The 288358-nt window shown below is 40.6% G+C and overlaps 21 protein-coding genes, 2 long non-coding RNA genes and 6 pseudogenes across 42 annotated transcripts in view; 8 read left to right on the top strand and 21 right to left on the bottom strand.

Moving 5' to 3' along the window:
* LOC308401376 (uncharacterized protein) overlaps nt 1–8578 on the top strand; it is a 15437-nt gene extending 6859 nt beyond the window's left edge. Inside the window, exons 2-4 of one of the 5 annotated variants that reach the window (XR_013972553.1) lie at nt 3468–3552; nt 7910–8046; nt 8194–8578. Coding sequence is in view for 2 of the 5 variants with exons in the window: in XM_080889574.1 (XP_080745700.1) it covers nt 3468–3552; nt 4383–4460 (163 nt within the window). In the remaining 3 variants the exon portion in view is untranslated. Of the gene's footprint in view, nt 1–454; nt 542–3467; nt 3553–4382; nt 4565–4827; nt 6024–6109; nt 6225–7909 lie in introns of those variants that run through there. The other 4 variants (XR_013972555.1, XR_013972554.1, XM_080889575.1 and 1 more) reach the window with 4 other exon arrangements.
* On the bottom strand, nt 480–1594 carry LOC308401775 (histone H4). The gene has a single exon (XM_080890178.1). It carries the CDS (start codon nt 1025–1027, stop codon nt 716–718), a length of 312 nt encoding a protein of 103 aa, XP_080746304.1. The 5' UTR covers nt 1028–1594; the 3' UTR covers nt 480–715.
* Nucleotides 8579–8797: 219 nt separating the features above from the next.
* LOC308401769 (histone H2B 1/2) lies at nt 8798–9405 on the bottom strand. Its single transcript, XM_080890163.1, has one exon. It carries the CDS (start codon nt 9357–9359, stop codon nt 8985–8987), a length of 375 nt encoding a protein of 124 aa, XP_080746289.1. The 5' UTR covers nt 9360–9405; the 3' UTR covers nt 8798–8984.
* A 7050-nt stretch (nt 9406–16455) lies between these two features.
* On the bottom strand, nt 16456–20267 carry LOC308401488 (uncharacterized protein). The gene is made up of 4 exons (XM_080889706.1): nt 20093–20267; nt 18318–18373; nt 17860–18210; nt 16456–17740 (listed from the first exon to the last, which is right to left on the bottom strand). The coding sequence occupies exons 2-4, from the start codon at nt 18364–18366 to the stop codon at nt 17481–17483; spliced, it is 660 nt and encodes a 219-aa protein (XP_080745832.1). The 5' UTR covers nt 18367–18373; nt 20093–20267; the 3' UTR covers nt 16456–17480.
* Nucleotides 20268–22842: 2575 nt separating this feature from the next.
* Nucleotides 22843–34672, top strand: LOC308401324 (polymeric immunoglobulin receptor-like). Of its 2 annotated transcripts, XM_080889481.1 has the most exons (7): nt 23289–23308; nt 23445–23548; nt 30698–30812; nt 30942–31277; nt 31753–32070; nt 33001–33266; nt 33652–34672. In XM_080889481.1, exons 3-7 carry the CDS (start codon nt 30773–30775, stop codon nt 33733–33735), a joined length of 1044 nt encoding a protein of 347 aa, XP_080745607.1. In that variant the 5' UTR covers nt 23289–23308; nt 23445–23548; nt 30698–30772; the 3' UTR covers nt 33736–34672. The 2 variants fall into 2 exon arrangements, with proteins under 2 accessions (XP_080745606.1, XP_080745607.1); XM_080889480.1 differs by having other exon boundaries at nt 22843–23548.
* A 9947-nt stretch (nt 34673–44619) lies between these two features.
* On the bottom strand, nt 44620–46843 carry LOC308400872 (tripartite motif-containing protein 16-like). The gene has a single exon (XM_080888899.1). The coding sequence runs from the start codon at nt 46773–46775 to the stop codon at nt 45078–45080; it is 1698 nt and encodes a 565-aa protein (XP_080745025.1). The 5' UTR covers nt 46776–46843; the 3' UTR covers nt 44620–45077.
* Nucleotides 46844–67419: 20576 nt separating this feature from the next.
* LOC308401837 lies at nt 67420–68906 on the bottom strand. Its single transcript, XR_013972619.1, has 5 exons — nt 68687–68906; nt 68478–68589; nt 68074–68162; nt 67787–67959; nt 67420–67623 (listed from the first exon to the last, which is right to left on the bottom strand). It is a non-coding gene; the product is annotated as an uncharacterized lncRNA (long non-coding RNA).
* A 4462-nt stretch (nt 68907–73368) lies between these two features.
* On the top strand, nt 73369–274699 carry LOC308401547 (uncharacterized protein). Of its 5 annotated transcripts, none has more exons than XM_080889821.1 (5): nt 73369–73532; nt 184514–184569; nt 273004–273363; nt 273793–273931; nt 274053–274699. In XM_080889821.1, exons 2-5 carry the CDS (start codon nt 184521–184523, stop codon nt 274114–274116), a joined length of 612 nt encoding a protein of 203 aa, XP_080745947.1. In that variant the 5' UTR covers nt 73369–73532; nt 184514–184520; the 3' UTR covers nt 274117–274699. The 5 variants fall into 5 exon arrangements, with proteins under 5 accessions (XP_080745947.1, XP_080745944.1, XP_080745948.1 ...); XM_080889818.1 differs by lacking the exons at nt 73369–73532; nt 184514–184569 and adding exons at nt 270957–271080; nt 272841–272896; XM_080889819.1 differs by lacking the exons at nt 73369–73532; nt 184514–184569 and adding exons at nt 270999–271080; nt 272845–272896.
* LOC308401477 (H-2 class II histocompatibility antigen, I-E beta chain-like) lies at nt 98170–100851 on the bottom strand (the record flags this gene model as incomplete). Its single annotated transcript, XM_080889696.1, has 5 exons — nt 98170–98297; nt 98392–98459; nt 98539–98752; nt 100315–100587; nt 100797–100851. 5 exons carry the CDS (start codon nt 100849–100851, stop codon nt 98170–98172), a joined length of 738 nt encoding a protein of 245 aa, XP_080745822.1.
* Nucleotides 106717–120198, bottom strand: LOC308401460 (HLA class II histocompatibility antigen, DP alpha 1 chain-like; the record flags this gene model as incomplete). The annotated part of the gene is made up of 7 exons (XM_080889673.1): nt 120055–120198; nt 119124–119308; nt 109476–109512; nt 108453–108522; nt 108121–108369; nt 107115–107399; nt 106717–106856 (listed from the first exon to the last, which is right to left on the bottom strand). The coding sequence occupies exons 4-7, from the start codon at nt 108508–108510 to the stop codon at nt 106717–106719; spliced, it is 732 nt and encodes a 243-aa protein (XP_080745799.1). The 5' UTR covers nt 108511–108522; nt 109476–109512; nt 119124–119308; nt 120055–120198.
* LOC308401336 (CDAN1-interacting nuclease 1-like) lies at nt 143627–149792 on the top strand. Of its 5 annotated transcripts, none has more exons than XM_080889502.1 (2): nt 143627–143748; nt 148115–149792. In XM_080889502.1, the coding sequence occupies exon 2, from the start codon at nt 148315–148317 to the stop codon at nt 149350–149352; it is 1038 nt and encodes a 345-aa protein (XP_080745628.1). In that variant the 5' UTR covers nt 143627–143748; nt 148115–148314; the 3' UTR covers nt 149353–149792. The 5 variants fall into 5 exon arrangements, with proteins under 5 accessions (XP_080745628.1, XP_080745629.1, XP_080745630.1 ...); XM_080889503.1 differs by lacking the exon at nt 143627–143748 and adding an exon at nt 147170–147302; XM_080889504.1 differs by lacking the exon at nt 143627–143748 and adding an exon at nt 147371–147804.
* On the bottom strand, nt 146048–146437 carry LOC308408369 (uncharacterized protein; the record flags this gene model as incomplete). The annotated part of the gene is made up of 1 exon (XM_080900566.1): nt 146048–146437. One exon carries the CDS (start codon nt 146435–146437, stop codon nt 146048–146050), a length of 390 nt encoding a protein of 129 aa, XP_080756692.1.
* On the top strand, nt 146740–147361 carry LOC308401631 (gem-associated protein 8-like; annotated as a pseudogene). The gene has a single exon. The product of its transcript is annotated as a gem-associated protein 8-like (transcript).
* On the bottom strand, nt 149967–153970 carry LOC308401451 (post-GPI attachment to proteins factor 2-like). Its single transcript, XM_080889659.1, has one exon. It carries the CDS (start codon nt 153818–153820, stop codon nt 153125–153127), a length of 696 nt encoding a protein of 231 aa, XP_080745785.1. The 5' UTR covers nt 153821–153970; the 3' UTR covers nt 149967–153124.
* LOC308401245 (protein DVR-1-like) lies at nt 154155–155559 on the bottom strand. Its single transcript, XM_080889380.1, has one exon. The coding sequence runs from the start codon at nt 155481–155483 to the stop codon at nt 154305–154307; it is 1179 nt and encodes a 392-aa protein (XP_080745506.1). The 5' UTR covers nt 155484–155559; the 3' UTR covers nt 154155–154304.
* On the bottom strand, nt 166052–166573 carry LOC308401732 (histone H3.2-like). Its single transcript, XM_080890108.1, has one exon. It carries the CDS (start codon nt 166559–166561, stop codon nt 166151–166153), a length of 411 nt encoding a protein of 136 aa, XP_080746234.1. The 5' UTR covers nt 166562–166573; the 3' UTR covers nt 166052–166150.
* On the top strand, nt 166864–168754 carry LOC308401274 (keratinocyte differentiation factor 1-like). The gene has a single exon (XM_080889429.1). It carries the CDS (start codon nt 167079–167081, stop codon nt 168198–168200), a length of 1122 nt encoding a protein of 373 aa, XP_080745555.1. The 5' UTR covers nt 166864–167078; the 3' UTR covers nt 168201–168754.
* Nucleotides 191559–191923, bottom strand: LOC308401797 (putative protein BRICK1). Its single transcript, XM_080890226.1, is given in 2 exon segments — nt 191559–191881; nt 191883–191923. Coding segments are annotated over 2 exon segments (225 nt in total). The 5' UTR covers nt 191909–191923; the 3' UTR covers nt 191559–191682.
* Nucleotides 192276–193666, bottom strand: LOC308401205 (pre-mRNA-splicing factor CWC25 homolog). The gene is given in 2 exon segments (XM_080889335.1): nt 192276–193324; nt 193326–193666. Coding segments are annotated over 2 exon segments (1203 nt in total). The 5' UTR covers nt 193515–193666; the 3' UTR covers nt 192276–192310.
* On the bottom strand, nt 194327–195740 carry LOC308401678 (histone H2A-like; annotated as a pseudogene). The gene has a single exon. The product of its transcript is annotated as a histone H2A-like (transcript).
* LOC308401595 (phosphopantothenoylcysteine decarboxylase-like) lies at nt 197505–198112 on the bottom strand (annotated as a pseudogene). Its single transcript has one exon. The product of its transcript is annotated as a phosphopantothenoylcysteine decarboxylase-like (transcript).
* Nucleotides 198149–199652, bottom strand: LOC308401406 (post-GPI attachment to proteins factor 2-like). Its single transcript, XM_080889609.1, has one exon. The coding sequence runs from the start codon at nt 199585–199587 to the stop codon at nt 198817–198819; it is 771 nt and encodes a 256-aa protein (XP_080745735.1). The 5' UTR covers nt 199588–199652; the 3' UTR covers nt 198149–198816.
* Nucleotides 203375–204494, top strand: LOC308401781 (annotated as a pseudogene). The gene has a single exon. The product of its transcript is annotated as an uncharacterized misc_RNA (transcript).
* On the bottom strand, nt 204639–206514 carry LOC308401798 (histone H2A-like; the record flags this gene model as incomplete). The annotated part of the gene is made up of 1 exon (XM_080890227.1): nt 204639–206514. A coding segment is annotated over one exon (357 nt), but the record flags the coding sequence as incomplete, so codon positions are not given.
* LOC308401497 (phosphopantothenoylcysteine decarboxylase-like) lies at nt 206454–207185 on the bottom strand (annotated as a pseudogene). Its single transcript has one exon. The product of its transcript is annotated as a phosphopantothenoylcysteine decarboxylase-like (transcript).
* Nucleotides 207460–208613, top strand: LOC308401713 (histone H3.2). The gene has a single exon (XM_080890063.1). It carries the CDS (start codon nt 207498–207500, stop codon nt 207906–207908), a length of 411 nt encoding a protein of 136 aa, XP_080746189.1. The 5' UTR covers nt 207460–207497; the 3' UTR covers nt 207909–208613.
* On the bottom strand, nt 208794–219568 carry LOC308400192 (histone H4-like; annotated as a pseudogene). Its single transcript has 2 exons — nt 219435–219568; nt 208794–210389 (listed from the first exon to the last, which is right to left on the bottom strand). The product of its transcript is annotated as a histone H4-like (transcript).
* Nucleotides 254851–258749, bottom strand: LOC308401654 (programmed cell death 1 ligand 1-like). The gene is made up of 4 exons (XM_080889973.1): nt 258586–258749; nt 258026–258102; nt 256636–256995; nt 254851–255376 (listed from the first exon to the last, which is right to left on the bottom strand). Exons 2-4 carry the CDS (start codon nt 258087–258089, stop codon nt 255246–255248), a joined length of 555 nt encoding a protein of 184 aa, XP_080746099.1. The 5' UTR covers nt 258090–258102; nt 258586–258749; the 3' UTR covers nt 254851–255245.
* On the bottom strand, nt 260270–263948 carry LOC308401857. Its single transcript, XR_013972625.1, has 5 exons — nt 263798–263948; nt 263320–263383; nt 262791–262943; nt 262340–262429; nt 260270–261763 (listed from the first exon to the last, which is right to left on the bottom strand). It is a non-coding gene; the product is annotated as an uncharacterized lncRNA (long non-coding RNA).
* Nucleotides 274700–288358: the final 13659 nt, after the last annotated feature.

The raw sequence follows: 288358 nt of genomic DNA, 5'->3' as shown, positions 1-288358 counted from the left end.
ATTTACAAATAAACTGATGAATAAGTGAAATTTATTATTTTTCTTTTGTTTGGTCTATGACTGTTCAGTGAGTATTAATAAACAGTGGTATTGAATAGGCCTGTAACCTGTGAAGTTCAGTTTGTGGTCATGACAGTTATTGTAACGTTGTGAAGAAAAGCACGCATTACAGCTGAATCTTATAGCAAAACGGAGAGTCAATATAATATTGTAGCGTCCCTCGACAGACGATCAGCGTTCCGGTTACCGGTGTTTATTCAGAATAGTAACACGGGCTAATGTGGGCCGTAGCCAACGCCAACACAACGGGGAAAGTGCCCTCTACAGCAACAGCACAACCCCCAACACTCTTCTGTCTTCCGCCACACACAAACCACTCAAATCCCCGCCCCCGAACACTGTCAGCCAACCACACACCTGCTCTCCTCCAGACTTTGTCATTGGTAGCTGATGTGATTGACAGGCTAACCGGCCTCTCGACTACTGCACATTCAAGGACACTCGGTAAATCACCATGCTGCGGATGTGGTCCAACTATGCCGTAAGTAATTGGCAATTCTGAACACAATACACTGATAACACAACAGTCAACGGACTTGTAACCCAGTCAGTTACAATATGTAGGCAATGTCAGTCGGTCATAAGGGAACAAAACTCTCAAAGTGAAAGTGGGTGGCTCTTAAAAGAGCCGTTTGATGGATTAGGGCGAATGAGTTTAACCGCCAAAGCCGTACAGAGTGCGGCCCTGCCTCTTCAGAGCGTACACCACATCCATGGCGGTCACAGTCTTCCTCTTGGCGTGCTCAGTGTAGGTGACGGCATCACGGATGACGTTCTCCAGGAACACCTTGAGCACACCACGAGTCTCCTCGTAGATGAGGCCGGAGATACGCTTCACTCCGCCACGGCGAGCCAGACGACGGATAGCGGGTTTGGTGATACCCTGGATGTTATCACGGAGAACTTTACGGTGACGCTTGGCGCCTCCCTTGCCGAGTCCTTTGCCACCCTTGCCCCGTCCACTCATGGTTACAGTTTCTTCTTTGAACAAACAAAGTCGAATGAAGTTCAATCCCACGGAGCCGTCTTATTATGTGTGCTCAGCGGACGTAAAAGGAAACAGACGGTGCGAGGCTCGCTGGACGACTCGAAGCTCAGTGGCTCCGCCCACTCCTCTCTTCTCTAAATGTGGAAATGTTGTCTTTTGTTAATGACAAATCAAATCTAACCGAATGGAGGCTCACAACAAATCGCACCCACAATGTCATGTCAGTGTTTTTCGAAATCTACAAGTGTATTTACTTGTGTACAGTAAACTGCGATGGAGACAACCAGTGCCACTCCACCCCCAATGAAGCCTCTTAAACCTCTTCCTGATGTGTGCCTGAAATATCATCTTCAACTCTCAAAATCCTGACATAACCTTCATACAAGCAAGATTGTTTGCAGTTTAAACAGACATGTTGCATTTCAAGTGCATAAAATCTGGCTACTAAAACATAAGTATCAAAGGCAACTGTAAATGATCTGTGATGAAACGACCCACATCGCAAACAAGAAGTTTTGCCAGATTGTCTACATTGACGTGCTTCCAGGTAAAAAAAAAAAAAAAAAAAAAGCTCCTTTGAAGGAGTGGATCAGAATTACAGAAAATACACCACACACAAAGTGTGTTTGCATGTAGCTCACAGCTGTGGTTTGCTGTCGGTCTAAATGAATCTTAGACCTAAATGAGAGTTTGTAGTGATTTACAATTATAAGTCTGAACCTCTTCAATCTACTCAGCTGTCTTTTTTTAAGTTTTAGTGCAAGTACTTTAAGGAACAAACAATGAGACAATGTTTATGTTCTTACTACACAGATTTCTGTTTTTACATTAAGTTTATAAAAAAGAAAAGTCTGGGTAATAACTTTACAATTCAAGTCAGTCAGATTTTTATTCATGTACTAAAACAACTAAATGTGTTGCACATACTGATAGACTAACAGGGCTGTCCCACTTCAGTTCTAGTGTGAACATGAGTTTGACACCTATGGATTAAAGATTTAGTTTCATTACTTTAACCAAGTGTACTCTCAGAGGTGAGTGGCTCTTACAAGAGCCGTTAGTTGGTTGAGGAAAGTGGCTGGATTTTATTCAGCTTTCTCATTCTTCTTGGCCTGGATGTTGGGCAGCACAACACATTCAAAATTACAATCCATAGTTTTATATGTAAATTATATAATGTCAAATTACCATTAAACAAATGACTGACTAAGAAATTTAGACTTTAGTTTACTTCAGCCATATTCCATATAAATCAGGTATCAAAGGGGCAGGGGCTTGAGCACCTTTCCTGATGGGTGCCCAAAGTGCCCTTTTGTTGAGGCAACTTTTAAAAAAAGAATTATTTATTTATTTATTTTTTATGTGTGTGTGCAGAGTCCTGTCTGTGCCCCTCAACAATAATATATTTTAATAATATATTAATAACAATAATATTTAACTATTAATCACAGTTTTGCTAAATAAAAGGCTTTGGCTTGCAATTTTTGCAGGTGAATTTTTTTCAGGTGAATTTTTGCAGATGAATTTTTGCAGGTGAATATTTTTGCAGGGAAATTTGGAGGATAAAAATTCAGTGTCATAAATTCAATGTCTAAAAATACTTGAATTCTGATGATACTATATTTCTTCCATAGAGAAACACAAGTTAACTCAGAGACACAGACTGATGCGACAAAACCAGTAAGTAGGTGTAAAGCGTACACTGTAGTGTGTAGCACCCAGGAGTATTAGCTTATTACGTACACGTTGGTAAGCTGTCTTGTTGCAACTGACGAACTGAAACAAACGAGCGTGCTGTGTGTGCAACAGCGCGACAAACATTACCTGTCCTTTTATTAACTGCACAGGTAGTGCTGGTCATAGCTGCTGGCTACCTGTGTAAGGCTGTCATGGGTCTGTAGCTCTGTCACCGTTTTAGGGAACATATTTAGTTTTAAAGCAAGTTTCCGGGCTTTTCCTGCCTTTCTGGAGGGATTATATTTCACTAAAAAATGATCTAATATGCATGTCCACATAATTATGCATTATTATAATATTTTAAAAAAAAAACACACGCTGTATTTTAAAGAACATACATTAAGAAGCAGATTATATTAGATTTATATTTTAAATAAGACAAAATTTGGATTTTACAGCAGTAAAATTATTGTATCTCTACAGTTTAAACATGTAATAAGCTTTGCCCCTGCACAGAGTGGATAGTGAAACAAATGGAATCATCATAATGACATTATTTCATATTTATATTTATATTAAGAAGAGAAGCAAAGAGTGATTCACAGGCAGAGCCTAATTTATTTCTCACAGTTTTTTGTTGCTTTATGGTTCCAAGCGCTGTCACCAATCTTTGCATTTTGTTACTATCTCATGACACTTGTTTAATCAGCTACCATCTCTATGGACTTTTTAATGTCTACAGTCTCAGATCAACACAGCCCTGCCCTCCAGTACTATCAGCAGCAGGAGCAGCAGGAACCCCTCAACAGCAACATTTTACCCATCAGGTAAAACATCGGCTTGTGCCGTGATATTTAAACCGAGCAGCATCACTGACTTTCAGCTTGTTGTGTTTGTGGATATATGACTGACTTTAATTATCCATAAAATCATCACAATCTCTGTAAGATTAAAGTCAACTATTGAACGGCGTATATTTTGAAGTAAAGGCTTTAAAACCAAGTTAGTACAAACATCGCTAATGTCACATAACTTACCCGACATGTGGCCAACAGTAATGTTTTAATGTTCTTCATTATAAAAACATTTGCGCATAAATAAGTGACATAATATTCAGTACTTATGAAGGCTACACCAACCCATCCTTAAAATTCAGGGAAATTAAGGACGCATTTGAGGGCCGCATTTCGAGCAGTCTTTGAATTGGGACAGCCTTCGTCGTGTCGCTGTGACGTAATCGGCCTTAAAATGCGGCCTTTAATCAAATCAAATCAAATCACTTTTATTGTCACATCACATGTGCAGGTACATTGGTACAGCACATGTGAGTGAAATTCTTGTGTGCGAGCTTCACAAGCAACAGAGTTGTGCAAAATACAATAATGTAAACAAGCAAAATACAAGAATGGCTACATCTGAAACTAATAAATATATGTACAATATATAATAGTATATGCATTTCTGGATGTGTATACTAAATGTTTTTCTACGTGTGTGTATACACATTTTTACAAATTAAATAGAGTAAACAATAAAATAAAATATATAAAAATATACAGAGTTGAGACATGTGCAGAACAGTGGCATTACTGTACAGTGTGTAGTGCATAATGTTAAAGTTCCAGTAGTGAAGCTGAGGTGTCTATGACGTGTTCAGCAGTCTGATGGCCTGGTGGAAGAAGCTGTCTCTCAGTCTGCTGGTACGGGACCGGATGCTGCAGAACCTCCTTCCTGATGGAAACAGTCTGAACAGTTTATGGCTGGGGTGACTGGAGTCCTTGATGATCCTCCCCGCTTTCCTCAGGCACCGCTTCCTGTAGATGTCTTGGAGGGAGGGAAGCTCACCTCCAATTATCCGTTCAGAGCACCGCACTACTCGCTGGAGAGCTTTGTGGTTGTAAGCGGTGCTGTTGCCATACCAGGTGGTGATGCATCCAGTGAGGATGCTCTCAATGGCACAGTGATAGAAGGTCCTGAGGATGCGGGGGCTCATGCCGAATCTTTTCAGTCTCCTGAGAAAGAAGAGGCGCTGCTGCGCCTTCTTCACTGTTTTGTTTATGTGTACTGACCACGTAAGATCCTCAGCCAGATGTACTCCAAGGAACTGGAAGCTGCTCACTCTCTCCACAGCAGCGCCGTTGATGGTGATGGGGGTGTGTACTTCTCTGCACCTCCGGAAGTCCACTATCAACTCCTTTGTCTTTGCGACGTTGAGGGTGAGATGGTTGTCTTGACACCAGTGGGTCAGGGCGCTGACCTCCTCCCTGTAAGCCGTCTCATCGCCGTTGGTGATAAGACCCACCACTGTAGTGTCGTCCGCAAACTTCACAAGGCAGAATTGACAAATAAAGTTGACTTTGACTTTGACTTTTTGACTTTGATGTTGGAATTGTTAGCGGCTGTGCAGTCGTAGGTGTAGAGTGAGTACAGGAGAGGGCTCAGTACACACCCCTGTGGAGCACCAGTGTTCAGTGTGATGGGGGATGAGGTGATGCTGCAGGTAAGGCTGCAGACCCCAAATCTGGTCATTGGTACTTCCTGGCTTGTGTAGTTACTAGGTAACAAAAGCCCAACACTGCCCCTAGCGTCCTGGAGCACTTCCGTTGTGTTTTGGAATTTGCAAGTGTTTTGGAGTTTGTATGTGCTTTGTCTCTAGGGGCCACCGTAATTTTGGCATCTAGTCGCCAACTTTCTGCCCTATAATAGTTCAACAAATGAGCCTTTTGTATTATAGTTAGTCTAGTTGTGTGTTTATAAAGTTAAAGTGCACATCATCAAGTCAGGTGGGTTTGTCATTTCCACCATGTGCAGTACAGTACACAGTGAAGTAAGACCATAGTGCTGCATATAACAGACACAGGATCACAAAAATTGCATATATGGAGAAACTACAACAAAACGAATAGATATACGTAGTGATGTGACGTTCTGTATCGAGGCTTCGAAGCTTCTGTCGAGTAATGGAGGGGGCGTTTCCGCGATGCGCATAACAAGGCTTGCTTCATTCATGGGAGGAGCTGAAAATGATGACGTCTGAAGCCTCGCTGCCCGGCTGTACCACGTGACTGTTTCAGGAAGTGGTTCGAACTTTGCCGTGAGCTATGACTGAGATATAAACTCCTCAGACTTCATTCAAAATGTGGATGTTTGATGGAGAGTTGCGGTTAGTGAGAGTTTGGAGACAGTTTGGAGGTTTATGAGAGTGATGAGAGAAAGTCAGGAGAGAATGGAGCCAGCTAAGAAGAGGAGGATGTCCTCCCCTGTGTGGGAACATTTTGATCTTATTCCTCCCAACAAGGTATGTAAATTTCTACAGAAGATGTATTTTCATAATACTGATGGTGCAATACAATTTATGTTAAGCTGTCTTTACTTTTGTACAAGGTGAAGTGTTTGCTATGTGCCAGGGAGCTGGGATATAACAACAACACATCATCCATGCTTAGGCACTACAGAGCTTTGCATGAGAATAGGAACACCAATTGTGGAGCAAGACCAGGTGAGCCATCAAATGCAATGATAATATAGCATGCAGTAGTGATGGCCCGCTTGAAGCTGAAGCTCCGGTGCATGTGTCAAAAAAATCAACACACTGCTTCAGAAGCACTGTGTCGAAGCTTGATTCGTTTGGCCAAAGTCAAGTGATCAGTGACGTCCGAAGCTTCATTTAGAGTGTGACTGCTTCGGTGTCTGATTCAATGGTTTATAAGCAGGTGAATCATTCGCGGGATTTGTGGAGTGTTTTGATGGTGACAGATAGCGAACCACTGATCATTCTACTGAGAGATTTGGAGCCAGCGAGGAATAGAGGAGGTTCTGTTGTGCGGGAGAATTTTGAGTAGATTTTTGTCAATCGGGTGGGTTTTCCAGCTTTGTGTTCTTGTTGTTTGCCGGAGGTTTCTTCCTGTTAAAAGGGAGTTTTTCCTTCCCACTGTCGCCAAAGTGCTTGCTCATAGGGGGTCATATGATTGTTGGGTTTTTCTCTGTATCTATGAAGCACCTTGAGGCGACTTTTGTTGTGATTTGGCGCTATATAAATAAAATTGAATTGAATTGAATTTAAATTTTGTTTTGTGCGTGTTTATTATATCTGAAAACGGGAAAAAGGTAAAATGTCAAACATCTGCTTCCATAATATAAATATCATTAAATAACTTTAGAAAAACTTCCACTTGATTCTTTACATGTAATGTTGTAAAAATATATATTTTATTGTTTAATTAATCTGAAAATGTTAGTCTGCCAAATGTGCAGCAATTTAATGTATTTATTCTCTTTAGCTGATAGTTTGTGGGGCCCAGGTAGACTGTATAACTGCATCTCTACCAGTTTCTGTGCACTCCAGCCTCCTCTGTGCCATGTGAAGGGATTTTCCTTAAGGCAGGAGAAATTATCTCCACGAAAAGGAACAGTTTCCGCCATCGCACACTAGAACAAATTCTCTTTTTAAATAAAAATGGAAAAGGGTTACCGTCAATGCATCATGTTTTTAATTTGCAAGTTCATAAGCATTTTCCTTTTCCATTTCACAATCAATTCTACCCCCAGGTCAAAAATATGTCTGGGAAAATTTCCCTAATATAATATTATTTATAAATATACCCCTCCGGCGATTAAATGCATACGTGCATGGAGGCAGGACCTCAGAGCAGAAGCATACTCCATAATGTGTTGTACATTATTATATGTATATATTATATGTAACGTGGTATTTTTCAATTATTGTATTTTACCAACATCAAGAAGTCACAAGCAAAGACAGACCACACCATGATGCATATTTAAACAAGGAGAGTTTACTGATCAAAACTATTTATTAAACAAATAAAACACATTTTTTTAACCACCAAAAAATACACGTTCAAAGCAACACAACGGCGGCCCAATATCAGACAGGATTCCACTCTGTAGAGTGTGCAATCATAATGAAGCGGTTGGTTTTATTTTGTGGATTCAAGCTGCTCTTCATATTTTTGGCCACCAAATGTCACCAGAGAGGACTGTGTTGAAAAGCTTCGAGTAATGAACCGTTTTTCAATACAAGCGTCAGTGCTTCAGAAAGCTTCATTTGGCCATCACTAGCATGCAGTAATGTTACTAAATGATATAACAATATTATACAAGTGCAATAAGTTACGTGTGTGATATTTATATTTGTGCTTTGTTTTTATTGTCTTTCCTCAGGAGAACAATCTCAAATAGATGAAGACCTGGTTAGCATGGTGATTGAGGACTCCCAGCCATTTATCATTGTGGAGGACAAAGGATTTAAAAGATTTGTTGAATCATTAAATCCTAGCTATGTTCTCCCCACTAAAAAGGTCATAACAGCAGTGAAAATTTAGTTTTTACAGAATAAAATGTGAACAGGCAGGACTGAACCTCAAAGCCTAAGTGTGTAGCTACACTACACACTGCTTCACAGCCACGTCGTACTTTTAAACAAAATGTTTTTTTCTTTCCTTTAGGCCCTGAAAGTCATGGTGGAGGCCAGGTACCAGAAGATGAAGGAGAAAGCTAAGGCCAGCATTGAGAAGGCAGCAGCTGTGAGTCTGACATCAGATATATGGACCTCCAACACAGAGGCCTATCTTTCAGTCACCTGCCATTTTGTTGATGAGTCCAGCACATTAAATACTGTTGTTTTAGGAGTGCAGTATTTTCCTAATGCACACACTGAAGAAAACACAAGTGAAAGGCTCACTCATGACAGAATGGGCAATTACTGACAAAGTCACATGCCTAGTAACAGATGGGGCTGCTAATATGAGGGCTTGTGCAAGGGAACTACGACTCAAACATGCCATATGCATAGCTCACACCCTGAACTTAGTGGTGAAGAAGGCCCTTGACCAGACCAGTGCTGGGGTGAAAAGCTTCACAGCTTCATAAAGCGTCATCTATTAGACCTATACGACCTAACCAATATAGACAGTGCAATAAAAAGACACAACTTCACATATCAGGAATAAAATAAAAAGTATGCTTGAACGGTCAGATACTAAGTTGCTGTAACTCTGCGTTTATCTCTCTACAATTTAAAAAAAAAAAAAAAAAAAAAAAAAATCGGGAATCCATTTCGGTCATCTCTGTCACTGCAGCGGATTGAGACAACGCAGTGACACACAGGCGAACATCTGCGATTCAAGTGCAGTAGTTGGCAACAAAGTAATTGTACGTTGAATAATAGGACGTATGCTCGTCAGTTTAAAGTGTGTGGCTCTGAAAAGAGCCGTTGTGTTTAGGTCTGATAGCCAGTTTATTTGGAGCTCGTGTACTTTGTCACAGCCTTGGTGCCCTCAGACACTGCATGCTTGGCCAGCTCACCGGGGAGGAGCAGGCGCACTGCGGTCTGGATCTCCCTGGAGGTGATGGTGGAGCGTTTGTTGTAATGGGCCAGGCGAGATGCCTCGGCTGCGATGCGCTCGAAGATGTCGTTGACAAACGAGTTCATGATGCTCATGGCCTTTGAGGAGATCCCGGTGTCGGGGTGGACCTGCTTCAGCACCTTGTACACGTAGATGGCGTAGCTCTCCTTCCTGGTCTTTCTCTTCTTCTTGCCGCCCTTGCCGGCGGTCTTGGTCACGGCTTTCTTGGAGCCCTTCTTGGGCGCCGACTTGGCAGGTTCAGGCATTTTCTCTCTTCAATACTCTACAGCAACGAATGAGCTCCGTGGCTGAGAGCAGCGCTTTTTATACAGGCTGTATGCTAATACCACTGCGCGGGCCCTCGGATCTCATTGGTGGAGCCGCACAGTGGGCCGGACGTTGTGTTGGAGGGAGTTTGTGAACTGTGCTGAAACAGGCGCGCATCTAACAAAGACAGTGGGCTGTGTGATTGTGTCCTCGTTTGCTGAGACAGTCATTTGTTCTAAATGAGCAGTAAATGTATTTCCAACTAAGCACATCGCTTTGGCTCTGCATAGTTTTAGTTAAGTTCAATGTCTCACTACTGCACACATGACACTGAACCATTCACTTTTTTATTATCTGGTGTTCATATGTTTTTTTAGCCGTTGATTTCCATTATTAAAATAGATATCGATGTAGTTCCTTTCTGTTTCCACAAGTTTACACTGCTTACACTGCTTTCCAGCAGGTCAACAGCGCAATCTGTTGACCTGCTGGAAACTCTTGCACAAAATGACTTTGTCTTTTAAAAGATGTAGGGAACCTCTGGCCTTTATTAATGATATCAGTTAAAAATACATTCATAAATGTGAAATCTATTCGCAGTTATTTTAATAACAACTGCATTATAAAAGTGTTGTAAATTCTTTAAGAGAAGAAAGGAAATCAAAGGCAGCACATGCCTTTGATTGTTGGAATATCCCAAGGGGCTATTGGGACGAGTACAACCAGTATGAATCATAAACGCCTCAGGCATGTCGATGAGCAGGTTGTTTAAGATGACAATCACACTAAGGAAGAGCTTTAAAAAGCTGAGCATAGCCAGTTGGTACGTGACAGTACACTGTTACTTCATGGCTGCAGAATGTCAGTGAAAAACAGCCAGCAGCACTAAATAGTTTATTTTTGACTCCACTTAGTGGATTCCTGCATTAATACTCTTGAACTGTAAACTGTAAAACATATCAGTGTCTTAAACACACATTAATAGTCTAATTATTCTTAAATATAATGATACTATTGTTTGTCTGGATACAACTTTGCTTTGATATTTCTGCAGTCTTTCATTTTGTCTTTAGATATTTTAATGAGTGAATGAAGTCAGACTGTAGATTGTCCTTCTTCTAGCTGTACTGACTGACCTTTGACCTCATGTGTTGATGACTCTTCACCTCTGTCTCCTCTCACAAGGAGAAGATGATCTGCAGGATCCTGCTGCTCATCATCCTCACCTCATGTGTCTCTGGTTAGTTTACAGCTTCACTTTATGAACTCCAAAGCTCAACAACAGATTTGTTCCAGTTTAAGAGTGAATGAGTGAGCAGTTTTACAGGCCTTACCCTATGATATAAGCAGAGGAGAGTGGATGGATGGATGGACAGCTGCTTGTGTCAGCAACAGTGTTGGTCAAGTTACTTGAAAAAAGTAATTAGTTACTGATTACTGATTACTTCTCAAAAAAAGTAATCCCGTTACTTTACTGATTACTTGTTTTCAAAAGTAATTAATTACTTAGTTACTTAGTTACTTTTAAAAAACATGATACACTACCTGAATGCTTGATAAAGCAATAGACCTTTTGGGCCAATGCTATTTTTTCTGCATAATCCATCATATAAAAGTGAATCAAATGGAAAAGTGTCTTTTTAAAAAATTGTTTATTACTTTTAATCTTAACTTTATAAACAGTGCATCAAACAAAAATTAAATTAAATTCAACAGTCTTTGACTTTAATAAATTTGTTTAACATTTGAACATATTTCTGCACATTACACCATATTTTAAGAAAATAAAGGCTTAAACTGTATTTCTGCATACTCCAGCATATAACATAAATTATTTTTGTGTATACACACATCTTTTCATATAAATAAAGCAAAAAATAAATAAATAAAATAAATAAAATTAACAAAAACATCTTTTAACAGTTGGTAAAGTGCAGAGAGGCATAATATTGAGATTACAAAAACAGAAAATGCTATTGCATGCTACATTCAGGCTGTTAATCCAGTCTCAGTTTGTGGCAACCCTGAAAAAGACCTATGTTTTATTGTTTTCTTTTGGACTGAAACAGTGGTTATATCGCATCAGCAGAAGCTTCTCAAACCTTCTATCAGACATTCTGTTCCTTTTTGGGGAAAGCACCAATCCACCTAAACTGAACAGCCGTTCCACTGGTGCACTGGATGGAGTTGGACTGTTGTATTTCATGTACATCTTTTTGAGATTTGGGAACTGATTCAGAATCTCAAGCTCATAGCCTGACCTTAAAAAGTCAGTTATTTCTTTTTCTGCTGAGAAGCTTTCTGTGGGCTGATTCTGAAATTCAAAAAAGTCCATTTCGGCTGGGCTGGCTGGGATTTGGGACACATTAGTGTTCTCAGTTGCAGGAGCAGCTTTACGACACTCTGTTATCAGGAGCTCCTTCACATACTCTCTCCTACGCTCATCTCTCAGCCAACGAAGTTTAAACTTGGGACAAGTGGCCGCTGCGAGAAGTCCTTCTTGGCTGTCCAGAACAGCATCAAAACGAGTCTTGATGGCCTGTAACATACAATATGATGCAACTAAGAATAAAATTATTTTACTGTATAATTACCTATTGTCAATATTTTGTGGGCTTTACAGCTCTAAACCATCTATATTTTCTATTATCAATACTGTATGAGATTTAATTTTGGCTGAGGCTTTTGTTGATATTATGATTAATATTCATGATTAATGATGATCAATGTCCCTGATATTTAACAAGGGGTGAATACTTGGTCTTTTATTCTATCATTTTAATAATTGTACCCACTGCTTAAAACAAAGTATAACATCCACCCACTGTGAATGGTATAATAAATTTAACAAATCCACCCAAAGCAATTAATAATAATCTTACCTTTACAATGACATCTGGAAGGCTGGCTGTCATTCTAGAGAGGTCATCTTTCAGGGCAAGGGTCTTTGACATCAGGCTTGTGAGTGTTGGCAGTAAAGCCCCGTAGGTGCACTCATCCCCTTGTAAGATGTCCAGAGCCACTGTCAGGGGCTTCATCACAGTACAGTACTCTTTCAAGAACTGGTACTCCCTTTCATTAAGGCACTTGATTCCCAGTTTTACACACAGGGGATTAAGTTCATTCAAGGGAATTGTGATGATTCTAGAAATGGCCTCATACAGGGAATTCCACCTTGTGGATGTCGGTACCATTAGTTTCCTCCGACTGACTTCCTCCACCTGTTCAGAGGCTAATGTTGATCGACTTGCTTTAGTCCAAAGAGCAGAACATTTTGCAATGCTACTCCTATATACAGCCTTGGTGTCTGCACAGGAATTTAGATGTTTGTCAACATCGCTTGTTGAAATCAAGTTAATTGTGTGCGATGCACATCTGTAGTGTGGAGGGAGGCTGAACTGTGCATCACCAGATGCAGCTGAAAGAGCTTCTATGACATCAGTAAAGGTCGGTTCCTCGTCATCACCTTCTTCATTTTCAGATTCAGACTCCAAATGACAGGGCTGACATACTCTGAATGCTTTGGCAAAATTGGATGCATTATCCGTTACAGTGGCAATAACTTTGCCTTGTAGTCCATATGATGAATGGATTTCTTCAATCTCTGCTCCAATTACATCATAGGTATGGCTGCCTCTAATTCTCTTGCATGCTAGAGCGGCCTTGTTGTGTTGTAATGTGGAATTAATCCAGTGAACTGTTACACCCATAAAACTTTTATTATTTACCGTCCAGATGTCAGCAGTGGTGGAAACAAACTCTGCCTCTTCGAGTGTAGCCTTCAAGTTAGAGTTCATTTTGTCATATTCTCTCTCAAGGTATCCTACAAATGACTTTCTCTGGGGCAGCTTGACACCACTTTTAGTTGGTATTTTTTCTACGATGCGTCGGAATGATTCAGAGTCAACAGTGGAAATCGGCAACATGTCCTCGACGATATAGGCAGCGACAAGCTTCTTCAGTTCAGCGGCACTAAGTCCTGTCGCTCTTACGTCTAGTTTAACCTGTTTAGCAGGAGTGGGTCCATCTGAGGTTTGCCCGGTGGAAGTAGATGTGGTAGCCACAGCGGTCACGTCAGTGAGGGGATCCTGGGGGTTTTCTGTCAATTTAACATTCTTGTGGCAGCGTGCTAGGTGCTTGCTCAGGTTGGAAGTGGAATTTTTCGACATAGAAAGAAGTTTTCTTCCGATGCAGAGTGTACAACGTACGCTTATGTTTTTGTCGCTTTTTAAAGAGTCAAATTCAAAATAATGTCGGTATTTCCAAGTATTAAATGCTGCACGATCGTACTCTATCCCTCGCTCCATGTTTTCTATTGTTGACACACGAGCTACCATAGCCGTCGCACTCGCTTGCGTCATTGTCATGAGACATTCTCGCAAAAAGTTCACGGTTTTAGTAACGCAGTAACGCAGCGTTCCTACGGGAAAGTAAAGGTAATCTAATTACCGTTTTTGCAATAGTAATCCCTTACATTACTCGTTACTTGAAAAAAGTAATCCGATTACAGTAACGCGTTACAAGTAACGCGTTACTGCCCATCTCTGGTCAGCAATGGAGAAAACTGTGTAAGTTCTTGGAGTTCTTTTATCTGCTTGTGAATGAGGAAGAAACTCAAAGAAATTTGTTTACATCGTGAAAGTGCTTCTCTTAAATCAAAAGCACTTCTCGCTTTATTACCTGTTGAACAGGTAGTAAAAAACAATTTAGAAGGAATGCGGCATGAACCAACGAGAAACTGATATAACAACAATACAGCAGCTTTCTTATCTACCCAGACATATCAGGACACAATGGTAAAGGATGCATTTCCTTGATTCATTTCCTTCATGAAAGCAGACAGAAGCTGAGAGGAGACAAACTCAGCACAATCAAAGTGTTAGATTTTCAGTGCTAAGAGGGAAACAGTCATTTCAGCTTGTGTTCAGTGCTATTCAAAGAGCTGCTGTTAAACCACAGAGTTAAAGTCAGCTCTAACATTTTATACACAGTATGCAGTGTTAGTGTGGAAACATGTTCACTAAACACTTCCTGATGTGGGACAGGTAGATACAGGCTGATTCTTTCACTTAGTGCCACTGAGTGAACAGATCATAATGGACTGGAAGATGACTGCCGTGCAAATATTCTCACACATACATTACTCAGATGAGGTTGCAAAGTTTATGATATGCATCTGGCAGGTAACACAGTGTCGATAGTCAGCGACGGGTTATGCGGGCAATTGAAATAAACTATCTGTGCAGGAAACAATGTTCTACTTTTCTGGAGATCCCAGATGCCTTCCGTGTTTCGAAGATGGAGCATACACTTACATGCATTACTTACATCACTGGGGCGACCGTGGCTCAGGGGGTTGGGAAGCGTATCTGTAACTGGAAGGTCGCCGGTTCGATCCCCGGGCTCTCTGTCCTGGTCGTTGTGTCCTTGGGCAAGACACTTTACCCTACTGGTGTTGGCCAGAGGGGCCGATGACGCGATATGGCAGCCTCGCTTCTGTCAGTCTGCCCCAGGGCAGCTGTGGCTACAACCGTGGTTGCCTCCACCAGTGAGTGAATGAATAGTGGCATTGTAAAGCGCTTTGGGTGCCTTGAAAAGCACTATATAAATCCAATCCGTTATTAAAATAGATATCGATGTAGTTCCTTTCTGTTTCCACAAGTTTACACTGCTTACACTGCTTTCCAGCAGGTCAACAGCGCAATCTGTTGACCTGCTGGAAACTCTTGCACAAAATGACTTTGTCTTTTAAAAGATGTAGGGAACCTCTGGCCTTTATTAATGATATCAGTTAAAAATACATTCATAAATGTGAAATCTATTCTCAGTTATTTTAGTAACAACTGCATTATAAAAGTGTTGTAAATTCTTTAAGAGAAGAAAGGAAATCAAAGGCAGCACATGCCTTTGATTGTTGGAATATCCCAAGGGGCTATTGGGACGAGTACAACCAGTATGAATCATAAACGCCTCAGGCATGTCGATGAGCAGGTTGTTTAAGATGACAATCACACTAAGGAAGAGCTTTAAAAAGCTGAGCATAGCCAGTTGGTACGTGACAGTACACTGTTACTTCATGGCTGCAGAATGTCAGTGAAAAACAGCCAGCAGCACTAAATAGTTTATTTTTGACTCCACTTAGTGGATTCCTGCATTAATACTCTTGAACTGTAAACTGTAAAACATATCAGTGTCTTAAACACACATTAATAGTGTAATTATTCTTAAATATAATGATACTATTGTTTGTCTGGATACAACTTTGCTTTGATATTTCTGCAGTCTTTCATTTTGTCTTTAGATATTTTAATGAGTGAATGAAGTCAGACTGTAGATTGTCCTTCTTCTAGCTGTACTGACTGACCTTTGACCTCATGTGTTGATGACTCTTCACCTCTGTCTCCTCTCACAAGGAGAAGATGATCTGCAGGATCCTGCTGCTCATCATCCTCACCTCATGTGTCTCTGGTTAGTTTACAGCTTCACTTTATGAACTCCAAAGCTCAACAACAGATTTGTTCCAGTTTAAGAGTGAATGAGTGAGCAGTTTTACAGGCCTTACCCTACGATATAAGCAGAGGAGAGTGGATGGATGGATGGACAGCTGCTTGTGTCAGCAATGGAGAAAACTGTGTAAGTTCTTGGAGTTCTTTTATCTGCTTGTGAATGAGGAAGAAACTCAAAGAAATTTGTTTACATCGTGAAAGTGCTTCTCTTAAATCAAAAGCACTTCTCGCTTTATTACCTGTTGAACAGGTAGTAAAAAACAATTTAGAAGGAATGCGGCATGAACCAACGAGAAACTGATATAACAACAATACAGCAGCTTTCTTATCTACCCAGACATATCAGGACACAATGGTGAAGGATGCATTCATGGATGTATGAAGAGGTTTTTAAACACTTATCTGTAAATGGATAATTTCAGTCAGACTGAACCCAACACTATTTTGCAGAACTCTTGGCTCTGGCTTTCAGCTGTCTTAAATTATGAGGCAATAAATCACACAGAAAGCTGAATTTTTCTCACGTGAGTCAACAATGTTGAATAACCTAAGTATAAAACAAGAAATAGAATCAGCTCCAAAACTCAACTCGAAGTATGTGAGACTGATTTTATTGTTTTGATCAAAGGGCGATTTACAGTTTTGTGTTTTAAACGTGTCTATTAAAATGTTGCATTTCTGTCATTGAATATGTGTATAAACCTTTTATAAACAATCTATTCACTGACTGTTGCCTAAAAGCTGGAGTTGAACAGTAACTTTTTAACTAACAGGTGACTCACACTGAAAACAGCAGTACATGACCCTGTAACCATGTGGTCCTAACTGTTGTGACACTAATGAAATCTACAATGAGTATCATTGTAATGACACATCTTCATTCCTAACTAGTTAAAATGTAAATTGATAATATAACAGCGAAAATTCAGATCCAGTTACAAATGAAGTATTAGGGACTAACGGATAAACCCTTTGAAAGTTCTCCACTATGACTGTGTGGCAGGATGAGGTGCTCAGGAATAATGAGGAAAAGAGCAAGGGACTAATGATGATGTTCCAAGCACACACCATGGTTCATAAATAATCACAGCACACATAAATACCCACCACCAGGGCCCCCTAATCACCTCCTCTTTAGGCCTTCCTCTGAATAAGACTAACAATTTTTATTCTGAATACTTTATTAAATTAAAAAAAAAAAACTTTTAAGTTCTGCAGATGGATCAAACAAGAAAACAAGTCAAAAAGCAACGAGGACACAACGAGGCAAAGCAACAGCCCACAGATTAAACGTAGGCCAGAGAAACAGCAGTGGCCATGCTACAAAGTCATCAGGCTCAGACCACCGATCAAACTGCATTGCCCAATTCCTCTCCCTGAGTCGAGTCCATACTGTTAAGGTACAAAAGTTCAATACTGCAAACTGAACAACACCCTGCAGGATGTTGCCAGTGTCATCAGTTCTGCTATATGAATGCTATAAGAGGGAACCGGAAATGTATGAATTTAATCTGAAAGCTTTGGATGACTTATTGAATAATTTTAACAGTTTGGGAAATGTTTTCTTCCATTTTAACGTAAGCTTCTAAGAGTTCAGGGAGGTGAGGTCCTCAGTCAGATTAAGCTAATGGGTGGAGCTTCTGATGAAGAAGCAGGAAGAGACTCAGAAGAAGAAGAAGTCGAGGTGACCACACTACTCAGACTGTGACTGTTTACATGTTTACATTTTCTTTTCTCTGCTTTTAAACTCAGTGTGATGAGCAGAGCTGCAGCAGCTGCTGTCAGTATGAGTGCAGCATAGAGGCCGATCCTTCCTCGACTCTCTGTCTGTGGGTTCATTGTTGGAGTTTGATGTTTGGGCTCATCAGCAGCTGCTGGAAGGACAGAAAATATTATTTTATCCTGAAAGTTCAATCAATTCATCAAAGTTTATTATCCTAAAGTTCAACTAAAATATGACACTCATTTTTAAAGTTCTACTCAATCAACTTACCAGTGACGCTGAGTTTACAATCTTGAAAGCTGCTGCCACTATTTGTCTTCACTTCACATCTGTACAGACCCGAGTCATCAGTCCTGAGTCCGGACAGTTGAAGTCTGATTCGTCCTTCTCTGAGGGCGTCTTTGTCACTCTGGACTCGTCCTGAAAACTTTGCATCCTGAGACTCTGACACCTCAACACCTTCATGAACCTGATACAGGACTGAGAGTTCTGGACGACTGCAGCGGATCTTCAGTGAAGTGATGAAGCTGTCAGGTTTGGTGGTGAACGTCCACTCCAGTGTGATGTTGTGGTTCTCCTCTGCCTGATAGGAGGTCTGTGTCACATTGACTACAAATGATCCTGTTGAGGAGACAGAGAGGGAAAGAGAGGAGCAGACACACTGAGAACTGGAACAAATCTGTTGTTGAGCTTTATTTGGAGTTCATAAAGTGAAGCTGTAAACTAACCAGAGACACATGAGGTGAGGATGATGAGCAGCAGGATCCTGCAGATCATCTTCTCCCTGTAAGAGGAGACAGAGGTGAAGAGTCATCAACACATGAGGTCAAAGGTCAGAAGCAGTGATGCAGTTACAGAGTTTGTCCACCAGGAGAAAAAAGTAGATTTTTATGTGTTCATGTTATAAATAAATGTGTGCGCTGAGTGAACAAATAAAAGCGGATTAAAACAAAATCATTTGACTTCTCTTGGTTTGATCTGATTTCTATATTTATAAGTCAGACTGGACAGATTCCAAAGTTGGACATTAACTTGGGTTAAGTTTCATGATTAGTTCTGGGCTCTAAGTTTTTTTTTTTATGCTGCTTCTCTGCTGAGTAAGCCGTTTATTGGGGATGCAGGGGTGGGCAACTCCAGGCTTTGGAGGCCGGCGTCCTGCAGGTTTTAGATCTCACTCTGGGTCAACACACCTAAATCACATGATTAGTTCGTTAGGCCTCTGGAGAAGTTCAGGACATGTGGAGGAGGTCATTTAGCCATTTAAATCAGATGGGTTGGATCAAGTACACATCTAAAACATGAGGCCTGGAGTTGTCCACCCCTGAGAGTGTAATTCATAAAATGTGCCTGTGTGAGTTCTTACATTACAGTGAAATCAGAAGTCACATCATCACGTGGTTAGCTTTGTAAAAAATGATGATCGATGGGTTAAAGAGAGAGAGAAGAAAAGGAGGAGATAAAGTACAGCAGCTGGTGTCTGCTCGTCTTCCCACTCACATTCTGCACACTCTAACAAACACATGACTGAGCTGAGCTGAGAGAACAGCAGTTCAGTGAGGGGAGGGGGGTTATGATGAAAGGTGAAGAGTTGTTTAACATATGCTAGCATTTACACTTCGAAGCTAACCGCAGATTATATTAAATATAAATTCTAAAACTGAATACATTTCATAGTGTTAACCATTTTAAGCCCAACAAGTCCACCAGCTTATCTTTACATTCCTACATGCTGCAGGGCCATTCACATGTTTTCTGTAATTGAAAAGTTTAATTATGTGTCCATTAACAAAATAAGTTATAAACTATATTTATATAAAACATGTGTATACTTAGTGCATTAGTTGTATTTTAACTATAAATAATTCATATTAGAAAATATAAAGCCTGCATATTTGTAAAGAAAAGGCTTTGACTTTGCCACTCCATCGGATGTCTTTAGTTCCGCCCCTGCTGTAGTAGTGCCATAAATTAGGTAAACAGAAATACTGAGCTGGACTTCAGTGGCTGAGGATCATGAGAAGATTAAAAGGACACGATAAAACCATAATGCATACACTCCACGGGTGAATGCGCCGGTGATGGTCCTTATAACAACTTATCATAGAGCAAACACTCCAAAACAAGATGCCCATACGGCACTCTGTGGCAACTGGAGCAAATCCTCAAAGGACGAGCAAAAACGGAGGCAGCAGTTTTCCTCCACTGGCTGGGCCGATACACTTAAACATTCACCGCTGAATGGAAGTTCTGCATGGCAGCCATCTAGTCATAGAAATAACAAAATAGCTTTAGCTCCTAGTTTTGTAATTTGCCGTTGGTGGCAAAATGGCGCAAATGCTGCTTAGCCCAGAATTGAAAGAAAGCTATATCCACCTGAAGGAATACAACTGCCCTCTGCACAACAGCTGGAAATAAGGAATCGGGCAGTCTGCAAACAGTGCCGCAAACAAGCCACTAAAACACTTACTAAACAAATTAAGTGGATAAAGGATGGCAAGCACACCTGTGACTTTGTAGAGTCGGATCAAAACCGCCTGGTTCATCCCAAAAATGCACTGACGCCCGATTCCCACGATCAGAAATGCTGAAGGAGCAATCAATGAGGAAATGAACCCCGCGTGTCCTTATACAACAGACGCAGAAAGAGAGAGCGATAGAAAGAGGGAAAAGTGGAACAAGGAGATAAACCTGTCTGACAGAAAATCACGCACCTGGGGGATGCACAGTAGTGATGTTCGATTCGTGAACGAATCGTTCAATACTCGAGAATCACTTTACTGACTCGTGAATCATGATTCACAAGCCCAACTGACTCACTGACTCATCCCTGTTGCTGTTAGCAAACTAATTCCATTAGTAGAAATATATGTAGCTTATAATTAAAATTGTGGGGGGGGAACAACAGCCAGTTTCGTAACAAAAGCATTTCTGCTCTGAACTGGAAGAAAAAACCCTGAGTAGAAGCTCACATCAAGAAAATAGCTCCTCGGTTCAGAGTAGCATCGCGCTGCTAACATGCTAACAACACATTTGAGCTACTCACCCCCTCCCTCCTGTGCTGAATCAAAGAGCGAGCGAACGAATCACTCACTCACCCCCTCCCTCCTGGCTCACAGCTTCTTCTTCTTCTTGGTTGGCCACCAATGTTAAGGCGCATTACCGCCCCCTGGCTCACAGCGCAGTGGACATTTAGATGAGAAAATATATATTTGACACACTTAAGGAAAATACTAATAAAATACAAATAAACAAAATAAATGTTTATTAAGCAATTTTGATAGGAAGTTGCTTAATTTTAGAAATGTTTTTGCTCTTTTTTTCTCTATAAAATAGTTGTTTTTTTTTAAATCATTCATCTTAGCAGTGGGATTCACATGAAAAGGGAAACAAATTAAGTTTGAGTGAAAATGTAAAATTTTTGCACTCTCTGGTCAACTGACTCAGTGAATCAAATGACTCAAAAACCGATTCACTTTGGTGAGTGACTCATTAACACCCGATTCAGTAAAAATAATCAAATTTACCATCACTAATGCACAGTACAGTAGTGCAATTCATCCTGATCGGTGATTGGTCAAAGTCTAGAGTGAAAGAGGAGGCCTGTGATTGGTGAAAAATGTGCAATGAAGAAGCCCTCTTTCATTTATTCAGTCTGTTGTCTGTTTTTTCTTAATCAGGTGATGTTTCCAGCTCCTTTATCCCACCGGACGCCTGGAATGCTGTCTGTGGTCTTCAGCATGATCACAATGTGTTATTTACGTATGTTGACTGGTTGACAATGACAGGACAGTAAGCATTATCAGTGCACATACAATAAAAGCATCTAGTTTTTATGCCAACATTGATGATGATTTTCCTTATAGCTCTTTTGAACCAAAACAGTTTGGAAAGTCTCCTGAAATCAACAGCAATTGAGAACGAATTGCTTTGTCTCCAACATGAAAAAAAAATGTTGACAGGCGAGGGTGCAGTTGTTGCAATGATAAAGCAGAACATCGCAGTTATCTGCAGCACAGTCACTGAAGACAGCGCTGAAAATCTAACACTTTCGTTCAGTTGAGTTTTCTCCTCTCAACCTCTGTTCACAAGCACGCTTCAGTCTTTCGCTTAAAACTCGATTCGGTCATTTATTAACATTTTTTTTCTTTTCCAGACTAAAAAAAAAGTTGTAGATGAATTGACTCTTTACTAGGTGTGACTCAAAGCCGTTCATCTTTTGGTTTAACCTGGTGTGTTTCTGATCAGTCATTCATTTCTAACAAGCAGCTTCTTCCGCATCCATTCTCACTTACTGTCGCAGCTGCAGACAATCCGTTCTGAATATAAGATCGTGTCTGTGACGGAGCAGGAAAAAGTGAGTTTATAGCGCCACCATCTGGACAGACAGGCTCATTTCAGCTCTAACTGTAGCTGAGTGTTGATGTTCAAACTGCAGCATTTCTGTGAGATTCTTTGAATGTTACTTTGTACATTTGGTGAAACTGTTGGTGCTGTGATGCTCCTCTGAAACACTCATAAGTCAGCATATTACTGTGATACAGTATGTGTGTTTTCTTTAACCCTTCATTGTTTGTTTGTTTTTTCACACACAGTAGGTGACAGAATTGAACATGGAGGATCAAATGTAGACACTGGAGTGCAGTTCAGTAATTTAAGTCACAGAAAGAGGACGTAAAAATCTCTCAAAGAAAAAGTGCTACAAATCCACTCTTCTAAGCTGATGTCTTTTTTTGTCACACCAGATGCAGCTCTCTGCATCATCTATTCAACATTCTTATACATATGACCACAACATGTTTGTGCGATAAAGGAGAAATCATTTCAGCTTATACTACTTCTATTTAAGAAAATAATCTTCTCTCTCATTATTATTATTATCTAGACCAATCTAGACTCTCCAGTCACTTGAACACTGGACCCTTAAGTGCAATTAAATAAATGTGATATAAATAATATATTAATATCTAATGAGAGAAAGGGAGAGACACACACTGGTGAGCGAGCTCCTTTCACTCATATCAGCAGAGAGAGAGAGAGCGGCACACTGAGCTGTGAACTCCTTAAAAGTCTCAATAAAAAAAACTCAAGGAGGAAGTAAACCTCAAGGAGTTTTTAGCTCAGAGTTCCTCTGTTTTGTAGTTTTTCTACTTTCAAAGGAAAATGTCATTTGCAGCATCAGGTGACGTCAACATATCTGTAACCTGCTGCTCTAATACTGCACCGCCATAAAGAAAATAGTTATTGTTAGAGAGTTATCTCTGTGATGCTGGGATGATAGCTCCCTCAGGACTTAAACTCCAGTCAGAGAGTGGGGCACAGAGAGTGATGTCCGGATATACTTTAATGGAAGTTAACAGCAGCTCAACAGTACAGCAGTAGGCATACTTAACAAGTGTGGGCAGACGTGTGGTTCTGAATAACAAGAAACAAGGAGAAACAATTATCACATGTAAATATAACAATCATCACTTCCCAACATCACACCAATATAATGAACTGTAACACAGATAATGCTCAGAGGTGAATGCTCTGACATAAGAAAGTCCCACAATCCCATTTGAACAGGCAGGAAACAAGAATACCTGCATATCTCAGGCAACAGAAAAGCTAATGCCCCAAAATTAGGAAAAGTCGACAATTACATGGTCTTCAGTGCCCTCTAGTGGCTAAATAACCCAACTGCGGTGCACAGATCCAACCCGCAACAAAGGCTACGGTGGTAAGTCACATGTTTCTACCAATCTCGATAAATCTCCTGGCCTAAACCCCTGTAATTATCGTCAACAAGTACAACCCGTGCTATAAGTGGAAATGGACCCGTAGAACTGGAGGGATTTTGACTCACATTTGCGCAGGAACGCACACGGCTGGAGATCGCTATTCCCCTGCACTAAAACATGCCTAGTGCTCCCCGGCAGGACCGTCGTAAAAGAATGTGACGTCATCACCGCAGCAAACAGTAAGAACAAAGTGGAACTTATCGGCAGACATTACCAGTGCAGTTATAACTATGCGACTGAAATATAAGGAGACTTTCGGACAGTTATACTGTCAAAAGAAATGTTCATCCAGGTTGTGATGAGTTTTTTCTTTTCCCTTTTTTTATTGTCACTGATGCTTCAGGTGTGAATATCTCATAAACAACAGGCAGCAGGTTCACTATGACCCAAACTCCAGACTCAGTAAAACATCATGTCAGTGTTACAGGATACAAACTCCACAGCAGTGGAAAGTTAAAGAAAGTCCATTCATAGTTCAAAGGTCGCTCAGCAGAGGATGATTTAAATGTTATCATTGGTCAGAATTAAAACAAGAAGCTTGAACTTTTTATAAAGATTACATTTGATCAAATTGTTTTTTGTTTATATATAGATATATTTAAAATTAATAAAAAAAATAAAACCTTTTGCTGTGCCAGCTTCTAGCTTAGTTTGACAGTGTGTAGAACAAACCTGATGAAAAGTTAAAGTCAGCCAAACACATCCAAATTTTGAGGCTGGGAGTAAAAAAAACGAATCTGACTGAGCCCAAAATCAGCTGCAACCCTGTGTGGTTATTACAGTAAACACAGCGGTCTTTTCTCTTTATTTATTTATTTTTTCATAAAGTGATTTATTGTGAGCAACACAAATTTGAACAGGGGGCAAATTTTGTTTTGGCACACTGATCATTACAGTCACAGCTTGTTGTCTTTAACAGTCTCAGTGTTTTTCTTTTCTTGTTTGTGTGCGAATTTCCCCAAATCATGCGATGATCATGATTACTGACAGTCTGGTATAAAAAGTAGTTTTGTTTGGAGTTGTGCAGGACTTGTCTTTGTCATTGTATCACAGAAAAGTGTCATCAAGATGTATTCATAGCCAGAGGCCAGCAGGTGTCACTGTGGAGATGGTTTCAGATTGTTTTGACACTTCAATATAATTCCTGCACAAATGCTTCAGTGTTTCACGAAGCCTCACTTTGCCCATCACTAGTAAGCAGGCACCAAGTGCTGTTACTGCCTGCTGCACACAGCAGATCGACCAAACTGTCCGACCTGTAGATGTACATGGTTCATTCCAATGTGTCAGTTTAAAGATATCTCACTGAGTGTCAGAAAGACAAGTTTGCTTCTCTTCTCTACTGCAAGTGAAAAAAAAACTGCAGAATGTTTTCAGTGTCATCAGTTCAGCTATATTAAATCAATGTGGTGTTAAATTTTGTTATAAGAAGCAATGGGAAATGTTTTCATGTAATTTGAAAGCTTTGGATGTGTTATCAAGCTTCTGAATTTCTGGAAATAATCTAATTATCTTTTTTTACTCACAATTTATTCTAAGCTTATAATTATTTGTATTTTACTCTAAACTTGAAAACTCGAGTTTATTAATTTTAAATTATGTCAAGGTCTGGGGTATGTGACACACTGTTCATGTGTTTGCACTGGTTGTTTCCGGTTTGAGTAGTATTCAATGTTGTTGTTGTTTTGTGGCCCTGCCAAGAGGAGATACTCTTTTGAAATGAAGACAAACACAGCAGTTGGAAATCTCCAGTTCATGTGATGTGTATGATGAAGATGGTGATGATGATGATGATAGTGGTGGTGGCGATGATACAGCAACATAATTAATAATTTTAATAATACATTTTATTTAGAAGCACCTTTCAAGACACCTAAAGACACTTAACAATAGAATAAAATGCATAATAGGACAATGACAAAATAAAGAACAATAAAAATAAATAAAAAGCACAACATAAAATAAACAAACAGTGGGTTCACAGTGAATATGGAAATATGAACAGATGGGTTTTGAGTTAAGATTTAAACTGGGAGAGAAAAGCAATGTTTCTTATATCAGGGGGTAGAGAGTTCCATCAGCTATTTAGTTTTAGAAGGTACATTTGGAATTTGAATTTTAAATCCTCAAAAATGAAACTGAGGACATGAACTTGAGGTGAACAGTTTGTTTCATTTTAAAACAAATTATTTTGACGTCATCACCATCATCATCATTAATCAGTGATAGACTGCCCGATGATCCGTGATGTTTAAACAAACAGGTTCTGATCAGGTGCAGCTGTCAGGATATTCAGAGTCTGAATCATTGTCAGTTATTTCTCACATTTCCTTCCTTAAATCCAGAGTCAGTATCTGCAGCAGTGATTATGTCTACTAAAACACGAAATCAGGTACTCTGATGATTAATTAATTGATGTATTATTACCAGTGTTGGGGAGTAACGGAATACATGTACCGCCGTTACATATTTAGAATACAAAATATGAGTAACTGTATTCCGTTACAGTTACCGTTTAAAAAGGTGGTATTCAGAATACAGTTACTTTGTTGAAATAAATGGATTACACTGCGGTACTTTCCTGTTTCATTTTGTCGCGGGTCAGGACTGTTTGGGTTTTGTTTGACAGCTACGATCTGTTGTTCCAGGCGGCAGCGTTACGGTTACCATGGTTACAGGGCGACGCTCTCTCTCTCTGCGACTGTGTGTTTCCTGGGTGAAAGAGCGCCTTTTCGTTGTTGTTGTTGTTGTGCTAAGCTAACAGGCAGAATGCTACAAGCATAGCTCTAAAGAATGTAGCATCATGGGCAGTGTAGTCCGTGTTGCAGGGAGAATGGACTGCCATACACGTTATGGGTCTGTGAGCGCGAGGAGGGAGAAAAAGGGGAGTGGAAAGGTACGAGTTGTCATCGAGGAAAAACGGGAGCTGGAAGCATGTAAATGTAATAATAACCACTGCAGCCAAGAAGAGTGCCTGACGAGCCCAGTTGTAAGTAAGCTATTAAGACTCGACTGTACACCGTGTTCGTGTTTTCCTCCGAAAACAATAAGTTCCGTTGGAGCAGTCTTTCAACGCCTCTCTCTGTCTGTCGCAAGAAAAGTTGACCCACACAACAAAGTAAAGCTATTTTTCGGCTACAAGCCAACAGGGACCCCGCCGTATTAGTCAGAGGTCCCTTTACTACAGTTCGGAGTCGCGGACCTTCAGTAACAGTAATAAATCACACAGCAATAGTACATTCACATTGTTGTAAAAAGCACGATAATATATTAAGTAATCCAAAGTATTCAGAATACGTTACTGTCATTGAGTAACGTAACGGAATACGTTACAGAATACATTTTCGGGCATGTATTCTGTATTCTGTAATGGAATACATTTTAAAAGTAACCTTCCCAACACTGATTATTACTTTGTTGTGTTGAATCTGGATGTTGTTGTATTGGTTGGCACCTTTCTGCAACATAGTGTGGAGATCTGCGGTCGTAGCTCCCATCTTTAAGAAGGAAGACCAAAGGGTGTCCATATAGATAGTGTGAGGAGTTGAATGATGTTATGCTTATTGGAGCCCCTCCTGGGGCAAACACATCCATACATACACAGCAGGTCAGTGGTGCTCCTGGGAAAATGAGGTAGGTTGGACAGGAGTAGGATGGCAGCCAAATGTGCCGGAAGGCCTGCAAGGAATAGTAATTCAAAGGATTTATTCTGTTTTTCATAACCCTGTCACTATCTTCTTAGGTCCATGGAACATACTGCCCAAAGCAGAGAGCCCGGGAGGCGTATTCTATCTGGTAATCAGGGTGGACATGTCAGGAACAGATTTGTTTGGGGTAATTAGGGTACACTTAGTTTACCCCAAAGCCTGAGTCACACTTAAAAACTCAATGACAAATCTAACTGATAAACTAATAATCTCGGCACCAAACATGATAGGGCAAGCGGAGAATGCGAGTTCATTTATGCCAAAACAAGATAACTATACATGTTTCAGGTTTTCTACAGATAATGTAAAGTACCAGGTGGGAGAAATCGACCCTACTTGGTGTGCCGTCACACCCACGGGAAGAACCACGAATAATGTGAGTGACCCGAGCACATTAATTGGAACATGGGCAAGAAGTGGGTTGTATTATTATTGTGGGCAAAGCACCCTTTTGGTTCGTGTCCCAATGGGAAGCGTAGGGACATGTGCGATGGTGCGACTGGCGCTCCACTCATACTGATTGGAAATCAGGTAAAGACTATTCAGCAACACAACACACGTACCTTAGCAGCCAGACATAAGAGACACATTTTGGCAAAAAGAGGGACCCATGGTATACATGCATATGACCCCCGGCTAAACTCTCTGACTAGGATAGACTCCATAGGAGTGCCCAGGGGAGTTACAAACGAGTATAAGCTGGCAGACCCAGTAGCTTCAGGGTTGGAAAGTATATTCCTTTGGATAACGCCTAATAAGAATGATGACCGCATTAACTACGTTCATTACAACTGGCTGAGACTCTCTAGCCTTACCAGGGACGCCATGGAAGGGTTTGCAGAATAATCCGACTTCGCTGATGGGAGTGCAGAATCGAATGGCCCTTGACATGTTGTTGGCGGAGAAAAGGGGGCGTCTGTGCTATGTTCGGAGACATATTCTGCACCTTTATCCCCAACAATACTGCCCCAGATGGCTCAGTAACCCGAGCTCTGGAGGGCCGGAAAATTTGTCTAAAACGATGCATGAGCACTCAGGTATCGGAAACCCAGTGGAGTCCTGGGTGGTATCCGTGTTTGGACGGTGGAAAGGTTTGGCTATGTCAGCAACGGTTTCATTCGCTACACTTTTAGGGATACTGGTCACCTGTGGTTGTTGTGTCATTCCCTGTGTCAAAGGATTCTTGGTAAAACGATGGCTAGGGTTGCGGACTCTGGACGGGTGGATTCAATCTACCTGAGGAACTTAGATGCCATAGAGTGGGCTGAGGAGTGATACAACACGAGGTGTGGTGACATTCCTTTTTTGGAATGTCTAAAGAGGGAATGTGGAGATACAGAAATTATTTTATTGCTGCCATATAATCTGAATCATTATACCTGCATTAATAACATTCTTTACAGCATTATTTCATGTAATAATATTTCTGACAGTATTGATACTGCATTACAGTTATTTATTGAAGATGTCCATTTGAGGATCCTTCCATTATGTTAACTTTTATTACAAGTACGGTTAGAAGTATTTTATACACATTGCATGTCTGCGCTTAGTTTGAGTTGATGTTTGGTTCATTAAGGGTCTTAAGCTTCACTGGCGTGACTATCCAGGTGATACATGCTGAGGGAAACTAGAACATAGAAGGATAACTGCAATGCATGCTTACAGTACATATAATACATATAATCTAGGAATGTGTCCGGCCTGAGGCCTTAACTCATTTGTCTTACTCAGGTGTCTTACTATATTTTATTCTACTTGGTAACAGACAGGGCAGCACGGTGGCACGGTGGTTAGCACTGTTGCTGCACAGCAAGAAGGTCCTGAGTTCAATTCCACCATCAGGCCAGGGTCTTTCTGTGTGGAGTTTGCATGTTCTCCCCGTGTTTGTGTGGGTTCTCTCCGGGTACTCCGGCTTCCTCCCACCGTCCAAAGACATGCAGCTTGTGGGGATAGGTTAATTGATTAATCCAAATTGTCACTAGGTGTGAATGTGCGAGTGAATGCGAGTGTCTGTCCCTATGTGTTAGCCCTGCGACAGACTGGCGACCTGTCCAGGGTGTACCCCGCCTTTCGCCCTATGACAGCTGGGATAGGCTCCAGCGCCCCCCCGCGACCCTGAAAAGGATAAGCGGAAGCGAATGGATGGATGGATGGATGGATGGATGGTAACAGACGATCAGAGTCAATAATTAGCCTCAGAGACCCTGAGGGCTTGAAGTTTATTACCTTGTATGGAAGGTGTTATAGAAAAGAGAAGTTCTATGTCTGCTTATAGCTATTAAAGATGTACGATTAACTGTGACTAATGTCTGGAACCTATTTTAATCTGTCATTGACGCCATGGGGGGGCGTGTACCCCACTGCTTTATAAGTATCCACAACATGTATTTTGGTCAGAAGACATATGTTGATGTTTTCTCCGGGCTGTTAATAAACTCATCGTTTGATTGCACTTTTCTGGGGCCTCCGTGGTTTGTGACACTGCTTTACATTGATTGATTTCGCGACACATGTGCAATGGCATGACATGTAATTCATATGTATCCATTTTCTTTAAGTGTTGTTTTGATGTTACAAAGAGTAAACTTGTCACATACAGCAGTCTAATAGCTGAGTGGATATTTTGGGTAGTTTAGTTGTGCATAAAAGTGCAGTATCTTTGTGGTAGCATAAAATGTTCTTTAAATAAACTGACTTCCTCAAAATGATATGCTTATCTCACAGATCACTTGCAGAGAACTACTGTCCAATGACTCAGTAAAGCTGAAACCACACTTAATAAAGCTACTTGCTTTTAGTGTTTCAAAGATTTTGAATGTCACTCCTGTCGATACAAATGGCTGCTTGGACACTTTCAGCTGTGCTATGAGTTCAGCTTGTGTCCCATTATTTGGACAGAGACCTTCTGTTTCTTCACTCTCTCTGGATTTTTCAGAAATTAAAGGTTATGGGGGAAGTTGTACTTTGGGTCATTCTGACAGTCAGACAGAGAACAGCTGTGTCAAAGTCAATTGTGAAGCGCCTCCTTAACTCCATATTCAACAAGACGCATTATTCAAAATTCAGAAACTCCTTTAGTTACAAAGTAAACAAGTTCCTCAGATTGAACAAGGATTAGGAAGTTGTTTTATGGCCCCTGCATATTCCTAATCTAACTGTGATATTGCACTGATATTTGTAACCTTGGATTGATTAGGACTCAGTACGAATAACTTCAGTTACAAATAAACAAACAAAAACCCCCAAAATGAAACGAGGAGTTTTATAAGTTATAGTGAAACTCTGGAAAGCTCTCAAATAAAATTAATTTACCAGAAGCATGAAAGATTTTTTTATCTGCTTTTTGTTCCCCTTTCATCATAAAGCTGCATCAGCAGTATTTTAAGGTCACAAAGTCAAATTTAATCTGAAATTAGTTCATTCACAATCACAGCATCAAAGATGTTTCATGATGAACAAACTGCGTACAGGTAGATTAATGATGTTGATGTTTGTACACATGTACACTGTATCATCGCATCACTATCCTCATTAGCATGTTTTGTGTGTAACTGAACAAATATAAGGAAGTGAAAAAAAGGGAACAAGCGACTAAACAGTTGTCTTATAATCTGACAGACACAGACGGAGTGAAGTGTCAGGCGCCGTTCTTCTGAAGTTTAACAACTTTTCTGCATCAGGATCAAAACCAAAATGAAAATCCTCCATTTTCTCTTCTTTGTTTTCTTGTCAGGTGAGGACTGATTACCTCATTGTCTCTTTCGTGCTGCTCTTTATTCATTTTTATTTTTTATGGGAACTTTATAAAATGCACATATTCGCATTTGATATTCATCTTACTATTATTATTCTTATCTGACAGATCCAGCTGTGCTCGTCAAGGCAAGGCTCAACATCTATTCTGCAGCTGAAGGAGGAAATGCTACACTTAACTGCCACTTGACTTTACCTGGAAGCACAAAGTTCTTCTGTAAGGAAAAATGTGAGCGAGCAGAAAATATCCTCATTAAAACAAATGGAAGCACAGCTCAGAGTGGGAGATACAGCATTAATTATAAAGATGGATCTTCAGGAAAAGGAATTGTGTCTGTGGCCTTCACACACATGATCAAGTCTGACGCAGGAATGTACAGGTGTGGTTTGGGAAAATCTTCTGCTCCGGATTCATACTCAGACTTTGTGGTCAGAGTTTCAAATGGTGAGTTTATACTAAAGTATGTGTGTGTTTCTGTCCATGTGTTTTAGCCTAAGTACTTGCACCTACAAGCATCACATTATCAGATGTGTCTTGGTTTTAACAGCAAAACCCTCCCAAGTTAACATCTCTGATCAAGAATAATAGAAGTAAGAAGTTTGCTCTGTTTGCCAAAATTGAACAGTGGCTAAACATTTGATATTATGGGAAAATTTAAATATAGCAGATGAAAGGTCAGCCCTCTGTACTTCCAAATCGTCATTATGTGAATGTAACATTTTGAATGGCTTCTTTAAATATGCTAATATTATTGTAGAGTAGTCACTGATCCTGCCCAGGGTCAGGTGAGTGTTTTCTGAGATTTTCACTGATTTTATATAAAAATCAGAATATCATCAATCATGCTTACATGCTACAGGAAATGCGACACAACAGCTTACAGGAAGTACAGACTAATTCATGTTCTTCTGCTTCACAGATCTGGATAAAACCTCTGGTTTTACTCGCACAGAAACTGAGGGAGAAGCAGTCACATTGGGATGTGCCTATACTGTGTATGGGCAGAGAAAGTTCTTTTGTAAGAATGAGTGTAAGAATGAAGGGGAGATCCTCATTGACACAAGCAATGATAAATCTGTGAGTGGCAGATACAGCATTGAATACACAGCAGGATCTGCGTTTGGACTGCATGCGACCATCACACAGCTGACCAAGTCAGATACAGGAGGGTACAGGTGTGGTTATGGAAACCCTCTGTCTCCAGATTCATACTACAGTACCAGTCTTGTTGTCATTGGTAAGTAGGATGGTAAGAAATATGTGATTTAAAAAAAAAAATAGCATGCTTTGTCATTCAGTAGGATAAAATAACATAAAAACTGAGGACTCCTGTTACTCACTGCCACGGTCGGGGCTGTTGTCTCTTTTCAGTGTCTTTTTTTATTATCTTTTCTTTTGTTATTTTGAATAACACCTTAATTTATTTAAGTTCTAATGAGATGCCTGTATCCTGCAGTAAAACCTGAGCAGAAGATTTGTGACTCATAATTGTATGAATGTATGAACATTTGGCAAAAGTGCAAAACAATCTCTATGTTAAATCTTTTGTTGGAGGTAGTTGTTCTTATAAATTTTCTCTGTTTCTTCAAAAATGTCTGTTCACATACATATAAAAGCATAGCCACTAGCTGAGGCCAAATGTATTAAAGTGTTACAGTCAAGTTGTGTTGGTGATGACATTGTGTTCAAATGACAGACAAAACCTGTGTCTCAAATGTGGCTTGAGAAAATTATGAATCAAACTGAATTTCAAAAAATCAGACCGTTATCAGTTCTAGTGTAAAAGCATGATGGTGTTATATTCTGAACAGAATTTTATTTGTGATAGTCAAGCTACGGTTGATTGCTAATTTTACAGTTAATGTACAAGACACTGCAGAATGTAATATTTTTTTATGGAAAACAATATAATCATGTGCCAAACAACCATGTGTCACACCAACCTCACTTTTTCAGTCTGCACTAAAAGTTTCCAAATTAATGTTTTGAAGAGTCTGAGTATATCAGGTGATGTGGATTGACACTGAGATTGAGTGAGAGGCTGACCATGACTTTCTAATCTGCTTTAAAGATTTCATTATAATGTTAATGATGCATTTTGTATTTGGCAAATGTTTTTATTTTCAAGTATCACTACTCTTTTTTTAAATTTGTGTATTGTTCACAGGTTCAAATCCACATACTTCGACACCACAAGCAACAACTAAAACAACACAAACACCAACAACAACAACAGCACAGAGTCAGAGTTTCACTCCAAAGATTTCTACGTCTTCATCAGATTGTCCTCACTCCTCTTTGGGTCTGGTTGTGTGTGTCTCTCTGATTGGTGTTTTACTGATGGCTGTTTTCATCCTGCTCCTCTACATTTATAGAACAAGGAGGAACACTGCACTGAACATCAGAGAAAATGCAGGCAACAAAAACATGGAGGTGAGTTTCTGTCACTTGTTTACTTTCTGTTTATACAGGTTTCAGTGACCACTGTTTAATCACTGTAATGTTCTTAATGAAGTGTAGTGAAAAATGAATATTTTTTTTAATTAATAACAGACCAATTTACAGAAACATGTTCTCTTTTTGTTCTAGTACTTCTTATTGTTATTGTTATTAGGTTGGTTCTTCTGTATTTGCATGTCTTTTACTTCCCAGACAAGCATCAGTTCACCATATCTAAATATGTGAAATCACATTTAGTCCTGTCAGTATTTTGCTCTGAAGCAAAACTGCTGTACTTCTCATTTTTAATAGCATGAAACTGATAATGCATAATGTTTTTGAAACCTCAGCTTTTATGTCGTTGATGTTTTATTTTCAGTTTTCTGGCACATATGAGAACTGGGGTCCACCCTCCCAACATAAAGGCAGTAAGGACCAGGATCACGTCTACTCTGCTTTGTAAAAAGCACAAGTCTGAAAATGCTAATGTTCTGATGCTTTTTTTTTCCTCTTTGGGCAAGTTTAAGATCTTATATAATTTGTTTCACACACATATAAATATATATGAACTGAGCTTATTTTTTCCAGTTACTTTCTTTCTATGTATTCTTGACTTCTTTCTTTATCCATAAATCTGACTGAATGAAACATTCATGTACCACAGTTAAAAATGATGCAAAGTCTGTAAGTGTACTAAGATTTTTAATTACTGGAGATCAGGAAAAGTCCATTATGTTTTCCATTTTTATTGACCTATTTAGCATTTCACATATATTTAGCATGGTAGCAAAAAAGCTTCAATATGCAATCTTAGCTTTGTAACACTGAGAACATGCTTATTACGCTGCATTATAAACATTTGAAGAAGAGATCAGTAGAAATTTGTTTTATTGACAGAAACAGAAAACCAAAAGCTTTTTTCTAACATGCAATAAAATGGTTCACAAGCTGGCCAAAAAAAGGAAGTTGAGCCTGATTAAAGCTTAAGAAACTTTACCTCTCCTCATCCTCACCATCACCCTCAGAGGAGCTTTGTCCTGTTCTTTATTGTGGTGGTGAGGGAGGTTGTCAAACTAAAGAAGAAGGCTTTGGTTGGTCTGAAGCAGCAGACCGATACGGGAGGACCAAAGTGTTGTGGCTTCAGCAGTTGCGGAAAAAAAACTTGGTTGTTGGAGGAGGTTGTGGGTGAGACAATTCACAGTTTGCTTAAAATCCATAACAAAGAAAACCAGAATAAACAAATAAACACTTACTTGTTTAGATGTGCAGTGTATGGGAGCAGGTGCATGATGGTTTCAACAGGCTCAAGTACAGCAGTCACTCAGCATCAGCACATCTATTCTCTGTAAGAGGAACTCAGTTGCACATCAAGGCAGACTCACTCCAAAACCTCTGAATGCTTATCACAAACACTGTAATTACCGCTGAATTATAATATAATATAATATAATATTATATTATAGCTGAATGTGTGTACGCCAGAGGGCGCTGCTTCTTTTGATTAAATCGTCTGTTACAGTTTTTTCTGATTGCTTAAGCACATTTTCTGTAACTATTGGCTAATTTTGCAAAACTCTTCACACAAATAAGAAAACCTGTCACCCAATCATCAAAACATTGTAGTTCACTTGCAAAAGCAAACACAGCTAGATTAACTCTTCACACCTTCGTAAAAATGGTGTTTCCGTATCAAACAGTAGGGGAGACCGGGGATAGTTGTAACGTGGGTCAGTTGTAACACTTCCAATTTCTCCAATCAGGGCTAAGTTTCAAATGATGTGATTAATCCTGTGCATGCCCAACTCAGTTGTGCTATCACATGTGAAAAATCAGCACATTTTGTCAAACACAAACAATTTAACACGAAAAAAAGTAATTTGTATGCCAAAAAGTACGTTTTTCTACTTTATTTCAATTTCTAATAGCATTATCTGCTTTGCAGTTAAACTCATCAAACTTAAATTGTGTTATTTGTATGTCTATGGGGATATATTCTGTGTAAGTCTTTAGTGCTAATGTTTTAGCCGTTGGCTGTAATGTTAGCTAGTTCATGGCTATAGGAGTCTGGGTCAGTTGTAACAGCAACAGTCTGGGTTAGTATTAACAATAATGCAGATGTTACAACTTACCACACTATTACTTTAACTTATATTAAACAAGTTGGGGCAACGACATCAGCAGAGAGAGGTTCACTGGTCGCATTTGTATATGCGGTTAATGCCATTGGCAACACAATTCCTCCACTGTTTGTGTTCCCACACATACATTATGCAGACCTCTGTGTCAGAGATGGACCAGTAGGAAGTACTGGTAGTGGAAATAAATCAGGATGGGTGCAAGAAACAGATTTCCTCATCTTTCTGAAGCACTTTGCAAACCACACCAAGGTAAGCCAGGATAAAAAGTAATGGAATTGCGATGCTGGTGAACAACTACATTTTTTCAGCTTCATTGTTATGTTCAAAATTGGTGCAAGAGTTGTAAGTTATAATGCCCACTGAGCCAATGAGGCCAAACTCAAGGAAGACCAACCAAAATTAATGAAATATTCAGTTGCAGAAAATTCCATAATTTGTCTTTTTTGGGGGGTTGGAATATGTTCAAAAGCTAGATTTCTGCATTCTGTCACACACACACATAACTACATAAATGGCTCTAAGTGCATTCATGTGTTGAATAAACAAAGATTACATGTTAATGTTTTGTTAGTACCCTTATTTCATTGTGTTACATTTCACCCCAGGATATGTTACAACTAACCCAGACTATGGGGTTAATTGTAACATTTCACTCTTTGTGTTTGAGACCATACCATGCAATGGGTAATTGTGCTGCAGAGAAAATAGCTGCACTATTTAATAGCCGAGACATGTAAATACTTTGCATTACATTTTGAATCCACTACCTTAAAAGAGCTTCAATTTACAGACAGAAATGTCAAAAATGTTACAACTATCCCCGGTCTCCCCTACACACAAGCCATCATCTACTAAGCACACAATGCGCCAACTGCACACTGATGGTATGAATACAAAACACATCTGGCTTTTGCGTTCTCTGTGCACAAGGTAGGCTATGTCAGTTTGAGCTCATACTTCTGTCATAGATCCATAAGCATAGAGGGATCCAAACTTCAAGTACTGGTGTTTATTCAAACACATCAAAACAAACACAAGTGTTTATTTCCAAGTATAGGATTATTTGCAATCGCCATAATGACTATATGGGTTACTTGGTCTGCAGTGAACATGCTTCCTCTGCCCCCAGCATCTGGTCATCTAGCAATTCTGTAAAGTAACAATTTCAGTATTTTTACATCAATGGTATTGGTGTGTTTCTCATTGGCATATGGCAGTGCTACAAATCTTTGTGCGAAGTGACTGTACTCACCGATTCTCATTTCAAGATGTCCTTATGATGCTTGCTACAGTGTAGCGGCTCGAGTTAGGCTGGACCCGTTGGCCAGCTTCCCTCAGGGTCATTCCACGGTTGATTACATGGTCCACTATTGTAGCTCTGATGTCATCAGCAATTCTATTTCTTACTCTTCTTACCCTTCCTCTCCCCCCTCCTCGTCCTCCTCTCCCCCCTCCTCGTCTTCCTCTTGCTCCTCCTTGTCCTTGTCGTCCTCTTCATCCTACTTTTTCACCTCCACGTCCTCTTCCTCGGCCTCCTCTACTTCTCACTCTTTCTGCTCCCTCCATTGTACTCCGCACACACAGCTTACCTGTATTATAGTGCTTAGGCTGATTGCAAAGTGAACGAATTATCTAAAAAAGTTTTCACATGTGAAAGTGTGCCAGACAGTTGGCAAATTAGTGTTAATGATAGCCATACATGTGTATACTTTTGCTAGGAGTGTGTTGGAAATTTGGTAATTGAGTGTTGTGCAGTGAATTGTGCCTACAGTTTTGCAAAGTGTGTGTTACAAAATTGCAAACTGAGTGCAAAGCAGTTTTTGTGCTTTTAGTTTTGCAAACTCAGTGAGTGGTTTTGCTATAAGTCTGAATAGTTTTAGAGATTGTGCTACAGGAATCACAGTTAGGGTTTAAGCATTTTTTTCATTTTTTTTTTTTTTTCATTTTTTTCAACAGCAGTGAGACTATAAATTTGTTGAACCAGTCGGACAGCGTAGGCGTGTCAGTGCAAGTAAAATCACAGTACAGTAAGTGCCTTTAGGATAACAGAACCTTTATTAGTCCCGCACGTGGGAAATTGTTGTTGTTGTTGTTCTTTTGCCATCAGAATTATTGTCTAAAGGCAAAGAAAGATGCCCAACGGACTGACTTTACCAAATGGACCATCCCAGCCTTGCCGTATTGGATTCACCTTTTATTGTTTATTTTATTTTATTTTCAATTTGCTAAATACGGGACAGACTTGACTGGGGGAAAGAAAGAGGGAAAGAAAAACAGCAGGGAAGAGGAACAGTGACAAAGGGCAATAAACAAAAACCAACAAAACAAACAGACAAAAAATACATGTATCAATCACATGGATCACCTGTTGAGAAAGAAAGAAGAGAAAACAAGCAAAAAAAGACAGAAATATAGCAAAACATCATCGCGATGATCTATGTGAATATAACAGTAAATACTAACTATTAAATATTATTGTGCAGCACGTAAGATCGACAGCGCACAGTGTGCTTCGAGGTAGGAGCCAAAAAGGGTTTAGTTTGTGTGTGTGATCACCCATGTGTACACCTGTGAGCATGAGTGCGCTTGTGTTTAACAGGTTCCTTCATGTAATGATCTGCTAGAGGGTGTGGGGGGGCCACAGCCCCGTCCTCCAGGGCATGAAGCAGGTATGGAGGAGATCAAGACTCCAGACATCCAGAGGCCCCCAGAACACAAGAGACCAAGGAAGAACAACAGAGGGGCAGCCGCGCCACTGTCCCAGAAAGAGTTGAGGAAATTGCTTTTGTTACAGCAGAAAGTGGACAGTGCAAAGTTACATAGCAAAACATTAGAAAAACCCTGGAACAGGATAAGAATAAGATACTGTACACAGTAGAATAGAATAAAATTAAATACTATAAACAATAGAATAAAATAGAATACAAATACTATATACAATAGAGTAAAATACAACTTTGTCAGATATTATTCTTGATGTTGATAAATTATCAACATCAAGAGAAAAACCAGTAAGTGAGCTGCAGAATAAACCACACAGTGATGACAGCAGGTTTGTAAGGACTTCTCAGTCCTGGAGTCTCTACTGTCATGATGGTGTTGGTTACTATGGAGACCATGATTACATAGCAAGAGCCATCCCTCTTCTCCCCTCAGCGCTCTCTCACAAAGTAGCAGTGTATGTGGACTGTTCTGCAGGGATTGTGTCCTCCTACAGTGTCTCCTCTGACAAACTGATCCACCTGCACACCTTCAACACCACCTTCACTGAACCTGTATATGGCCTTCAGATATTGTCCAGTATAATTCAAGGCCTTGTTGATAACATAATGATAGAAATTGTCTGGTGTGAAGACGAGGAGAGTGCCAGGGTCAAAGGTCATAGAACTAGTGAACACATTTGAAGGGAGTAAGTGAACATCCATATTCAGCCCGTTACACAATTCCTCCATAACCAGGAACACATAATTGTTTGTTTACTCTTGGTTAGCATAGTTAACTAAGAGTAAATGTATTAACAGCTGTTTTTGTTCCCGGTTAAACTGTTTCCTGCTGAATGAAAATATTTTTAATGTTAGGTTTAATCCAGAGTCAGCTAATCTCAGCCAAACCGATTTTCTCAGGAACAAATAAAACACTGTTAACATTAGTGGTGTGCAGATCGACATTGAAATATCGATTCTTTCGATACCAGTAATTTATATTCTAGAATTGATTCTCATATTTAAATTTCAACATTTTAGTACTTTGGGGTAAATTTGTAGTTTTTAATTAATCAGAACACAGTGGAAAGAAACTGTATCATTCGGATCGTCTAAATTGGAAGGAACTACTTCCTCTTACGCCTTTCATAGTCATATGAGAAATACAGCTGTATACATGTGTCGCAGCCCCCTGGCGTGCGCACTCACAACAATGGCTGAGTGTAAACGGAGTCACGTGTGGACGTATTTTACCTCCACAAACAGCCAAGAAAGTGTTTGCGATACATGTGGCAAGACAGTGAGTTGTTGTGGCAACACCACTAACCTTGTGGTAGAAAATGATGAGCTTATGTTGAGGTGAACTGAAGAGGAGGAGAGGGACAGGTGCTGCTAGGGCGAGACAGACGTCTCTCACAGAGTCCTTTAGTGCTGCAGGCAGGCAAGGTGTTCAAGTAGCGCACAACTTCAGTTTTTTTATTTCTATATGATGAACTCTGCATTATTAAGTGATAAGAACAAGTAGTCTGATGTCTTGTAATCATTATGAAGCTATATTATTATATTATTATTACAATTACATAATACAATTACATATTGGATTTTGAAATACAATGAAACATTACGTGTTTGTACAGAGTGTCAGTTATGGATCAGTATCACCCTGAATTTTACTTGGTATCGTATCGGAAAGGAAATCAGTGTTTAAAACACTGTTTGAAATGTTAATGTTTGAAATAAACCAAACATTAACATTTCAAAGTTATCTAAGAGACGTATATATCATGTTTAACTTGAGTAATGAAAGACCGCGGGGGGTTTGAATCCGCTCTTCTCGCCGGGCTCTAGTGATCCTTGACCTCTTGGTCTGCTATCAAGCAGACGTCTTCGAAATCATCAGAGCACTTTTGGAAATATCCTGATAAATCGAGCAGATATTTAAAGTTTACAGAGATACATTCTTGCCTGAAAATAAAGTTCATTTTGTGACCCAGAAAGAGTAATATTTAATATTTAAAAGTGTTTAGCCGCGCTCCTCCACCATTGCCGCATTTGAGTTTTGGACAAAATGTATTCTGGGATATTTAGCTGCACCAAAAACACAAAAAAATCACCACCAATGCATCCTCCATAAAACAGGCGGAGCGAGAACACATCCGGGAATTTTGTTGCGTTCTCAGCTTGATGCGTGCTTTGAATTGGAACAGTACTTGGTCTCCGATTGATGACGTATTACGAGTACATGAGAACACAAGTACGCATATTGAGACGGGGCCAATATTTCCAGGTTTTTCACTCACTTGATGTATCAGGATTACTCCACGTTCAAAAGTGCCTGAGTTGATCTATTTTTTATTTACTTATTTATTTATTTGATGGATCCGCCTTCCCCTTGTGTCGACCATTCTCACCTGCTGGTAAGCCTCAGTCCTTAACTCCTCTTCCCTGTATGATTGAATTTGTTGGGGTTTTTTTTTTATTTGTTTTTTGTTGTTTTTTTTTAAATAAAAAACAACTTTAAATCTTGGAAGCACATCTGCCTCTTTTTAGCATAAAGAACCCGTGCACCTGACTGTGTTAAACATATAAATATGTATTAACCCTTTAAAGCCGGTCGGAGCGGACGCGCTCCATTTTGCGTAACTATTTTTAAATCCCGGTAGCTCTGCAACCACGTAAGCTAGCGCAATAATTTTTTTGCATATGAAACCAGAGGAGTTGTACTTACATCTTATACCATCAGCTTGTCCTAGGTCACAGTTTTCTTCCACATATAGCTTTGCAAAAACTGCATTAAAAAGCAGCAACAAAAATATAATATTCCAGAAACACGCTTTGCCGATCCGATCAGCTGTTCGTAACACTTCCTACGTCCATCAGTGTGAACTATCACATGACCGCATGACCTTACCGAAACCGGAAGTGACGTCATTTTGCGGAAATGTAGTTTTTAACCATCGTGGCCTCATGAGCCTATACTTGTGTTTTTAAAAGTTATGTTTGACTTTATGACTTTCTGTGTCGTTTCTGGGATGCTTAGGACTCATATTGCACTGCTGGAAATAGTTTATTTTGATGCATATGCTGTTATTTTGCACTATCATATATTTTTTCGTTTTTCCTGCAGTATATGAAAATTGGTGTATCTCAAAAATAAAACTATGAAGACACTTAAAATAAATTTCCTTTGGTGGGAAACTAGTTTTTGCAACTTTTTTGTATTTACAGTTTTGAGGGATAAGCCTCTTAAATTTCTCTAACTAGAAATATATGTTAAAAAATCAAAAAACGATTTTCAATTTGTTTGTAGTTTATTGCACTTTTTTGCAATTTATGTAATTACTATGCACTTAATGCATACATATTATTAAAATTTGTGCTATAATGGTTGTATTGATGTATAGCAACTTGAAATGCTCCCAAAAATGGCTCCACAGCATGTAAAAATATAATATAAGCTCTGGCGGACTTGGTTCTATGGTAGGTCTTAAAGGGTTAAAGTACTAAATAAAAAAAATGAATGTACTAAAATCTTCAACCTTTCCTTGTCATCAAACACCGTCCCGCCCTGCCTAAAAACCTCCACCATCATCCCCATCACCAAGACAGCTGTGGCCAGCCCAAATGACTACAGGCCTGTTGCACTTACGCCTGTGTTACGTTCCCCTGGGGGGGGGGTCTAGGCGGTGAGGGGGAAGTAACAAAAGTGACCGGGTCAGAAAAAGGAGTCAAGGAGGCAAAACAGTTAAATAAAACAGTTTTATTGAAGTAATTCAACTAAAAGAGACGGACAAGCCGTTATCACCATAAAACACCAACAAAACACAAACAAAACTCAGGCGTTGGTCAAATAAAGCAAAAAGTCAAAAGGAAAGTGCAGCTCACTAGCTGGAAACACCACAAGACACACAGCTCACTAGCTGGAAACACCACAAGACACACAGCTCACTAGCTGGAAACACCACAAGACACACAGCTCACTAGCTGGAAACACCACAAGACACACAGCTCACTAGCTGGAAACACCACAAGACACACAGCTCACTAGCTGGAAACACCACAAGACACTCAGCTCACTAGCTGGAAACCACTCTACTGGCACTCTGGCCCAGAGCTCACCCTGCTCTGGGCTTAAATACCCTTAATTGCTGATGGGAGTCAGCTGTACAGGAGGGAAAGGTGGCACCTCAGGCAGGAGGTAGTGGGACACGCCCACACAGGCACCCTCAGGAGAGAGAGAGGCCCTGCTAGGGCCGTAACACCTGTAGTGATGAAGTGCTTTGAGAGACTGCTCTGTCAGCACATCAGGGCCGGTCTGCCTCCCACTCTGGACCCCCACCAATTTGCCTACAGGACAAATCGTTCCACCGAGGACGCTATCACCATAGCGCTCCACACTGCGCTGAGTCACCTGGAGCACCGAGGAAGCTATGTGAGAATGCTCTTTCTGGACTTCAGCTCAGCATTCAATCATATCATCCCGGAGATCCTGGTCCAGAAACTGTCTCACCTGGGACTCTCCACCCCCATCTGCCTCTGGATCAAGGACTTCCTGACAAATAGACCACAGTCTGTCAGACTCGGCCCCCACCGGTCCAGCACCATCACACTCAGCACCGGGTCTCCACAAGGATGTGTTTTGAGTCCCCTCCTGTTTACGTTCTACACACCTGACTGCTCCCCTACCCATCTCTCAAACACCATCATAAAGTTCGCGGATGACACCACAGTGGTTGGACTCATCTCAAGGGGGGATGAGTCGGACTACAGAGATGAGGTTAACAGACTGACTGAGTGGTGTTCGGTTAACAACCTCCAACTGAACACCACGAAAACTAAAGAACTTATCTTGGACTTCAGGAAGGGCAGAGCAGACCCGGCCCCACTTTACATTCACGGGAACTGTGTGGAGAGGGTACACTCCATGAGGTTTCTGGGCGTTCAGATCTCTGATGACCTCTCCTGGACTGCAAATACCACGGCGGTGGTTAAAAAGGCCCAGCAGCGTCTCCACTTTCTGAGAGTGCTCAGGAGGAACAACCTGGAGGAGAGGCTGCTGGTGACATTTTACAGAGCCACCATAGAGAGCATCCTAACGTACGGCATAACAACATGGTATGCAGGGTGCTCAGCTGCAGACAGGAAAGTACTGCAGAGGGTCATCAACACAGCCCAGAAGATCACTGGCTGCTCTCTGCCCAGCCTGGAGGTCACTGCAAACTCTCGGTACCTCAGCAGAGCTGGCAATATCATCAAGGACCACTCTCACCCCAGCAACCAACTGTTTGAACTATTACCGTCAGGCCGACGGTACAGGTCACATAAAACCAGGACAAACAGATTCAGGGATAGCTTCTTTCCCAGAGCTACCACCGTAGTAAATAAGCACAAAAACAATTGAACCTATTCCATACCGTCACTGTCATTATATTATGCTTAAATCACTTTAAGCATATGTGCACTGCAGAAGACATAATGTGGATTGCACAACACTGGACATTATATTCTTCATTTCCAGTTAATACTTGTACAGCTGCTGTTATTGTGTATATATTTATTTATATTTCTTCATACATTCTTATATAGTTCTATATTGTGTATTTTGTTGTACAGTTATTTTATTTTCAACTTTAATTTATATATTTTATCTTATTCTTTCCCAGTTAAATTTACCCTTCATTCTAATTTGTGTTGTACAGTTATTTCCTTTTTAACCTTAATTTATATTTTATTCCTTCCTAGTAAAATTGACCCTTTTTAATTTTTCATATTTATTTCCTATCTTATTCATAGCCTTTTCCTTTTTTGTTTTCTTTAGGTCACGAGCAGTTGTCCAAGCATTTCACTGCATATCGTACTGTGTATGACTGTGTACGTGACAAATAAAATTTGAATTTGAATTTGCTATTCATACTGTCATTATATTAATGCTGCTATCCTGTATATATTGTACATACTATTGTTTGAGTACTTATGATTGTTTTTTTGTACTTTTTATATTTTACATTTATATTTATTATTGAAACTTGCACCAAGGGAGTGGCACTCCAATTTCGTTGTACTCTGTACAATGACAATAAAGGCTATTCTATTCTAAAGCCACTAAAGTGCCTTATAGTCCCTGTTAACACATGCCTGCTGACACATGATACACAGTAATGTGTGTTTGAATACAACCTGAAACCTGTTAATGTTCTGATTTAACAGCAGATTTCTCCACATGCAGGACAGAGAAATTCCTGCCTCTGTCATTGACACCGACTCTGACTATGAATGTGTTCATTTCATTATTGTGTGATTTGGTTTCTTCACGTGTCTCCTTCAGTGCAAATAAAGGACTGTTAGAGTGTGTGCTGTGTGTTTTTCTGAAGCATGACAATCCTTTCCAACAAGTATTTCCAGCTGTTTGTCTCCACTCTGCACTTTAGTCTTTCTTCCTGTCATGTCTGATCAAACTTTTCATATGAAATATAAAATTAAATGTCAAACATTAAGTATTTAATTTTTGTTACATTTTAAAAGTTCAAACCTCAAAGACATTAAGTTTACAGTCATGTATGATCAAGAAAATCAACAATCTTCACATTTCAGAAACTGGAACCAGCTTTAAATGTGACTAAAATAATGATAAAACAATCAATTCTCTAATCATTGACTAACTGATGAATCACTGCAGCTCCAATATATTGTTGCATTTGACAACCCACTACAGCAACTACAGAATAAAAGCACTAACCAGACTGATGACAGATTTCAAACATGCTGAATATGAAGAGTAGTATCATTTAAACTCACATGATTATCAGCCATAAGAACAAATTCAGATTTATATTGATGTAAGGTATATAAATGTAAGTACAGTTTGAATCACTGCAATATTATTTTCACACATCAATGGACCACTGAACTTCTCAGCTTCTAAAATGTAAAGCCTCATTTAGAAACTACACAAGTACATATAATGGTCAGGGATCAACATGAACCTGTCTTCTCTGTTTGACTTTAATCAACTCTGCAGTGTCTCCAAGTCCAAGACAAACTCCAGCATAGAGCGGCTGAGTGAATGTGGTCTGGACTCTGTGGAGGAGAGTCATGGTTTTAGAGACTCTGTAGAAAGACAGAATACCTGCTCTGTGATCCAGGTACACCCCTACTCTGCAGGACCGAGGCCCTGAGAGGACAGTTTGGACATCGTTGTGAAAAAATGTAAAACTTCCTAGATACCAACGTAATGCCCAAGATTTGTCATTGTTTCCAAATAAACATTCATTGCCCCACGCTGTTCTGCTGATATTCTTGTATGCGACTGCTACACGAACTGCTTCACCTCTCCACTCCACCTCCCAGTAACAACGTCCAGTCAGACTCTCTCTACTCAGGACCTGATGATTTTGAGTGAATCTGTCTGGATGCTCAGAATAAGACTTTTGTTGTTCCATTCTTGTTACTTTTCTGTTCGCCTCAGATAATAACAGATGTGTGTGTGCTGTGTTTGGATCCAGTGTGATTTCACGTGAATATTTTAAGAATCCAGCTCTGGTCTTTGGCTCTGCTGGTGACAGTAAAACATCCACTTCAGTGACTGTCAGTGAGATGTTTGCCCATTCCTCTCTCAGAATGTCCTGTAGTTTATCTCTGGTCTCTGACACAGCTGCTGTCACATCCTCAAAGTACCTCAGAGGACGAATATTGATGCTGGATGAGTGTGTAGACTCACTGAGTGCTGACAGTGAGGGGTAGTTGTGTAGAAACTGGTTGTGATCCTCTGTGTGTGAGAGCTGCTCCAGCTCGCCGTCTTTGCTCTTCAGCTCAGCGATCTCCTGCTCCAGCTTCTCCTGAAGCTCTTTGACTCGACTCACTTCAGTTTCCTGCTGGGATCTGACCTGCTGCTTCACATCAGAGCTTCTTTTCTGGAGGAGACGGATCAGCTCAGTGAACATCTTCTCACTGTCCTCCACTGCTTTATCAGCAGAGCCATTGATGGCCTCCACCTCCTGTTGAAGCAGCTTCACATCTTTCTCTCGCTCCTGGATTCTCTGCTGGATGTTTAGTCGTCTCACCTCGAGCTCCTTCTGCTTTTCAGTCCTTTCTGCTGCAGCTGGGACTGTTTCATGGCCTTTATGTTCATCCATTGAGCAGACAAAACAGATACTCTGCTGATCAGTACGACAGAAAATCTTCATCACCTCATCATGACGAGAGCAGATGTTCTCCTGGAGCTTCACAGAAGTTTTAACCAGCGTATGCTTTTTAAAAGTTTGAGATTCATAGTGAGGTTGGAGGTGTTTCTCACAGTAAGAGGCCAGACAGACTAAACAGGACTTGATGGCTTTCACTTTCTTCCCAGTGCAGACATCACAGGCCACATCTTCAGGTCCAGCATAGCAGTGATCAGCTGGAGCAGCTTGGAGTCCAGTCTTCCTCAGCTGCTCCACTAAAGCTGCTAACATGGTGTTTTTCTCCAGGACAGGCCTCGGTATGAAAGTCTTCCTGCACTGAGGGCAGCTGTGGATTCCCTTCCTGTCCTCTTCATCCCAGAAACTTTTAATACAGTTCCTGCAGTAGCTGTGTCCACAGGTTGTAGTCACCGGATTTATCAGTAGATCCAAACAGATGGAACAAGAGAAGGTTTCTCGGTCCAGCTGAACTCCTTTCTGCGCCATTTCTCCTCTCAGTGTCAGTGACTGTGTGAGTTTCTCTTCCTCATAACTGAAACTAGTCTGAGCTCTGATCTCAACAACATGTTTCTGCAGTGAATGGAGCCTTTCTTGTTTATCAGGCTGTGTCTCATTCCAGGAAGAGGAGCAGTTTGAGAGCGATGTTTGTTTGACCTAAAAAAAAATTATTTTCCACTCACAACAACTTTTAAGCTTGTTAACACTTTCTTCTATATAAATAAACTTCAGTTTAGAAATGTCAGAGTTCTCACCGAAGTTAACAAACAGTCCTTCAGTTTCAGTCAATGCAGGAGGATAATGATCCTAAACATACAGATAAGGCAGCCACTGACATGATGCTTATGTTGCATTTAAGTTTGTGTTCATTTCAATTGTTTCACTCCCTCAAACACCATCAGAGGTGAGAGGGTGCAGCAGGTGTAGTAGTTGATATATGAGGCAGTAAACAAATTAAAGGTTTTCAAACACATTCATCGCCACAAAAATGTGATAAATGTTTGACAGAAATAATGAAAAGAAACTCTGATCCTTCTTTAAAAGTTTTTTTCTGTTATTGCAGTCGAGGTGATCACAACTTCTACAATCATCTTGAGCAGGGACGTGGCTAAATACTAATATGTGAGAACCGGTCAATATTAACCCTTTAGTGACCAAGTGTTATACAGACTGCCTTATTTGGTCATTTTGGCTGTAAAAGGGTCAGAAATCATACTATAAGTGAATGTTTTTGCCCCTTTTCTCAAAATGAACTCCACTTTCAATATCTGTCATTTTACATTGTCGTATTGTTATTACAATGGAACAACAGTTTAAAGCGGAAATAAACGGACTCTGTTTTTTCAGATATTTAGTTAAGTAGAAACTGATATTCAGCAGGAACAAAATGTAACACGACATCAACGTTAAATATGAATTTTAATAAATACGTACAAAAACGTTTTTTAGCCTGGGACACTCAGGTTTTTAAATCTCCAGGCCTTTTTGGGGGGCATTGCCACTTCTCCACACCTGCGTCTCTGCTCCGTGCGTCATCAATTCTTAGTTGTGATTGGACCATTGTTACTCATGCTTTCTAATGATGCACCATAAAGTTTCGTAAAGCACAACTTCTCATCTTTCAGTAACCGTCTGAAATGTCTCTCTTGCCCAACTGGTCGAGGAGCTACAGTGGTGCAAATCACCCATGGTAACACCTAAGAGGAATTGACTTTTCTTTTTTCAGACAGCAGTAGCTTGTGAACAGTTTGTGCTACCATAATACACCAAATATCTCCGTAAAGTGCAGCTTTTCTTCTTTTCAAAACCTTTCATATTATATTAATAACATACACAATGACAAAGTTACAGTCATTTAAAAAGCACATGTAAAATGGGCCCACCAGTGGATAAACAGAGCGCACTGATATGAATGGCAGCATTTTAGAGGATTCATTGTAAACATGGCTGAACAGGATGGTGACACTACATTGATGTGACGGACTACAAATCTATTCTCCACTCATGACTCTGTGCTGAGTCTGCATAATAAAGGAGGGTTTGTATGAAGTAGAAACTTTCATATAAAACATCTCTGTTACCAGTTGCTTCGTGTACAGGTTGATTGAGAGGAGGGTGATTTTCCAGCATCTGTGCTGAATAAAATCCTTTAACAATCTTTCAACTTCTTCACTTGACTGATTCCCATAAATGTCCACATGGAGGCGATAAAGTCAAACACAATAAATAAACTGCACAGCAGTCCACTGATATTTGACGTCCTGGCAGCTCATGAACCGATTGTCTCATTTCCACCTTAAATCCATCTCAGCTGGAAGAAAGAACAAAGAGGCTGAAGGTGGAAACACAAATGAAGAAAAAACTAAAAGGTTTGTTTAAAAAGATGCAGAGCAAACAGGAAACATTCGAATTTATTCATAGCTGCACATTATTAAAAACACGAGTGAATGTTGGAGTTTAGTCTGGACTCAATCAGAAACACAAAAGTAGAAATAAACACAAACCAAAAATCTATCAGGTTACTGGAACCAGTCAGAGGTCTTTGGGTCATTTCATAAAGATCCCGATGGTGCAGAAACACACACAGCTGTAAACCTGCAGCCAGGTGAAGATTTCATTATAGAAAAAGTGCAATAAAACAACACCAGTGTTAACAACTCACTGATTTCATTTCAGGCTGATTCACATTTACAGGATAGCAATTATTATCAGACAGAAAATATCAGCAAGACACAGGATTAAAATCAGTGAATGCAGCAGAGTTTCAGATTAACAATAACAAGATTAATCTATAGTGTGTAAGAATTAAAGCTGTAAATGAATCCTGAAGGTCTGAACTCACAGCTGCAGTCTGACAGTTTTTATGAGATCAGACAATAAAGAAGCAGATCACTGTGGATCAAAGCAGAACACAAACACTGCAGCTTCATCAGAGGAGTCAAAAAGTGGCAGACAGCAGAAATATTACTGCAATATAAGTAATAATAAACCAATAGCTTTATAAATGGAAACACGGCAACAGAAACAAATCAGAAAAAAAAAAAAACTTCTACCACAACTTCACTTATAGTTTCAAGGTGCATGGAGAAGAAGAGGCTCTGAAGACTCTCTATTCTTTCTCTCTTTCTCTTAATTTGCTTCTGCACATCCACAAAACTGAGTGGATTTGGGATGGCTATATTTCATTTGCTATTGTGATTGTGTTTTTTTATGCCTCTACTCAAACACGTGTTCTATTTAAAGTGATATCGACCATCTGCAGCAGAGCTGCTGTCAGTAGAGGCCGATCCTTCCTCCACTCTGTGTTTGATGTCTCAGGTTTTCTCTCCCTGCTGCAGAGACACAAACACATCTTAAACAAGTTTTTAAATCACTAATAAGCACTAAAATTATTTTCACACACATTTCCAAGCAGATTTTTATTCATCTGAAAAGAAAGTCATGTAGAACTGAAGGAGTTTAAAATTTTACTTAATTACCTGATCCAGTTACCAGTGTCACTAAGATAAATCTGCCAAAGCCATCACATTGATTCACCTCACACAGGTACAGACACGAGCCATCAGTCCTGATTCTGGACAGGCTGAGCCTCAGTTCCTTCGTGAACACAATACAGGACTGGGAGTTCAAGTATTATATGAGTTCCTTCTACTGCAGTGTCAGGTTGTGGTTCTCTTGATAGTTTCAAAATTCTTCGTGCTACTTCCTGAAAAGGGGTGTGTCTTCCTGTGTTTGTCAGGGCGGCCGGTAACGTTTCTGCTCAGCTGGACCGTTACATTCTGCACCGTTAACTGGAGGTAAAGTTGTACACCGTAAACCTTCATGCTAATCGCCTGCACTCATATCGTTTTACTGTTTCTTAGTTTTTTCTCTATTTTTCTTTTCTCTCTTGCTGTGATTTTGTTCATAGTTACAGTGACATGTGACGTCAAATATTCTAAAACATGAGTTTGTTTCCCTTTTTGCCATAAAATTAGCATTCTCTGGGTTTGTTCAAAACTACCCTCTCAGCTTGTTCGTGGCAAAGGTGTCCACCAACAGATTGGATCTGTAATTTTTATTATCTTCATGTTTTTTGTCATTTTTTTCTGCATGAAGCTTTTAACTAACTTCAGTTCTTTTCATAAATATAAAATAGTTGTTACTTTTTACATTTTTAACCCTTTAAACACCAGTTTGTTTGTTCACTGCACCAGTTGGGAGACAAAACTCAAATCACACAATTTTATCTGCAGTGCTACTGGAATTTCTTGTATTAATAACAGTAGAGTCTGGGACATGTGATTGATTCACATCAACATTGATTATACAGCATTGTTATTTTTGCACAGGGAGAGCAAAAACAGAAAAACTCCCTCTCAGCTTGTTCGTGGCCAAAAATGGCCACCCCATCTGTCATGCTCCTGGGTCATTGACCCAGCGTTTTGTGTTTCCTTTTGGTTTCATCTTGTGTTTGGTGTTTATTCTGATTTTGTATTAGTTCTTTGGGTTTGGTTGTCGTGTTTGTCGTGCTTGTCGTGTTTATCGTCCCTACCTGTGTCTTCCCTCTGTGCTCTGTTCGTGTGCCCAAGTTTTTTGTTGTAAAACAGTCGGTGTGTTTCCTGTTTTACTTTTTAGGTCTGCTTCTCGTTATGTCCATTAGTTTCAGCTGTGTCCACCCCTGCGTGTCATCTCCTCGTTACCTGGTGTGTATTTATAGTGTGTGTTTGCCTCTGCTCGTCTGCATTTCTCGGTGTAACTCTGTGTACTTCAGTGTGTCCCATGTCCAGGTCTGTTCTTTAGTTTCCTCCAGTTTAGGTGTCGGTTATCTCCCCACCCTTCTTTCCTGTTTTTGTCACGTCTGTAAAGATATGGGGCGCCGTTTGTAAAGTGAAACATGCTGAAATTAACGGCAACATTTTTCCACATTTAGCTCAAAACCTTACAAAAACATACTTTTTCGAGTAATTTTTTACAACATTTAGTAAAATATTTGTAACTTTTCATCAAATGCTAAATATTAAATCTAAATGTTAAATATTAAATCTAAATATTATATTTAAATCTAAATGTTAAATGTTAAATCTAAATGTTAAATCTAAATGTTAAATATTAAATCTAAATATTATATTTAAATCTATATGTTAAATGTTAAATCTAAATGTTAAATGTTAAATCTAAATTTTAAATGTTAAATCTAAATGTTAAATGTTAAACCTAAATGTTTAGGCTAATATGCAAATTTATTGTACGGATCAACGGAAATACCAAAATAAAAGCTTCCCGAAAACCTCCGGTGCAAAATTGTGTCTGTTCTCCTCTTCACTTCTCCCCGCCATGTGCTGCTTCACTTCTTGCCTACGAGCATGTCCAGCGATTTTGCTGGACATGTGCTGCAGCGATTGTGAAGTGGAGACTGCAGCTGCTAAGAGTGCACTACTGCTAAACCTTTGGATGGCTGACAAAACGGATCTTCCGATGTTTTCAACTAAATCGCCGGACGTGCTTTCTCATGGTCGGGTTATGGCTGAATTCCAGTGGAATGATGGTCCCGCCATAATAGACGTTCCAGCCCTAAACCTAACCTTATCCCTAACTATAACCTTATTCCTTAACTAGCAGTTAAATGACGTAAAATAGTGTTTTCCAAATCGATTTTTAGAAAATGAAAGAACATGTGCAGATTGAGTCCAAACGGTTCTCATGTGCTCTCCTTTTTCCGATGCCGTAATTTAGGAACGTGTTGGGTACCCGAAAGCATAAAATGTTGACAATTTGTCATCTAGCGAAAATTATTATGCTTTGGGAGAACGTGTCTGACCACTACCGGCACACTTTTGCACCGGAGGATTTTGGAAAGCTTTTATTTTGGTATTTCCGCTGATCCGTGCAATAAATTTGCATGTTAGCCTAAACATTTAGATTTAACATTTAACATTTAGCATTTAGATTTAACATTTAGATTTAGATTTAACATTTAACATTTAGATTTAAATATAATATTTAGATTTAACATTTAGAATTAACATTTAGATTTAGATTTAAATATAATATTTAGATTTAACATTTAACATTTAGATTTAAATATAATATTTAGATTTAACATTTAACATTTAGATTGAATATTTAACATTTAGATTTAACATTTAAAATTCTGTTTTAAATATGAAAAGTTACAAATATTTTACTAAATGTTGTAAAAAATGACTTGTTTTGAGCTAAATGTGAAAAAATGTTGCTGTTAATTTCAGCATGTTTCACTTTACAAACGGCGCTCCATATAAAGAAGGGTGGGGGATTCAAGATGGCGCCGTAGAGTAGACATTGTGGCTGAGTGAGCTCCAGTGGTATTTTGTTAATATTTATCTCATATCTTTATATTTGAACAGCGTCAAGTACAGATTTTCTAAAGAGGAGTGTTCTGACATAAGTCTGGACAGTTACTGTCACGGTCCTGGGTCTTATGACCCAGTGTTTTGAGTTTCCGTTCATTTGTTACCATGCCTAGGTGATTCTAGTTCTTATTAATTCCCCCTCGTGTTTCCAACCCATGTTAAGTCTCCCCTGCTCTTCATGTGTTTCATGTCTGTGTCTTACGTTGTCAAGTTCTGGTTGTCATGTCTGCGTCTCATTATGTTTCCTGTTTTATTGTGAAGAGGTCTGGTGTTTCTGGGTTCATCGTGTTCAGTTTACTCTTCCACTGTGACGTCGTTATGTTCACGTGTCAGCTGTTTTCTCCATGTGTTGCCACTTTCCTCATTGTTCTCCTGTGTCTATTTAGTCCGGGTGCTTTCAGTCATTCGTTGTCAGGTCGTCTGCTCATCCATGTCTCATCTCCAGGTATCTCTGTCAGTTGACTATGGTTAAGGTTTTTCATGTTTTGTTATTAGTTCACCCAGTTTAGGTTATTGTTTAGTTTTCACCGATGCCCTATTATTTTGTACCCTCGTTGCTAGCCTCAATAAACGGCTTGTTTTGTTAATCCACACCACGTTTTGGTCTGCGTTTGAGTCCTCCTCTGCAACACATACGGTCTGCCCCAGTCAGACCGTGACAGTTACTTCCTAAAAATCTCGGATAACATGCCTAGAAGAAAAAATCATCGAGGAAAACTCCCGGTTATGCTGGAAGCGAAGAGGAGCTAGGCACTATACCGGAGACACCGAGCATGTCTGCTAGTCCCGGCTCTATGGAAGCAAGTTTTGCTCACGCTTTGGATAGAGTAACTGATAATCTTACTAAAGTAATTGACTCCAAGATTTCTACTGTCCTTGAAGCTATTAAAGAACAGACCTCACAATTGCAGGCGATCGCCGCCAGAATGAATGAGGCGGAGAAACAGATTGCTAATGCGGAGGACACGGCGACATTATCAGAGGCTAAGCTGGCGCAATTCGAGAAACAAATACATGAGATGCAAGAACATATAGATGAACTTGACAACCGAGATCCCAGGTGCAATGTACGTATAGTCGGCTTACCTGAAGGCACGGAGGGCCCAGATCCAGTTAAGTTCCTTGAAAGGTGGATCCCGGAGTACCTCCAGATGTACACAAAGGCGGGGAGGCTGAAACTTGACCGAGCATACCGATCCTCAGCACTGAAGCCCGGTGCTGATCAACGTCCCAGGCTGTTTATAGTGAAGTTTCACAACTATGCAGCTAAACAACGCGTGATGGAGGCGGCTCGTCGGCTCAGATCCCACCGATCTAACCAGGATAGCCCCGCATGTAAGAAAGACCAACACAGAGAGACTGAGGAGGAGCTTCTTCCCGCAGGCGATACGGTCTCTCAATCACACCACCACACAGTACTGACCCACACATATAGTTCTTACACACAGGGGACATTCTGGACTTTGTTTTCACTTCATCACTTAAATCACTTTAAGCATATTTGCACTGCACAAGACATAATGTGGATTGCACAACACTGGACATTATATTCTTCATTTCTAGTTAATACTTGTACAGCTGCTGTTATTGTGTATATATTTATATTTATATTTCTTCATACATTCTTATATAGTTCTATATTGTGTATGTTGTTGTACAGTTATTTTATTTTCAACTTTAATTTATATATTCTTTCTCAGTTAAATTTACCCTTCATTCTAATTTGTGTTGTACAGTTATTTCATTTTTAACCTTAATTTATATTTTATTCCTTCCTAGTTAAATCTACCCTTTTTAATTTTTCATATTTATTTCCTATCTTATTCATAGCCTTTTCCTTTTTTGTTTTCTTTAGGTCACGAGCAGTTGTCCAAGCATTTCACTACATATCGTACTGTGTATGACTGTGTACGTGACAAATAAAATTTGAATTTGAATTTGGAATCTAGGATTTTCTTCTTTAATGATTATTCTTCTGAGGTCACTCGAAGACGGAAAGCTTTTGATGATGTAAAGGCCCGACTGAGGAAGATGAATGTGGACTATGCATTACTACACCCAGCTATCTTGAGAGTAACGGTGAACGGGACTCAGAGGAGATTTAACACCCCGAAGGAGGTCGTTTCGCTGCTTCATTCACTAGAATAGAGGCTGGAAGACACTACTCGGTAACTTGTCTAGCAGTTGGTGACTTCATATGATTTGATTTCTCTTTTACATGCTACGTGACATTTGAATTGTGTGGGTTTTTTTTTTGGTTTTTTTTTTGTTTTTTGTTTTCTTCTCATGTATACTTGCAGGTTCGCATTACATTATATGTTTGTATATGTAGGGAAACTTAGTTCATACATCAAGTTATAACCGCTGGGAGCAAAAGTAGTTTTTTGTTTATTCTATGTCCGGATCTCAGGGAACTACAGCCTCATTTATTTATTGCTTACAGGTCAGTTTCTTGTTTTTTATGAGGCCTGTACAGAGAGCGTGAGGTGGAAGAGGTTTAAATGCCCTGTAGATTTGGTAGCAGGGACAACCCCCAAGGTATTTGTGTTTTTGTTTGTTTTGTTTTGTTTTGGGGGGGGGGAGTAGGGGGTTGCTTTTGTTTTTGTTCTCCAGCTCAGTGACTCTTTTTTCCCCCCTGTATTATGGAGTCTCAGGAGTATGCCTTTAGTAAGTCATATATCCATATAGAAGGTAAACTTAAATAATATAGCAAGTAATAAGTTGCGTTTGTGTACATGGAATTTAAGAGGGGTCCATAATCCTATTAAAAGGAGAAAAATACTCACCTTTCTGAAAAAAAACACATTGATATTGCACTTTTGCAAGAAACACATCTAGATGATGCAGAACACCTTAAATTACAGCAAGGTGGAATTGGACAGGTATTTTTCTCTTCATTCACCTCAAGAAGCAGAGGAGTGGCAATCCTTGTGAGGAAAAGCCTCCCTTGTTATTGCACTTAGTCTTATCGTGTGAGATTGGTAGTATTATAATCTCAGACCATGCCAATGTAATGCTGGATCTCTCTCTCAAAAATATGGTAAACAGAGCAAAATACTGGAGATAAAATACAACTATTTTAAAGGACCATACATTTATATCTTACTTCAACACTGAGTTTAGATATTTCTTGTCCATCAATCTGCAGTCAACAAATGACTCCGCCCTACTGTGGGAAACTATTAAACCGTACACTAGAGGGATTCTTATTTCTTACTCAACCAGTAAGCGGCAGCAGAAATTGAGGAAGCAGAATCAGTTAATGACAGAACTGAAAACAAAAGAAAGGACTTATGCTGACTCCCCAACCTCAGCTTTACTGCAAGAGATATCTGCAGTCAGATCAACTTTAGAAAGCCTTTTTACGCAAGATGAAGAGCTTAACCTAGTTTACTAGAAAAAGATTTTATGAAAATGGAAACAAACCTGGAAAATACTTGGCATATCTTACTAAGAAAAGATCTGAAACACGATTTATTACAGTTATTTGTGATGCTCAGAATGAGCGCGTATATGATAGTAAAGCCATAAATAGCATCTTCAAAGAATTTTATTGTAGACTATATACATCTGAACAACCAGTTGACACACTGGAATTAATGGAGGATTTCTTCTCCAGGCTTAGTCTGCCTACCATAACAAATAAACAACAGACCACCCTTAATGCTCCCATTTCTAGTGAGGAAGTACTAAACACTATAAAAACTTTAAAGAACGGAAAAGCCCCAGGACCTGATGGCTTTTGTAGTGAATTTTATAAAGAATTTAGTGAGCTGTTAAGAGACCCATTACTTAATATGTTTAATTATTCGTTCTTGCATAATAGATTACCTCAGACTCTAAGGGAAGCTAATATTTCTCTTATTTTGAAGAAGGGGAAGTGCGCAGAGTCTTGTTCCTCTTATAGACCGATAGCTCTTCTAAATGTGGACCGGAAGATACTTTCTAAAATATTAGCTACTCGACTCGAAATTCTCCTGCCTGTAACAGACCTCTCTGCATTGAATCATATCTGTTATTAACCTCTGTCTCTCTTCCACAGCATGTCTTTATCCTGTCTTCCTTCTCTCACCCCAACCGGTCGCAGCAGATGGTCGCCCCTCCCTCAGCCTGGTTCTGCCGGAGGTTTCTTCCTGTTAAAAGGGAGTTTTTCCTTCCCACTGTTGCTAAAGTGCTTGCTCATAGGGGGTCATATGATTGTTGGGTTTTTCTCTGTATCTATGAAGCGCCTTGAGGCGACTTATGTTGTGATTTGGCGCTATATAAATAAAATTGAATTGAATTGAATTGTAATTATTAAAGAAGATCAAACAGGCTTTATAAAAGGCCGTGATTCTCGTAATAATGTCAGGCGCCTTCTCAATCTAATTCAGGCTGCTCAGCAAAGGAACATGGGCGGTTTGGTGCTTTCTCTGGATGCTGAAAAAGCTTTTGACCGGATAGAATGGACTTACTTATTTTACACTTTAAATAAATTCAGTCTTGGTGATAATTTTATTAAGTGGGTAAAAAGTTTGTATGATGCATCTTGTCTAATGGACTGAAATCAGATAGTTTCCCATTGTATAGAGGAACGAGGCAAGGCTGCCCACTGTCACCTCTTTTGTTTGCTATTGCCATCGATTTTCAGGTTTTCTTATTTGTGTGAAGAGCTTTGCAAAATTAGCCAATAGTTACAAAAAATGTGCTTAAGCAATCAGAAAAAACTGTAAGCAAATTTTTTGTAACTATTGGCTAATTTCGCAAAACTCTACACAAAAATAAAGAAACCTGTCATCCAATTATCAAAACATTTTAGTTCTCTTGCAAAAGCGAACACAGCTAGATTAACTCTTCACACCTTTGTAAAAATGGTGTTTTCGTATCAAACAGTACACACAAGCCATCATCTACTAAGCACACAATGTGCCAACTGCAGAGTTACAACTTACAGAGTTAGAAAGTGTTTTATTTCGTTTAGTTTGAATCATTTTCTCTCACAGAAAAGTTCATAGAATATATAAATCATTTGATAACAGCTTCTCATCACAGGAATCATCTGTGTGAACAGGTTTAAATACAGGAAATAAATAGAACAGGTAAAAACAGTGTATATATCACAGTAATATGCTGACTTATGAGTGTTATAGAGGAGGAGCATCACAGCAGCAACAGCTTCACCAAATGTACAAAGTAACATTCAAAGACTCTCACAGAAATGCTGCAGTTTGAACATCAACACTCAGCTACAGTTAGAGCTGAAATGAGCCTGTCTGTCCAGATGGTGGCGCTGTAAGCTCACTTTTTCCTGCTCTGTTACAGACATGATCTTATTTTCAGGCTCTGAACGAAGTGATTGTCTGCAGCAGTGTGAATGACTCAGAGGAGGAAGAAGCCTCTGGTTGACATGAACGACTGATGTCGTAACAACTTTGTGGTTGTTCATGTAAAACCACAAAGATGTTACAAATTGTTTCTATTTGTTCTGCTTGGTAATATAAATTGAGCACTGTGTCTCTCCCATGCTCAGTCAGTGTGTCTGTAATCTGTCCGTGGATGTTTGTGTGTGCAGAATGTGGGTATAAAGAAGAGCAGACAGCAGCAGAAAGTATTTTATCTGTAACTCTGTTTTTATCTCAAAACGTCTCTGAGAGTGTTTAAAGTGAAATCTCTGCTCTCATTATCATTAGGTATAATGTTATTATCCTGTTAAGCTCCAAAGGGCTTTCAGAGCTTCCTGTTTGAAAATGACTTGCCCAAAAAGAAGGGAGTATTTATCTGCAATTACAAACTGGCACAAGCTTTGGACCACACTGTAGCTCAAAGGCTACTTACTGAAAAAAAAAAAGACAGTTTATTCATTTTAAATGATTCACTGATTGTTGATGAGTTGCACCTGACCAAATGTATCAACCATAAAACAAAAGGTGGACTCTTGTATATCCATGAAACATTTAACCCTTTAAGACCTACCATAGAACCAAGTCCGCCAGAGCTTATATCATATTTTTACATGCTGTGGAGCCATTTTTGGGAGCATTTCAAGTTGCTATACATCAATACAACCATTATAGCCCAAACTTTAATAATATGTATGCATTAGGTGCATAGTAATTACATAAATTGCAAAACAGAACCACAGGAAAATTTATTTTGAGTGTCTTCATAGTTTTATTTTTGAAATACACCAATTTTCATATACTGCAGGAAAAACGAAAATAAATATTATAATGCAAATTTGCAAAATAACAGCATATGCATCAAAATAAACTATTTCCAGCAGTGCAATATGAGTCCTAAGCATCCCAGAAACGACACAGAAAGTCATAAAGTCAAACATAACTTTTAAAAACACAAGTATAGGCTCATAAGGCCCCGATCGTAAAAAACTACATTTCCGCAAAATGACGTCACTTCCGGTTTCGGGCAGCTCATGGCGGACATGCGACAGTTCACGCTGATGGACATAGGAAGTGTTACAAACCGCTGATCGGATCGGCAAAGCGTGTTTCTGGAATATTATGTTTTTGTTGCTGCAAGTGCTTTTTATGCAGTTTTTGCAAAGCTTTATGTGGAAGGAAACTGTGACCTAGGACAAGCTGATGGCATAAGATGTAAATACAACTCCTCCGGTTTCATATGCAAAAAAAATTATTGCTCTAACTTACGTGGTTGCAGTGCTACCGGGATTTAAAAATAGTTACGCAAAATGGAGTGTGTCCGCTCCAACCGGCTTTAAAGGGTTAAAAGAACAACATCAAAAACAGACCTGTGTGTGATAACATTAGCTGTCCGCTTACATGAACCATCAATTGTCAAATTGTTTATTTATTTTGTTTATTAAATCTTCTTCTTCTTCATAAAAGAATGAAATATCAATTTTAATATAACTTTTAAATTGTATGATTTGAAATTTTTATTTATTTATTTTCAAAGAAACAATAAATATTAATAAATATATCATGTAAATATTTATTAATATTCAGTCATAAGGCAACTTTCATCTGTAGTCCCATAATATTTGCTACATCGGGCATTTTGTGCACTTTATTGCTTATACATTTATTATTTTTAGGTTTTCAGGTGAAAAAAAATCACATCGATGAAGCACTCTCAAAAGAGAAAACAGAAAACATTTATGACACGTTTACTGACACTTGAGCATGATTACAAGTGTGTCATTGTTGGATTTGATTTCCCCCAAACTGCAGGATCTGCAGGTTTTCATGTCTCTGCATAATGACTCATCAACATGTGAGGAGAAAACGTACAAATCCATCATACACACAGTATATATTATAAAGATACACAGTTAATGTTTAACATTAATACATATCAGACACACAAGAGTCTCATCAGTCACTCAGTGTGTGAAAACAGTCACTGACTTGACACAGATGTAGTAACAGGTAAAATTAATTTTAGTAACAACTCAGAATATTTTCCGCTAATGCTCACTATATTTCAGTTATTCGGCTCAGGTTATAATAAAACAACAAATATATGACATCAGTGAGCAAGATTACAACTAATAAAGTCATTTAATGGTTAATGACTAAATATCAAAAAAAGATTATTCCTAGTTCAATAAGACAACATATAAAAATAAAAGATTCATTTCTTTGTAAAAATGAGAACAAAATAAAACAAAAATACTCAGTTCTCAGGCGGGTAAAACTCATTATAAGATAAGATCAATTCAAACGTATTGCTCTTAAGATGTAGACATGTTATTTAACAGCCCGCCTACAAGGGAGAAGTCACGCACTGTACCAGCGATGTTGGATCAGTTACAACCAGGTCAGCCATGCTGATGGTCTCTCAGTTCGAGGCTTGATCAGATTCACAGTTGATTGCTGCTTGTACATGTGAATCATTTTACAGAGAAATGTAAGTCACAATATTGGAACTGTTTATGTAGGCCTGCAGGCTCTGAATGAATAACGTGCCCTATATTCTTGTGAGGAGTGGTGATGGCCAAATAAAGCTTCAGAAGCATTTAAGCTTGTATCAAAAAAGGCTCCTGTGACCAAAAATATGAAAAGTACCTTGAATCTACCAATTAAAATGAAATACTTCATGATTCTCCATTTAAAAGAGCTCAGCTGAAAACTTTTGTTTAATATCATGTGACAGTTCTGTCTGGTGAGCTTCACCCCGTTTTCAGCAGGTGACATTTTTTTTCGAGCTGCAAGGATTTCAGTTTTGTAATTCTTGTAATTATTGAATTCATGTTTTTGATACTATTGCTTCTATTACACACGTCGGTTATATATCAGTTGTTAAGCTTAACATAGGAATGCTTTACAAACATTCAGAAATGAACTTACACATTTGCTGTACTTCTCTGGGATAGCTTGCTCAGAGATGAAATGCCGGGTTGGCAGCACTTAGCAAGGCTCCAGATGCTTTCAGTGTGATGTAACTCCAGACCGCCGACAGGTCTCACACACCACAGCCGCTCTATCATGTGACGCATACTTCTCCGACATACTAATGTCACCTCCTGGGTTACATTTTGTGAGGTGCTTTTGTGAACCAATTGGTTATCGACCTACATTATTTAGTTTACATCTGTAATGCCAAAAATATCCACCAGAAGGCACTGTGAATGGAAACTGTTGGCTCTTCTTATACCTCTCCCAACCAGGAAGCCAGAAACCAAAAACCATCCAACATATTTTGAGTGTTTTTGATGAAACTAAGACAGGAATATATCATTTTTTTTATATATGATAGTGTTAGAAGACTCACTAAACAGATGTATGTCACTTGACAGCATTAAAAAAGTGAAATTAAATGTTTAATAATTTTTTAATAAAGTGGTCAAAGTGGTTTATTTGTCCCTTTATGGTGCTAATGCTAACATAACCTAAATGTTATTAAAATCGACTATTTTCCATAAAATCAGACCACTAGACCCATTTTGTTTATCCATTGCTATTGATAAATTACATTAAGTGTTAGCACAGCAAGAATAGGCTGAAATAATTTCCTCAGTAAGTCATTTTTGTAACTTTCTGAGTTAATATTAGTAAATATTGTAAAAATGAAGAATAACACGTGGAAATCACAAATATCACAACTGATTACCTTTTAACCAAATTACAGTAGCTGGTAAATTAATATTACTAAGTTGTCAAAAATTTTAATTTCATGTTTAACAAGTACTATATGTACGCTAAACAATTATATGGCTCAAAATCACATGGTCCTGTGGCATGATACTGATGATACCATCCACCTTCAACCACAGTGTGTTTGAGGTCATGGTTTCATATGAAGCCAACAGGGCTGGCACTCTCCACCAGTATATTGCCAACAAACCAGATGAGTGGGGCTTTAAATTGTTCTGCCAAGCAAGTTCATCTGGCATCATCCACGACTTGCTGCTGTATCAAGGGGGGTCTACATTCTTCAATGCTCCCCTGAGTGAAAAGGAACCCAAGCTACCTCTAAGTGGCCAAAGTTGTAAAAAAAAAAAAAAAAAACCCACTATGCAACCCCATAAAAGAACCTCAGCTCTTCACAAGTTTCAGCTTGGTCCAGAACTTGCACACGTCCTTGGGTGTCAGGTGCATTGGTACTGTATGACCAAACTGCACCCGTGGAGCTCCCCTGATGGCAGACAAAGACCTGATGAAGAAGGGCCATGAAGCCTGTTATTACAGGTTGATCAAGGTCTGATTGCAATAAAATGGTTTGGCACTAAATGTGTCAACCTTTTTTTTTTTTTTTTTTTTGCCTGTCCCGTTTGGCTCTTTTGCCATCAGAATTGTTGTCTAAAGGCAAAGAAAGATGCCCAACGGATTTACTTTACCAAATTGACCATTCCAGCCTTGCTGTAATGGTCCATTTGATTCACCTTTTATTGTTTATTTTATTTTCACTTGCTGAATACGGGACAGACTTGACTGGGGGAAAGAAGGGGAGAAAGAAAGAGGGAAAGAGAAACAGCTGAGAAGAGGGACGGGGGAGAAGGGCAAAAAACAAAAACCAACAGAATGGGCAGAAAAAAAAATGCATATATCGATCACCTGAATCACCTGCTGAGAAAGAAAAAAGAAAACAAGCAGAAGAGAACAAGAGTAATATAATAAACAACATCACAGTGATATATGGGAATATGACAGTAAATACTAAATATTAAACATTATTGTGCAGCACATAATAATAATAATGGATACTTTATTGATCCCCATGGGGAAATTACTTGTTTTTCTCTGCATTTGACCCATTCACTCAGTGAAGCAGTGGGCAGCCCACTAAGCAGGCGCCTGGGGAGCAGTGTGTAGGGACGGTACCTTGCTCAGGGGTACCTCAGGGTAGCCGTTAAGTGGATTCGAACCGCCGACCTTCCGATCATGGGGCGACCACTTTACCTACTGAGCTATCGATCAACAGAACACAGTGTGCTTTGAGGTAGGAGCCAAAAAGGGTGTAGTTTGTGGGTGTGATCACCCGTGTGTACACCTGTGAGCATGGACGCGCTTGTTTTTTGTTTTTTAAAAGGTTCCTTCATGTAATGATCTGCTAGAGGGTGTGTGTGTGTGTGTGGGGGGGGGGGGGGGGGGGGGGGGGGGGGGGGCACAGCCCCGTCCTCCAGGGCATGAAGCAGGTATGGAGGAGATCAAAACTCCAGACATCCAGAGGCCCCCAGAACACAAGAGACCAAGGAAGACCAACAGAGGGGCAGCCGCGCCACTGTCCCAGTAAGAGCTGAGGAGAGTCCCAGATGAGGGCTCACCCAGCAGCCGCGGAGCAGAAGCCAGGGGGAGTTGCAGTGACGCGCCCGTGAGCTCCACCGGCAGCCAGCTGTGCCTGAGTGACTGAGCCCCAGGCCGAGAGGTCGGGGGCACCCCACCTCCGAAGTGGCCCGAGCAAGCCCCAGGCTCCAGGCCCCGATAAGCGGCCGCCAAGGAGTGAGCCGGTGTGTACCTGGACGCCCATCCCCAGACACAAAGAACCACCAACGCACCGATGTCTGAGGGAGTCCGCCACTGGGAGGGGAAGTGGTGGTGGGGGGAGATAGGCCTCCAAACCTTGGAGGGCCTGAGATGTCCCCAGAGAGGTGGCGTCTGATACCCAACCTGACATATAGACACAGACATACAGGCACACACAGATACAAACATCCATTCCCACCCTCATGCTCTCATATGCACTTACTCCACACTCAACCAACGTGGAGACAGACATAAAGAGACACTGTACACACAATCACACTCCCCACGCGTACTCTACAAACCGGGTCTAGGTACCCTTGCCCCTGGAGGGGGGAACTGCACCCAGACCCAGGTGGTGTTACCCTTTTCCCTGCGGTGGGGAGAGGCAGACCGCCCCGACTCCGCAGCAGCAGGGAGGCCCCACACTCCAGACCGCAGTCGGACGGCCAACTCCTCCTCCTAGCCCCCCCGCTCCAGCAGGTCGCAGAGAACGGGGGTGAGAGAAGACTCCAAACTGTGTCAACCTTCTAAACAACGGCTGTGGGTTCATGAGTCTTTCATCGGTGAAACGGAGGAGCAAAGAGTCCAATGCAAAGATCAATGCCCATCACTCATCCCTGTATATAATTAGCATAAGGGAGGAATTAAGCTTTCTGATATGATATTACACCTGTATAAGACAAGTTATAAGTTAAGGAGATGGCATATTCCACTGTTCAGATAAATCCTTGACTTGAATAACTGGTCTACAAGAGGGACTGTACCCTACCGGACCGATGGTTCTTAAAAGGTTTCCACCTGGCTGTGTCTGAACCAAGTTAACAAGCCAGCATCTAGAGTTGGACAACCATGATCCAGCTCTCCAAGACCACAGAATAAATGCTACACCCTAAGACCCCAACGACCAAAACCACAAGCAGATGTGCTTGATTTGTACTGTTTTTGTTTTATTTTTTAAAAAACGATTATTTAAAAAAAAAAAAAGATTTTGCACTGTAGCATTAAATCAGAAGTGGCCTGCATGTCAGTATTTTGTGCTGTAGCACATTTTTTACATTTTCAGATTAGAAAACTATTATTTTGTTGTTTCATATATTACTCTACTTTGATGGAATGAAAACAGCATGCCAGTGAACAAACATGTTTACTGGCATGCTGCTGGAAATAAACTGTATCCAATGCCCTGGATAGTTGTTGTTATTAATTTAATTATAGTTTGGCCCTTTATTTGATTTTTTCAACTGTATTATCTAATGTATTTGTATTTGCATGACATTTCATACTAAATGAAATTAAGTGACATCTCAACCCTTTGATAGAGATCAATATTTTTAAAAATATTGATTGTGGTAATTACTCACACAAATCAATAAGAAATGCAAACAGAAATTTTTCCATTGCTTTTTTCTTGGTGTGGTTAAAGGATCAGCTTACATTTTTTTAATTTCTCCCCGATATCTGACCCAGCAGTTCAGGTCAGGATCAGACCGATACTATATATCAGATCGGTCCATCCCTAATCCAAAGTGTCCATCCATCCATTCGTTTCCGCTTATCCTTTTCAGGGTCGCGGGGGGCGCTGGAGCATATCCCAGCTGTCTTAGGGCAAGAGGCAAGGTACACCCTGGACAGTTCCCCAGTCTGTCGCAGGGCTAACAGAAAGACAGAGACAACCATTTGTGCTCACATTCACACCTATGGGCAATTTAGTGTTCCCAATTAACCTATCCCCACTAACTGCATGTATTTGAACTGTGGGAGGAAGCTGGAGTGCCCAGAGAGAACCCATGCAAACACATGACTTAAACATGCACAGAAAAACCATGACCTGATGGTGGAATTGAACTCAGGTCTCAGGACCTTCTTGCTGTGAGGCAACAGTGCTGCCCCACTGTGCTGCCTATATATTATGAATAATGCTGCGACCCCCTCTGCTAGGCGACAGGAGGAGAGTAACATACACAAGCCCCCACTTAGTAAAATAAAAGGTTTTATTGCAAACTTTAAACAGAAAACCGACTGGGCTGTTCAACAGACCACTGGGCAACCAATTGATAAAGAAAAACAAAAAAACAAAAAAAACAGTCAAGAGTAAAAGCGAAGGGTAAACTAAGGTAAGCTATTGTCAGAAAATAAAAACTAAGGGTTACCTATAGCAAGCCAGCAACACAAGTCTCTAATACAACTAAGTTCAGATTTATACCAGGTTTAACAAACAAAGTGCAACACTGCGAACAGGTTTAGCTAGTGATGGCCCGCTTGAAGCTGACGCTCCGGAGCGTGTGTCGAAAAAAACAACACACTGGTTCAGAAGCACTGCGTCGAGGCTTGCTTCGTTTGGCAAAAGTCACGTGACCAGCGACGTCCGAAGCTTCATTACGCACGTAACTGCTTCGGTACCTGATTCAAATGGATATAAGGAAGTGAATCATTCACGGGATTTGTGGAGTGTGTTGATGGTGACAGATAGCGAAGAGGTGATCATTCCACTGACAGATATGGAGCCAGCGAGGAAGAGATCGTTCTGGCGTGTGGGAATATTTTGAGTTGATTTTGCTCAATTCATTTTATCTGCAGAAGTGAAAAACTTGAAATGTCCAAAATCATTTTTTCATAATGTAAATATCATTACAGTATATGACTTTTGAAACACTTCCATGTGAATTAAAGCTAATAAAGATTAAAAAAATGTATTTGACACTATACGTAAATTACTGCTGCACATTTTAGAAAATCATTTTGTTTATTGTTTTTAGGTGATAGTCTGCAGGACGCAAGACCATATACTCGCATATCTACCAACTTGCAGTGCAGTTTCTGCACTCCAGCCTCTTCTGTTCCATGCAAGAGGATTTTCTTAGGGCAGGAGGAATTATTTCTAGGAAAAGAAACAGACCAGTAAAACTAATCCTCTTTTTAAATAAAAATAACAAAAGGGCTACCTTACATAAATCATGTTTTTACTTTGCAAGTTCATGATTAGGGGTGGGTTTTGATTATCGATTTTCTGATTACAATCGATTCTAAATTGAATAAAGTGATATTGATTAAATAAAATCCTGAGTCGATTTGTAAATAAAACGTTATTTTGCCTGAAACGCCAGCATCTCAGGTTAAACCTCACAAAATTTCGTCAAACACCAAACAGCTAAAACAGTAAATGGGAGCAGGTTTACGGATTCTGCATACAAATGTAAACACGTAGCGCGGACCCGACGCGTAAGAATCAGATTTTGATGTGTCGGCGGGTCCGCGCTGTGTTTACCTTTTTTTTTTTCGCTACCCAGATAGCAAGGAAACATTGAAACAATGTTGAGTCAATATCAGGCTGTGTCATTGAATCAACGTTGAAGTGTGACGTTGACCTAACGTCACTCTTGCACCCTTTTTTAACGTTGAAACGTCAGGTTTTGATGTTGAATCAATGTTGAAACCTGACGTTGATTCAACGTTATATTTTCTAATACTGCTGACATTGAAACAATGTCAGATTCTGATATTGAAACACTGTTGAGCTATGGTGTTGATTTTCCACCTCTTTCGCACAGTTGCTTTTTATTAAAACAACAGTTAAATCATGACTGGAAATCTACCTTTCTTTATAGGTATTTTAACCAATACTAAACTACTGCATGTTTCCATCAATACTTCAACCACCTAAACACATAATTGTACTTATTCCTTAAATTGGACACCCTTTATAAAAAAAACCCCCAAATGTCTCACAATGTATCATGTCAATATTAATATCCTAAAATAAGAAAGCATTGCATGTGATGTAACAGAGAAAAAAAATAAACAAAAAAAGTTCAATAGGCATGTTTCGTTTGCTAAATACTTTATTAAAAGACAGTTTCCTATTTACGTTTATATGATTCACAGAAGTTTGTAATTTTTTGCATGATGTGCGTCCTGCACCACCCAAACGATCTGGGGCGTATCGGAGCCATTTCTGCACTGCTTGTGCAAAGACAAACCCGGACATAGAGTTTGCCCCTAACTGCTGCGTCAGGCTCCAATCAAGGCAAAGCGTCTCACCTATAGACACATTTTAAGAGATGGAATTAGCGTGTCTCATGTCTTAAATGTGTATGCAAGTGCTTGTGTGTTTAACCAACAGGCCGTTGTTATGTATTTAAATCACATCTGACAGCTATTACACTTTATAGTTACAAAGTGTACATAACCTTTATATACTTACCATTGCCTTATTTGCCTCTTGTGATTGAAGAGCTGCCTCTGCATTGTTTAGCTCCTCAATGTTGTGCAAGGGCAAATCCAGAGGCAGTACCCCAGCATCTACCGATTCATTGCAGCTGGTATTGCGGATGGCTCTGACCTCCTCACGGAGTTCGTTAACAGCTCTCGTCAGGTCTGACAGAAAAAGATAATTTTTTTTTTAAGTATTTAAGAATACAGACAACTTGTCAAACGTTTCCTTGTGTCACACACAGATATGTACAAAGACACTAGACAGTATTTTATTACCTGGTATTTTCACTCGAGGGGCCTGGGGAAACCATTTTTTTGTGGGCTGCTCATCCTCTGAGTCACTATATGTGTACAGGGGATTTGGTCTAAAGAAAAAAAGTTGAAAACGGTCATAAGTAATTACAAATGTGCTTTTGGAATATTTTTTCCTAAAGTTACAGTTTGATTTATAACAACACACACAGGAAACAGAGATGTGCAAGAAGGTACAGTATACAAGGAATTTTTGAAGTGCACAAGTGTACACGGCTTTGCATTTATAAAAAGTTTACAAGCTTCCACTTTTTGGACTATATTATGTGGTGATATTGCAGTATGCAAGCACCACAGATATGTATAAAAGACAAGATCATAAATTCTTAGCAATCAAAGATATGTTTGTGAAATAAAAAAAGTTTTACTTGTGCTTTCTTTTATGACTGGTCTGAGTTTCAGCTTCGGACTGAAGGTCAGACGTATCACAGTGTTCACTTAGATATTTCTGAAGACTGCGTTCTGCTTCGTGAAATGTGTCTGGAAGTACAAACACAATGTATGGCCAGACATAAATTAGGACACGAAAAACTTGTTATTGTTACATTTATACAACACCAATCCAGATGATACCCACCATGGCTTATTAGAAGTCGGACTGGTGCATAGGTGAGCCATGTTGCACCAGGATGAACTCTCCTCTTTACTGCGTCGTGGATCCTCAATGTGTCTCACGGAGGATATGGAGGCCATGACAATTTCTCCCCATTTATCCATGATCTAGGGACTATTTCTGTACCACCAGTGCTAAACTGCACAATGCACCAGTCTTTCATTTTTATCTTTTTTTTTAATTTGGAGTCCTTTTTTGCTCTGTCTAGGATAAATAGGAAACAGATAATTACAATATATTTCATAGTCACTACAAAACTTGATCTATTGATTGAACTAAATAATAGCTTAAAATGTATATAGGCAACAATTACAAGCAAACCCATAGCTTCTGCAGCTGCAGGTTTCTTATCTCTCTGTTTACATCTCTGATTAAGTCTCACAAGTGTCAGCTTTCTTTCAATAGATACAAAAATATGGATATATACTGATAAATGATCAGAATAGTAATATTTCTGACAAAACTTTCCAGATTCCAATCGAATTGAATCGGATCCTGTATCGAATCAAAATGATTCTACAAATCAGTGACGATACCCAGCCGTACTCAGCCCCCTAAGCATTTTACCTTTCCAGTTCACAATCACTCCTAACCCTCGGTCAAAAATATGTATAGGACAATTGGCCTAATCTAATATTTTGTATAAACGCAGCTTCCCAGTGAAAAATTCTGATTCTGATCTAACCAATCAGCCACGAGTCCTAGCACACTTGGATTTGCATAAAAATAAAAAGGCATTTCTCACTTCCAAGGCTCAGGGCCGTAACAATAATATATAGTCATCTCAACATATAATACCTGTTACACAGATAGAAAGTGAGAAAAAGAGGCTGGATGGTGAGTTCCATTTACTCAGATCAGCAGAGAGAGCGGCATATGCGCTTCGAATTCATTAAAATAGCTCAATAAAAACTCTTCTGTGTCATGTTCCTTGGTCTGTGACCCAGTGTTTGTGTCTTCTGGGTTAATTTATATCATTTGATTTAGTACTTTCCATGCTTGTGTTTGCTTGCCTACCATTTTTTTCACATTCCATGTGTAGTCATGTTAAGTTCTGTCTTAATGTTTATTCATCTGTTTCCCAGTTGCCTCTCTCTCTCTGGTCAATGTGTTCCATGTGTCACCTCTAGTCATCCTTCTCTTTATGTTCGTTTATTGGCTGTGTCCGTTTTCTATGTTCTCTTTCTTTCTCCCCAGTCATATGTTCTCATTTCTATTCGTACACAGTCCCTGTGTCTCATGTTTCCTGTTTTATTTTGTCTTGTCCTGTGTTCAGTGTACTCAGTTTTGAGCACAATCTAAACACAAATTATTCTCATAACAAAAGGAATCACAAACCCACAGTGCATGCTGTGCATACTATACTCATGACTTTGGGTGACACACCTACGTTGTTGGACTGGTTAAATGAGTTTCGAGTGTCACTGTTATTACTTACGGTAAGTTTATAATCAGCTAGTTTGGTTTTAGTTTCACTTGATAATGTCCACTAACTAAAATCTTTATCCGATTTCACCACCAAATAAAATACCTGTCCTTCACTCTCTGGTTTCATAATTTTTTATACTCAGCTAAGTGTGGTTTAACTCTTTATGTTGCATTAACAAACTCAACTATCCCACCTGGCTTCCTGTTAAGAATGGAGTGAGCTTACATCAGCCAATGTGTCTCTGTGTTTACTTTGGTTTCACTTCATTTATCCTGTTGTTTCTGTTTTTTAGTGAGTTTGGCATCACTTATTTAGTAGTAGGTACTTTTAGATTAGCAAATGTTTTTGATAGTTTTTTTCTTCTTTTGATTTATTTAATTTGAGCTACAGGAGCAGAAAATGTGATGCTGTCTAACTAGGCACGATGAGTCCATATTTATTTATCACAGCATAAAACAAATGGTTTATAATCAAATTAGTTTTCATCTAAAAAAGGTGAATAGTAAATCTGAATTTTGACACCATAGACTACTTCTGAAAGCTAACTCTGAAACACAAGTTTAAAATACATAAAGACAGTACATTCACCTCTAGATCAGACACTGGTCAAGGTGGAAGTAAATGAGAAAAGACCATTCAATAAAGGAAGATATTTGAAAATGTTTGCAATGTTTGGTTAATTTTTATGATCTGCAAAGACAAAAAAAAAGTATTTCTACAGAGAACGAAATTTTTATTTAATAGTCCGTAGCAGAGGCGGAGCCAGACATTTGAAACACCCAGGGCTTAGCCCTAAAGGGTAGTATGCATGTGGGATTTTTTTTTTTTTTTTGGAGCGGGGGGGGGGGGGGGGGGGGGGGGGGGGTAGAAATGACTGAAAGATTAATAGGCTCTGTTTTGAGTTTTGTTCAAAAAAGAATGACTTCATATAGGGAAAAATATATATCATATATACAGGACACCTTAAACTAGTTTTTTAATTAAGCACCAAGGCAGAACAAGGTCAGGGCTGTATCAAGACACGAGGACTAAACCCCAATTCAACCAGACCCAGAACTGATCCAGAATTAAAACAGGACTACAACAGTTCAAAATCAGGACTACTTGGTGTAGTGGCAATTCCTTTTTTTTTTTTCTCTTTTGAGAGATCAAACGTCCCACAACTTAAAGGTCCACAAGCCACTGCTGCACTGAGGTAACATTTCGTACGCAGGCAAAAGAAGTCCACTGTCCAAACTTGAAAGTTGAGAGTTTTGTTTTTGGTTTATTTTATCCATTTTGGCAAGCAATAACAAGATCCTTCCTGCTGCTTCTCCTGCTCTGGTAAAAAACCATAGGCCCACCCCAATGCATGCTGGTCCTATACCAGTCCCTTTATTTATAGAAACAAAATGGCGCTACAGCTCGTACTGACTAATTTAACAAAATAACAACAAACAAACAAAACATTAAAACAAAATATTAACCAACAAATAAACCCAAAAATAAAGAACAAATAGCTCCAACACTTGGGATTTAACCAAGACAGAACCACAATCAGAACTAGATGATAGTAGCACTAAAAATCATCATAGACCTGCACTACACTTATTTTTTAATTCTACCAAAGTACAATATTTAGATTGAGAAAGGTTTATATAATTATTTAGCCTTGTTGTGCAAACAAGCCTGCATAACTTAATAAATGTAGAAATTGAAAAATAACAAACCTAAAAAGAAACACTAGGTACAAGATACATGAGGACCTATGATACGGTGATACTTTTGGTAAACAACCATTTGACTAACATGTGTGTCTCACCTGCTCTTGTTCATCTCTGTTCTGCCCTCTCTCTCCCTCTTTGTGCTGACAATCATCAAATATACAGTTGAAACCAGATATTTACTCTTCAGATCAAAACAAACACTTTTTTAATTGTAACATCAAATCAGACTAAATGTTTATTTTTTTAGATTGCTAAATATAAAAAACATATTTGTTAACTTTAAGAGTAAAGAGAGAAACTATCTGTATTTCTTAATTGTAAATGGCACCAAATTGTATTCAAAATTGAGCCACACTTATGGAGCTCCACAGTTCTTTTCCTGGTGTTTTGGTTGACATCTCTTGATTTTCCCATGTCACAGAAACAGGCTCTGTGTTTTGCCTTATATGCATCCACAGCTGTGCCACCAATTTACTCACATGGACTCTACTAACCTATCAGAAGCTTCTTCAGCTCAGAATGGAATCGTCTGGAGTTTTCTTATCAATTAACAATAAACTTAGTGTACATGTGCTCCTACATTTGATTAAAGTGATAAAAATAGACAGATCTCTCTCTCTTTATTCTGACATTTAACTCATTCAAAAGATGTTTCAATATTTATCAAAAACAAAAGTTTACTCTAAATTGATGTTGTACAGTAAAAATGGTTTATGTTTTCTCCCTAAAGTGTATGTAAATATCTGGTTACAAATGTGAATATCCTGCTGTGTACTGAAATCCCTCTTGTTTTGCATAGAAATATACTGAACAACATACAAAGCATAATATATAAAATAACATTTACCTGAGTTTTTTCTTTGAAAGAAGCCTCTAATGTCCATTCTTATATTTCAGTACATAACTGAAACCGATTTAGTCGGGGAGGGTAAGAACTGAAAATATGAAATAAACACACATAAGCTAAGTCTCTAAAAAAAAATAGCATTTGTTCGGCTTTTCATTTCGCCATTTGTTGATTCACTTGAAGAGCAAGTAACGTAATATTGGTCAAGTGATCAGTTTGATATCAATCTTTAGTGATACACCGTCATATTTACATTATTTGTACGCAGTGTTGGGGAGTAACGGAATACATGTACCGCCGTTACGTATTTAGAATACAAAATATGAGTAACTGTATTCCGTTACAGTTACCGTTTAAAAAGGTGGTATTCAGAATACAGTTACTTTGTTGAAATAAATGGATTACACTGCGGTACTTTCCTGTTTCATTTTGTCGCGGGTCAGGACTGTTTGGGTTTTGTTTGACAGCTACGTTCTGTTGTTCCAGGCGGCAGCGTTACGGTTGCCATGGTTACAGGGCGACGCTCTCTCTCTCTTTCTGCGACTGTGTGTTTCCTGGGTGAGAGAGCGCCTTTTCGTTGTTGTTGTTGTGCTAAGCTAACAGGCAGAATGCTACAAGCATAGCTCTAAAGAATGCAGCATCACGGGCAGTGTAGTCCGTGTTGCAGGGAGAATGCACTGCCATACACGTTATGTGTCTGTGAGCGCGAGGAGGGAGAAAAAGGCGAGTGGAAAGGTACGAGTTGTCGTCGAGGAAAAACGGGAGCTGGAAACATGTAAATATAATAATAACCACTGCAGCCAAGAAGAGTGCCTGACGAGCCCAGTTGTAAGTAAGCTATTAAGACTCGACTGTACACAGTGTTCGTGTTTTCCTCCGAAAACAATAAGTTCCATTGGAGCAGTCTTTCAACGCCTCTCTCTGTCTCTCGCAAGAAAAATTGACCCACACAACAAAGTAAAGCTATTTTTCGGCTACGAGCCGACAGGGACCCCGCCGTATTAGCCAGAGGTCCCTTTACTACAGTTCGGAGTCGCGGACCTTCAGTAATAGTAATAAATCACACAGCAATAGTACATTCACGTTGTTGTAAAAAGCATGATAATATATTAAGTATTCCAAAGTATTCAGAATACATTACTGTCATTGAGTAACGTAACGGAATACGTTACAGAATACATTTTGGGGGCATGTAATCTGTATTCTGTATTCTGTAACGGAATACATTTTAAAAGTAACCTTCCCAACACTGTTTGTACGGTATGAATGATTTGCTTTGGTACCTGCTCAAACTTAAGCTCTCCTTAGTATGGCTGGCTCCGTTTCTCCAACAGCGCACTCACGGGCAGCAGCTGCCCCGCCCCCTCGCTCAGTCGCTTAGTGTCTGAGCTCGGATCATACCAATATCAGGGGGGATTCACGCACAGTCGTAAATTCCCACAGTGTGCACTATGTGCTTCGAATATTGTGTGTACGTTTTGTTTTATACAGTTGTCAGCCAGGCATCTAACTATGAAAAAATTACACTCCAAAAGACCCTGGGCTTCTGACAAAACAACCCGGGCTTAAGCCCAGTAAGCCACCCCCACGCTCCGCCCCTGGTTCGTAGTTTGTGTTTTTTTACCTGATAAGAATCTGTTTTACTTATCTTAAGACATTGAATCAAACACCACAGAACAAAATAAGCAAAATACAAAGTGAACATGATCTGATCTTTGAAAACAAAAGCAAACATATAAGTGAACTGAATGGGTGAACGGATAAAGAAAGTGAAACTGGCTAATTAAAAAAACAAAAGCTTTTGGCAGAGAACCAGTGTGTCGGGTAGTGGTCATGTGAGCACGAGGACTGGGTTTACATCCCACCCACCAACCTGTTCTCCTCTCAGACATCGTTTCCCTCATGTCAGGAGCTCCAACACCTTCACACCTTCAGCCGCTGTTCGTCTCAGTGCCGTAAGTGTTATCCAGCTTTGTTCATTCTTTCATCCCGGTTCCGTCCACGGATCACTCGTAACACTGGTTCCGAAGCCGAGATCAGCGCACCGGGTCTTACTAAAGTAACTGCCTCTTCCAACCAATCGCCAGCCTTCGAAGTGTTTGGGTCTTGACCAGAGATGGGCAGTAACGCGTTACTTGTAACGCGTTACTGTAATCTGATTACTTTTTTCAAGTAACGAGTAAAGTAAGGGATTACTATTGCAAAAACGGTAATTAGATTACCGTTACTTTCCCGTAGGAACGCTGCGTTACTGCATTACTAAAACCGTGATTTTTTTGCGAGAATGTCTCACGACAGTGACGTAAGCGAGTGCGCCGTTAGTGACAACAGCTGTGTGCAGATCAACAATGGATCACATATCGATTGTGGGAGAGAGTATGAGCGTGCAGCGTTTAAAGCGTGGAAGTACTGACCTTACTTTGGGTTTGATTCCATAAAAAGTGACAAAAACATTAGCATCCATCGTGCGTGGGAAGAAAACTTCTTTTTACACCGAAAAAACCCCTAAACTTCCAAGCAAGCACCAAGTGCGCAATGACGTAATGGGAAATTCACAGAGAAAAATTAACCTGACCGCGGAACACCTGCACCAGGGTAAACCTCCGCCTACCGTAGTCCTGCTTTACAGGTGAAAATAGAGCAACAGGACCGCTAGTCTTTGACTTTATTTATTTTCTGCTGTGTTTTACTTGCATCCATTTGAAAGAGTGAGTGTAAACACAAAAAATATTTTATTTTATGTGCTGGAATGTGCAGAAAATAGGTTTAAATGTTAAACTAAATTATTCAAGTCAGAGAATGTTGAATATAATTAAATTTTTTGCTTGATGCATAAAGTTAAAAGAGTAAAACTAATAAAACAAGTAAAAAAAAGAGACTTTTCCATTTGATTACATTTTGTATGATGGGTTATGTAGAAAAAGTAGAATTGGGCTGAAAGATCTATCGCTTTATCACCTCTTCAGGTTGTAAATCGTGTTTTTAAAAAGTAACTAAGTAACTAAGTAATTAATTACTTTTGAAAATAAGTAATCAGTAAAGTAATGGGATTACTTTTTGGGGGAAGTACTCAGTAATTAGTTACTGATTACTTTTTTCAAGTAACTTGACCAACACTGGTCTTGACGCTACATGGGCAACAGTCAGGATAGTATTTGAATATGAACCATTAAAGAAATGAAACTACAGTGTACATAATGAAAGAAGAAAACAAAACAGCAATACACACACTGGTCTTTACTGGCATTTTTGTGTCCACAGCTCCTTTATATTACTGTGTATTTTCTTTTTATTTGAATTTTTTTTTCTTTTTCCTTCATTTAAAAAAACATATGAACAAATTATACAAAATATTGAGGTATACTGAAGTTATAGCTAAGGGCCTGGAAAATAACCTGATAGTCTAATATAAACAGAGAAGCAGCACAAAAAATTGCCATTTTAATGTTCTTTATTTCTTAACATAGCTCACTTTTTAAAAAGTAAAAGATTTTAAGAGCAAATCAAAGTACATATAGTGAAGGTTACACAGACCCCCTATCAGAAAGAGGTTCTGCTTTAAAATTTGAGAGTAACATGTAGAAAGAAATTGGATTCCAGGGCCATACAGAGATGTTTCCTTCAAACATCAGAAATAAACATAAAGTGAAGGGTTTTATTTAGTTTTTTTTTTTTTTTGGTTTAAATTATTGTCACAAACATCAACTCAAAAGTAAGTTTTCCTTGTTGTTAATTTTTGCATCTAAAGTTATGCCCAGTAGGGAAATTCCACTGCAACTTCATAAACCTTGCAAATATTGGTTGAATATGATGAAAGTGACTCTTGAAGTTGGCAGTTTTGTTTTGTTTAAAAAATAATCATAATTTTACAGTGTCCTGGAAAAAAAAGACACCAGTACAATGAAATAAGCTCTGCAAAATCCATACAAAATAAAGGTGATAAAAATAAAAATAAAACTAAAATATAATTAATAATTAAAATAAAAAAATACAAAAATTAAAAATGAAATGTAGGCAAATACAGACCTTAGTAATTGTCTTGTTGTGGTATAATGCCATGGATTATGTAAGGAGGGGTTTTTACAGTCTAACTGATTAATTTGCCAAAAGAAAAGACAAAACATACAGAGTTAAAGACTTTTAACAGATTTTCCTAAAGATTTCCTACATGTCTTTGAGTGATTTCTGTAATAAGCAAAATCTTTGTCGTGAAGTCACTTTGATGGAGTCACCGTGAGCTTGAGCTCTACAAATAATTCCTTCCTGGTGTTCTAGGCCTACTGGAATACTTCCTGCTTTCAGTCAGGCTGTAAACATTCAACCAGAAACTATGTCAAGCTGCTGCACCACCTTTTTCAACAGCAAATAAATGTGATCTCTCGCTGACCTTGATGTGTTGAAAAAGAGGAAACAAAACAGCCGATAAGGGAAGAGAATTATTCTGCAGCATCAAATAAGTAACAACTATTCAACTTATTCATTGTTGACAGACATGGCCAGTAAGTATTTTCATCTTTTATATTCATTTAATGTTCAGACGCATTTCCCTGTGATAAATCTGATTTTAATATGAACCTAACCCTATTTTACTTTTTTTTTTAAATGTTGTTCTTATATTTAATTCCCTCAATTTATCTTTTATTACTACGTCTAGCATACAGGAGTGTAGACATATTACATTTTCTTCTTGGTGAAGGATAAATCTATATCTTCTTAATATCCAATTTACAATCAGAGGGCACAGTGTCAGTGTTATGAAATACGTTTTTTAATGGGACCAGACATGAATAATGTCTCTGTGATTGTCTGTGACAGATGAAGCTGTCACAGGATGGTGCTTGTTGGGAAAACGAGAGTTGGGAAGAGTGCAGCAGGAAACACCATCTTAAGGAAAAGAGCTTTTGAAACTATGAGACTTCCTGCTGTAGCGGCACCAGTAACTCTGAGGAAAGGAGAAGAAGAGTTTTATGGACAAACACTGGCTTTAGTTGATACTCCAGGCCTGCTCCATCCCAATCAAGATCAAGATGAGGTGAAGAGGCACATCACCAACTGCATCACATTTGCTGCTCCGGGTCCACACGTGTTCTTGGTTGTGATCGATCCAAACAGATTCACGGAAAATGATAGAAGAATAATGAGAACCATTCGGCAGATATTTGGAGAAAACCTAGCACGTTTCTCTTTGCTCTTGTTCACCCATGGAGACATTCTGGAAGCTCAGGAGCGCTCCATTGAAGAAATAATCCGTGAAAATCCATCTCTCCGTTCTATCATTCATCAGTGTCATGGAGGATATCATGTTTTAAATAACAATGATGGGGATCTCACTCAGGTCTTAGAGTTGCAGAGGAAGATACACATGCTGGTTCAGAGAAATGGAGGACAATACTACACTGATGAGATGCAAAGAGAGCCCGATCTGGGAAATGTTATGGCCACCAGTTTCACCATTGGTGTTCTTGTTGGTCTACTGGGACTGGGAATACTTGCAGTGCGAAAGTAGGAATGTGTTACAACATTTTATCAGTATCTCTGATATTAATATTTGATATCATAGAAATCCATACATGTAGAATGCATACTTCAGACCTGTGTCATATGTCTGTTTGAACTTTAGGCTTGTTTTACATTTACATTATTAATTCATACTTTAACTGTTTAGGGTCATAGGCTGAGGTCCATTATTAACACTAAATGGTTAAATGAATGGACAACATGATTTCAGGGAATAACCATCTTATGGATATACTATCTTACATCAGGCTGGACATCATGTTGTTGGGGTTGTTCAGCTTCAGCTTATTAATCATGTATAGATTTTATAAACTGTAATTTTTTCAGTTTTTTAATGAATAAAACTGTTAACAATTTTTTCTCATTATAATTTCAATCATCATGTGATTTACAGAATTTCTCAGACTATGAGAGTACATACATACATATATATATATATATATATATGTATATATATATATATATATATATATGTATATATATATATATATATATATATATATATATATGTGTATATATATATATATATATATATATATATATATATATATATATATATATATATATATATATATATATATATGTATATATATATATATATTCAAATACTATTCAAATACAAATAAAAATGTGTTGGAGAGATTCAAGAGTCAATTCAGTCTAAATTTATTCACAGCTTTGAATGAACAACGACCCTAAACATAAAGCCAGGGCAACAATGGAATGGTTTAAAACAAAACACATTCATGTGTTAGAAAGGCCCAGTCAAAGTCCAGATCTAAATCCAATCGAGCATCTGTGGCAAGATCTGAAAACTGCTGTTCACAAACGCTGTCCACCAGATCACAACAAAGAGGTAAACAAAAAAAAGGTAAAATTAAAGAGAGAAACTAACTAACAATTACATTAATGAATAGAAAACGCACACACAAATTGTTACATGTGAAATTATTTTTGGAAAGAATCAGAAGTGAGACAGTTTGAATCCAGAGCTCAATGAAAAGATGCATGAATTAAACCTGATTATAAAATACATATGCAATGAAGACACGCTTACACTTACATACATGACATAAATTGGTATTTCTGACCGGAAAAAGAGAAATGGGTCGTTTAAGCACTTATGATAATAATGAAAATGTCTCAGTTTTGTTATTTTCAGGTGCAAAGACCTGGATCAATTTTCCACATGCAGCGGTCAGAAGAAAGTTATAGGTTAACATCACTGGAAATGTTCAGGCAAGTTTCTGGTTGAATTGTTCACAGCGCCATGTGTTACTACAGTTTTTTCTGAATGCTTAAACCCTAACTGTGATTCCTGTAGCACAATCTCTAAAACTATTCAGACTTATAGCAAAACCACTCACTGAGTTTGCAAAACTAAAAGCACAAAAACTGCTTTGCACTCAGTTTGCAATTTTGTAACACACACTTTGCAAAACTGTAGGCACAATTCACTGCACAACACTCAATTACCAAATTTCCAACACACTCCTAGCAAAAGTATACACATGTATGGCTATCATTAACACTAATTTGCCAACTGTCTGGCACACTTTCACATGTGAAAACTTTTTTAGATAATTAGTTCACTTTGCAATCAGCCTAAGCACTATAATACAGGTAAGCTGTGTGTGCGGAGTACAATGGAGGGAGCAGAAAGAGTGAGAAGTAGAGGAAGCCGAGGAAGAGGACGTGGAGGTGAAGAAGTAGGATGAAGAGGATGACAAGGACAAGGAGGAGCAAGAGGAAGACGAGGAGGGGGGAGAGGAAGATGAGGAGGGGGGAGAGGAAGGGTAGGAAGAGTAAGAAATAGAATTGCTGATGACATCAGAGCTACAATAGTGGACCATGTAATCAACCGTGGAATGTATTGGGTATTTTGTTGTACAGTTATTTTATTTTCAACTTTAATTTATATATTTATCTTTATCTTATTCTTCCCAGTTAAATTTACCCTTCATTCTAATTTGTGTTGTACAGTTATTTCATTTTTAACCTTAATTTATATTTTATTCCTTCCTAGTTAAATTTACCCTTTTTAATTTTTCATATTTATTTCCTATCTTATTCATAGCCTTTTCCTTTTTTGTTTTCTTTAGGTCACGAGCAGTTGTCCAAGCATTTCACTACATATCGTACTGTGTATGACTGTGTACGTGACAAATAAAAATTTGAATTTGAATTTGAATTTGACCCTGAGGGTAGCTGGCCAACGGGTCCAGCCTAACTCGAGCCGCTACACTGTAGCAAGCACCATAAGGACATCTTGAAATGAGAATCGGTTAGTACAGTCACTTCGCACAAAGATTTGTAGCACTGCCATTTGCCAATGAGAAACACACCAATACCATTGATGTAAAAATACTGAAATTGTTACTTTACAGAATTGCTAGATGACCAGATGCTGGGGCAGAGGAAGCATGTTCACTGCAGACCAAGTAACCCATATAGTCATTATGGCGATTGCAAATAATCCTATACTTGGAAATAAACACTTGTGTTTGTTTTGATGTGTTTGAATAAACACCAGTACTTGAAGTTTGGATCCCTCTATGCTTATGGATCTATGACAGAAGTATGAGCTCAAACTGACATAGCCTACCTTGTGCACAGAGAAAGCAAAAGCCAGATGTGTTTTGTATTCATACCATCAGTGTGCAGTTGGCGCATTGTGTGCTTAGTAGATGATGGCTTGTGTGTACTGTTTGATACGGAAACACCATTTTTACGAAGGTGTGAAGAGTTAATCTAGCTGTGTTTGCTTTTGCAAGAGAACTACAATGTTTTGATTATTGGGTGACAGGTTTTCTTATTTGTGTGAAGAGTTTTGCAAAATTAGCCAATAGTTACAAAAAATGTGCTTAAGCAATCAGAAAAAACTGTAAGTCAGCATAGCTTGAGCTCAATTAGCACACAATTAACCAGATGGAAACACTAGGAGTCAAAATTTATCACACACCAATCAAAACCTTCGATGGATAGATAAAAGGGCCAAAGTCAGCTCATTCAGGTTTGAAACAATGGATCCAAAGAGATGCAAAGGAAGAGGACGTGGTGGAGGAAGAGGACGTGGTGAAGGAGGAGGACGTGGTGGAGGAAGAGGACATGGTGAAAGAGGAGGACGTGGTGAAAGAGGAGGAGGACGTGGAGGAGGAGGACGTGGTGAAAGAGGAGGACGTGGTGAAAGAGGAGGAGGAGGTGGAGGAAGAGGACGTGGTGAAAGAGGAGGAGGAGGTGGTCTAGGACAACAGGAAGGAGGTGGAGGAGGAGGAGGACGTGGTGAAGGAGGTGGAGGTGGAGAACGACGGCGACAAGGAAGGGGAAGAGCAAGGGCAAGAAGACAGTCATTCTCGGATGAAATTCGAGCCACTTTAGTTGACCATGTCCTTGTCCATGGGATGACTATGAGGGAGACTGGGCAACGAGTACAACCAAATTTGAGTCGCTTCACTGTTGCCTCCATCATCAGAACCTTCAGGGAGGAAAACAGGTAGGTGTACTTGCAGTAAGACTGCTTTGTACAGTAACTTTTAAGTTACTGAACTTATGTTTCTTGAGTTTCAGTATGTTTCCATTATTTTCCTGTAAAAAGAATGTGTGACAGTTACAGTAATGAGTGCTTCTATTTTTGTAGGACACAGAGACGACCACCTGGTGGAGGCAGGTTAAGGCTTTTGTCGGAGGGCCAAGAGAGGGAACTTGTATATGTCAGTTGACCTGAGAGTGTCAGGATCCTGAAGAACAAAACTTTTCTGTGTGTAAGATGTTTGAGGTTGTTGTTTTAGTGATGGGTTGATTCTGTCGGTTAGGTTTGGGTTGTTTTCTTATTTTAATAGAGGGAGTTTTATTAAACATGGACATGTATTAGAGGGGCCCATTATTTTTGTAACAGTGCACTTAGAAAACCTGTCAAGTGATTTTGTTTTGTACTTTGATGAGCTAATAATTAGCTCTCTTTTTCTAATTTTTGTTCTAAGCAGGCCTGGAAGTGAGTGAATTAACAGCGCTGTAAAAATTTCTGGGAGAACAAACATAAGGTGAGCTTTCCAGATTACAATGGGTGGAGGAAAGGCTACCTGTGGGGACCTGATCAGGTTGTAAGTCCCTGTCTAAAAGGATTGCCGCGAGCCAATCCAGTCCAAGAGCATAAAGAACTATTGTCCTACAAAACAAAATAAAATAAATGAATGAGCTCATGTTGCTAAGGGTGGAGAATCAAATTATTTTTGCTGGAGTCTCCACTATCAGCAATATCTCGTGTCAATGTATCTGGTGTGAATGTGTGTGACTGGACCAAGGTTAGGATGAATAAATGTGGACAAACAATTTACCATGCCGGCAAGAGAAAGGGGATGCTTTGCTTTGCTTTGCTTTTGCCATGAGCAGGAGGAGCGGGAGACTTACTTTTGGGGATGCTGATTTTGGGTTACTGGTGTTGGCTTTAAATAAACTCTGTGTTATTGACTGGGTTTAGATTATGGTACTAGATTATAGTGTTGGGAAAATGCCAAATGCTAAAGGGGAGAAAATTTTGACGTTACTCATGTTACCATTAACCAAAGCAGGCCACTCTAGAAGTCAATTAAAATTTATAGAGAAAAATAACTAAAACAAAAGTAATATTTATGAGTCACATCGGAGATTGCTAGACTTAAAATAAAATAAAATGCAGTTATAGAATAACGAACGCTTATCTAAGTGACCAAGGTTTCTTGCTTTAAAGCAGGAGCAAAGTGAGGAAAGCATATATATTTTGGCTAAGTCTGATAAAGTATAATTAGAATGTACCATTACATTAAGAGGAGCAAAATGAAATCAAAATATGCTATATCAAGAACATGTTATAACACAGGAAATGTGAGTTTTAAAATGAAATTAGTGTTAACACACGTGTTGTTTCTAGGTAGCTTTTAGCTATGATAAAATTTACGAATACGTAATTGCTTATATGCTTAAACTTAATTGAATAAAATGTTTATTTTGTATTGGATCTTTTAGTAGAAAAGGCGCTTATAATGATTTTCTTGTGAAAGGTGACTTTAGGTCAGAGTTAAGGCACTTGCAGCAGCGACAGTTTGTGTACAGGATGTTGATGATCAGATAAGGAAAAATAGAGCGAGCAACCGGACATGAAAGCAGAGCTTTAAGAGTTTTTAAAACGATGAGTCACGTTGAAGAATATATATATAACTAGAAGTAAAAAGTCAGGAACATAATTAGGATCATGCTTTTGATTAAAGAGTCCCAAACATGATAAGTTAGGGAGGTGCAGGAAAAGGTGTTTTGTTTCCTTTGCAGAAGATCTTGGCGACCACAGGGGGGTGAGGATGCTGGAGGCCCGAGGCCTGGTGGACCACAATAGAGGGACTGAGAAAAACCTAATCTTATGCATGGGTGTTCTCAAATGGGAGCTGGTGTTTATTACTGGACCACTTAGATGACATGAGGTTGTTCTCTGATTCGCTGAGCCAAAAGGACGGCTAGAGAGGGTCAGAGCGAGGACACAATGTATTGCGACCTCTGGTGTTCCAGAGGTCGAGAGAGGGAGTATTGAGAGTGGAGAGATATTTTGCTGTTATTGTTAATAATCATCATCATTACCATTGCATTAATAATATAATTGCATTCAGATGTTTAAACATTTTGGTACCCAATTAGCCTTTATTACAGGTGCAGTTATAACCACTTTAAACTGTTGAGTTGAATCTATAATCTTAAATGCTTTTGAATGCTTGTTATAATCTTAAGTGTGTATGTGCTGATTCTGTTGAATTTGAGTACACCCTGTACAGAGTCAGAGTGACAGGAAACTGCAGGCTTGCAGAGCGTTTGCAGAAGTGAAACCGAAAGCAGAATCTAAGTGCAGGTTATTCTGAGGAGCTGGTTAGACGAGGCTATGTGAATAACTAGGGTATTCAAATTGTCTGTTATACTTTTATATTCTTTTATTAAGCTTTTAGTAGAGGTTCTTGATTAAAACATTTATTCAACATAGTACATATAGTTTCAGTTAGGTTATTACACATAAGGATGAGCCTCTGTTCTGGTGAAAGGTCAGAAGTGCAACGGGTGAGATGAGAGAGCATTTAAGGACGAGACACACATACAGTTAGTGAGCGTTAGTAGGCGAGAGGTGACATAGAGGCCGAGTGAGGTCATGACATGTACACACACACACACACATTAGTTAGACTCATTTATAGGTGAGAGGTTAGTCATGTCTGGTTGTAACTGCGAAATTGGCTCTGCAAAAGAGGAACCGTTTCTTGTTGTCTCTGAAAATGAGGAACGGTGTCTGGCAGGATGAGTGGCTTGAACGGGAAGTCAAAAGGTTGACAGGAAATACCGGCCATGAAGATAGAAGACAATGTTCTTTCGAACTGTGTTAAAAGTCATTGTGGTTTTGATCTGACCTATGTATGAAATGTATCTGTGACGTATGAAGGGGTGTCATTAATTCAAACCCTGATGCTATAAAATAATTGTTTGTTCTTTGATTAAGTCGAAGATCAATTCCTGTCTGCGTACAGAGTGATCTTCCCACGCGTGTATTCATTAAAATCAATTGTTTGACCAAGTTCTGGACCATGGTTGTTTGTACTCTCCTTCCCCAATATTTGAACCTTAACATTATATAAATAAAAGTCAAAAAACATAATTAGGTTCATGCTTTTGATTAGGGAGTCCCAACCATAGGTTGAGGCGTGGTAGGAAAAGGTGTTTTGTTTCCTTTGCAGGAGATGTCGGGACCAAAGCGACCACAGGGGTGGCGAGGATCCTGGAGGCTGGAGACCGAAGGGAGCCACTAGAGAGGGACTGAGAAAAAGGACAGACCACTAGAGATTGACAAGTTCACTGACCAACTTTAGGCTCACTGATACATTTGGTGTGACCAACCTCAAGCATGGAGCGTTCTCAAGTGGGAGCTGGCGTTTTATTACTGGACCAACTAGACGACATGAGTTGGTTGTCTGATTCCCTGAGCCAGAGGATGGCTAGAGAGGGTCAGAGCGATGACACTAGTAAAGTGTGGAGGGTCACCAAGAGAGGGAGTGTTGATATGAGCCAAATATTTTACTGCTACTATTCATAACCACCATCATTACAATTGCATTAATAACATAATCTACAGCATTGATATTTCATTCACATGTTTAAACATATTGGCACCCAATTAGCCTTTATTACAGGTGCATTTATAACCCCTTTAAACTGTTGAGTTTAAATTTATAATCTTAAATGCTTATATACTGATTATATTACTTTATAAGAAAGGCCCAACTCTGAGTACACTCTGTGCCAAAAAGTCCTGACAGGAAACAACATGCTTTTGCAGAGCGTGCTTTTGCACCCAGAAAGTGAAACTAAGCAGAGTGTAAGAGACGTGGAGCTTAGAAGGTTAATCCTACAGTAAAAATAGTAGCTGAGCAAAGGCCTGAGTGTATTCAGCAACCTGCTGCGTTTGAGTTTGCTTGGTAACAGATGACTCAGAATAAGTCAGGAAGTATACTTCTAAAATGTCTTTGTTTCCTCTGTAAAGTGTACATTTTTTGGTTGTTATTTTGAGGAGCCGTTTGGATTATGCTATTTGAATAACCAGGTTATTCATTATTATCTTTTATTTGTTTATATGCTTTTATTATGTCAGGGTTCCTGGGTTGGTGACCCAGTGTTTTCAGTTTTGTCACATTTAGGTTATGTTGCCACATCAATGTTCTCACTTCCTGTTTTTTCCCTGTGTCAGCTTGTCTCTTGTGTCATTAGTCAGATTATGTTCAGCCCTGTACTCACCTGTTTCCAATCATTGCCATCATTCAACATGTGTATTTAAGTTCCTCGGGTTCACCAGTTCTTTGTCGTGTCATTGATGTTGATGTTCGTGTGATGTTGTCCTTCCCGTGTGTTCTCTCAGTTCAGTCAGTCATTCAGTGATCCAGCCAGTCAGTGTCCGTTCACCCTCTGTTCATCCTCTCCTTATAATAAACCTTCACCAGTCTTCACCTACCTGCGAGTCCTGCGTTTGGGTTCCTTCTTCCTCGCCTCCACACAACGCCTGACAGAATGACACGACCCGTGCCACGAAGACACGATTGGAACCCAGCGGACTCGGACCTCTACGAGCGGCAGGAGGCAGCGCTTTCCCGTTGGGCAGAGGAGCTCAGGGGAAAACAGCGGCTCTTCGCGGAGAGAGAGCACGTCTTCGAGGGACTCTCCTGGCTCTGGGCGGGCCTCGGAGACGCCGCGTTCCCCCACCTGCTGCCTCACCTGCACCGGAGCATTTGCCGCGGAGAGTGGACGTTTCACGCCGCGCTTCGGCTGCTCCCTCTCTCGCCGCTCCGCTCCTCGCTCACACACCCGCCGCCTCATTCGCCGGACCTCCACCTTCGCCACGGCACAGCGGCTACGCCTCCCACCTCGGCTCAACGGAGGCAACCGCGCCAGAGGCTCAGCTGTTTACCCCGGCTGCTTCCTCTTCCCAGAGAAAGCGGTGCACACGCCGCCATAATATGGACCATTTTCAGCAACTCCTGGTGGTGAGTGCCAGTGACTGTTTTCCACACCCTTCGTCTGATTACTCCCTTAAAACGCACAGTACACTCACTTCTGATTCATGGGGAGTTTCCTTCCTAGAGGACGATGTGGACTGGGAAGACTTTTTCTGCTCTGCTCCCTCTGAGCTGGGATTCATTAAGGACAACCCCCGCACTTCAACACCTCCGGAGACAGTTCAACTAAAGACTGTAAATGGTGATGGCAGAAAGGCCAGAGCAATCTCCGATAAATCTGTTACAGTCCGTGTGTATGCAAACCCTAGGCCTGCTTACTCTATGACCGTTTTATCCGAGCCTGCTCCTTCGTCCACCTGTCAGCCTGTTCCGGTTTCATCAGTTCCGGCCACTGTTGAAAATACTCATGCACCCAAACCTGTCAGTATCACTCACCCAGTCATTATCTCCACTCCCGTCAGTCAGCCTATACCCACACCAGTGCCAGCTCCCAGGAGGAGGGCAGCTGCGACCCAGTCTACCTCCACACCCGTTCCTGTTTCTCGGGTGGGGGTGACTGGTGTCCAGCCACCTCCCGCACCTGTCCCAGCGCCCAGGCTGAGGGCGGCCAGGATCTGACCTGACCCCCCTAGAGGCTCGGCTGAGGCTCTCCAGCCAGCGCCCTCACGCTCCGGAGGCACGGAAGAGCTAACCTGTCCACCTGCTAATTCGCCAGCCCATCCATCTCCTCACTCAGCTTTCCATGCCCTAGCACTATCTCTAGTTAGGCTAGCTGACCTGTCCCCTGCTCAGGCACCAGCCTTACTAGCCCAAGCTGCAGCTTTATCCCCCTCACTAGCTCAGTCTTTAGCTCAGCCATTAGCCGTACCAACCTCAGCTCAGCCATTAGCCTCACCGACCTCTGTTTATCCATTAGTCTCCTCAGTCCAGTCAGTTCACTCCCCTGCTGTTCAGCCTTCACTCCAGTCCCCTGTAGTCCAGTCTCCTGCCCTCCAGTCCCCTGTAGGTCAGTCTCCTCCTGTCCTCCAGTCTACTCTAGTTCAGTCTCCTCCTGTCCTCCAGTCTACTCTAGTTCAGTCTCCTGTCCTCCAGTCCCCTCCAGTTCAGTCTTCTGTCCTCCAGTCCCCTGTCCAGTCAGTCCAGTCTGCCCCTGTCCAGTCAGTCCAGTCAGTCCAGTCTGCCCCTGTCCAGTCTGCTCCCGTCCAGTCAGTCCAGTCGCCTCCCGTCCGGCCACCTGTAGCTCAGTCGCCCATTCTCCCGCCGTCTGTAGTCCAGTCTTCTGTAGTCCAGTTACTCATTCACCATCCTGTTCAGTTCCCTGACCTGCAGCCACAGCATCCAGAGCCAGCTGCGAGCTCTCCCGCTCCTCAGCCAGGGGTTTCCGCGCCCGCTGGCCCGGCCGCTCCTCAGCCGACTATTTCTGGATACCGCGGTGTGTGCCGCTGCTCCACTTGGGAGAAAGAAAAAGAGAGAAGCTGACTCTGCGACGCGAATGGACTCTGTGGATCTGTTGTTTTTACGTGTTGTTGGTTTCTTCTTCTAAGGATTAATTCTTCTGTGGAGAGCCTGGACATGAACATTTCTGCTGGCTTTTCATTCCCCTTTCCCTCTGCTGAGACTAGACTGACTGTAGCACATGTGAGTGATAACTTGGCCGACTACAACTGTTGGTGCTGGTCTTCGGCTCAGTATAACGAAACGATTTAGAACTAATCTTGGATTGAGCTCTAGTGTTGCAGACATGCTATTGTAATAACATGGTTGTGATCACTCCAGTCTAATTTCAGTTGTTGGGCGAAATTTTATTTGTGGTTTTTCTAAATTTAATCTTGAATGGCATTTTTGCAGTTTTGTCTTTCTAGTCTGACCTAACTGACTCTTTTACTGCTATATCAATAACTGCGCTGTGCCCTGAAGCGGCTTAATTTTTTTTTGAAATCGCAATGGCACACTACCCAGACGACTCTGACTCAGACATGGAACTTAACTCGCTACCTATGTGCCAGATAGTTGAAAATGTGACTCCTAGCCTTAGCCAACAAGTGGTGGAGTTAAGAACTGAGGTGAATAAGCTTAGTGATTGTTTACATGACTCACTGAACATACAGCAGAGTTTAATAAAGCAGTGGGACCAACTCACAACGGGGACCTCTCCCCCTCCTGCAGTCCCACAGTCTCCTGTTTTCCCAATGGCCGCATCGACACCTCATGTTCCTGCTAGGGACAAAACTGAACCCACCAACAGTACCAATCCATTCCTGCCCAGCAACCTATTTCAACCTACAAATCCTTTCCTCCCATCTCACTCACTCGAGCTCAGCAGCACTTCCAGAGTGATTGCGGCAGCTTTACATCACGCCAAACTGGAGCCTCCTGTGTATGCTGGGGACGGCAAAGTGCAACCTGAGGACTGGTTAAATGCAGTTTGCACAGATGTCACAGGGTGGAAAGGGACAAGTTATCTAAGTTTTTCTACTATGCATGTTTTGCTGTGTTTTACCTTTTTAATATTTTAATATTGTACACTGGCTTATTTTTGAGTTTTACTGCATGTTTTAATGGTATTTATTTGGTGACTTGTCCTGGAAAGACTCCGCCCCTACCTGATAATAAACTGATCACACCTGCGAGAGATCCCAGAGAGGCCAATAAGAGGGCCTGACAGACCACAGGAAGCAGTTCGACCGAGAGGCTAGAGAGACGGCCAGGAGTAAGTGGTGTCAGGCGGCAGCGCCTGCAAGCCGAAGGGGCTGGTGGAGCTGGGCGTTAGGGGAGGACAGAACACCAGCGCGCAGAGGACCAGCGCACAGGGCACCAGTGCAGAGAGTGACAGTACCAGCGGGGAGAGCGGAGACAGCACCAGCGGAAGGCACGGGACGGCTGTGTGGCTTTGCAGTTTTAAAGAAGCGGCGGGCGGAGTTGAGAGCTCTGCCCACCCGGGGTAAGTCTTCGACTTATCCCCTTTTATTGAATAAAAACTGCCGGAAGAATAGTGACTGCCGCTCCTCCCTTTCTCTAGCATATCAAGACGCGAATGCGGAAAGGAAGGAGAGGACTCCGCTGGGTTTCCCTTTTACTTCGCTGGATTTCTTCACTCCCTGGGACTTTTATGCCGTGGTGGATCCCACTGGACTTTTAATGTTGTGTTTTATTGATTTTTATTGTGTTATCCCTTGGCCAAGGTTGTTTTAATTCATTTTACATTTTTAACTATTTAAATATAATAAATTATATTTTTAATTCTACAGTTTTTTTATCATGTGCTTTCCCTTGGCGGCTCCACTGCTCTGCCCGCTTTAAGGAAGGTTTCCTTCCTTTTAAAAAAACACAAACCACCTTGGAAATAAAATCAGCCTTTCCGCTCCGTTACACATACAAAGCCTCATTGAATCTAACCGATGGGCAATTGCTAAACGAACTGCCACACTTTCTTGCAAAAGAGCCCGGGAAATGTTTCAAGGCATTGAGCTCCCACATCACATCATGGGCTCAATTCTGTCAACTGTTTAAGACCGTTTTTCTGCCCTCCGACAGCCAAGAACGCATTCTGAGAGGAATTTTGGATCGTGTTCAGGCTCAGGACGAACCGCTCCCAACCTTTGTTGCCCACATGTTGAGTGAGTTTGACAAACTGAAGAGTCCTCCACCTGAAAAAGACAGAATCGACCTAATTAGTAAACATGCTCTTGAAAAATACAGAGTTGCCCTGTATGGCGCTAATGTCACTTCTGTAATGGACCTGCTGCTACGTGCTCATGAGCTTCACTCAGTGCTTAGACCACAAAGACCACAGCCTGCTTTATGTGGCAAAGACAACTATAAGCCTGAACCGTACTGCTTCAAATGCTCTCAGTCACTACACGCACCTGCCCAAACTGTAACACCCAACCTCATTTGCCACAACGAGCCTCAAACACCACTAGGCATGGCCCAGTCCAGCCATTGCCGGCACCTGGCCCCTCTGACCCTGGCCATGAAAAGGTGGAATTAAGCAGCACCACATCCCAGCCACAATACAGGCAGTCGGGAAACTACAGGGGGGGGAGGACATTTCACAGAGGCCAACCTTCCCCCAGTTACTATTGGAGCCTCACACGCCTGATTCACCACAGGGTGGACACAGTCTTGGACACTTGGAAGACAATTTTTCACAAGTCCACTGGAATACCCCACCGCCACCGCCACCTGCTCTCACTGCATGGCCGCCAGCTCGGCCACCATTCTCACCACCTCCTCCCTCTGCTGGCCCAATCCTGGGTCTGCCATGCCTCCCCTCCTGGATTTCGGCACCAGCATGCACGGCAGACAGACAGCAGTGAGGGATTGTTCTGAACCTGAGAGAAAACCTGAGACATCAAGTGGAGGAAAGATCAGCCTCTACTGTGGACTGACAGCAGCTCTGCTGCTTCTGTGCTGCTTTTCATTCATTTACTGTCTGAATAGAAAACAGGATTTCTACTCATCTAATAATGGAAGTCAGAAAGATATGGGTTTTTTTTCTTACAGAATAAGTGGTGTTTGTGTTCCACAGTGATCTGTTGCTTTATTGTCTGATCTCATAAAAACTGCCAGACTGTATCTGTGAGTTCAGACGCGTGTTCATTTAGAGCCTTAACCCTTTAAGCCCTACCATAGAACCAAGTCCGCCAGAGCTTATATTATATTTTTACATGCTGTAGAGCCATTTTTGGGAGCATTTCAAGTTGCTATACATCAATACAACCATTACAGCCTAAATTTTAATAATATGTATGTATTAAATACATAGTAATTACATAAAATGTAAAAAAGTGCAATAAACTACAAAAAAATTGAAAATCGTTTTTGCTTTTTTAACATATATTTCTAGTTAGAGAAATTTAAGAGGCTTATCCCTCAAAACTGTAAATACAAAAAAATTGCACAAAGTAGTTTCCTACCACAGGAAATTTATTTTGAGTGTCTTCATAGTTTTATTTTTGAAATACACCAATTTTTATACACTGCAGGAAAAACGAAAATAAATATTATACTACAAATTTGCAAAAAAGCAGCATATGCATCAAAATAAACTATTTCCAGCAGTGCAATATGAGTCCTAAGCATCCCAGAAACGACACAGAAAGTCATAAAGTCAAACATAACTTTTAGAAAGACCAGTATAGGCCCTGAGGCCCTGATGGTAAAAAAAGACTACATTTCCGCAAAAATGACGTCACTTCCGGTTTCGGGCAAGTAATGGCGGACATGCAAAAGTTCGTGCTGACGTCTATGGACTACTTGCACAATCACTTCCGCGTTCTATGTAGTCCTGCCCCAGTGCTTCCGGTGCGGTTAAACCATGGCGACGTTCTACACTCGCTGCCTACAAGAGCTCCCAAAATTAAACATCACTGATGTTCATCGGATTTGCAGAGTGACGACTACCCCCGCCAGCAAATTAGATAAAGGATTTAAGTTATGTGCTGCATCATATATACACAACTACGACTAGTTTAACTACGAAAACCAAAATGCCATCAAATGATCATAGTTTGGAAATCTATTCACAAGAGAGACATACATGTGTCAATCATTAATTAACATTACACACTGACATAAAAATAATGTGAACTGTGACAAATATGCTAATGGTATGCTGTATAAAATAGTCTGATTAAGAGTCTATTTGGTGTTGTATTTTACCTGTAGCATTAGGATATCGTTTAAATACTAAAGCATCTACATGAAACATACAATCAGCAGAGAAAAAGTAAATGTCTATTTTGTTTTCATTAAGAGTGGAAAAACTTTCGAATATTTAACTGATGGTGACCTTGGTATATTTTAAACAGTTAGCTTGAATAGAACTGAGGTGTACCTGGTATAGAATCGGATGTCACTGTCGGAGCCAGCAAAACGCTGTAACCCAAATTCTCGCTGGACACATAACTCCTGTATTTCCTTCTTTAGAGTCTCCACGTCTTTGGACAGGTCTTCTGCAGCTGATGCAGATATGTCCAATGCAGACGGCTCAGGGACTGAGCAGTAGTCATGATCTCTTGTAAGACTGTGCTCTTCTTGATCGTCAGGAGGAACTCCTTCAGGGCGTCGCTCCGTTCTCTCCCAAACACTACGCCGTGGTGGTTCAACTTTATAGCCATTCCACTCAAAAAGTGTTGGTACAGCACCTTTAATAAGCCGCCTTCGACCGTCGAGGGTTGTTGGCTCTATGAGTTGATCACTGGCAAAGTGTCTGCAGCAGACTCTGGTGTGAGAGGTAATCGTGAAATGATCCCGCCGTATGTTTACCAGCCATTGTCTTCTCAAGTCAGAATGGGTCGGAAAGGCATGAAAACTTAGTATGCTGTTAAAAGCAAGCGCTTTTTATGCAGTTTTTGCAAAGCTATATGTGGAAGGAAACTGTGACCTAGGACAAGCTGATGGTATAAGATGTAAGTACAACTCCTCCGGTTTCATATGCAAAAAAAATTATTGCGCTAGCTTACGTGGTTGCAGAGCTACCGGGATTTAAAAATAGTTACGCAAAACAGAGCGTGCCCGCTCTGACCGGTTCTAAAGGGTTAAACCTTGTACTTGAAGCTTTAATATTTTTATTGATAAGTTGAAATTGTGTTACAAACAAATGCTATTTTTCTATTTATATAAAACTGTTAATTATTAATAGTACAGTTAAACATATTTTATTGATTTATAAATGTACATTTTAAAAACAAAACGTGGCAATGTATGAGTCTGAAGAAGTGAAACACAACACTGACTCACACACTTGTAATCATGTATAACTCTTATTATTGTGTCATAAATGTTTCCTGTGTGCTCTGCAGTTTCTTACAGTATATACAGTATTGGTATCGGTCTGATCCTGACCTAAATTCCAGGATTGGATATCAGGGAGAAACAAAAAATGTAACCCGATCCTTAAATATCTCAAAAGCACCTCACAAAACTTGTGACATGGCGTAACCCAGGTAGTGAGTGGTACCTTAGCATGTCGGAGCAGTATGTATCACATGATAGAGCAGCTGTTGCGTGCGAGATCTGTCGGCTGTCTGGAGTTACTTCACACTGAAAGCATCTGGAGACTCGTTACGTGCTGCCAAACCAGCATTTCATCTTTGAGCAAGCTATCCCAAAGAAGTAAAGCAAGTATGTAAGTTCATCTCTGAATGTTTATAAAGCATTCCTATGTTAAGCTTAACAACCGGTATATGGAGCTCGGACGTCTGTGCGATGTCATTGCTAAGTCTGATTTTACAATGGATAGACTCAAGTTTTACTTTGAGAAAAACTAACTAACTAACTAACCCTAACCCGTCGAAAGGGGAGGGGCCGGCTGCTCCCAAATAGAGCACATTTCATTCATAATGTTGTAAATCCAAGCCCATTATGTATTCACGATCTGAATACTGGGTTGTGTGAAATCCCAGAAATACACCTTAGACAAAGTGAATCTGTGAACTGGGGTGTAGGTCTATTAGGTTATGTTGTGGCAATCCTCGGGTTGGGGGATGGGTGTTCATACTGGAGTGCAAAATTAAAACCAATGGAAGATGGACAAGAAAAGTTCAAAGCCATCAGGTGCTCAGTTTAGAAAAAATAGTAAAGAAGAGGAAGAGAAACGAGCAAAAGATACAGGTAAGCAGATGTGTCATTGGATAATGGCAGGTCATCCTGAAACAATCAGAATCAGAATACTTTATTAATCCCTAAGGAAATTATGTGGATTTCAGTTGCTCCAAAAAGAAATGGTAAAAACAGTAACAGACTAAACTCCATTATGTTACAGATTTTAATATTAATTAGTCATTGTCAGTTGCTGATTTGTCCTGTTCTCATTGTATGACGAATTATGATGGCTGTTTGGTAGCTGTTTGCATACTATGCATACTCTCTCTCTCTTTATATATGTGTGTGTGTGCAGTGGCGGTCCTAGCCTGTTTGGCGCCCTGGGCGAACACTCCCTCTGGCGCCCCCCCCCCCCACACACACACACACACACACAAAACAAGGATTGTACACACACACATATGAAGAGAGAGAGAGTATGCATAGTACCACAGTTTGTAGATGCACATTTGGATGGATTGGTGAACTTCTGCCTGTCTTTAATTCTGAGAAACTCTATCTTTTCAAAGTGCTCTTTTTATACTCATTTTATACTCAGTAAGTCAGTCATGTTACTGACTTACTGCCAATTAACCTCTAAATGCTCCTCCAGCTGATTCACTTTAGTAACAGTGACTTTTCCAAGCTTTTGTTGCCTGAATACAAATCATTGCATTTTGTTTTTATTGACCAAACCAGAATGAGAATGTTAAAATTTACGATGTTGACTGGGAACTGCAGTTATAGATAATATTGTTGGGTGTAACTATGAGATCAAATGGCTGTTTTATTTATCAGCAGTGGTCTACCATTGGGTAAGCTCTTTCATGTTAGGTTTGAGGGTCAGCAGTGATGTAACTAACCAAAATAAATGAGAATCATGAATGTTAAAAATATAGATATTTTTTTTAATAATAGAATAACATCACTTCTATCCTGGGCAGGTTTACCTTACTCAACCACTTTGATTTCTCAGTAAAACAAACAAAAAAACAAACAAACAAACAAACAAAAAACATTTCTGGCACAGTTATTTGTTCATTAAGAAATTAACAAAAAGTGATCTAGAAAAACACTTTTCGGTGCTGCATAACAGTGGTTTCATGGTCAGTGTTTAACCCTTTGAGGTCCTCACCAAGAAAAAAGCAATGGAAATGGTTTTGTTTCCATTTCTTATTGATTTGGGTGACTAATCAATATTTAATAATATATTTAATAATATATTTAATAATATACAATCAATATTTCTTTTTTCAATAGACCCTTTAGTTTTTAAAATATTGATTTCTACCAAACAGTTGAGATGTCCATCTATGGTAAAAGTATGAAATGTCATGCAAATACAAGTACATTAGATAATACAGTTGAGAAAAAATCAAATAAAGTGCCGAATTATAATTAAATTAATAACAAAACTATCCAGGCCATTGGATAAAGTTTATTTCTAGTAGCATGCCAGTGAACACTGCTGTTTCCATGCCATCAAATGAAAGTATTATATCAAACAACAAAATACATAGTTTTTTCATCTGCAAATGTGAAAGATGTGCTACAGCACAAAATACTCTCATTCAGGCCACTTCTGATTGAATGCTACTGTGCAAAAATGAGTTTTGTGTTTAAAATAGAATAGTGCAAATCAAGCACATCTGCTTGTGGTTTTGGTCGTTGGGGTCTTAGGGTGTAGCATTTATTCTGTGGTCTTGGAGAGCTGGATCATGGTTGTCCAACTCTAGATGCTGGCTTGTTAACTTGGTTCAGACACAGCCAGGTGGAAACCTTTTGAGAGCCATCGGTTTCTGGTCCGGTAGGGCACAGTCCCTCTTGTGGACCAGGTATTCAAGTCAAGGATGTATCCAAACAGTGTAATATGCCATCTCCTTAACTTTTAACTTGTAACTTGTCTTGTACAGGTGCAATAGCATATCAGAAAGTTTAATTCCTCCCATATGCTAATTATATACAGGGATGAGTGATGGGCATGGAATGGTGATCTGATGATGTTTAGGAGGTTGACACATTTCTTGTCAAACCATTGCATTGCAATCAGACCTTGATCAGCCTGTAATAACAGGCTTCATGGCCCTTCTTCATCAGGTCTTTGTCTGCCATCAGGGGAGCTCCACAGGTGCAGTTTGGTCATACAGTACCAATGCACCTGACACCCAAGGAGGTGTGCAAGTTCTGGACCAAGCTGAAACTTGTGAAGAACTGCGGTTCTTTTATGGGGTTGCATAGTGGGTTTTTTTTACAACTTTGGCCCCTTACAGGTAGCTTCTATTCCTTTTCACTCAGGGGAGCATTGAATAATGTAGACCCCCCTTGATACAGCAGCAAGTTGTGGATGATACCAGATGAACTTGCTTGGCAGACCAATTTAAAGCCACACTCATCTGGTTTGTTGGCAATATATTGGTGGAGAGTGCCAGCCCTTGTTGCTTCATATGAAACCATGACCTCAAACACACTGTGGTTGAAGGTGGGTGATATCATCAGAATCATCAGAAAGTTACAAAAATGACTTACTGAGGAAATTATTTCAGCCTATTCTTGCTGTGCTAACACTTAATGTGATTTATCAATAGCAATGGATAAACAAAATGGGTCTAGTGGTCTGATTTTATGGCAAATAGTCAATTTTAATAACATTTAGGTTATGTTAGCATTAGCACCACAAAGGGACAAATCAACCTTTTGTTTGACCACTTTTTAAAAAAATATTAAACATTTAATTTCACTTTTTTAATGCTGTCAAGTGACATACATCTGTTTAGTAAGTCCTCCAACACTATCATATATCAAAAAATGTTATCTTCCTACCTTAGTTTTATTGGGAGAGGGATAAGCAGAGCCAACAGTTTCCATTTGCAGTGCCTTCTGATGGATTTTTTTGGCATTACAGATGTAAACCAATTGGTAGAAAAGACTCAATAAGGTAGGTCAATTTCAGTGAAAGCCTCAGTTAGATATAGGGCCTGAAAATGTGCTCTACCAATTGGTTGACCAGAACACTAAAGGGTTTTAAACAGTGTACAGTGACATCAATGTGTTGATGCATGTAAGTAAGCACACAGGTGAAATGTTATGTTTATTGTGGTTCAAAGACATTAATTAAACATCTATACATGAGTTTGGTCATGGATCAGGTTCAGAGTCGCCCATTCCAGAGATCATGAGTCTGCTGAACACACAAATCAGCTGCTTCTTACTCCATCAGAAAGAGCCAGGACTAGGATCAGGATCCTGCCTCATTAATTGAAAAACAGAGTATGATCTAGATAAAGAGATAAGGACAGAGTCAATAAGAAACTCTTTATCCACATGAGGACAACTGATCTCGATCAAACATCAACAACAATGATTCAGTGAAGTCCCTAGTTTAAATGCATGGACTCTGTCTGCTCTGAAAAACAGGTCTGAACTGGTGTGAAATCCTATAAGTCTGAGAGGGAGATGCCTGAGGCCTGAAGCAGCTGAGGTTGTCTAAATAAGGGACTAATATCTAATCAGAGGACAGCAGATAAAATATAGAGTTCAAAAATACACATGTGATTGTGTTAATTGGTAATTTAGCTTCCAATGCAATATTAGAATAAAAAATTGTAATAAAAGCTCAGACTCAGGCCCTTTAGATGGAGAGCCAATCCAGACCTCTTATTCAGGGATAGCTGGGATCCACCACATTTGAACGCATCAGTGAAATTAGACTGGGGCCTAAATATGGACTTAAAACTTGTCTAAACTTGTGAGAAATTAAATTCACTAGCTGAAAGTGAATATAGAACATAAACAGGCTAACAAAAAGGCTGACATAAACGCTTGCCAAATGGTCTGTGAGTGTGAGTCCTGGTCTAACCTGGGGCTTTCCACCTGTAGAGAAAACATCCAGCCAAAAGTAAGATCAGACCCAGGGTCAGTATAGAGGCTCCGATGGCAATCAGCGTGGTTGATTCAGGAGTTGATTTGTCTGAGGACGGCTCTGAGTCGGACAGGTGACAGATAGAGGCCAACAGTCAAACAGACAGGTTAGCAGTCAAATACATATTTCTGTGGACAGACAGACAGGTATTTACCCCAGTCAGTGATCAGAGGTTCCTTCAGGCTAGCGTGCTCCACCACACAGGAGATGTTCTCGCCAGACCTTCAACACAAAGACCACTGATTCACAAACCACTCACAGAATGGATCCGGAAATGAACCAGGATCTGATGTGGACTGACCTGGGTGTGTACTCCAGGTAGGAGTGAGTCTGGTAGTACCAATCACCATTTGCCATCTCCTTAGTGGAAGTGACATCAGAGGTGACTTCCTGTCCGTCTCTGAGCCAGCTCACTTTGATCTCACTGGGAAAGAAGTCGTAGACGCTGCAGACCAACATGGCAGGATGGTGACCAGAAAGTGGGGTCTTGGACTTAATTCTGACACTGGGCCGAACTAAAAACCACACAGACATTATATTACCATTGTGGCAATATTATGTGTAATGGGATAGAATCATCTGTAATCTACCTATAGAAAATGTGTTAGCTGTCAGAATAATGGCATAATTTTGGTTATTTGTAATTAAATAAATTAGAATTGCAAATTTCAAATCAATTTTATTTATATTGCTTCAAATCACAACAGTTGCCTATTGTAAAAATTGTATTTTATGTAATTTATTGTAAAATCCCTACATTAATATAAGGAAATAAGAAAAAAAATGCAACAATCATATGACCCCTATGAGCAAGAGTTTTGGTGAGAAAACTGAAGGCTCTCCCTCACATTCTACTTTTAAATACTCTAGGAATGACAAGTAAGCCTGCAGTGCGAGAGCGAAGTGCCTAATGGCATGATATGGCACTGTAAAGTCATTAAGATAAGATGAGGTTATTATTGAGGAGCAGGATTTTAAATTAAATTCTGGATTTAACAGGAAGCCACTGAAGGGAAGCCAATACAGGAGAAATATTCTTTCTCTTTCTAATTCATAATTTCTAATATCATAATTTTATTAATATCGTATTTTTACTACTTCCTTTATTACACCCTAAGCTCATGAATAATTTATTGGGGTCATAAATCACTCTGTTTGACATAAGGGGCATAATATCACTCTCTCGAATGAACTAGTTTTTCAGCGTCACTCTGAGACAGGATATTTCTAATTTTAGAGATGTTGCACAAATGGAAAAAAGCAGTCCTACATATTTGTTTAATAAGTGTATTGAAGGACATCCTGGTAAAAAAAATGACACTTTTTTTCAAATTGCAATTATTAATTAACACTAACAGTATCAGGAAGCAAATGCTTCCTGGCCATCCAGTGAAACTGTTGGGAAGACAGCGTTGGAGAAACATGAACATTTTATTTGTACTGTATAATCTGCAGATTCTGACAGAAATCTGCAACTATCCTTTGAAGCACCACTCCTCTCTAAAACAGCAATAAGGATAATTATTAGGTTATTTACATTATTATGTAAATAACAAAATAACTTAAAGCAAAAATTGGGAAACGTAAAGTCCGAAGTCTTTATATTAAGGGCCATCAGTCAAACAATACTGTTGCTCTGGGTCTAAACAGAGCGCGTTGTGTGTGACGTCTTCTTTTGCACATGCGGGCCTCTTTAAGGGTTCACACGAGAGCGTTTGCTGTCGCATTTTATTTGTAGTGTGAACAAGCAGACAAAAAAATCGGATTTGAAGAAGCTCAAGTTTTGCCACCAGCATTCAATGCAAGCTGTAATTACACAAATATTTGTTAAATCATCTTCTACTTTTTAACTTCTAATTAAAGTTTTAATTAATCCTGAAATAATTTAATAAAAAACTTTTCATTGTTAAAAAACTTTGTTTCTTGAATTTTAAAGAAACAGAACTCCAGTAGACTCCAAATTTCTAAACAAATTTAAACCTTCAGGAGTTTAAGGATTAAACTGAGTGATTCAGAGTGTTGGTCGCTGTGTGGCTGAACATGATGCCCTGATGATGTTGCGCAACTACACACTCACCTGACTTAGCTAGAACAGCCCGATCATGAACATCAATGTTATGGTAACAATATTGCACTACCATTTGTCTCATTGAATTCAGCCGTGCAGTATCATTGTTCCAGAGCATTGCCAGCTCCACTCCATGCTCAGTGAATCCAACATACTTCCCCACACTGCTGCTGAACCTGATGTACTCTATCTTCTTGTAATAGCGAGAGTAGATGTACTCGATGTGCTTCAGCGCAGTGGAGTTAAATTCACAGCGTTCCACCCTATACTCTAAAAATCCATCTGAAGAACAAAACAGAACATCAGTGAAGTGCAGACTGTGGAGAACTGATCATACCTGTATAATACCTGTATAATAGATGATAAAGTATAAACTGTATGTTATATTGATGAGTCTATTGATCAATGAACCATGTATTGATCAACAATATACAGACCAAAGATGGATGTATTGATTGGTAATAGTGTGTTGATCAGTGCATTGATCATACCTGCAGTGCGGATGCTGATGAAGAGGAGGGTGAAGCAGAGAAAAGATGAAGCCATGTTCCTGAGTGCTCTTAACAAACTGCCTCAGTCTGACTGAGAGCTGCTTTAAAAGCCAGATGACATAGTCACTTGATCACAGCATCACCTGTTAATAGGAAGAACTCTCTCAGAAAGGTTTCATCTGTAGTTTATAACCCCACCCTGCCACACCCCTTTTTTCTCTAGCTAATGCAGTCCTAGGTATTAATGCGACTGAGGACTGAGGCTGTTCAGATGGAAACACTGTGACTTATTTGTTCAGATAAAGATAAACTAAATACAAAATGATTTGGCTTTTATAAAGTGTGATATTATCTATCGTTAAGCAAATATACTGGAACCAGCAGGTTCATCATGTTCATTAGTCAAAGTAAACTTTATCGCTACATACAGTATCATTATTGATGACAGTACGTGTTAGACAAAGTAAAGTTTGAATTTGTTTGAAGACCTGAAACATTTAAGTGTGATAAACACATCAGCAGTATTTTCATGATTGATTATGGTGATTTACTCGGAGGTCAGAACCACATCTCTAACTCTGGAACTGCATGAGCCTGTGGACATCAGTTAAGCTGTTAATGAACCTGCAGTCAGCTGAGACTGAATAAATTACATGGATGAGTGATGAAATCTTTCTCCCACTGAAAACATCACATCCAGATGAACAGAATCAACTTTTTGAAATTTTCTTACCTGGATGACTGAGCATGTATCAAGACATTATTGATCAGTTCTACAGATCTTTAATCAGTGATTCTACAGTAAATGATTCCGAGGAGCCGACTGACAGTGTAAAAGCTTCATTACTGTCCACAGACTCATGCAGTTACAGAGTTAGACATTTGATCTGACCTCAAGGTAAATCACAAGTGAAAAAGTGTTTGCCCCCTTCCTGATTTTTTTTCTGTATTTTTATATTAATATGATGTGACTGTGAAAAAAAAATCAGTAACTAATTACTTACGGTTCCAAAAAAGTAATCCTGTTACTTTCTGATTACTTGTTTTCAAAAGTAATTAATTGCTTAGTTAGTTACTTTTTAAAAACATGACACACAAGCTGAATAGGTAATAAAGCAATAATTACCTGCATAATCCATCATATAAAATGTAATCAAATGAAAAAGTTTGTTTTTAAAACTTGCTTTATTAGTTTTAGTCTTTTAACTTTATGCATCAAGCAAAAATTAAATTAAATGCAACAGTCTTTGACTTGAAGAAATTTGTTTAACATTTAAACCTATATTCTGCACATTCCAGCATATAAAATAAAACATTTTTTTTGCGTTTACACTGACTCTTTCAAATAGATGCAAGTAAAACACAGCAGAAAATCAATAAATACCAAGACTCAGCGGCACTAAGCCCTGTTGCTCTTCAATCTATTTTCACCTGTATAGCAGGAGTGGGGTAGGCGGAGGTTTGCCCTGGTGCAGGTGTGCTGCAGCGGTCATGTTAGTGGAAGGATCTGGGAGTTTCTCTGTGAATTTCACATTCCTGTGGCAGCGTACTTGGTGCTTGCTCAGAAGTTTATGGGTTTTTTTCGCTGTAGAAAGAAGTTTTCAGTGTATAGCGGACACTAATGTTTTTGTCACTTTTTATGAAACAAACTCAAAGTAAGGTCAGTACTTCCATGCTTTAAAGGCGGCACAGTCATACTCTCTCCCGCACTCGATATATAATCCATTGTTGATCTGCACAAGTCTGTTACCACGAATGTCACACATGCTAATATCATTGTCGTGAGACAAGCTTTAGCTTGGCACACACCTGGGGAACACAGCCGAACAGAATCTATCTGACGAGACAGGACAGGCAAACCGGAATATGAAGCACACGGAATGAGGGACTGCCAAAATTACAGTTTAGCAATGCAGTAACGCAGCGTGCTTACTGGAAAGTAACAGTAATCTAATTACCTTTATTGCAATAGTAATCCCTTACTTTACTTGTTACTTGAAAAAAGTAATCGGTTTACAGTTACTGCCCATCTCTGGTGGTGAATCACATCTTCCAGCTTCACTTAGTCCAACATTTACTGTCATCTGTTACAATAAACATGATGAACGTGCTGGTTCCAGTATCTCTGCTTTACTGATCATCCAAAACAGAAAATAATATCACACTTTATAGAAGCCAAATCATGTTGTATTTGGTTTATCTTTATCTGAACAAATGGGTCATATGTTTCAATTTGAACAGTCCAAAAACTTTGGACCACATAATGCTACCAGCTTAATCCTCGGTCACATTAACACCTGGCACTGCATTAGCTAGAGAAGGGATTAATTGATTGATTGATTGATTGATTGATTGATTGATTGATTGACTCATTCATTCATTCATTGATTCATTGATTGATTCACTGATTGATTGATTGATTGATTGATTGATTGATTGATTGATTGATTGATTGATTGACTCATTCATTGATTGATTGATTGATTGATTGATTGATTGATTGATTGATTGATTGATTGATTGATTGATTGATTGATCGTACTTTATTCATCCCGAGGGATGTGGCAGGGTGGTGTGATAAACTATCCAAAAAACCTCTGTGAGAGTTCTTCCTGTTAACAGGTGATGCTGTGGTCACGTGACTCTACACAGTAAAAAATGAGTGTCAGTTTTGCAGAGTTGATTTCAACTCTGTTTCAAATAACCTTTTGTCCCACTCAAAATTAGAGTAAAATTTACTCCAGGGCCAGTCTTAACTTTTTAGTTTTAACTCCTCTCAATTTGGTGTCGAAATGAATAATGAAATGTTCGGAGAAATAAGATTACACTTTACACAGCTTGTTTTTTTACTACAAATGCAGTTTAATAATAACACACTAATGTGTAATAATATTTCACTTCTATTTCTCTGTAGTGTAATTTTTTATATTCATCATATTCAGTTCATCATCATCAGGTTGTCAACATTAAAGACAACTAAATCTTGCTTTGTCCTTTGTCAACTCATAGGCATAGGAATGCTTTTGAAAGGCTACTGCACATGATGGCAAATTGAGCAGCACTGGTTTCTCATGTATTATCAAAACTTACTCAATCTGGTAAAACAGAGGCATCAGACACTACTTTAACATTGTTTATCCCTTTTACATTCAGAGAGACATACTTTAAATCACTCATTGCAGGATCTGGTTATTTAAATCATGTAGAGTGGTAGCAACAGTAAAAGTATCAGCCTCATAAATTAACTTATAAGAAAGACTCCAAACGCATGAATCATGATTCACAAGCCCAACTGACTCCCTGACTCATCCCTGTTGGTGTTAGCAAACTAATTTCATTAGAAGAAATATATCTAGCTTATAATTAAAATTGTGGAGAAAAACACGAAGTATCCAGTATCTTAACAAAAACATTTCTGCTCTGTACTGGAAGAAAAAACCCTGAGTAGAAACTCACATCAACGGTGCAAGTTAGGCGCACCGGCACAAAAGTTAGGCGCACTCAAATATTTCAACCACATCGCTTAAAACCGCAGTTTTACATGTGCACTTTTTTGGAGGGGAAATTGCAGTCCATACAGACAATATTCATTTGTAAATTATTAACTAACAATCTTGTACTTAAAGTGCTTTGGCAATATTGTAGACAATGTTAAACTTAATCATCACATCAGCCTCCTCTGACGACCTGTTTGCTGTTGCATGCTGCTGAAAGGCAGTGGGGAGAGGGGGCACTTGGGCAGTGCATTTATTGCAGCATATAATGTGTTTTCTGGATACACTGTGTTTTTTCAGCATTCAAAGATTAATGGCACCATGTCAGAGCTGGCTATGAACTTCAGACGGATCAGGCCTTAACTTAACAAAAAAGTTATCAATAGTTATTTTCATCTTTTCTTATTACCCACAGCTACATCCACTTCTGTCGGGCCTCACTAGGGCTGGGTATCATCACTGATTTCAATAATCCATTCGATTCTGGTTCTCAAAGTCCTGATTCGATTCAATTTAGCCTCAGACTGTCAGAAATATTATAATTCTGATCATTTATCAGTACTGATGTATGTGAGACTTCATCAGAATTGTGAACATCACAGCAGATGCTTTTGTGTCAAAGTAACTGAGAATAAAACACAGAAAAACATGAAGGAGATTTTTCTGGTCTGGCTTTTTATAGCAGATAACCTTAAAAATATTCTATAATTTTGCATAATTTTAAAAAGTTTATTTTTCTTCAGTATTGAACAGCAGAAACTATGCTTTCTTGTCCGAGGTCATTTAAGTGAAAAAGAAAAAAAAGAAAAGAAAAAGACAGCGGCCGACAGCGCTGTAATCAACGGTAGACTGTTGGGTAATAAGCGAATGAATAATGCAGAAAACAGATTTGAGACGGGAAACTGTTCTTGAAGTACAGAGAGAGAGAGAGAGAGCTAGCTGTGCATGAAGTGTGATTTTTATCGTGGTGGAAGCAAAACAGCAAAAGTCAGAGGGAATTCATGACGACATTTATCAAATGTGAAGCGTAGTTTGCTGCTTCTTTTGCTGCTGGCTCGGTGAATTTTGGTTGGAGAGAGACAAAACCTGAAGCTCAGAATCAGCGCAAAAAGACGTGAACACAGAGCTCCGACAGCGTGTCCGTCTACGGGCCGTCGGGTGAGAAAGCCGAGAAAGACAAAGTTGATTCTGTTGCGTCGGGTCCGCTCTGTGTTTACGTCTTTGTGTGGAATCCGTGTACCTGCTCTCATTTGCTGTTTGGTGGTTGTTGAAATAGTTTTGTGAGCTTTAATCTGAGAATCTGGCATTTCTGGCAAAATACGTTTATGTTTAAAAGTCGATTCAGGATTTAATGAATCGACATTGCCTTATTCTAGTGATGTGTCAGTTGCGAACGAAACGGCTCTTAGAGTCTTTGAAGTGAACGACACGAGCCTTTTTTTTTCTTTCTCTCACCCTCAGGAGGGAAAGAGAGAAAGAGAGCCAGGGACAACAACGTCACACTAGAAAGGTAATAATCCAGAACTATTTTCAGTTGCAGATGATTCAGAAGGATTCAGAAGGTTTATTCATGCAGGCCCATATGACAGAGAATGTGCATCTTCTTTTTGTTTTCATATTTTAATTTATATTTAATTGTGTTGTGGTTTGCAGTGTTTTGTGTTGTTTCACTTTAAATTTCACGGCCAATCAGAGAAGTCCCGCCCCTGACTATCTCTGATTGGTTTAGTCCAGGATAGGGGCATAATGTGTGTCTGTTGTTCTTCCAGGTGACTATTAGATATCCCACATTGCAATGCAGTAGTGAAACACATAACACTTCTGGACAGTGAGTGAGGCAGCTGAGATCTAAGATCAATAAATCTTAAATCTAAGTGGATAATATTTCTCTTTGCTAGAAGTGTTATTTATTGCTGCATATTACCCTTCACTAAACAAATAGTTTGGTCTTTTAGGTTGCACTCATCCAGCAGATCACACATGTATCATTCAGCTGATACTGATTATTAATGAAATATAACAAAACAAAAAACTGACTCATGTTTACAGGTGAGGATTTATTTCAAATTCAGGTTTATTTATATCTGTCTGAATCATATAGATGGAACTGAAGGCAAAGATAGTCAACAGATAAAACTGAGTTTAAAAAAACGTAAAAAGGCAGATGGATTGTTTCAGACTGACTATGAAGTCCCTTTTGGATAGCTTTCTGATTGGTTAATATTACTTGTCATTTTTATGTTACTGGCATTTTAAACTGAATCTGTTTAACAGTGTGAAAATAAAGTGAACTTAAGGCTCCATGTAAACACAGCCAGGGTCACATGAATGAAGATCAGAGAGCAGAGCAGCATCCTTAAACGACATTGTCTACACAAGCACTGTGGTTGATGATGTCTGTGGTTGACATCATCAACCACAGACGATCAGATGCATTTGTTTGCTTTGAGGATGAAGAAGGTTCCACCTGCAGCACAGAGCACGCCGATAATCACACCGAGTCCACAGAACACTGCAGGTCCAAGGCTGGGCTTATGTTTCTCAGGCGTCTCAGGTGTGTCCACATCTGGAGGCAGAAACAGACACATGACACAGACACAATCGTTCAGACTTAATCGTTCTGATTAATTACAGCTCAATAATGTGAACTGCATGAGCTGAAAACTGTCAGCTCATTAACTAAAGTTAGCTGTTCAGGTTAATACTCAGCCAAGGCTTTGTGAAATCTGCAGACAGAAACACGAAGACATGAAACTTCATAATTATGCACTATTGTCTCTGTATTTCAGTCTGTCTCCTCTGTTTAAATAAAAGTGTTTCTCACTATAGATCTTGATCAGTGGTTTGGTCAGACCCAGATGTTCCACTGTACAGCTGTAGACGTCTCCCTGCTGTGGGATGAACTGCAGTCTGGCGATCTGGGTGAAGGTTCCATTTTTGTTGGGATAGGGATTGTTGATGCTGGATCCTTCAGTCGTAATCTGTCCATTCTTGGTCCAGGAGACTTTGACAGGAGCAGGATAGAAACCAGTCACATGACAGACCAAAGTGTTTTTAGCTCTGAGCTCCACCTCGTTTCTGGTGTAGATCGTCACACCTGAAGGAGCATCTGTACACAAACACAAGTCAGTTCGATGATGGTCAAGGAATCCGCAGAGTAGAATATCTCTTGTCTTAATCTTAGATAAGTTACTCCCTCAATGAGCCTGTCAGGTCTATCAGCATGGAAACACAACAGAGTTTTCAATAAAGAAACTTCAATGAGAATATACATGTGATAAAATACCAAACAGTCATATGGCAGTGAAATGGTCAGTGGGACCCGTATAGAACCTCCTGCTCTAAAACCTGAAATGAAAATCTTGAGCTTTTGGAACTTGAAAGTGTTGAAGAAAATCTTCAAAACAAATAAATGTAGAGGTTTGTGAGTTAGTAATGGTTTGTACTGGGAAAGTATGGAACATACAGTAAGATGGACACCCCTATGTCAGCCAAATATATAATTTGTGTAATATACTTGGATATTTATACTTGAGCTATTTTTATATTTTGTAACTTTGTAATATGTTGTAATATTTAACTTAGTTTAGTCTGCTACTGTTCTCACTGTCTTGGAGAAAGTGCGACCACGTAATTTCTTCTGGGAATAATAAAGTATTCTGATTCTGGTTTATGAAACCCACCACACACCACATCATTTATAACCTAACCTCATTAATCACGTGACACTGATGACAACATTTACATCAAAGTAAATTTAATTCCCTATTTTAGTTGATTAATGTAGATTGAATGTTGTTATCAGTTTGTGTGTGCCTGTATGTGTTTACCACGTCGTGGAGGGAAGTCCTTCATAGCCGTCTCACTAAGCTGCAGGAACTGTCTGCAGCCATATAAATTAGCCACGGCGATTTTATAAGCTCCATCTCCGAAGCTGATGGGTTGAACAAAAGGTGGCTGAGGATAAACATCCATCTGTTTCTCAAAGTCTGCGTACCAAAGTTCTTCACGATTCAGTCCAAACATGACCCCTCCATGAATGTATGAACAGCCAACGACATGGATGTCTGTATGTAGAGCTGAAACACATTAATGCAATTAAATGCTGATATTCTGATCAATAAGCAGGTGACTGTCTGTCAGTTTAAAGAGAGAAACTCACCATCAGCAGAGCCCCAGAGCACATAGGAGAGGAAGAGCAGCAGCTCCTTCATCTTCATCAGCAGTTCTCACTGACGAATAGAGTTAAACTGTGACTGTATGAAGTCTCTGAGTGAACTGGCAGAAAGTGCAGCAGCAGGTGAGCTCTAACACACACACAGCCAATCACAGAGCTCACAGCTAGTGATGTGATACAGCCTCTTAGAAATAAACATTCCTGTTCTCTGTAAGTCATTGTGTGATTTAAAACAAATACATCAAAGATACTTTATTTGTATCATGTAGACAATACTTTGCAAATTTTGAACTAAAACTTTTAAAATATATTTCTGTAAAATAAAAACTAAATTGTAATGTTTAAAGTCATTTAGAGTTTTCAGATTGAATCATCTCAAGCATCAGACACATCAGAAAAAAATCAGATGTGTCTGATTTTCCATTTCTTAGATTATTTGTAAAAGATCACTGATTCATGAGGTAACATGCATTCATGTGCAGCTAATATGCAGATAAGGACTTTACTTAGATAACAGATCAGTGTATAAAATTTGAGATGTAGTTTAAGATTAAAGAACTGAATTAAAAGTGTTTCACTCACTTCCATCATAATAAATGTTGATGTGTCTACTCTGTCCCTACCCTTAGAACTTTATGGACTCCCATTTTCCTCCGAGATAAGACAGGTTTCTTCTTATAGTGATTAAAATGTATTTACTTTATTAAGTGTAAAAACAAACATGTGTTTAGATCACAGACTGTACATAAAAGATGGATGTAGTCACTGTTGTGTTACTGGTTCATTTCTGGAATTAACATAAACAGATGTCAGCAGAATTAGAGATTATCAAGAAGGGCATGACGAGATGATTCTGAACAGGTGTCGAAGGACAACGCCACCTGGGACTATAGAAATAATTTCAAAGAAAGATAGAGATAAGCAAATGAAGCCAAACGCCCAAGCCTTCACTGCATTTGCAAGGCAAGAGGCTTGGGATTTTGCTTTGCAAATTAGCTTTTCACTTACTTCCATACATCAGGCCCTGATGACTCACCACTGCTAACTGTGGAAGAAATTCTGGATCAATTGATAGGCTCAGACAGTAAAAAAAGATGGAACATGCATCGCTTTTTTGGAAAGGCTGCATGAGAAAGCCCCCTCTCTTTAATAACAAGTAGCATCTGAAAAATGATCTGCTGTAATAGAGTTATGTGAAAAAAGTATTTGCCCCTTACTCATTTCTTAGTTTTTGCATATTTGTCACATTTAGATGTTTCATATCATTAAAAATATACACTTTAAAAAATAACCCTAGTAAGAAAAATGTGCAGTTATTAAATTATATTTAATTTATTAAGAAAAAGCTTCAGTTTAAATGCCACACCCAGGCCTCATCACTGCCACACCTACTGATTCAGAAATCAATTAATTGGAGAATTTGTATCGGAATTGCAGGAGCAGGACCACGCCTCCAAACACGCTCCTTCCAGTTGTCATCTATATAAGTTCCCCCAGTTCTGCAAGCTGTTCATTCTCGTTTACGTGCCCCACCCTCCCTCCTTGTTTTCAATACTTTAACTTCTTCACTTTTATTTAGTGCATGGAGATCTGCAAGGCCCAGGAGCCATCGCCAGTCCCCTTAAGGCCTTTCCCAAACCACAACTCAATTCATGTCCAAGCATTCACCTTTACCTACTAAAACGCTATTAAGCCTAACATGAGGACGTGGGCCCAGCTAGTGAAACAGAATCTGTTTGACAAAGTGAAACAGTATAAATATCTCAACACCTCAGCACATCATGTCATAATCTAAAAAATCAACTGAGAAACAAGGTTAGTGACAGCCATCACTCTGAAAGGGTTTCTAAGGCTCAATGACAGCCATCATCCACTTAAGTAGAAAACCTGGAACAGTGCTGGAACTTCCCAAGAGTTGCCAGCCTACCAAAATTACTCCAAGAGTTCAGCTATGACTCAGCCAGGAGTTTACAGAAGAACCCAGGACAACATCTAAGTGCCTACAGGCCTCACTGGGTTCAGTTAAGGTCAGAGAGAGAAAGTACTCTCTCTGGCCTTAATTGAACTGAGTGTACTTTATTTTCCTATGACTGTATTAACTAGCATTAAAAGTGACAACTACTTTCTACAGTAGCAGGCAACATGGAGGCTGTTAAGCGGCTTCCATGAAAATACAACATGGCTATTCAACTATTTTTTCCAATACTGGTAGGATCATCACATTATACAGATACGTGGGTCTACAGTTAACACACTGCTCTTTTTTTAGCTGTTTGACAACATGAACAATGCTAATGAAGCACCAGGAAGTTGACTGCAGTTCCCTTAATCAATTGAACCCCAATGGATTTTCTGAGGTTCCTGCTTGAAAATTATATTCCTGAAATGAAAAGAGTACTTCTCTGTAATACTCATTCTGTAATTCATTTCAGTTTTCTGTGGTTACACAGTTCCTTGAAACTAAACAATGTAAGCGCGTTACAATGTTTTAGCACTGTTTATTTGAGGTGGGCTCCATTGCAGAGTGGAATCAGTTGGGTTAGGTTTTATTTCAAAAATGTGACCAATGTTTGAGAAACGTGGTAAGATGGAGGATTCTTTATTTTTTTTTCTGACTAAATGAGATAAAACAGTGACACGGGTCAAACAAGTTGTTAATTATTCTTTTCCCAATAGTTTTAAGTTGGTTTGTTGTTATCATATCCTTGTGACCAGAGTTTTGTCTTTACTGATGTGTTTTCTTTATGTTTGAATGATTTCAAAAGTTCAAAATTTTTATCGTTCGCCTTGTACACCGATGATAGTCTGATATAATTGTATAAAATTCATGCAAAACACCTCAGATACCCCTGAAGCTGCTGAGCAAAAAGAAACACTAAAAATACATCACAGACAGGATTCACAAACTCTTCATTCAAGTATCCAAATGAATCAAGGACAATTTGGTCACATTTCGCAGTATTTCACTAACACTACAGAATAAATATGATTCAGGACAAAATTAATTAAAGCCTTGGTTTACTTGAAGTTTGAGATGATAGCATATTCACTGAATTTTGCTTTAGCACCACAATTACTTTTTACTCAATTTTTAAGAGTAAAACAGTCAAACTTTGATTAAACATTTATAGATGAGTTCAGCGATTCACAGTCTGTGAAAGACTCTGCCCTAATCTGAACAATGCTAATGAAGCACCAGGAAGTTTACTGCAGTTCCCTTTATTTATTCTCTTTATTTATTTCCTTCATTTATTTCCTTGTTCTGTGGTCACACAGTTCCTTCAGTCTACACAATGTAAGCACGTTATATCCCACATCATTTTAATTTCGTCTAAAATCTAACTAGTGTACAACATTAGACATCAGTCAACCTTACATTTATACTTTTCTCATCATCAGTCACACAGGACACAAAACAATGCTTCTTGTTGTGAGCTGGGATAGGCTCCCTCCACTTTACAACCATGAACTGTAAAAGCAGAGAAGGGATATAAACATACTGGTCTTTTTGAAAGCAAGAAAGAAAAAAGATCAGCACATGATTGAAGCTGTTGAATGCTCACCATCTTATTGTTTTATTTTATGATGATTATTGAGAGCAGTCTGACTGAATTTCCTGGTTTTCAGTCCTCAGAGTGTGTTATGTAAACAGCAACAACATCTACATCAACATCTTAAGTCAAATGATAAAAAAAACAATGTGATGCTGATTGTATAATGTGGTGAAAATAAGATGTAAAGCAGTTTCTTCCTCAGCTGAATCATAATACTTTTTTAATCCCAGAGAAAGTAAAGTAATGAGAGAGTTAGAACAGAATAGAATAGAATAATCCTTTAATTTAATTTAATTGAAATTTGGGTGTAACAGCAGCAAGACAGACACATATACAAACAAACAGTACACAAGACACAGTACAGAAAAAATACACAATTTTTACATATGTACATGAAGGACAATGGTTACTAAAAAGTGAGTACTGTACTGTTATTAAATTAAATAAAATTAAATACAGATAAGAGGGCCTCTTTGCTTAGGCTGCTGCCCCCGCGACCCGGCCTCGGATAAAGCGGATGAAGATGGATGGACAGATAAGAGGCAAACCCTGGTTGTAGAGTGAATCGGTTGATAAAATAGTGCAAGGTACAGCGCTGATGTAAACATCTATGATTGTTGGGAGCAGTTTTGATTGTACAGTCTGACAGCTGCAGGGAGTAAGGACCTGCGGAAACGCTCCTTCATGCATCTAGGATGCAGCGGTCTGTCACTGAAGGAGCTCTGCAGTTCAGCAACATTTACATGCATGGGGTGGGAGACTCTGTCCATCAGAGATGTTATTTTGGCCAGAGTCCTTCTGTCTCCCACCACCTGCACTGGGTCCAGGGTGCATCCCAGAACAGAGCTGGCCTTCCTGATGAGTTTATCCAACCTCTTCCTCTCAGCTGCAGATAAACCGCTGCTACAACATACAACACTGTAAGAAATGACAGATGCCACCACAGAGTCATAGAAGGTCTTTAAAATCGCTCCCTGTACTCCAAATGACCTCAGCCGCCTCAGCAGGTAGAGTCTGCTCTGACCCTTCCTGTAAAGAGCATCAGTGTTGTGGCTCCAGTCCAATTTATTATTCAGGTGAACACCCAGGTACCTATACGAGTCCACTATCTCAATGTCCACTCCCTGGATGTTCACCGGTGTCAGTGTGGTAGGTTTGCGTCTCCGGAAATCCACCACCAACTCCTTGGTTTTCCCGGCATTGATCAGCAGGTGGTTCTGCTGGCACCAGTCCACGAAGTCCAGAGTCCACTGTCTGTACTCTGTGATGAGGCCGACTATGGCAGAGTCGTCAGAGAACTTCTGTAGGTGGCGGCATGGGGAGTTAAAGTAAAAACAAAATAATCCAGTATATTACAAAATATTACAAATTCAAGCACTTGACATTTTTGTTACATTATACAAATTCGTCATGAATTCTCTCTTACTTTAGCTGTCTTACTTCCACAACAATAAAATCGCTCTTTGCACACAACTCTAGCTCTCAGTATACTTTAAGACCAGTTTCCTGTCAAGAATTCATGGTGCCTTATTTGCTCTGTTATCTACTGTTGTGTACAGTGTTGTCGACCGCTGTTTTTATCTCAAAAAAATGCCATCCGATAAGAAAGCCTAATCTCGGTTATTCAATACCGAAGAAATTTCAACTTTTACGAATTGAAATTGCAAAACTCTTAGCTATGTTTTTGATAAAAACCTCTGTTTCTTTGCTCTGCTTCACTTTAGCAGCATCAGTTTTTTGCAGGTAATTTTCATATGTTTATTCATGGTTTTCTCCCATTTTTGATCTAGCTGGAGCATATTTTCAAGGTGGTAATGTGCTATAAAACACCAGGCCAGGAAAATCTTCATATTTTTCTGTTTTATCGCCAGTTACTTTGACACAAAGACATCTGCTGTGATAGCTGCACCTCTGAAGAAGTCTCACAAATGTCAGCTTTGTTTTTATGCCTAGGTAGATAACACTGAGGTTGTAATTGCAGAGAAACAGTCAATCTCAAAAGCCCCGGGGCTCTACATGTCCAATATTGTGCTGCTTTAGGATCTGTTATTAATATAAAAATAAATATATTTTCATTTAGAGTTCTTTTCTGAAAGTACACATCAAATAATCTATGGTAAAAATATGTCCGACTGAGCCAAAATCAAATTGAATCAAATCAAATCAAGTCGGGACCTTTTGAATCAGAATTGAATCAGTTGGAGAAATTAGTGACAATACCCAGTTCTAATTATAACTACTCACTCTGCAGAGCTAAATTGACAGCTTCTGTGTAATATTATGTGACAGTGCTGTTGTTTTGTGTTGGATTGGGACAGTAGAGAGACAAGTTGGACACAGGCGTTCAATTTGTGTCTCAGTCTTCAGTTCAGTTCAATTCAATACTTTCTTGTCCCACAAGGGGAAATTCTTTTAGCAGCAAGGGCAACAACACAAGTAAACAAAACAATAATAAAAACCCATAAGATGGTTATTTGCCATTAAGGAGATGAGATGCGGTGGGGATAAAGGAAACCTGGAGTCTTTCTATAAATATATAACAAATAATGATATGAACTATGACTACACTGCTGCACAGTTTTAGCTGAACAGTAGAAACATTAAAGCTCCTCCGTGTGTAACAGCTACAGTGCAACATAAAAACTGGTCAGAAGTCCTTCAGGATGAATCATGATGTCAAGCTGAACACAGTTGGATAAATCTTATGTCTGATGCTTCACTGGTGGCCCTCGACTGTAAGCAAAGGCATTTAAATCAAACTAAAATGTGACTCAGAGCAGAACAGACTTTTGGTTTTCCTCAAAGGTATTCTGAAACGACGGCCAGAGGGCAACAAATCAAACTCACTGTGAAGTGGATGGTTAAAACAATTAACAATAGAATGAGCCTTCCACAGCACGTTTGTTATAAATGACCAAAAGTCCATCTTACGAATGCCCTGAGATTTTACTGGCAGTTTTTACCAAAAGTCCTAACCAATCCTTGCTCTTCAGAGTTATGTTACAAAACCAAACAGCAATACAGGAAGAAATAACAGATTCAATAAAACAAGGACAACGTTTCAGATGAGACTTATTTGTACAGCCTTGCAAAGTTATGCTGACTAACTCTCTCCACCATTAAAAATAAATAACTAATAAAGATGAATTAGACTGAAAAGTCTGATTTTTTGCCACATTTTCTTAATGAGCTCTCCAGACACACACAATGATGTCTGTTTTCAGAGAAAATTTAGTTCCTCCTTTTACTTCTAACTCCTAATCTGACTGAATCTGCTTTTTCAGCATTGTTCTCCACCTTTAAAGAACCACAGATGTGTCATGTGAACTTTAAATGTTTAAGGAGGTGATGCTGGATGAGACAGATTGAGAGAGAGGAGCAGACAAACTAGTTTAATTCAAGAAAATATTTTATTTACAGGAGAGTTAATGAAGTCTTTATAACAAAGCTGAAGGCCTTTGGTGTCTGATCATGCACAGAGTGTTGGGGTTAATGTTGTTTCGAGGAGTTTTGTAATCTGTTTCTCAGTTCCCCCTAAGATAGAAGTTGTGTGTGTCATGGCTACTATTTATAAACGTCTCTGTAATGTCAGTGTTTTCTGTGTTATCCAGCTGTCAGGGTGCTATGTTTTTATTTGTTTTAAGTTTAACCAAGCATAACCTGTAAGTTAATGAGTGGGTACATGAGTTTCTTTATTTTCTCATTAAGTGCTGCATCATGTATCAATAAAGAGTAGATTGCATAAAAATATTATCCGTGAAAGCCCTCAGTTAGATTTTATCGAGCGTCAGTGGTTGTAGCATGCTAACCTGTCATGTCTGCTAATGTCAGTGACTTTAAACCAACTTCTGACTAATAAGAGGGAAACATTTACTTTGATTTTGTTTTATTTTAGGATAAACTTAATTCGTGTCCTTAATTAATGTCCCTTAAACACTTTAAATTTTGTATATGTATTGATGTAGTTGTTGTTGTTGTGCTGATCCTCCTTTATAAAACATGTAACACTGTGGATTTTTTTTATCTTCATGCAGGAACATCAGGACATTTATTTATTTTAGAGAACTCAGATTCTGTCTCCACAAATGATTTGTGTCCTGCAGGCAGCATCTTGAAATCTGAGTAGGACCATCATGTCTCATCATGTGTTCCAGGTCTCAGAGTTGTGTCATCATGTAGTTCAAAGTTCAGGCTGGATTTAAAACAAGAATAAAAGTGAAGCATCATGAACAAATACTAGTTTCAACCGTCCAATCAGAGAGGCAGAAAGCTGAAGCTTGTGCTCAGCTCAACATCACGATTTATCCTGCAGCACTTCTCTCTGATATTTTTTATGTTCCTTCTGAGCACCTTGTGCCATCTACTGACATGTTTGAGTAATTCACTGGTGGGTGTAATAATAAGGGGAGTGCAATGAAGCTGGTGCTGTAATACGTTTTTAAAGAATTAATTCACTACTGTACTTGTTACAGTGTTTTTCCATTGTTTGGTAATGTGACTGGATTCACATAATAATTACCAGTTATAATATAAGCCTTATGTCAAGCGCAGTGGAGTGGAGTGTGAGGACCAAAGTGCAGGATGTTGAAGGCAGACTGATGTGAACAGAAGAGCTGATAATTGCAGGCTGATGGCAGGTTTGTACAGATCCAAAACATAAAGGTACAAAGGAAACTGAAAACTAAACTCCCGAAACCTACAGCTTCCATGTGATGTTTTACTGGATGTGGTTTCAGGACATTTTTTTCCAAGATCAACATTGACCTTGAACAATAAACACAAAACAAATCAATACTAAATCAACAGCAATGCAGACAAACGCAGCAATATAATAATCATATTACAATACGGGCAAATACAAACATTTATTAAACACAAGAGGATGCATTAACATTAGGCTTGTGCATAAGTTCAATAAGAAAGATGTGTAATCACTCAATTTAAGGAAACATCACATTACTTAGAATTTTCAAAAAAATGTTAATTTTGTGTCTTCTAGCAACAGCCAGTAGTTTTAAATATATCAGAAGTAATCACATAAATCTGTAGATCGTACATTAGACAAAGATATATGAGTTAAAACCAAATGTGTACAACAACCAGTTAAAGTTACATTTTGGGAACAATAATTACAAAGAAAGTAAAAACCTTACTGGTAACAACAGACAGGGTTCTTCGTCATCGTAATAGTGAATCAGTTTTACTTGCTAACATTTCATATACAACTACTTAAGTTACAAAAGTACAGTAAAATACAGAAACACAGTGAAGCAAATAATATGGGAGGTGATCATAAAATTGCAGAAATGTGCTCAAAAATTTCAAAATGAAATGATGGTCCTTTTGGGCTCTTTATGTCTGGAATTTGGATCTCATGAGTTCTCATACCCAGCAGAAAACTGAAAATAAACAACCTAAAACATGAGCAGGGCTGGACTGGGACAAAAACATTGGCCCCGGTATTTTGAGTAGAGACAGGCCCAACAGGTATTATAGGAAGGGGTGCACATAAGTGGTCCGCAGGTGCGCATGCACTTTCAAAATAAAGGACGCACAGAGATGTGGTGCAGAATATGTCGTGAAAATCTTTCTATAAATTATACATCAGAAGACCACTTTGATTGTAAGATTCAGATAATTCTTTATTAAAAGCTACACATTTTAAATGAGAATAAGAAATAAAAGTCTTTGCGCCCCCTTTTCCCTGTTAATGCCCTACCTGGCCCCCTGGCAGAATTTTGTTAGACCCGTCCCTGCACCGTTAGCAGCTGTCAACTACAAAAGGATCCTGGTGTTATATATAATCGCGTTCTTTTTCACCTCAGTACCATTTTCTTATATGATAAGATTGCTTTCAGAGCAGTTACCCAAGCAAGGGGGCGGGTGCATCCGCCCTCCTCGGCTGTAACTGGTCCAGCCCAGAGTCGATCATGACCAATTGGTCAATCCACCACCTTTCATTGTTTATACCATTATAAAACGTAAAAAAACAAAAAAAACAAAAACAAAACATCGGCCCATTAAAACAAAAATCACCATCGGGCATACCAGGCATTTGAATGGGAAAAAAGGAGATACAAGACAATGCAAAACGAATGCTAAGTTACTCAGGGAAACACGGAGAGACACGCAGCCATGAGGGAGGACACATCACTGAACTGAGAGAGACGCTGACCTAAATACACAGACGTATAACAGGGATGTGAGGACACGAGGAACACAGCTGACATCACTAACCATAATGAGACAGGGAAGCTAGACCAAACATAGAAACACGGGACCTTCACAATAAAACGGGAAACACGATACGGAAGTGGAGAGGCAAACGAGAGGGAATGAGGGAACATGAGGGAGAGAGCGGACATGATGGGCTGGGGGAGACATAAACAAGATGGAATAAAACACGAGAGGAAAACAAGGCACGACAACTCACACCACTGTATACACGCTGACACCAGGGGAAGACACAGAGAGCAACAACACAGGGGGAAATCTAACAAACAATACTGAACAGAATAACCTAGGAGATGTAGAATAATCCTTAACAAATGAACTTAACATAATACAAAAACACAAGAAAACTGAGAACCCTGAGTCAAAATGACCCAGGACCATGACAATGAGATGTACAACAGAGTTTAAACAACCTCATGCAACATCACGCTTTTAACAAATGGGAATAAAAAAATAAGAAACACATTTCTTTTTCCAGAGAAACAAAGATTATAAATATCATAAGAAGTTCAACAGGTTTCTTTCAGAACAGCATACATGTGCTGCAGTGTCAGGAAACAGGACTAACGGGGCGTTCACACTTTTAAATATGACACCCTGAAATGGTGATGTTGTGGAATAACTTCAGAAAGGTCAGTAAAATATATTGTATGCTGTCATATCTACATAATTATATAAACATGTTTCTGTCTGCTATAAAAGTTGTTTGCTTTGTCTTCACTTCCCTCTGCTGGTGAAGAAACTCTGATAACAGGTAACATCACTTATTTTCACTAAATTTCACTGAGAAAGTCTCACAGACAGCAGGGATCAACAACACTCACTGAAACCTGCAACAACAGACAGAAAACAAGTGACACAAACTCACCTCCATGTTTGTGTCATTTTCTCTGGTGTTCAGTCCAAAGTTCCTCCTTGTCTTACTAATGTAGAAGAGCATGAGGAAAACAGCCATCAGCAAAACACCATCCAAGGACGCACGCACAACCAGAAGCCAGGAGGAGTCAGGACAATGTGTAGAGACTCCTGCAGTGACACTTTCACTCTGTGTTGCTGTTGTTGTTTGTAGTGTGGAAGCAGGTGTGTACAATAAATACACACATAAAAATCATAATCAATAGTGATAAAGACAAATAATAAAGTAATAAAGTAAAAATAATAATCATGTTATCACACGCAAATACAAAAATTTATCAAACACAAAATGCACCTGCATGCGTAGAAACACTCAGCTTTAGCAAAAATGGTAGATGATGTCCCCTCAGTTTTAGCTCCGCCATGATATTTTCCAACAATGCATTTAAAGCACACACTTAGATTTGAAATGATTTTAAAATATTTTTTGTATGTAATATATGCACTGATTAAAAGAGAATATGATTGTGAAACTTACTGTACATGCTTATACGAGCATCATAAGAAGTAGTTTTTGCATTTGTGAATGAACAGTGGATTAGATTGGCCAGCACAACAACAAAAAAATAATACTCAGAGACTGGTCATCCAGACTTCAAAAAAAGAAAGCTGGACAAATTAAAGGAAAATACTTTTTAAAATGTCAAACCCTCTATTTCAGTTTAGAAAGTTCTTAAAAGGTGCAATGATCTCTCAGCAGTGAATCAGCTGATCTCTGGCAGTAACAACAATCTCACCTCAAATCAGAAGGTGGGAAGTTTCATGTTTTCATTTATTTGTGTTCTAATTTTGTTTATTTTTGTGATCATCTACTATTCGTAGTAGTAGCATTTCAAGAAAAATAAAATATGAAAAATGTTTTACCATCTTGAAAAGAAACTTACCATCAATCACATGAACATCATTGTTTTTATACAAATCTGGAGACAGAGGGTTTCCATAACCACACCTGTACCGTCCTGTGTCTAACTTGGTCAGCTGTGTGATGGTTGCATACAGTCCAACTGTAGATCCTGGTCTGTATTCAATGCTGTATCTGCCACTCTTGTGTCAATGAGGATTTCCCCTTCATTCTTACACTCATTCTTACAAAAGAACTTCCTGTGTATTGGAACACACCAACGTGATGTTTTCTCCCTCAATTTGTGTTCGACAAAAAACAGCATTTCTATCCAGTTCTGTGAAATATAAGAACATTAATTAAATGTGAATCCATAAATCATTACATATTGTTGTATGCTTTACACTGAGGTGCTACAATTTCAATTCAACTTATCAAAAGTACAGTTGAAATGAGATGAGATAGCCTTTATTTGTCAGTTGCAGGTCTTTTGCCCACAACCGAGATGACAGACCTTGCCGACCGTACATACAATGCAAACATCACATTGGGAAGACAGGTCAGGCCAGGTAGCGAGGAAAAAAACATTGAAATGTGTAACACAAAAGGATAATACAGGAATGCACAGGTAACAACACACCATAACACAATAAACACAGACAAGCAACTTGGGAAAGAGTTCCAGTGTGTACATCTGATCTGGGACCGCTACAATCTTTGACTGCGCCTCCAGCTGACCCGATGTCCACATCAGAGGGGAGGTAAGCGTTGGAGGTGGCGTTGGATAGGGAAGGTGATGCGTCAGTGAGTGCTTATCAGTATCAGTATATGTATGTGTGTGTGTGTGTCCATAGTTCAGGTGAGACAGTGTCCTTCGCCCCGCCAGGCTAAGTAAAGAGTCTTCCAGCCAACCTAGGTGGCCTTGTAGGGAATGGGAAGGAACAGACTCAACACAGTCGTTATCAGGGAGTTTTGTTCAGCTCTGGCCTTGAGCCCACAGCTGGCGCGGAAGGGGTAGACGCATTATGATGGTGATTTTTCTTTTGCAAACAACTCATGAGAATGTCAAGCTTTTTTTAACACTCCGACACTGGTCTCTCAGTCTCCCGTTAACAGCTGCGAGTTTCTCCATGATGTTATTAGCCGTCGATTCTGTGGTCTTGTCACTCTTTTGCTCACATAGCAGATTCTGAGACCTCACGACCGCAGCCAACTGATCCGAGGTGTAATCCAGCTTCCGCCCAGAGATGTTGTTCTGAGTTGATTCTTTCCTGATGTAATCCAACATACATACGCTCAGAGGTGTTATTCTGAGCATTCACTGCAGTCGTAAGCGCCTCCAAGCTCTTAACCTTGCTGCCTTCAGTGAGCCCTTTTTGAGAAGTCGCACCTGTCGTTCCAATCCCAGCGGGCAGCCTTGTGGGGGTGTGAACAGCCGGTTCTGCTTTCTTAATTCTCCAATAAGCCAGGGCCAAGCCAGCTCCGATCAGCAAGAACCCTGTTATCATGGTTCCGAATAGGTAGATATCTTCAGCGTCCTCGATTGACAGTCCCGCCAGGCACATGATCCTCTGCCACCCGTCCATCGTGTATCCGGCAGGGAAAGTCCCTCCAGGGCACTCGGGTTCTCCCGAGTCCAGACTTCTCGTTAAAGGGTGTCAATAGCATTCAGAGACCAGTTGATCAAATCCATAATTCTCTTTTAGGTTTTAGACCCAGACTGTGAGAGAGTGTTCCAGGGAAAGTAATACAAAAAAGACACGAGACTAGACAAGGACATAAGAACTAGCAGGGAAGATAAGGGAGAAGAGAAAAAGTGCTTCCGCCTCCTCCGAGAGCCAAAGAAAGAAATTTTTTCCATGCTGTATAAAATGTACACCTACATGGTATATCATGTTAATTTCTATTTATTAATTAATTAAACAGCTTGATCTAAACATGGTCTATAATGCTAAATTAGAGCTAGTGAGGGCTCTTCATATTTTTTTATTTCAGGGAATTTTCGTACAAACTCACCATTTGAAACTCTGACCTCAAAGTCATAGTATGTATCTGGAACAGAAGGTCTTCCTAAAGAACACCTGTACAGTCCTGAGTCAGACTTGATCGTGAAGGTCACAGACATGAATCCTGTTCCTGGAAATCCGTCTTTATAATTAATGCTGTATCTCCCACTCTGAGCTGTATTTCCATCTGTTTTAATGAGGATATCTTCTGCTCGCTCACATTTTTCCTTACAGAAGAACTTTGTGCTTAAAGAAAAAGTTGAAGGGCATCTAAGTGAAGCATTTGCTCCTTCGGCTGCAGACCAGATATTCTGTTTTGCCTTGACGAGCCCAGCTGGATCTGTCAGATGAAAAGATTAAATAAATAAAATTATTAAAAGATAGATAATCAAAACATTATTTAGTGTATGAATTTTAGTGTATAAAGTTTATTTTATGAAGTTGAATATTTTTTAATTAAAGAGCAACATTAAGTCCTCACCTGACAAAATGCAGAAAAAGAGAAAATGGAGGATTTTCATTCTGACTTTGATCCTGATGCAGAAAAATTGTTAAACTTCAGAAGAACAGCGTCTGACACTTAACTCCGTCTGTGTTTGTCAGATCATCAGAAAACTGAAGTTACTCAATAAGTTGTTTCCTTCCTTTTTTTAGTTGCATTCATCACACACTAATGAGGATGATGATGTGACAATGAAACGTATGCGTGTACAAAACATTGCATATGAATCTGCCTGTTTGTAGATCAGTACTGTGAAGTTTCTCTGATGCCGTAAATGTCAATGACAACAGTTTCAGACTTTGAAATACTAATTCAACTTATTTAAACAAGTAAAACTAAAAAGTAAAGGGTCTGAAATGTATTTAAAGTAAAAATAAATGTAGCTCTTTGGAGGATATTTCTATATTTACAGGTAATCGGCTAAGTAAACGCTGGCGCATTTGGCTGTCGCTGCTCACCAATTTATTCTCATTTTATTTTGGTTTTAAAGTTAATGACGACAACTTGAATCAAGTTTTTAAAGCGTAATCCTGTTTTGATTTGTTTTTGCAACATTTGCAGGTTTTTACTGCTTGTGCTTCAGCTGTGTGTTTGATCTTTTACCCTCATTGGGCCTTTTCCAGCCATCTACATTTAGTGTCTGGCCCTGATTAAGATGTGGATCCACAGGCAATGCTTCCTCTAAGCTGCGCACGTGCACAATTGCGCACAGCTGGCACGGTCTCTGCACACAGAAAATCTGCTTTGCGTACAAAAAAAATCCAACCTGAATTGAAATTAAAATAAAAAATTTAACAATTCTCTTTTGCAGTGTTAGTCAGTAAATGACTGGCTGCTCCCGTATGGAATTAGAATGATGCCAACGTATCCCATAGTCCAGCCAATAATGCAATTCACATTTGTATATACACACCGAATTAAGGTCGACAGGCTATGACAGCGTCCTTATGTGCCGACACGGTGTTTTAGCTAGCAAAGCGGCGTGGCTGATGTGGAATGAAGCCACGCTAATGACAATGTGTACAACCATTGGAGATGTGAGCAGGACAGATGGAACAATTGAGGGAAAAAGGTGTGGACTTTATACCACAATTTAAAAACGATACCAGTTTTTAAATTGTGTTGATAGGCCACGAAAAACCAGAGTGCCTATTTCGGGTCACTTTTGCCGGTCCAAGCCCGGGTAAAGTAGCGGGGTTGGAATTGTGACATTAAAAAAAACAATAATTGCTAAAAGAAATTTAATTTGTAGTTCTAAATAAACTCTAAATGCATTTAGGACATTTTTAACTCACTTTATGTCTCTTCCACGATGTTATTTCTCTCTCCAACAACATAGGTTACAATTACATTAGCATGACCAACTATGCAAATTAGGTGATGACGTCATTTAGCGACTTCTAGCAACTTTTAGGACAACCAATAGCGATTTTCCTTACTGAGGAGTTGGCAACACTGCAGCAGTGATACATCTCCTGTTGTCAGGCCTGCAGGTATCAGTCTGTTGTTCTCCTTTATCTCATAGTGGACAGAAATTATTTTTTGGAGTGGCACAAATAATTTGCGTGGCATCAAATTTGATGCAGAACAGCTGATTGTTCTGTAAATAGTTTGAAATGTTTATTTAAAAAAACGCCTTGGCTGCATTTTTAGGTAAACAGCTGCAAAAAACTTTGTTGTTTGCATAACTCAGTTACTTTTTTGAAGAAGTAACTATATAATTAATAGCCCAACATTGGTCATTATTTACTGTATTTTACACACAGAGTTGCAGGACTCTCTCCCAGACCACAGACTCATAATACAAGTCAGAGCTTTATAAAAAAAAAAAAAAGGAAAGAAAGAAAGTTGTGTTTTGAAAATTGGAGTTCAAGTTATTTTTACTTTAATGTTCATTGTAAGTGGGCTAAAGCAGTTAATTAAAAGTAGTCTGACATAAATGTAAAGGCTGTAATTTGATTATTTTAATAAACCATGTAACTTGGATGGATTCTATGCTGCCGTGACCACAGTGCACACGTCTGCTGTTGCTCACAGTGGTCCAAGTGTCTGCTCAGTGAGTTTGTGTGTTCGCTCAGACACATGAAAAATTAGAGGAAACATTATCCATAGGGTGTCTGTGTGGTCCGTGCTCACCTGGGTTGTTTTTTTCCATTGCCCATCTACTGGCGACAGCTCTGCTTCAGTACTCTGCTACGGAAATTTTGCGACTCCGCGTTTGCCTGGCTGTCTCTCCACCTGTGGCTCTTTGCCTCTATCCAGACACCGCTTTCAAGCCCCGCTGCAGGTACATCCACCGAGGGGTCTGGCGAAACTTCAATAGCAATGACACCAACTCAGTAGTGTCCATCTGGTCCAGAACTCGTCGTCCTCCCTGCATGACTGTGGCTGTTGACCACAATGTGCTGGCCCACCTAGTTAGGTGAGCTAAGCCTACTGTCAGACATAGTAACTCCAGCGTCAACTTCGGTCTATTAAACATCCGCTCTCTTACTGGTAAGGGGCATCTCGTCCAGGATCTCCTGGACTTTCTTTGCTTGATTGAAACCTGGCAACAGCCTAATGAATTCCCTCAATGACTCTACTCCATCTTAGTTTGTTTACATCTGTCAACCTCACAATTCGGGAGAGGCGGCGGCCTCGCCATAATTCGCTGAAAGCACTGGAAAGTTCTCCCTGTCTCTGCTCCACCCTCCCACTCATTTGAATACTTTGCAGTACAGCTCCTTGGATCTACTTCCACCATTATATGTGCTGTTTCTCAGCCAACTAAGTCAAATAAGGAATTTTTAAGGAATGACTTTGCTGCGCTTGTCACTCATTTCTGTGTACTTTCCCCAAATTTGATAATTGTTGGGGCGATCGTGGCTCAAGAGTTGGCAGTTCGTCTTGTAATCAGAAGGTTGCCGGTTCGAGCCCCAGCTTGGACAGTCTCGGTCGTTGTGTCCTTGGGCAAGACACTTCACCCACCGCCTACTGGTGTTGGCCAAAGGGGCCAATGGAGCGATATGGGAGCCTCGCTTCTGTCAGTCTGCCCCAGGGCAGCTGTGGCTACAACTGTAGCTTTCCTCCACCAGTGTGTGAATGTGAGAGTGAATGAATAATGGAATTGTACAGCGCTTTGAGGTTCTCGAAAAGCGCTATATAAATGCAAATGCAATCCATTCGTGACTTCAAAATTCATGTGGACAATGATAACATCCCCCTTTCCAGAGATTTTACTTCCTGTTTGGAAAGTTTTGGGCTTCTACAATACATAAAATTTTCTTCTCATTTTAAAGGTCATAGCTTGGATTTGGTCTGCTGTTCTGGCATTACCCCCACTCACTGTAAAGCCCATTTGTTTCCCCAATCTGATCATATGTTTATTTCTTTTAATGTAAATACAACAGCTTCCAAAACCCAATGTATATACTATATACTATATACTATATATATATATATATATATATATATATATATATATATACACTCAACAAAAATATAAACGCAACACCTTTGTTACTGCTCCCATTCCCCATGGGATGGACGTAGAGACCTAAAATTCATTCCAGATACACAATATAACCATCCCTCCCAAACAGTGGTCACAAATCAGTCCAAATGTGTGGTAGTGGGCACATCTGCCATATTGAGATAATCCATCCCACCTCACAGGTGTGCCACATCAGGATGCTGATCTGACATCATGAGTAGTGCACAGGTGTACCTCAGACTGCCCACAACAAAAGGCCACCCTGGAATGTGCAGTTTTGTCTCACAGCAAAATGCCACAGATGCCACAAGCAATGAGGGAGCGTGCAATTGGCATGCTGACAGCAGGAATGTCAACCAGATCTGTCGCCCGTGCATTGAATGTTCATTTCTCAACCATAAGCCGTCTCCACAGGCGTTTCAGAGAATATGGCAGCACATCCAACCGGCCTCACAACCGCAGACCTCGTGTAACCACACCAGCCCAGGACCTCCACATCCAGCAGGTTCACCTCCAAGATCGTCTGAGACCAGCCACCCAGACAGCTGCTGGAACAATTGGTTTGCACAACCAAACAATTTCTGCACAAACTGTCAGAAACCGTCTCAGGGACGCTCAACTGCATGCCCGTCGTCCTCATCGGGGTCTTGACCTGACTCCAGCTCGTCGCCGTAACAGACTTGTGTGGGCAAATGCTCACATTCGATGGCGTCTGGCACGTTGGAGAGGTGTGCGCTTCACGGATGAATCATGGTTCACATTGTTCAGGGCAGATCGCAGCTGAGAATGTCCCAGTTCTTGCATGGCCAGCATACTCACCGGACATGTCACCCATTGAGCATGTTCGGGATGTGCTTGACCGGCGTATACGACAGCGTGTACCAGTTCCCACGAATATCCAACAACCTCGCACAGCCATTGAAGTGGAGTGGACCAACATTCCACAGGCCACAATTGACAATCTGATAGACTCCATGCGACGATGTGTTGCACTGCATGAGGCAAATGGTGGTCACACCAGATACTGACCGGTTCTGGGTCCCCAGACCCCCAATAGCGCAAAAAACTGCACATTCCAGGGTGGCCTTTTGTTGTGGGCAGTCTGAGGTACACCTGTGCACTACTCATGATGTCAGATCAGCATCCTGATGTGGCACACCTGTGAGGTGGGATGGATTATCTCAATATGGCAGATGTGCCCACTACCACACATTTGGACTGATTTGTGACCACTGTTTGGGAGGGATGGTTATATTGTGTATCTGGAATGAATTTTAGGTCTCTACGTCCATCCCATGGGGAATGGGAGCAGTAACAAAGGTGTTGCGTTTATATTTTTGTTGAGTGTATATATATATAATATTCTTCCTCTACCCCCCCCCCCCCCCCCCCCCCATTTTTGCACATGTCGAGGAGCGTGTCAGGCTACATTTCACTGTGTGTTATACTTGTATAACTATGCATGTGACAAATCGAATTTCCCAGAGGAACCCACCCAAGGGATTAATAAAGTTCTATCTAATCTAATCTAATCTAATAAAGATACTTGAACCTTGCACCTGTACTCCTCGTGACATCACATTTAGGAAAATTTGTAATATTAACCATGTTGATCTCTCATCTGCCATGACCTTCCATTTATTCACAGCTCCTCAACCCCCAATGAACTTGGTTCTTACTATGATGTGTTGCGTTTAGCAGTTTCACCCCAGATCTTTTTATTCCTGAGGCCATCAGAGACAACACCAGAACTCAGTAGTTACCTCACAAAACCTTTATTCATCCGCAATCAGTTATGCATCTTCTAGAAGGGAGATGTACATGGCCCGGAAATTACTCAGCAAATATCAACTTCTTTGTCTGTTACAACCAGTTTTATACAAGCAACCCCCCATCATAAAACCCACATAGTGTGTTGTAAATCCAAAACACTGTGTTTGTGTATGTACGAACACGTTAGTGCATGTGTGTGCGTGTGCGTGCGTATGTGTCTCTATATACGTGACTTCCTGCTGGTCATAAAAAGTCATCTCCTCTCACCTCCAAGTCACTGGAAACTAAGACCCCCACTCAGGTATCCCTTGAGGAATTTCCACTGAGCTGTTGGCTTCCCTTTGTTCTACTTTCACAGCCCAGCGTGGGGGAGGGTCCCCTGCAAACCTACTTATAACTTGTGACAGTTGTGAGCCTTTATCACATTCAGGGAGAAGGGTAACAAACTTCCCCTCTCTTTCCTATCTGTTCCATACAGTCCTAGCATCCCCCAACTATGGCTTCCTATTTCCTTTTATGACAGGCAGACCCCCACCGTCAATAAATTCCTCTGTCTCTGCACAATTACACCCACACTAAGGCCTATAGCTAAACCAACCTTGTTGGTTGGTTTAGCTATAGGCTATAGATTTTGTGAGGTAACTACAGTCTCCATAGTTGATGTATTAAATCTTATTCAAAAATCGAAATCATCCGCTTGTCAGCTTCGCCCTCTTCCCACCATGTCAGTTAAAGCTTGTCTTCCCTGATTGGCTCCTCTCATAACTAGTATTATCCACTCTTCCCTTAACACTAGAATTGTTCCTTCATCTTTGAAAACTGCTTCTATCATTCCAATTCTTTAAAAGCCTGGTGCAGATCCCAATAATTTTGATAATCTTCTCCCAATATCAAACCTCTTAAACAGGCTTATTCACTTTAATACAGATCTAACTTGGGGTCAAATCTTGTTTATTTATTTTTTTGTTTTTATTTGGGGTTTTTTACGGTGGCCCATAGAGACAAAGCACGTACAAACTCCAAAACACTTGCAAACTCCAAAACACTTGCAAAATCCAAAACACTTCCAAAATCCAAAACACATGCAAACCCCAAAACACATGCAAATTCCAAAACACAACGGAAGTGCTCCAGGACGCTAGGGGCAGTGTTGAGCTTTTGTTACCTAGTAACTACACAAGCCAGGAAGTACCAATGACCGGATTTGGGCTGTATCCCAATTCAGGGTCTGCAGCCTTAAAGGCCGCATTTTAAGGCCGATTACGGCACAGCGACACGACAAAGGCTGTCCCAATTCAAAGGCTGCTCGAAATGCGGCCCTCAAATGCGTCCTTAATTTCCCTGAATTTTAAGGATGGGCCCAACATATCCCAGATTTCATAGCGCGGTGGTGGTGTGGATAATTTTGCCGAAAAAAACGGCGGAAGCGGAGCCGCCGAAGAGTAAACTTTCAGAAGTAAGTACTGAATATTATGTCACTTATTTATGCACAAATGTTTTTATAATGAAGAACATTAAAACATTACTGTTGGCCACATGTCGGGAAAGTTATGTGATATTAGCGATGTTTGTACTAACTTGGTTTTAAAGCCTTTACTTCAAAATATACGCCGTTCAATAGTTGACTTTAATCTTACAGAGAATGTGATGATTTTATGGATAATTAAAGTCAGTCATATATCCACAAACACAACAGGCTGAAAGTCAGTGATGCTGCTCGGTTTGCAGTCATGAATATCACGGCACAAGCAGGATTCACTGCACTGTTAATGTTAGCTATGTTATATTGCTGCCTCTGTTCGGTGGTGTCGAGCCAAACGGACTTTAACGTGTGTTTGAACGAGCTGACGGTTTACTCGTTAAGCTGAAAGAAAGATGCTTTAATCACAGGAGCCACACATGTGTCCACTGTACCATCTGGGAACTCCTCTTGTTTCGTAATAACACAAACTAAATCCTCCTTCTTTTATGCTGTTTTGTAGCAGTGTATACACCTGAGACTGTCACCTGTCTGTCTGTCCTGCACTCTCTCTCTGTTTCTTTCTCTCTGATTGTGGAATAAAAGTATGAACATTCATTTATAAGTTACACTTGTGTTTGAATCCTGCAGCTTATCACACACTTGATTTCCATGTGTGACAACTGCAAGTGTCCAGAGTGAGGACAGACTGAGGGACCCACTGCTGCACATCATCTGTGAGGCTTTGCACCCCTGATGATCCACCAGGACAAACTCAGCAGTGTGTGAGGAAGAGGAGGAGGAAGAGCCAGCAGCAGCTGACAGATGGAGAGAATAGACAGACTGTTCCCTGTTTGTGAAGGACTGCTAGACAAGTTTAGAATCACTAATTGTCTGTCCTGAATCAGTCTTATTAGGTAATGTTCAAATAATTTTATCCTCCCAGTGTTTTCAGTGTGGGAGAAATTACTCAGGGCCTTCAAGTTACACACTATGAAAGGCAGCAACAAGTTTAACATTCAGAAACCTAAAGTATGTATCAGCAGCAGAATGGAGCTAAAAATAAATGTTTGTTTCAGTTCTATGAAGCTTTGAGTATTTTGGATTAGTAGTACTGCTGTGTTTGTTGCATCATATTGCTGTAATTGTTTATATGCTTTATATATTCTGAGGTAAGTTGATCTATAGTGTTACATCATATTTTATAAGGATGTTATGTGTTTGTATACTTTCTGCCCAGTTTGACCCATTTAGCAGAAGTCAGCCTGTTTAAGGCTCTGATATCTATTCTGTATGACTTAAAGCAGTTATGACATGGTCTGATTTTCTCACCCAATAAAGGAATATTTCATATATCAGTCTACTCTTCATTCTATCAGAAACAGTTATCACAGCTCGTACATTTTCTTTTTATAAATATATGTAAGCATTGAGCCAAATTTATCAATGCCAACATACTGAAGGAACAACATTTGTCTCTTATATATGATACACCTATATATGCACTGTCAAAGATACTTGTCTTTGAGTGAAGATTTAAGGTGATAAGACATATAAATAACTGCAACTTGAATCTGTACTGAGGCTCAGTATTTGGCACAGAGTTCATGTTCACTGCTGTAATAGCTAATAATGATTAATATAATAACTAGAATATTGGCCATATTATATTTACATTACCAAAGTGATATGACTTTAGTCTCATGAACAACATTAGCTAATTGTTATTTACTAACTAATCTTAAATGACTGTTCAGTACAGAAATGAAGCCCAACAATCATGTTTTACTGTCCTGTGGTCTCAGCCTCAGATACTTATCAAATCACACAAAGCTCTTGTAGAAACAAACAAACAAATTAACAAAATATGTTCTCCTTCATTTCTGTCAAACAAAGTTGTATGAGTTTCCAGCGGTTAGTATCATGGTTGCTAGGCAACCTGGGAAGCGAGACGGAGACTAGACCGTCCCATACAGACAAACTTGCAGTTTATTTTGCAAATCGAGCTCAACACTGCCCCTAGCGTCCTGGAGCACTTCCATTGTGTTTTGGATTTTGCAAGTGTTTTGAAGTTTGCAAGTGTTTTGGAATTTGCAAGTGTTTTGGAGTTTGCAAGTGTTTTGGAGTTTGTACGTGTTTTGGAATTTGCAAGTGTTTTGGAGTTTGTACGTGTTTTGTCTCTAGGGGCCACTTTAGTTTTTTGTATTTTAATTTATTTTAATCTACCGTTTTACTGATATCTTTTTCTCTTTGTAAGGTGACCTTGGGTTTTAGAAAAGCGCCCTCAAATAAAATGTATTATTATTATTATTATTATTATTATTATTATTATTATTATTATTATATTAAATTCATATGAATCTCTGCTACACTTGATGTAAGCTAACTCAGACAATGAAACCCCAGCCACTGTGCACCAGTCACACACTGTTGTTTACTTTAAATCGATCACAGTGCAGCAAACTAACCTGTTTATCCTGCACTAACCTGCAACCTTTAAATAGTTGCTGATGTTTGATGAGCTGATAGAAACATCACATTTAAAATTACCTGACACTTAAAAAAACTACCTTTATGCTTGCTTCTCTTCTGTAGCACTAGCTAGTTGCGGAAGTACCATAACTTATGGACACCTGGAGGCAGGCAAAGAACCACAACATCACACTGGAGTCGACTTTCACGACCAAACCTGACACATCCAACTAAAATAACTGGTTTAACTGGTTACTGTATCAGCATTTTACCATTGTGGGGGCATTTACAGTAGGGGGAGGAGACCAGAGACTATAACTGTAGCTGTTGTGTGGAATTCTTTAGATCAGCCTCTAGAATACTGTTAGGCCTAAACTCACAGACTTCGCTTTCTCAGAGACCTGTCACTGTGAATGAAGCAAGACACTCAGAGCTCAATTGGTTTTCTTGCCGGCAAGGGGATGCATCGAGGTGAGCAGTGCTACCACTCGCCCATCCAAGCAACTCCAAACCTGAGTTCCCTCTTTCCCTCTTTTTATTGCGAGCAGTGATCATACATGAATATGCAATTACAAATACACGTGACAGTCTTAAGCAAGCATTTGTGTGAGCAACATCAGTGTCAGTGTGTATGTGTGTGTGTGTGTGTGTGTGTGTGGGGGGGGGGGGGGGGGGGGGGGTCACTTCCTGTCACCATTTATGGCGTGACCCTTTAACGAGTGTGAGCATCTTTCTGAACTATAAAAACAGGAACTTGTAGCTGGTTATACTTGCAGTGGAAATTAGCAAAACTTTAAATAAAGCTTCTAATCGGCTAGAAGATTTATGGTGCACAACCGTATTAGGACACATTGAAGCAATGGTCATGTGACTTCCTCATATTTAGCCCTTGTAAAACATGTCTTTCTTTTGAGATGACAGGAGCTGGCAGGCGCAGTCGCAGTTTCAGTTCCTCTATCTCGCAGAAGTTTTTAAAAGGTTATAAAATGAAACAGTCTGGCAGGTTCAATAGGTCATGTGTTAACAGTTTATAGGCATTTGTTTTTGATCATGCATTCTTCACACGTAAATCATTCTCATTAATGACAATCAATTTCTCCAACAAATACGACTGTATAGGATGCAGTGTGCTGATCTCCAAATGCATTTGTAAGGAAATGATGACACTTGGAAACATCTCTGCATGATCTTTACCAAGACATCGTGTCGATACTGGTAAGATAATTGTTACGGCCGCTGGCCTCAGGTGGCCCCGCCTTCCTCCATGGAATCCACAGTGCTCCAGGACTCACGGGGGATTGGCTGGCCCGGACATATGCCCGCCCCAACTTCATGCGGATCCGAGCCTGTCAGACTACGCACACCATTGGCTGCTGCAGGAGCCTGGAGTACGACGGACAAGTGACACAGCTGTCTGCAGTTATGACTATGACACAGCTGACTGCAGTTACCTGATAGTATAAAAGGCTGAGGAGTCTTCATTCGTCGAGGGACTTGTTGATTTGAACAGACTGTACAGAGAGTCCCTCCCTTTTGCCTTTTGCCTGTGTTTTGTGTTGCCTCCTGCGAGACGTTTAGTAGAGCAGTGCTCTACTGGTGTTATTAATCGTGGTGTTTGTTTAAAGTTTCTCTGCTGCCTAGTGAGTTGTTTCACTAACGGATTTCAGTTGTGTTAATAAACCTTATGTTTGTCTTCCTATCTAACTCCTTGGTCTCTGGGCTCGTTTATGTTACGTCCGCTGCCGCCTAGCAGAGCCGGGTCGTAACAATAATTTTTACTAGAATTTTTCTTTTTAAAGATAATAATCACTGTCTGTGTTGTTTACGTTATGGAGTCTGCTGAGAACTCTATTATATTTTTAGATTTTCTTACATTCAAAGTGCTGGATATGAAAACAGAGCTATTTATATAATTTCTTTGGTACACCTCTGGCATTCGTTCAGTATTTCACCAATTATATTTGTTTTTCAGAAGCTGGCGATCAGCTCCAACCTCAAAGAGCAACTATGGGTCCACATGCACAGAGCTGGGGCCTGACAAAGTTTTACTGTCTGTCTGTCTAGTTTCTAGTTTCTCTGTCTTACATCTTTTCTGTGAACTCTTTCCTTGGAGGATATCAAAAGTGTGAACAACAGCGTTTTGTTCTGTTGACTGTATTTAAAAGAGGTCTGGACTGGGCATCTTCAGGGATGGCTCCCAGTGCCCCCCAACTGACATCTGTCTTCATGCATGAAATAAAGATGTTGTTACTGCTACTACCATGTCAGCAGGCTTGACTAATTAAATTTCCATGACAGAGGTAATATATTTTTAATTTTAGATCAGAATTCTTTACTGTAATGATCGTAGTGCATACATGCGTGTATGTCTGTATGTGCTCCTTAACAGGTGGGCAATCCTTATGCTTTAACAACAAAAGCAGGTCATGAAGAAAAAGCTTATATTTCGAAATCCATGACATGTATACGGGTAAAAATATGCAGGTCGTCCATCAATAGTTCATATCAAACTGTGACACAGAGCAAGAGCAACAAAAGACTTATCTCAACTTAAACTGAGAAAGAGCTGCTTTTTGAGATTCAGAAAAAAATGCACAAATTTGAGAAATAATATTGCAGCATGTTCTGTTAGTACAGTACGTGCAATTTCACGAAAAGTTGCATCAGCTGTGATGTAACAGGGCTGACGAAAAAAATCATCCTTCCCTCTTTGTATAACCAGCTTTTTGTCATGGCATTGGGTCTGTGACTCAGTGTTTATGTGTTTTGGGGTTTTTCCAATATTCTTCGATTTTGTGTCATTCGTGGATTTGGTTCTCGCATTGTTTGGTCTTATGTTACATTTAGAATTTCTAGTTTTTAGTTTTCTGTCACTGTGCCAACCTTGTGTTACATGTTTCTCTTTTTGTTCTCTTGTCTACATCTTCCATGTTCTCTATGTGTCCCCAGTCAGTTATGTGTCCAAGTCTGTTTCTCCCTTGGTCTGAGTGTCAAGCTTACGTATCTTAGTCCTCGTCTCCATATTTGTTGTGTTTCCTGTTTAATTTGATAGTTATATGTCCTGTGTTAAGTGTAACCAGTTTTGCATTAGTAATTGAACCACTCTCAGTAGCTTTAAAAATGGTGAAAGGATTAGGAGGGATTGATAGATGGGGTATAAAACATCAGGTGTCGCTTTATGCAGATGGTTTGCTTCTTTATGTGAATGATCCTCTACTAAATATCCCACACATTTTATCAGTATTAAATTCTTTCTGATATTTATCGGGATATAAGCTTAACATCTCCAAAAGCGAATACTTTCCACTTAATCAAATGGCTGCAGACATACCTACATCAACTATACCCTTTCAAATGGCTAATTCGGGGTTTAATTATCTCAAAATTGCAATTTCACGATCTCTGAGATTAATGCGGGAACAGAATATTACTTTACTTACAATGAAAGTTAAGTCTGATCTTCAAAGATGGAACTACCTACCGCTGTCTTTAGCTGGTAGGATTCAAATGATTAAGTGAATGTAAATGCAAAGCCTGTATGCTTATATTTAAATGTTAATATTTATTCTAATTCACTTCCCTTTCAAATAATTATTGTTGATAATTTTGTTTTTAAGACGATTTTTTTCTTTTTTCTCATTCACACTCATCATCTCACTGCCTGCATCCTCGAATGTTTAAGCTACAGACCACAAAATATGAGGACCACATTTACTATTACACATTGGCTCTAATTAATAATTTGCTAATGAGTTGTTAGAGTTAAGTGTTTATGCACTGTGTCTTATTGGCCCTTTTAGATTTATGTGATCTGACGCTGGATCCAAACACAGCACAAAGGAACCTCAAACTGTCTGACGACAAGAAGGAGGTGACACATGTGAAAGAAGACCAGCTGTATCCTCATCATGATCATAGGTTTGATCAGTGGCCTCAGCTGCTGTGTACCAACAGTCTAAGTGGTCGCTGTTACTGGGAGGTTGAGTGGAGTGGAGAGGTTCATGTTGCTGTAGCTTATGGAGGAATCAGAAGGAGAGGAGAAGAGGCAGGTTTGGAAGGACGTACCAATCCTGGAGTCTCTACTGTCATGATAATATAGGTTACTATGGAAATCATGATTACATTGGAAGAGCCATCCCTCTTCTCCCCTCAGCTCTCTCTCACAAAGTAGCAGTGTATGTGGACTGTTCTGCAGGAACTGTGTCCTTCTACAGTGTCTCCTCTGATAAACTGATCCACCTGCACACCTTCAACACCACCTTCACTGAACCTGTATATGCTGGGTTTAGAGTGAAGCCTGACTCTAGTATCCACCTCTGTGCTGACTCACAATAATGAACTTACTGTGGTGTTTCATACTTTTTCGCACTTAACTATTGTAAATGTTAAATCTATCAGGTAAATTGTCTCATACATTGTACATATATTAGTTTGATTTGCAGTCCAGAGATTCTCCTGAAAAAAATGTCTTTTATCATCTTATTGTTTGAGGTGCCTATTTTTCAAGAGCAGTTATCAGTTTCTACTAATATGTTACATTTTAAATACCCACAGGACTAGCTGCAGGCTTTAAATATTTTGGGTTTGGGCTTCTTTAATTTTTTACATTGCATAACTATACATTTGTTTTTCTCTCTCTTGTTATGCAAATTCAGTAACAAGTAATTCCTGGAAAAAGGCGATATAACCACCATGTGACCAGTTTTCTCAACAGTTGATCCAGATGGTTCTGGATTCATAAGTACTTTATTCATCTGTGTCTATTCAAATGTAGCTTCAAACACTTTAAGTTAACTTAAAGAAGTCCTGACGCTTTTTTTCCCAAGCTCTTTAGACTACGATGACCTGGATGACTGAAAACCTTCACAGACATATTTCTTGACTTATCAGAAACTGTTTTACAATCTCTGAGTTAGATTTTTTATTTTTATTTTTTGGAGGGGGGGCTTCTATGTATAAAAATACAATCCCGAATTGTAACAGAAAAGGGAAGGTGAAGAAAAAAGAAATAAGATGTAAACAGTGAGATTTTTTTCTTGTTGACTTGTTGCATATGAAACAAACACTGAGACAGTGTCAGTGTATAAGGTGTGTTGACTTCTCCCATGTATATATGTGTGTAATTAACTTTAAACCTTTGTCAGTTTAAATATTCTCCAATTGAATTTAAAATCAGCTGTTTTTTTTTAAACAAATGAAAAAGGACTGTTCATCTGTTAATGTGTTGCAATGTTTATATAAAACAATAAAATGAAACTGTTTATATCAGGATAAACTGTACACTGTGTTCAGAGAAGGAACAGAGGAAAAAAACAGACAGCAAGATGTTTTTAAAGTGTCTTTGTAAACATTTATACAACAAGTGTATTTATAGCATACAGGTATGCTGCAGGTATGAAACATTACATTATAAATTTTCTGTACAGTATATTAGAGTCGAGACCAGTCTTACTTTTACGTGGTCTTGGTCTTGTCTTGGTCTTGGATCCCTCGGTCTTGTCTTGGTCTCGCTGTCTCGGTCTTGCTTTCTCAGATCGACATAGTGGTCGGGAGATTTGGAGTCAACAGTATCCATGACACACAACGTAACGTTCGATAACGTGTCACCCGCAAAATCTTCAGCTCTAACGATGTGTTCACACCGAACGCGATAGACGCGACCAAAACGCACCAGATACCCCTAACTTGACGTGTGCACATTCGCACCTCGACGCGTGTCCAACGCGAATCATTTGCGCATCAAAATATTCAATTTTGACGCGCGTGAACTGGAAATGTGGGAGGAAGTAGTGCCAGACGGTATGTTTGCAAGATGGCAGCTATCGAGCTAGCGTTTGAAGAGAGAGTCTCCCTTCTCTATTTACTATGGAGAGCAGAGCAGCGGCGTAAAGGACGTCCTCGCCGTACCTGGGTTCATCAGGTCCTCCTGAAGTGTGAGCGGTTTGGTGAGTTTCACCACTTGCTCCCGGAGCTGCGCCTGGATAACGGCCGCTTTCAGCAGCACCACTGTCTTTCCCTTGCCCAGTTTGAGGAGCTGCTGTCCCGCGTAGGTTCAAGCATCGCCCGCCTAGACACCAACTACAGGCAGTCAATCCCACCTGCAGAGCGCCTGTCCATCTGCCTGAGGTTAGTAAAAGTATTTAATACGGTAGTCCTTTATTGATACCTGTGCTAATATATGCTAAACTATCCGTTTATACACTGCTGACATGGATGTAGTATTCTATCAGCGAATGCCGTTGGTGTTTACTGATAGCAAACTGTGGTACGGAGACGACTGTTTATAATATTTCTAGTGATACTCAAAAGCTCTCATCAAGTCCCGATTTAATTCGATTTATGCTGTTATCAGTGTTTGCATTGATAGCATGGCTGTGGTGTCATATCAGTGTATGCTCTCGGTGTTTGCTGATATCAAACTGGTATGAGGACTACTCTGGGTTAATCTTTGTAGTGATACTCACTCCTTTTTTTTCTTTAGACCTGGTTTAATTCTGGTACAGAACCAGTTGAATATTTGTATATAATCTCTGCAGCTGTCAGACTCTATAACAGGGGTCACCAGCCTTTTTTAAAACTGAGAGCTAGATAAAATTGTGCACAGTTAATCTTTAGTTATATTATAATAACAATTCTGTCTTGATATGCTGTCTTATCACAGGTTAATTTTTCAAAAAAGTTCTGGGTCGTGTAGCAGCCAACAACTCCTCCAGAGAGGCTGTCCTGGTCAAGAAGAAGTTCATGGCCCACTTCTCGGCAGAGGGAGCAGTGTCTTGGCAGCCAAAAGAATAGCCTGTTTGAAGACCCACTGACTTCCCCACAACCCTGCCTTTTAAAAATTTTCTTAATAAATGGAGGTCTACTCCAAAATAAACTAACCTCTCTTTATTCTCTTAAATAATTGATCTTCACTATGTTCCTATATAGTAGTATATTTTTTCATTAGTATAACATGAAATCAATTCTACATGTGTCAAGCTGTGTGCCAATATTTGCTGTGTAGTAGAACTGAAGCATAAGTCATTACAAAAATTTATTTCAAATAATATAAAATTCTCAAACAGAAAAACATTAAACATAAATATATAAAATATAACTATTTACAGAGAGACAGGAATAAAAAGGACCCAGCTTAAAGTGGAAGAGCCTCAGGGGGAAGGAGGAGAAGAATAAGAACATTGTTTCTGCCCTGGAGAGCCTGCTGCCTCATCAGAAAACTACTGATTGCTGGGGTCCAATGTTTCCAAATTTAACACAGCTGTGCTGTTTTCAAAAACTAATTTATAAATTTGAAATTTTACAATTGTCTCGTGTGAGTCGGCATTGCTCTCAAGAGCAGGAACAAGGCTGAGGAGGAAATGTTCCGTTGGAGACTGGCATGGCCTCTTCAGGGACTCCAGGATGGCCAGCTCCACTGCTGATGGACCGTCCTGGGACCTGTCCCTCGTTCGCCTCGGCACTGTCCTTCTCTGTGGGCCTGTAAAATACAACACAAAACAACACAAAGAAATGAGAAGGCTGCTACTAGATTTTCATTTTCAACATTGAAAAAAAAAACAGGATATAAACAGATTGGTTGTAGATATTTAGTAAAGGTGATCACAAGGGAATCCAACAATCCATCGTGAGTAAATGCTTCGAGAAGCTGGTCAGGGACTTTGTTTGCTCTTCACTACCCGACTCACTGGACTCTCTACAATTCGCATACCACCACAACAGGTCCACTGATGATGCCATAGCCCTGACACTACATACTGCCCTGTCACACCTGGAGAAGAGAGACACGTATGTGAGAATGCTGTTTGTAGATTACAGCTATGTAGCATGTAGGCATTCATGTGCTCGTGCACATAGACACAGAGAGTTTGCAGCACACCATAGGGGGGTTTTATGATGGGGTCACTTCTATAAAACTGTGTTTCACAGACAAAGGGGTGAAGATTTTTGCAGAGGGACACCGGCCTCGTCTTCCCTTCTAGAAGTGCATGCTTAAATGAAGATGAATAAAGATGAATAAAGATTTTGTGAAAATGAGTCCTGTTATGAGCCCTTTAGTATTGCCACCATGTTCCCTCTAATTTTTCATGTGTCTGAGCGAACACACAAACTCCCTGAGCGGTCCCGTGGACCACTGTGAGCAACAGCAGACGTGTGACTGTGGTCACGCCAGCAGTGAATCCATCCAAGTTACATGGTTTATTAAAATAATCAAATTACAGCATTTACATTTATGTTAGACTACTTTTAATTAACTGCTTTAGCCCACTTACAATGAAAATTAAAAAAAAAAAATAGTTCATGACCTGTGTAGTATGTTAACACTATTGGAAGTAAAAATAACTTGAACTCCAATTTTCAAAACACAACTTTCTTTTTTTTTTTTTTATAAAGCTCTGACTTGTATTATGAGTCTGTGGTGTGGTTGAGAGTCCTGTAACTCTCTGTCTGCAAATACAGTTTATAATGACCAATGTTGGGCAATTAATTACATAGTTACTTCTTCAAAAATGTTATTGAGTTTTGCAAACAACAACGTTTTTTGCAGCTGTTTATCAAAAAATGCAGCCAAGGCATTTTTTAAATAAACATTTCAAACTATTTACAGAACAATCCGGTGTTCTGCATCAAATTTGATGCCACACAAATTATTTGTGCCACTCCAAAACAACACACTAACTTTAGACTCCAAACAAACGTCGCAAATCTCTCATATCTCAAAACACCGCTGTCACTTCTAAAACCTCCCCCCCCCCCCCCCCCCCCCCCCCTTCCTAAACAACTAAATGCCATGTTTCCATATCATTTTTTTGATTGGTCGACATAGTACATTTTTCCAACAATAAGAAAGGGTGGGGTTATTTTTGGTTTTGGTTTTGCAGGCGGAGAGAGAGCTTTCCTTATAAAACGCAGTTTTTACCGTTTCTTCCTGCAGTAAATATAAATACAATCAATGGCAGTATTCAGGAAAACAAAGAAACAAACATTGCATATATATATATTATAACTGCTCCTGAAGGTTTTTCATGTTCGAAGTAGAATAAAGGGCCATGCTCCAACTGATGTTCAGCCAGTATTTTAATCTTCTTTTCACCAGCAAACACCGTGAAAAACTATGGTGAAATGATCAATGAAAAACACGGATATTACATCAGCAGAACAAAAATTACAACTCAAATAAAACATACACACGAAGTAAATGCACCAACATACCGTGTGCGCCTTTCTACTGAACATTCATGAGCAATTGTAGTCCATATCTTCTATATTTCCACCCTTTACACAGGCCAGCATTCTCTTTCTGGCTCGAGCCTTCAGTCTCTGGTGACACGTGCGCTTAATTGAGCCTCACCCCAAAGCATGCGCACCACAAAGCGCCACACTCAGGCCCACCAGTAGGTGGCGACAACACAACATGAATCCAGATTAAATACCAAATTTTGAACATTGCAATCACATAATAATTACATTCCAATGCGACAGCTACATATATTTTTTATCATAACTCTGGTTTCACATGCCTATCAACACAATTTAAAAACTGTTATAAAGTCCACACATCAAGTGTACTTGACTCTGCTGTATGCTGTGTAAATGTGACTTTTGAGCTGGGTGAAATCCGTGAAGCAGAAATAATATTTTATTTTAACATTGCATTGCTAATCATCGGTTGTGGCCAATCAAATTGTATGGTCCGACTATAAATAGTAGCTGCTATTTTGATTCATTTATTTATTTATTCATATTTATTTTTGGTTGATTAAGGCTGTTCGTACTACTGGTATGTTTGTGGAGTCGGATTAACCACAGAGGAGTATTTGATTTCCCGTTTCGCGTCTATTAATAAGTTGTGTTTTTACTCTGAAGGCCTAAAGTAGAGGTGACTGGGTGCCCTGGTGGTGGGATATTCCGTGGTTCGTGATTATTTATGCATTCGCCCACTGGTAATCCAGGCTCTGAATCAGTTAACAGTACACGTGCAAATACATGATTGCATCTTCTGATGTCTGTTTTAAATAGCTGTCAATAAATTCGTTATTTTACTCCCAATCACGGCTCTGGCTCAAGTGTTACAAACCTTAGAAACTATGTAAATGAACAGGAAGGCACTAACTATAGTTATATAGTTCATTTGCATAGTACATAGTATCTATAGATACTGTCTGTGTGAAACTCCCAGGTTGGCGTAGTCGGGTTTCCCCTGTGACTGTAAAGCTTTAAGCTCCCGATCGCCACAACACCATATTTGTGTTTGCAGAATCTGATGGATTCTGGTCAGCTGTACATAGATAATCCTGACAATATACAGTAAACCCGAGTCTTAAAAAAACGGAATTAACTGAATTTGAATAAATAATAAACAAATTTATTCACCTGTGTTTGAGCCTCAGGCATGGCACCATGCCCCTCCCATGTTTTAAATGTACGTTAGAATAGCATGCATCGTCTTGATGCATTCTCAATCATCCAGGAAAGTAAATCTCCAAAAGTTGATTCTGTTCATCTGGACGTAGCGTTTTGTGGGAGAAACGTTTCGTCACTCATCCAAGTGACTTTATTAGTCTCAGCTAACTGCAGGTTTCCAATCTTATAAACAGTACATTTGCATAATGACTGAAACCAGCCCACTGAAGGAACAATGGGCTGGGAGGTCAGTTCCTTAATCATAATTATGCAAATTCTCATGACCATTGATCAACACCACTGACCAAAACCCACTGATCAAAGACCACTGATCAGTGCATGCATCAACACAATAAGTGAGCGGGAGGAGTGAGGCGTGGGGTCTTCACACACCCCCATTCTCTGTTCGCCATCTGGGGCAGGGGCTAGCCGTTTGGTCGGTGTCTGGGCTAGTGGGCTGACAAGACTGACACACTTTGTACAGTTACATCATAGTCACTGGTTACAACACATAGTGCCCCTCCCCTGCGACCCACGCACCCACACACACAGCAGCACTAACGAGGTAAAGTCCCTTCGCATGGTGGTAAAACAGGAAACGTAAAATACAGCTTTATCGGTTTGTTTGTTCTGTCTCCAAACAGAAACCGTGAAAATCAACAAAGCAGCATTATTAAACATGAAACCTATGACAGAAATATAGGCTACTCATGTGACTCCTCAAACAACTTACACGTTTCTAAGACAAACCAAGATTATTATTATTAGTAGTAGTAGTATTAGTATTATTGTATTGTATATTATTTATTGCTAGTTTCGTTTCGTTTTTGTATGGTCTGGCATAAGCATTTCACTGCATGTCGCACTATGTATGATTGTCTATGTGACAAATACAAATTGAATAAAATTTTAACTTTTAGATTTGATCTAAAATGGACCAGGAGAACAAGTTGATTTGAATAATGTGTTCATTCGTTTGTTCTGTTGCGGTGCATCATAAAGGTGAGCTGTAAATGTAGCACATAAAACACTTTTCAAAAAATAAAGAATTATTTAAAATATTGTCAAACTCTGTTGCAGATTGTTCAGTTAATATATTTAAAACAGATGACGTTCATCACGCTGTACAGATCGTGTTTGATTGTGTGTGTTGGGCATTTTGCACACTTTTGTCACAAATATAAACATTTTTTAAGGAAACAACGACGAAAAGTTTTCATGAGACGGTTGCTTTACTTGCAAAAGATAACAGTGCATATTTGCATGTACACATATGGATGTCTTACAATTTTTCTACAATGTTTTCATCTTATCTATATTGTTTTTATTATATTATCCCTCTGTCCAGCACTTTGAACGACACTTGATGTCTTTTAACTGTGCTATAAAGATGACTTGACTTGACAATAGAGAAACGAGGAAGCGGTGTCCTTTGCCTCATTCTATTCTCATCCATAACCCGCGTATTTTTGTTCTTTTGGTTTCTTCCGCGTTTGGAGCCATGTGCAACTTGACGTGCAGTCTGAGCTCTGGAGAAGCAGGAATGTGGATTGTACCGCAGATATCCGGTTAAAACCTTTGGGAGAGAGATCAAAGTTTTGTTTTTGTATTTGATACCGCGTTGGTTCTGCGGAAAGAAAGACACGATAGTAAGTACATTTGTGCAGAGGTTTGTTGCATCATTCAGTGTTATGCGATCTCCTTATTTTCCCCGCACTCATCTTCAGATCAGAAATAGGTCCGACATGTTTGTTCACATTTTTTAGTTTTGGTCCGGGCTGCTGCATAAAAACAGAAACACATCGACAACATTCCGCCGAATTAATTCCATATTAGACTTCAAACGCACTAAATAATTTCTGAAGCAGAATCGGCTGGAATACGAAAACATCTACACAACTAAATAAATAGTGGTTTGCAGTACTCGATTTGCACTAATTTGCATTAGCAGTAACAATAAGTGAGCGGGAGGAGTGAGGCTGGGGTCTTCACACCCCCCCGTTCTCTGTTCGCCATGTGGGGCTAGCCGTTTGGTCGGTGTCTGGGCTAGTGGGCTGACAAGACTGACACACTTTGTACAGTTACATCATAGTCACTGGTTACAACACATAGCAAGGGCGTAGATTTGGTTTTGGCATTGGTGGGGACGGATAATTCAACCACTGAACCCTGCCCTGTTCCTTTTTTCCTTTTTGTCGCTTCTTGAGAAAAAAGAAAAAAAAAAGAAGAAATATACTTGCCTACATATGCTATTCTTCATGCTTTTAAATCATTTAAAATTACAGTTCATAGTTTTATATGTGAATTATATGTTAAATTACTATTAAACAAATGACTGACTAAGTATTTTAGGCTTTAGTTTACTTCAGCCATATTCCATATCAATCAGGTATCATACAAACATAAAAATAGCTTCAAATACAGTCATGACAATAAAAGAATATGACTTTAAGGACTTAACAACATTAGTTCAGTTATAGTGCACCAACATCTCTAACACATTAGCACTAAGGGAACACTGAATAACCTGGTAGTTTTTGTCCATAAAACCACTTAGCTACGATTACCACAAAAGATCTCTCGGCAAAACGATGCAACATTTTAGGCACAATATTGCCCCGATCAAATCAGTGAGCTGGGATGTTTTATTCTCAACATGAACTACTGTTACAGCAAAAGACATGGACTACTGGTGTCCCACACAACAACTCAATGTCCATGTGAAGGAGCCAAACACACGCCTGCTCCTCTTGTTAACTGAGATAAACTGCTGGCATATTTGTTTTACATCTATACTGTCCAGTCTCTCCTGGTGGACATGGCATACATCAGGATTGTTTAATCTCATTTGAGTCATTGTTGACCTTAGCCATCTTTTTAGTCTTGTGAGAGCACTGAAGCTTCTTTCAGCCTCAGTACATGCGTTTTATCCTCAGATTAAAATTATTGTGTGCTTGATGTGCCTCACCTTTGGCCCTGGCTCTTCCCCTCTGACTGCACTAGGACATATTGCTACCTGATAAAATAACACATGGATTCGTGCCATATAAAAAGTGAGACATGTCAATTCAGATTCTTTGTCAAATATACACTAATGAAACAATTTAAGATAAGATAAGATAGAACTTTATTAATCCCTTACATCAGCAGCCTAACAATTGTCATGATAATAAATACTAGTTAATCTATAGCACCAAATCATCAGTCAGTCACCTGTGAACTCACCTCTTCACCTCTGTCCGAGCTACAACATGGCAGAGCTGCCTCTGTCACCTGATGAATAACAGTGAGCCATTCCACATACATGCAGTCACACATGTGCTTCAAATACAGTCATGAACCACCAAGTCATCATCCAACTTCACCTGTGATTCTTGTATCACCATTACTCCACCACTACACCGTTATTAAAACAATTTGTGCAAAGTGCACTCCAAGGTGGAATATTTGCAAAATCATGACTACCTCATGATATTTTGTCTCAAAAATGAACCCTATGAATATGCCAGCACCATTAGGATGAAATTATTGTGGCACCAACATTTTAACGTTAGACACATACTTTTAACAGCCTCTGTAAACTAATATCCTGGCTTGCTCGAGGCTGCCGTTTTCTCTGACAGTTTCAATCAAAATTGGAAATGCTACTGTGGGAGACTGAGAGAACTAATAGTGCTGCCTGTTGTGCAGTTAGTTTCCAAAACACGTTATTTATGGTTACATACAATTTCAGACTGATGTGGGCCAAAGCCTAGCATAGCCTGTAACGTTATTATGAAGGACACATTTTATGAGTGAACTTGAGTTTAAGTGACTAACAGGTTTCTTTGAAAAATACTTTAAATATAAATTTCGTAACTGAAGTCAGTGAATTCCATGTTGATGGCAACTGTAATTTCAGGAATAGAAACAGCATGAAGATTGAAGTGTGAGCATAAGATTTAAAAACTATACTAAGAATAAGAATAAAGGAGCGAGCTCTTGGTGTGAGTGAGGTGGCTCTGAAAAGAGCCGTTGTTGGTAGGAGAGCGTGCAGCTTAAGCTCTCTCTCCGCGGATGCGGCGAGCCAGCTGGATGTCTCTGGAAGCGCAGGTCGGTGTTGAAGTCCTGAGCGATCTCGCGCACCAGGCGCTGGAAGGGGAGCTTGCGGATCAGCAGCTCGGTGGATTTCTGGTAACGGCGGATCTCTCGGAGAGCCACGGTACCAGGCCTATAACGGTGGGGCTTCTTGACGCCTCCGGTGGCCGGGGCGCTCTTACGGGCGGCCTTGGTGGCCAGCTGTTTCCTGGGGGCTTTACCGCCAGTAGACTTGCGAGCGGTCTGCTTGGTTCGTGCCATTCTTCCTCACGTTCCTTTCTCTGTGATAAGAGCAGAAAATGTAGCGAACAGAGGAGACTCGCTGCTCTTAAAGTGTGTGACTGGCTGTGACGCGGTGCCGCTCCGGCTCGTGATTGGTGACGGGCTCCATGTGGAGCATCGCCCCGCCTCGGTGTGTGCTGCTCATTGGAGAAAAGTGCATTGAATTTGCGCGCTGCCGCAAGCCTCTCTGCGATTGGTGCGTGACGAATCCGCCCGCGCTCTGCGGAAATATAAGCGAGGCTTTGAGCTGATCGGACCACATTTTCTCTTAGTCTCGATACTACGAAGAAAGCACTGTGATGTCCTGGTTTTCCAGCCCGGTGTACAGCCGATACTGGCAGCACTATTGGCAGGCCATGGCGTGGCATCAGAGGCACAGGCGCGCCTACAGAAAGGCCTTGCAGGCTGCCTACGGCCCCTGCTGCTACCAGGAGGAGGGCCCCTGTGACTGGCCTCGCTATGCTGACTGGAGCTCTGCAGAGAGCAACAGGGAAGACAAGGAGGACTATGCAGAGAAAAGTAGCTCTGAAAGCGAGATTGAGTGTGATGTGAGCAACATGGAGATCAGCGAGGAGCTCCGGCAGTACTTTGCCCAGACTGAGTGACACAGGGAGGAGCTCAAGAAGAAGAAGAAGGCGGAGCAGCAGGGCAGCTACATGCCGGCCGATCAGGACCTACACAGCTTCTCGTTGCGGAGCAGTGTTGCCCCTCCCTTGGAGAGACTCGGCGAAAGACGCACGGCCGAGATGAAGAAGCTGTACGGCGGGGATGCGGCCAAGATCATGGCCTTGGAGGCGGCGATGCAACTCAATTTTGAAAGAAACTGTGACCTGAAGCAGCCTAAGTACTGGCCCGTGATCCCGCTTAAGCTATGACACCATAAACAGTTTGATCTGGAGAAGATCCATGACACCGTAAACAGTTTGATCTGGAGAAGATCCATGCTCTGATCCCTCTGTGAGCTGCTGATGTAGAACTAACAGGTTTAGGAAGTTTGAAGTTATTTCAAGGAAGAAAACAAAACTTCTGCTTGGCCAAACACAAACATCCCCGACCTGTCGGCTGCTGTTCCATATTAAAAACCTCTGGCTGTGGCAGTACGAAACACCTCATCGAGGTTTACCCTACTGCATAAATTGGTTTTTAATTTATGGCATGAAACACCAGCACTTAGTCCCCCAAAACATCCTGTTGGTTTGGCGCTAAAAAGTGAGAAGCAGCGTGAGCTGAGGGTCAGAGTTGCAGTAAATTTGGGATAGCTCAGCAGGTAGAGTGGTGGTGGCCCCATGATCGGAAGGTCGGGGGTTCGACTCCACTGAACGGCTATAGAGGTACCCCTGAGCAAGGTACCGTCCCTACACACTGCTCCCCGGGCGCTGCATTGGTGGCTGCCCACTGCTTCACTGGGTGAATGGGTTAGATGCAGAGGAACTATTTCCCTATGGGGACTAACACGCACACTTTACACTTTACTTTACAGGTAATGCAAATGTATTCAAACAGCCTGCGCCTGTGTTTCCTCCTAATCTTTTTGTTTACCCTCTGGCTCGGTGATGTTTCATGCTGCAGTAGCTCCTCTTATGCCTGTCAACTTAGTTTAACCACAAAAAACATTGTCCTCCCCGTCCTCCCCTTCCCTCCCCTCCCTGTGTTCAGATTTGGGAGCGTTCCTGCATGGCTGCCTCTGCCTACACAACAAGAGTGATTTGTTGTTGCTACTTCTAAAGTGCGGTTCTCCGATTCTGACATTTCACTGGCTTCAAAGCCACTCGTGTGAGTTCTCTGGGGGAGGGGGGTGTTGACTATTCTGTTTTATCTTGTTTGTGTTTGCACCAAGCTGCTCCATTTTTTTTTAAATGGGAGGATGTGTATTTTATATGATTTCTGTTTGTAATAAAGTGTTTTCTGTCCACATGAAGGAAAGAGAAAAAAAAAAAAAAGCAAGACTGGAGGCTATCGGGGACGGTACTAGGACTGCAGGAATTAAGAGTAAAGATCCCTTTCTCATGATGAGACTGTCCCGAGCAGAATATAAAGAGAGAGTGCGATGGACTGAAAAACTGAGACCTACACGCCGATGCATGAAGATACTGAAGGACAAGTTTCCAAGTCACTCGCAGTCCACTCTTCTGAGCATCTACTCCCTGGAGTACCAGAAATGGATCAAAAGGACATTCTCAAGACACCATGTGCCGGATGTTATTGAAAGCTACTACCAAAGGTATCTGAGTGAAGCCAAGGCACAGCCTACTGCTCCTGTCCTGCTTGAATTGGCCAATGAGGTGGATCTGTCTCCTGCGCTGATGGCTCGTATCATCCTGGACAGGTTCCTTCAGGGCCAGGATGGTGGAATGCAATCTAAATCAGTCCTCAACAGCATGCTGAAGGAGCCATCTTTAATTCCAGACCAAATTTTGGCCAGTAATGTCTACCAATGCACAATAAATGACTGCTGTTATGGACCGCAGGTAGACTGCATCAAACACGCCATAGGCCATGAGCATGAAGTGCTGCTCCGGGAAAAACTGAAGGAGAAGAACCTTTCCTTTCTGGATGAAAACCATCTGAGAACTATGGGCTATGACAAAACACCTGATATCATCCTGGAGGTTCCAGTTGCTGTGGAAGGACACATTGTACACTGGATTGAGAGCAAAGCCTCTTTTGGAGATGATCAAAGCCATCAAACCTATCTCAATGAACAATTCTGGAGCTACTGGAACAGGTTTGGTCCAGGCCTTGTGATCTACTGGTATGGCTTTATTGGAGACCTGGATTGCCAGAGAGACAGAGGTATCCTACTCAAAGACTGCTTCCCTACAGACATTGTCACCCTGTGCCATGCCACGCAACAAGACCGATCACCTGAGAGCCAGAATAAAGACAACGAATGAGAAAAGATCAGAAGCAAGAATAAAACCAAAGTACAGATGAAAGAATGAATGGGAGGAAAGAGGGAAGAGACTGTACAGATTTTGATATATCGTTCACATTTCTTCTGTTTTTTCACAGCCGTACTTTGCAGTAATGTTTTCTTTAAACTAAGCACAGGAAGGAGTGACTGTCCAAAATGGGTTTCAATGTTTTTGCACGGTTTCTTTGCTTCAACATGCATGGAATATTTGATGCAGATTTATTATTTAATATATTCTTTTTAAATTTGTGTGTTGCATGCTTTAGGTGTGTTGTGTTTTGTTTTTTTGTTTTTTTTTTAATTATCCCTATTTGCTGTGACTGCACTTTGCAAAGCCCTGGTCATGTCCTGTATTCCTGTTCTCTACATCTCAGACTACAGATCTAGTTCATTAAATGAGTAATGTGATAATAAAAATGAAATGGTTGAAATGATTCTAACGATAATCCACAGGGTGTATTGAAAAAAGTGTTTTATAAGAAATTGTTATCCTGTCTGTTTGCTTTTTTTTTTTTTTTTTTTTTTGGTTAAGGAAAAGATGTCCGGTGTCAGCTTTTAGCTCTCAGTAAGGGTTCAGAAACATTCGTTTCTGAACAGCCAAAATGAGTGGAAGAGGAAAGGGAGGTAAAGGACTACGAAGAAAAGAACTTGTTAAAATGAGTGGGCGCGGAAAGACCGGAGGAGTAATTGGTTATTAGTTATGTAATCATGCCCCATTATCGTTTGCTTCAAACTGCAGCAATTTATAGGTGAGACTTAAGTACATCGGAAACGGGGATTATGTTGCTGAAGAGCTGATATTGCAAACGTCATGGCTGAATGTGCAGGACATATACTCTTTCATTGCTCTGCCCAGTAAGTGGGATTTTGAGCTGTGTTTCACCCAAGAGGCGCCTCTACGTCGCTTCTTAGAGATCTCTCTTTCCAACGCATCACTTCCGAAATGGAAAGACTGGCAAGTGGAGTCTTCTGTCCAGGTCGAGGTAGTGACTCTTGTTGTTAAATTCTGGACTGGAAGGATTCCAGACCAAGATATCGAGCTATATCTTAAAAGGTACTGCGAGATTCTTCAACCCCCAGTCAAGCCGGTGGATAAATTCGGATTCTGGTATGGAGTCCGAAAATACAAAGTTTGGATGCGTAGAGATGAAGCTGGACATATAATCTCTATCCCGAATTCCATCTCGTTGGGCCCCTATAATGGCAGGATTATTTATCCTGGCCAATTGGTGAGGTGCTTTATCTGCCAAGGCCCAGACCACCAGGCGAGAGAATGCCCCACTGTCAAATGTTGGAAATGTGGTGAGTTGGGCCACAAGGCTAAAATTTGCCAAAACGAAAGTGAGTGCTCCCTCTGTGGTGCGAAAGGGCACACTTTCTTTAAATTCCCCAAGTCCTACGTGAATATACTTAAATCTTCCCAACAACCTCGACTTTCTGACACCATGGATTTCCCTTCCTTGGTGGATCCTTCTCAAGTTTTGGATCCCCCCGTGAATGACCAGGTGAGAGAGCCCTCTCCCTCTCCTCTCCCTCTCCTCCCCCTCCCCTTCCTCCGACGGCTGCCTCACTGTCACTCCCAGTTTCACTGTCACTCCCAAAGAGGGATGACAACAAGGAGGTGGGAAGGGTACGAACACTGAGCTATGCAGGGGTGGATACCTAGATCCGGAAGCAATTTGGCTTTCCTGCAGTGTGAGACTACTGGCAAAAAATCTGCCCTGAACTTCACCTGACCCTCATTCTCTCGCTCTCTCTCTCCCTTTCTTCCTCTCATTCACTGCTCCAAAGTGGCCGCATGTAAATGCACACCAGCATTCTCTATATATCTGACGTCACTCATAGTCATACCTGTAAATGGAAAAACATGATCTGGGAGGCTATTCTGGTCGTGGTTGTCTTGTTTCTTTATGTTGTTGTGGGTTCTTAAGAATGACACCATTACTTGAAGAGAAGGTATTTTATCGAACTGTGGTTCACATGTAAACAAAGCTTCGCCATCACAGTCTACTCCGAGGTAACTCGCTCTGCTCTCTAGCTCCCCCTACAGTCTAGGAGTATTAACAACATAAAACATGATACTAGGCAAATAAGGATTTGCTGTTATCATTACAGTGGTCAACACCTGGCCCTTGGATGGCCTCTTGCACTGGAGGCTACGGTGCAAGCCAGGGCCGAAGCAGGACATAAGGCCCTTCCTTATCATGCTCAGGCCCTGGCCTTTGTCACTCCTTCCTCCTCCGTTCCATAGGCAGATAAGAGAGGTGCAGTCTAGGGGCTGGGTGACGCCTGTCTCTCACCTGTGTCACTCAGTGCCCTCTCAGTCACTCTCCAGCGGGATAAACAGGATAGTTTCTGATTAAGGCTGGCCCCTCAGTGACCCTTTTCACATTATAAAATCTTTTTTTTTTTTTGTTAGCACATATGCTTGACAGAACTGTTCATGCTGCTGTCAGTGTTTATTTCTTAACTGCGCAACTAATATTCAAATTCAAAGTTCCACTAACCTAATTAAGCGCAAATTTTGATACATTTACAAAAAAGGAATTCTTTTTTTTTTTTTTTACATTTGTTGGCTTCATGTTTACTGTAGAGTTAAAGTTATTGATAGAATTTCCAATAGCTGTGATCAAAACTGAACTCTGTCACATACACACACACACACACTCTCTGACTCACTCACTGGCCTGCACCAGTTACCAGTCACTTTGTGGAGCATTGGACTGCCATTACCTCATAAGACTTTGTTGTTATACTATCTCTTACCGTACATTACTAAATCTCCATTTGCACTATTTGCCTATTTGCACTACTCTGCCTGGTTTACACTCAATGTCATTTACCCTTACCTGAATATTGTATATTGTATATTGCATAGCTTTCTTGTTAATTTGTATTGTATTTATTTAAATTTTTACTTTTTAATTATTTTATTTGCATTTTTTAATCACTCTCTTATATTTAAATGTTCATTTGCTATTTCATCTAGGGTTTGAGAGTAACGAAATTTCTATTCTCTGTATGTCCTGTACATGTGGCAGAATTGACAAATAAAGTTGACTTTGACTTTGCTTCCAGCAATACTGGCAGAATATTAAAGGAGGAGGACTACCTCCAAATTCGTCAACTTTTTCTCAAATCAAGAGCTGGACAGGACAACAATCCAAAAACTAAACCTGGTTTTGGAATAGATAAGGCAAGCTTCAGGAATCACCTTCCCCGACCCTAATGAAAATGTGTGGACTATGCTTAAAAGGAAAACAACCAGAGTTAGAAATTCTCATGCACCCAATTCTTGTGGGTTTTTTTTAAGCCATTAAAGGCACATCCTGTATGTCTGATATGATTGATTATGCTCAATAATCGATCCTGGAAAAAGGACACTTCAAAGAACTAACTGAAACCCACAGAAAACCCCAAATTACAACGGCTTTCATGAATCTGATGGGAATACATGACTGAAATTTTAACTTGTTGCACTTTTGTCTCTTTACCTTTGATAATGACAAAAATTTCAGTTCCTTTAGCAAATAAACAAAATGTATAATCACACATTTTACAGCTTGGAGTATAAATATGGCCTTTTTAACAGGTATATTATTAGATGTTCATTTAGGGTGGTACTTAGCAAACAGTAATGTGGCAAGTCGCAGTTTTCATTATCCTTATATCTATATCTGCCCGCCCCCTCCTGCTCAGTATCGTTTGTCCTCCGGCGGCGTGGCCACGGTCACCTCTTTGCTCCCGAAGTCTCAGAAGGCTGTCATGTGGAAGGCCATGTTGGAGAAGACCACCAGGTACTCGAAGGCGGCGAACAGGGAGTAGATTCCTGCTTCACAGTATTTGTTGTGGCGTCTGAAGAAGTAGGCGGCGATCACACAGCAGCTGATGTTGAACAGGAAGAGACGCAGCTTCCAGTGATATGATGTCACTTCCTCTGGGCTCACGTAGTGTCTCTTGATGACGTACCACAGCCAGCATGTAATGAGCATGTGCACCAGCGAGCTCCCTATGAACGTGATGAACCCGTACTTATGAACACTGTAGGTTTCCGTGGACAACACGTACGTGAGCATCACCAGGCCGGTGTTCTCGGCGAGGCTGCAGAGGAGCGCCAGCCCGCTCAGCAGCAGCTCCGGCAGCCTGTTGGCGAAGCGGCTCCGGTAGAAGCTGAAGTAGGCGAAGGCCACCAGGTACCGCGGCGCCGAGTGGAGCTCGATGCAGCCGCGCCAGATGTAGCGCTGCGGCACACCGCTGATGGACGGGAGGTAGTTGGACACCTTACAGTGCGTGTACGTCGCGTCCTCATAGTGGTACCAGAGGGAGATGAAGATGCAGGCTATGAAGCCGGTCACCGGCAGCAGAACCGTCCCCACGGCGAAGCTTTTGAACGGCAGCCGGATGAGGAGCCGGTCCCGGTCCAGGCTGCTGTACGGCCCCTGGAGCATCCTTCACGGCTCCCCGGGCTCGCTCCTCCTCGCTGCCATCGAGCCCCGAGTCTTGCTTTTTTTTTTTTTTTTTTTTCTCTAATTAAAAGCAAAATAGTTCTTAAAATCTGCTTTTTGTTAACTCACTTTTAGGTCTTGGACTCAGAAAATGCTGTTGGATCGATGCCGCCCAGTATTGCAAGTGATGTGTAACAGACCACTTAAGCCATTGTTAAAACTGAAAAACACTAAATTCCTAATTTTATTTCATTAGACTTCAAACAAAAGACAAACAAAAGCTTTCAACAAGAGCAAATAGGTTAAATTCTTTAAAAATTACTGTCTGCAAGCATATTCCATTACATATTGAAAAACAATCACTTTAAAAAAAAAAAAAAAAATTGTAGTAACAACAATTCTAGACTCGCATCACTGGATAAAGCAGCTGAATGAATCAGAGGATAATATCTGGTGACCGGAGGCCAATCAGAAGCGTCCAGCATCTTCAGCGACACCCGCATTCATCCACCACCATGTCCTGGTAATGCTGAAGCACCACATTGTCATTGTTGTCGTAGTAGAGCATGGAGATCGAGGAGAGACGGATGGGGACACAGCAGGGCTGTGGCGTGTTCTCTGGATCCAAGGAATGCACCAGGGTCTGCAGGATGGCATGGTTGGTGCCGTTCAGGCTCTCACTGAGCGGGAACGGACACTCCCCGTGGCAGTAGTTGGCTATGAAGCCCTGCGGGGCGATTACCCAGTCCTGCCAGCCGACATCTTTAAAACTGATGTAGAGGCGGCGAGCTTTACACACATTGCTGGGTGTCACGGGGATGTGGATGGCGCTTCTCCTCTGTCTGGACCGACACCGATTTGGGTTGAGGGACACAGCCACTAGTGAGGCCTGAACCAACGGGAAGGTGAAGTCTTGTTCCAGTGGGAGGGAGTTACCGGGGTAAAACAGAAAGAACTCTTCCGGGTGTGGTCCGAGAGGGAGCAACTCTAAAATTAAGCCGTAGTTAGACCCCGGTTTGCGCCAGCTCTCTGCCACTGCTGTGAGATCCATGGTGATGGAGGTGGACTCGGGCTGCAGCTGGACCGACTGGGACAGCAGGAGTCTGCGGTTCGCCTTAGGATTAGTTCCATTCAAAGTCGATCGGATCACTTTATAAAGAGAGGCACTAATGGCCTGGGACCCTTGCAGCAGCTGCACGGGACTGAGGGGCTTCCAGTGGAGCTTGATTTCCAGATGAGCCAGAGATAGCATCTCCACAGGCTGCAGGATGGACATGTTGAAGAAAAGATGCTTCTCCAGGCAAGCCTGACAGCTGCTGCTCCAGCCAGACACCATCCTGCCTTGGTCTTGGATGTATCTGACGATGTTGCCGCGGACTCCATACTCTGACACCGTGCAGGGTTGGCTCTCCAGAGCCTGGAGCTTCTCGGCCCTCCGGAACATCCTCCAGAGAGCAGAGGGGACATGGCGCCGGGGCTGGAGGCTCCCTGCAGGCCTCGGCCTCTCGGAGAGCCCCAGGGACCTCAGGAGGAGCTGCTCCTGCCTGTTTGTGTCCTCCACAGGTGAAAGGGCACACGCGCCGAGAAAACACACTGCCAGCAGCAACACAGGAGTCATGCCCGGACTTTCTGTTGATGAGTCCCGAGTCTTGCCGCGTCCACTCATTTTAGTTCTTTTCTTCGTAGCATGGAGAGTAAGAGAAAATGTGGCCCGATCAGCTCAAAGCCTCGCTTATATTTCCGCAGAGCGCGGGCGGATTCGTCACGCACCAATCGCAGAGAGGCTTGCGGCAGCGCGCAAATTCAATGCACTTTTCTCCAATGAGCAGCACACACCGAGGCGGGGCGATGCTCCACATGGAGCCCGTCACCAATCACGAGCCGGAGCGGCACCGCGTCACAGCCAGTCACACACTTTAAGAGCAGCGAGTCTCCTCTGTTCGCTACATCCAGCTGGCTCGCCGCATCCGCAGAGAGAGAGAGCTTAAGCTGCACGCTCTCCTACCAACAACGGCTCTTTTCAGAGCCACCTCACTCACACCAAGAGCTCGCTCCTTTATTGGTATTGTTTTTAAAATTGAATCTTATGCTCACACTTCAATCTTCATGCTGTTTCTATTCCTGAAATTTCAGTTGGCATCAACATGGAATTCACTGACTTCAGTTACGAAATTTATATTTAATAAAGTATTTTTCAAAGAAACCTGTTAGTCACTTAAAGTCAAGTTCACTCATAAAATGTGTCCTTCATAATAACGTTACAGGCTATGCTAGGCTTTGGCCCAATACGCGGGTTATGGATGAGAATAGAATGAGGCAAAGGACACCGCTTCCTCGTTTCTCTATTGTCAAGTCAAGTCATCTTTATAGCACAGTTAAAAGACATCAAGTGTCGTTCAAAGTGCTGGACAGAGGGATAATATAATAAAAACAATATAGATAAGATGAAAACATTGTAGAAAAATTGTAAGACATCCATATGTGTACATGCAAATATGCACTGTTATCTTTTGCAAGTAAAGCAACCGTCTCATGAAAACTTTTCGTCGTTGTTTCCTTAAAAAATATTTATATTTGTGACAAAAGTGTGCAAAATGCCCAACACACACAATCAAACACGATCTGTACAGCGTGATGAACGTCATCTGTTTTAAATATATTAACTGAACAATCTGCAACAGAGTTTGACAATATTTTAAATAATTCTTTATTTTTTGAAAAGTGTTTTATGTGCTACATTTACAGCTCACCTTTATGATGCACCGCAACAGAACAAACTAATGAACACATTATTCAAATCAACTTGTTCTCCTGGTCCATTTTAGATCAAATCTAAAAGTTAAAATTTTATTCAATTTGTATTTGTCACATAGACAATCATACATAGTGCGACATGCAGTGAAATGCTTATGCCAGACCATACAAAAACGAAACGAAACTAGCAATAAATAATATACAATACAATAATACTAATACTACTACTACTAATAATAATAATCTTGGTTTGTCTTAGAAACGTGTAAGTTGTTTGAGGAGTCACATGAGTAGCCTATATTTCTGTCATAGGTTTCATGTTTAATAATGCTGCTTTGTTGCTTTTCACGGTTTCTGTTTGGAGACAGAACAAACAAACCGATAAAGCTCGTATTTTACGTTTCCTGTTTTACCACCATGCGAAGGGACTTTACCTCGTTACTGCTGCTGCTGTGTGTGTGTGTGTGTGTGTGTGTGTGTGTGTGTGTGTGTGTGTGTGTGTGTGTGTGTGTGTGTGTGTGTGTGTGTGCGTGGGTCGCAGGGGAGGGGCACTATGTGTTGTAACCAGTGACTATGATGTAACTGTACAAAGTGTGTCAGTCAGCCCACTAGCCCAGACACCGACCAAACGGCTAGCCCCTGCCCCAGATGGCGAACAGAGAATGGGGGTGTGTGAAGACCCCACGCCTCACTCCTCCCGCTCATTTATTGTTTTGATGCATGCACTGATCAGTGGTCTTTGATCAGTGGGTTTTGGTCAGTGGTGTTGATCAATGGTCATGAGAATTTGCATAATTATGATTAAGGAACTGACCTTCCAGCCCATTGTTCCTTCAGTGGGCTGGTTTCAGTCATTATGCAAATGTACTGTTTATAAGATTGGAAACCTGCAGTTAGCTGAGACTGATAAAGTCACTTGGATGAGTGACGAAACGTTTCTCCCACAAAACGCTACGTCCAGATGAACAGAATCAACTTTTGGAGATTTACTTTCCTGGATGATTGAGAATGCATCAAGACGATGCATGCTATTCTAACGTACATTTAAAACATGGGAGGGGCATGGTGCCATGCCTGAGGCTCAAACACAGGTGAATAAATTTATTATTTATTCAAATTCAGTTAATTCCGTTTTTTTTAAGACTCGGGTTTACTGTATATTGTCAGGATTATCTATGTACAGCTGACCAGAATCCATCAGATTCTGCAAACACAAATATGGTGTTGTGGCGATCGGGAGCTTAAAGCTTTACAGTCACAGGGGAAACCCGACTACGCCAACCTGGGAGTTTCACACAGACAGTATCTATAGATACTATGTACTATGCAAATGAACAAGAAGGCACTAACTATAGTTAGTGCCTTCTTGTTCATTTACATAGTTTCTAAGGTTTGTAACACTTGAGCCAGAGCCGTGATTGGGAGTAAAATAACGAATTTATTGACAGCTATTTAAAACAGACATCAGAAGATGCAATCATGTATTTGCACGTGTACTGTTAACTGATTCAGAGCCTGGATTACCAGTGGGCGAATGCATAAATAATCACGAACCACGGAATATCCCACCACCAGGGCACCCAGTCACCTCTACTTTAGGCCTTCAGAGTAAAAACACAACTTATTAATAGACCCGAAACGGGAAATCAAATACTCCTCTGTGGTTAATCCGACTCCACAAACATACCAGTAGTACGAACAGCCTTAATCAACCAAAAATAAATATAAATAAATAAATAAATGAATCAAAATAGCAGCTACTATTTATAGTCGGACCATACAATTTGATTGGCCACAACCGATGATTAGCAATGCAATGTTAAAATAAAATATTATTTCTGCTTCACGGATTTCACCCAGCTCAAAAGTCACATTTACACAGCATACAGCAGAGTCAAGTACACTTGATGTGTGGACTTTATAACAGTTTTTAAATTGTGTTGATAGGCACGTGAAACCAGAGTTATGATAAAAAAAATATATATATATATGTAGCTGTCGCATTGGAATGTAATTATTATGTGATTGCAATGTTCAAAATTTGGTGTTTAATCTGGATTCATGTTGTGTTGTTGCCACCTACTGGTGGGCCTGAGTGTGGCGCTTTGTGGTGCGCATGCTTTGGGGTGAGGCTCAATTAAGCGCACGTGTCACCAGAGACTGAAGGCTCGAGCCAGAAAGAGAATGCTGGCCTGTGTAAAGGGTGGAAATATAGAAGATATGGACTACAATTGCTCATGAATGTTCAGTAGAAAGGCGCACACGGTATGTTGGTGCATTTACTTCGTGTGTATGTTTTATTTGAGTTGTAATTTTTGTTCTGCTGATGTAATATCCGTGTTTTTCATTGATCATTTCACCATAGTTTTTCACGGTGTTTGCTGGTGAAAAGAAGATTAAAATACTGGCTGAACATCAGTTGGAGCATGGCCCTTTATTCTACTTCGAACATGAAAAACCTTCAGGAGCAGTTATAATATATATATGCAATGTTTGTTTCTTTGTTTTCCTGAATACTGCCATTGATTGTATTTATATTTACTGCAGGAAGAAACGGTAAAAACTGCGTTTTATAAGGAAATCTCTCTCTCCGCCTGCAAAACCAAAAATAACCCCACCCTTTCTTATTGTTGGAAAAATGTACTATGTCGACCAATCAAAAAAATGATATGGCAACATGGCATTTAGTTGTTTAGGAAGGGGGCAGGTTTTAGAAGTGACAGCGGTGTTTTGAGATATGAGAGATTTGCGACGTTTGTTTGGAGTCTAAAGTTAGTGTGTTGTTTTGGAGTGGCACAAATAATTTGTGTGGCATCAAATTTGATGCAGAACACCGGATTGTTCTGTAAATAGTTTGAAATGTTTATTTAAAAAATGCCTTGGCTGCATTTTTTGATAAACAGCTGCAAAAAACGTTGTTGTTTGCAAAACTCAATAACGTTTTTGAAGAAGTAACTATGTAATTAATTGCCCAACATTGGTCATTATAAACTGTATTTGCAGACAGAGAGTTACAGGACTCTCAACCACACCACAGACTCATAATACAAGTCAGAGCTTTATAAAAAAAAAAAAAAAAAAAAGAAAGTTGTGTTTTGAAAATTGGAGTTCAAGTTATTTTTACTTCCAATAGTGTTAACATACTACACAGGTCATGAACAAGATTTTTTTTTTTAAATTTTCATTGTAAGTGGGCTAAAGTAGTTAATTAAAAGTAGTCTAACATAAATGTAAATGCTGTAATTTGATTATTTTAATAAACCATGTAACTTGGATGGATTCAATGCTGGCGTGACCACAGTCACACGTCTGCTGTTGCTCACAGTGGTCCACGGGACCGCTCAGGGAGTTTGTGTGTTCGCTCAGACACATGAAAAATTAGAGGGAACATGGTGGCAATACTAAAGGGCTCATAACAGGCCAAAGTGTTGACATCATCTGTGTGCAGTTTACAACACCCCAAATGTGTACCCATGCACCCCACATTGAAAGTGTTGAAAAAATCTGAGCAGTCTTTCATCAGGGACACGTGTGTGAATAATCGTGGTTCAAAACCATGTTTTTAATCCAAGTTGGGGCATGACATTGTAAAAATGTTCAGGGGTATGAAGCTCAATAATGTAGTGCTGTTGTGTTTGTGTTCTTTATTCTAACTCGGTAGTTAGAAATAAATAAAGAATGTGTCATAGCTTGTCATAGGTACTGGCTGACACCTCATTTTGAATAATCCAGCTTTGCACCAAGTTCGTGAAGCACAAAATTATTTCAAAAACGAAAGCTAGGGATAGTATTTAATGCACTTTGAGACCTTTGTATGTTTGAATTTGGCAGTGGGTGTTGTGAAGCCTGCCTTTTGCGACAGCACCTTTTATTTCACTGCATCTAATCCACTGCAAACGCTGATGCTTCTCTTTGTCAGAATAACTGTTCAGGCCAAAGAGCAGAAAGAGTCAAACAAATTTCTCTTTGTGTGAGACGAACTAAAAAATGGGTTATGCTGAGAAAGGATTTTGTTAAAGGTGCCAACATGTGATTAAAAGCGTCACAGGAAGAAAAAAACTCACAAAAACTCAGTAACTATTAATGTTTTAAATGTGTGTGTTCACATGATATTGGTTTATGTTGCTGATTTTTCATTTTCGCTTTGGTTTGTAGTTTTGCAGTCAGCCATCAGTAAGGTGTGAGCTGACAGCAGCTTTCTGACACTGTGAGGAAGGTCGACACTGCCCTGACTGCTGCAACGGAAGAGGTTAAATAGAAATGTTGTTCTGCACTGAGTCACAGTTTAACTTGAACTGTTGATCAATGAAATGTCTCTGGTTACAGTCGAGGGCCACCATCAGCCTGCAGGGCCGCACTTTGAGAGCTTTAATTGTTACACATGAAGCTTAAATGTATTGTGAATTTTTAGATATATTTTGAAATATTTTGTCACATGACTTGATGTTGGCATTTAAAAATGTGAAAAAATAAATAAATGCTGGTTTTAAAATTAGTTTAAAAATGGATACTTCAGCATTTTGTTTTTATTCTGATTTAAATACTTAGTTTGTGCTCTACAACACAATACAATAAAACTTTATTTAAATAGCACATTTAAAAACCAGAGGTATGCCAAAGTGCTTCACAGAACCAATTAAGAGCAATAATAGATACAAATACAAATATACTGACAGGTGGGACAGGTACCTGATGTGAGGTATATAAGACTGCCTACAGCCTCTCTATACGTCCTCACATCTCTCACCTTTGATCACAGGGAGTTACTCTGGGTTTACAGTTCTGCATGTTAAACCTCATCAGTATCTTATTGACATATGTTTCTTGTGACATTGTTATACATCCCTCAGACTGAGTGAAATCAATACCCAGAAAATGCTGAAGTCTGCCCAAGTCTTTCATTTTAAATCGGACTGAAAGCATTTCTTTCACATCCTTCATTACCTTTTCATTGCCAGCTGCAATTATCCACCCAGGTGATCACCTTGCCATGTCCTGCCTCCTTGGTATAAACACAGTAGTCTGCTGGGTTTTACCTGAAACAGTTCTCAGTTAGGTAGGTTTAGTTCAGTCTTCATGTTTATTATCTTGTTCCCCAATCAGTCATGTCTTCTTTCACTCCTGTCTCTGTGCTCCGTGTTCCCTGTGTTCAATGTCAAGTCCACATCTTTGTGTTATACTTCCTGTTTTACTTTGACGTTCCCTTGTCTCATGCCAGTGTTTCAAGTTTTGCTTCCCCTTGGTCCCGTCACGTTTCATTTCTCCCAGCTGTGCTCTCCTCCAGTGTCTCATTCCCTCATTATCCCTCAGTATATTTAAGCCCCATGTTTCCCTTGCTGTGTGTTAGGTTATATTATTTCCTAGTGTAGCTCCCATCCAGCAAATAAAGCTGTGGGGTTTTTTTGTTTACTCTTCGCCTCTGTTAGGCTACGTTCACACTGCAGGTCTTAATGTTCAATTCCGATTTTTTGATCAAATCCGATTTCTTTGTCTGCTTGTTCACACTACAAATAAAATGTGACAGCAAACACACTCTAGTGTGAACCCTCAAAGCGGCCCGCGTGCGCAAAAGAAGACGTCACACACAACGCGCTCTGTTTAGACTCAGACCAAACAGTATTGTTTGAATGATGGCCCTTAATATAAAGACTTGTTTCAGACTTTACGTTTCCCAATTTTGCTTTAAGTTTTAAAGTTATTTTGTTATTTACATATGGCCTAATAATTATCCTTATTGCTGTTTTAGAGGAGCAGTGCTTCAAAGGAAAGTTGCAGATTTCTGTCAGAATCTGCAGATTATACAGTACAAATAAAATGTTCATGTTTCTCCAACATTGTCTTCCCAACAGTTTCACTGACATCTACATGCCAGGAAGCGTTCACGATGTCTTCTCGGGCTCTTCTCCGGCGCTGATAATTGGCGTCTGTCTTGTGTCAGTGAAGTAGAAGACGGATTTAAGGTGACATGGCCATTCAAACAGCAGTCGCTTTCTAAAACATCAGATATGTATCGAATTCAGTACCACATACGAAAGTGACCTGGGTCGGATTTGAAAATATTGGATTTGTGCTGTTCACACTGTCATACCATGATCGATATGGGTCGCATAGGGTCAAAAAAGTCAGATTTGATGCGCTTTCCCCTGCAGTGTGAAGGTAGCCAAAGTCTGCATTTGGGTCCTCCAATGCCAGCACACAGCCTGTTCATGACAAATGCAGCACATAACAGCAGGGTGCAAGGTGCTAGCAGGCATCTACACGGTACGCCATAACCAAGTGGCCGGCTTAGTATACAGAAACATCTGTGCTGAGTGTGGCCTGGAAGTCAAACTGGGAGAGTTGAAGGTAGTTGAGAATGACTGAGCTAAGATCCTGTGGGACTTCTGAATGACAGCAACATCAGGAAGAAGGAACACGAAAAGCTGGAGAAATACCAAGGGCTCAGAGAAGATGTGGAGGGTGAAAATAACAGTGGTCCCAGTGGTAATCAGAGTGCTTTGTGCAGTGACTCCCAAGCTAGACGAGTGGCTCCAGCAGATCCCAGGATCAACATCTGAGATCTTTCTAGAAGAGCACAGCCCTAGGAACAGCTAAGATACTGCGCAGGACCCTCAAGCTCCCAGGCCTCTGGTAGAGGACCTTAAACGATAGACCGCCCGCAGGGGCGAGAGGGGAATTTTTAATGACCTTGTGTGGGTGTGTCCTGTCAACTCTCCCACCTTGGTGAGCTTTGTCTGGTGGCTGCTTGCTCCTCCTCTGTGAAGTGTGTGTTTTGGTGATTTAGCCGTTTTCAGTTACTTTTCAGTTTAGTAAAACTAGAAGTGCTAGAAAACCTAAAAGTCAACCAAACACGGGGGCCAGTTTAGCTCAGTGGAAAACAGCGAATTGAGTTCGAGTCCAACCTGCGGCCCTTTGCTGCATGTCTTCCCCGTCTCCCTCTTCCTCTGCACTTTACTCTTCATTTTCACTATTACTATCCAATAAAAGGCAAGGTGCCTTGTTTCTTTGAGGATTTCTCCAAAATGTGATGATCAGAGTTATGGATGGTCTGGTATGATAAGTGGTTTTGTTTGGAGTTGTGCAGAACTTGTCTGTGTTACCATTTCAGAGAATATGATCAAGAGATGACAATAGCCAAATTGTCCAGCAGGTGCCACTGTGGAGATGGTTTCAGATTGTTTTGAATCGTCAATACAAGCACAAACACTTCAAATCTTTCATGAAGCCTTGCTTTGCTCATCATGGTGACACCTTCACTGGAGATCTGTATCTCATCATTGCCATAGTTATGTCACAGTGTAGCTGGAAGCTGAGCCAAAATCCAGATTAAAGGGCAAACTTCATAAATCGCAAAACTGACCTTTATCTTCTGAAGCAGAAAATCCACATTTATTCCCAACTAAGGGTTTAAATGCACAAAGGGCCAAAATAAGACAGAAATAAAACAGAAAACAAACACTGAGACAGAGACTAAGATGCACAAACTTGACAGGGACAAAAAAGAAAACAAACATGAAGCTGAAACCAGCTAAACCTGGGGTAGGGGTTTGGTCGGTGTCTGGGCTAGTGGGCTGACAAGACTGACACACTTTGTACAGTTACATCATAGTCATTGGTTACAACACATAGCAAGGGCGTAGATTTGGTTTTGGCATTGGTGGGGACGGATGATTCAACCACTGAACCCTGCCCTGTTCCTTTTTTCCTTTTTGTCGCTTCTTGAGAAACAAAAAAAAAAAAAAAAAAAAAAGGAGAAATATACTTGCCTACATATGCTATTCTTCATGCTTTTAAATCATTTAAAATTATAGTTCATAGTTTTATATGTGAATTATATAATGTTAAATTACTATTAAACAAATGACTGACTAAGTATTTTAGGCTTTAGTTTACTTCAGCCATATTCCATATCAATCAGGTATCATACAAACATAAAAATAGCTTCAAATACAGTCATGACAATAAAAGAATATGACTTTAAGGACTTAACAACATTAGTTCAGTTATAGTGCACCAACATCTCTAACACATTAGCACTAAGGGAACACTGAATAACCTGGTAGTTTTTGTCCATAAAACCACTTAGCTACGATTACCACAAAAGATCTCTCGGCAAAACGATGCAACATTTTAGGCACAATATTGCCCCGATCAAATCAGTGAGCTGGGATGTTTTATTCTCAACATGAACTACTGTTACAGCAAAAGACATGGACTACTGGTGTCCCACACAACAACTCAATGTCCATGTGAAGGAGCCAAACACACGCCTGCTCCTCTTGTTAACTGAGATAAACTGCTGGCATATTTGTTTTACATCTATACTGTCCAGTCTCTCCTGGTGGACATGGCATACATCAGGATTGTTTAATCTCATTTGAGTCATTGTTGACCTTAGCCATCTTTTTAGTCTTGTGAGAGCACTGAAGCTTCTTTCAGCCTCAGTACATGCGTTTTATCCTCAGATTAAAATTATTGTGTGCTTGATGTGCCTCACCTTTGGCCCTGGCTCTTCCCCTCTGACTGCACTAGGACATATTGCTACCTGATAAAATAACACATGGATTCGTGCCATATAAAAAGTGAGACATGTCAATTCAGATTCTTTGTCAAATATACACTAATGAAACAATTTAAGATAAGATAAGATAGAACTTTATTAATCCCTTACATCAGCAGCCTAACAATTGTCATGATAATAAATACTAGTTAATCTATAGCACCAAATCATCAGTCAGTCACCTGTGAACTCACCTCTTCACCTCTGTCCGAGCTACAACATGGCAGAGCTGCTTCTGTCACCTGATGAATAACAGTGAGCCATTCCACATACATGCAGTCACACATGTGCTTCAAATACAGTCATGAACCACCAAGTCATCATCCAACTTCACCTGTGATTCTTGTATCACCATTACTCCACCACTACACCATTATTAAAACAATTTGTGCAAAGTGCACTCCAAGGTGGAATATTTGCAAAATCATGACTACCTCATGATATTTTGTCTCAAAAATGAACCCTATGAATATGTCAGCACCATTAGGATGAAATTATTGTGGCACCAACATTTTAACGTTAGACACATACTTTTAACAGCCTCTGTAAACCAATATCCTGGCCTGCTCGAGGCTGCCGTTTTCTCTGACAGTTTCAATCAAAATTGGAAATGCTACTGTGGGAGACTGAGAGGACTAATAGTGCTGCCTGTTGTGCAGTTAGTTTCCAAAACACGTTATTCATGGTTACATACAATTTCAGACTGATGTGGGCTAAAGCCTAGCATAGCCTGTAACGTTATTATGAAGGACACATTTTATGAGTGAACTTGAGTTCAAGTGACTAACAGGTTTCTTTGAAAATTACTTTAATGAATATAAATTTCGTAACTGAAGTCAGTGAATTCCATGTTGATGGCAACTGTAATTTCAGGAATAGAAACAGCATGAAGATTGAAGTGTGAGCATAAGATTCAATTTTAAAAACAATACTAAGAATAAGAATAAAGGAGCGAGCTCTTTGTGTGAGTGAGTGAGGTGGCTCTGAAAAGAGCCGTTGTTGGTAGGAGAGCGTGCAGCTTAAGCTCTCTCTCCGCGGATGCGGCGAGCCAGCTGGATGTCTTTGGGCATTATGGTGACCCTTTTGGCGTGGATAGCGCACAGGTTGGTGTCCTCGAAAAGTCCGACCAGATAAGCCTCGCTGGACTCCTGCAGAGCCATGACAGCAGAGCTCTGGAAGCGCAGGTCGGTCTTGAAGTCCTGAGCGATCTCGCGCACCAGGCGCTGGAAGGGCAGCTTGCGGATCAGCAGCTCGGTGGATTTCTGGTAACGGCGGATCTCGCGCAGAGCCACGGTACCAGGCCTATAACGGTGAGGCTTCTTGACGCCTCCGGTGGCCGGGGCGCTCTTACGGGCGGCCTTGGTGGCCAGCTGCTTCCTGGGGGCTTTGCCGCCAGTAGACTTGCGAGCAGTCTGCTTGGTTCGTGCCATTCTTCCTCACTATTCTTTCCCTGTAATAAGAGCATAAAATGTAGCGAACAGAGGAGACTCGCTGCTCTTAAAGTGTGTGACTGGCTGTGACGCGGTGCCGCTCCGGCTCGTGATTGGTGACGTGCTCCACGTGGAGCATCGCCCCGCCTCGGTGTGTGCTGCTCATTGGAGAAAAGTGCATTGAATTTGCGCGCTGCCGCAAGCCTCTCTGCCATTGGTGCGTGACTAATCCGCCGGCGCTCTGCGGAAATATAAGCGAGGCTTTGAGCTGATCGGGCCACATTTTCTCTTAGCCTCGATACTACGAAGAAAAGAACCTAGCCAAACATTGGGAGACTTTCAGCAACGCAAGACTGTAAACGTCTTTTCACTGAAAGACAAACGACGCCGATGAGCTGAGCTGTGTTTTTCCCCTCGGACTGCCGGACTCTGTTTTGGGTTTGCAAACTTTGCTGAAGTACAAAAACCTAAAAATCTGTAGGTGGTTTTGTTTTCTCCGTTTGGAGCTTTTTGAGCCATGCCTGGCCACAGCACAGGGGCACCATGCCACAAGTACCCTAACTCTTGCTCTAGGGCAGACAACCATCGACCCAACCGGACTATATCCAGGGACAGCACAACCAGCCAAGACTCCTACAAGGATCCTCATGGGGAGCAAATACGTGACCACTCCCGCTATTCAGAGGGCAGGTATGGTCGAGGAAGAAGCCACCCTCGAAACGGCACAGGAAGGGGTTCAGAGACAATAGGATTTATTCCGGGGTCGGCAGACAGCGTGCCGAGCAGCAGGCAGTCCTGTGCCTCCATGGGCTGGAGTAGCTGTAAGGCTCTTATCTGTTCTGTTCTCACCTGTGGATTTTATGGCACCCGGGAGCCCTGGGTTAACGAGAGCTCCACAGACCATACCCCCAAAACGGTCGGTGACCCTCGACCTCCTAACGGCATAGCTGTGAAAACCCCTGGCATGTCTTTGGAGCCCAATAATAAGCAGCCCAAGACCCCCAGGTTGCCCCTGAATGACAGTTTCCGTTACCCAGATGTGCACATAGCAGGTCAGAAGGTAAAGTACCCAGTTGCTGACCCCAAACGGGGTCGCGCATCAGGTAAAGGGGATAACCAGCGGCCGGTCAGCAGCACCAGCCTTATATCCTACGAAGACTATGACTTGGATGAGCAGAGCGACAAAGACATTGACTCTCTGATCACCAAGAAGCTGCTGGAGCTTTACGCCCTGCATCAGATTGACCAGCTGGCCAAGTGCACCTCTGATTCCTCCTTCTCCCGCAAGACCAACGAGATCAGCGAGCTCATCTACAGCATCGCTCAGGACTACAACCTGGAGGAGCAAGAGGCCGAGTGCAAGCTGGTGCACGGGGTCATCCGCATCAGCACGCGGAAGGGCAAAAGGAACAAGGGCTACCTGTCGACCGGGCAGCATCATAACAGCAGGAGGGATGGGACCTTCATGAGCAGTGATTTTCCAGAGGTGAAAGTGTCGGAGCAGACGCCATTAGACGAGCTGGCGAGAAAGATGAGAAATTACAGCGGGCGAACATATTCCTCCAGCACTACTACGGCTTACTCAGCGTACCACCACGACACTGAAACCTACTCCTCAGGCGCTCCTCTGATTCTCTAAAAGTCAAACAAAAACAATGAGATGTAGCCAGTTACATGGGCTATTTCATCCTCCCGCTGTTACCAAGTTGAGCACCTTTTACCCCGAGTGGTTGTACTTCTGCCTTTAAGTGGTCCAGCTACTACCTGCTGTTTTCAAGCAAAAGGCCCACTGAGGAGACTATCCCCCCCTATTGGGGGGAGTCACCATCGCTCAGGGTGGTGTGCTGCCCAACATCCAGGCTGTGCTGCTGCCCAAGAAGACCGAGAAGCCAGCGAAGGCCAAGTAAACGCAAAGCGCTCTGCTTCACCAAAAACAAAGGCTCTTTTAAGAGCCAAACACTTCCCTCTAAGCAAAGATTCTTCTTGCTGTTACTGTGTCTGTAACATTTTGTGTACTGTGAAATGTAGCTTATGCATTGTGATTTATTTTGAAATGTACGTTCATTCATGTCGTCTTACATAGTCAGGGACTGAAATCCACCTTCAAAATATACTATCATGAGTGCTTAAGCAGTGTGTTTGTTTTATTCACAAGACAAGAATAGACGGTCTTAATATAAAGTCAAAATAAAACTAAAGCAAAAAGCTCTGTCTCTCCTGAGTGGTTAAGGCTTGTGCCTTGTTCAACCTCATTGCTCATCTTACTAATTTAGAATAAATAGGATGTCACCAATTATTAGCTTCATAACTACAACTGTAGACACTCATCATGGTTCACTCGCTTGATAATTAAAGCAGTTTCTACACTCATGGAAACAGACAACACGTGGTACATGACACATGTGGCAAGATCACAAACCTTGTCAAACACAATAGGAAATCATAACAACGTGAGGAAAGGGACAGGTGGACTTCTTTGGTGCTGCAGGAACTACCCAGGTACAGAGGGAGGAAAATGTGGAGCTGTTAGCAACATGTTCAGCACCACTGCTGCTAAATTTGGGACATTTTGCAAAGTCACTTACATCTACGCTTAGTTAACCCCTGTTTTAAGGACAGTAGTGGGTTTGAGCAGGATTCGAACCTGGGCCTCCTGGTCTCAATGCGGCTATTCATCCCATTGTGTTCTCAGAGCATTTCATGCGACCTTAAAGCTCTCAAGAATTACATTAAGTTGCTGAACCCTGACCTCTGAAGTGGCAGATTAGTTGGCTTAGCTATAAACTTTGGTGTGTAACTCTGTATGGATCGAAGAATGTATTGACAGTGGGGGTTTGCCTGTCGTAAAATGAGTAAAAGCTGCCTCAGCCAGATAAACAATAGAATTAGAGGAAAACTACTGAGGAGGGGGATACAGGGCAGCCCCGGCCTCTCCTCCAGTTGGGATATCCAAAGAATCGGTGAGGTCAAGAAGTAAACCTCAAGGCTATATTTTGAAAAAAACAAAAAGGAATTCCCAGCATCCTTAACTCTACAGAGCTCCATTAGTTCAAATGTACACAAATCAAATTGGTTATGAAATCAGTAATGAAATCAATACATGCTAAAATAACAGCTGTATGGGTTCAGCTTGGAGTAAAATGTGTCTTTGAAATCACCTAATATCAGCTCACTTGGCCTAGATTTAGTCAGGTTAGGTTGTAGAGCATTTTGAGTGGATTATATTGGCTAGGTATCATTAACCTATACGTGTACTTCCACTAAAACAGCCAGTGTAGGCTTTCAAAAAATAAAAATAGAACTCAATATTTCATACAGAGATAATACCTTGCAACTATAAATGTAATACTTTCAGTCATGTTTGTTGTTTTTTTAATATAATGTTTTTAAATGTGGGTGATAACTTTTAAAGGTTTATTTCTTTTCTGATAGTGTTTCATAGTAAAACAAGAAGTGTTGTGATGTCTTGTACTATGAAGGTATGATTGTAAAGAGCAAACGGGTGAGGTGTTTCAGGTGTGCAGATCCGACTACAAGCCAACGAAATGAAGATAAAAAATTTCAGAGGTGGGCCATTCTGGTGTCACAAATTTATGAAACGAAAAGGACTGTACATCTGACAGAGTGGAGAAGTGTGAAAACATCCACGATCACCAACAGATTTCAACCGGCTGGACTGCTGCTTGATGGAGATGAGGACACCGCCACGGCCCTTCAGAGGGTGTTCGACTCCAACACTGACAACGAGAATTTTTTTGGTTTTGAAAGCCGACACTGGAGAAGAGGACTTTGGTGGTTTTAGTGCGCAGGAAGAAGAGAAAGATGGTGGTGAATGACTGACTTTTCTTCTTGTTAAAGCCATGTTACTGCACCTGAGCCTAAAAGGTAGGCCAAATCGTTTTTTCTGGTGTGCTGTAGGTTATTGTTATGTACTACTACATTTGTTACTCGTTTATAAAGCACAGTACATGTTTCGTTCTTGTAATTACCAGTACTTGTACATAAAAAGTTGTGCAAATATGTACCGGTAACTTGTTTTTCAAAATATTAATACAAGGGATGTGTTCCCAAACAGCCATCTCTTTCCTGACAATCCCCTTTGTGCATATTCTCTTATATATGGTAAGCAAACATTAAAGCACCTGCGGCTTTTAGTCAGGTGCGGCTGATGTAGGTACAAAACAGGATTTTCCCCTGATTTTAGCTTGTGCGGCTAATATTCAGGTGCGCTTTGTAGTCCGGAAAGTACGGCAATTTAATTTCAAGGGGAAATTAAGTCTCACTGAGGTTAAAGGCCAAAGAATAAAAGTGGGTTTTAAGACGCAATTTAAAATTGGACAGTGAAGGGGCCTCTCTAACGTGCAAGGGCAAATTATTCCATAATTTTGGAGCCACGATAAAGAAGGCCCGCTCCCCTCTGAGCTTCCTCCTGGATCTCAGTACCTCCAGGGGCAGCTGGTCAGCTGACCTGGGAGACCGACAGGGTGTGTGGAGATGAAGAAGCTCAGAGAGGTAAGGCGGGGCAAGACTGTGAACATAAGAATTTTAAAATTAACTCTAAAAGACACAGGCAGCCAGTGCAGTGAGGCTGGAACAGGGGTTATATGCTCTATTTTAAAAGTTCCTGTTAGGAGTCATGAAGCAGCGTTTTGAACCAGCTGCAGACTTGAGAGCAATGACTGACTGACCCCCACGTATCTACAGAGGAGGACTCGCAGGGACCACTGGGTCCAAACACCAACCACTCTGTTTTCTTTTCATTAAAATTTAAAAAGTTTAGAGCCAACCAAGCTTTAATGTCATCTAGGCATGTTGTGAGAGGTTTTATGGAGATGCCACCCTTCTGCTTCAGGGGTAAATAAATTTGGATGCCATTATCATCTAGAAAATCTTTCAGTTGACTAAAAACAATTTTCTCTAAAACCTTGGAAAGTAAAGGGAGCTTGGAAGTAGGTCTATAGTTCGCTAAAACTGTGTGGCTGGTGCACAGATGTAACAGTGATTGCTCAGCACTGCTCTTCCTCTCTGGAATACCTTTTTATTCACTGCAAACCGTTTTATTCTCCGCGGGAGTTTGCTTCATTCATCCTGGCCGCTGTTTACATCCCGCCAGATGCGGATGCGCAGGCAGCTCAGTGCGCACTCACGGAGCAGATACTGCACATGGAGCGGACATTCCCGGACTCTCTCATCATTGCTCTTGGGGACTTTAACAAAGCCAATCTGAGCCATGAGCTTCCCAAATATAAGCAGTATATTAAATGCCCGACCAGAGAGGAGAGGACATTAGACCACTGTTACAGCACGATCAGCGGGGCCTATCGTGCGGTGCCCCGCGCTTCACTCTGACTTTCTGACCATGTCATGATCCTTCTAATCCCCGCGTACAGACAGAGGCTGAAGCTCTCCAAACCTGTCGTGAGGACCAAAAAACTGTGGAGCAACGAGGCTGTGGAGGAGCTCCACTGATGACTTGCTCTTGGCCAACACCCTTAACGACTTTTACTGCCGTTTTGACGAGCCATCAGGAAGTCTTCACACCTCCAACGGCCCCAACAATAGAGACACTTTGGACACTCATTCCCCCACCTCTCCCCCCTCCATAGAGCCATCACCACCTTCAAACACTTTATCTACAACACCCCCCTCCTCACCCCACACAAAAGAGGATTTCACACCACCTCCTCCCACCACAACTCTTCATATTCATGAAGAAGGTGTGAGGAAGAAGTTTAAGAGTCTGAATGCTCGAAAAGCTCCCGGCCCAGACGGCGTGTCTCCTGCCACCCTCAGACACTGTGCAAACGAGCTGGCCCCAGTGTTTTCTGGCATTTTCAACTCAACGCATGTCATGTGCCTGCCTGCTTCAAGTCCTCTACCATAATCCCTGTCCCCAAGAAACCTAGGATCACTGGACTAAATGACTACAGACCCGTGGCTCTGACATCTGTGGTCATGAAGTCTTTTGAGCGCCTGGTTCTCTCCCATCTCAAGACCCTCACGGCCCCCCTCCTGGACCCCCTGCAGTTTGCATACAGAGCCAACAGGTCTGTAGATGACGCCATCAACATGGCCCTACACTTCATCCTGCAGCATCTGGACTCCCCGGGAACCTACGCCAGGATCCTGTTTGTGGACTTCAGCTCTGCCTTCAACACCATCCTTCCAGACCATCTCCGAGGCAAGCTTTCCCAGATGAATGTGCCTGATCCCATCTGCCGGTGGATCACTGACTTCCTGACGGACAGGAAGCAGCATGTGAGGCTGGGAAAGAATGTCTCAGACTCCCGGACCATCAGCACCGGCTCCCCTCAGGGCTGTGTTCTTTCTCCTCTGCTCTTCTCCCTGTACACCAACTGCTGCACCTCCACCCACCATTCTGTCAAGCTAATCAAGTTTGTAGATGACACCACCGTTATTGGACTCATCTCGGACGGGGATGCGTCTGCCTACAGGAGGGAGGTTGAACGTCTGGTGTCCTGGTGCAGCCACAACAACCTGGTGCTGAATGCCCAGAAGACAGTGGAGATTATTGTGGACTTCAGGAAGCACACAGCCCCACTCCCCACCATCATCCTGACTGACACCCCCATCACCTCTGTGGACTCATTCCGCTTCCTGGGTACCACCATCACCCAGGACCTGAAGTGGGAGCCCACCATCACCTCCGTCATTAAGAAAGCCCAGCAGAGGATGTACTTCCTGAGGCAGCTGAAGAAATTCAACCTGCCAACATGGACGATGATGCAATTCTACACTGCAATCATTGAGTCCATCCTCACCTCCTCCATCACCGTGTGGTACGCTGGAGCCACTATCAGGGACAAACAGAGACTGCAGCGTGTTGTGCGCTCTGCTGAGAAGGTGATTGGCTGCAGACTCCCATCTCTGCAGGACCTGTACACCTCCAGGACACTGGGGCGTGCAGCTCGGATCTCAGCTGACCCATCTCACCCTGGACACAGTCTGTTTGACCTGCTCCCCTCGGGCAGGAGGCTCCGGTCCATTCGCACCAGAACCTCTCGCCATAAGAACAGTTTCTTCCCCTCTGCTGTTGGACACATGAACAATAACCGTATGACTGTTCCCACCACTAACACATGACCCTACGCTGTGTTCACTGCATCATTCAATGTTTGGCACTGATCACCACCTGCACTCATGTATATATCATGTATATATCTATCTACTTAGCACTTCTAATTCTTATTCTTATTTTTATTTTAATGTCTATTTTAGCGTAATTTATGAGAGTATGTTTGCACTGAAGCACCGCAGCAATTTCCTAATGTTATAAACCTGCTCAACATTTGGCAATAAAACCCTTTCTGATTCTGATTTTGATGCCATAGCCCTGACACTACACACTGCCCTGTCACACCTGGAGAAGAGAGACACGTATGTGAGAATGCTGTTTGTAGATTACAGCTCAGCATTCAATACCATCGTTCCCTCGAAGCTGGACAGGAAACTGCAGGATCTAGGACTGAGCAGCTCCCTCTGCAGCTGGATCCTTAGCTTCCTGTCTGACAGACGCCAAGTGGTCAGACTGGGCAACATCACCTCATCCCCCATCACACTGAACACTGGTGCTCCACAGGGGTGTGTACTGAGCCCTCTCCTGTACTCACTCTACACCTACGACTGCACAGCCACTAACAACTCCAACATCATTGTGAAGTTTGCGGACGACACTACAGTGGTGGGTCTTATCACCAATGGTGATGAGACGGCTTATAGGGAGGAGGTCAGCGCCCTGACCCACTGGTGTCAAGACAACCATCTCACCCTCAACGTCGCAAAGACAAAGGAGTTGATAGTGGACTTCCGGAGGTGCAGAGAAGTACACACCCCCATCACCATCAACGGCGCTACCGTGGAGAGAGTGAGCAGCTTCCGGTTCCTTGGCGTACACCTGGCTGAGGATCTTACATGGTCAGTACACACAAACAAAACAGTGAAGAAGGCGCAGCAGCGCCTCTTCTTTCTCAGGAGACTGAAAAGATTCGGCATGAGCCCCCGCATCCTCAGGACCTTCTATCACTGTGCCATTGAGAGCATCCTCACTGGATGCATCACCACCTGGTATGGCAACAGCACCGCCTACAACTGCAAAGCTCTCCAGCGAGTAGTGCGGTGCTCTGAACGGATAATTGGAGGTGAGCTTCCCTCCCTCCAAGACATCTACAGGAAGCGGTGCCTGAGGAAAGCGGGGAGGATCATCAAGGACTCCAGTCACCCCAGCCATAAACTGTTCAGACTGTTTCCATCAGGAAGGAGGTTCTGCAGCATCCGGTCCCGTACCAGCAGACTGAGAGACAGCTTCTTCCACCAGGCCATCAGACTGCTGAACACGTCATAGACACCTCAGCTTCACTACTGGAACTTTAACATTATGCACTCCATACTGTACAGTAATGCCACTGTTTTGCACATGTCTCACTCTGTATATTTTTATATATTTTATTTATTGTTTAGTCTATTTAATTTGTAAAATATGTACACACACACACACACACACACACACACACACACACACACACACACACACACACACACACACACGTAGAAAAATATTTAGTATACACATCCAGAAATGCATATACTATTATATATCTATTATATATTGTACATATATTTATTAGTTTCAGATGTAGCCATTCTTGTATTTTGCTTGTTTACATTATTGTATTTTGCACAACTCTGTTGCTTGTGAAGCTCGCACACAAGAATTTCACTCACATGTGCTGTACCAATGTACCTGCACATGTGATGTGACAATAAAAGTGATTTGATTTGATTTGATTCTGATCAAGACCAGGTTTCTTAAGCAGTGGCTGCACTAGTGCATGTTTGAAACTTGCAGGAACCACACCAGAAGACAGACTGCTGTACCTTCTCTCTGTATTTAGACTCATTGTTGTTGGTGATTCAGAGATTCTTTTATTGCTACCATATAATCTGCCTTATGAAGAATGTATTAATAATATGTTTTACAGTATCATTTATCAGTAATATTTCCTGCAGGGTTTATAAAATTGCATTGAATATGTCTGTCATCACATTGACCTTTCTCTTTTTACAGGTTGAGTTCATTTTATACACAATGCATAAATGTGCTTGGTTAAGAGTTGATGTTCCATTCTAGAAGGTTTTAAGCTTCACTGGTGAGAAGGTCCAGATGATACATGCTGAGGGGAGATGAGAACATAGCAGGTTAATTGCATGCACGCTTACGATACACATATTAATCTAGTAGCAGGTCTGAGCGAAGGCCTAAGCGTCTTCCACTTCAGTTTGAGACTGGCTGCAAAGTACTCTACTTAGTGATTAATGACGAGGGTCCATTATTAGCTCTCAGAGATGCCAAGACCTGAAGTTATTACCTTAAAAGGCAAGTAATGTAGAAAAGAGAAGTTATATGTCGGTTTATGGTTATTAAAAGTGTATGTGATGTACCCTTGTCTGCACGAGTTGAACTTTTGCCCGTCTGTCACCATGTATTTTTGAACTGTATTGACCTAGGTGTGATATTTTATCCTATAAAACCAGAACCCAATGTATTCTTGTCAGAGCAAAACAATCCGTATGCTGACGGTTGGTTGTTCTCCTGTGATAATAAAACTCATCGTTTGATTGCACTTTTCCGGAGCCTCCGTCGTTTGTTGTCTGGTCTGAAGTTGATCGATCTCGCAGCACCTTGTATGCTGAATGTTTGAGTAAACAAGGTCTAACATGCTGTCCCCTCTTGTCGCAAAGTCAATGTTCTAATGAAATTTGGGCAGAACTGATTTTTATCAGGTATCTCTCCCTCCTTTTTTGTGACATTGGCAGGACTTTTATTTTGTTGTAATTATAAAAGACCAAATTGGTTGTGAAAGTTGATCATTCAAGATCAGCTCAGCAGACAAAACACAGTTTAAGTGTCATGGTGAGCTGTGCTGGAGGCTAGAGTAGGGCCCAAATACAGGACTCTGAGACAATATTAACTCAAAGAGGCAGCTTTTTTTGATATAGTAATTACATAAAGCAAAGTACAAGACAAAACACTAAAAGAAGCAAACAAAAGATAAACTTGAACTCAGATCTTGGCAACTGAAGCACTCATAACCAGATATAACTGAGAGAATATGAAAGACACTCTATGGCACAGCTACTATGGAGAACATGAAAAAGAACAGAGGGCACACATGAAGGGTAACGAGGAGATGGGTAACAGGTGTGAACACAGCTGGGACTAATCAGTCATGGCCAGACACAGAGGAAGGAAAACCGGTTACACTTTGTTTTCTTTTATTTTTCAATACCAAACTGTCATAATACACATAGGTACATATAAAAATGATCTTTTTCTTTTTTATAGCATATAAAAAAAAACATAAATGGGATGAGTACCTGAATACCCCCACTCCCTCCCAATAATGTAAAAATGAATATGTTACAGAGGAAATGAATTAACCCATACAAAATATACAAAAAAAAGCAAGAACAAGAAATCAACAATAAGATAGTAGTGCGTATCCTTATAGTTTAATATTAACATTAATAAATATTGATATAAATCTTAAATATTAAGAGTAGTAACAATATTAATATTACTGAATCCCTGCTCAGTGGTTGAAACAAATTAATAATGCTGGAATATCTTTAAATAAAGCATTCTTATAAGGTAGAACAACCACTGCCGGGAATAGCAGAACAATTTGTACACTGTCATATGGTGGACTACAGAGAGAGTTCTACTTTTCTAAGTATTTAAGTAATGGTTTCCAGTGAGTAAAAAAAAAAAAAAAAATCTATTGGATGAGCCTCTGATGGAGAATTTTATCTTCTCCAATTTTAAGAGTCCTAAGATATCCTGTAACCACACTTTAATTAATGGTGGCTGAGATGATTTCCACAACAACAAAATTATTTTTCTAGCGATGAGAGAAACAAAGGCAATAAGGTTATTTTGAATAGTTGTAGTATGAAGGTTATTTGGTGGTTTTCCAAATATAGCGATATGTGGAGTCGGAATCAATTTTATACCCAATGTATCTGAAATTATTTTGAAGAATTGATGCCAAAATTCAGACAACCTAGGGCACGCCCAGGACATATGAGTAAGATTGCAAGGTATCTGTGAGCATCTGTTACATTTATCATCAAATTTATCTGGGTAAAATGTTGACAGTTTTTCTTTACAGTAGTGTAATCTGTGGAAAATTTTAAATTGTATTAATGAAAGTCTGGCACAACTACAAGACAAATTAATGGCCCCTACCGCTCCATCCCACAACAACTCAGAAAAACTCATATGGAGTTCTGACGTTGAGAGTTCTACTACCTGATGTGAGGTATATAAGACTGCTTACAGCCTCTCTATACGTCCTCACATCTCTCACCTTTGATCACAGGGAGTTACTCTGGGTTTACAGTTCTGCATGTTAAACCTCATCAGTATCTTATTGACATATGTTTCTTGTGACATTGTTATACATCCCTCAGACTGAGTGAAATCAATACCCAGAAAATGCTGAAGTCTGCCCAAGTCTTTCATTTTAAATCGGACTGAAAGCATTTCTTTCACATCCTTCATTACCTTTTCATTGCCAGCTGCAATTATCCACCCAGGTGATCACCTTGCCATGTCCTGCCTCCTTGGTATAAACACAGTAGTCTGCTGGGTTTTGCCTGAAACAGTTCTCAGTTAGGTAGGTTTAGTTCAGTCTTCATGTTTATTATCTTGTTCCCCAATCAGTCATGTCTTCTTTCACTCCTGTCTCTGTGCTCCGTGTTCCCTTTGTTCAATGTCAAGTCCACATCTTTGTGTTATACTTACTGTTTTACTTTGACGTTCCCTTGTCTCATGCCAGTGTTTCAAGTTTTGCTTCCCCTTGGTCCCGTCACGTTTCATTTCTCCCAGCTGTGCTCTCCTCCAGTGTCTCATTCCCTCATTATCCCTCAGTATATTTAAGCCCCATGTTTCCCTTGCTGTGTGTTAGGTTATATTATTTTCTAGTGTAGCTCCCATCCAGCAAATAAAGCTTTGGGGTTTTTTTTTTTGTTTACTCTTCGCCTCTGTTAGGCTACGTTCACACTGCAGGTCTTAATGTTTAATTCCGATTTTCTGATCAAATCCGATTTCTTTGTCTGCTTGTTCACACTACAAATAAAATGTGACAGCAAACACACTCTAGTGTGAACCCTCAAAGCGGCCCGCGTGCGCAAAAGAAGACGTCACACACAACGCGCTCTGTTTAGACTCAGACCAAACAGTATTGTTTGAATGATGGCCCTTAATATAAAGACTTGTTTCAGACTTTACGTTTCCCAATTTTGCTTTAAGTTTTAAAGTTATTTTGTTATTTACATATGGCCTAATAATTATCCTTATTGCTGTTTTAGAGGAGCAGTGCTTCAAAGGATAGTTGCAGATTTCTGTCAGAATCTGCAGATTATACAGTACAAATAAAATGTTCATGTTTCTCCAACATTGTCTTCCCAACAGTTTCACTGACATCTACACGGGATGGCCAGGAAGCGTTCACGATGTCTTCTCGGGCTCTTCTCCGGCGCTGATAATTGGCGTCTGTCTTGTGTCAGTGAAGTAGAAGACGGATTTAAGGTGACATGGCCATTCAAACAGCAGTCGCTTTCTAAAACATCAGATATGTATCGAATTCAGTACCACATACGAAAGTGACCTGGGTCGGATTTGAAAATATTGGATTTGTGCTGTTCACACTGTCATACCATGATCGATATGGGTCGCATAGGGTCAAAAAAGTCAGATTTGATGCGCTTTCCCCTGCAGTGTGAAGGTAGCCAAAGTCTGCATTTGGGTCCTCCAATGCCAGCACACAGCCTGTTCATGACAAATGCAGCACATAACAGCAGGGTGCAAGGTGCTAGCAGGCATCTACACGGTACGCCATAACCAAGTGGCCGGCTTAGTATACAGAAACATCTGTGCTGAGTGTGGCCTGGAAGTCAAACTGGGAGAGTTGAAGGTAGTTGAGAATGACTGAGCTAAGATCCTGTGGGACTTCTGAATGACAGCAACATCAGGAAGAAGGAACACGAAAAGCTGGAGAAATACCAAGGGCTCAGAGAAGATGTGGAGGGTGAAAATAACAGTGGTCCCAGTGGTAATCAGAGTGCTTTGTGCAGTGACTCCCAAGCTAGACGAGTGGCTCCAGCAGATCCCAGGATCAACATCTGAGATCTTTCTAGAAGAGCACAGCCCTAGGAACAGCTAAGATACTGCGCAGGACCCTCAAGCTCCCAGGCCTCTGGTAGAGGACCTTAAACGATAGACCGCCCGCAGGGGCGAGAGGGGAATTTTTAATGACCTTGTGTGGGTGTGTCCTGTCAACTCTCCCACCTTGGTGAGCTTTGTCTGGTGGCTGCTTGCTCCTCCTCTGTGAAGTGTGTGTTTTGGTGATTTAGCCGTTTTCAGTTACTTTTCAGTTTAGTAAAACTAGAAGTGCTAGAAAACCTAAAAGTCAACCAAACACGGGGGCCAGTTTAGCTCAGTGGAAAACAGCGAATTGAGTTCGAGTCCAACCTGCGGCCCTTTGCTGCATGTCTTCCCCGTCTCCCTCTTCCTCTGCACTTTACTCTTCATTTTCACTATTACTATCCAATAAAAGGTAAGGTGCCTTGTTTCTTTGAGGATTTCTCCAAAATGTGATGATCAGAGTTATGGATGGTCTGGTATGATAAGTGGTTTTGTTTGGAGTTGTGCAGAACTTGTCTGTGTCACCATTTCAGAGAATATGATCAAGAGATGACAATAGCCAAATTGTCCAGCAGGTGCCACTGTGGAGATGGTTTCAGATTGTTTTGAATCGTCAATACAAGCACAAACACTTCAAATCTTTCATGAAGCCTTGCTTTGCTCATCATGGCGACACCTTCACTGGAGATCTGTATCTCATCATTGCCATAGTTATGTCACAGTGTAGCTGGAAGCTGAGCCAAAATCCAGATTAAAGGGCAAACTTCATAAATCGCAAAACTGACCTTTATCTTCTGAAGCAGAAAATCCACATTTATTCCCAACTAAGGGTTTAAATGCACAAAGGGCCAAAATAAGACAGAAATAAAACAGGAAACAAACACTGAGACAGAGACTAAGATGCACAAACTTGACAGGGACAAAAAAGAAAACAAACATGAAGCTGAAACCAGCTAAACACATGTGACACAGGGTTCATAAGAACAACAGGCAAATTTTTACTCAAACACAAAGTCCCCAGAGAGATGCATGCTTCACTACCACAAACCTATCATCCAGGGGAAGGACAAAGAGCCCAAAACAGTAAGTAGTTTATCTGTAATTCTGTTTTTATAAATTCCTTCACCTTCTTTTACTTTGTGTTTGTAAGTGTGGCTTTTAAAGGACAATACGAGATCTAGTAAGGCTATAATTAGGTAACATGTTCTTATTCTTATGAGGTAGGCCTGATACAGTTTGTTTGCACCATCTACTTTCAAAAAGTTTAAAAAGAAGAAAGATCAGAAACTAACAGAGATCAGTGGAATTATTTCCTCTCCTCAATCTAATCCACTGACCTTAAGTGTTACTCTAATTTAAAAGCTTTGTGAGCTCCTGATGTCATTTCAGTGTTAGAATTCATAGACACTGTTGTGTCTGACACTTTACTATCAGGTTGAAGAAACCTTTTGTATTTCCCATCAGTTTCAGTGCAGTGTTTTCACACGTAAAGAACAACATGGGGAAATTCTGTAATTCTTCACCAACGTGTCTGATCAGATTAGTGGAATAAAGAAATATTTATGGCTTTTTAACTTATTGCATTTATTTTCTGTTAGAAAAAATTAAAACATTTAATTGTAAACTGATTTGGTTACTACAAATTTGTGTATGAACATATAAACTCTGTCGTTTCTTGCATGGTGAACTTCACAGTCACCATCATTATGTGATGTGTTGGTTTAGTGTGTGACCAGCTCAGTTAGAAGAGACTCCCCAATCAGGGCAGCAAACAATACAAACAAACAACAAATCTGCAGAAGCAAAGTTAGTCACCAGAACTATTCTGTTAGCAGACATTTATCACAGATGGCTGGTCTTTGACTCTGACCACACTGCAAGGTGTCACCCCTTATTCAACAGAGCATGTCTGTATCAGAGTGTGCAGATCCTCTCTGGAAACCCTAACTGTAAAGCAGGTCTCAGTTTATTTTTCATAGTAAAAGGAAACCTCAACATCTGTCAGCCTACGAGACCCTCCACAGATTTTTCAGGACTCAGTGAACAAACACCAGATATTTTTTTTTCTATTTGTGGACTAGGTAGAGGCACAGGACTCTCTCAGCCAACATGGGACCCCAAAACTACAAGCTCGACATCAATATTGTATCTAGATCAGCTCTCTCAAGTTACTGAAGTAATTATGTGCTTAAGAATGCATTCTTCGGGTGGCCAGAGAGAAAGGCCAGATTCTATGGCGTGGGGCGAAGATAATGTTTTTTTTCGGATTACTCCCGACTAACCATGGACCGGCGTGTGTCCTTGAAACAAATCAAGTTGGAGTTGAGGGAAAGAGGAGTGGAATACTCCCTGCTCTACCCTGCCACTCTAGAAATAAAACATAATGGAGCAAGGCACAGATTTTCTTCACCTGAGGAGGCTTCAAAATTCATTAAGAACACCCCCCACGCACACACACGCACAAACACGCACAAACGCATCCTCCAACCGTTTATGCATGGACGATGAATACAGAGTTTATCACGCAACATCAAAGGGATGTGCCTTTTTTCACGTCACGCTGTGCGCCACGTTATTGTTTACATGAGATGAATTGCAGAATGGCAGATAGAGACAAAATACTGTTACTGTTAATCTGACTATCTGCAGTTTTTACATGCTTACATATACACACGCAGTTACTGTCCCTCCATTTAGAAAGGCAGAGGCATCACAGTGTGATTATTTTACATGTAGTTGTTTTTTTCCCTGTGTATTAATATTCAACATTGCTATCAATACATTTTTCAAAAAATGCCTCTCTGTGCAAAATGGGTTCAAAAACATAAACAGCTGTGGGATCCTGTTTGTCCGTGATTTGAACGGGGAACAAATCGTGGCAGGATCAGCCTGATGTTATTTGTATCCCACTGTAACTTTACTGTATAAAGAGCTAACATCTCCAAAATGTCAGGAGTAGTTAGTCATTACAACAAGTGTTTGTGAACTAAAAATCAAGAATGTGGGATACTTTAACTGAACAAACACACACATCCACACATGTGCAATAACACTAAGTGCAATAATCTTTTCTGGCATCGTTGTATTTTTACTCAGTTGTATATAGCATTCGTATTCTATTTTTATCTTATTGTATATTTTTATTCTATTTTATTCTACTGTATATAGTATATTATTTTATTCTATTCTGTACAGCTGTGTACTGTATTTATTCTTATTGTATTCTAATTTTTGCGTCATAACTTTTGCACTGTCCACTTCCTGCTGTGACAAAACAAATTTCCCACGTGTGGGACTAATAAAGGTTATCTTATCTTATCTTATCTTACTGTTTGTCCGTGATTTGAACAGCCCAGCGCGTGCTCCGGACGAAGGGAAAAGCAATTACGCAGGGGAGACCTACCTTGGCATTTATGCAGGTAAAGCCAAAGGGAAGATATGCTTCACCATATTTTCTAGTCTTTGGCTTAGAATGAAGTTGGTTTGGAAACATATTCAGCTATGCTTCCTCTCCTGCTTTGCGTTTCTGTGTGCTCCCCGTGCTAGCAGTGTCCAAGTATTTTTTTGGGTTTTTTTCCCTTTCATTGGTCCCCCTTTAGAAGCTGGCTTTCTGTAACTTGAAGAACAGAGGAGTAAGGACAGAGTGGTGGTGTGGGGATTGGTGTGCGAAGAAAGAATAGGAAACCTCCCTTTGTCTTTGTTTTTTTTGTTGTTGTTGTTGTTTGTTTGTTTGTTTGTTTGTTTGTTTGTTTGTTTGTTTGTTTGTTTGTTTGTTTGTTTGTTTGTTTGTTTGTTTGTTTGTTTGTTTGTTTGTTTGTTTGTTTTTGAATTACTTATTTATGTATTTATTTTTCAGTTCTGCTATCAAAGTTTAAAATGAAATAAAAATTGTTGATGACAAAAAAATTTAATTTTTTTTCATATCTTTTCTTTTACTTTAAATATATAAACTAAATATATAAACTTATACATATATAAAATATATAAACTTAAGCTGTAGCTGTGGCTCATGTTTCTGGAGTTTTCAATTCAGAATCTTCACTCTCAGGCTGTAGTGCAGTGAGTGACACCTACTGACAGGTACTAAGTGTGGTTGCTGTCAGCTTTGGTAGCGTACTATACCTTTGTGCAGAAAAGAGTCACACTGACACATTCAGACCGTTTAAGAAGCGCTTGGAGAAAAATGATTTAAACAAAAATACCTAACTGTATGCAGTTTTTTAAAGGATAAATAGTCTACATACATGTCTGAAAGTGATTATTATGAAAGTACTCATTTTATCTGTAGCCACAGTCATGCTTCTAATTATCAGGTGCCCTCTGTATTGCTGTTACACTGCTTAGGTCAAATTGAAACATTTTCAGATAATATAGACTAATATCAGTGAAAGTGATAAACTTTTCTGTACTTAATCATCAGTCAGTGAAGGACTGAAAGCCAGAGAAAAAGACTTTTATAGTTTCATTTTCTTTATGAGTTGAAACATGGCGCCACCTTGTGGATAAAAATCATTTCTGAAGCTCTGAAGACTTTAAAATGTGAAATATTTTCAGAACAAATTAAAGTGCAGGTTTTTCCTCTGGTTGTTTCTATTGCAGTGGTTGTAGGTCTTGTAGTTTTGATCAGTCAGTGTTATTATCTGACTGACATTTTCCTTCTTCTAGCTGTACTGACTGACCTTTGACCTCATGTGTTGATGACTCTTCGCCTCTGTCTCCTCTCACAGGGAGAAGATGATCTGCAGGATCCTGCTGCTCATCATCCTCACCTCATGTGTCTCTGGTTAGTTTACAGCTTCACTTTATGAACTCCAAATAAAGCTCAACAACAGATTTGTTCCAGGCAGGCAGAGGAGAACCACAACATCACACTGGAGTGGACGTTCACCACCAAACCAGACAGATCTCCAAAACTCTCAACATCCGCTGTGAACTCTTTATCAGTGATAAATCCAGGCTCAGGACTGATGACTCGGGTCTTTACCTGTGTGAGGTGAACACTGATTATGGCTTCAGTGTTGGAAGATGTCAACTCAATGTCACTGGTAAGATGATTATAATTGCTATTTTTATCTTTATTTAAATAAACAAGAAGTGAATGACAGGTGTTAAGAACTGTATTATCTTGTACATGGCAATAAACATCATGAGTTAAAGTCCACATGGTCCTGGGACTGACAGCAGCAGCTCTGTTTGTCTGCTGTCATTATTTTTGTTTTACAAAGGAAAAACATCTCTTACTGTTACGTCTGTTTTATTGCCAGAAAATAAATTATATACAAGGTAATGAAGCCACATATGGGGGAAGTTATATACATATGTGGATAGATACAGTGTTGACAATGACTGTTGACAGTGTTATAACTACTTGCACTTTCAATTCAGTTTCCACCCGCATGTAAGCTACAAGATCTACAAAACACTGCTTTTGCTTATTATTACTTTCTTTTGGTCGTGTGAAGAGAACCTGCAAAGTAAGAATTTCATTGCTCTGCGTAACCATTTGTGTTTTGCGGTGTACATGACAATAAACTTCTTGAATCTTGAACACTTTATTAATCCGAGGTGGGAAATAGTTCTGTTTTAGATGATCGGTTGAATTATGAAAGCTAAAAAATGTAAACATTGGAAATATAAACAAAATAAGTAAAAATAAGTCAAATAAAGTGAAATCATAAATTAAATATTTCAAAGTTAAAATAACACCATGGGGAGCTTAAGACTCATCATGAAGATCGATCACTCCACAGAGCTGGGAAACAAGCTCTGAGGACTGGGGTTCACGCCATCAGGAAGTTTTCTTCTGATTGGTCAGCAATCAAGGTGAGTGTGTGACAGTTCATGTAATCAAAGTTGGGGTAACAGTCAGGTCTCTCTCCTGACACATAAGATTGATGCGGATGAAAGCTTTACCCTTGAAATACACGAAAACTTTACAAAGGATGTAAACATATTACAGTGATTATCACACCAAACATTAAATTAAACAAACCCCAAAATCACAGTTTTGTTTTCCAATCCAATGAAAGAAATAAACGATGGTAATTATGAGAAAACAAACAAGTGTACAGTGTAAATTGCTCGTTTTGGAAAAATTGTGTAACAGAGGGCTGAATATGGATGTTTACTTATTGTCTCCAGTGTGTTTACTGGTTCTATGACCTGCAACTCTGGCACTCTCCCCAACTTCACACCACATGATTTATATCATTATGTTATCAACAAGGCCTCAAGTTATCCTGGATAGGATCTGAAGGCCTACAAAAGCTTGGATGCTTCTCAGTATTTTGTGCCATGATGAGAAACAGTGTTAGTGTTAGTGTTAGACCGTGGGTGCAGCGTGTTTCTGAAACACGCTGCACCCACGGTCTCTGTCACTGCTCAGGTATTTATGTGATGAGAGAAGAAACTGGCAGAATGAAAGTTGGAACGAGTCTTCTGCTCCTCGCTTTTTCCCCTTATAGACTGTAGACTTGTAGTCAAGACCGCCTAAACCAAGACCAAGACAAAGTCGAGATGACACCGAGACAAAAAAGTCTTTAAACTGCAGCCAGATGCTGCTTTGTTTACGGGTTTCAGGCATATTTATGTGTTCTTGCTTTCACACAGTCCTCCTCACTGCTGTCTACTGTTTCACTCACTTACTGAGAGGACAGACGCACGCTCCACTTGACTGTTGCGTCTCTCACCCTCTCTGTTTTTCACACAATGATATTATCCTATATCCTCGCATGTGATTGGCCACAATATGGAGGGATTGGAGCACAGCTGAGCCACTGTGTGAGAGCTGAGCAGTGAAAGGAAATTAAGTGAGGAGCCGGCTCTCGCTCAATGGGAGTCGACTCTTCTGATTCACTACAAAGCTCTCTCTAAGCACGGCTCTTACGGTGTGTTCACACCGAGCGCGATAGACGCGACCAGAGAGTCAGGTTTACATGTAAAGTCAATGGAAAAGTGCGATGACGCATGATTGCAGGTCCCGCGAAAATTCAGAAGCGTTTGACGTGACGCGTCAAACGCGTCAAACGCGTCAAACGCGTGTCAAAGTAGCGCATCGGGCGCGTTTGGCGCACGTATTTTTATCTGCGCATCAAATGGGAAGAGTCGACTCCCATTGAGCGTCAGTTTTTTTTGTTGCATTTTGTGCATACGCGCGTATCGCGTCTACCGCTCGAGTTGGAAAAATCTGAACTCCAGCGTCATTTCGCGCTGCGGCAACCAATCAGGAGCCTGGTGACGTGGCTCTGACCTAGGTCAAAGGGGCAGGTCCAGCCAAAGCCCTTCGTACTTCATTCAATATGGAGGAAAGGCTAATCAAGCCGCAGCAAACCACCCGGAGCTGTACGACACCAGCTTCTTTCTGTACTGAGACAGGAATAAAAAGGACCAAGCTTGGAGGAACATAAGAGATCGGGCAACCTGGTAAGTTCATTCATTTCTCTTTTGAAATTTTTGACTGACCCGGGGAAGCCGCACAAAAGCTAGCAATCCCGCCCACTGCCCCGCTATTTTCCCACTGATGTACAAATACCTTTCTGCTCTTATGCATGTTGTCATATAGAAATATATGTTATTGTTTATTAATAAACAGCACACCGTGGTCCTGCTGTTCATCCGTCACTGCCTCGCTTTTTCGCTGATTTTTTTTTATTGCACAGTACAACTTTCAACAATGTGCCTTGCATTCTGCAGCCTGATTGACAAATCTCCTCCGTGTCGTGTCTCCTGCGCTTGCCAAATTTGTCATGTTTGGTTTTGATAACCATCACGTCCAATAGAAAATACAGCACAAAAACACCCATAACTATGACCCTCATTCGGACCCTCAATAATACTTTTACGTTTTGAAATCTACAAAGGTTTGCACTTTGAGAATCAATTTGTGAGAACTGTGACTACTGTTCATGTGTGTGGGGAAAAAAGTGTATAAAGTGCGTGGCGAGGGGCTAGTTATTCTGAGAACCCCTGCAACAAATGAGGGACCACTGTATATACTTTCTCTATGACTATTGTTTTCAACCTGTTAACATTTAATATTGTCTTGATAGAACCAACTGATTCTGCAGCAGAGCATCCCCTGTTGCATCTCCTGGCTCCCCAGTCCCTGGTCCCTGAGCTCCTGCTGCTGCAACCACAGGTATGTAATTGTAGCAACAGCTGTCAGCAAGCACTGATAGCTTTTTACTCTGAATCAAATCAAATCACTTTTATTGTCACATCACATGTGCAGGTACACTGGTACAGTACATGCGAGTGAAATTCTTGTGTGCGAGCTTCACAAGCAACAGAGGTGTGCAAAAAAATACAATAACATAAAACAAACAAAATATAAGAATGGCTAAATCTGAGAGTAATAAATATATGTACAATATAAGAGTGTATGCATTACTAGATGTGTATATTAAATGTTTTTCTATGTGTGTGTGTGTGTGTGTGTGTGTGTGTGTGTGTGTGTGTGTGTGTGTGTGTGTGTGTGTGTGTGTGTATATACATATTTTACAAATTAAATAGAGTAAACAATAAAATAAAATATATAAAATATATAGAGGTTGGTAGTTGAACATGTGCAAAATAAGTGGCATTTATATACAGTGTGGAGTGCATAATGTTGAAGTTCCAGTAGTGAAGCTGAGGTGTCTATGAAGTGTTCAGCAGTCTGATGGCCTGGTGGAAGAAGCTGTCTCTCAGTCTGCTGGTTCGGGACCGGATGCTGCAGAACCTCCTTCCTGAGGGAAGTAGTCTGAACAGTTTATGGCTGGGGTGACTGGAGTCCTTGATGATCCTCCCCGCTTTCCTCAGGCACCGCTTCCTGTAGATGTCTTGGAGGGAGGGAAGCTCACCTCCAATTATCCGTTCAGAGCACCGCACTACTCTCTGGAGAGCTTTGCAGTTGTAGGCGGTGCTGTTGCCATACCAGGTGGTGATGCATCCAGTGAGGATGCTCTCAATGGTACAGTGATAGAAGGTCCTGAGGATGCGGGGGCTCATGCCGAATCTTTTCAGTCTCCTGAGAAAGAAGAGGCGCTGCTGCGCCTTCTTCACTGTTTTGTTTGTGTGTACTGACCAGATCCTCAGCCAGATGTACTCCAAGGAACCGGAAGCTGCTCACTCTCTCCACAGCAGCGCCGTTGATGGTGATGGGGGTGTGTACTTCTCTGCACCTCCGGAAGTCCACTATCAACTCCTTTGTCTTTGCGACGTTGAGGGTGAGATGGTTGTCTTGACACCAGTGGGTCAGGGCGCTGACCTCCTCCCTGTAGGCCGTCTCATCACCGTTGGTGATAAGACCCACCACTGTAGTGTCGTCCGCAAACTTCACAATGATGTTGGAGTTGTTAGTGGCTGTGCAGTCGTAGGTGTAGAGTGAGTACAGGAGAGGGCTCAGTACACACCCCTGTGGAGCGCCAGTGTTCAGTGTGATGGGGGATGAGGTGATGCTGCCCAGTCTGACCACTTGGTGTCTGTCAGACAGGAAGCTAAGGATCCAGCTGCAGAGGGAGCTGCTCAGTCCTAGATCCTGCAGTTTCCTGTCCAGCTTCGAGGGAACGATGGTATTGAATGCTGAGCTGTAATCTACAAACAGCATTCTCACATACGTGTCTCTCTTCTCCAGGTGTGACAGGGCAGTAGTGTCAGGGCTATGGCATCATCAGTGGACCTGTTGTGGTGGTATGCGAATTGTAGAGAGTCCAGTGAGTCGGGTAGTGAAGAGCAAACAAAGTCCCTGACCAGCTTCTCGAAGCATTTGCTCACGATGGATTGTTGGATTCCCTTGTGATTACCTTTACTAAATATCTACAACCAATCTGTTTATATCCTGTTTTTTTTTTTTTTTTTTCAATGTTGAAAATGAAAATCTAGTAGCAGCCTTCTCATTTCTTTGTGTTGTTTTGTGTTGTATTTTACAGGCCCACAGAGAAGGACAGTGCCGAGGCGAACGAGGGACAGGTCCCAGGACGGTCCATCAGCAGTGGAGCTGGCCATCCTGGAGTCCCTGAAGAGGCCATGCCAGTCTCCAACGGAACATTTCCTCCTCAGCCTTGTTCCTGCTCTTGAGAGCAATGCCGACTCACACGAGACAATTTGTAAAATTTCAAATTTATAAATTAGTTTTTGAAAACAGCACAGCTGTGTTAAATTTGGAAACATTGGACCCCAGCAATCAGTAGTTTTCTGATGAGGCAGCAGGCTCTTGTCGCGTAATCAGTTTTACCCCGGTTCTTTTTATTCCTCGAGCATCCAGAGATGGCACCGGACTCAGTAGTCATTTTCACAAAACTTTATTCATCTTTATTCATCTTCATTTAAGCATGCACTTCTAGAAGGGAAGACGAGGCCGGTGTCCCTCTCCAAAAATCTTCACCCCTTTGTTCGTTGCAGTCAGCTTTATAGAGTCTGTGTCTATGTGCACGGGCACATGAATGCCTACATGTGCGCGTTCCCTTGTGTCTATGTGAGTGCTCGTGTGTGACTGTGTGCGCATACCTGTGTGCATAGGTGAGTGCACATAAGTGAGTGTGCGTGTAGATGTGTGTGCGTGACCGTTAAAACACTGTGGGTGTAGGTAACTCCCTAGAGGTCATAAAACCATGTTGAGACCCCCACCCATACATCCTCTGGGGAATTTCCACTCAGCATTAACTCTTCTCTGTTTTACCTTCACAGTTCAAGTGGGGGAGGGGTCTTCCTACAATAGTTCTACATTATATTTTAACACATTTCTAAACTCTAAATCAGCTAAATATTCTACACTCTCCAGGGCAGAAACAATGTTCTTATTCTTCTCCTCCTTCCCCTTGAGGCTCTTCCACTTCAAGCTGGGTCCTTTTTATTCCTGTCTCTCTGTACGTAGTTATATTTTATATATTTATGTTTAATGTTTTTCTGTTTGAGAATTTTAATATTATTTGAAATAAATTTTTGTAATGACTTATGCTTCAGTTCTACTACACAGCAAATATTGGCACACAGCTTGACACATGTAGAATTAATTTCATGTTATACTAATGAAAAAATATACTACTATATAGGAACATAGTGAAGATCAATTATTTAAGAGAATAAAGAGAGGTTAGTTTATTTTGGAGTAGACCTCCATTTATTAAGAAAATTTTTAAAAGGCAGGGTTGTGGGGAAGTCAGTGGGTCTTCAAACAGGCTATTCTTTTGGCTGCCAAGACACTGCTCCCTCTGCCGAGAAGTGGGCCATGAACTTCTTCTTGACCAGGACAGCCTCTCTGGAGGAGTTGTTGGCTGCTACACGACCCAGAACTTTTTTGAAAAATTAACCTGTGATAAGACAGCATATCAAGACAGAATTGTTATTATAATATAACTAAAGATTAACTGTGCACAATTTTATCTAGCTCTGTTTTAAAAAAGGGTTAGGGTTTTTTTTTTTTTAAATTTAAGGTAATTTATTACAGTAGTTAAATTCTGAAACATCACCAAACACTTTGTTGTACAAGGAGGCCCTTATTAAATGTAAGTACACAATAATAATTCATCTTGGCACAGGCGAATGTTCCTCTTTTGATACAGCTTTCATTTGGAAGTGACACTGTACACAACACAGATGGTCAAACTGCAGTGATACAAAATTTATAAATCATAATTATGCTCCAGACTTATTTTAAATCAATACTAGTGGAGCTTAGTTTTGTAATAGAATATAATGATGCTTGAATCAATGGTAGCCCAGTTAGACACACATCCTCTGTACAAATGCGTCATGAGATAAAATAACACCAAATCCAGCCATATAATATATTTAAAAAAAAAAAAAAAGGTCCACATCGTCCCAAAATAGGAGGGTGGGGTCCATCACACTTAGTCCAAAAATTCAGGGTGAGGGATGGCAGGTAGGTTGGGGGTGTTATGAGTTTCAATGGCCACTTCTAGGTCAGGGTTTCTCCTTTTGTCACCCTTGCCTCAATGTATTCAATCCTCCTCTCCAGCGCTGTCAGCTTCTCGTTGAGTGTGGCCAAACGAGATCGACACGGCATGTCAAACGAGTTAAGAAAGTCGGCGATCTTCTTGATGCTGCTCGTAATTACTTCTATGTACTCTCGATTCGCCCAGTCTTGGTGAATCTCTTTGCACTGGATCTTCCTGGCCAGCCATGTTGGACGAGTTGCAGTATCCCTCTGCTTTCACCCAGGAAGCACAATGAAGCCTCCAGCTGGACCTGTCGGAGGTACTCCTGGGGGTTTCTCGGCGGTCCGCTCAGGTCCAGGTCGCCCACGGTACCGGATCCACACTCCACGGGCAGCAGTCTCGGCATTAACTCCTCCACGTCTGACTTTATTGTAGGTCTTGCCGAGTCTTGCTTTGAAGAAAGTAGCTAAAACACATGAAGTAACAACAGGCCTTTTGTACTGTACATATGAATACTGTGACATCTGCTTTTCAAATTAAAAGCCTGTGTTTGAATTCCTGACAGGCTCGCAGCTCACCTGCCCCAGTCAAAAAATGGTGTGTGGCAGTCTTTAGTCAGTTCATTGACTGTAATGTGAATTTTTGTCTTTATCGTTTCATGAAGTTTTCCAGGGAGGCTGGCGTCCTCTGAATGGAGTGGATATTTCTCTTCACTCTGTCCTCTAAGGAGGAGCTCGCGGCACTCTCCAGCTTCATGTTGTGGATGAAGCCAGCGTGGCGGTCATGCTTGGCGTTTTGTTCCCTCTGCTTCTCCTGCTCGTCCTGCCTCTTATAGCGCTTCACATTATTCTCCCTGTCCTCCTCCCGCTGCTTGGCTTGGTCCATCATCTCACGCTTCTTTCGCTCCATCTCCTCTGCAGAGAGCTTCTTGGGCACGTGGTTCCTCTGTCTCTGGTAGCGGCCCTTCTGTGGGCTGGGAGCTCTGGGTTCCTGCTTCTTTTCACTCCGATGTGAGGAGGATGAAGAGTAGGAGCGGCTGTCCTTGTAATTCCTGTGAGGTGATCGGGATCGGCTCCTCTCACGCCGCCCTGAGTGACCGGAGGAGGTCGAGGTCTGTTGATATCTGTCTGTTGGGAGCTGTAGACCACAGCCTGGATGATGATGATGAGAATGAGATTTGGTGTCTGAGGAGTTGTCTCGTGGGTGTGACCTGTGTTTCTTCTCATCGTCTTCCTCCGAGCTCAAACTTGAACTCCTCCTCTTATGCTTCTTTTCCCTCCTTCTGTCTTTGTCTCCTTTCTTCTCCTTCTTCCTCTTCTTTTTCTTGTCTTTCTTATCAAGGTTTTGGCGAAGCATTTCTTTAATTTTCTTCATCTTTACTGGATTAGTCAGGACTTCTCTCTTCTTTGCTTCCTCACGTTTCCTGATTTCAAACAGGGGGTCTCCCCTGATCTTGGCAGCCAAATCGAGGCTGGAGGAAGGGGTGGCGGGGTTAAATATGGACCCAGGCAGGAGGCCTGTCTCAGCTGAGGGACTGCTCTCTGGCTCCTCATACTGGTCAGTGATCTGCTTGTCAATGGTGCACCCAAGCAGGTACTCATCCCTGGACACCTGACCGGCAGGGCCCTGGTACATCCAGTCCAACCGATCATCTTTTTTTTTTTAAGACGCCGGTTTCCTCCGCATATTTTGTCATTTCCTCTCGGGCTCGTTCCTCCTTCAGCTGCTTCTGGAGCTCCTCGATCTTTTTACGTTCAGCCTCATGTTTCTGCTCAGCTTTCCAGACACGCTCAATGTTTTTCATAGTCTGGGGGTGCCAGCTCTTTTTCAAGTTCAGATCACCGCCTCCCATCTTGAAAAACGTTTCTTTTCAGTCCCAAAGAGAAATGGAAATGGCCAAAACTGACCGTTAGCGACTGAAGGTGAAACCACCAAAGTTTTTCACCAGCTGGAAAATGGAGCTGCCGACGCTTGAGTGTCGAGTCTTGCTTTTGTTTTTTTTTTTAAACTTTATTTAAAGTATACAAAATTACATATAAAATGTACATACATATTCAATTACATATACAAAACCGTGATCACACACCACTCACTAAAGAAAAAGTCAAACAAGGAGGAAAATCGAGCATCTGAGTCCACAAACCACTTCTAAAACTTACAATTTCAATACATTCCAGGGGAAAACTTTCCCAAGTTTCAGGTCCATTGTTCGTCTTCTCCGCAGATCTGTAATGGTATGTTTACTCACCACATCACTACCTATCATCTTTTGTTCTAACACTCCTTTGGCACGGATTTTCCAAATATGTGTGTTTATAACACACATTACTAACCAAAAGAGTCTCCTTTTGTCTTCACCCATTTTTTCTTTAAACAAACCATATTTAACTGCTTTAATATTAACATCCACATCATAGCCAATCTCTGTCATCTTCTGCCTGATCTCAGTTGTCCTATAACAATCCAATAGAAGATGTTCTAGGGTCTCATCTTTATCACAGTTGGTCATGGGACATTTCATGGTGGTAACGAAACAACTCCACTGTACCACTGCTCTCACAGGGAGGCGCCCGAGCGAGATGAGCCACACCACGTCTCTCATGCTTTCGGATAATATTTTGTCTTGTATATTTTTAACTATTAATAGATTTTCATCTTGATTTGCATACTTATATTGAATTACACCTTCATTTTTGGTTTCATTAATTTTTTTATAGATATTACAGAGTTACACACCAAAGTTTATAGCTAAACCAACTAATTTGCAACGTCAGAGGTCAGGGTTCAGCAACTTAATGGAATTCTTGAGAGCTTTAAGGTCGCATGATATGCTCTGAGAACACAATGGGATGAATAGCCGCCTTGAGACCAGGAGGCCCAGGTTCGAATCCTGCTCAAACCCACTACTGTCCTTAAAACAGGGGTTGACTAAGCGTAGATGTAAGTGACTTTGCAAAATGTCCCATATTTAGCAGCAGTGGTGCTGAACATGTTGCTAACAGCTCCACATTTTCCTCCCTCTGTACCTGGGTAGTTTCTGCAGCACCAAAGAAGTCCACCTGTCCCTCTCCTCACGTTGTTATGATTTCCTATTGTGTTTGACAAGGTTTGTGATCTTGCCACAGTGTCATGTACCACGTGTTGTCTGTTTCCATGAGCGTAGAAACTGCTTTAATTATCAAGCGAGTGAACCATGATGAGTGTCTACAGTGGTAGTTATGAAGCTAATAATTAGTGACATCCTATTTATTCTAAATTAGTAAGATGAGCAATGAGGTTGAACAAGGCACAAGCCTCAACCACTCAGCAGGAGAGACTGAGAGCTTTTTGCTTTAGTTTTAATTTGACTTTATATTAAGACCGTCTATTCTTGTCTTGTGAATAAAAGAAACACACTGCTTAAGCACTCATGATAGTATATTTTGAAAGTGGATTTCAGTCCCTGACTATGTAAGATGACATGAATGAACATACATTTCAAAATAAATCAAGATACATAATCTACATTTCCCAATACACAAAATGTTACAGACACAGTCACAGCAAGAAGGATGTTTGCTCAGAGAGAATTGTGTGGCTCTTAAAAGAGGCTTTGTTTTTTTGTGAAGCCGAGCGCTTTGCGTTTACTTGGCCTTGGCGGGCTTCTCGGTCTTCTTGGGCAGCAGCACAGCCTGGATGTTGGGCAGCACACCACCCTGAGCGATGGTGACTCCCCCCAGGAGCTTGTTGAGCTCCTCGTCATTGCGCACAGCCAGCTGCAAGTGACGCGGGATGATACGAGTCTTCTTGTTGTCGCGGGCTGCGTTGCCAGCCAGCTCCAGGATCTCAGCGGTCAGGTACTCGAGCACAGCTCCCAGGGGCGCCGGCTCCTACACGCTCGGCATAGTTGCCTTTATGCAGCAGTCTGTGGACACCACCCACGGGGAACTGAAGCCCGGCACGGGATGAGCGGGTCTTGGCCTTAGCTCTGGCTTTGCCTCCAGTCTTGCATATTTTATCATTTATTTTATATACACACACATATGAACAACCAAGCTTACATATACACACCATGGGCATGAATGTCATGGTAATTTTGGGCTTTTTATTATTTTAAAACTTTCCCAGAGTGGAATGATTGTTCACCATTCATCTTCAGTGACTTTAAAAAACAAAAAAAACAAGAATTCATTTTGGATTGTCTCTTATCCACACAGGGTCAAAATATAAATGCAGGCTCAAATATATACATGCACTTACTTACATTTTTTAATAATTGGTGCTGAAGGTTCTACAGTGTCTTAGGTCGACAAAGCCAAGGTCTAATAACTCGTCGTTAGCGACTGATTACAACTTTTAGTGACTGAGAGGTTGCCAACCAAGAAAGAAGCTCCTCCTCCAAAAGCAAACCCTTTAAGCTCGACTGAAATTTGCAGCTGTCCACATGTGAACAAGCCTTCTGGAAAAATGTTTTATGGTCAAAGATGTGACAAAGATTGAGACAATAAAGAGGTATGTTTAGGAGGAGCACAGGTGAGGCTTTCAAATGGACAAACACTGTAGCAACTGTCAAGCATGGTGGTGGTAGCAGCATGCTCTGGGGCTGTTTTGCTTCCAGCAATACTGGCAGAATATTAAAGGAGGAGGACTACCTCCAAATTCGTCAACTTTTTCTCAAATCAAGAGCTGGACAGGACAACAATCCAAAAACTAAACCTGGTTTTGGAATAGATAAGGCAAGCTTCAGGAATCACCTTCCCCGACCCTAATGAAAATGTGTGGACTATGCTTAAAAGGAAAACAACCAGAGTTAGAAATTCTCATGCACCCAATTCTTGTTTTTTTAAGTCATTAAAGGCACATCCTGTATGTCTGATATGATTGATTATGCTCAATAATCGATCCTGGAAAAAGGACACTTCAAAGAACTAATTAAAACCCACAGAAAACCCCAAATTACAACGGCTTTCATGAATCTGATGGGAATACATGACTGAAATTTTAACTTGTTGCACTTTTGTCTCTTTCCCTTTGATAATGACAAAAATTTTAGTTCCTTTAGCAAATAAACAAAATGTATAATCACACATTTTACAGCTTGGAGTATAAATATGGCCTTTTTAACAGGTATATTATTAGATGTTCATTTAGGGTGGTACTTAGCAAACAGTAATGTGGCATGTCGCAGTTTTCATTATCCTTATATCTATATCTGAATACGTCAGCTAACATTAAACAAAAAGAATAAACAAAGGTAAATTCAGAGGAAAGCCTTTCCAGGAAAAACAAGTCGAGCACATCGTAAACAGGCTCAAACTGTCTGTTCAAGTCAGGAAAAAATGCATAATACAAAACGCACTTTCATGTCATCTCTGAGAGATGCAGCTGTTGCTACCTTATCTTTTATGTTACTTGGGATACCAAATAATGTGTTACTATCTAAACAAAATAAATATACAAAAAAACAACACAAAACTGTTTAAAATGTACCTCAAAAAACTGATGGTGACAGCTAAAAATTAACGTCTCACACTACCAACTTTTTTGTTTTTAACCTCTGGGCTGATCAGGCTCCAGAGGTGATATGATGGGAATTAATGTTGAAAAAGTCAATGCACGTCTTTGAAATGTAAAGCCGCTGTGCCCCAACAGGTTTAACAATACCAAAAGAGGATTTAGAGAGATCTCAGTCATGATGTTCTGGACACACCCACACATTCTAAGAAGTGAATTTATGAAGTAAAACAGGTGAAAGCAAGTAAATGTGTTTACCATGAGTGTGTTGGACCGTGGCAGTTTGACAAATCCAACAACAAGGCATAGTGTTTCTTTTGCTTTGGCCTTTGCTTGGATGTACAATATGACGTTCATGCCTCCAAAGATGACTCATCTGGTTTCTGAAGATACTCTTTGACAAGACTGACAATTGTCAATACTTCTGCCATGGCACCTTTACCTTCATCTCCACACACTAGCTTTTTGGCAACGCAGGGGATTTCCACATATCCAAACTCTTTCAGTCTGGATACCTGCTGGGCTGTAATAGGATGCAGCCACATAGCTGTGTTCATTGCAGGGCAGAAGAGGACGACTGGTATCCCAGGTTCTTACCACACACGTCAGCAGATTATCACAAATACCACTAGCAATCTTTCCAAGACTGTTGGCATCAAGAGGGGCAATGACAAGTAGATCTGCACAACGCCTTAGCTCAATGTGTAGCACAGGGTCAGATCTCTGTTTCCACAGCTCCCATTCATCCTCGTCACTGTAGATTTTGACTGACACCTCAGCAGAATTATAGAAGTGCTTGGCATGCTCTGTAGTGACTACTCGTACATCCACCCCAGAGAGTTCAAGAAGCTGGGAGACCAAAAGAGGCAGTTTCAAGGCTGCAACACTCCCTGTCACTCCAACAAGGACATTAAATGTCCCGGAAGTTTTCAACAAATCAGTTTTTAAACTTGACATGTGGTCGTCTTGCTGCCTGTCAGCAAAAAGAGCAAAAAGAGTCTTGCTTTTTTTTTTTTTTCTTCTTTAAAGTCTGTGAGCCTCCAACCGGCGCGCAACGTTTCACGTCCTGTGTAACTAAAACGATTTCCTGTGTGCTCTCAGTAACGTGCTGCAGGATTGTTTAAGATACAAACACTGCAGGCCGGCAGCTCCGCCTCCGTCCTCTTCACATGCTCAGACCGTCTGAGCCTCTCTGATTTCTGTCAAAACATTTTGTTCTTTACTCAAAGGTTCATTTGTATTTCTTTACATTTCCAACACTTTCTCCTTCAGCGTTTATTCATCGGCCACTTTGGAAAAGCTTTTCTTGTTTTTAATAAACTAAACGTCTGGTGACGACGAGGATGAAGAACACCACCATGAAATCATCATCACCATCATATTTATTTAGTCTCTGATGGTTTTTATCTGTGTGGAAATAAAACCATTAAAACCCTGATCAGCTGTTTCTGTAAACAAGTGTGACATCATCAATACGCATCATTTCTGATGATTCAAAGACACAGGCACACTAGAGAAACAACAACAGAAGAAGAACTCTGGTCCACGTCTCCATCACGCCGTCCTGCTCCGAAGGTCAGGGTGTCGTTGGAATGATGTCATCAGACTCCTCTCTCTGCTCTTAAGTTCAGAAATGGCATTAACGCCCCGCCCCCTCCTGCTCAGTATCGTTTGTCCTCCGGCGGCGTGGCCACGGTCACCTCTTTGCTCCCGAAGTCCCAGAAGGCTGTCATGTGGAAGGCCATGTTGGAGAAGACCACCAGGTACTCGAAGGCGGCGAACAGAGAGTAGATTCCTGCTTCACAGTATTTGTTGTGGCGTCTGAAGAAGTAGGCAGCGATCACACAGCAGCTGATGTTGACCAGGAAGAGACGCAGCTTCCAGTGATATGATGTCACTTCCTCTGAGCTCACGTAGTGTCTCTTGATGACGTACCACAGCCAGCACGTAATGAGCATGTGCACCAGCGAGCTCCCTATGAACGTGATGAACCCGTACTTATGAACACTGTAGGTTTCCGTGGACGACACGTACGTGAGCATCACCAGGCCGGTGTTCTCGGCGAGGCTGCAGAGGAGCGCCAGCCCGCTCAGCAGCAGCTCCGGCAGCCTGTCGGCGAAGCGGCTGCGGTAGAAGCTGAAGTAGGCGAAGGCCACCAGGTACCGCGGCGCCGAGTGGAGCCCGATGCAGCCGCTCCAGATGTAGCGCTCGGGCGCACCGCTGATGGCGGAGCTGATGGACGGGAGGTAGTTGGACACCTTACAGTGCGTGTACGTCGTTTCCTCATAGTGGTACCAGAGGGAGATGAAGATGCAGGCGATGAAGCCGGTCACCGGCAGCAGAAACGTCCCCACGGAGAAGCTTTTGAAAGGCAGCCGGATGAGGAGCCGGTCCCGGTCCAGGTCCAGGTTGCTGTACGGCCCCTGAAGCATCCTTCACGGCTCCCGAGGCTAGCTCCGATCAACTCAAAGCCTCGCTTATATTTCCGCAGATCGCGGGCGGATTCGTCACGCACCAATCGCAGAGAGGCTTGCGGCAGCGCGCAACATCAATGCACTTTTCTCCAATGAGCAGCACACACCGAGGCGGGGCGATGCTCCACGTGGAGCCCGTCACCAATCACGAGCCGGAGCGGCACCGCGTCACAGCCAGTCACACACTTTAAGAGCAGCGAGTCTCCTCTGTTCGCTACATTTTCTGCTCTTATCACAGGGAAAGGAACGTGAGGAAGAATGGCACGAACCACGTAGTGTTTCTACAAGGCTTCGGGAAAATGAGTGGACGCGTACAAGAGTAGGAAGCACGGGGGTTTGGGAGCCCCAGACTTAGAGCTTGTTTTGCGAATTCCTTTTATAAAAATTACTCAAAGCGCAAGTTCTCGGGGTGCCCCGTGGGTTCGAGGGAAAGAGCAACTGTGGCAAAAGAAAAGAGGCAGGGCCAGAGCGGGTGTTCCATACCACAGACTTATGTTTGGTGACTTATCAAGTCAATGGGAACATTATGGTTTAAATATTCTCCAAGATAATACGAAAAATATCTATAAAAAAAATTAATGAAACCAAAAATGACGGTTTAATTCAATATAAGTATGCAAATCAAGATGAAAATCTATTAATAGTTAAAAATATACAAGACAAACTATTACCCGAAAGCATGAGAGACGTGGTATGGCTCATCTCGCTCGGGCGCCTCCCTGTGAGGGCGGTGGTACAATGGAGTTGCTTTGTTACCACCATGAAATGTCCTATGACCGACTGTGATGAAGATGTATGTGAATTAAATAAAATGTGGAACACTGCCCATTCAATAATATCGATAGGGGAAGACAGCTCTGACGGAGTGGGTATTTTCTTTAAAAAAGATGCGGTGAATATAATCAAAAGAAGGGACATAATACCGGGACGACTCCTCCTTGTTGATTGCTGTTATTACGGGCAAAGGTTGCGTATTATTAATGTTTATAATGCACCCGAACGAACGAAAAAGATACAATTACTGAAAAAACTGAAGTATTTATTAGAGATTGGTTTTAATATAATTTTGTGTGGAGATTTTAACATTGTTACTGAAGCTACTGACAGAATATCCAAGGTTGAATTTAGAGAACTGCGAGAAAGCAAATTGTTGGTTAAAGTTTGTAAGGAAGCAGCACTTCATGATTTATACAGGCACTTGCATCCACATACCGTCCACTGCACTAGATTCGATTCGTTAACTAAAACAAGGATTGATAGATTCTACATATCACATAATGTTCAAGGTCTGAAATATGACACTCTTTTAACAGACTTTTCAGATCATATGGTGGTTATGGCAACAGTATCGTGTTGCCCCCATGAATTTTTGAACTATTGGAAATTGAATACATCCTTGTTAGCAGACGAGTTACTTAGGTTCGAAGTTAAATCTGAAATTAAGAAAATATTACATCTTAAGATTTTTACTACTTCTTTCTCGGAACTTTGGGAGCTCCTTAAACGACGTATGTGTCAATTTTTTAAATTTAAAGCGAGAGAAATAAATCATGCAAAGAATGTAAAATATAATGAAGATGTGAGCAGATATATATATTTAAGAAATAAGAAGGAGAAGGAAGAGGAGGAGGAAAATCAAATGATGTCTCTTAAAGAGGACATTGATCGAGTCAATAGAGAAGTTTTATTTAATATGTTGCGACGTACTGACTTTCACGGGAACAGTGATTATATGATTCTTAACAATCAAAAGAAATGTCGAAATGATTTTATTGTCTCAATTAAGGATAAACATGGAAAGTCAGTTTTTAAAGAAGAGGGGAAAAGACAAGTAATTAGAGACTATTGTTCGGAGATGTTTTCATCCATAGTTACAAACAGCGACGCTATTAACAATTTTTTGAGTGAGGTTGAACCATTAGATCCTGTCATTTATGAAACTTTGATTGGAAAAATTAAAAGAGAGGAAGTGGAGTCAGTAATTAACCAACTTAGTACCGATAAAACACCTGGTCTGGATGGACTCCCCTCTGAATTTTACAAAATTGTGAGTAAAGAACTGTCTGAATTATTAACTCAGTATTTTAATGAAGGAATAGAAAGAGAAACAATGGGTAAATCGTTTTATGAGGGAGTTATGTGTTTATTATATAAGAAAGGTGATAGAGAAGACATTAACAATTATAGGCAACTGACAATAATGAATGTAGATTATAAATTTTTTTCTAAAATAATTATGTCCAGACTAGAGGATGTATTAGATATTATCATTGAAAAAGAACAAACATGCGCAATTAAGGGACGACTGATGTGGGATAACTTAAGTATGTTAAGAGAAATTATTTATAATGGAAAGGACTCAGAACTCTGCATTTTAGGATTAGATCAAAGGAGAGCTTTTGATTCTGTTTCCCACTCCTATTTATGGAAAGTAATGAAAGCTTATAATTTCCCGGACCAATTTATTTCCATTATTCAATTGAGTTATAAAAAGTCCCTAGTGCAAGTTAAGGTAAATGGAAAGCTCTCACCCCCTTTTAGTGCTGAGTACGGGGTTAAACAAGGATGTCCTTTGAGTGCTGCGTTATATGTCCTTGCAATTAATCCCTTATTGAAAAGGATAAATGATGATAAACGGATTAAGGGATACGTCCTTGACAAATCCCATAAAATCGCAGCTTTGGCATATGCAGATGACGTGACGGTGATAATTAGAAATCAAAACGAACTGTCTTCAGTTATGGAGATATTACAACACTACGAACAGGCATCAGGTGCTAAGCTTAACCAAGAAAAAACTGAAGGGGTGTGGCTTGGACATCAGACCAGACAACCTAAAATGATCTCTCTTTGTAGGGAGATTAAAATTTTGGGTATATGGATTGATAATACTGACTCTAGTTTACTAAATTGGAATAAGAAAGAAAATGAAATTAAAATGGAAATTATGAAATGGGAAAACAAAGATACAAATTATAAAACGCGTATTAATATTGTAAAAACACACATAATTTCAAAACTTCTTTTCCTTGCCACAATTTTTCCTCCCGCGAGAACAACTGTAATGAAAATAAGTAAGATGTGCATTAAATTTTATCTGGGGATCCAATCGAGAAGTGACTAAGAGAAAATTTATGTACAAGACTAGGAAACACGGGGGTTTGGGAGCCCGAGACTTAGAGATTGTTTTGCGAATTCCTTTTATAAAAATTACTCAAAGCACAATTTCTCGGGGTGCCCCGTGGGTTCGAGGGAAAGAAGAATTGTGGCAAAAGAAAAGAGGCAGGGCCAGAGCGGGCGTTCCATACCACAGACTTATGTTTGGTGATTTATCAAGTCAATGGGAACATTATGGTTTAAATATTCTCCAAGATAATACGAAAAATATCTATAAAAAAATTAATGAAACCAAAAATGAAGGTGTAATTCAATATAAGTATGCAAATCAAGATGAAAATCTATTAATAGTTAAAAATATACAAGACAAACTATTACCCGAAAGCATGAGAGACGTGGTATGGCTCATCTCGCTCGGGCGCCTCCCTGTGAGAGCGGTGGTACAATGGAGTTGTTTCGTTACCACCATGAAATGTCCTATGACAGGCTGTGATGAAGATGAGACCCTAGTCCCTGTGTGTTGGCCCTGCGACAGACTGGCGACCTGTCCAGGGTGTACCCCGCCTCTCGCCCTATGACAGCTGGGATAGGTTCCAGCGCCCCCCGCGACCCTGAAAAGGACAAGCGGAAGCGAATGGATGGATATTCTCCAAGATAATACGAAAAATATCTATAAAAAAAATTAATGAAACCAAAAATGAAGGTGTAATTCAATATAAGTATGCAAATCAAGATGAAAATCTTTTAATAGTTAAAAATATACAAGACAGGGTTGTTCCAGATAGGTGTACGTTTGCATGGGATCAATGAAGACGCCGTCAATTTTAGAAACTAATATTTAGTATTTACTGTCATATTCCCATATATCATTGTGATGTTGTTTATTCTATTACTCTTGTTCTCTTCTGCTTGTTTTCTTTTTTCTTTCTCAGCAGGTGATCCAGGTGATTGATATATGCATTTTTTATTTATTTCTTTTTTTTTTCTGCTCATTCTGTTGGTTTTTGTTTTTTGCCCTTCTCCCCCGTCCCTCTTCTCAGCTGTTTCTCTTTCCTTCTTTCTTTCTCCCCTTCTTTCCCCCAGTCAAGTCTGTCCCGTATTCAGCAAGTGAAAATAAAATAAACAATAAAAGGTGAATCAAATGGACCATTACGGCAAGGCTGGGATGGTCAATTTGGTAAAGTAAATCCGTTGGGCATCTTTCTTTGCCTTTAGACAACAATTCTGATGGCAAAAGAGTCAAACGGGACAGGCAAAAAAAAAAAACAAAAAAAAAAAGACCGCCATCAAGAGCCTGGTGGCGAAGGGCACTCTGGTGCAGACCAAGGGCACCGGGGCCTCCGGATCCTTCAAGATGAACAAGAAGGTTACTGAGAGCAAAGCCAAGAAGCCCGCAAAGAAAGCCGCTCCTAAAGCCAAGAAGCCCGCCGCGGCCAAAGCCAAGAAACCGGCAGCAGCCGCTAAGAAGTCGCCCAAGAAGACCAAGAAGCGGCGGCCAAGAAAGCGCCCAAAAGCCCCAAGAAGGCGGCAAAGAGCCCCAAGAAGGTGCTCAAGAAGGCTCCTGCACCAAAGAAATCCCCCGCCAAGAAGGCCGCCAAGCCCAAAGTCAAGAAGGCGGCCACAGCAGCCAAGAAGAAGTGAGCTGACACCACTCTCACACTCAACAACGGCTCTTCTCAGAGCCACCACAGCAACACACAAGAGCTCCTTCCTCTCGCTCACTCACCACTCTGTCATTCACAATAATGTCCATGTTATTAAAACACGTTTTTTTTTTTCTCCATTGTCCTCATTACAATTACAACTTGGATTACTATCATGGTGCACATTAGTGCTGTTTAAGCAAGTCTACAACTCCAGAGGAATACAAATATTAACAACTTAATATTTATAATCACACCTTCGTAATACAAGTCATAAACTGTTAAAAGTTAGCAACTACATTTTAAAATATTCTATTAAACAACACATAATACATTCATAGATGCATGTTATTATTCACGTATGAAATACTGAGTTCTATTTTTTAAAAGCCTACACTGGCTGTTGTACTGGAAGTACACTGTATATTTTAATGATACCTAGCTAATATAATCCACTTGAAATGCTCTAATCTACAACCTTACCTGACTAAATCTAGTCCAGTTGAATTGATATTGTGTGATTTCAAGGACACATTTTACTCCAAGCTGAGCCCGTACTGCTATTTATTTTACCATGGAGCTCTGTAGCGTGAAGGATGAGGGGAATTAAATTATTTCAAAATAGTCTTGAGGTTTACTTCTTGACCTCACCGATTCTTTGGATATCCCAGCTGAAGAAGAGTCCGGGGCTGCCCTGTGTCCCCCTCCACAGCAGTTTTCCACTAATTCTATTGTTCAGTCTGGGGGGGCTGTCCTCTAACCAGACTAGTAACTGTGGCTTCTTGTTCTTGGCTGAGGCAGATTTCACTCACTTTATAACAGGCAGACCCCCACTGTCAATGCATTTTTCACACTATACAGTTACACACCAAAGTTTATCGCTGAACCAACTGATTTGGCACGTCAGAGGTCAGCAACTTAATGTCATTCTTGGGAGCTTTAAGGTCGCATGAAATGCTTTGAGAACACAAATCCACTATTGTCCTTAAAACAGGGGTTGACAAAGACATTCTAACAAAAGCCACACTTAGGAATCATTTCCTGTTCTTCTGATCACCAGCTGCCCCCTATTATCCAAGCAAACTCTATTGTAATAGTTTTATTCTACTCACAATAGACACAAAAACCTAAGCGTAGATGTAAGTGACTTTGCAAAATGTCCCAAATTCAGCAGCAGTGCTGAACACGTTGCAAACAGCTGCACATTTTCCTCCCTCTGTAGCAAACAAGTCCACCTGTCCCTCTCCACCTGTTTGGTGTTATGATTTCCTGTTGCGTTTGTGGTCTTGCCACATCATGAACTGTGTGTTGTCCGTTTCCATGAGCTTAGAAACTGTTTTAATTATAAAGCGAGTGAACCATGATGAGTGTCCACAGTCAGTTATGGAGCTAATAATTAGTGACATCCAATTTACTCTTAATTAGTAAGATGAGCAATGAGGTTGAACACGACCCCTAACCACAACGCAGGAGGCAGAGCTTTTTGCTTTAGTTTTATATCAAGACCTAAAGTAAGTTTCATTGACAAAAACACACAGAGCTTTGGAGTTAATGAAAGTAGTTTTTCTTTGAAAGTGGATTTCAGTCCCTGATTATGTAAGATGACATGAATGAACGTACATTTCAAAGTAAATCAAGATGCATAATCTACATTTCCCAGTACACAACTTGTTACAAACACCATAACAGCAAGAAGGATGTTTGCTCAGAGAGAAGTGTGTGGCTCTTAAAAGAGGCTTTGTTTTTGGTGAAGCCGAGCGCTTTGCGTTTACTTGGCCTTGGCGGGCTTTTCTGTCTTCTTGGGCAGCAGCACAGCCTGGATGTTGGGCAGCACACCACCCTGAGCGATGGTGACTCCCCCCAGGAGCTTGTTGAGCTCCTCGTCGTTGCACACAGCCAGCTGCAAGTGACGTGGGATGATACGAGTCTTCTTGTCGCGGGCTGTGTTGCCTGCCAGCTCCAGGATCTCAGCGGTCAGGTACTTGAGCACAGCTGCCAGGTAAACAGGGGCACCGGCTCCCACACGCTCAGCATAGTTGCCTTTGCGCAGCAGTCTGTGGACACGACCCACGGGGAACTGAAGCCCGGCACGGGAAGAGCGGGTCTTGGCCTTAGCTCTGCCTGACGTTCATGCCTCCAAAGATGACTCATCTGGTTTCTGAAGATACTCTTTGACAAGACTGACAATTGTCGATACTTCTGCCATGGCACCTTTACCTTCATCTCCACACACTAGCTTTTTGGCAACGCAGGGGATTTCCACATATCCAAACTCTTTCAGTCTGGATACCTGCTGGGCTGTAATAGGATGCAGCCACATAGCTGTGTTCATTGCAGGGCAGAAGAGGACGACTGGTATCCCAGGTTCTTACCACACACGTCAGCAGATTATCACAAATACCACTAGCAATCTTTCCAAGACTGTTGGCATCAAGAGGGGCAATGACAAGTAGATCTGCACAACGCCTTAGCTCAATGTGTAGCACAGGGTCAGATCTCTGTTTCCACAGCTCCCATTCATCCTCGTCACTGTAGATTTTGACTGACACCTCAGCAGAATTATAGAAGTGCTTGGCATGCTCTGTAGTGACTACTCGTACATCCACCCCAGAGAGTTCAAGAAGCTGGGAGACCAAAAGAGGCAGTTTCAAGGCTGCAACACTCCCTGTCACTCCAACAAGGACATTAAATGTCCCGGAAGTTTTCAACAAATCAGTTTTTAAACTTGACATGTGGTCGTCTTGCTGCCTGTCAGCAAAAAGAGTCTTGCCGCGCCCACTCATTTTGACAGGTTCTTTTCTTCGTAGTATCGAGACTAAGAGAAAATGTGGCCCGATCAGCTCAAAGCCTCGCTTATATTTCTGCAGGGCGCGGGCGGATTCGTCACGCACCAATGGCAGAGAGGCTTGCGGCAGCGCGCAAATTCAATGCACTTTTCTCCAATGAGCAGCACACACCGAGGCGGGGCGATGCTCCACGTGGAGCACGTCACCAATCACGAGCCGGAGCGGCACCGCGTCACAGCCAGTCACACACTTTAAGAGCAGCGAGTCTCCTCTGTTCGCTACATTTTCTGCTCGTATCACAAGAAAAGAAAAGTGAGGAAGAATGGCACGAACCAAGCAGACTGCTCGCAAGTCTACTGGCGGCAAAGCCCCCAGGAAGCAGCTGGCCACCAAGGCCGCTCGTAAGAGCGCCCCGGCCACCGGAGGCGTCAAGAAGCCCCACCGTTATAGGCCTGGTACCGTGGCTCTGCGAGAGATCCGCCGTTACCAGAAATCCACCGAGCTGCTGATCCGTAAGCTGCCCTTCCAGCGCCTGGTCCGCGAGATCGCTCAGGATTTCAAGACCGACCTGCGCTTCCAGAGCTCTGCTGTCATGGCTCTGCAGGAGGCCAGCGAGGCGTACCTGGTCGGACTCTTCGAGGACACAAACCTGTGCGCCATCCACGCCAAAAGGGTCACCATCATGCCCAAAGACATCCAGCTGGCTCGCCGCATCCGCGGAGAGAGAGCTTAAGCTGCACGCTCTCCTACCAACAACTGCTCTTTTCCGAGTCACCTCACTCACACCAAGAGCTCGCTCCAGTAGTAGCAGTAGTATCTCGTACTCACACTTCAATCTTCATGCTCTTTTTATTCTGGAAACGACAGTCGGCATGAACATGGAATTCACTAACTTCCGTAAAAAAAAAGAAAAAAAAGAAAGTAGTTTTGTAAGCATGAATTGTTATGCTAAATGGCTCCCTCCTTTAATTATTCACATATTATTTTCCAACGCTCATCACATTTCAGTTCTTTGTACTAGACAATATGATAGACAAAGTGCTCCAGCGTAGACTCCTATTGTTTAAATATGCTATAAAATACTATAAACTATAGACATGACAGTAAGGCAAACATGTTAATATTAGTTTGCAGAGGCTGTTAAAATGTTATCTAACGTTAACATGTTGGTGACACAATTTCATCCTAATGGTACTGACATATTCATAGGATTCATTTGAGACATATCAAGATCTTCACGAATTGACAGAAGCACTGAAGCAGCTACCCATTTTATTCTTGTCATCTATGTCCTATTGTCACGTGACAGAAGAACCAAAACAGTGTCCTATAACTGAAGTAATGTTGTTAAGTCCTTAAAGTCATATAATTTTATTGTCATAACTGTATTTCAAGCTTTTTTTTATTTTTGTATGATACCTGATTTATATGGAATATGGCTGAAGTAAACTAAAGTCTGAAATTCTTAGTTGGTCATTTGTTCAATAGTAATTTAGAAGAAGAAGAAGAAGAAAACTTTATTTGTCAATTTCTTCAAATGTACTTGCCATACAAAGTAATTGAAATTACATTTCACACTGTCCCATTGACAACAATAAAGTGCAGATGCACAACAAAAACAGCCCTAACAATAAGGTAATATTAAATAGGTAACAGGATAGAAGAGACCTAAAAATAAATAAAATAAAGTGTTCCAGTGTTCCCTGGAAAATAGTATACTAATAGTATACTATAACATTAAGTAATTCACATATAAAACTATGAATTGTAATTTTAAATGGTTTAAAAGCATGTAGAATAGCAAATGTAGGCAAGTATATTTCTCCCCTTTTTTTTTTTTTTAATAAATCAAGAAACAAAGACAAAAGCAGGGCAGGGTTCGGTGGTTGGTGGTTTAAAAGGAAAAAGATGAAAAAGATGAAAATGTAAATAGTTAAAAGCTGAACTGTGAATAGTTGTTTTTTGTATTATATGATTTATTTATTACATTTTATGTGGAGTGAATAAATAAAAGTATATTTACGGTGGCCCCTAGAGACGAAGCACGTACAAAACACAACAGAAGTGCTCCAGGATGCTCGGCGCAGTGTTGAGCTTTTGTTACCTAGTGGCTACACAAGCCAGGAAGTACCAACGACCAGATTTGGTGTGTGGTAGTAACAGGCAAATGAACATTTTTTTTATTATTTGAATATATATGAGTGCTTGTGTATAAATACACAAACAATACCCATATGCTTTCAATTCTGTAATTTAAGTGATCTAGGTAGCTCGGTTTTGGAAGTTCAGTTAACGCTAGGAATATGCTTTGTCTCCAGGGGCCACCGCATATATTCGTATATAAACATAAATAAAAACACTTTATTTTGAGTTAGTAATTCCTTTTGTGCATAATTTTTATTATTTTTATTTTTATTTAGCCGAGCCAGAAATCCCATCACTAATAAGCACGTCTGCTTTAAGTGGATTTGTGGCAGGAAGACATTTACAAATAAACGGATTAATCAGTGAAATCTTTCAGTTTTCTTTCTTTTGGTCTACACTCCTGCTATAGGCGAGTTTAATGAAACAGTGGTATTGAATAGGTCTGTAATCTGAAGTTCAGTTTGTGGCTCTGTCAGTTAAGGAGAAAGAAAAGCACACGATAAACAGCTTAATCTTATAGACTTTAGAAAAACCAAGAATTAATAACATGTTAGGAATCTCAGTTGGTAATTTTTTTTAAGTTATAATGTAGTACTTCAGTAAAGTTGCTGGGGAGATACTGGCAGATATTTCGCCAACTTTTTCAGCACGTCCCTCTAAATCATGGCAAAAACCAACAAGATCGCAGAAGGAAGCTCTCAAAGTGAAGTGTGCTCAAAGTGAAGTGTGTGTGGCTCTTAAAAGAGCCTTTTGATGGATTAGGGCGAATGAGTTTAACCGCCGAAGCCGTACAGAGTGCGGCCCTGCCTCTTCAGAGCGTACACCACATCCATGGCGGTCACAGTCTTCCTCTTGGCGTGTTCGGTGTAGGTGACGGCGTCGCGGATGACGTTCTCCAGGAACACCTTGAGCACACCACGGGTTTCCTCGTAGATCAGACCGGAAATACGCTTGACTCCGCCACGGCGAGCCAGATGACGAATAGCGGGTGGTGATGCCCTGGATGTTATCACGGAGAACTTTATGGTGACGCTTGGCGCCTCCTTTGCCGAGTCCTTTGCCACCCTTTCTTTTTTTTTTTTAAATCACTTTATTTAAATATCAAAATTCACAATTACACATAATACAAGCACCATGCACAAATTATTCACATCTTATTTTACATATTACAATAATAAAAGCTCCCACGGTAAGTCATTTCCTAATTTCATATCTCTCGTTTTTCTTCTTCTCAGCTCAGTGACAATGTTTTTACATACCGTGAAACTACTTATCATTTTTTGTTCTATAACACCTTTAGCCCTTGTTTTCCATATGTGGACATTTATAATACACATCACCAGCCAAAACAATCTTCTTTTATTATCACTCATCTTTTCTTTAAACAAACCATATCTTACTGATTTTATATTATTTTCAATATTAAAACCTAGTTTTTCCATCCTCCTTCTTATTTCAACCGTCCTGTAACACGGTATCAATAGATGATCAAGAGTTTCGTCTTCATCACAATTCTCCATAGGGCATTTCTTAGTAGTAACGAAGAAACTCCACAGAACCACAGCTCTTACTGGGAGACGTCCGACAGAGATAAGCCACACTGTATCTCTCATGTTCTCGGATATTATTTTGTCATATATGTTTTTAACTATTTTCTGATTTTCTTCTTTTTCCACAGCCTTATATTGTATCATATCTTCATTTTTTTTAGATTGATTTTATTATATATCTGTTTTGAATTTAATTGTAAAAGATTTAAGCCATCCAATTTCCACTGATCCACAAGATCCCCAAACACAAGTTTAAAGTATGGCACTCCCGTTCGGGCTCTCCCTTTCATTTTTTTCCACAGAGATTCCTTCCCTTGGATCCAGTGGGTGCTTCGCTCAAATGCGCTATATACATTTTTTAGAAAAGGAATCTTCAAAATAACGCTAAGATCTGGCGCTCCTAATCCTCCATTTTCTTTTCCTTTATACATTAATTTCCTCTGTGTTACTTCGCGGTTTGTCCCCCAAATCAATTTGGTACACAATTTACTTAATTTAATAACAGTTTTGTGAGGAGGGGGAAAGACAGTAGCCAGAAACAACAACTTTGAGACTACATGTGTTTTCGCAATATTCACACGCGCTTTATAGTTTGTATTTTTATTGTCCCATTTAGCTACTTCGTTTTCTATTTCAATCTCTTTCTTTTTCCAATTTAAATGACATGGATCATTTTTAGTAATCCAAATACCTAAAATCTTCATCTCCTTGTTAATTTTTAAATCAATTACAGGTTCTTTTAAGTTTTGTCCAAACCAAACTCCTTCGGTCTTTTCCTGGTTTAGCTTAGCACCAGAAGCTTGTTCGTATTTTGTTAGCAAATCCTTAAGTATTGATAGCTCCTTTTGATCTTTAATAATTACAGAGACATCATCCGCATAAGCAAGGGCAGTCACCTTGTAGGTGTCATTTAGGATGTATCCAGTAAAACGGCTATCACTATTGATTGTTTTAAGTAACGGATTTATTGCTAGAACATATAGGGCTGCGCTTAAAGGACATCCTTGTTTCACTCCACATTCGACACGGAAGGGTTCGGTCAGTCTGCCGTTTACCTTAATCTGGACAAGGGATTTTTTATATAATACTTTAATCATAGAGATGAAGGTTTCAGGCATATTATATGCTTTCATTACTTCCCACAAATAAGAGTGGGAGATGTAATCAAAGGCTTTCCTTTGGTCGAGACTTAATATAAAAAATTCAGTATCTTTTCTACTATAAATTATTTCACGCAGAGTACATAAGTTATCCCACATCAGACGACCTCTTATTGCACATGTTTGCTCTTTTTCTATAATTTTATCTAATACCTCTTCAAACCTATTCATAATTATTTTAGCAAATATTTTATAATCAACATTCATTATTGTCAATTGTCTATAATTATTTATATTATCTCTTTCCCCTTTCTTATATAGCAAACACATTAATCCATTATAAAAGGAGTCACCCAAAGTTCCCTCATGCATGCCTTCATTAAAAACAGTAGCTAAAAATTCGGATATTTCATTAACAACTATTTTATAAAATTCGGACGGAAGCCCATCTAAACCAGGGGTTTTGTTTATGTTTAACTGACTGATCGCACATTCTACCTCCTCTTTAGTAATATTTCCTAAAAGTGGGGTATATTGGATGGAGTCCAGAGGCTCTATTTTACTTAACAGGTATTTTGCTGCACTTGTTTTTGTAGATAACGGAGAGAACATATGGGCACATAGCCTTCTGATAACTCGCCTTTTATCTACTTCGTTTACAAAGGAGTTTCCTCCCTCATCTCTCATAGAAGAAATGAAATCATTATTACGTTTCTTTTGGTTAGCACCAATCATATAATCTTTATTACCATTTATATCACCTCCCATTGATTTTTGTATGTTAAATAATATTTCATTATTTACTTTTTCAATACTAACTTTAAGTTCTTCAATCTGGTTCTCTTCATCCTCTTTTCTAATTTTTTTATTCTTCAACAATATATATTGATTTACTTGTTCATTATAGTTTATTTCTCTACATTTAAATTTTAAAAAGTTTCGCATCCGTTCCTTCAGTATCTCCCACAATTGTATATCAGATGTTGTGAGTTTTTTAAGTTGCAAAACTTTCTCAATTTCTACCTTTAATTCCAAAACTAGTGCCCCGTCACTTAGACAGCTCGTATTTAATTTCCAATAAGTGGAAGGGGGGTCAGTGCCACACAAAATCGTAGCTCTGGCTACCTTATGATCAGAGAACTCAGTTACGAAATCATTATATCTTAAAGCTAAAATCTCGGAAGATATATAAATCCTATCTATTCTAATTTTAGAGGATGAGTCAAACCTTGTAAAATGAATTGTCTGAGGATTTAAGATCCTATATAAATCCCTAAGAGATGCGTCATTACATATTTGTGTAAGTAGTTTGCCTTACCTGGACTCTTTGAAAATCGTACTAGCAATCCTATCATTCTCTTCCGTAACCATATTAAAATCCCCACATAAAACAGTATTAAACCCACATTCCAACAAATGTCTCATTTTCTTTAGTAATTGCATTTTCTTTGTTCTTTCTGGTGCGGTATACACATTAATTAACCGGAACTTTTGACCACCATAATGGCAATCAACAAGTAAAAGCCGTCCTGGTATTATATCTCTTTTCTTTATGATGTTCACATGTGTGTTTTTGAAGAAAAAGCCCACCCCGTCTGCACTATCTTCCCCTATTGAGACTACTGAGTGGCTTGAACCCCATAATTTAATCAGCTCTTCAATATCTTCCTTGGTTTTCAATCTTAATTCTTGTAGGCACAATATGTCATAGTCCAGTTTTTGCAGAAAAAGCACTTTCTTCTTTCTTAGTCTTTCTGATTGTAACCCTCTAACATTCCATGTTATTATTTTAAGAGTACTCATATTTATGTAATAGGAGGTTATTTGGTAGACGGAGGGAACATTGTAGATTCAACATTACCTTGCGGAGGGCTGGATTGATCGTCTTTTCTCTTATCTCTGCTATAAGATGCCATCAAGACACTTCTTTTCCTTCCTCCTTTCATTGTTTCATTGACCAATTCCTCCATTGCAGGATGCTGTTTGTTAACTCATTCACTGCCAGCCATTTTCGAACGTAGTTTGTCAATTGACGTCTATAGACGTCAATGGCAGTGAATGAGTTAAGAAAAATCCCTGTTTGTGGATCCACATCATCTCGTCTTGCTGGACCGTCCGTAGGAGATATCTCCACAGGAGTCGAAATGGGTGATTCTTCACTATCACTTGCACTTAAGTAGCTTTCTGATGAATTTTCTTCCTCGCTTTCCCTTCGCTCGTCATCGCTCTCACTTTCCACATCAGAGGTTTGTGAGAAGGATTGGTCTCCCGGTTCTTCTCCACTTTTTACTGTTATTTCTTCAAGTTGTCTTGAGAGCGTCAAATCCTCCTCTATGTTGTTATTGTCTGTCTGCGGCTCTGTTACTCCTGGCAGATTTGTTATGGTACGATTACCGGGTTCTTGTCCTGAAGCAGCGTCAGGGACAGCCAATGGATTTATTAAGGACACATTTCCATGGGAGCCTTTCTTGTAGCGGGGCTGGATTTGAAGCTACTAGCAGCGTTGAGGTGGTTGGAAGGTTCGTGCGAAAGGCACTCGTGGAGGGCTGCTGGGAAGCTTTAGTTATATTGGCAAAGGATTTGGGACATTTAAAGAAGGTGTGTCCCTTCAGTCCGCATAGAGAACACTCGCTGTCATTTTGGCATTCTTTAGCTTTATGACCCAACTCCCCGCATTTCCAGCACTTAAAGGTTGGACAGTCTCTTACTTGATGGTCTAAAGTAGAGGTCTGCATTCCCGCGGCTGTCCCGCGGGAGCCGCGGGACCCGACCAGATTTCTTGCGGCGCGGGAATAAATTTCCAAATAAAATGCGGTAGCGGTCGGTAACTCTGGTGTAATTTGAACGGGAGCGGGCGGTCTGAAAATATAGCGTGCCCGACATTTTTTCGGAACAGCATATCTGTGATTTCCTCATTCTAATTGAGCACTGGTACAGCCAGTGCTCACGCCTGTTACACGCACTGAGCGCATGGATCAGTGCTTTTTGCACGTGCATTTTACTTGCACAGTCTGTGACTCTGTGCGCGCATCACCTGCATCAGAGCGCGCTTTACCAACATGGCAGAGCAAACTGAAGATGCAATTTCCTTGAAGGACGTTCAGCTGGGATTAGACAACGGTCAGTTTACTTTAAGGAAACCCACATCAGGCAAGTCTGATGTATGGGAGTCTTTTTCATGCGTCATAGACGCAAATGGAAAAAAATTACCCTTTGTACAATGCGATAAATGCCTCAAAGTTTTACCCTTTTGCAGTCACAAGACTGGAACCTCAGGTTTAAGGCGGCACTCATGTCCCATCACAAAGGGGCAAACAAAACTGGCATTTACTAAATCTTTGCTGGTGCCAGAGAAGTTTAAAAAAGAAACCAGAGACAAATGTGTTCAGTTTGTTTGCCAAGACATTCGACCGTATGATACCATCTCTGGAAAAGGCTTCACACAGCTGGCCCAACATTTGGTCGACACAGCAGCAAGAATAGGAAAATTCGATGTCTGTGAGATACTACCACACCCCACAACGGTGTCAAGAAATGTTGAAATGAGGGCTCAGAGTCTACGTAAACATGTTGTGGAGGAAATCACTGCAACAATATCGAAGTTTGGATGCGCTGTTACAGCAGACATATGGACAGAAACATATCGAAAAACGTCCTTTTTGTCTGCAACCATCCATTACGTTAATGAGCAATCTGAGCTACATTCAAGAGTGCTTTTTGCTGCCCCTTTTGACCCAAGCACCTCAAAGACAGGTGTAAACATTCGAAGGCACCTGCTGCAGAATCTCAGAGTGTTTGGCATTGATGCGACAGACATGGGCAAAAAGATTATTTTTGTCACAGATCGTGGAGCCAACATGATCAGTGCCTTACGAGAATACACGAGGCTAAACTGCACAGCGCACATACTAAACGTGACTCTCTCCAGTGCGTTTGGTACTGCCATAATCGAAAAGTCTCCAGAGATCGCTAGCCTTCTGACTGATGTTAAAAAGTTGGTTACATATTTCAAACACTCAGGACAGCAGGGCAAGCTTAAAAAGTCACTGAAACAATCCATAGAGACACGATGGAACTCTAACTTTGACATGTTAAATTCTGTCTTGGAACAGTACGAAGACATTGCATCTGTGCTGACTGAGAGCAATAATTATGACAAGATCGGACGCATTAGCATCAGTACTCTTAAGTTACTAGTATCATTCCTAAAACCCTTCAAAGAGGCAACTGACGACTTGGAAACTGATAACACAGCTCCCAGTGCCTCACTTGTTCTTCCGTGGTCTGTGCGATTAATTGAGCACTGTACATCAGCCACAAAAGACCCTCTGCTCTCTGAAATTGCAACCGTCTGTGTAACACGGCTGAAAGAATTACTGTCAGCAGACAGCACTTCATCCCATTCTGTTCACATGCTTTATAAAATAGCAACCTTTCTGACACCAAATCTGCGAGGTCTGAGAATGTTAGATGAAAGAGGGCGACAGAATGTGATACAGGGAGTCAAGGAGATGATCGAAGATTTAAAGTTTGATCATGCACATGATGAGGATGTTGAACCAACACCTGCCAAAAGGCCTACTGTTCTTCATAAATTTTCAGATTGGGAGGAAGAGGAAGAATCATGTGGATCAAAATCACTAGATGTTCAGATTCAGGAGTACAGGACCATGAAACTTGAATTATCAAGTCAACAAAACATTTTGCAGTGGTGGAATTCCAACAGTTCCCAGTTCCCTGCCCTGAGCAACCTTGCAAGATTTGTCCTCTGCATCCCGGCAACGAGTGCACCTTCCGAGAGAGCATTCAGCCTTTGTGGTCGGATTTTGGAGGAGAGACGTTCAGTACTGAAACCCTCATCAGTCAGTGACATTCTTTTCCTGCATGGAAATTTAAAATAATTTGGATTTTTTAAGTAAGTTTCGTTCATTTGATTAATAGTTTATAATTTTGAGATGTCGTTTATTGTTGTATTTATATATGCATATTTTCTTTTGTAGGAGAGACCTTGAATTCGACATTGGGACATTTTTTCGTTAAACTGATAGTTTAAACAACCATTTAATTTCGCAGTGGCCAACTATTTTGTTCTTTTGTTTACAATTTTAAGTGACTTTTTTTTTTTTCGCGACACTTTCCCTACTGTGTTGACAGAAAAATGTTACGTTTGTATTTTACATAAAAATAACAAGTAGGCCACAATGCTGTATTCGTTTTTATTTATTTTATTTTTGCAACACGTTTTCCATGTTAAAAGATAAATGTTGCATGTTGACAGATAAATGCATCTTGTTTAAGAAAAATAAATACAATCATTGCACAACCTGCAGTTTTATCTGTTATCTCTATTTTTTGGTGGTACCCCATTTAAATGTGAGATTTTGGAAACCAGATCTAAATTTAGCGGGAACGGTCGGGTCGGGTAGAAAATTATTCTAAGCGGGCAGCGGGTGAACATACAGCGGGAGCGGTCGGGTGCGGTACAAAACCTTGCGGGAGCGGGCGGGAGCGGGACTAAAAAAAACATTCCCGCGCAGACCTCTACTGCACATAAACCTTTATCAAGTCTAAACTGCTCCATAGAAGAAGATGGTTTGCAAACAGAAGCCGATACAAAAACACTTATATGTAAACTGAAGGAGCTCCATTAGCACCAGAGTTAATTAACAGCATATTTTTTAACTCCTTCAGAACTTATAAAGCTGAGGTAGCATTAAAATTGTAAGAACTATAACAAAGCAGCTGCTAACCCTTTTACTTTCAGTTTATGGTTAGCATTTGTGCTAGTCACACATTGTACCAATGAAAAATAAATACATTGTGTGAATAATGACAATGTTGTGATGTGAATAACAATCCAGCTAGGATGAACTAACATGTTTCAGATTTGGGATAAATAGTATTTTTGGGTGAAGTGATGATTAAACTTCTCTTTTCCACATGTTTTAGCCTAAACATATCAACATGGGATGCAGCAGGTCAGAGAGGAAAAAAAAATGGAAAAATCACTGAAAAAACAAACAAACTTGGGAATAAAAGTGCATAAGTTTGTGTTAAATATGGGACAGTGGAGGATGATGTAAGTGTGCACTGCTCTGTGGTACAGCTCTGAGGAATTTTGACAATACTTCAAAAAACTGTCAGCAGCCTCATTACAGTCTCAGGAGTGATCTGTAATGGGCTGCTACTTCACATAAATAGACAGTAGTTATTTACTAAAGGAAAAGTACAAAAATCGCCACTATAAACAAAGCTGGCACTGCATATAGGCTGTTCCTTCCACTCTTCACTGGTGTTGATGTCTCTGCCACAGGTGTTTTGAAGGCAGCTGGGAAGACATTGAACAAGCATGAGTGACAGGATCAATAAATATGAACTTCTGAGAAAACCTAGTCACTAGTTAAAAAAATGGAGAAGGTGGTACAGACTAAGCACTAGGATTACACAACACAACTTCTTTATTACGTTTCCTCGGTGTGTGAAAACAATTTCCAAAAACCACAAACTGGCCATTTCACTCATTACATCTTGCTGCCAGGCTGAACCCTCGTTTGCCTTTAGAGTTGCCTCAGTTCTTCATGGCATAGATTCAACAAGGTCCTGGAAACATTTCTATGAGAATTGGGTCCATTTTGACATTATGACATCACACAGTTATGTTAGCTGTACATAAATTATGTGAATTTTTTTTTTTTAATCCAACGTGTCTGACCTCACAAATGTGCTTCTGGAAGAATAGTCAAAAATTCCTATAAACACTCTTAAACCTCGTGATAAGCCTTTCCAGAAGAGTTGAAGCTGTTACAGCTGCAAAGGGTAGACTGACATCATATTAAACCCTGTGGTTTAAGAATGGGATGTCATTCAAGTTTATATGTATGTGAAGGCAGATGAGCAAATACTTTTGGCGATATAGTGTACAGCCCACTTTGATCTTGAGTGGGCGGGGCTAGTGAAACTATAAAGTGGTTTAACCAGACATGGCAGGAGTTACCCTCTCCATCAGCAAAGCTTTCATTAATCATGTGCTAAACAAGGTATTAAAAGTTTCTAACATAATACATACTCATGAGTTATGATGATAAATGAAGGTGCTTCTATACTTGCAAATGCTACCTGTTTCCACAATAAGTGCAGACTGATCACTGATCTCAGAGCAGTGAAACTGGAGCCAGCAGTAGCTTGGCTAGTACAGTAATCTCCAGTTGTTTCTCTCTTTGATAGAGATTGCACCTTACCATTGTGCTCTTGTTCTGCCGTGCATTAAAAAAAATGTATGTGCACATCTGTCAGGGTACCTCAGTGTTTGACCTAGTGTTTTCCATTTGGACTTTTGTCACTAAGTTTCCCATGTATGTTTCCAGTTTTATTGTGATAACCTCTTGTCTTTGTGCATTATGTTTAGTTCTACTTTGTCTGGGTCATTAGGGTCACTAGTTAGATTTATTCCAGCTGTGTTCTCACCTATTTCCAACTGTTACGGCTGTGGCCATGAGGACCCTGTGTGGGCTGTTTTCTTTCTGTGTTTCTGTACTGTGCTTAAGACTCTTTCCAGGTCCCTCCCCTAATGAAGAGTAGTGAGCGGCTGATTGGACCATGGAGCGGGTGACTACCTTCAAAAAGCCGCTCTGACAGATCCACAGGGAGAGGGAGAGAGAGTGGAGCGAGCGAGTAGCTTGACAGCCGACGCGGCCCTGACCCTGGTTTTCCCAGCCTGTATTTTTATTGTGTATTTGTGTGAGCGTGAATTGTGAAAGCCGCTCCTAGTGCATTAGCTGAGAGCGTAGGCACTCTTGGGCTGAAGCGGAAGGGGTGAGCCGCCTTTTCTTTTGGAACCGTTTTCTCCTGTTTTCCGGGTAGGGAGTGAGGGATAGCTCTGTCATTTGTTTGTTCTGTTTCTTTCCTAGGGTTTAGTTAGTTTTTCTCTGGTGGGACTTAGTTGGTTTTGTTTATTATTTTGGCCTGGGCTCACCCTGGAGCTATGCTTCTTTTCCTTAAATAAAATCACCTTTTTACTCACAACTGGTTTGGATGTTTGGCTTGGGAACCAGGGCGGGGATTTGTCTCTCTCTCCTCCAACCTTATGTGCGTCCCTACACGCCTAGACTAGGGGCGTAACCATAGCTGGACTGGCCATCGGGCATACCGGGCACTTGCCCGGTGGGCCGCTGGCGATTTTTTGTTTTTATGGGCCGATGGATTTTTTTTTTTTTTTTTTTTAGGAAGGGTATATATAATGAAAGGTGTTGGATGGGCCAATTGGTCATGATCGACTCTGGGCTGGACCAATTACAGCCGAGGAAGCCGGATGCACCCTCCCTCTTGTTTAGCAATCACGTGATTTTCGCGCATTGCATGCCGGGAACTCGTGGCAAAACAATCCAAGTACCGCATCAAATGCAAGCATTTGCAGCACCGCAAAACGTTCATTCTCCGGTTCCAATACCTTCTTGTTTTTTCTTTGCCGCACAAAAAAGGAATGTACAAAACAAAAGGAGAACCATGCCGGTCCGTACAAAGACAGACTCGACGAAAAGACAAAGAAAAATATGAGGAAAAAATCAAACCAGTGAAAGGGTCAGACCCTTACGAGCACACAGAGTGGACAAAAGACGTCAGCGTGCTGCCCAACTTTCACCACGCTCATATTTATAATTATACGGTTCTTGGAGTGAGTGCATACACTCATGAAGTTTAGTAACTTCAGGTCACTGCAACAAGCCCAGGTACAGTTTACCGCCGGATGGGTACAGGACCTTGAAATGCACCGTGTAGAACGAAAGACCATCGTACGAACAAAGGTAAGTTTACCAGTCTCACAAATCGTCGTCATAGATACACATTCGTTAACCGTTTATTAATATAACCTTTGAGCTCAACGGTAATTAATTAGTAGTGGAAATAATTTCTGGTAGCATCACAGAAATGTAGCAGTGACAATAATACTGTATGCTGTAATCGTACTGGACAATTAGTGATACAAAAAAACCTGTTTTATCCTGTGAATAAAAGTATATGTTTTTGTCAATGTACCATGGCAATAACAGAAGCGAAACGCAATATTGTGTCAGGACAATTCACTATTTATGCACAATAAATAAAGGAGCATAGCGCGACAATTTCTGTTCAGCGCCAGACTTGCTTGTAACCTATATCATGAAGAAAATATAATTTGATCAAACATTATTCAGCTTTAAATATTGTTCAGCTTTAAAGTTACTGTGCAACTGTGTAATAAAAAAGTGTGCTCACGACTTTGGCCTTGAGAGCGATAAGAAGCGATCGCCTCATCCTGCAGGTGGAAGATATCTGCAAGCGAAGAGACTAGAACACCCAAGGCCGCTTTCCTTTTATGGAGTTGTTTTTCTGCTAATGCAGCACTTTCCTCACAACCCCCTCCTGTAAGTTTTAGAGAATATATACCCATCCTCACAGCAAATATTAGGAATCTCCTGATGTGAGCTGTGTTGAGAGGTTGTCTCTGTCTCAATAAAAGTTCACTGATTCCCCATCTGCTGCAGGTGTCCGGTTGTCTTCATTCTCCGCCAGCCTGGTTAAGTCAATTCCTCCTTAACATCTAAAAGAACCTATTTAATGAAGGAAGACGGGTTCACTTTGTGTTTAATATTATTCTATTGCTGTTGTTGTTTTTTTTTATATCCTTCAATTGGCGTCACGAACAGGATCCGCTCCAGGCCAAACTGGAACGGATGGGAGGACATCGGCAGTGGTCTGAGTGAACGGAGTTTGGACAAAAGCTGTGTGCACACAAAAACAAGGTAAGCAGACCTTTTATTTCTGCTATATTGAACATTATAAAAATACTTAGTGTCCAAACTCCTAGTAATTCATAACCAAAATTGTCTGGCTTACTTAAGGCTTGTTGAGAATCAGACAAGTGAATAAGAGATAAGTGAATAAGAAATAAGTGAATAAGTGAATAAAGATAAGAGTGAACTGAGGTCTGACCACGGTTGCAGCCGACGGGTTGCTTTCCGGTGTCGGATAAATACCTCAGTGCAGGTCTGGGACCTTGAAAGGGTTTATTAGTAACGCCTTTCTAAACAAATTAAAAGGTTAAAGGCCTTGAGAATATTTTTTAGTAATATTCTCTAAACTACAGAAGGGTTAGGAAGGCCCAGAGGACTTTATTAGAAAAGATCCTCTAAAACTTAAAAAGGAGAAGTACTGGTTGGAGTCCAAAGGAGGGGTCCCTTTGATCAATAGGAGAAAACGGATCTCTTCTTAAAACCCCGATGATTTTAGTGTTTTAAATGTTTTGATGTTCTGTTTGATATTGGACACACATAAATACACGCTGAATGCTTGCTGTGGAACACTGGGCAGGACAGTTTGGTTCTCCGTTGTTCACAGATTACACAATTAAAGGAACTAGGTTCCTCTTTTGGTTAAAATAATACACCACACATAGAATTTTTTTTTTTTTTACACATTTATTACATACATAAGGAGGGTAATGAGTGACTGCAGGTAATGTATGAAGTGTGAATGAGACGTGTGAACAAGGTGACAACCAACTAGCACCCCTATCAGGAAGCTCTAGGCAAGGTTACCCGCCAGACTCCGGTTTGGTAGAAGCTTGGTAACACCTGAAGGGATATTTCAGTGCTGACTCACCTTTAAAGCAGCGCCCCAGCTGTTAGTGCCTAACAGAGGCAGAAACCCAGCTGGCCCAAATTCTCCTTTAAAATCAATAAAAGAACACTCCTCCATTGACAGTAAAATGGATGGAGAATTAGATCGAGAAACTAATGATGATGGTTGGGGTCCCGGTGTTATTCTTAGCACATTGGGAGAACAATTAACATGTGTTGAGACAGTCATCAACTCCACACACCAGCCTAAAGAAGCAAAAAAGCAGAAAGAGTCATTGAGGAAAACAGCTGAAAGGTTAATGAAAGAAAAGGGAAAGAACGAGGGGAGTAGTGGTAATTGGGGAATAATTTGGCAGAATAAGGCTATGCAGGCAAAAGAGAAAGAGGAAGAAGCCAACTCAGCAGCAGCAGGTGCAGGTGTGATGAGCGGGGTGAGACACAGAAAGGAAGCAGATAAGCACGCAGGCCGCAAAGCTAAATTTAATCACTGGGTGTGTTTATGGGAAACTGCAAAACCACACATGAAGAAAAATAGGTCTCAGCCACCTCCCTATTCTGCCTCAACTCCTCCCTCAGCAGGCATATATCCGGTACTTAATATCTCTGGTGGAATAATGACTATTGGAGAAGAACCGCCCGTAGCTCCAACTCCCATAGATACCAAGCATTTTTGCCCAGGAAGCTCCTCTCTGTCGGCGACATCCTCAGCTAGTAGTAGAGCCCCCTCTTCTATGTCCCATTGTTTTGGAACCGGATCTGAGGGCCTAACTGACCCATTTGCGAGCGCACCATTTGCGGTTCGAATGAACAGACAGGAACCCACTGAACAACAATTAACTGATCTAGAAGCAGCATTACGCAGCTGCTTAAATGAACATAGGTCAGTGGTCCAGGGGAATAATCGTGTTGCGTCAGCCCCTCTTTCCCGGTCCAACCCCTTTGCCAGCACTCCTGTCGCTGTTAAAGGAGATCTGACCGCTACTGCAAAAACTGAGCCTGGCACTTCGCCAAATGTCACAGTTACCATGTCTTTGGTGGGCCGTCAGGATCCGGAAACACAGATGAGTTTAGCCCACGTTTTTGCTGACACTGCTAACCCACCAGGCGGGGAAGAAACTGAGGATACTGATGATGAACTCAGTAACCTTAACAATACACCCCTCTCTACCTCTCCCAGTTTAGGATATCAGACTAGATCTAAGGGCCCTGTGCCTCAGCCTCCAGGCATGTTTCCCCTGGTCCAGACTAAAGCGCAACGTAGACCAGTGTACCAACCTTATTCATTCGGAGATGTCCAGGCCCTAGTGGACAAACTCCCTGACATAATGGAGGGAGGGAATGCCTGGTTGGCTGGTTTGGATAAATACACAGCTGGACAGGACCTCGCACTGGGAGATTTTAGAGCTATTATAACTAGGTGCACATCCCGATCTCAGGCAGCGGACCTGGAACAAAATGCGGGTACTACCATGCATGAGAACGAGGTGCCACTAATGCAGGCCTTGAGGTTTATTGGACCGGCCCTGCGCAAACAATTCCCACCCAAAAATCAAGGCACCTTACAGAAATTTAAATGGGAGGGAAAGCAAAATCCCACCCATTATCTAAATCAGGCTGTTGAAGACTGGGTGAACCATACAGGTCATCACCCCAGTAGGACTTGTTCACAGAGCATGTGGTTTAGAAGGGCGGTGCTGAGGGGCATTCCGGAGTCAGTAAGCCAGAAAATGGAGGATAATCCTGATTTGCAGGACTGTGACTTTGCAATCTGGAAGAAACATTTGATTTTTAATCTTAACAAAGTGCAGATTAAGTCTGATGATAAAGCGGAGAGCGTCGAAGATTTACAGTTGCAACTGTTGAAGGTTCAGCTGCAGAAAGCTAAAAACGACCTGGGTGGAAAAGGTGACAAGCCTAAAAAGCAGCTTGTGGCCGCTGCGGCTCCCCCTCCTGGTCCAGTTGCCCCTGATTTGTATCCGAACCCGTGGCCAGCTGATCCACAGCCCCCCCAGTATGGTGCTTATCACTCCCCGGCCCCTTATGGGCAGAGAGGTTCCCCATTTGGAGGAAACGGAGGTGGTTTCAGGGGAAGAGGTCAGATGGGAGGTGGTAGGGGAGGCCAGATGTATGTTTGTTTCCGGTGTGGACAACCTGGACACTGGGCTAAAGCGTGCCCTTTGAACCCGGCTGCTGGAAGAGGCAGGGGAGCCCGTGGTGGGCCCTATCAGCATCCTGGCCACAGAGGTGGACCTCGTGGTGCTTTAGTTGAAGTGCCCCCGGCCCCACAGATGCCTGTGATGGGGTGGGAGTACTACGAGGGTGGTCCCCAGCTATAGGACACCCCACAGACTGCCCAGGACGGTGAAGGGACAACGGCGGACCCTATGCTGTCCATAACTGTAGATAAAAGAAGAAGCAGCTTTTTAGTGGACACTGGAGCTACGTACTCCACCATTAAGGATGTTGCTCGTGAAAGACTTACTGACAGAGTGACTACAGTGGTGGGCATATCTGGGGAACCTAAAACTCTGCCTTACACCGTGCCCCTCCCCACAACGGTTGGAGATCAGACTTTGTTACACAGCTATGTTTGTTCAAAACAGGCGCCTGTGAATTTACTGGGAAGAGACTTGTTGATTAAATTAGGAGCTACAATACTCTGCTCTTCACAAGGCCTAACTGTGACTCTCCCTACTGGGGTTGTGCTTCCCTGTTCTAATGGGCCAGAGGGAGGTGGTCAGTTTCTGCTGCAACCCTCCTCCTGTTTGGCGGACTCTGCTGACATCTACTGGGCATTATTGGAAGTTGAAACACCTGCTGAACCAGGAGTTTGTACTGCTTTTCAGCAATGGCGGCCGTGGCTCTCACTCCTACATCCTTATGTCCCTCCCCCTGACCCACCTCATGTTACACTATTTTATGACAGGCATGACACCACCTGGTACCAGCACATGTTCCAAGAGCAGTGTGAGGGGCGGGCTTGGTCTTTGAACATGTCGTGCATTTTTGCGGCACCGGAGGGAGTGGCAGCAGCGGTTACTTTTACAACAGATCAATTACAGTGGTACATGATGTCTGATGAGGCAGCTCCCCATGTGTCACTGGCCTTACATCCTGGACACCAGGCTAAGGAGCTGGGTGGAATGGTTAAACGTTCCCTTGCGGCCACTGACTGGACACCTACAAAACTCCCACAGGTTTTGTTTTCTCCATCTACCAAGACATACCAAATTTTAAATGATTGCTTTAATTCCTCAACACTGCAACATAGAGTGGTCAGCGGGTCACATGGCAGAGAACACACAGACCACTGTGATGCTGCGCCTTTACTCGACTCTCTTCCAGATTGTTTGTGGTCCCATGGACCCACAGATGTAGGTTTAGTTGATGTGGAGCCAGTCTCTTTTCAACTGTCATCTGCTACCCCTTTGTGGCAGCCTCAGTACCCACACAGACCGGAGGCTGAGGCTGGGATTGCAGAAACAATTTCTGGTTTGGTCACTGCCGGTGTCCTGGAGCCCTCCTGCTCTAAGTGGAACACGCCCATCCTACCTGTTGAGAAAAAAGGCACGGGGAAGTTCAGAATGGCACATGATTTGAGAAGGATTAATGCCTTACTTGGCACTCCTACTTTGCCTGTGCCTAATCCTTATGTTGCCTTGACCAACCTCCCACCATCTCATGCCTGGTTCACCTGCATTGACTTGGCTAATGCCTTTTTCTGCCTCCCACTTCGTGAGTCACTGCGTGACATTTTCTCATTTACATTTAGAGGCCGACAATGGCGTTACACTCGCTTACCACAGGGATTTGCCCTCTCCCCAGGACTGTTTAATAAGTGTTTGAAAGAACTTTTACAAACCAGCCCACTACCATCTGACTGTATGTTAATACAATATGTGGATGACCTTTTGCTGTCTGCCCCCACGGCTGACATCTGTTTGGAGGCCACCAGAGTGGTACTTCACCACCTGGCCAACACAGGTTTTAAAGTGAGCAAAAACAAACTACAGATTGCAAGAAAACAGGTTTCTTTTCTAGGCCGCATGGTCTCACAGTCCGGTATTTCCTTGTCCCCAGAACACAGGAACTCCATTTTGCACCATCCAAAACCTCTAACTGTAAAAGACATGTTGTCATTTTTGGGCCTGACTGGTTACAGCAGGACCTATGTCCCAGACTATGTTGGCCTTACTTCCCCTTTGCGCGCTTTGGTAAATGAACAAGGCATGAGAAACCTCTCTGCTCCCCTCTCATGGACTACAGAAACAGAACAGGCGTTTATAAAGTTAAAACAACAGCTTTCTGTCGCCTCTGACCTTGCTGTGCCAGATTATGCTTTGCCTTTTCATCTTGATGTTTCTGGAACTGGAACCCATATCAATGGTATCCTGTTCCAGAAAAAAGGGGGAGAGAGAAAAGTGTTGACATATGTAAGCGTAATGCTTGACAACACTGAAAAACGCCACCCACCGTGCACACAACACGTTTCTGGACTTGCAAAAATCATTCAGAAAACAGCACACATAGTGATGAACCACCCACTAAAAATTTTGACATCACACAGTGTGGTGGCCTACGTCTCCTCACAGGCCTTCACACTCACTTCACTCAGGCAGAGACGCCTCAGTACCATTTTGGAAGCACCACACATCACCTACTCACATGAAGGCATAAACATGGCTGATCACATGGGATCGGGGGAACCACATATGTGTGAAGAGGTTGTGCAGGTACAGGAGAAAATCAGGCCAGATTTGCAGGCAGAACCTCTAATGGATGCAGAAAAAGATTGGTTCACAGATGGATGTTGTTTCAGAACTGAAAGTGGAATGTTGAAGGCTGCATGGGCAATAGTGGAACAGACAGACATGAGATGGAAAACAGTGAAAGCAGAGCAGTTGACAGGACAACAGTCTGCACAGAGAGCTGAACTGAGAGCGGTGATTGAAGCCTTAAGGATGGGAAAGGGACAGAAAGTGAATATATACAGTGATTCAGCTTATGCTGTGGGAGCAGTGCATGTGGAGCTCAAGCAGTGGCTCAGAGCTGGTTTTTTGACAGCCAGCGGAAAGCCTATTAAACATGAGATAGAAATGAGGGAATTAGCGGAAGCACTGTTGTTACCTGTTAAGGTGGCAGTGGTAAAATGCAAAGGACACAGTGCCGGATTGGACTTAGTGGCATTAGGTAACAAACAGGCCGACTTAGTAGCTAAGCAGACAGCTGGTTACTTACCCTCCCTGATTATGGTAATGGACCCAGAAGCCACACCCCCTCCAGAAAGACCACCCATACAACTAGGCCTAGCCACAATCAGAGAGTTACAGGACAAAGCCAGCCCCCAGGAAAAATCATTATGGGTAACAAGAGGGGCCACAAAAACAGATGTGTGGCGTGGCCCAGATGGAAGGCCCATTCTACCGCCAGGGGTCAGACAGACAGCAATGGAAGAGGCACATGGAGTGGGGCATGTGGGACCTGCACAAATGATGAGGAACTTAGCTGCCTGGTGGCACCCTTATCTAAAAGACATGACAAAATACATGGTTAAAACCTGTAAGGAGTGCAACCAATTTGGAATCAAGCCCGCCTTCAAGCCAATAGCAGGGTACTTCCCCATCCCACTTTGCCCAGGGAAAGAAATAATCATTGATTACACAGACATGGTGGACAGAGTAGGTAGTTACAGGTACCTGCTGGTGGCTGTGGATGCATTTTCAGGTTGGCCAGAAGCCTGGCCGACAGCAAGTGAAAACAGTAGAACTGTGGTGAAGTGTCTGATTAATCATTATATACCACAGCATGGGTTTCCCGAGGTCATAAGGTCGGACAATGGTTCACATTTCAGGAACCACGATCTGCAGAGGGTTGAAGCCGCATTAGGTTTGAAACATAAGTTTGGCTCAGTTTACCACCCCCAGTCCCAGGGGAAAGTGGAAAGGATGAATCAAACTCTAAAAACTAAATTGGCTAAAATCTGTGCACAGACCAAATTAGATTGGGTTAAGGCATTGCCTCTTGCATTAATGTCCATAAGATGCTCAGTAAATCAAACCTCTGGTTACACTCCATTTGAGTTGGAGCATGGCAGGCCTTTTCCTGGCCCCTCCTCTCGCCTGTTAATGTCGGATGAAGCTGATTCAGACCTCGATCCGAGGACATATTATAACATGCTCCGCAGTTTTGTTGCCCAGTATTCCTCACAGGTCGCTGAAAGAAACCAGCAAGAGCTGAAAGAGGCGGCTACACCTGGAATGGACTACGTCCTCCTGAAAGTCACAAAGAGAAAGTGGGCTGAGCCTCGCTGGACAGGCCCTTACCGCATAACAGAGCGGACCTCCCACGCTGTCAGGCTCGAAGGGAAAGGTGACACCTGGTTTCATTACACACAGTGCGCTGCTGCCACCGAACCAGGAAGAACCTTGAGAGAGGTGCAGAAGGACCTGTCAGAAGGAGCTGCAACAGCATCACCAACCACTTGAGGGAGCCAAAACTCAACCTACAAGCCGGCTGGTTACAAAAGGGGGTGTTCTTCATACTGAACTAAACATTTTTATTTTTCTATTTTTAACATCTTTTATGACTTTGCTTTTATATTGGCTTGAGTTTTTAAGATTTACATTTTACATTGCAATAGTTTTAACCGCTGAAAGCTCATTTAAAGTTGTGTCACTGATACTTTTTGTTGCTCTTTAACTCCTAGAACACGCCCTTGGCGAGGTGGGGGGAACTGGACCACCTTTCTGTGCCCCATCATCCTGTATTAGAAGACATACAAGCTAAGTAAACATGTCTTGGCCCTTTCCCCCTGAAATGACAGGCAGGCAAAGATGTTGCGTCTTTGTTTGCTTCCTGGCCCTGGGTCTCATTCCCATTGGCATAATCCTGATCTGTGAAGGGCCCCCGACACTTCTGACACCTTCAAGTTCAAAAGCTTCGCCCCCTTCTGACAGTCCCAATCTGACAAATGTAGCCCCTAGGGTCTTGCCCACCACTTCCTCTCCAGTTTTGCCCACGCCCGATCGAGTTAGAAAGAAACGAGACACGGTTACCTCCTGTACCCCAAGTACGACTAGAATGATTACTCTCTGTGTCCCCAACAATAAAAGTTGGGTAGTTGAAATAGATTTCGCGAGCTTCCCAGTCACTCCCGTCACCAAAGACCAAGGGGGGGATCTTTTTAACCTTGCGGTACATCTCTCCTCCTCAGTGTGGTATATAACCCTGGGAGGTTGGCATCAGTGGAAGTGGTCCAGTTTAGTGTCAGAAACGGACCTCGATTGGTCCAAGCACTCTAGGGGTCAGGCTTTGCACTGGAGAAACCAAAATATGCTCAGAATAGCAAAAAAACCGGATCTTTCAGGCTTAATTTTTACCCTAAAGGATCTGGCCTTGACCTCCTGTCAACAATTTATACTTGCCCCTTGGACTGATCGCACCGCCCTGTATTGGCAAATGGAAATATGCCCTAGCGTTGGTGCAGTTCCAAGCTCTGTAGTTAAAGATGATAACCCCACCTTTAATGGCCCTCCGGTGACATATACAAACGGGGGGAGAAACGGCCGAATACGCATTGTAGACACAAATAAAATGTCTAAAGATGACCTCTTCCAAATTCTAACCGGTATTTCTGGAGCAACAAACAACTGGTTACTACTAGCTGAACAAGCTGCTGACAAGACGGCTTCCGACTGCATAGTTTGTATGGGAGCCCGCCCCACTTTAAGAGTTGTACCGGCGCCAGTCAATAGTGCATGCCTCCTGCATCTTATGAACAATACAAAACGAGGTCATTGCTCATATCTGGAAAACCACTTTCCTAAAACTCAACGCTCGGTCTCTAATAAACCACCTTTCTTTTCTTCAGATGTAGCTGTGAACAATTTCACTTGTATTAACCTGACTGGCAATGCAGTAAAACTAGGTAGCTTGAACTCTTCTTGGTGCACTGAGATGACGGTTATGAAACCAAACTTCCGACCTACGGCTAGGGCTGATTTGTGGTGGTGGTGTGGCAATAACAAGTTATATGATGGTTTCCCTCGGGATGCGTCAGGTCTTTGCGCTCTCATAACTCTTATTTTACCTGTTTTAGTCACTCCAGTAGATCTCTCTATAGAAGTACACGAAGTTGGCCTCCCATCCTCCTCTGAACGCCGCTCTAAACGTTCTCTAATCCCAGGTTCAGCTCATAATCCAACCTATATTGATGCTGTAGGTATACCCCGTGGGGTCCCCGATGAATATAAACTGCGAGACCAGGTTAAAGCAGGATGGGCCTCGATACTTTGGATGGTTGAAATAAATGCGAATGTAGACAGAATTAACTACATTCACTTTAATGTGCAACTGTTGGCTAATTACACTCGAGATGGTTTTGAAGCTGTGCATGCACAGTTATCTGCCACTTCCCTAATGGCTTTCCAAAACAGGGTCGCAACGGATTTTCTCCTCGCAGAAAAAGGCGGAGTCTGCAGCCTTTTTGGTCAGGAGTGCTGTACCTATATCCCCAATAACACAGCTCCTGATGGTTCCCTCACTAAAGCTATTACTGGTCTCACAGCTCTTACTGTTAAAATGAAGGAACACTCGGGCGTTGATACTGCCATGTGGGACTCTTGGCTTAACATGTTTGGCAAATATAAGGCCCTTGTAGCTTCCATCCTAGTTTCCATCTCAGTTTTTGTTGCTATCCTAGTCACCTGCGGTTGCTGTTGTATTCCATGCATTCGATCCCTCTTCCAGAGACTGATTGTTACAGCTCTCACTCCTGAGGATAAGGATCTCGCCCGGCAGATGCCTTTATTGGCTAGTCAACTTCCCACCTCCTCGCCAACGGATGATGAAAACTCTGATCGTGAGGGTGACGACCATTATCGTCTTTCTCTTGTTTAAATTCTTCTAAAATGGTTGTTTCTCTGTGGTGTTTTGTATTAGGTTTGTTATTAATTGTTTCCCTCACCCACTTCCTCTTGAAGGATATATCTGGTTGAACTGTGTCTGGTCGGGTTGTGAGGGTTAAGCGATGTTCTCAGGGTCTCCGGACTTAAGCCTGAGCGAATGTGTACTCCCACCACTGGATATAAATTGTTTTTTTTCCACACCCCTTCCTCACGTTTTACCATATTCACTTTTGAATGTCCTTAGCAGTTACCGTTCTGGGTTTATTTTACGGTTGATTTATTCTTTCACATTTTCACGTTTATATCTTTCATTATTATAGTATACTCTGTACTCTCCACATTTTTATCATTACTTGTGCTTTTTGGTTGCTGAGTTACAGGAACTGTTAATTTTGTGTCACTACCCTGGTTGCACTGACTCGTTGTATTCCTTGTGTGCAGGACAGCTGTTACTGCTTTCGTCGGGAACCGAGACTGCTTGCAGCCGACCCCTGGGCAGGGTGGTGCCTGGACTCTTTTCTCCTCATCTGCAATGACAGATAAAGACAAATGATAAGACCCGAGGAGTTTTTCGAGCCAGGCTTCGACACGTCTCTGTGTTCCTTTGAATGTTACTTATTTTTGTGTGTTGACCCATTTAAGATGGGTCAAAAGGGGGATTTGAAGAAAATATAATTTGATCAAACATTATTCAGCTTTAAATATTGTTCAGCTTTAAAGTTACTGTGCAACTGTGTAATAAAAAAGTGTGCTCACGACTTTGGCCTTGAGAGCGATAAGAAGCGATCGCCTCATCCTGCAGGTGGAAGATATCTGCAAGCGAAGAGACTAGAACACCCAAGGCCGCTTTCCTTTTATGGAGTTGTTTTTCTGCTAATGCAGCACTTTCCTCACAACCCCCTCCTGTAAGTTTTAGAGAATATATACCCATCCTCACAGCAAATATTAGGAATCTCCTGATGTGAGCTGTGTTGAGAGGTTGTCTCTGTCTCAATAAAAGTTCACTGATTCCCCATCTGCTGCAGGTGTCCGGTTGTCTTCATTCTCCGCCAGCCTGGTTAAGTCAATTCCTCCTTAACATCTAAAAGAACCTATTTAATGAAGGAAGACGGGTTCACTTTGTGTTTAATATTATTCTATTGCTGTTGTTGTTTTTTTTTATATCCTTCAATCACCAATTATGTTAAGAAAAATGACGTATTAACTACAACAGAAGACTGACCTTTGTGGGAATGCTTGGAGCAGACTAACATGTGAGCTGGAGTGTTCTGAGACGTTATATTTGGTATATCCAGACCATCTGTCGGCTCTTACTTCGGAAACATGGCTTAAAAAATTTCTCTTCAACGACGTAATCCGATAAAAAAAAAAAAACGATCTCTTTACCCGTCGGCTTCCCGTGGCTGTCATGCGACCAGCTATTGCAGTTAATAATACAACAGCTTCTTGGCATTTTTTGGGTTTCTTTTTATCGCTAGTACCTCTTGCCACAAGTTCCCAGAATCCTTTGCGGTTTTACCCCTGAATGACGTCACATTTTCAATCTTTATCCTGGTGGGCCAGTCTCTAGTCAAAATTCCCAGGCCGATTTTTTGTCCCAGTCCAGCCCTGGGCGTAACACCAACCCTCCTCATTATCCAGTTCTTTTAAGCCCTCAATGCCCCTGCATTTGGGTCCTCTCTCCATTTTCCACCCACTGAACATGACAGAATGACGAGACCTGTGACTCGAACACGGAATGGACCCAGCGGATTCTGAAAAATATGAGCTGCAGTAGTCAGCGCTTTCCTTTTTGGAAAGGAAACTGAGGTGGAAACCATGGTTCATGCCAGCTTTTCCTCCTTGACATGGCTCAGCAACTCTGCCTCCTGTCTGGGCTCTCCAGAGACTAATCACCCAGTTTCTCTGCTCCCTCCGCCAAGGGGAGGCAAGGCTCCCGCTGCTATTGCTCTTCTCATGCAGAGCACTTCCCTTGGGTGAGTGATATAGACATCCTCCTGCTCACCCCAAGTCAAAGATTCTGTTCACTCTGCTAAAGCGCTAGTGACTGTTCAGTACCCAGCTACATCCATAAAGACTGTTCCGCCCTCTGAGGCTTTCACGAAGGACATTTACGACTTTGAACCTGATCATTTTTCTCCTCCTGTGGTCATGCCAGAACCTCTCTCACTGCCTGTTTCTGCTTGCAGAGTGGTTCAGACCCAACCTACTACTACTACTTTAGTTTCCTGGCTTATGGTGGCTAGGGCACAGCCAGTCCCTGTCCTGGTTCCTAGAGGGGCTAGGGCTCAGCATGTCTGTGCCAGTTCCTCAGGTGGGGGCAACTAGTGTCCAGCCATCGCCTGCTCCCAGAGCGAGGGCAGCTGAGACACAGTCCACTCCTTCACCCGTACCTGTTCCTCGGGTGGGGAGGGCTGGTGTCCAGGGAGTTCCTACGCCTGTTCCTGCTCCTAGGGTTAGGGAGGCCAGGACCCAAACCATCCCTGCACATTTACCTGTTCCTCATATCGCTGTAATAAAACCTTCTTAGCCAGCCTGGAGTCCTGCATTTGGGTCATCTCTCCATATATTGTGAGTGTAGTTGATGGGCATTAGCCAAGATGGCATGTGAAACTGCTTACTTGTTGAATTCAGTTGTGTAAACCCGCAAAGAGCAGCAGGTCAGCTGAACACATCATGTACACTAAGAAAACCTACTGAAGCTCATATTAATTATGTAAGTTGTGATTATTTTCCCCATGCTGAGACACTACACAGGTCTTAGGGTCCCCCCACCTGCTGAATCCCACTGTAATACCATACTAATTTCTCTTTTTAGGAGTGGAGGTAAAGTTACTCTCTACAATGTAGGTAGCACGAAAAAAAAAAAATCTATAAAATTTACTGTATGTATCCTACATAAGCAGATTCAAACAGAGTACATTCATTGCAATTCTAATATTATATTTTGATAATATAGCATGGGGTTTAGTTACCGTTTCATTCAAGGAGATACCTTTAAAGTATTAAGTAGTATTAAGTTGGCTATGTAGATATTTTAATATACAGTTTGTGAATTTTCCCAACCTGAAATGACACATTTGTTTATTCTTTTTATTCATTTATTTTTTGACTGTGATAAAGCTGGAAAAATGTCCCTTAGTGTAAGAAACACACTAATTGGGTATCCCTTGATTATTCAGGTCAAAATATTTCTTTCCTGTCTAGTTATTGTCCTGGATACCAACAAAGGAGATGGTGATGTCGTCTTACCTTTAACATTGAGGTCACATGTTTTGTAGCTACTTTCTCTGTTAAGGACAATCACACAGTCGTATGTCCCCGTATCGTTGAGCCTCACATCAGTTAAAAGACATTCAAGCCGTCCTTTCCTGGCTAGCCGTGGATTACAATGTAGTCGCCCTCTGTAGTTCTCATCTGGGTACACTTCAGTGTCACTCTCACTGTCATAGAAGAAAATCTGTGTCGTCCTTCTCACATTCATTAGGTCTATTAGCAGGGAGTCAGGAGGCCTGTTCGTGTCAAAATGGAGCAGCCAGATCATCGTGACGTTAGTGTTTTCTTCTGCACGGTAGACCTCCTGTTTTGCACTCACAGTGAATTTAGTCTGACCTTCAGGGGTTAAAAAGAAACCAACACAGAATAATTAGGAGTAATTAAAAAAAATGCTCAAAACTAAATGAGTATATAAGCAAATAGCGGACAAATCAAGCCGTTAGACTGGGCGTTCAAATTCATTAAGCACACTGACAAGCTCAGAAGTTAGACTGCTCTAAAGAAAATATATCTAAATACATTTTTTTAAAGGTTTAAAGTATGTACATGTCTGTATGTGTACATGTACACACCCTAAAAACAATTCATCAAACCTGTTACCACCACTTGATTAAATGCATGGCTGTAACAGAAAAACTCAAATTTATTATTGAGATACGTCTTCTGAGCTTTTGGGTTCTGTTGACTTAATAATTTTGGTAATTACATCAACCTAATATTGCACTACCACATGTAAGTAATGCTACTATTTAGCAATGTTATTTAGCCATTTTGAACTTTAGCATATGAATGAATAAGACTTATATACATATATTATAAATTTTGCTATCTAATTTCAATCACTTTCTTTTTTTTTAACCAGAGTTAGAAGCCTTTAAACTGTGAATACGTCTGTGAGAAGGGGTCCTGTAGAGTTGGTCTGTTTGCCTCACACGTTCTGTCTTTATAAAACTTGCCTAACACATTATATTATATTGTAAACTATTTCGGTTACGCTTGTGGGGGCGATCGTGGCTCAAGAGTTGGGAGTTCGCCTTGTAATCGGAAGGTTGCCGGTTCGAGCCCCGGCTCGGACAGTCTCGGTCGTTGTGTCCTTGGGCAAGACACTTCACCCGTTGCCTACTGGTGGTGGTCAGAGGGCCCGGTGGCGCCAGTGTCCGGCAGCCTCACCTCTGTCAGTGCGCCCCAGGGTGGCTGTGGCTACAATGTAGCTTGCCATCACCAGTGTGTGAATGTGTGTGTGAATGGGTGGATGACTGGATATGTAAAGCGCTTTGGGGTCCTTAGGGACTAGTAAAGCGCTATATAAATACAGGCCATTTACCATTTGTGATAAAGCTTAACTGAAGTATCGCTCTTGATCTTAAGACCAGTATCTATCACTATTACCTTTCTTGGAATAGTTGCGTTTTTGGAAATACTATGTTAATATGACAATATTAATGATATCAGAATCCTTTATTAATTCCTAACAAAATTATGTAAACAGTTCCCAGGAGTCAAACCCAGGCCGCCTAGGTGGAAACCAGAAGGCTTAACCACCAGACTATATGGGAATATGTTAATAAGCTTTCAGTAGTATGATCCTGGCAAAGACTATGTGACTCTACTTGCCATTAAAACTTTACATAAGCAATGTGTGCTTTGAAAAGAAAATATTTGTGAAGCCTGACATTTTTTTGTAAAAATGGTCGAAGTTTCTCGGGGAAATAACCACTGCAAGCCTTGAATCTACTTTTATGGCTAAACTTGACCACTGGACCCCAAAACTGATGGATGTAGTTTCATCAAGGGAAGTGAGAATCGGGCAGATCAATGACATGCGTCTTGAAGTATGATAATTATTAAAACTTTGGCTTCAAAATTCAATTTGTTGGTTTATACTTATTTCAATACTTAGAGTTTTTTCTTAAATGGCACAATCGAAGTACCCACTGAACCTGGAAGAGAACCTTTTCATGGAGTTTGGTGGGCTTGGTGGTTATCACTATTGTCTCACAGCATGAATGGCCTGGGTTCAATTCCACCAATTTCTGTGTGGGTTTTACATGTTTGTTTGGGTTCTCCCCAGGTACTCCCGCTTCCTCTCACAGTTCAAAGACAGGCAGTTAGTGGTGGGGACAGGTTAATTGGAAACAATAAATTGCCCATAGGAATGAATGTGAGTCACTCTCTCACAACTTTGAAATCATGTTGCAAAACCCATTTATTCAGAACTGCATACCCTTCATCATGATTCCGTCTTAGTCACTTTAGGTCACATCTTGATCAATAATCGCCCCATATCACACACATGTCAGTGGCCCATTCAGCATAGGTGTTGGCCATTGCAAAAGGCTCCTTAAAATTTTTAAATAAGGAAATTAGGGCTTCACTTAATCATTTCAGTGTCTGCATGACAAAATAGAAGTAGAAGTGGAAGAGGGAAACAAATTTAATAACAAACTGGAAATTTCTAATTAATTATTATAACTTGAGTTAGATATATTAACCAAACATCTGCTTTGGGAGGAATATAAAACAAAAAAATAGTGAATCTGTTTTTATTGACTTGTATTATGATATCGTAATTTTAAAAAATAAATAAGAACTAAACTGATGATCTAAATTAATTAAGATTTAGTTAGGATAACAGTGTATGATATAATCCACTAACCTTTTTTTAGATTTTCTTTAACATACTGAAGAGTTTAAGGCTAACCTTGAAAAGCAGGTGTTTAAAAAAATTGGTGTGCTGATTGGTGACCAGTACACGCCCGGATCTGACAATAAGACTACAATCAGTGTGGTGGAGGGAACAAAAATCCTTGAGGGACAGGACATGCCAAGGTGCTGTGCTCTACACATGTGCATAATATCACATAATAGAACTCTGTTACGCATTGCACAATACTGTTAATTATGTTGTTATGAAAACTGAGTCTTGTATGTGTAAAACTGATTCTAAACGTTTTTTACTGCATTATATAAAAGAAAGATGCAAGACTTTAAGAGGTTCAGAGTGCATAGAAAGTTAACATGTATTTAACAATTGGTTGAAGGTAGTCCTTTTGCTAAATGTTTTTTTTGTAAGTGGAGTTACAGATTCAACACATTTGTTACTGTGGCGTTAAACACATAAAGGCTGATTGTGTAAATTTACTTTGATGTTACAAACGATTTACTGAAGGCTAATGTGTTTATACATTTTGGGGAAAAAACATTTCAAGTTTATTTTCAATGTTTAAACATAAAGTGTTGAAATATCTACAGTTACATATAAAATCATTAGTTGATTAGACAATGTTGACTTAATTTATTTAAGATTAATTTATTTAATAACCTATTACAAATGCAAAAACAAGAAAACGCTAAAATAAATGATGATGAAGAAAATCAGCAAGTTAATTTTTTTAAATGATTAATGATTAACTTTTGTAATGACTGTGATTAACTGCATAACAGATTAAATACTTTTAAATAATGTAGAAAAATTGTTAAGGAACATATTAATTGGTTGACTTAAAAACATTTTAAGGTGTTTACTCAAAAGTAAGTAAGGGTTCATTAGAATGACTTTTGATTGTAGAGACAAAATTCCCTTAACTTTATATAGTTTGTGGGTTCAATATAATTTTGAAATAAATTGTCGTAACTCAAAAAATTAATTTAAACTGACATTTTTTTAGCTTACACATTTATTTTTAGAATGTGTATGCATTAGAAACAGAAACATTAGGAGCTACTCACCGACTACAGCACAGAAGAGAGTCGCTGTTAATGCTGAGAAGAAGAGAGCTGTGCAGCCTGGCATTCTTCATTGAGCCCTAAAGAGTGAAACCGCAGAACGAGAACATTTAACTACATCATTATTTACAACATTTATTAAATAACTCATATCACAGCTCCAGTAGACAATCAAGTATTTTATTATATAGTGCATCTTAGATTATCAGCTGTTATGTAATACATTTATTCTGACACGTTTTTTTGTTGTTTTGGGGTTGTTGTTTTTTTTTTTTTTATCTTTTCTGGACATCTGGCAGGAACACAGGCAAGCAACACATGGAAGGAGCAGAAAATAATTTAGGCCCTGTCAATGCAAGGCGGAGAAATGCAAACGACTTTTTTTTTTTCAATTAGTTGTGGTGATGTTTTCGTGGGTTTCAATTTCAGGCCACTGTTGTTATAACATTCCATTTTAAAGCATACAGATGTCAGGAAAATCGGGAGATTTCATTACACTGTATGATGCAGCAGGCCTCAACACAAATGTACTTACTGTCGTGTCTTTGTTTCCCGACTCGGACGCAGAAGCAGCCTCAATAAAAAGAAACCCAAACTTTGATCGTTCTCTCAAACGTTCTGCGGTAGAATCCACATTTCTGCTCATCCAGAGCTCCGACTGTTCATCCAGCTGCACATGGCTCCCAACATGGGGAATAAATAAATGACGCAGCTTTTCAAGCAGAAAAAACTTTCAGGACTTCCTCGTTAGTTGAGCCGAAAAGCCCTGCCCACCCTTTCAAATTTGCACACGTCTCAAGCCCGTTTCATAATTACAGCTGTCCAACACACTCAAACGCGGTCTAGTATAAACTTCATCTTTATTAACCGAACAATCTGTAACAGCGTTTGACAATATTTCAAAATAATCACTGAAATATCCTTTACATTTAAAGCATTCGGTCCCTACAGCTGTCTGTTGTTACATCTGCTTCGCATGTTTTGCTGTGGTTCCCCATTATGTAGCAGGCGCGCGGGGGGTGACTCACGGCATTTCCCTACACACTTGTTAAATAGCGGAGTGGTAGAAGTCTGTTGTCAGAGTATTGTCTGAGCAAATGGTAATGACTCAGTCGTGTTTCGTGTGGAAATCCTCCAGTAATCAAAGTCGTTTTGGGATTATTTTCGCCTGTTTTACTGCCACCTTGCTTCGCTGTCACCCCAGCCGTCCACAACCTGAGGGTCACATCAGCGCTTGCCAGTCTGCATTACCTTTCCTTCGTTTGTCACCTTTGGATGTCAGTCACCCTGCCCGCCTACACTATCATGGCCAACCCCGCCACGAGGTCCACGCACCTCGTCCGAGTCCTCAGTAAATGTGTGACAAGTAAGCGCTCCAATTTTTAGACTGAAAAAAAAAAAAAAAAAAAAGAAGACTGACCACCTTCTTGGGTTTATGTGTTTTGAATTTAAGTGTTAATTTGACTCAGTTGTTTAAGTTGCTGCCAAAGTAAAACATCTGTGTGCAACCAATGTCCACCATTGAAGTATCTCACCTTTCCCTGTTTACTAACGCTCGAGTGTCTCCGTGTGCGCGCTCCCTCGCCCCCTTAATGTTTTTCATTCTAAATAAATCTGTTTCACTACTACCAAGCGTGTCTGAGTGATCTGCTACCGGGGTCCACTTGTGTTATTTTTAACAACCGTTTGATGCATGTGTGGCGAGACGAGGTTGGGATATAAAGTAAATACTCTTTGCAGTTTTAAAAAGACAACGCCACCCTGGGAATTTCACCCAGAGAATACTGAAAGTAACACTAAATCACCAGAAAGGCACTTAGGTTCGCTATACTCAATCCAGAGACGAGGTTCAATGATCAACAAAATAATTTATTAAGAATTATTTAAAACACCATATAAAAGCACAATCATAAATATTCAAGTACAAATATGCTTAAAAAGGTATTCAGAGCTGAGGCTTACCAGTGGAGGGGCAGGGATGCCACACACAAACTAAAGAAAGAAAACACACCAACACACAGGTGCAACACACTATCACACTAATAAACTAAACAAGGCGGGTGTGTACACTCAAGGGATCCCACCACCAAGGCACCCTAGTCTCCTCCACGTCGGCACTCCGCATCTGAATAAAAGAAACAAAGAAAATTGTAATATATTACAACAAACTAATGTGTAGCACCGGGGGATAACCCAACTGCAGGACCACACTGGTGATCTACAGCTAGAAAAAGGGCCTCCCACCAGTGGTGTAACAAAAATCCAAACTACAAATCAAAAGCAATAAAACAACATACAATCTGAATAAAACTCTAAAATCTGGAGCAAACGGAATCGCCGTACTGCTCCAACTTGCCGTCCACACGACGAAAAGTTAACAATCAATCAATATGCACGCCAGCTGACTCAGATAACCGGCATGCATATGGCCGTTGTCCACGCCGACGTCCACTGTAAAAGCTGACAGCAGCAGGGAAAGAATTCTCACAACGGGAACAGACGGTAAAAACACAGCAAAGCAAAACAGCAGCACTTCAGTTCGCGTAGCTTGGCGCAAAACTACGGCCCACACTTCCTGCGAAACATAATAAATAATTACTATAAAAGAACAATAGAAGGCAGAGAGCGTGACAAAAGTTGATTACGTACCAAGTAAGCCGTGTCATAGAACGTAAGCAGAATAGCTCAGAGGAGGCTTCTATAGCTACGACCAGCCGCGATGGAGACTTCAAAGGAGTAACCCACAAATGATCTCTACCACACCGAGGGGAAGTCAGGTGACCAAAAAAGAGATCACAGGCAAGCGATGCGGAGACACTCATATGGCCACTATTTATACCAGCGCCCCCTAATGGGCCAGGCTGAAAGTGGGTTGGACCGAGGGATAACATTCATCCTGCCACACATGGTTACAGGACACATTATTCAAAAATACTTTGTACTCCTCATCCAGCGTGGACGGACAGGAAGTTCATACAGACTGGGAGATGAAATAAATGTAGCTGCAGACAGAGCATAGAAATAACGTAAAGTGACAAAACGTGTTAGTTGTTTGAGGAGTCACATGAGTATGTCACTAGTTTAATGTTTAATCAGAATCAGAAATAATAATGATGCTTTACTGCTTTGAATGGTTTCTGTTTTGAGATGTTGGGCCGCAATTTAGCAGAACAAACAACAAACACATAAAACAATATTAAAAGCTCATATTTCACATTTCCTCTTTTACCACAGTGAGAAGGGCCTTGAACTGTGTGGGTTGTGGGGAAGGGGAACTATGTGTTCTAACCAATGACCATAATTTAACTGCAAAGTCTGTCAGTCTTGTCAGACACAAACAGAGTTCAGGGAATTTATCCAAATTCAGTTCATTCAGGTTTTCAAAGACTTGGGTTTACTGTATATTGCCGCTATTATCAGTGCCGGCTTTTGATATGGGCGACATGGGCCGTAGCCCAGGGCTGCATCGTGGTGCATCATGTATTAAAAAGAAAAAAAGGTTGCTCGCACCCTTACTGCCCTGACATCATGCCAGTGCATTCTTGCGATCGCAAAGGCCGTTTTCTATTGCCCATTTGCGTACTGGGTGCCCTCCATCCATGAGGTGCGCCTGCTGCTTGCTGCACAGGGAGGAGAGGGGCGGGACGGCGGGGATGCTCTGGCTGGCTGCGGCATCTAATAACCAACTCGCAATATAAAACAAAATAAAAAAACAACAAAAAAAAAAAAACTAGGGCTATCAAGGTTAACGCCGTTATCGCTATTAAGGCAATTAAAATTTTTAACACAAGCAACCCATCTGCAGCGCAGAATGGACAAACTTTGAGGGAGGGAGTGCACCAAAACAGGCTAGGACCAGGGGTGGTCCTAGCCTGTTTTGGTGCTATTATCTACAGCTGACCCGAATTCATCAAATTTTGCAAACACAAAATGTTGTTGTGGCGATTAGGAGGTTGAAGGTTTCACAGTCACGGGGTAAACCCCACAACGCTGCCCTGGGGAATTCCACCCATATTCTCTGGGTGAAATTCCCCAGGGTGGCATCGTGGTGGGGGCGTTTGAAACACTGCAAATTACTAAGAAGGCACCCAGGTCTGCAACACCTGAGACACGGGCGTGGTTCAGAGTGTAAAATAAATAATTTATTAACAGAAATGTAAAACAGACATCAGAAGAGCCAATAATTTATTTGCGTGTGCTGTTAGCTGTTTCAGAGCTGTGGCTTACCAGTGGGCGATGCATAAATAATCACAAACCACGGATGATCTTACCACCAGGGCAAGTAGTCACCTCCACTTTAGGCCTTTAGATCGTGAGTAAAAACATAACTTATTAATAGACTCAAAATCTGAAATCAAATATGTCCTCTGTGATTAACACTACTGCACAAACATATTGGTGACCTGCAGCTAATAAAAGGGCATCATTCCAGTGATTTAGCAAAATTAAGCATTTATAAATCCATCTTTCAGAAACCAAACACTCAAACTACCAAATAAATTTAATCTTCAGTTTAGAGCAGATGACCTATCGATTAGTACTGTGAAGATGTTACAGAAACAAACTTCACTAATTAGATAACTTACATTAAAAAAAACATTAATAGCTTCCATAGATCCCACATGTGGTTTAAACACTGTTATAAAAAGGAGACTTCAAGACCCAAGTAAAACACACAGATCAAATGTTCTGGGTCACCACAAAAATCTAACACAAAAAGCTGACTCTAAAGCAAATTACTGCCCAGTTACTGAAAGGACAGGAGGAAACCCAAACAAAATGGAAAAAAGGCAGCAAAGGCCAATAGTAAGCTTCTGCAGCACCAACCCTTGAACACAACTCTTAACTTAACTGAGTGCAATGACTGAATGTACAGCACAAAATAAAAACATACTCGTAATCCACGGGGGGAAGACTTCAGAGGAAACAATCCCCAGGTGATCTCTACAAAAGCAATCAACCAAAAATAACTATAAATAAAATAAAACAAAATAACACCTACTACTGATAGTAGGACCATGTCACATGACTGGCCACTAACCAGTCATTAGCAATTAGCAAATATAATATTCATTCTGCTTTGCATATTTCGCACAGCCCAAAAGTGACATTTACACAGCATACAACAAAGTCAAGTACACTTATTAAGGCAGGATTGTATTACTGCAGCTCGTAATGGGCCAACGTGTTGGTGTCATCTGCAAGCAAAGAAGTCCAAATGTGACTTAATGGCGCTCAAAAATTTAGGCGATACATTTCCACATGGGGGTGAGAGGTCATTCATCAGGGACACATGTGTGAGTCATTGTACTTCAAAACCATGTTTTAAATCAAAGTTGGGGGATGGTACTGCGATGAGGCCCACACAGGGACTATTGTAAGATTGTTCAGGGGTATGAAGGTCATTCATCTCATGCTCCAAGTTTGTTCTCTTCTTTATAACATGGTAGTTAAAAATAAATAAAGAATGTTCTTGTGCCACTGTGATAGCTTTTGATAGGTATTCATGGCTCATTTTCAAAAATGCACTCCTGCACCAAATTTTTGGAAAATTTATGTTTAATTGATATTGGGCATTTTATTTTACATCTTAGTGTTCTGTAACATTTTTGGGGTTGTCCAAAGGATCCAAGGGAGTGGCTGCTTTTTGTCTCATTTTAGTTTTATTCATTTTAGTTTCTTTTGCAAGGACAGGAGGGACACTGGAGTGAAGAAGCAGCCAATGTTTGACTGCCATCATGGAAGGAGATGAGCAACAAGCAATGATCCAATGCATACAGGAGTTGGAGAATGAACTTGGAGACTTGAAAACAGCATCTGTGGGTACTAGGTTTGTCAGCTGTCCCGTTTTAGCTGCGACATAATGAGCAAAATTGGTTCATCCCTTATTCTACCTTAAATGTCACGTATATTGACTGTTACTTATGATATCACATACAGTTCATATTTACACTATGTCCAGCTGGTTGTGCATTGTGCTTCGGCACACCACAGCGTCCCTTATTTGATAGTTAAAAAGTTGGCAGACCTAATGGGTTCAACAGGAGCTACAGGAAGTGAGTCAGAGACTGAGATACAACCCTGTATGACAACATGCTCACTGACTCTAGATGACTGGATTGAACAGATAAGAGACCTTGTGCACACAAGAGGCCAAACAGAAGAGGAGCAAGCTCAAATTGTTTGTAATGTTTTAGAGGGTAATGCCATGGATTGAGATACAGTGGGGCAAAAAAGTATTTAGTCAGCCACCGATTGTGCAAGTTCCCCCCCCCCCCCCAAAATGATGACAGAGGTGGATTGAGGATTGAGATAGTTTTTTGCCAAATGATCAAACAGAAAATGATGAGAAAATTTTTGGTGCTCTGAAAGAAACTTAAGGTTGTTTCGATTCTCACATTTCTTTGCAACACGGATTTTTCAACCGTAAACAATTAGTAAGCGAATCTTTTATTGAATTTTCTCTTTCTTTGATGGCCTTAATAGATCAAATTATTAAAACGGATGAGGAGGCAGAAAGAGAAGCATCAAATGATCTACGTGATCAATATTGTGACATGTCAGAGATAAGACATTGAAGATCAGGCTGGGAGACGATCAGTGCCAATCCACAGTGGACGATTCGTGAGATGAGAGCTGAAGCGATCAGTATAAGAATCAGGATCTTAGGCCCAGATATAATCAGTCTATTTCAGTTTCTGCAGATATACAAGCTTCTTGTGAAAGTTTAGATTCTAGATATGATTTAAACATTCAGAGCTCATACAATGAAAAGGTTCAAGTTAAGCCTGATCACGCAAACACACAGCTGCCCCTCCAAACTCAACCCCTCCCCTCCCCCGTATATGTGCACATTGTAAATGCATATTCAGAGCAGCACAATGTCATACCTTTTTACTTACTGTCTTTATATTTAGATCTTTTTAAATTTATAACTTGTAGTCCAATGGCAATTAAATGTAGTGAAATTATGTTCTGATGACAACTAACCGTTGTATGTTCTGAATTACAGTAAAGTGTCTATTCTATTCTATTTTGTTCTATTCTAATCTAAAAAGCTGTTTGAGCCAAAACACTGTAAAAAATGTCAGTCAGATCATTGAAGTCCTACATTCACCCAATAAAATCAGTAAGGCACACTTTAAACTGTTTAACGAACACTCACATTTTATATTTCTAACTAAGTTTTTTTTTTGGACAAATGTTTGGTTTTAGAAATGATTTAAAAAGAATTCATATCTATAAAAGATGAAAAGACTTGGGGAGAAAATTGCCACTTTATGTAACGCCTCAGCTCTGAGTCATAATGGAATGAATGATGTGTTGTCAAAAAACAGACGGCCACTAAAAAAGACACACTCATAACTGTATAACTCTGTCAAATAGGTACAAATACAGATAGCTGGTGTTTGCTTTGAAGAATTGGCACCCGTTTAGTGGTTAGAAAGTCCCCTCACATTATCGAGTTATGCAGTTTCAGTGCAGAATAAAACAAACCAGCGGAGACTGAATTTTGTTTCAGATTATGCTAAACACAGAAAACAACAAATTATCCTAAAATTTGTTAATGTAAATTATTATGTGCAGTCATAGTGAATTTGAGATTCATCAGTAATAGAAACACATTTAATTAATTTTACACAAAAACAGTTTAAACTTTATTCCAGTCATGTGATCTGTATTTCTTCTTCAGCTCCTGTGAGAAGACAAAAAACATCCAGTGGCTGTTGTTTGTCCTTTCTATAACAATTTGAAAACAGTTCCGAATATTAAAATATAATAACACTAATAATGATTTACTTATAATAAATTATAGCAGTTATAATAATAATATATATCCCCTCTGCTGTTGCCTCATTTTACATGAACTTTTCATCCTGAAAAGGAGACCTAGTCTCTTTATTTTTATACAGCTTTTGTTAGTACAGTTTTGCAGTATTATATTAGTATATACACATATATATAAATATGCAAGGCCACCTGGGTTGGCTGGTAGACTGTTTACTTAGCCTGAAGGGCGAAGGACACTGTCTCAGCTGAACTATGGACACGCACACACATACACTTACACTGATAAGCACTCACACATCCCCCCTCCCCTTCCAATGCCTTCGATGCTTGTTGCCTCCTGGGAACACGAGGCGGGTCTGGGCCCGCGCTGGAGAGTCGGCGCAGTGGCAGGATGGCTGCTGTGTTGCCTGGAATTACTCCTTATCCCCTACCCAACCCTGTTGCTGGTCAAGTGCTCTATAATGTTGTACTGTGGACATTTATGTGCTTTCTGTGTAGAGGAGTTTTTTTTGTTTCCTGTTCTCATGCTGTCCTCCTGTAGCCCAGCATGAGTAGAGGTCTCTTTTTTTCCCTCTTGTACTTTCCCATTGTACATTTCAGTGGTTTTTGCGTAATGCAACCGTTCTCTGACTTGTATCCCCATGTGATGTCTGTGTTGTGTGTGTAAGGTCGGGGGGCGGGTTCATTCCACTGCAGGGCAACCTGCCACTGCATGTGGTGAATAAAATTTGAACTTGAACTTGAATTGTACTTCTCACATTTATCCTTTTTTTTCCCCCAACTATTATTTGGCATAAATAACATTTCACTTTATTTTGCTGTGTCATTCTGTGCCAGATGTGTCTGATGCAAAACTTAACTTCCTGTGCATGTGGATGAGGAGAAGCTTGCATGCATATCATTATAGGAAGATGGTTATGTTTCAGTTCAGTTTAAAGGTTTGGTCTCTTCATCAGAATACTCTCTTGTTACCATTTTGTCACTTCTCTCTTTTTTACAGACTTATTGTGTCCTGAGTTGTTCTTAATCTTCAGTCAGCATTTTCCGGGTTCACCACAACCACATCGTCACAAACCTCATTGTTTATCTAGCAGTGCTCTCCTGAACTAGTTTCATTCTTGCTAATCTAAATGAGACTGTCACTGCATTATTAAGTGCTGTCAGGCAGCATGCAGTCTTACTAGGTCTAACTAGATGACAGTGTTTCTTTTTAAGTTGCAATCTCTTTGCCTTTTATCCCAGTTTAGTTATGTTTAAAAATAAAATGTAGAGTAGATTTCGATAGATATCAATTTCATCAGTTTCCACACTGACACATTCATATTCCAAGCACTCATTTAAAATGGTGGCTCCTCCCTTTCTGTAACCGTTGACACGATGATTTGTAGTATCAGAGTTTCATTCATGGCTTTCTTTCTCATGCATGAGGTTAACTCAGGGTGAAGACATTCAGAATAGATTAAACCGAACTTGATCACCTTTTCTGAAACCAAAAACATACTGCAGGCCTTTAAGGTGGCTGTAATTTAAAAAAAAAAATCTCATCATTAATAGCTTATTATAAGATAATCTTCAACCTTCCTTTTATCTCAAAAATGCTTAAAAGATTAGTTGTAAAACAGCTTATTGATCATCAAATGATCTTCTGATGGCCTCTGACAGTGGACTCATATCTGTGGTCGTCCTATTATATTGTATTGTGTTATATTGTATGTACACGCTCGCAAAATAGTTTTCAGTGTGGACAAATTGCTTTGTATTGTATGGTATTTTATTTATTTATGTAGCACTAAATCACAACAACAGTTGGCTGAAGGTGTGTTATATTGTAAGGTAAAGACCCTACAATAATACAGTCCATGTTTCTAAAGTAGAATCAGAATGGCGATCACTTTAAAATCTCTTTGTGCTGGTATTCATTTTTCTTTGTGTTTATACCTAAATGCTAGTGATGTGTCGGTCGCGAACAAAATGGCTCTTAGAGCCGGGTCTTTGACGTGAATGACGCGAGCCGGCTCCTTATCGCGAGCCCTGGGTTTGTTTTTTCTTTCTCTCACCCTCTCTCTCGCACTTTTGCTTCACTCCGCACGCGAGCCTTGTGCTTTGTGCTGGGAAGAGGGGGGAGGGGCGGTAGTTACACATGCTAGGTAACTACAGGAGGGAGAGAGAGAGAAAGAGAGACAGGGACAACAACGTCACATTAGAAAGGTATAGTAATCATCCACAACTATTTTCAGTTGCGGATGATAAAGGATTCAGAAAGTTTATTCATGCAGGTCCCTATGACAGAGAATATGCATGTTCTTTTTGTTTTCATATTTTAATTTATATTTAATTGTATTGTGGTTTGCAGTGTTTTGTGTTGTTTCACTTTAAAGATGTTTAAAAGGAAAAAGCTGAAAATTTAAATAGTTAAAAGTTGAACCGCTAATAGTTGGCTTTTGTATTATATGATTTATTTATTACATTTTATGTGGAGTGAATAAATAAAAGTATATTAATAAAAATAAAAATACAAGTCAGCCGCACAGGAGCACCACAGGGAACTGTGCTGTCCCCACTTCTCTTCACCCTGTACACCTCTGACTTCTGCTACAACTCTGAATTATGCCATATTCAGAAGTTTGCAGACGACATGGCCATCATGGGGTGTATCTGGGATGATCAGGAAGAGGAGTACAGAAGTCTGCTGACGAACTTTGTCGCATGGAGTCACACAAACCACCTGCAACTCAACACTTCAAAGACCAAGAAACTGGTTGTGGACTTCGGGAGGTCCAGAGAATGTCCACTGCCAGTTCAGATAGAGGGAGAGGAGGTGGAGGTGGTCAACAAGTACAAGTACCTCGGGCTGTGGGTGGACAATAAACTGGACTGGTCATGCAACACAGAGCACCTGTATAAAAAAGCCCAAAGCCGACTGTACTTCCTCAGGAGGCTGAGGTCTTTTAACATCTGCAGGAAGCTCCTGAGGATGTTTTACCAGTCGGTGGTTGCTGGAGTACTTTTCTATGCTGTGGTGTGCTGGGGGAGCAGCACAGCAAAGAAGGACTCATGCAGGCTGGAGAAACTGATCAGGAAGGCTGGCTCTGTGGTCGGCATGAAGCTGGACACTCTGGTGACAGTGGCAGAGAAGAGGACCTTAAAGAAACTGATGGACATTATGGACAATGCCGGGTATCCTCTGCACACGGTCGTAAACAATCAGAGGAGCCTATTCAGCGACAGGCTGCTTCTCCCAAAGTCAAAAACCAACAGACTTAAAAACTCCTTTGTCCCACACGCCATCAGACTGTTTAACTCCTCACTGGAGGGGAGAGGGAGGGGAAACAGGAGGACAAAGGAGGCGGGAACAACTGAGCTGTCGGTGCTTTTTTACACTGTGCAATATTTGCAATATTTGTTTTGTCTTTTTTTCTTATATTTGACTGTGCAATAATCACTGTGCAATATACTCACTCAAATGAGCAATCCTATTTATCCATATTGTATATTCTGTATCTATATATGTGTATATGTGTATATATGGTGTATTTATGCTTATATCCTTACTCTCATTCCCCTTAATGTATCTGTAACATGCAACTTCTTTCGGTGTTTTGCTACTGGAAACTGAATTTCCCAGAGGAACCCACTCGAGGGATTAATAAAGTTTCATCTAATCTAATCTAATTTACAGTGGCCCCTAGAGACAAAGCACGTACAAACTCCAAAACACGTACAAAACACAACAGAAGTGCTCCAGGATGCTCGGCACAGTGTTGAGCTTTTGTTACCTAGTGGCTACACAAACCAGGAAGTACCAATGACCGGATTTGGTGTGTGGTAGTAACAGGTAAATGAACTTTTTTTTTTTAATTATTTGAATATATATGAGTGCTTGTGTATAAATACACAAACAATACACATATTCTTTCAATTGTATAATTTAAGTGATCTAGGTAGCTCTGTTTTGGAAGTTCAGTAAACGCTAGAAATGTGTATTGGTGTTTGTATGTGCTTTGGAAGTTGGACGTGCTTTTTGGAGTTTGTACGTGCTTTGTCTCTAGGGGCCACTGCACATATTTATATATAAAAATATATAAACAAAACCACTTTTTTTCCCATTAATAATTCCTTTTGTGCATAATTTTATATATTGTTAATAATAAATTAATTAAAGCAACAAAACAACCTGAAGAGCCGGTTCGGAGCCGAAAGAGCCGGTTCTCTAAAAAGAGCCGGAAATCCCATCACTACTAAATGCTAAGAGAAATATATGTGCCTCCAGCAGGATAAGGACTTTTGTCGCTGTGTGGGACTGTGGTTTCAGGTTTATATTGAAACAGTATTATACACAACACTTTTTCTTATGAGTATTGCAGTACATTACTTAATTACTGCCAGAAGAAAGTAATGTGTTACTCTATTCATTACATTACTATTGAATTTCTCTGTAAATTGACCTGAAACACACTATCTCATAATTACATTTCTTTTTTTGAGCAATGACCCAACGCAGATCACAACAAAGAGGGGAAATACCTCCAACAGAAACATTTGACTATTCAACATACAATTAATTTGCATGAATGTAATGACTTTAAATTTTAAACAAATATAAGAATGAAGACAACGGGGTTAACCCAGAACAGTAATGTTGTTGGTAATGGTGTTTTAGTTTGTTTGTTTCATAATTTGTGAATCTAGGTATTTACAGATTTTGTCTTCGTTTATATGAAAGAAAGTATACTGTGGTGGGGTTTGTTTGCTTCTTTGTTTGATTTTTTTGTATTTTTCGTTTTGCTTTGCTTTGCTTTTGATTGATATGTGTTTGTTTAATTTAAGACTGAAAGAAAATTAAATGAATGAGAGGTAAAACCTGAGGGGGTAGGGCCAAATAAGTGCGTACTTCTGCCTACTCCTTTTCAAACGAAAGAATGGAATGATATTTTTAATGATGATGAATGTACATATTTGAAATAAAAATGAACCGAACCGAACTGAACTTTGACATGCTTGCAGATTTTGGTGATAATGAGCCGATTAGAATTGATAAGAGATTGAATGAATAACTGATATCAATAATGGAATCGGAATCGCTAAATTCTTATCAATTCTCATCGCTAGCTATCAGGTCCTGGAGGGAGAAACTGGTTTGCTTGTGGCAGATCATAGGAGGGGAGAGAGTACTGGGATAAGATATCAGGGTTTGAAACCCTGTTTGAAGAGAGATTCTTTGGGCCCCTTGGAAAACAGATTGAAGAAAGAACAGAAACACCTTATGGCACAGAAAAAAAAACAAAAAAACACTCTACACTAGTAAACACACTCGGAGAGGCGTGATTACCACTTGGCTAAGCAGATGATCTAAGCGAGGGTTCCTGGGCTGGTTCTTAAGAATTAGCAGAGATCCTTTCACTGACTGCTGCAGGTGGACTGGAGTTACATCATACACTGGCCAATATGAACACAGCTGAGAGCAGCAGGCTGTGTAAAATGTGTTTTCCTTTTGATGTTTGCAGTCAGGTAATTCGTATTTGGGCACTAAGCATTTTTCAGTGCCTTTCAAACTGTGAACAAAGGAACACTTCAAACTGAGCTAACTAATTTAACTAAACTTTAAACTAATTTAAATCATCACAATTTGATATCCAGATATTACAGCTCTTGTCAATACTAGCAAAGTTTGATCATTTACCTGTTGTCTTCATCCTTAAAGGAAAGTTATCCAAATTAATCAAATATTTGGGACTAACAGACAATCTTGAACAAATGCCGAGTGTTCAGTGTTCGTCAGAGTTGTGAGTACAGCAGGAAAATTCACAAACAATACCGCTCAGCAAATTAATAATGAAACTATTAGTTGACAGCATTGGTTTTGAAAAACAGTGGGAGACAGTGAGTCAGGTAAAAAATTACTTTTCCAATTTCTCAGACTAAATGTCCCTCCTGCTGAAGCGGCCTTGAAAACCGCATCTCTGCCAGTTTCATGTTTGAATCTGACTAATGTCTTCTCGTCAGTCTCTCCCAGTAGACAGAAAAGCAGTCGCTTTTGTTCAGATGCTTTGAAAATAGGTCAAATTTTTATCTAATGTCATCAAGTGCAATTATAGGTTGTGTTTGGGACATGCACACTTTAGAAATATGTTGTTTTTCTTTGACACTGTTGGATGAGCAGTGTTAAGTTTATTTACAATCAAACTGTTTTCAGTGGTAAAAGAGTAAATTTCCTCTTTTATTTTTTTACTGTACGCATATAATTAAAATGCATTTACATTTATAATATTAAAGCATTAAGCACAAAGTATATAATATTAAAACAATAACAAATGAATAAATCTACACAGAACAGTCATTCAGTTCAGTTCAATTCAGTCAACTCAAGACATTTCACACTATACGGTAAAGACCCTAAAATACTGGAGACAAAACTTCAACAATCAGATGAGCCCCTATGAGCAAGCACTTGGTGACAGTGGGAAGGAAAACTCCTCTTTTAACAGGAAGAAAATTTGGATGGAACCAAGCTCAAGGAGGGGCAACCATCTGCCATGACTGGTTGGGCATGGGGGCAAGAAGAGAACAAAGGAGAGCATAGAGAGACACATTAATGACATGCAGCAGTGGTGAGTAAAGAAAACAAAGAAAAGCGTTAATGAGAAGAAACGATCAGTGCATTATGGGAGGTCCCTCAGCATCCTGAGACTATTACACCAGGACCAAGGCTCAGGGTCAGCTGATCTAATGAAATGTATGTATATAGAACTTCTTCAATCCCTTTGCAGCCAGAATGGAAGAAGAGCAGCTGAGAAAGGTCTGTTCACATCTGATGTAACAGATCAACCAGTTAATCCAAAGACACAAAAGGCACATATGAATTAGTCAGGCATCAGATATTTTGTTTTCTTTATGTTCATCCTCACTGTAAATCTGTTTCACACTTACCAATGCACCAAATTCAACTTTCGGAAACATATTAACTTATTACTTATTATTCTCCCTCACAGTGAACTTGTTAATTATTTTGTGCATATTTTCAGAGTTTTTGATCTCTGATAAAAAGAATTATATGCAGAAAAGTAAAAGTTCTTTGAAACAGATATAAATATATACACATTATAAACAGTAGGAAACTCTTCAGAAGGCCAATTTGGGCAGGCAGGTTTGTGTGTGTGTGTGTGTGTGTGTGTGTGTGTGTGTGTGTGTGTGTGTGTGTGTGTGTGTGTGTGTGTGTGTGTGTCTGTCTTTGTTGGGGGGAAATGTAAAAATTACACAAACTGTTTTAGAAAATGTAAAACATATTTTTTAAAGAGTTTAAGAGTTGTATTTAGTGCGTTTAAAAACATCTGTGTGGCTTGTTCACTATGTCAGCTTTGTGTGGTTTTAAGGATTTTGTAAAAAACAAAACAAACAACTTTAAAGGAGATGTATTCTGCTCATTTCCAGCTTCATGATGTTAATTTTAATTTCAATTCAATTTTATTTGTATTGCACCAAATCAAAGGTCATTTCAAGGTGCTTTATATTGTAAGGTAATAACCCTACAATACTACAAATAACTGGGTTAATGCATGATTTACAATCCAAAATAATCTTTATCTTAGACCAGATCATGGTGCAGCCCCTTAGCTCATCCTGTGTTGGAAACCAGATGTTTTAGGTCCTCCCCTTTGAGTCCAATTTAATTTAAGCAGCTGCCCCTTATAAACAGAACATTTCAACAGTGGGTGGGTGGGTCAGTCTGAAGCCTGTATTTTTGGCTTCTGAAACTTTGGCCAAGTCTAACATGAACGTCAATCACTAGAACATTACATAAGGAAAAGCAGAATAGATCCACTTTAAAACTACAAGATGAAGAACAAACAAAAAAAATTGTTTGAAAGCATACGAGCTAACTACATTAGTTTAATAATCTCAGTGTATCATTATACAAGAAGGAAACTGTTACAAGACAAATGTAAATCAGAGAATAACTCTTCTGTCACACAGACTTTGACCTCTGATATTGATAGTGTTTTTGAAAAGGTATCACAATGGTCAAGTTAGTCTGTAATATTTAACACATAACCATCATTTAAGTTAGTGTCAGTGCTCAGTGCGGACCTTCTCAGTTCACAGATGAAAACAGCACCATGATGACGTCTACTGACTAACATCTATTTGAGGTAGCTGATATAATTAATTTGTAAAAGCATCCGATTTTTCACATTTAGTGCTTTGTAACATATTCATGAAAATGATATGTGTTAATACGCACCAAAAGAGTTTTTCCCTTCTTCATTAGTAAATAACAGAGTTCCTTCTGGCTGAGATTTTACATTTAGATGGTGACTACATGCATAAGGAGACAGTCTTATCCAACCAAAGTGAAAGGAACCAATTCTCACTATTTGGTAAACAGAATTTATACTGTACTAAAAACTGTTTCCACATAGTTTGAATACAATTTGTATTTTTTTTTCTTGGCTCTGAGAAGAGAGAAAAAAAAGTGCAAAAGCCAGCACCAACACAAATATTAATAAAAATCAGTGCCCTCAGAGTTTATCCACTTTACAGTGCACCAACAACATCTCCACACCCCAACAAAGTCAGAGTTGACCTCAGGAGTGATCTGTAATAAGGCTACTACTTTACATAAATACAAATTATATTAATTATTTACAACACGTTAAAATTATGTGATGGCCTGTATTTGTATAAATGGCCTGTATTTGTATAGCGCTTTACTAGTCCCTAAGGACCCCAAAGCGCTTTACACATCCAGTCATCCACCCATTCACACACTGGTGAAGCTACATTGTAGCCACAGCCACCCTGGGGCGCACTGACAGAGGTGAGGCTGCCGGACACTGGCGCCACCGGGCCCTCTGACCACCATCAGTAGGCAACGGGTGAAGTGTCTTGCCCAAGGACACAACGACCGAGACTGTCCAAGCCGGGGCCGATTACAAGGCGAACTCCAAACTCTTGAGCCACGATCACCCATAATCGTCGTAATGCAGGGAAAGTGCAAAAATCACCACTACAAACAAACCCAGAGCTAAATAGAGACTGATCCTCTCACGGCTCTCTGGTTTCAGTGTTTCTGTCTTCTTCTTTTCAACAGCAGCTGCAAAGATATTGGACAAGTATGAGTGACAGGATCATTAAATGCAAACTTCTGTGGGCAAGAAAGTGTAAGTAATGAAGGTGAAGTGTTTAGTAGCTTAAAATTTTTGGTTTGGAGAAGCTGATGCAGAGCAAGCACTGGAGTTACACAACTCCAAGTGAATTTTAGCTTTACTCTATTTCCTCGTTTTGTGAAAACAATTTTCCAAAACCACCAACTGGTCGCTTTGTTCATTACATCTTGTTACCAGGCTGGACCCTCATTTAGCTTCAGAGCTGCCTTGTTCTGATGGACGAGTCTGGGTTGTCCGGAGAACTGTACTTGTCTGACTGCATTGACCCAAGAGTCAAGTTTGGTGGAGGGGAGCTTATGGTGTGAGGTTGTTTTTTCAAGATTGCGCTCGGCCCCTTAGTTGCAGTGAACGGGACTTTTAATGCTTCAGACAGACATTTTGGAAAATTTAACGGTCTCAAGTTTGCGGGAATAGTTTGGGGATGGCCCCTTCCTGTTCCAATATGACTGCACACCAGTAAACAGAACAAGGTCCATAAACACATGGATGAGGAAGTTACTGATCTTACGGCCACTGATCTTAAGTGGGCGGGGCGAGCGAAATTACACTTTTACTAAAAAGCCATTTAACCACACAAGGCACGAGTTATCCCTCTCTATCATCAAAGCTTTCATTACTAATGTGTTAAACAAGTTATTAAAAGTTTCTCACATCACACACACTCAACTTTATAAAGATAAATGAAAGTGCTTGTGTACTTGCGAATGCTACCTCTGTTTCCACAGTAAGCACAGACTGAAACTGATCTCAGAGCAGTGAAAGTGGAGCCAGCAGTAGCTTGGCTAGTGCAGTAATCTCCAATTGGCTCTGTCCTTGATAAAGTTTGCACCTTACTTGAATTGACATAATTGTAACTGTAATGTGACTACTAAACGTGCTACACTAATATATTTATGAAAAATAATATCCCAGTATCACGCTACTTTGTGTTTTAGCCAACACTGGATGACTTGATAATACAAGATGGTGACAATTGTAAATTGTCACCAAACTGAACTAAAAAAATGTTGTTTTCTTTGTTGTTGTTTTTTGTCATTTATTTATTTATTTTTTACAGTGATATAGATAGAAAAATGTTCCTGACTGAAAAGACACACACTGATTTAGTATCCCTTAATTATCCAAGACTAAATATTTGTTTACTATTTAGTTATTGTCCAGGATACCAACAGTGATGTCATCTTACCTGTAACAATGAGGTCACAGGTTTTGAAACTAACTTCTTCGTTAAGGACAACGATGCAGTGATACGTCCCCGTGTCGTTGAGCCTGAGATCAGTTAAGAGACATTCAAGCCGTCCTTTCCTGGCGAGCTGTGGATCACACTGCAGTCGTCCTCTGTAGTTCTCATCTGGATACACCTCAGTGCCAGTTTTGCTGTTATAGAAGAAAACCCGTGTCTTCTTTTCCACATTTATTATCTCTATTTGTAGGAAGTCAGGAGGCCTGTTGGTGTCGAAACGGAGCAGCCAGGTCAACGTGATGTTACTGTTACCTTCTGCATGATAGACCTCCTGTTCTGCACTCATAGTGAATTTAGTCTGACCTGCAAGAGGAAACAGACACAGAGTAAGTGAGGAACTATAAAAAAAATGCAGAAAGAACTCAAAAAATGAGTAAAGAAACAAATAATGAACAACTTAAGGCAGATCATTTTCACATGGTTTGTAATGACACATTTTGGTTCCCTCTGAGATTGCTTGGATATTTCCCCCTGAGTGGGGGGGGGGGGAAATAATAATAATAATAATAATAGGAAAAAGCTTCTGCAAAACAAACCAACGGAGAAACATGCAACCTCCCACAAGATTAGAAAAATACAAAGTGTGGCTAATTGGGATTATAAAATCAATTTATCCAAAAAGAGCTTCTGCCTACCCGTAAGATTTCAGAGAGTCCTTCCATGCATAATGTGTTTAATATACAAGCTGAGGCAATATTTATGGTCGGCCTATGAAGCCCCTCTCTCTCATGTCAAGTCACTCTTCCTCCCTCGAACATACACACACTCGCGCTCTTTCCTGAAATAGATTATTAACTTCAGAGTGCTGCAGAAAGGAGCTGTCTGGTACACTGATGCTCTGCACTGAATGTGACTTTGTGCCACTGCGTGTGTGTGTGTGTGTGTGTGTGTGTGTGTGTGTGTGTGTGTGTGTGTGTGTGTGTGTGTGAAGCTACAATGGAACCACCAGAAGATGCCTCATGGAGAAGGGAAAAGCAGGATGGTAGTTAGCAGCTTACAGAAAAACCCAGTATCAAAAAATACAAATAAAGAGCTGAAAGTCAGAATTGCTCTACTTTCGCTACTCAAGCTGTAATAATTTATTTTAAACATGAAGAATGGTGCAAGAATAAATCCTCTGTAATAAATAAATGAAAGAATATAAGAATTCTTCTAATTATTCTTAGAAGTATAAAAATATTTCTGTTGACATAAAATACAAAATGCACAGTTGTGATATCACATCTCATATTTTCTGTAGAAGCAAACCTTTCAAATTCTGTGTAATTACTGTATTAAATGCCGTTCTTTTAATATATATATATTAGAAACAGAAACATTAGCAGCTACTCACCGACTACAGCACAGAAGAGAGTCGCTGTTATTGCTGAGAGGAAGAGAGCTGTGCAGCCTGGCATTCTTCATTGAGCCCTAAAGAGTGAAACCGCAGAACGAGAACATTTAACTACATCATTATTTACAACATTTATTAACTGAGACAATTAATTCATATCACAGCTCCAGTAGATAATCAAGCATTATATTATGTACTGCAGCTCAGATTATCAGCTGTTATCTGATAAATCTGATAAATTAATCATGACAGGTGTATCCTTTGGAGAAACACGATAAATTAAATCCAGTTTCTTTATTCTTTTTTTAATAGTAACTGCAAATGCAAATAAATGCACAGCGGAGTGAAGTCTAATGTGGATTTAAGACGTTGTGTATTTATGCAGCAGCCCGACTCAAAACTAAATACAGTGAACAAGCATGCCTGACATGTTTATGATCTTAAGAGGAGGGCGCTGTTTTTATAATATTTCATTTAAAGCACACAAATGTCAGGAAAATCAGGAGTCTTCATAACACAGTATGATGCGGAAGGTTTTTGTACAAATGTAGCCTACTCACTGCCGTGTCTTTCTTTCCAGTTTCGGACGCAGAAGCAGCGCATTCTCAACTAAAAAAAAAAGCCCAAAAAACGTTGTTTTCTCCGGATATCTTTGGTAGAATCCACATTCCTGCTCATCCAGAGCTCAGACTTTACGTTAAGTTGCACATGGCTCCAAACACGGAAGGAACCCCCCCCCCCCAAAAAAAAAAAACCGGACGCGGGTTACTGATGAGAATAGAATGCCACTTCCTCGTTTCTCTATTGTTAGCTCAGCTGAACAGCAGTGCCCACGCTTTTACGAGTAAAGCAAAACGTACGTTTAAGGAAACAACGATGAGACATTTCATCGTTGTTTCCTTAAAAATGTTTATATTTGTGACAATATGTGAAAAATGTCCAACACACAAAATCAAACACGATCTTCACAGCTTTATAAACTTTATCTATTTAAACTGTATTAACTGAACAATCTGGAACAGAATTTTTCAAATATTTATTTAAATACGTTTAAGGTGCTACATTTACAGCATCCCTACATCAGCTCACCGTTATGCACTGCTACAGATTAACGGACCAACACATTATTTAAATCACCTTGTTCTCATCCATTTCGCACACTTTCGGTTAAATACCCGGAACAGATGAGCGAACATATTGGAGCTGCAGACAGAGCAGCCCGATAATTTAGAGCAGCGGAGAGAAAAGCGAAATAACAGAAATAAAAGTCAGTTGTTCTAAATTGCTGCAGTAAGATCAGAATTACGTGGAGAATCAATTGCTTTCTTTATGCGTTTTTCAAATACGTGGGCTGTATTATTATTATTGTTGTTAATAATAATAATAATAATAATAATAATAATAATAATAATAATAATAATAATAATAATAATAATAATAATAATAATAATTGTGTGTGGGTCGCAGGGGGAGGGGTAGCTACTGTTACCTGATTCAGAGCCTGGATTACCAGTGGGCGAATGCATAAATAATCACGAACCACGGAATATCCCACCACCAGGGCACCCAGTCACCTCTACTTTAGGCCTTCAGATTCGTAGTAAAAACATAACTCATTAATAGACTTGAAACGGGAAATCAAATACGTCATCTGTCGTTAACCCTATACTGCACAAACACACCAGTAGCACGAACAGCCTCAATCAACCAAAAATAAATATGAATAAATAAATAAATACAATAAAATAGCGGCTACTGTTAAGCATATAATGTGAATGGCCACAACCAGTGTTAAAATAAAATATTCATTCTGCCTCACAGATTTCACCCGGCCTAAAAGTCACATTTACACAGCATACAGCAGAGTCAAGTACACTTTGTAGCAAAGGCAGGACTGTGGATTTACTGCATAGTGGTAATATTAAACAGCTCAGGGGTAGTTCATAACAGGCCAAAGCGTTGGTGTCATGTGTGTGCTAGTTAAATACTCCAAATGTGACTTACTGGCACTCAAAAGTTTAGGTGCTACGTTTCCCCACTTTGGGCACTGATGTTCAAAGTGTAGAAAAATATTACGCCTCAGGAGTGAGAACGTGCTGGTCTGAGAGGTCATTCATCAGGGACATGTGTGTGAGTCATCATGGTTCAAAATGTTTTTAATCCAAGTTGGGGAATGGCACAGGGATGAGGCCCACACACTGAAAAAAATATGTTGTTGGATTTACTTAATTCAATGGTGGACATTTGTTGCACACAGATGTTTTGCTTTGGCAGCAACTTAAACAATTGAGTTAAATTAACACAATTTATTCATGTTCAATAAACCTGTGCAATTTGTGTTGATAAAATGTGACTTAAACATGTTTTGATGAAGTAATTTGAGCTCTTGAAATATTTTAATCCTTCACAATTTTCTCACTTTATCCCAACACCATTCAATAACTTTTACCCAATACTACTTGGTCACTTAAATACTACATGTTATCTTCAAATTACATTTTGCTATTATATTCTAGTATCAAATACACAATTTTCAAATGGAGGCCTTATAACAGATTATATTGTCCTCTTCCAAGATGGTTGCTGGCATCCACCAGTAACCTTTCAAAACAAAATGTCTAATTTCACTGCATTGACAGTAGGTAAAGAATTAAACTGACATTACTCCTCTACTGAATCTATATAAATCAACAGTTAAATAATGTCAGTTCTTCCGTGTTCTCTGGAATCAATCACAGCAAAGAAATTAGACTCTTTCTTTTGAAAAATGTTGGGAAAGAACAAATCAAAACATTCTATTTAAGGCCTCTGACGTCAAGATTCAGTTAAACAACAATTATAACTAAACAATTTGAGATAATGTTAGTTTCCATTAACATTAAATTAGGTTACTGAATTGGCAAACACCTTCCTATTAACATTACCCATTTTACCCCAATAACTAAAGAAATTAGCACTTGCAGGTCAAAACCTTTATTCAAGAGATGCAAAAATAACATTGATACAGTGACTGTCAAAAATTACAGCACTGATCATACTGTGACATCTTGGTTCAAAACAGCACACTTAGAAATATTCAACGTTCCTTACTTCAACTGAATGAAACTGAAAATACCATTTCACACGGCCCATATGGGATATTTAGACTGCATAACTGTTCATGCTACATCTCTTCACTAGTAAAAGAAAGAAAAAATACAAAGAGAAATTTAAAAATGCTGCCAAACAGAGAACTTGTACAGAGTAAAAGGAAAAACAAACAACAACAACAACAACAAAAAAACGGCTCGTCCTCATGGCAGTTGCAGTGTATATAAAAATGAACCCTGCGATCTGTTCCTGGAATTGAGCTTCAAAAATGCAGCAGAACAAGTGTGAGATTTAAATGTCTTCTCACCTAGAGCTGGTCACCTCACATGCATAACAGTGAGCTTTCATTGCAGGAGCAGTTTTGTCTTAGTTGTGAACTTTTCTTGAGAGCTGAGTTGCTTCCAACTCCATTACCACCCTTTGAATCACCTCAAAAGTGTAGCAGAGTTGTGATGGGTAACTCATATTGAAGGAATAAAAAAGGTCCAAACAGCATGGCTACTGCAAAGGTCACGTTATCCAGATCTTGAAGAACTACTATACCCTCGATGATGATGCCAACATCAGAAAAGTCATTGCCTGGTGCATCCTCTGGAGACAGATGTTCATTGTGGTTTTCTCAATCTGTGCAGTGGCCTCAGTCAAGTCCTGGTTAAACACAAAACATTTTTTAAGATTCCCTTTTAAACTCATCTCTTTTGAATCTACCAGTTCTAATGTTAGAGTAATTTAAACCAATGCAAGCAACATAGTAAATAGCTATAGCCAAAGAGTGGCCTGCCATGCTGCCATTCATGGTCTAACAGAGTTTCTAAGAGAGGGTGAAAAACATAATTTTACATTCGTTTTTGTTAGAAAGACACCGGCCCATCAGAAATCCAGGTTTTGTCACTCAGAAGATGTTAGAATTTAGACTTTCAGCCCCACAATTTGGTTAGCTGTTGGTCTTTTTTTTTTTTTTTTCAAACAAAAGCTAATGTAAATATTGGTGGGATTTTCCTTTGTTCACTAGAATGACAAATTTAAAGTTTTTTCACACTGATGTGACCCCTAATATAGGGGTGGGGCCTCAAGGGCCGGCGGCCGAGTTCACTACCAGGCCTCATGTGAACTTCAAATTATTAAAGAGGACTACTGGTCCTAACCAGTCCAATGAGGATCAAGTGGATAACTAAATGCATTTTTAAATGTTGCAAAGCCACAATCTACTCATAAAACACTCACCATGAACTCCTGCACCAAGATGTTGCAATTGTCTTTCACACAGATGCGGAGCACTTTGATGAGGGACTCCCTTCGAGCATTAATGTCATCCTAAAGTATTATAACAAAGAAAACAGAGATTTGTGAACTTTTCAGTAGCACAGAAGAAAATGATCCCAGACAAAAACTTAAACCAGTCAACATGCAACACCAGCATCTACAAAGCAATATCAAAAGTTCCTGTTTGACATCAACTTTATGGATATATAGTTTCCAGAACATTTATTTTTTTAAAAAGATCAATTTTTCTCAGTGGGCCAGTAAATGCATGACGAAAATTATGGCATCCTTTCGGTGGAATCAGTACTCACAGGTAATAGTTGACTGTTTCAATGGATGCAGCATAAAAATCTTTTACTGACCTAATGCAATACATATACACTTTGTAGTTAAAGAATTTTAAAGTTCTTACTGTCATTATGGCAGCTACATCCTTTAGCTTTGTGCCCTGTTCCCCCGATCACTTTGCAAACACTTTCAGCAGACTGTCAGAGAGAAACTCAGCTCCGTCAGAAACCTTGACTGTAAAGGCATGGTTGGGATGCACTGGAATGCTGCATTTCATCTGAAATGACATAAAATTATTTTGAAATAACAGCAGGCACTGTGCTTGGTTAATAATCAGTAATGTTTTGTTGAATAAAAACTGTGCTTCCAGATCTTATGGGATTAAAAAAATCCAAAGGTGTTTATTTCTGATTTGCAACCCAAGAACCCACAAGTTACAACCTCATTTTAGTTCAAGTGTGCATTAATGTGAGTCCAGTAATCACCTTTCTGACAATACATACAGGTATAAGTTAAACCTATGGCAGATTTTGGATTTCTCAGTTGTATTAATAGGGTGGTCTATTTGAGTATGCATGCACCTAATAATTATAAAAAACCTATTATAATTAAGTTACAGAAACCTTAAGCGAAAATAGAATATACTTTCTTACCATAACACCTTGAACCCACAATCCATCAGCTGACTCCTGGTGAAATGCAGAATAGATGTGGTCTCTCAATGTGCATCAACAAAAACAAAAACAAAAGGACAGCAGGTGAGGGCAGGAGGGGTAGGGATGTAAGCTAGCATAATACCGCTGATGATATTAGCTAAAGCTGTTCAATGTCCAAAATCTCACTAACACCACGGTGCAGTAAATACACAATGTAACTGAAGAGTCAGTTGACAAATCTATTCACACAGAAAACCAAATTATGTTATGAGTGCCTCGCAATTAGGTTTAATGTGATATTACGGCTCTTGTGCCAAAGACAAATTCAAATGAAAAAGCGCCAATTCTTTGACAACAGATAAAACAGCAAATAAGCTAACGGCTCTTTTTTAGCATGTTACATGGCGGCACTTTAGACGTTTAACTACATTTGGCTGAAATATGGTAAATATTAATTCAAAAAATCAAGACATACCAAAAAACGTAGAGTTGGCTGCTCGACTTGACTGAGATGGATGCATTTTTTAAACCACGATCCAAAGCCCGCGAGATGAAATCACGCGTGGTTTCACGAGATTTAACGTTGCTATCTTATTGACTTACTTCACCTGAACATGATATGAACAATTTAATACACCCTTTCTGCATATCATGTCGTTTTTACACTATATAGTTACATTTATCTTTAAAACATGAGGCAATTGTGTTAAATACATGCAAGATGCTTACATAAATCCAAGAGATGGCCAGTCCCTTTTTTTCAGTGCACAGGGACACTTGTAAGAATTTTCAGGGATATGAAGCTCATTAATCTGGTGCTGTTCTGGTTGTGTTCTTTATTATAACGTGGTAGTTAAAAATAAATTAAAAAATGTGTAGGCCTAATAGCTTTTGATAGGTATTGGCTTACAGCTCATTTTAAAAAATGCAACGTTGCACCAAGTTCATAAATCACACTTTTATTTCAAAAACGAAAGCCAGGGATAGTATTTAATTCACTTTGAGACCTTTGTATATGTTTGAATTTGGCAGTGGGTGTTGTGAAGCCCACCTTTTGCAACAGCACACTTAGCCTTTCATTTCACTGTGTCAATTCCACTGGAAACGTTGGTGCTTCTCTTTGTCAGAATAACTGTTCAGGCCAACAAGCAGAACAAGTCAAACAAGTTTCTCCTTGTGTGAGAGAGGAGACAGTTTCACTAATAAAATGGGTCATGCTGAGAAAGGATGTTGTTGAAGGAGTCCGTGTGGGATTAAAGGTTTCAGAGGAAGAAAAGAAAAACTCACACAACCTAAGTAACTTTAAGTGTTTTTTTTTAATGTGTGTGTTCACATGATGCTGGTTTATGTTGCTGATTTTCATTTTTGTGTTGGTTTGTAGTTTTGTAGTCAGCCATCAGTGAGGTGTGAGCTGACAGGAGCTGTGTTTGTCACTGTGAGGAAGGGCGAGTCTGCTCTAACTGCTGCAACAGAAGAGTTTTAATAGAAATGCTGTTCTACTCTGAGTCTGAGTCACAGTTTAACTTGAACTGTTGATCAATGAAGTGTCTCTGGTTACAGTCGAGGGCCACCATCAGCCTGCAGGCTGCACTTAGAGAGCTTTAACTGTTAGAAATGTACAAAGAAAAAATAAATGTTGGTTTTAAATTTAGTTTTAAAATGGGTACGACCAATTCATTAAAAGTGCATAACTCAGCATTTTTTTAAATTCTTTTTTTATTAACATTTATTTATTGGTTTTAACCGGTTTTACATGGTGCACCGTGAAAATAGAAAAAATAAAAACAAAGTAATAGTAATAATAATAATAATATTAAGATAGTCCACATGTTTTTTGATTTTTCCAACAGATAGCAATACAGCGCTTGGCTTCCAAAAATCCAATCGTTAACAGAGCTCTATTGTTTGCAGCAGGTACAAAATTATCCAGGTATATATTTAACATACATATTTTAGGATGAAGTGGAATCACATCACCAATAATTTGACTCAACAGATTTATTACGTACTGTACCTGAGGAACAAAAAGGACAAACACTTGCCTTCATTTAAGAAGTACATTCATACATAGGTAATCTATGGAAACACACTAGTTCACCCTTTGGGAGGAATCAGTTCCTGTGAAACATTTCTGTAAGTCAAAGTTGTGGAGAATGAATGAAACGAGTTCTTCAGGTGACTCAGCAGATCCACACCAACAAATGAAACTTCTGTGGTAGAAGAATCTGGAATTTTTTGATTTCCAATCCAGTTAAACTATTAAGGATTAAGCAACAGTGCCCATCTTTGCTCTTCTGAAATCTGTGTTAAACAACAACAAACATAAATTAGTAACAAAAATACAGCTGAGTAGAGGCTTTACAAACCACCAGCAGCCATAATGCTAAATTTTAATCTTCAAATGTTTCTGAGCCGTCTTCAACCTGCTTTTAACACAGAAAAGTCCCACAATCAATGCAGCCTGACTCAATCCTAGATGTTCAGCACACAGAGACACAGAGGTGCCGTTTAAAGTTTAGTGTTAACCTGAGTCACTGATCATTTACAGTATTACAGAGTCTGGCAGTCTTTGCATGATGTCCACATAACTGTAAGTTTCTAGCTGACTCTCAGGTGTGACAGGTGTGCCAGCAGGAAAGAGTAATAATAACCTGCATCCTGAGGTTTGTCATGCAGGATTAAAGGAGCCAGGCTTTGTTCACACAGCTGGGATTGTATTTTACACTGACCCTGGGTCAGTATAAGTATCATACAGTTTAAACGAAGCACTGAAACTTGCACATATTTATTACAGATGCATTGAAGCTAATCGAGATATTTACTGTCAATCTGTGGCTGCGATTAATCACTTTACTGAAAACTTTATTAACTAGTAACTTCATCAGTCATGACAGAAGCTAATATTTTTGTGCTAACATCGTTTAAACAGTAACAGCTTTGCTAATATAAGCTAACGTTTAAACTGTAGCTTTAAGCTAGCACCATAAAGACAGTAAAACACGTAATAATATCTACAAATGCATCTTAAAGCTGTTATATTAGCACTCGGTGTATTACTAAGATAACCAAGTTAACATTACTGACACTCGCTGACTTTTAATAGTCATTCTATAAATGCTGTCCGTTTAAACGGTCTCACCTGTACACACTGCATATTCACAGGATTCCAGCCAGAGTGGATTCTGGAGTCTTCCACGCTCCTGTTAGTGATCCTCCATCTGGATGGATGAGAACAACCTTCTGAACAATCTAGCAGGAGATGGCCCATATCTATGGGACTGATTTGTGCTAATAACGCCCATTGGACTGATAACAGCCGAAGCGGGTGAATAAAGTCACCCAGTCTAGCTGTGCCATACATCACTCCCTCCATAAATGCAATAAACAATACAAAAGTAATAGCCTATAATTAATTTATCTGCTGTATCTGCTGTTTCTCAGGTAGTTGCTTATATTATATAATATATTGTGTTCAGTATACGTCACTACAATGTGATTTTTGGAAATATATAAATATACGGACAACAGGCTCTTCCGCGGAAATCTCTTGTCGTGAATAAACAACATTTAGGGAGCTCTATAGTATTCACTGAGAGGACCCACTACCTCGACGCGAGGGGGGTACCCTGCGTGTCGATAGGTGAAGCAGAGGGAGCCTGACCATGTGTCACACATTTGACGAGTTGGGAGTGAGGACGTGTTGGTCTATCTCTCACAAACATTCTCATACAGTAAGTGAAAAATAATCAGTAGTATATAGAATCATTCCGGCTTTTGATCAGCATCATGATGCATCTGACTGAGGTCGGGGATGGACAAATTTATCGAAGCTCATACTATGAACTCACACCGTCTTCTTCAGCGAGGCTGCAACAAAACAGACTGAGCATTTGCAGAAGTAACATAAAGAAAAGTGTAATGTCTCTAACAAAAAAGTAAAGCCCATTAAATACAGCTCCTCACACACTCACTGATGGCTCACTGTATAACAAGTGGTCCAGCTTCTACAGAGTGCCAGATAAACTACTTACCCACCAAAACTTTCAGGTTTACACCCGGAAACGTCACTGACAGCACTGGTCAAATCCAAAGTTTCTCACTTTCTATTGAAACTAATGAAAGTCTGCACAGTCATTTCTGTTCATGCTGCTTCTTTTCTCTTTATCAAAGACGGAAACCAGGACGGAGACAACTTCCCCTTTTGGTAAACATATTTGGGTTGCGGGTTCTAAGATTACAGAAACACTTGAGCTGCCATGTTAGTGAGTGTTGACTCCCAGGTTTGTCAACACTCACTAGCAGTTGTAAGGTTTCCTACAACTGCTTTGACTGCACAGACTAGTTTGCAAAAACACCTTTGTTTTGTTTTATGTTGTAAGCATTAATTAATGTTGAATTAATGGTGATAATCAAAGATGAGAATTGTTAAAGGTTATACATAGATAATACATCTATATGCATCAGATAATAATTTTACTGCTGGAAAGTTTGAGCTTCACAATAAACACTCTAAAGCTTCATGTGCAACAGTTAAAGCTGGCAAAGTGCAGAAGGTGGTGACCTTCGACTTTAAGGGAAGACATTTCATTTATCAAGAGCTCATGTCAGCTGAGCAGTCTAGGAATTGCTCTGCTCTACTTGTTCATCATCTGTTGATCAGCTTGCCTCTACTTATACTGAGAGCAAACCTTCAGTCTTCACCTGAGCATTGCATGAACTGCTGTACTGAAAACTTTGAGCTGAAAGTCTGCTTCTTTGTTTCTTTCTTCAATTCAAATCGAATCGAATTGTGAATCAGAATCGAATCGATTCTAGAAATCAGTGACAACACCCAGCCCTACAGTGAAAGGTTATGCTCAAGCTAAGGCTTTTCTGCAGGAACACTTTGGAAATTATTGCAGCTGCCTACAAGGAAAAGGCATTGTCATGGGCCCCAGTTAAATCAGAGATTGCCACTTCAGGATTACGGTTTATTTCTTAGAGGACGCTGTAACACTATGAATGAAGTGCAGTACTTATATGATTTGGATACACCAGCTAATATGTTACAATAATTAATAAGTCTTTGCTTAGGCTGCTGCCCCCGCGACCCGGCCTCGGATAAAGCGGATGAAGATGGATGGATGGATGGATGGATGGATGGATAATTAATAAGTTGCTATAAGGGACCAGTGGAGGACTACAACCAGTGAAATAGAGAGATTCAATCAAACATTCAGAATCAGTGACAATGTTCAATTTGTAGAGAGACAAGAAAAGATTCTAGCAGATCATATATTTGGAAGTATCCATCCATCTTCAGTCTCAAATAATAGTGTAAAACTAGCTACTTTGAGGTCTAGAACAAAGCAGTTTTTTTGTCATGGTCTGGGTGTGTAGCTGCAAAATTCCACTGGATGTCTGAGCTTCCCTGGTATCTGCCCATGAGCAGGGCCTACAGCCTCCCTCACCTGGAGCTGATGAAGGCAATTTGGCTGGAGATTTAAGGTCCTCGCTGACACTGCTTCCTCGCCAGTTCATCAACAACCCTATTTGCTCCCAGATATTCCACCGCGCTGACAACTCATCCTGGAAATCTGGTTCAACTGCCTGCTTTTTGGAATTATTTCCTTGCCTCACCTGCCTGCCCTCCTGCCCTCACATTACCACAGAACCTTCAATGCTCAGGACAGCCGACACATGCTACCAAACCCACCTGAACCACACCACCTCTCCTTCAACGGTTCTATCTCCCACCTGCACAGTAAGACAAAGAAATTCATAGCCTCCACTCTCTCCAGAAAACCTCACTGACTACCATTTTAACACCGCTCTCCTCTCTTCTAGTGCGTGCTCCTGTTGCTTTCTTGGACCTGTCACTCTGCTTTTCCTACTCTCTACATGCCCCGTTTATCAAGCCTTAAGTCGAGTGCCATAGTAAATGTTATTCTTATCCTGATTAATAAAATGCTGTTAAAACCTTTCCTTAGCCTCTGCTTTGGGTTCTCTGCACGTGGGTTTTGTTTTGGTACTCTCACTATGACAGTGACAGTTTTGGTATTGATGTAACTGCTGTGTATTGGGCACATCAGCAAGGATTGTAGAAAATGTCTCTCATGCAAAGTGTGTCATTTGACACACTTGAAGCATTCATTTGTATGAATGCTTCATATTCATACAAAGGGGTGAAGAAACATAAATTAAGGGAAAAAATACTGTTCAGGAAATACTGTTCCTGAACGTAGTCATGATGAACAACTTGCTTTGGCCAGAGAAAACCAACATTTTATGAAGGTGGTCACAGATTCAATTGTAAAAAGTCACTATCAGGTTGCATTGCCACTGAACAGGAGTCAGCAAAATATGTGAAAGAATCAAAAGATTGTTGAGCAACGTACTCAAAACCTAAAGAGCAGGGTTAAGAAAGATCCTTTATTTCAACAACAGTACACAGACCTTATGAATGAGATAATTTCCAAAGCATTTGCAGAAGTGCCTTTAGAAGAACTCACACATAGTGATGGGAGATCAGGATTTACTCCACACTTTGATGTGTATCACCCTCAGAAGGGTAAGATTTGTGTTGTGTTTGACTGTGAAGCATGATACATAGAATCCTTTGAAAGAGATGATGGTACTTCGAATGGGATTGACAGCCATTACTATGGTAAATTGTATGGATTACATTTGGAAACAGGAGTTGCATATGGAGTTTCTGGAGACCTGGCTCTCACGACTCTTACCTTCTACAACCTGAACAGGAATGGTACTACTGCCAAGGCAGGGGAGCATGGCAGTTGGGCCATACTGTCGACACCAGAAAACCTGCTCTCCCTCAGTCTTACGGGACACAAGGGAGTGAGATTCCACTCCATCCTCCAACCAACAAATTTCATGTGTTCAGATGTTGTATTAACAGTGTCAAAACTATTATTCCTAAATTTTAAAAACCACATTTAAGATCTCACCATTCCCTTTGAAAATCATTAAAACCCATCTTCTAAAGCAGACGACATGTTTTAGGTGAGGAGACTTGCTACCAAGGAGGATCATGTAAGGAGAACAGGAGCTGTCTGATAACTCCTATGTCAGAAATGTGTTCATGATGAAGGGTGGAACATTGGCGATGATGACTTTCTTTGTAGGATTTCCCAGCGAGAGAACAGTAGTTGGAGTGCTCTTAGTCACTACTCACTGAGCTGATGCACCTTATGCTGTTTACAAAGATGTACTAGCATGGTTCACAACCATGCTGGTAGAGGTTAGTTAACCCCCACTTTTAACAGAAACCCTAATACCAAACAGAAAACAGTTTGAAACTATTCATTCATTCATCCACCACAAACGCTCAGACAGAGAGTTTGTGCAAATATTATTGGTCATCGTTGCTGTCATGAAACAGCTGGATGAATAAAGTCAGTCATCTGCCAACTAAGTAAGAAGAGACAATAGCAGTATGTATTTGATCTTTCTTATATTTTCTCCATTATAAAAATGGGCCATCCACAGAGTTAAAGTCAGCTCTAACATTTCAGACACAGTCTCTGTCTGAAAGTTGTTTGGTAAACACTTCTAGCTGCCCTGTCAGAGGACATGACCTATCTTCTCACTTGAATACCGAGAAAGCCCTGGCATGCCAGTGACTGGGACTTCCTGGAATCACTAAGAGGAGGGACGTGCCACAGAGAAGGTGACTGGGTTTCTACGAGTTTTGAATCAAAATGAAAACCCCTCCGTTTCTAGCCTGATGTCTGCCAGTTAAAAGAAGAAATAACAGCAGTAAGTATTTTAACTGTTTTTATGGCTTACTGCATGCATGTGTTGCTTTGCATTTTTAAGTAAACGGTAAATGGTCTGAGTGTTTTTCAAAATAAAATATATGGCTGAATTATCATTAGCTGTGATATTTTTATTTAATAATTGTACCAGATAATGTTAATGTTCAATCCAGACTGTTGGCTTTGTTTGATTTCAGAGAGATAGTCCTACTCCTTTTCTCTTGTCTTTTTACTGTTATTTTATACAAAGCTGAACAAGTGATTATGTCATTTCTGATTTCACTGTAATGTGAGAACTCAGAGGCACATTTTATGAGTTACACTTTATATTTTGCTGTCACCAATGGAGAAAACTTGTGTTTCCCTTTGTCAGTCTCTGCATCCCTGAAATGAAACTTCTGCAGCAGAAAAGTGGCATGAAAAAATTTTTTTTTACTCCATTAACAAATCACAAGGTTATTATAACAACTGTACCGTCTGAAGACTTTGTTTACAATACAAAACACCAACACATTAGCATGAAGGAACTGACTGGGGAGCAGCACTCTGTTGAGTTGGTCACCATAAACTCTGTAAACACTCAATGCCCAGAACTAAAAATCTAACTAAATACAAGTTAATGTCCGGTTATTCTTCAAAGACTCTGTTTTATTCATTGCTCTGTTTAATGATTTGTAAGAAACAAAGGGGTGTCATAGTTTATGGGATGATTTGACCAAGTCCTGATGTGGAGGACCCAAATGAAGACACTTGGAGACAGTTTTATGTTCTTGGAGATAATTTTAAGCATGAAATATAAAAAGAACCACAAACAAAACTGTAAAAGGCACAAGAAGCTTTATAACACTGGGGACATGAGATGGAAAGAAAAAAGACAAAGCAACACTGGCACAATATTTACACAGGAGGGAGATTTAGGGGAGTGGAGACAGCTGGGAAACAGAGCATGAATCAATTAAACATGATGAGACAGGGGAAGGCAAACCAACCATATTCCATGAGACAAAGGGCTATCAAAATAAAACAGTAAGCTATTAACACAGAGAGTAAGTAATAGGCTAAACAGACATGGGCCCAAGACAGAGTGGGAAGAGAAAACGATGAAACAGATGAACATATTGACAGGAAGAGAGACAACACATAGAGCAAGTAGTACAAACATATTAACTTCAATCAGACAGCCACAGAGACAAAATTCAGACAGACTGGACACGAAGGGAGCCAACATAAATAGAAAGGAACAAAGAACCATAAATAAAAAACTCAGGAAACAGACCATAAATCTTCTTATCATTTTACTTTTAAAGAAATATATAAACTCCAATGTCACGGGTTACATGTATCCCACCTAGTTAACTGTACATAAATGTATACTTCTTCCTCTTCCTCTCGCTATGTACAGAAGCCAGATACATATGCTGACTCTGACTATATGTCTATAGCTGGGAATGTGTCTTTTTATGTGTGTGTAGGCATGTGGATTTGGATGTGTTTGTGTGTGTGTTTCTGTTTGAAAAGAAAAGCCTTCAAACACATACAAAAACATCACTGTTTCCCTCTGGTGGACAAACTCTGTAACTACAACATGTTTCTAAAAGACTTCAAGCCTCCATTGATATTTTTGCAGTTCCTCATTATGTCTGTGCGTAGATGCTGTGATGAGCGAATGAAGTCAGACTGTAGATTTTCCTTCTTCTAGCTGTATTGACTGACCTTTGACCTCATGTGTTGATGACTCTTCACCTCTGTCTCCTCTCACAGGGAGAAGATGATCTGCAGGATCCTGCTGCTCATCATCCTCACCTCATGTGTCTCTGGTTAGTTTACAGCTTCACTTTATGAACTCCAAATAAAGCTCAACAACAGATTTGTTCCAGTTCTCAGTGTGTCTGCTCCTCTCTTTCCCTCTCTGTCTCCTCAACAGGATCATTTGTAGTCAATGTGACACAGACCTGCTATCAGGCAGAGGAGAACCACAACATCACACTGGAGTGGACGTTCACCACCAAACCTGACAGATCCACCAACATGCTCAACATCTTTTGTGAACTCTTTATCAGTGATGAAGTCTCAGTCCTGTATCATGTTCATGAAGGTGTTGAGGTGTCAGAGTCTCAGAATGAAAAGTTTTCAGGACGAGTCCAGAGTGACAAAGACGCCCTCAGAGAAGGACGAATCAGACTTCAGCTGTGCAGACTCAGGACTGATGACTCGGGTCTGTACCTGTGTGAGGTCAACACTGATTATGGCTTCAGTGTTGGAAGATGTCAACTCAACGTCACTGGTCAGTTATAGAATCCAGATTTTTTTAAGGTATTATTATCACTGTGAGTCTGACAAAATTTCATGGAGTTCAGATCCAGAGAAGGCCATTATTTTTCTGATGATCATTTTCTTTTTGTGTTAGAGAATGTTACAAAACATTTTCTCTGCAAACAATTCGCTTACAAAGTTGATTTACTGTTGTTCTTCCTTTTTGTTCCTGGCTCAAAATTAGTTCCCACGTTAGAGTGTTGTGGTCTCTTTTCTTAAGGTTTTGTTTAGTCTTCCTTCTCCGGCCTTTCACAGTTTATGACTGAAAGTTGTGTTGTATAGCCTGTTACACTATAGCAAGAGAGAGTTTGTGCTCAGAAACTGTTTTATATTTGTTAGTAGTTTAAAAAAAACATAAAGAAAAATGTAAAGTTCAGTTTGAGTTTTGGTCATTTTGCAGGAGCCAAAAATTCAAAGCAAAACTACTGGAAGACAGTTAAAACTGCTTTGGCAGGTGGACAGATTGCAGTTATAATACTTGCTGGTTTGATTGTCGGAATAGGTGAAATAGTTGACCCTAAATTCTTCATTAGCAAAGGGTAAGTTAGTGTTTCCTGTCATTTTAAAAAACAAACTACATTTTTAAAACCCTGTTTTCTGATTTTTGTCATTGTTTTATGTTTATTTTTTTGGTTTACTTTACTTTTGCTTACTCTACAGAGTAAGAGAAGAGACCGCATCAGATGCAGATGAAACAACAGTTCCTCCTCAACTATTGGTGTGAAGTATTTTCTTACACTTTACTGATTACACTGAATAAAACTTGCTGATACTTAAAATTCACTCAAGGAGATCTCCCTCACAATTAGATAACTTTTTCATGTTACTTGTCAAGGAAAATTGTTTTATTTTTATTAAAATGATAGCTTGGTAAAATCAACCAGACCAGTGCACCAATTATCATTCAAGTTCTTCAATCTGATTTTTAAAAGATTTATAAAAGTGTTAAAATAATTTTGGCTTACAGATATGCAAACAAACCATGCTACACACCATGTTTAGTGACTGAGAATGTGATAAGGATTTGTATGAGTTTGGCAAATTGTGTCTAAGTACATGAACAGTGTTAAAAGGTTTGGCCCTAAGAGTGCTTGATTCAAAAACTAAGTTAAAGACACAGAATTTGGCTTAAAAAACTGGAGTTTATTTTTTCAGCAATTTAGAAAAACTCTAACATCCACTCTTTCGAGTAGTAGACTCCTATACTAAATCCAGCTATATTCCACATGCACAGATCTAGAGGAGAGCTGCTGAAACAGGTGTGACTGGTAAGATAAGTTCTGCAAAGCTACTCAGGTCCCCTTGTATTTATCATGCAAAGACTGATCAAATGATCACTGACTTAGGTTAACTAATATATATATATATATATATATATATATATACACACATATATATATATATATATATATATATATATATATACATATATATATATATATATATATATATATATATATATATATATATATATATATATATATATATATATATATATATATATAGGCTGGGGTCTATCACACCAGGCAAGACCCCAGGTGCAGGCTGTGTAAAGATGCCCCAGAGACAATCCAGCACATAACAGCAGGGTGCAAGATGCTAGCAGGCAAGGCATACATGGAACGCCATAACCAAGTGGCCGGCATAGTGTACAGGAACATCTGTGCCGAGTATAACCTGGAAGTCCCGAGGTCAAAATGGGAGATGCCCCCAAGGGTGGTGGAGAATGACCGAGCTAAGATCCTGTGGGACTTCCAGATACAGACGGACAAAATGGTGGTGGCTAACCAACCGGACATAGTGGTGGTAGACAAACAGAAGAAGACGGCCGTAGTGATCGATGTAGCGGTTCCGAATGACAGCAATATCAGGAAGAAGGAACACGAGAAGCTGGAGAAATACCAAGGGCTCAGAGAAGAGCTCGAGAGGATGTGGAGGGTGAAGGTAACGGTGGTCCCCGTGGTAATCGGAGCACTAGGTGCGGTGACTCCCAAGCTAGGCGAGTGGCTCCAGCAGATCCCAGGAACAACATCGGAGATCTCTGTCCAGAAGAGCGCAGTCCTGGGAACAGCTAAGATACTGCGCAGGACCCTCAAGCTCCCAGGCCTCTGGTAGAGGACCCGAGCTTGAAGGATAAACCGCCCGCAGGGGCGTGCTGGGTGTTTTTTTTTTTTTACATATATATATACATTATATTATATTATTATAGTATTATTATAGTATTATATATATATATATATATAATACTATAATAATATAATCAGGTATAATATATAATCAGGTTTTGGATCAGGTTACATTGAGTCTGTGACTTTTCTCTGTTGAAAACAGGCAAACGATGGCTCAGAGGGCTGTGAAGTTACACATTTAGAAGCATAAATGTCCACACTCTTTATCCTATGTATTAAAATAAAAAATGTCATGGTCAGTGCTGTGTGGCAGGTAGGGTGTAGGACCCAAACACAGAACACTCAGAGGAATAAACTCAAAACGTAGCTTTAATGCTCAACAAACTTTTCATAATAAAGTAAACTTCACGAAAAGCAAACCAAAAACTAAACCAGGACCACACAGAGAAACCAACAGCACAGTAAGAGTACTGCAGGAGATACAGCTAAGAAAACAAAGGGTTTATATGCACATGGGAGTGATCAGGGAAGGGGAGACAGGAGGGGAACACAGCTGGGATTAATTAGACATAACAAGACAAAGGAAGCAAATAGGAATAAGAACTTAAATAGGAAGTATAACACAGAGACCTGACTGACCGGGGAGACAGAGGGAACAAGGAGACAAGACATGCCACGACGAGGAACATGAGAATAAGCAAAATGAGAGACAGGAGAGTCAGTGTAACAAATTGATCAGTCGTCTTATTGTTTCATGTGATACAACGTACATCATCTTTATTGCACAAGGGTGTAACCATCGGTTTCCTTGCTTCTGTCCATTTTCAGTTATTTCACTTTGTGCAAATCAAGCCAACTCTTACAAGTTTATTTTTTATTTTGTCTGAGATCACGGGGTTGGCAGCCTTAGCAGAGAAACTCAGACCTTTAAAACAAAATAACTGATGAGACTCTGACACTCAAATAAAACTGTGCACAGTTTTGTCAGCTGATACAAGTTTTTCTGAGTGTTGGACGTTTACCTCAAAATTAAAAGTGAAAGAAAAAATGAACCATAAACAAAGAAAGACATGAATGAATCATCCTGTGTGCACAATATGTTATTGTGTTTTAAAACTGAAGCCAAACACAGCCGTCTGCTAGAGTCGACGTGTTAAAGAGGATAAAAAGCTACCAACTGAAAGAAGAACAGACAACAGCAGTGTGTATTTCTCTTAAAGAAATTTACTTGTTTTATGTGTAGTGTTTATTTGTGAAGCTGAGTGTGAATGGGACTAATGATTAAACACTTTGTATATTGTGTGAGTTATGAGTTATGAGTCTTAACAGACATGTTGAACAGTGAGCTGGCGCTTTTTTTTCATTAAAAATATTCAGGCTGTTGTTTGTTCTTCCAGCTGATTATTAAATCAATCAGACAGTGACACAAAGCTTGCAGCTCTCTCTCCAACAAACAAGTAAGTAGACTTTAACCATCCTGTATGACTCTTTGTGTTGCTGTACTGCAAAAGATGGAATTACAGAAATTACAAGCAGACACCTTTTACGTATTGCAAGGACTCTTTAAAAGCTGAGCGCCACTCAGCCAATAAAATCACTCTGCCTGTAACTTCATGACTGCAGAATGTCAGAGAAAAGATGAGGAAACAACTGTATCTTTAACTCTTTTTTTATGGACTCCTGCGTTCTACCTCTTTACTGTTATTGTCAAGTTACAAGATCTTGCAGCTAACTAAAATTTTCTTTGCATGATGATGTCATTTCTGATATGTTAGAACTCAGAGGCACATCTTATGAGTTACATTTTAGATTTTGCGGTCAGCTTTGAGAAACCTTGTGTTTCTTTCATCAGTCTCTGCATTCCAGATGAGAAGCTTCTTCAGCAGAAAAGCAGCATGACAAAAAAGACAATTTACTCCATAAAAACTAGTTCTTATCACAAGATTATTAAAATACTGGATACCTCAGCATCCTACTACTCCTTAGCATGAGAAAATGAGGTGTTCAGGTGCAGTGGGGCTGTTGGGGACCGTGAACTTTGCAAGAAGTCAGAACCCAGAAGTAAACATGATCATTTCTATGAGTCAAAGGACTATCAAAGAGTTATGTAAGTGTACGTTATCCGATTGTTCAGTCTGACGTCACTAGCCGTGTCTGGGTCTAAACTCCGCTGCACGTCCTTATATCAAACGATCACTATGGCATTACTGAGAGTTGAAAAACTGTCTAAAGTCTTTCATCTTTAATAAAATGATCAGCGTTCTGCTCTACCAGGTGTAACAATTGAGTTTAACATCCAGGCATCCATGAAAACGGAATTTATGACATTTAACGGAGTTAGAAGTTAGCAGGAAGTTAGCTCGCTAGCTTCTATCTAAATACAATATAGCATGTCCTGACTGCGGGGTTTTGGAAACAAAGTAAAACGTACAGCTCTGTTATCACTTCCAACATAAATGAAGACAGAAAACTAAACAGCAGTGACGTTTGTAGGGTTACTGAAGTTTGGCTAGCTGGTATATAATGATGTGCTACGTGACCGCTAGCGACACAGCTATGTGCATAATATAAACAAGCTAACTTTTTTTCCACTCGATAAAAGTTAACGTGAGTGTTCTCGGTGGTCAGGAACAAATGTAATCGCATGGCAGGATGCTGTAAAAGGACCAAACTTCAGCCAGGAGAACAACTGAGATAATCCAGCCACAATACGAGGTTAGTCATTCATATACTGCTGCATGGGCTGGGCTGTAGTTACATCCTAAGGTTTTAAAAACTGAGCTTAAATAAATGATTAGCGGTAATAAAACCCAAGGGAGGTCAACAGTGATCACTGACTGTTTTAGGAGCTTTTTGAGATCAAATAGAAGAAAATACATAACATTAAACATGTTAACAACACAAAAGCCATATTAAACGCAGACTACGTTAGGCCCGGAAGTAGGATTTGTCATGTCATCACTGAACAACCGGATTACATGAAGGGTTTAGGAGTTTCAGCTCCTTAACCTGTGCCACATTTTTTAGAGGGACCAAAAGCATTGCAAAATGTATTCAAAGGCTATTTCATGGGCAGGTGTGGCAGTCCCTTTTTTATGCCATTATCAATTAAGCAGATAAAAGGCTTGGAGTTGATTTGTGGTGTGGTGCTGGCATTTGGCATGTTTTGCTGTGAAAAGACAACATGGAGATGCAGAAGAAAAAGCCATCGTTAAGTTCTAAAAACAAATAAAACCCATCAAAGAAATTTCTTGATGCATTCTCAGTCATCCAGGAAAGTAAATCTCCAAAAAGTTGATTCTGTTCATCTGGACGTAGCGTTTTGTGGGAGAAACGTTTCGTCACTCATCCAAGTGACTTTATCAGTCTCAGCTGACTGCAGGTTTCCCCAATCTTATAAACAGAACATTGTACATGACTGAAACCAGCCCACTGAAGGAACAATAGGCTGGGAGGTCAGTTCCTTAATCTTAATTATGCAAATTCTCATGACCATTGATCATTAATTATGATACTGTGGAAAAATCAGGTAACATCAAGTTGAACAGTATGGCAAAGCCATGAAGATCCACTTGGAAAAATAAATCTGTTGGACATTTTTCTTGGCCTTCAGACAGCAATTCTGATTGGTACAGTGTCGAAAGGGACAGGCAACCCCCCCCCCCCAAAAAAAAAAAAAAAAAACTGAGATGCAAAACAGATTTTCAATAAGCTCATGAAAAATTGCAGTTTCATGCAAACTGAACTTTAAAAATAAGAAGCACAAAGTTGTTTTTTTTTCCAGAGTGAAGGAAATTGCCTTCCCGGGTTTCCTCCGTGGCGTGAGCGATAAGCAGAGTTTGTCCTTTCCTTATAAGACTCCTAATTATTCAAAGTAACACTCAGGTATGCCGTTCAGCGGGGTTAGTTACGATATCGGGAGCAGCTAGGAGAACAAAGTGATACAGAAACTGTTCAGATTGCTTTCCCAGAATCAACTCAAAGGTTTATTTGATACACAGCAGTTTATATAGAGAAAAAAGGTTCGTGTGTCAGCTTTCCCAGTTCAAACCGGTACAGACTAAATAAGGAAACGTCTTCCTGCCTTCTGAGCAAAGTATCCCTTGTGTAGTTTATCAGTTCAGCTATAATTTATGATCATCCCAGCAAAATACACTCCTAGACATAAAATACAGAGTTCTTTCATTAGTGAATTCTGAGACAAACCACCTAGCCTTTAACGAGCCTTTTTCTAAGAGATAAGGAAGGGAGGATGGGAGTAAGGAAGTGGTCTCATCTCTGTGGTGTTTTCGACCTTGGGGTACCAGCTTGTGAGTCCTACACATTAATTCTTGGGTCACAGAGAAAGAGAAAAACAACTAGTAGATGAGCCTTATTGAGTAACAGTTTTCCTGTATAAAACAATATCCCGTAAATGCTTACCGTGGTATCAAAATATCATAACAGTTCTCCCCTTTTATCATGTAATGATAACATAGTATAAAGACAGAATGTAATAACATAATATAAAGATAAATCATAAATGTGAAACAAATCATAAATGTGAAACAAATCATAAATGTGCCTTCGAGTGAGCTTAATATCAAAATCTTAAAAAGAAGAAAAGAAAAAGAAGAAAACGTCAGTCTCTTCTTTGACGATTGAGTAATTCACAATCTAATGCTCAATACATACATCAGGATCATCATTGATGACATCTGACACATAATCTGGGTCAATTTGTGCCAATTGCAAATACATTGAAGTAGCTGTAGTAGTAGCTATACGGGTTATCATTGAACGTACACAGGGTACCACACAACAGGCAATAATCATCAAAAACAAAATAATACATGCTACAATGGTTACAAAAGCTACAATTAGTTCCTTCCATTTTCCAAACGTGTCCTGCAGCCACTTGTCTATCCACTGACCGTGACCTGCATTGGCTCTTAGTTCTATCTGCAATGCTTCAAGTTTATTCATAGCTTGTGTGAATGAACCGTTAGGGGCTGTATTATTGGGAATGAAAGTACAACAAACATCTCCGAACATCGCGCAAACACCTCCTTTCTCAGCTAACAGCATGTCTAAGGCCATCCTATTTTGCATGGTCATTAAAGAGGTAGCCGACATCTGTTCTCCTAGGGCCTTAAGGGCCGTATTGGTCAAATTAGTAAGTCTTTGCTGATTGTAATAAACATAATTGATCCAGGCTACATTTTTGTTTACCTGTATATGCGGTATTAGTGAGGCAAACCCTGCAGATATTTCCCCTTGTGCCTTTAATTCCCTTGGTATCCCGCGTGGAACCCCTATAGCATCTATGTAAACGTTATGTGAGTAAGCGGAGCGTTTTGTACGTCTGCTGGATACAGGCAGATCTGAGGTTTGTTGTATTAGTAGTTCTTGAGCTAAAGTTACTAGACCGCAGGTACCGGTCCAATTAACAGGTAAAGCCACTCTAAGGGTATTATTGCACATCCAATAAGCATGTGGGATTGGTCTGGTCAGGCGCGAAGCTGTAAAGCCTTTTAATATGCCTCCCCAGTACGAGTCGTTTAGTGTGTTGGGCGAATGCAGGATTGTGGAGTTATCTGAATGCGTACTTATATATGCATATAGATAAAAAAACATATGTCTATGTTGTGTCCTGTCAACACTCGCTGCTAGCCATGTTTCGTTACAGCGTGCTCCTGGAGAGTCAGAAAAAAATGTATAGTTTTGCGCGTCATAATTTATGTTTTCAAGTTTTGGTCGGTGTATGCATGTCATCAAGATATTTGGGTGATGGCGCACCTGTTTTGGGGGCGAGAGAGGTTCAGTGCGGTCTTCGGGGCGCTTCATTGGGTTACAGGGGTGGGTAGAGTCGTTAATCATGCTGACATCCTTACTAGAGACTTGTCCTGTGTATATGAGTAAACAATCTAAAGGACTTAGTTCTACTCGCACCGCTTCAATCAGGGTTACTGTTAAGGGCCCCTTTTCATCATTTTTGAATAGCATCTTTGTCAGGGGAAAACCTGAGATTGGGTATCCCACTATAACCTGTTCTGGATTACCCTTTGAACAGACATAACAATTGCTGTTTCCTAAATCACGAGCAGCTGTTCTAGCATTTTCATACCAGGAGTTGACTCCTACTCTAGAGGGTGCATAAAATGGTTTATTAGTGGCGTCTATGTTGCCATTTACTGATTTTAGGGAACGTGAAGAGTGCATTAAGTAGGTGTCTCGCAAAATAGAGCATGAAGTATCGTCAGCAAAATATGACCTGCAGAAATGTGAACATGGTTGCAGTTTACAATACAAAATAGCAAAGAAAAATCCTAAGGTTAATGCGATAAGTATGATAAATAACCTAAATATATAAGAAAAACAGTTCTTCAGTCGTCTTCTGGCCTGGTCCCAGGTTCGAGAGACATTGAATAAGGGCCGCATGATGACAATGGGCATTTCATTTTCTTCATTATCAGGATGGAGTGAGTCTAGCTTTATCAGGTTAGACATCATGTGGTACTTTTGGCTTTCTATTCCTGCTGGATGTTCGAGTACCTTGCTGTGGCTCTTTCAGACGTTGTGTGTTAATCAGTGATTGCGTGTGTGCACTGGATCCGGGCGCTGGCTCGCCTGAGATGTCATCTACCCGTGTGTGTTTATTTGCTCTAGTTCCGGGCGCTGGCTCGCCGGAGATGTCGTCTGCTTGATCCGACGCCTGAGATGGTCCGATTGGGCTGGTCTTAACCCTGCTGGCATGAATCCACTGAGGTTGTCCGTCCGTAAGGATGCTGGTTCTCGTCACTGCCAGTACAGTCTGGGGGCTGGAAAACGCGGCCTCCCCGAGTGTTCTTGGTTTTAGTGACTTCACTAGCACCGCGTCCCCTGGTCTCCACTTGTGGGTTGGATCTGTGGAGGGGAGAGGCTGGGAGAGACAAACTTTCTGATAGTTATTATTCAGTGTTTCTACCAGATTGTGGACATAGTCGGACAATGCAGTGTCTATGTCCCCTTCCAATAGCGGTGCCCCTCTGGAAGCTGACCATGGTGTTGGAAATGGTCTTCCCATGATTATTTCAAATGGAGATAATTTGGTTGCTGCGGATGGAGTCATTCTAATCTCGCAGAGGATTTGAGGAAGTAGTTTGATCCAGGTCATTCCTGTTTCTATCATTGCTTTAGTCAGGCGATTTTTTATGGTCCTATTCATTCTTTCTACAACTCCTGAACTCTGAGGATGGTATGGCACATGATATTTCCAGTCTATTCCTAGAGTTTTAGTACACTTTTGAATTACTTCTGATGTAAATGAAGGTCCTCTATCACTGTTAATTTGGTGAGGTATTCCGAATCTGGGTATTATTTCATTGCACAACTTTTGACAGACTACTTGTGCAGTTTCTTTTGAGGTTGGATAAGCTTCTACCCATTTACTAAATTGATCCACTATTACCAGTAAGTACTTGATGCTTCCTTGTGCTGGCATGTGTGTGAAATCAATTTGTAATGTATGAAATGGAAAATCTGGTTGTGGTAAATGCTGATGTTCTGCTTTTGGTCTTCCTACATTAGTTCGTGCACATGTTAGACATGTTGCTAATATGCTTTTTACTGCATGCAATGTTTTCTCAATTACAAATCTTGATTTTATTGCCCCTATTACCCCTCCTTGTCCGACATGACTCACACCGTGAAAATGTCGGACAAGGACTGGCAGCAGGGAAGATGGGAGGGCAATCAAACCCTCAAGGTTTTTATATAGGCCATCTCTGTCATCTAAGGTACAGCCATTATTCTCCCAATAGGTGTAATCACAGGCAGATGCTTGCGCTTGTATGAATTTTAAATCAACATTTGTTTCGAAATAGTCTGGGAGTGTAACAAGTGGCAGCTGTAGGGGCACAGATAATACTTCCTGTGGAGGTGGGAGCTGCGATGCAGCTGCAGCCTTGGCTGTCACGTCTGCTAAGGCATTACCTGTTGCTTCGTCTGTGTCAGCTGTACTGTGTCCTTTCGTTTTTACAACTGCAACGGCCGATGGCAGCTGTATAGCCTGCAAAAGTCTCTGCACAAGATCAGAATTAGCAATCGGTTTTCCATCAGCAGATCTAAATCCTCTTTGTCTCCACAATGTGCCAAAGTCATGTACGACGCCAAACGCATAGCGGCTGTCTGTGTAAATTGTCACACGCTTATCCAAATGGAGCTCACAGGCGCGTATTAAAGCCATGAGCTCTGCTTTTTGTGCTGAGTGAAATGGTAATGAGTGAGCCTCTAGTATGATGTCAGGCAATGTCACCACTGAATAGCCACAAAGAAATGAGTTGTCATTCGGCCTTGAACAGGACCCGTCCACATAAACCGTGGCTGAGTCTGGGATAGGTGTTTGCTCTAAATCTGGACGTGGTGCTGTGGATTCCTGTATACGTGTCATGCAGTCATGAACATCAAGCCTGTCTGAGCCATCCTGTCGGTCAGAAGAACACAGCATATGGATCAATAAATGTGCTGGCGAATTGGGTGTGCTGCTTGCTTTTATGGTGAGGTTTGCTGTGGAGGTCAGTGTAGCTTCATAACCTGAGCGACGTTGTGCAGTCATGTGTTGTGTAGTTATGTTTGCTAGAATGGTCGTGACCTGGTGATTGGTGTGTAGAATAGTGTCATGTGAGAGTGTAAGCTTCTCGCAGTCCCTTATCATGATAGAGCAAGCTGCTACTGCTCTCAGGCAGGCCGGCATCCCCTGAACTACTGCTGGCAATACCTTTGAATAGAAGGCTACTGGACGGTAGCCACTGCCATGCTCTTGGGCCAGTACACCTGTGCAGGTCGTGCCGTTCTCTGTAACGTACAGATGGAAAGGTAAGTGGTAGTCAGGCAGACCCAAACAAGGGGCGGAGGTCAGCGCTCCCTTCAATGCATTGAAAGAGGCAGTCATTTCTGTGGACCACAGTATTCGAGGAAGCTTGTCTTTTTTGCAGCATTCACGCAGAATGTGGTCATGAAAAGAACAGTCTGGTATCCACTGTCTGCAATAGTTCACCATGCCTAAGAAGGACAGCATTTCCTTCTGTGTAGTAGGCCGAGGGACGGAGGTCACAGCTTTGACCCTGTCTGCAGTCATGGAACGTTTTCCGTGAGACAGTGTAAATCCCAAATATTGAACAGAAGTCTGACAGTACTGCATTTTCTTTGCAGATGCTTTGTGGCCAGTCTTTTGGAGGTGCTGGAGAAGCATGTGTGTAGCAGTTTGACACAATTCCTCACTCGGAGCACAGAGGAGGAGATCGTCCACATACTGGATCAGAGTACAGCCCTCAGGAGGAGTAAAGCTGTCCAGGGTAGCACGGATCACCATTGAGAAAGCAGCAGGGCTGTCTATCATGCCTTGAGGCAGACGAGTCCAAGTGTACTGCTTATTTCTATGTGTAAATGCAAATAACGGCTGTGTATCTTCATGCACAGGCACTGAGAAAAAGGCAGAGCATAAATCCACCACGGTAAAATGTGTGGCTGTGGATGGAATACATGTCAATATGCTGGGGACATCTGGGACCAGAGGTGGCAAAGGGATAATGACTGCATTAATTTGTCTTAAGTCTTGTGTGAAACGCCATACGCCAGGTTTGTTAGGCTTTGGCACAGGATTGACAGGAGTATTATATGGAGATACTGTAGGCTTTATTACTCCTGTAGTCAATAAATCTCCTATGATGACATCTAGGGCTGAGGCTTTTTCGGCAGAAATGGGATATTGCTTGACATATACTGGCTTGTTGTTTTTTAGCTGTGCGTGATAAGGTATACAGTCAATAAATCCTACATCATTCTCACCTTTAGACCACAATGTCATATTCTGGTATTCAGCTGGCAACGTAAGTGCAGAAATAGTACAGTGGATAGGATAGGTTAGATCTATGTGACGACATGGTGTAGTTATGTCATAACCTATGTCTGAGTTATGTGACAAAACCACTGTTTGGCCTTCACTTGTGTGAGCAGTTATCATGTTGTTGAACAGTGTGAGAGAAACAAAAGTGTGGCTCCCAGATATGGGATTACCTGGCAGTGGTTTTTGAACACGTCTTTGGCACAGTGTGTGTCGTGGAATACCAGACAAAAAGGTGTTGAGTTCATTCTCTGCTGAGCCGTCCAGCTGACACAGAGGCTGTTCCTTCTCCATGGTACATAAGGCAGAGAAAACATAGCTGTTATCAGTATCAGCAAACATTTCACCCTTTGTGTTAAATGAAATACACAAATTCATTTTTGCCATTAAATCTCTGCCTAATAAATTCACAGGCGAGTTTGGAATAATTACAAATGGATGATATGTGATTTCATCTGGTTTAGAGCCCCAACGTGTCTTTAGAGAATGAGTTTTAGGGCATTGCACTACAGTTCCATTAATTCCCATAGTGTTGATGCACACAGAGGACACAGGCCCATTATAGAATTTCCCAGACAGTGAACTTTTAGTGGCTCCACTATCCACTAAAAATGGGTATTTTTTACCATCTATTTCTACTTGTAGCATGGGCAAATGTTCTGTGTTAGGGGACAGCTGCAGATGCAGCATCGTGTGTAGTGCTTCACACTGCTGTCCCTCATCCTCACCTGGGCCTCCCTAGTAGCGACCCAGCCGGGGATTATCAGGTGATGGGAAAAGATCATGGTGAGAATTGTAACGCACCCTTTCCCATTCTGATTCATGCTCTGGGTGTCTGCGGTTACTGGAAAACTGAGCTAAATTTGCACCTCTAGCTTGTCTGCCTTGTGGGTTATAATGTGGGTTGTAAGGCTGCGGCCTAGATGTGGGGCCATTATTGCATGTTTCTTGTGGTTGCCAGTTACCTTGACTGGAAGAGCTCTGCTGACGCCTAGTGGCGGGAACTTGTACTGCGTTCTGTGGTTGAGGCGTGTGTGCCCTGTTGGTGGCTGCAAAGCGACACTCTCTGGACCAGTGTCCTACCCTTCCACAATAAAAACAAACATCTCTATTCTTACCATTCCGTCCTCTGAAACTTCCTTGCTGTGCTGGAGCGGGTAGTCCTGCATACATTAATTTCTCACTTTCCTCTGAGCCTTGAACATCAAAATTCAACATCATCTTAACACTGTTAGCTCTTGTGATAGTAGGAAAAAGGTCTGCACTGGCCTTCACTTGTACAAGCTTTAAGAAAGCATCTTTACTCAATTCGTAGAGATTATCAGTAGCTGTCACTTTTAGCAACTGAGAGCACTCAGGGTGGATATTGTTCAAAAAGGTGGTGATGAAAATCTGATCATTACCATCCTCTGGCATGCATGCCTCATCAGTCCAACAGTGCATAAAGCGTTTTATGAATACTAGGATAGATTCATCAGGCTTCTGTTTACACATAGTTACTGCATTTAAGTCAATTTTGTCTCTGGACATTGTGAGCAGGAATTTCTTTAGATTCTTAAAGAAATCGGCGACTTTGTCATTATTTACCCACAAAAACTCTGCAGTTGTGGATGCTTTATCATGCTTTGGGTCTAATTCACCTATCTCTCTTATGAGTTGTGACTCGGTTACTCCAGGAATGCATTGACACAATATGTACCTGTAATCCGGACCACCCAAATGGTGATATCTGGTACTTCTCTGTAGTGCAGAGACAAAGGCTGTAGGATTTTTAAGAGGATTGGGAAGCTCTTTAATAGTTGTCACTAATTCTGAGATTTTAGGGGGCTGAATACAACACTGATCTCCTATTATCATAAAGGGGTAAGCGTCATTGACGTCACTAGATTTTGGGTTTGTTTGTTTACTACCGCGAGTGTTGGCGTGAGGACCTTTGTCATTCCGGCTTTGTTTTTCCTTTTTTCCTTTTAGATAAGTCTTTATTAAAGTTCGGGTAACAGGTATTTCTTTAGCTACCTCTAAACCTCTAGCTACGATATCGTGGCGTTTCATGTGGGTGTCTATTGTGGACACTGCCTGATGCAAAAGTTTTTCTTCATAGACGTCTAAATTGTTTTTCATAAGTTCCTCACATTCTTCTTTCAAAAGTTTTTCTCTCTTTCTATGTTCTGCTAATTCTTCCTCGCGGCGTATATATTGTTTTTCCTGATCTTGTTCAATTAGGTGTCTAAGATCCGTTGCATGTGATTCAGGTTCTGTGTCACTGTCTTTTAAGCTGGTTGGATCAAAGCGCTGACGTTGTTTGCATGCGGCTGCTGCAGCAACTATTAATTCGGTCTCATCTTCGTAAGGCGGCGGGGCTGTGGGCTGAATGGCTGAGCATGCAAGACTAGCTTTTCCCGCGGTAGATTTATTTTCTATGCTGGAGCCTGCACTAGTTTTATTTGATGTAAAAGTATCTACACCTGGTTCCGGTCCCTTTTTCCATAGCGGTAACATTTGATGCATCACGTCGCGGCATTCTATCATATATTTTCTACAGGACTTTTTAAGCAGACTACTTTTCTCATCACAAATGATATTCAACATTTCTACTGACCTGGTTTCTGGCGATAATCGTTCGGGATAAGGCTCCGGAAATAAATTAGAATGCATTGAACTTATAGTCCGTAAGTTGTAAACAAAGTCAGTCACATAAGCACTTCCGCATGTTCTGGATACGTAATCATGGAAGTCTTCGCCGATTCGTGGACGTGGGTTACACGTAACTGGAAATGGGAGTCGTACTGAGCTGTTGTTTGAGACTTTAAATTTAATTTTTGTTGGTTTTACAGGTAATTTTGATTTTTTATCGGACTTGTCTGTGGTTTTTGAATTATTCTGACCCATGTTCAGTGATTTCCAGAGGGGTTTACACGCTTGAAGGATTTATGTTAGTATTTTCGCTGCGGCACAGCTGAGGTTACTTTAAATTT

The sequence above is a fragment of the Rhamphochromis sp. 'chilingali' genome, assembly GCF_963969265.1.
Source record: "Rhamphochromis sp. 'chilingali' genome assembly, chromosome: 1".
Taxonomy (NCBI): domain Eukaryota; kingdom Metazoa; phylum Chordata; class Actinopteri; order Cichliformes; family Cichlidae; genus Rhamphochromis; species Rhamphochromis sp. 'chilingali'.
The sequence above is the reverse complement of the archived record's forward strand: the minus strand, read 5'-3'. Positions and strand labels throughout refer to the sequence as shown.

Coding starts and splice junctions, on each gene's coding strand:
- LOC308401274 (XM_080889429.1), top strand. CDS start 167,079: ATGCCTGGCCACAGCACAGGGGCACCATGCCACAAGTACCCTAACTCT.
- LOC308401324 (XM_080889480.1), top strand. CDS start 30,773: ATGAAAATCCTCCATTTTCTCTTCTTTGTTTTCTTGTCAG. Junction 30,813..30,941: donor CTTCTTTGTTTTCTTGTCAG/GTGAGGACTGAT, acceptor CTTATCTGACAG/ATCCAGCTGTGCTCGTCAAG. Junction 32,071..33,000: donor TACCAGTCTTGTTGTCATTG/GTAAGTAGGATG, acceptor TATTGTTCACAG/GTTCAAATCCACATACTTCG.
- LOC308401406 (XM_080889609.1), bottom strand. CDS start 199,587: ATGCTTCAGGGGCCGTACAGCAACCTGGACCTGGACCGGGACCGGCTC.
- LOC308401336 (XM_080889502.1), top strand. CDS start 148,315: ATGGGAGGATGTGTATTTTATATGATTTCTGTTTGTAATAAAGTGTTT.
- LOC308401547 (XM_080889821.1), top strand. CDS start 184,521: ATGATCTGCAGGATCCTGCTGCTCATCATCCTCACCTCATGTGTCTCT. Junction 184,570..273,003: donor CCTCACCTCATGTGTCTCTG/GTTAGTTTACAG, acceptor TCTCCTCAACAG/GATCATTTGTAGTCAATGTG. Junction 273,364..273,792: donor ATGTCAACTCAACGTCACTG/GTCAGTTATAGA, acceptor GTCATTTTGCAG/GAGCCAAAAATTCAAAGCAA.
- LOC308401769 (XM_080890163.1), bottom strand. CDS start 9,359: ATGCCTGAACCTGCCAAGTCGGCGCCCAAGAAGGGCTCCAAGAAAGCC.
- LOC308401654 (XM_080889973.1), bottom strand. CDS start 258,089: ATGCCAGGCTGCACAGCTCTCTTCCTCTCAGCAATAACAGCGACTCTC. Junction 256,996..258,025: donor TCTCTTCTGTGCTGTAGTCG/GTGAGTAGCTGC, acceptor TTCCTCTTGCAG/GTCAGACTAAATTCACTATG. Junction 255,377..256,635: donor CTGTGACCTCATTGTTACAG/GTAAGATGACAT, acceptor ATATCTTTGCAG/CTGCTGTTGAAAAGAAGAAG.
- LOC308401245 (XM_080889380.1), bottom strand. CDS start 155,483: ATGAGTGGACGCGGCAAGACTCGGGACTCATCAACAGAAAGTCCGGGC.
- LOC308401775 (XM_080890178.1), bottom strand. CDS start 1,027: ATGAGTGGACGGGGCAAGGGTGGCAAAGGACTCGGCAAGGGAGGCGCC.
- LOC308401451 (XM_080889659.1), bottom strand. CDS start 153,820: ATGCTCCAGGGGCCGTACAGCAGCCTGGACCGGGACCGGCTCCTCATC.
- LOC308401713 (XM_080890063.1), top strand. CDS start 207,498: ATGGCACGAACCAAGCAGACTGCTCGCAAGTCTACTGGCGGCAAAGCC.
- LOC308401488 (XM_080889706.1), bottom strand. CDS start 18,366: ATGATCTGCAGGATCCTGCTGCTCATCATCCTCACCTCATGTGTCTCT. Junction 18,211..18,317: donor CCTCACCTCATGTGTCTCTG/GTTAGTTTACAG, acceptor TCTCCTCAACAG/GATCATTTGTAGTCAATGTG. Junction 17,741..17,859: donor TTGTAAACTCAGCGTCACTG/GTAAGTTGATTG, acceptor CTGTCCTTCCAG/CAGCTGCTGATGAGCCCAAA.
- LOC308400872 (XM_080888899.1), bottom strand. CDS start 46,775: ATGGCGCAGAAAGGAGTTCAGCTGGACCGAGAAACCTTCTCTTGTTCC.
- LOC308401732 (XM_080890108.1), bottom strand. CDS start 166,561: ATGGCACGAACCAAGCAGACTGCTCGCAAGTCTACTGGCGGCAAAGCC.